Source organism: Watersipora subatra, chromosome 11 (assembly GCF_963576615.1).
Source record: "Watersipora subatra chromosome 11, tzWatSuba1.1, whole genome shotgun sequence".
NCBI lineage: Eukaryota > Metazoa > Bryozoa > Gymnolaemata > Cheilostomatida > Watersiporidae > Watersipora > Watersipora subatra.
The window spans coordinates 28,298,763-28,587,120 of NC_088718.1; the positions used below are offsets into that span (position 1 = coordinate 28,298,763).

A 288,358-nucleotide genomic window follows, 5' to 3' on the forward strand; every position below is an offset into this window, starting at 1 on the left:
CTGGTTCAGGTACAAGGGAAGGTGTTGTATTGCAATACTGCTGTAAGCATTACTGATATTTACCAATAAAAGTTAATTCTTTATTCTATATGTCCAACAATTAAAATGCACAACTAACAAAATTCTAAACAATAATATTAACGACAAAAGGTTAAAATAGCTAATATAAGTTGCATCCTTACTCGAATGGTCGTCCATGTTTGCTTGCTCGGTCCATACAGTTGCCAGTTTCGATAGTCAGATGAGAGTCATGGCAGTCCTCATATGGAGAAGCTCCGTAGTTGAGATAGGAAAGCAGAATAGGACCAGCTGATTGTTGTATAAATCAATGTACTCACATGTACTGATGTGAAGATGAAGAAGAGCCTCTGTCTTTTGTTACACTTCCTTATATCCTCCCCCATACTGCCTTACACTAGCTAATCTACTAGCTTTACCCACTAGCTTTATCCAGCTTTATGCACTCACCGTAATTACCAAGACCACCTGTACTGCCTTGAGCTCAGACCCCAATATAGCCTGAGCCTAACAAATCCCATAATACAACATGCCCTTTCTTTTTTTCTTTTTGTTTTGGGCCACTCCATCACTACCAACAAGCAGACGTAGTAACTTACCTTACTTGTGTTGCTCGTTACCTGACTCCGTTAGGGCAGTCTCCATAGGCTATGCCTCTGGCTTGTCTGACCCTGTGCCACCGTTTAAAGTACTCTTGTCGCTACTGCCAGCTACATTGCCAGTCTGCACTGGCTTTTCCATCACCCTGACCTCCGCCACTATCAATACTTTTACCGTGACCACTGTCACTACCAACACTACTTCTACCAACATCTTCAACACTACTTCGACCAACCCTGACTAGCCCGGAGTCTTTTGGCTGGGTCAGTAATGACTCCTCAACCTCATCTCCGTCTCTTCTGTCTTTACCTCGCTCTTCCCAGTAAGAGGCAGGCTCGGCAGGCTTCCTGTGGGAGGTTTCCACCTGGGCCGTAACCGGCTGCACAGGGGATGGCACCACAGAGCTGGGAGTTGGCATAGGACCAGACCTATCTAGCTCGACCTCACCTGCAACCAGTACAGGTCTGCTACCAGCAATTCTCCTCTGAACCTCGGCTAACTCCTGCACCACTACCCTGAATGCCTTGACATTTTCTAACTCCATAACTGCTGTCTCCCGTTTGGCTTTCAGCTTAGCCAATTTCTGCTTCGACTTCCTCCGCACCTCCCTTTCCTCTCTTTCAATCTTTGCTACTTTTTTCTCATGACCTTCTCTGTCTAACATTGCATTGCTGGATACCTCAGCTAAAAAAGAGCAAACCTTTTCCATTACAGACACTGGTTCAACTACTTTCTCAGCACCTTCCCTTACCTCATGGTGACTGTGTTCTCTATCATACCCCATAGACACTTGCACATCTCTGGTGCATTGGGCTGTCTCCCGTTGACTACCAATTTTTACGTATTCGCTACTCTTCACTCCCTTGGTTTTACAAGTCCACCAATCTTGACCTGTATGACCTTTCTTAATTTCGCTCTCTCTGTCGGACTTATTTGTCAGGTTTTGCAACTCGACATCATCTAAAGCATAACTTGACCCAGCAATAATGGTTCTCGACGAAAACGGCTTAACTGGCTTAATACTTCTACACTCCTTAACAGGCTCAAACTTACTTTTACATAACGCGTTTACAGCAGCAAATAGTTATAGCTGCTTCAACTCAATTATGCCCAAAAAGTTTGTTCTCAATCCTTTCACCACATGAACTTCAGCATCCATATGCCTGTCTCTACTTTCCAAATGAACTATTACACTTCCAACCACTTTTAACTCACTACTATCAGCAGTTCCTAAAACTGTCGACGGTTTCTTTAACCGTAGGTTTAACTTATTGGCGGTTGCCTTGGTTACTATTGACACCTCAGCCCCAGTATCAAACGTAAACTCTACATTTACTTCATTAACTTGTAAATACTGCACAATTCCCTGGCCTAGTCAACTGTCATCATCATATTTAACCCTAGAACTAGAAAATCCAACACTTCTGCCCTTACTATTATCCCGGTACCTTTCATCATACCGGTTCGTCTCGCGCCTCTCCTTATACCTCTCCCCCTCAAGCCTATCCATACTATTGTCCCTGTATCTACTCAACTTGTCTCTTGTCTCGCGGGGGCTTTGTCGACCACTGTACGTCTCCCTACAACTATCTCGGCTACCATATCGCTCATAGCTATTATCACGGCTACCTCCTGACCACCTGCTGCTACCTTGTCTGTCGTAACCTACATCTCTTCCCTTATCCCTACAGTAACGGAGTACATGTCTTTGCCTTCCACAAGAAAAACATTTAATGGAGGGACAACACCTCATCTCATGGCCACTACGTTTGAAATTGTAGCATACTCTATCTTCACTGCTCTCCCTACCGTTTGCTCTATATCTAGAGACATTGTTATACTCCGAACCTCTTGTCCCATATCTACTAGTATCGTGCTCCTCACTACCATAATACATTCTACTACTCCTAGGGCTACCTCTAGAGGAAGATCTACCCACTGAATCGTAGCTTTTATCTCTATCATTACTCCGGTACTGCGCTCGGCTATCAAACTCTGATACCTTTGCTACCTCTTTTTTGATCTCACTTTTCAAATTGCTCCCTCTACTATCTGCTCTCACGAACCTGTCTGAATGATTCGCCATCTCATGAGCCCTCAATGCCTCATTCAACATCACCCAGGTCAAATTGGCATTCTTCATCAAGTCTGTACTTACTTCTCTATCTCTCAACCCTTTAACTGCTACTATAAGGGCAAACCTTACCCTATCATTATTATTAGCCACCTCTGCCTATCTGCTTAAACTCTCTACCCGTTGTAAATATTCTCTATCACTTTTTCCAAGTTCCTGCTTAGCCGTCAGAAACTTATGCCCCTTTGCGAACATACTCGCTTGTCTACCGTAATAATCCTGCAAAAACCTCCACAGTCTCCTCATAAGTAGAATTTGCGCCATATACGTTAAACCCTGCACGCCTCAATACTTCTCTCCCACTGTGCCCAATAGCTCTCAATAGTGGCACTAATCTAGCTCTACCTCTCATAATAGGCACTCTGTTGCCATCTTCATCAGCTACATAACCTCTCCTCTCGACAGCACTCTCAATACACAAATTCATCTCCTCTATAAATTGTTCCCACGAGCGATCACCGTGCTCATCGAACACCAGCTTTGGAAAACCACTATCTATCCCTACACAACACAATACGTTATATTTCTCGCCACAAATTCACTCTACTCCACTCGTAGAAATTTAATGGAATTCTCACCTCCGAACACGTAATAAATATCTACACCTCTCCAACACCGATGCTGCACCGCTACGACACCTCAAAGCCTCACAACACCACCCTACCTCACGCCACCTCACTTGCACGCCCGTGAGACGGTCTAATCAACCGTTAAACTTAACCCGTAACCAGAAAAATTATCGCCAATGATAACGCTCAAGAAAAAAAATCAGAGCTTCGTCAACTGCGCCATGTTGTATCATGTATCAAATGTATCAAATCATTGTACTCACATGTACTGATGTGAAGATGAAGAAGAGCCTCTCTCTTTCGTTACACTTCCTTATATCCTCCCCATACTGCCTTACGCTAGCTAATCTACTAGCTTTACCCACTAGCTTTATCCAGCTTTATGCACTCACTGTAATTACCAAGACCAAATGTACTGCCTTGAGCTCAGACACCAATATAGCCTGAGCCTAACAAATCCCATAATACAACACTGATGATTGTAAATGAGGCTCCATAGGTAGGGAAAGGGTAGAGGCTCCAGAGGCAGAGGAAAAAGAGAGAGAGGGAGGCGGCAGAGGCACGCACTTCTGCAGGCAGAGGAAGCCTCAGCAGGTCCTTGAGAAAGAGAGAGAGGTAGATCAACCGGCAGATAGAGATGTTGAGTCATTGGAGCTGTTCTCTTTTATAATGTCTGGCACGTGGGATGGTTAGCCTGCGGGTGTAGGTTGAGTGTTAAGGTTCAGTGCTTTATGTCAGGCGTGTGAAGATATCTTGTTTGCATAAGTCTTCAGCTGGTGCACGGGATGTCGGCATGTAGGGTGAGCTTGTGACTTACTTTTGCTATATAGGTCATGTTTGATAGGAGTGGCAGATCTGTATGTGACTCGTTTGATTCGTCTCTAATGTTTCTCTGGTGGCTTTTTGGTGATGGTGGTTAGTAGGTTTAATTGCTTCGACTTCCCTTTGGCATGTTCTCCATCTGGTGTTGACGCAATTTCTATGATTAATTCCTTCAATTTTGAAGTTTCTAATTTGCTTTTGACATTTTCTAATTATTGAATCTTTTGATGTCTTTGGGCATTTTGCTGCTTGTAGGTATTATATGCTTATCCTTTGGTCTGCCTGCATTCTCTATTGGTATGTTGTTTTCGCAGTATTTCCATACAACAAGATCATTGTTTGTTGGTCAGGTAACTGGAAGACCATTATTTAGTAGTCAGGTAACTGGAAGGTCATTGAGTAGTAGTCAGGTAACTGGAAAATCATTTCAGAAATCAGGTATATGGAAGATCATTATTTAGTAGTCAGGTAACTGGAAGGTCATTGTTTAGTAGTCATGCAACTGGGAGGTTATTGTTTGATAGTCAGGTAACTGAAAGGGTATTATTTAGTAGTCAGCTAACTGGAAGGTCATTTAGCAGTCACATAACCAGAAGATCATTTTTAGTAGCCAGGTATAACTGGAAGGTCAGTATTTAGTAGACAAGTAAATGGAAAACTGTTTAGTAGTCAGGTAACTGGAACGTTTGTTCAGTAGTCAGGTAAATGGAAGGTTGTTCAGTAGTCAGGTAACTGGAAAGTCATTATTTAGTAGCCAGGTATAACTGGAAGGCTAATCTTGAAGATGTTCCTTATTGGTTTATTGTTAGGATCACTAGCATAGACACTCTATTTTCATTTGATAGCTTTGCTAAGTTATCAAAGTAATTCTTACTGTTGCCACCTTGTGATGTTTACTGCTATCTGATTATTATTTTATATGCCAGCTTCTTTAGTTAGTCTGTACACCCAGACCGCCAATGGAAAATCTCGTATCGCCAAGGCGCAAATCTACAGAAATTTCCTCAGTTTGGCATAATTTTGAAACCTAAATCTATTTTTTTAGTGGTATGATATAATAAATATCAATTGTGATTAACTTTTAACTTCTTAGATAATCATATGCATGCGCCAACATATATCTCATTATATGGTTCTGTAAAGTCATTCATACCAACTCTATCAACAATCATGTTCAAAGGCCTTCAACAGAAATTCGTTGTTGACATTTAAAGTTTGGTAAAAAAACTAGCATGTGGTATGTACTTCATAATAAAGTAAGATGGCACAAGAATACTGCTGCAATATCTAACTTCTAAAGGCTTCTATAATTGCAAACCTATTATATGCAATATTGCGTTCAATCTAGATTCTCAGTTGCATACCTCTTTAAAGTTGTGTAAGTGTTTAGGCATACATTTGTTTACACGATCCACTATACTTTTACAGGCCCTCCAGCGTACTGGCAAGCTCACAACGGTTACCTCCAAAAGCTTTTCTCATTCTGCTCGCAATGCAAATGCTGGATACAGTTTCGGTAAATCATTTTACTGTTTCGTACTATACTTGGAGGCTTTTTATGCGGGCAAGAGTGACTCTTTCTCTTTTATGTGGACAGAGTGACTCTTTCTCTTTTATGCGGACAAGAGTGACTCTTTCACTTTTATGTGGACAGAGTGACTCTTTCTCTTTTATGGGGACAAGTTAATTTTAAATGAAACTATGATTTGCGTCTTACATTCTGCTTGATATAGTTGAAGCACCAAGCACATGTTTGTACTTGTCAAAAAGTTTTTCTCCTGAGGATTCAATATATTGGCAGCCTGTGCTCATGCAAACATTTATATTTCTAATAGCCTATTAAAATTGTTTAATTATATAGTTTCAAACAAAATTTTCACAATAATAAGAGCCGTGTTCGCTTGTAGTCACTGAGAGCGTTAAGAATAGAAGATTACTTCGCACAGGAATTGAACTTGGACTTCTCGGTTTTTTCAGGTAGGCCCACTACTAGCCGTACCACTCCAACACCTTGCGAAATCCAAAAATATTTGTGCACATAATTACTGAATATGCCGTTTCCTTGTGGTGCAGGTGACTGCCAGCTTACCAGTGATAGGCTACCTTACTTATAACAGGTTACAGTTATAAGTAATTAACTAGCTTACCTATTTAATTAAACCTTTTCAAACTGAAAAAGTTGACCTGTTTGGTTTAACCCCTTAATTTTCTAATTAAATATGTTTGTACACATGGTCATATCATTTAGCATATAGTTAGGTACAGATGGTCATATCATCTAGCATATCATTATGTACAGACTACTGAATGCCCGGCGTTGTCCGGGTAATTAAAGTCTTTGCACAGAAAATTTATTTTTATTCAATACATAACAGCAGTTACCATTCGAACTTTCAAACTTCATATCATGAGAAAGTGTTTTGTGCAGTTCAAATAAATTAAGAGAAAAAATAAAACAACTGTTAAGTTTTTCAAACTTTGTCAAACAACTGTAGCTTTCAAACTTCATACCAGGAGGAAAATGTTCTGTGCAGGTCACATAAATTAAGAAACAAAATAAAACAATTATAAAAGTGTTCAAATGTAAATGTGAAATAGTTAGCGAGTAATAGCTAAATTAAGTCTGTTTTGCTACGATTACAACAAAAGATGATTTGGCAATGATACAATTAATACGAACTGAGGAAACAAAATAAAAATCCTGAATGGGTTGAACTAATAATAACAATTCTTGCATAGAAGTGTGTGTGTATAAAAAAGGTTACTGTTCCACCAGAAGCTATCCATCAAAACTTTGAATACGGCGATACTGGTACCTCTTAATACTGGTAAAAATGGGATATCGGACTGTCTTTGTCTGACAGAACTCTGAGAGAATGTAGTGGATATTCCTACTCGACATAATACAATTGTCCGCATGAAAAGTATTGATCTTTACCCACTTAGAAATTGAACCTTTCAAAAAACCAGAAATAAAAAAAGCTGAAAAAGCATTGTGTTTCATAGAGTTTATAGTTTCGATTATTACGTCATTTAGCGTGTAAATTCAAGAAAAGGGTGTATAAAGTATATAGTAAGAGCCTTGAACTGTAAGATCCTTCATGGACTCGTGGATAGATAATAGGATTACAAACTCGGGGTTGCACTTGCCGTGAGTTGAAGTCTACCAGAATGCCAGATTTCAATGTCACGATTTTAATCGCTGTAGCCAGACAGACAGATATCCAAATAGATGACAAACTTTGAGAAATTTATGTACAGATGGTCACATCATATAGCATCTTACTATGTACAGATGGTCACATCATATAGCATCTTACTATGTACAGATGGTCACATCATATAGCATCTTACTATGTACAGATGGTCACATCATATAGCATCTTACTATGTACAGATGGTCACGTCATATAGCATCTCACTATGTACAGATGGTCACATCATATAGCATCTTACTATGTACAGATGGTCACATCATATAGCATCTTACGATGTGCAGATGGTCACATCATATAGCATCTTACTATGTACAGATGGTTGCGTCATATAGCATCTTACTATGTACAGATGGTCATATCATATAGCATCTTACTATGTACAGATGGTCATATCATATAGCACCTTACTATGTACAGATGGTCACATCATATAGCATCTTACTATGTACAGATGGTCACATCATATAGCACCTTACTATGTACAGATGGTCATATCATATAGCATCTTACTATGTACAGATGGTCACATCATATAGCATCTTACTATGTACAGATGGTCACATCATATAGCACCTTACTATGTACAGATGGTCATATCATATAGCATCTTACTATGTACAGATGGTCACATCATATAGCATCTTACTATGTACAGATGGTCACATCATATAGCATCTTAGTTTGTACAGATGGTCACATCATATAGCATCTTACTATGTACAGATGGTCACATCATATAGCATTTTACTATGTACAGATGGTCATATCATATAGCATTTTACTATGTACAGATGGTCATATCATATAGCATCTTACTATGTACAGATGGTCACATCATATAGCATCTTACTATGTACAGATGGTCACATCATATAGCATCTTACTATGTACAGATGGTCACATCATATAGCATCTCATTAGAGGAATCAGGTGGTATAAGCATTAATCTTTTTTTTTAATTGGAGTACAAAGTATTTTGCGCACAAGTCATATGTAGAACTAGTGTACTGGATGAAGGCAAACTATAGCTCTCGGTTTCAGACCTTACCACAGAGCAGATTGAGTATTAAGATCTGGCCAGGAAGTTTACTGCGGTGGAGGCGATTCCTAAAGCTGCCTACCATGACATGGCCTGAGAGATACTAGTATGGTTTTACTCACTCTTAGGAACGTTTTATCTGACTCTTATGTCTTTCGTACCTCAAGAGCCATGTTCAGTTCCAGGTTTGACAGGTGAGCAGTTTACACAGTTAGTCCAGATGGTTGGTTTAAAATGAATTTAAAGTTTATGTTATACGTACAACTGTCTTGAAAATAAAAACTCTTTACTACGGTACGTACCGCGCATATCACATTGCAACGTTACATTTTAATGCAGATCATAACCAATAAATTCACTAAATATGATAAAGTTACTGTAGATAACTATAATTACTAAGGTTAACATACTATTTTGTTACTATTTTTAATGTGCACGGCACTTACTGTAAAATCTCTAATTGAACGCATCCTCTATTTGATTGCCACTCCCAAATGATCGCCTCCATGAGAGAAGGGTTGAAAAGTAGAGCGCCACATTCTAATTGAATGCTACCTCCCTTTGACCCCCACGTCGATTTTATTTTATCTTTATGAGCCAATCATATCAGTTGATCAGTAGAAAAGTCTCCACAAAATCGTATTAAAGCATATCAATTATATCAGTACTTTTATCATATACAGTCAAACATGGATAACTTGCCCTCAGATAGCTCGAACACATGGTTAACTCGAACGGTTTTTTTGGTCCGCTCTCACGTAATGATAAATTGCTTTAGATAACGCGACCTCAACTCTGTTAACTCGAACGGTTTTTTGCCCAATGGCTACCGAAACGGTTGTTATCGCTTTAGAAAATCACTTTATTCCAAGCCATAGAGGTACCTACCGACACCGACTCATCAAATTTCTCTGTGCACGCACGACAAAATCGGTGACAAAATCGGCCAGTGTAAACGGACCATTATGGTGCGTTTACACTGGCCGATTTTGCCACCGATTTTGTCATGCACAGACAAATTTGATGAGTCGGTGTCGGTAGGTGTGAACAGAAAGATCGGTGTCGGCACCGATCTGAAAGTCGGTGTCAGTGAAACCCAGCAGTGCCCGGTTGCACCGACAAATCGGACGCTCATCAGTCAATCAGCAGCTAGGAGCCTCTGATTAAATGAGCCTAGGCTTTAATGACAGTGCTAAGTTTATGAAATGAAAGGGCTAGGTTTAATGAGAGGCTAGGAGACTGTCATTAAACTTTCCCTCGTGCTCTTTCTGATAGTGAACCAGCATGGCTAGCAACGATGTGAACGCGAGAGTACCAAAAAATCAAGTTACTTCTTTAATTTAAATTAATTAAAAGTGAATAGCCAGTTGTACGACTACTACTAGTACTACTACTAGTTCTACTACTAGTACTACTGTAAAGGAATTTGCCAGCCCTTACTTGGCACGATCTAGATTATTTCGTACAGAAATAAATTGCGTGTGATTTCATTCAATGTTTTATTAGCGAAGGAAATTTACTAGCTGAGGAGCGTACGGCCATTTGCTCTGTCTACTAAGTGAGCGTTGCTCCCTTATATACAATAAAATTGCCTGTTCCGGCTAACGGGACCAAGTAGCTAACAATGTTTAAATGGCCAATAATTAGGTCCGCTAGTGCGTTGATATGACAACATAAACGACGACAATTGATAGCATAACGAGTAACAAGGCTATAATAAAAAGAACAACACCTATAATAAAATATTTACAGACATATAAAATATATACAAACATATAATTACAAGAAGTGTAAAGTATTGGCCCGGCGTCCACCACACTACTACCACTAATATACATTCACCATTCAATCTTCTTCATTATTCAATTTATTTATTATAATTACTCGGACAAAAGAACTGTACGTACAGTTCTTTGCTCGGACTTTCATTGCCTCATCATTCATTCATTGCTCGGCATTCAGTAGTTGCTTCTAGCGGTAGTAGTAGGAGCAGTAGTAGTGTAGTACTAGTATATAATTTTCCACATGAAGCGCGTTGATTTTTATGTGTACTCGTCTTCGCGTGGTCGGGTGAAGGTCACAAGGACGAAGCGCTGTGATTGGCTGTTGGTACCGACAAAAAATCGTTTGATTGTTGCAATGTAAAGGTGTCGGCACCCATATGTGAAATGTCTGAAGTACCTGTCTGAGTCGGGGTATTGGCACCTAATCGGAGTCGGTGTTGGCCAGTGTAAACGCACCATTAGAGTTTGCTTTTTCATCCTTTCGTTCATTTTAAACATTTATAGTAATTATTACCACATCGTTTTATATGATGACATTGTTTGTCCCATACAGAAATTCAGTAATAGTATTATTTTCTGAAGAATTCGTATCGCTTTCCATTTGCTTTCTAAATATGATTATGCTTCGATCAATATACTGTCGTTGATAAAGGTAATGAAATCACATCAATTAAATTGTGACCTGCTGTGGCGTGGCCTTAGGACTATATGTAAATTGCATGCTCGCGAGATCACGCAATGCTTAAAATTAATTAGCCTCAGTCGTGCCCCACAACATCACAATAAAAAGAACGGGCTAGGGCATAATATCATCGGGAAAATATAGTATGGCGCTTGGAATCTGAGCTGCGTATCTTAGAAATAGTCTGTACATAGAGAGCTAATGACACTGATTCCTTTGTCATCTTTATTGGTTTTTGGAGTTGTCCTACCTTTGCCGGCCACTAGTGTAATTGTCGTAGTTGATAAATAGGCGGTAAGAGCACACAAAGCCGAATATGAAAATTGTGACATCATAATTTGCCAGCCCAGACCATTGAACATTTTTGTAGTAGAGCTCTGGAGAACTCTTATAAACACCAACCAATGTCTGTCTCACCAGGTCAAACAATGGCTCATTTGAAAGCCAAGATATTGAAGAACCTGAATAAGCTGAAACAGTACTGATATAATTGATGTGCTTTAATAATGAATAGTTCACATCAATACCAATTAATTCTTTTGGTGTCCAATTCTGAAGCTTCTCGTTTTATTTTCATTAAAACTTTGAAAACAACACCATAGAAATAATTAATAACTGCCTCAGGCTAATAGTAGTTCTATGTTTAACGCGGTATTGATAATTCAAAGTACATTAATATAAAAAACTGGTTTACATTTACGATGGTACAAAGGTTACGTTGAGCGAGCAAAACTTTTATGCGTTGCAGTTGCACGAAATGCCATGTGTAAAAGTTTTGCTCTGCCAAAAAATTATTTGAACGCTAATATCGACTAGCTCGGCAGTGCAGAAAAAGAGTTGAGGTCAGATGACATTGTTGAAGGTACTGAACAACCAGAAGATGTTCGCTCCATCAAAAGCAGCAATCAGAACGTGGCTATCCGATCAATTGATGCAAATATTGTTGTTTTAAAAACGCTAACTTTTATTTCTGCATATATACATATTTGTAGCATTTGATCAATTATTATATAAATAATAAATTTGCAGATTTATACCATTGTATTTATTAGCACCTTTGCGGTTAAATCCTCTTCTATTGCACATAAAAAGCCAATTTTGGCTGCAAACTGTAGCCAACATATCAAGGAGTGCAATGATATTTTATCCAACATTGTTAAATATAGTTATGAAATGAAAATATGCTTTCAAGTTTAGAACGAAATAAAAAATTGGAAGCTCTGACTAATTGCAGACAGATTAATTGCAAACAATAGATAACAACTGTTAGAGCTATCTCTCGGCTTCCTACTGCAAATTTTATTTGGAGATCTTTAACAAGTTAGAGGTAAGATAGCAGATTTATTGCATCTAAAAAGGTTTAACATCACTCCACCAGAAAAAAAGAGCAAAATATAAGCGTCATTCGTTTCGCACGAAAAAGGGCTAAATTTATCTTCCCAAAATTCTGACGAGCCATTTGAAAAATACACTGGCAGCCTTTATTTTAACGCCGCCTCCGAGGCGGCGAACTGAACAGATCAGTTGACCGAACTGATCCACTACAACAGAAGGTTTGAAAAAGTAGAGCACCATGGCGTTCGATTATATGTTTTATTGTACATAAAATTTTGACAATTTCTACCAGGAGATGTTTGCATTATATAATTACTAGGGTTTCTAAACCTCTACATACGACTTTTTTCACCATACGGTGCCAACCGTGGAACGGATCAAATCGTATTCTGAGGTTGCATTGTATATATATATGTATATGTCTGTGTGTGTTCTTGACATAAAGTAGTACTAGGAATCTTATCCCTTAAGCAACCTCCTGTTTTCCTCTGAGAAGATTAATCATTAAAAAAGCCATTTATTTACCAATAGGTAATTGGTGAAGCTTCAGCAGTGAGTACCCGGTGGACAAGCTTGTGGATGCCAAGATGTTCCAGGTTTGTATTTTCACACTTTTAGCCTGTTGTCTACCCAGAAGTCTTCTACTAAAGGGGTCGTCTACTAACCAGAAACTACTAAACAGAAGCTTCCAGCGTCAGAAGCGTCCAATATGAGAAGGTGCTGATGTAAAAAAGTGGCTGCGGAACAGCTTCGGTCACCCTCAATTTAGTTATGAAAGATGCAACTGATGTCTGAATTTGATAGACACCCTCACTTTACTTTTTCTCATCGTAATTTAGAATGTAATCGATTACGTCATAGGGTAACAAAGCAGAAAGTAGTGTGAAGGCCATTGGATATTATTAGTTCAGTTCCTAATTAAATGGCTGTTGTTCACAAACTCTGAGATATGGAAGCTTTGGTTTGCTTGTCATCAGGCCATTCCTTACTGAGATGTACCGGTGTTGTTCGCCCATACATGTAGGTTCTTAGCAAGCTCATGGTATACCATACTTGTAGTGTCTGGTTGTAAGTTGAGATGTAATATGTGTTCCCAGCACTGCATCTATTTATGCATGAACTGAACCTGGATTACCGTATTTTCTTACTCTATAGACATAGAGTATAGGCATAGACATTATAGACATCTATTCAACATAGATTTTTATGCAGTCTTTGAAAAGCTCTAAAGAATCCCAACTATGAGATATTTGTTTTTCATCCAAACGCCATAGTAAACTGAATAACTAGCTTGTTGAAGTACGCAAACAAAACCTTTTTTTACAAGAAGATACTTTACAAAAATCCTTTTTTTGAGTAAGCCAGTGATGCAAACTTTTGTAACATTGACATGTTTCAAACCATTCCAGCCCACATGTTAATAACAAAGTAGTAGTTGTTTTTACCGACTTTATCTTGCTTATGCTGATTGCTTTGTCACCACCAATTTTTACTGATTTTTCAATTTCTTCTGTTAGCCTTTTTATGAGAGCATTTTGTCTCTAAGCAGTTGGATTGGATACTAGTTACAGTTGAAAAGTAAACAGCTACTTCAAACATTATATTATTAGAATTTGTGTTCCAAAAATAAAATCTTTAGGTAACTATGAAAAAATACAAATTTCAGATTGTTGGTGAAATGGGTCAATTTCAAGCTAACCTGCGTTTTAATTTTACTGCAAAAGGTGCATGCCGAGTCACCTGGTGTGAAGACGCATTAAGTTAGCTATGACTGCAGACATGCATCATGCCCTCTCTTGTCTGCTGTAAATTGATTTCAAATGTTTTTTTCTACTATCAATAATCGGAAAGAGACTGTGCTCATAACTTGTAACCAATGTACAGTATCTGCCAGCATCCTTGTCATCTATTCTACGTCGTTCCTATCTACAGAAATATTCATCCGTTCTTGTAGATATATGAAGGCACATCTCAGATACAGAGGCTGGTAATACCTGTAGACCACATCAGAAGGGCTGCCGCAGGCCAGCTAAATAATTTGGAGGAACTATGACTAGCTTTACCTGCAGCCATCTACTACACAGATACCAATCTTCAATTTCTAGTCCCAGCAGTCTATAGCTAAAGTTTGCATCAAAGAAGTAAATATTTGACTACATGGACGGGAGCATGTCAGAATTTGATTACATTGACATGGCATGATAGTATTGATTACATTGACGGAGGGTGTTAGTAATTGATTACATTGACCAAGGGTGTCAGTAATTGATTACATTAATGGAGAGTGTCAAGAGTCTCGTTCAAGGGTTCCAATTCTTGTCTTGTTCCAGATTCCTACTTCCTGTCTCGTTTAAGAGTCCCACTTCCTGTCTCATTCAAGAGTCTCACTTCCTGTCTTGTTCAGAAGCCACACTTCCCATCTTGTTCAAGAGTCTCATTTCCTGTCTCGTTCAGAAGCCACACTTCCCATCGTGTTCAAGAGTCTCTCTTCCTGTCTCGTTCAGAAGCCACACTTCCCATCTTGTTCAAGAGTCTCTCTTCCTGTCTTGTTCAGAAGCCACACTTCCCATCTTGTTCAAGAGTCTCACTTCCTGTCTCGTTCAGAAGCCACACTTCCCATCTCGTTCAAGAGTCTCACTTCCTGTCTTGTTCAGAAGCCACACTTCCCATCTTGTTCAAGAGTCTCACTTCCTGTCTCGTTCAGAAGCCACACTTTCCATCTTGTTCAAGAGTCTCACTTCCTGTCTCGTTCAAGAGCCCTACCTGGAAGACGTAGGTGGTAGCGAGTTGGAAAGTGAAGCCGGAGGCTGTGAGTTCACAACATGTGAGATATGATCATTTTCCCAACCTCTAACCATGGTTTCGGACGAATAGACAGACACAAGAATGAGCAGACAGACACAAGGACGAATAGACAGACACAAGAATGAGCAGACAGACACAAGGACGAGTGGACAGACACAAGGATGAGCAGACAGACACAAGGACGAGTGGACAGTTACAAGGATGAACAGACACGGCCCTTATTATTGTGAAGATTATAGGTAGTAAAAATGGTGTTATCTATGTACTTGCACATGTGCATGCAAAGATGCTTTACCAATTTTCTTTACTGATTGAAAACAATGCATTTAAATATTAGATACCCCAACATGCATCAAGAAGAAATCAACAGGGTTGAATGAGTTTTTATCAAAATAAGACTGTTTATGCGCAGGCTAATTTAGGCTGGCAAACGGTCTAGAATTTACTCCATAATCCAAGGCTGAATACACCTGTAATTAGATGCTTTCTGTTCTCAATACATGTATGTTCTTGTAATCAAAACAAGCGTTTATATTCAAGAGCTTTGAACATAAATTTAAATTGCTATTTATATTTGCATTTGTAAATATTTAGTTTGGTTGCCACTGAGCATTTGGCTGTTGTTCAAACAAACTTGACATGTGACATCGCAGGTGCTTGTTAGATGCTCTCAGATGCTTCCTGCATGTAGTGTTCGAGTTGTGATTATAGAACCTGCCCATTTTTCTACTAATTATGATTTTTTATGAATAGAATATTCATTGCCAGGTTGGCCTCAATGACAATTGGTAGCCGGCAGTCTCATCGGCATATACCTCGTGATGTATCATTAAAAACTAAAAACCGAGTTTTTTGTAAATACTTGTATATCTCTGTAAATACATATTGCGTGCAGGCCACAGTAACTAGGCCACAGTAACGAGGCAACAGTAACTGTTATTTAGAGGACTACTCCAAATTGATGAATGCAGGTAGGCTGTATACAATTGCTGTTCACTTACCCCAGTCAACAATAGATGTCCAGTTATTTGTCTCCATTAAATCTCTTTCTGCTTGCTGATTAGACTGGGTGTATACATTATAAGCAATTTGGTTTATAACTTTATTATAAAATGGTATTATTATTATTTATCACTTTAAACTTTGTTATAAGTTTTCGGCATGTAATGAAAACCATCCCTTTTGTTGATGATTTGTTAATGGCAATAAAAGTTATACCTACATGCATGCATTATGTGTTGTACATTCTCATCCACTCTACAATAAGGTTCCGTGCCAATGCCATGTACTATCTGCTAGTATTCGACGGATACTGCTGCCAAAGAGTTGCTACCCCTTGTCAGCTTTTAGCTGAAATTATGGTGTTCACTGTAACAGTTTAATAAAGCAATTGGGATTTTTATTTCGTTGTCAAGAATCACATTTCAAAACAGACTTTAGCATGATCACTTATGGCTTCTATTAAATTAATCATATCTGTGAGCTTTAGCCATCAATTTTGTTGTTTTTGAGTTCACACAGATTTGAAGAATCTTCTCATATTCACCAACGTTATAAAACTACACTTGGTCAGACTTTCTGCATTTGGTCTCGCAAATTCCTGGTTTTTAATACAAAATCTTAATGTATCGAAAGACAAGTGGAGAGAACTCCAAATTATATAACTATTAAATATTATTAGAAAACTCTGAATTTATAAAGTTCTTTATTTGAATTTTTTATTAAAATTTAGTGTAATTAAAATGAGAGAACTAAAGACAGAAAGGACATTTTTTGCTAACACTGATATTGTACCTCATGGAGTTGTGCGCCCATTAACAGATGGTTGCATCTAACTCACGCTTGTATACGAGATGGACAGCTCACTATTCAAGTAGTTTAGAGCGAGTAGGCAACCTTACCAAACCGAGAGGCATCAGTAATGCATAACCTATACTGCTGTAACTCATCCTTGTTCCTATCTAAACTGCCAGGGGGTAAGCCTGAGCATGGTTATGGGAGGAAATTTTTTTGAATAATTCTTGTCAAACTTAAGAACGAGCTTACCTAAAAGCAGAAGTTTGCATCTCCTGCTTTATAGGTTAACTAGCAGGTTTTGTTGGTAACCATGGCAAAACTACATTGTTGCTATAGAACACAAGCTAAAGTATAGGAACTATCAAAACCTAACCTTAAATAACATACCGTAGCTTTTATGCCTTCTACATTACTCACTTAAATTTTAGTGGCTGTAAGTTTTCCTAATTAGCGATCTGTTACCAGGTGTGAGCTCAAATTTAAAAAGCTTGCTATGCGTTTCCATAATAGTGCGGAGTTGTCTTCCTACATGATGCTTCACACATCCTCACAAATGCGTGCGCATCGCTCAGGCTTTTGTCATTTGTAATTCAAAACCTAGCAACTGGTAAATAAAGAGGCGTGACTGACCAATGAAAAGCTATTGTGATTATAATCGTGCACAATGAGCTATCCTAATGGCATGACAATGCCTGTGAATAGTTTAGTTTTAAGACCAGAGAACGCAAGACACAAAGAGAAGGTTGAAACGCCTGCAGTTTAGTTTTGAACAAAATCAATTGCGCCAAACAGTCATACAAGAAAAGAGAGCTTGACCTAAAGTCCTATACATTAAACCACTTGTAAATCTCGCAGCACGTGTGAAAAGTGTCAAGCGCTGCCAAACAGACAGCTGCTTTCGAAAGGTTAGTAGCTTCATTTCGTACGCTTGCTGTAAAGCATTTCTCTCGGTGACATTGTCGATACACGCTACTGGCTGCTGCGTAAAGCCATTAGCAAAAGGCGGCTTGTAGGCATCAGTGATTATGGCTGGGCTTTATGGTATTTGGCTATTTGTACTTTTTTGTAATCTTTTAATTCCGGGTGGTCTTTGGTAGGCAGGTTGAGAGAGCCTGTTTATGCTTGTCAAGTTGACATAGGTGTCTTTAGTTACTAGCTACTTTTGTGTTTTGGGTGGTCTTCAGTAGGCAGGTTGAAAGAATATACCAATGTTTGTCAAGTTGACATAGGTGTCTTTAGTTACTAGCTACTTTTGTGTTTTGGGTGGTCTTCAGTAGGCAGGTTGAAAGAATATACCAATGTTTGTCAAGTTGATATAGGTGACTTTAGTTACTAGCTATTTTTGTGTTTTGGGTGGTCTTCAGTAGGAAGATTGAAAGAACTTACCTATGCTTGCCAAGTTGACATAGCTGTCTTTAGGTACTAGCTATTTCTTCATTGGCATGTACTAAAACTACCCTTATTATTGTCTAGAAAACGAAGAGAAGCAGAAGTTAGCTATGTGCGGTGGTGGAGAAGTGGAAGATTCCAGTGCGGCAACGAAAGAGGGGGAAGAGACCAAATATGGTGAGCTAAGGCTATAGTTCCTAAGTAAGGACGGTGTAGTCAAGCAATAACCTGACAACTTGTCACTATCTGTTTCATTCCATGTTAAAACATCAAAATTCTTATTAAAATATTTTATAGCATCATAAAATAGCACTCCCACAAGAAGCTATTGTAGAAACTCCCGCTACAGTGATGGATAAGCATCCTTCAAAGTTTACAGTAGGGTTTATGAAGGTTTGAACTAGCACCAAGTTTTACTACCTACATATAAACAATGATCTAAATACTTTTAAAAATGAAAATTGATGGACGAGCTTGAGTTCTAAACATACTCCTATAGCCTAGTTACGAGTTCGGAGACTATGTTTGCAGCGTGATTATCGTATGTAAGTGAAGTTGGTTTCATCTGGTTTATGAAGCAGTCTAGTGGCCCACATAAGCATATTTTTAGCTATGTAATTGCAAAACACTGTCAGCCAGCCATGTCAAATCTCCCTGGCTACTACTTCAAAAAAAATAAAACTTTAACGAGGAGGAAGTAATTTTTTGTGATAAACCCAAGCAGGTGTTACTCCTTTCACAATGGCTAATAATACTTCATCTTTTTAATTTTTTACCATCGGTAACTTTAAGACAAAAAATGCCGTATCGCTACCTACGAATACTAAATCTGCAGCAGTATTGTTACCTGCGAATACTAAAGCTGCGCTATAATTATTACCTGCGAGTACTAAAGCTGCACTAGTAGACGTTAGTAACTAATGGCTGTGTGCCATAAGGTATACACTGTTAGTGCACTATTGCATCATGAGTCATGGTATCTCCATCATCAATAGCCTGCATAAGCGGTCACAAGCAACTAACTATCCCATGCCAGCAAACACTGTCAACAATAGCTCTTGCTGGTACTTTAGCTAGAAGAAAACTGGAGTGAAGTCATTAGCTTTCCCATCAGTATTTAAATTAAATTTGTTCCTCACATCATTTGGTTGATAGCTGGAGGCAGTCGTTTGCGAGGTTTGCAACTGGGCAGTACGAGGTTTGCAACTGGATATTTCCCGGTATTGTTGAGTAGTGAAGTGAAACCTGCAAAGATCGATATCTATTCAATACAAAAATGGATTTCATATGCACAAAACCAATACTGAATTACCGTATGTTTATAAAGGACGATAGCAACTATTGAATAGTTGTTAGTGAATGTTGTGAGCTGGCGACTTTCTAAAGAGACCTCGGTACGACTAGCTTTAAATTTAATTTGTAATCGAACTGTTGTCTGTAAAAGGCCGCGACGAGATTTTACTATAGCTATGTTTCCGTTGTGCGGATGATGAGGAGTTGTGCACACTTTGAGTTATCGTGTAATAAATGTTTCAATGAACATTCACATGATGCGCATTAGCGGGTGTTTTTAAAAAGACATGGAATTCTGGATCAGAAGTCATAGTCTAGGACAGAAGTCATTCGAAGAAGTAGCGACTGAAGTATGGAAATATTTAAAATGGAACACCATTTCCTTGCGCACCATTCACAAGTGCTGTTTCCATCTTTCACCAGCATGAAACACTCGAGAAAACTTGCTTGACTCGCGCGTTTGTGGTCTAACGGATGACACAGACATACGGGATTAATTGCGTCATGAAAACATGGTATATGATACCGTTTTTTTGTTTGTTTTGATGCGTGTGCTTGTGTTGCTTCAAGCAGAAACATTGCATTTGTACATCGGAGACAGTTACAAGTGCCAAGTAGCTGTTTCGTCGCTGGCTTTGCTAAGTTATGTAATAGTTTCTACAGAAACAGCCCAACAGACTATTGACCCGTCTGACATCCTTTCCATCAATATTTAAAGTAAACATTCCCTATCAAACTGCTACATCTCCTTGATGGGTGTTGGCAAGGAATAAATACTACGGCTGAGAAGGAATGCAAAGTTACAGATGTGTAGCATTTTACTAACAGAAAGCTAATGGCCTTTAGTTATTCCTAATCAAATCATTTTAAAAACTAGTTTTACAAAAGATTATATTGACAAAAAATAATGACAATATTCAAAGATTTCAACTGTCACAAAGAATATTCAACTGTCACAAGGGATATTTCAACTGTCACAAGGGATATTTCAACTGTCACAAGGGATATTTGGTTTTTGTTGAAGCTAGAGTGTAGTAATTTCTATTTGGCCAAGTCCTACAAATTTCCTATGATGAAAATAAAATAAAAATAGTGTGAAAAGGAGGGAAGCAAAGTTACAACCATATGGGTAGCATTTTATTGGTAGATATTTATTCGTAGCCAAATCACACCATGCACCACATTTCCATAGTTTTAGGCTCTACGTATGCCTTTTTGTGTGAGAAAAAACATGGACATTTCCAACCCAATATAGAAAAGGTTTTAGCGGTGTGTCACTCATTGCAGCGATTCCATCAAGTGCTATTATCTGAATACGTGAAAAATTAAATCTTTAGGACTCTAGATAATAGTTCTTCTAATCTTTGATTGTTTAATATCCTAGTTACAAATGCCAAACAGTGTTATCCCAATATTGCACCATTTTAAAATATCTATGTTAATAAAACTCCACTTGACACAGTGAGCCTGTGAGCGTATGCTAGTCTGCGTAAAGCCATACGCTTCCACATATTTTGCTCAACTTCTTCCAAACCTTACACACTACATACCATTCTTTACGCTGCTAAAATATTTGATTTTAAAACTCTGTCTGGCTTCTGAGAACCAGCGTCTTATACACCCATACGCTATCTGATTGAGTATGGAAGAAACCTCAGGCTTACTTCTTAGGTTACTATTAGTGACTAGCAAATTGCACAAGCATTCTAATTATACAGCACTTGTTAACATTGTTGTTAATAAGTGCTGTTAACAACAATGTTAACAAATGTGTTAACAACTGATGTTAACATAATTTTTAACATCAGTTGTTAACACCAACTGTTAATACAGTGAACCCTTACTTATATGAAGCCAGCATTGAGAAGAGCAGAAATCATTATTTTAACTCTTGAAATTTTCTTGAAAATCAATTCCGACTTTAAAGAGTTACTGTTATTTGGAGAGAGTAACTTTTTACAATAATATCCAAAGTAACATAAAAGTATTGCTGAATCAATGGATGAATTTGTTAGTTTATACTCCTAAACACCTTCTGCATGAGTAAATCATCTTAAAGCTGTATGTTATTATAATCTATAGTTATTATAATCTATAGTTACTATAATCTATAGTTATTATAATGTATAGTTATTATAATATATAGTTATTATAATCTATAGTTATTATAATGTATAGTTATTATAATCTATAGTTATTATAATCTATAGTTATTATAATCTATAGTTATTATAATCTATAGTTATTATAATCTATAGTTACTATAATCTATAGTTATTATAATCTATAGTTATTATAATCTATAGTTATCATGACGGAAGACTTTTTTGGCCAATAAAACATTACAAATTTCAGTTGATCGTCTCAGATCCAAAGAATATTTTGAAACTAGTAATCAAAATCAATGTACAATGTCAGCAATTATTTATTTTGAATTAAAAGTTTAGTATTAATAATTTTTCAAAGTTTTTTATAATTTGCACTTATGGTATATTAATTTTATTATAAGACATTCGTAAGGATTTTAAAGTAGAAATTACAACACCCTATCTTAATTAAAAGCCAAATATCTCTGGCTTTTAATTAATATCCCTATGTAATTAAAAGCCAGATTACAAGCTGTAGCTAGTGTTATCTTCACCACCGGCTACGCTATAGGTACAAATTATCTATATTGACTCTTTAGCTGCTTGGATGACTCCCGCTTTACACCGCATGTTGGATGACATACAAACTACATCTAGTTTACAAAATCAATAGCCACTGATCCAGGGCTATCTATTGTTAATCGTAATAATTGATCAATAGAGATTTATTGATCAGCTACTGGCCAGTCACGAGCTGGGCCAAACGATGACTAGCTTGTAAGTCGTGGGAAACAAACAAATGTGACAACAGTTCAAACCCGCAAGTCAAGTGAGTGTTGTCACTCGCAGAAGTTTGCTGGATGTTTCATGCTTGCGAAAGATGGAAACGACATTTGCGAATGACATGCAATGACATGCTGTGTGAGCTATTCAATTTTTAACATTTAGCATACTTCCATGCTCCACCATTTCGATCTGAGTGAGACAAGAGTGGCAACTATGCCCGCGCACAATTCCAAATCGGCATTATCCGCACAATCTCAATATAGTGTCTATTCAAGTGATTGTAAATAGAAATTTGAATGTACCTCAAATCTAAGTATATTCGTACCTCGTAAAATCCTGTTAGCTACGATTCTTGTAGTTGTTCCATGGTTTGTTTAGTTTTAACAGTTCCTGGGCTAATTATAACTTTCCTTTTTTATACTTCAAATTTATAGTTGTAATTCGCCAAGATATCAAATCTTTCGACCAAATTGTTTCGATCTAAAGTCATTTATGTCAGTAGCTATATTGTTATCAATCTTCCATGGCATCGACCTTGTTGACCTTGTTGCCGATCAAATGTGTGCCAAGGACAACAGTGTTCAGACTTTTGAACAAATTCCTATCTATATGAGGTTCCTTTGTATTTACGTGTATATGCATTCCTAGAGTCCCTAAATAGACAGCTCCTGCTATTAAAAATGGCATAGCTGCTGCAGACGGCAGGCAGTAATTTTTAGCCACAATAATTCGAAAGAAACAAAATTCAAAGCTTACAGCACCTTGAATGTTTTGACAGAGGTCTGAGTGGTTATATTGTAGCAACCTTGTCAAAAAAACATAAACACTAGTACGCCGGAAGACTCGACTACAAGAGTTTGTCAGGTGTGCCAATAAAGCACAGAGTATAAGTATGTGCACAATAATTCTATAAAACTGTAAGGCAAATGATTAGCGTAGGTAGTAAGTGTGCCAGGTTGCCATACCAAATGTTGCGGGCTCGAATCCTGTGCGAGGCAATCTTTTTTCCCAACCTTCAACTGTGGCTTTAGACAGACAGACAGACAGACAGGCTTGCATTATAGAATAGATCTCTATGACACAAATATTCCTGAGCTTTTTTCATAAAGTTAGTATTATTGCTTCACATCAGATGATTGTGTGTCCCTTAGAATACCCTATTCACCTTGCAATATTTCTGTATTAATGAGAGCCATTTTGTTCAGTAGAATGCTGAGTGTGTGTTTTGTCACTTCCTAATAATCACCATAGCAACTTCAAAATAGAGGGTGAAGGTATTAAATCTAAATTGCCAACTTACCGATGAAATAATAAAATGGTGATATAATAGAAGCTAAAGTGGAGGGATTATAACAATACTAGCACGCTTATAATTTTCTTATCGCTGGTAGATTATATTCCATTTCTATTGCTGTCGTTTCTTTCATGGTGTTGAGTGCTTAGTTGCTAAGCGCTTTCAAGTGTGAACAGCCAAACTTATTAGCTTCTTAGCGGTTAGGTAATATGAGCAGAGGATTACAGTTCCCCACCACTATTATTACATCATAATTGATAAGCTACTTATATGGTTATTTAATTTACTTCCTAAAATGTATTTTTTGCTGACTTCGTAAAGTGCTTTCACCAATATTGTGTTGTGAAAATAACACTTTTCTATTGCCGATTGACTGAAGAGTCATGCAGGTTACTATCTGTTGAATTGGGTGCGAGGAACTTGTACCTTCTACTGCTCAGGGCTGGTTAATAGCCATCGGAAAGAAGGGTTAAACATCAGATGTTAGAGCAGAACATCCTTAAGGCTGGTTCACACCGTATTGCCGCATGTCTGAGTTGTCCTCTCGTCATTCATCGTCGAATACGTACACCATAAACTAATAGAATCGACGAAGCAGCGCGGATACGTCGGGAAAGTTTACAGCTATTAAACCTTTCCGATATTTCGCCGAGCATCTAACCAGTCTCTAAAATATGCGTCATTTTGGCGATGGTAATGTCGTATATAGCGCGATTTATTCCTGTTTATGATAGTTGTCGGGATTCTAGTATTTGATTCGAACAAAGAGGTTCCTTTGAGAAAAATTAAAAAGAAAAATGAGATCACTCTGTTGTGGAGTGATCAGTGCTGATGCAAATGTAGATGGATTTGTGATAGTGTGAGCATTGTTATCGTCGACGATCACCGACGATTTCAGAAGTATTGCGGCATCAACGCTGAGATACGGCCATATAGTGTGAACCAGCCATTAAAAGTACGAGCTGTTGTTAGCCGTGGAGCAATGATCAATCGTGAAGACGAAGAAAATGCATTTGCCATCACAACAACTTGGTTATGTGAATCGGTGTTTTCATCTCTTTTATATATTAGAAATAAATTTATATCATAATACAGTCAATCCTGAAAATGATCTGCGCGTTTCACTTACCAACAAGAAATCACATTTTGATCAACTAATGGAAAAGGAGACAGGGAAAAGTCATCAATCGTAAAGTGAGTGGTTTGTTTTATATGCTGCTGTTGGGTGAAAACAGCAGCATATAAAACTTCATATAAAACAGCATCTTCTTAAAATGATCTTCCAATAACATGTTGTTTTCATATATTCCGAGTATGTCTGTTTTTTATTATGTTTTGAGCCTTGTTGTTTTATTTAAAACAAGGGGGTGCAAGATTGCTCTTGTCAGTCGTAGGAGGTTCGTCAATAAAAATGAATAGGGAAGTGCTGTCTTAGAGGGCATCAATTAACAAACAACCAGTGCTTAACTTGGATAATAACTATTATTGCACTAATATATTTTATTGATTACAGACAGAAAATATGATATTTCCAATTTTAATTTTTTAATTTCCTGCAACCTGTTCAAAGATTTGTAATAAAGCATTAATTTTGAATTTGGCTAATAATCAATGAATTGGAATGTTCCTTTCAGTTAGTAATACTAGCTTCATATGGTTCAAGAAATTATATTTTAGAAAAATCAAAAATTAAGAACGCATGTCTCTTTAGTCTTGTCTAAACCAACATGGGCCGACAACTAACTCTATCAAGCTTATAAACTAACATTTACAAATGGGTATGCTTACATATATACATACCTACATGTGTATCTTATTATCAACTTCAATTGCTTACACTGTATTGCTTTGTTTCTGTATGTAGATGTTCTTAAGTCCTTATATTATGTTAGCACTAGTTATTGACTAGTGTCTAGTGTGACTCATGTTACGTTTTTAACTGCAGTCATTATGTTGTCAAGAGTCAAGATATGCACACTAGTCAGTAGTTAGGAGTACAAGCTCTGTACACTAGTCAGTAGTTAGGAGTACAAGCTCTGTACACTAGTCAGTAGTTAGGAGTACAAGCTCTGTACACTAGTCAGTAGTTAGGAGTACAAGCTCTGTACACTAGTCAGTAGTTAGGAGTACAAGCTCTGTACACTAGTCAGTAGTTAGGAGTACAAGCTCTGTACACTAGTCAGTAGTTAGGAGTACAAGCTCTGTACACTAGTCAGTAGTTAGGAGTACAAGCTCTGTACACTAGTCAGTAGTTAGGAGTACAAGCTCTGTACACTAGTCAGTAGTTAGGAGTACAAGCTCTGTACACTAGTCAGCAGTTAGCTGTACAAGGTTTGTGCACTAGTCAAGATTACAAGCTTTGCATACGCATGTGGATGAGAGCGCAGTCTCCCGTTTGTTTTTAGCTTTTATCACCATATCGCAAGATCAGATGATAAGAGTATATTTGTTAAGATTGTCAGTGTCATCCAATATGACCAGTTGTAAATACACTTTTGTGAGTTGCATTATTTATAGCACAGACCCAGTGTCACATGCATGCATGATTCCATAGAGATTGGTCTTGCATACTTTAGTGAGCGTGAAAGGCGAGTGACACAACCATAAAATATTTCACAATTCCATAGAATTAACATCGATTGCTCTATGACATGATATGAAATAGAAGCTTTTTTACCACAAATTAACCAGTTTTCACAGAATGTCTATGGCAATTGTTTTTTCTGACGTATGTCAGAAGATGGTGAATAGGGCCTTTTAGTTGCTAGAGTATATGACTTCCAATTTAAATGTCATCCATTGGGTATAACTGTACAATAGTACGTGTCTCAATGGTGACAGGAAGAGAAGCTATCAGCAAATAATAAGTTGTTTGACCGATGCAATGATTTTACTGGTTACCTTTATTATGCTTACAACTTATTGTTTGTGTTTGGCAAGGCAATCTTAACTCAATAACATTTTATCATGCATTTAGCTAAAGGCTAGGTTCACACTATATATTGGAGTTGTCCTCTTGACGGTTATTCGTCGACTATGGACACCATAAACTGATGAAATCCCCAAGGCAACTTGGATACGTCGGCAAAGATTACTGTTGTCAAACATTCGCGATAGTTTGTTGAGCATCTTCGGCATTGTGCACCACGTCGAGGATGGTGATTGGCTGTTACTTATTGCTTGATCCATATTTTATTTCATGAAAGTCGCTGCGGGACTAGTATTACATTTTTTCCGCAAGCATATTGTATAATAAGAATTCTATGCCACAGACAACTCGCTGATGTAACTGCTGAACTATTCACTGATGTAAAGGTGACTGAATTTTGTGATAACATGAAAATCGTTATAACAGATGATTACTGAAGTATTCTGGGATTAATACCGACATTACTGAAGTATTCTGGGATTAGTGCTGCCATATAATGATATAGCATGAACCATCCTTAACCATTATAGTATTATCGTTGTGGACTATCGCGAAGAGTTAAGAGAACAAACAGCTGTCTCTACTAGTTCTCTATTGTGTGTTCTACAAGTACTTGAAAAGAACTCTTGAGCAAACATATGGCTAGCTTGATGAAGGCTTAACTTATAACAACGCTTGATTCTCACTGAATACGATTTATATGCGGCTCTGATATGTTTTACAATTATAGTCAAAAACAGTTCATACAGATTTAGTGAACAATATATTCAAACTCAGTAGTCCTCTTTTGATCTGTACTGTCGTTCATCATTTGTGTGTCCAGTTATATCGTTTAAAATCTACGAACGATAAATCCGCTTCGTACTGTTGTGAACTCTGAATCACCAGCTATGCAGACATGCGAACTAACCACTACGCTATGTAGTTCTTGCTATACTATGAAACAACTGTGAACATAGTTATGCAGCGCTTGCGAAAATACTATTGGTTACAATTAGCACGCTTAAAGATCATGTTTGTGTGAGAGATTATGACGTGTAACGTCTAGCTGACTGCACAGCTCTTATTCTAGTAAAGATTTAGACTAGTTTAAGTTACTAGCTTAAGTTACTAGCTTAAGTTACTTAAATTCATTGGGTAATTATATTATTACTCGTGCAACGCCGGACATACATCTAGTCTTATATATATATATATATATATATATATATATATATACATATACATATATACAATCATGTTCCCTGATCGTAGATCATATTAAAAACTTTCCATTGACTGTGAAAGCACTTAGAAGAATAGTACAATTCCTTCTGAACTGAATATCATATTAATGCTCTAAGCTTGTTGAAAACAATAAAAACAGACATTAAATACAGGAAATAGTCTTTTTTATACCTTTTCAAAGAAGTGATATTTTAGAGGTAACTAAATAAACATAATGGTTGATGTAAACTGAGTCTTATAGCGTGTACATATTTGTTATTAATAGAAAATAAAGTACTACTACTAGTGTCAAACTCTTATTGCTGATGAGAAGAAATATTTTAGCTTTGTCTATTTCTTAGCCTTTATTCCCAAGAACTACAATCAGTCTGTCAATAGAAACTGTCAATAGAAACTAATGTTCTGTCAGCAGCCATATTTTTTTCAAAGTCAGTTTGAACCGCCCTTAGTATTTCAGTGATAGCTCAAGGATGAGTCCAATTAGCTTGCAACTTTGGAATTATACTAAAAACGTGTTACTTGGAAAGCAATAACAACCAAAGCCAAGATTGCGAAAGTTTGGCAGCTGTTTAGTTGTTAGTACAGTAACATCAGGCTGTTTTATCTGAGCTCTGACACAGGTGATAATGTAATGGCCAGCTCAATGGTATTGAATAACAAGCAAGGAGATAAGAAATGTAATGTTCTATGATTGTAGACATTTGTACCGCTTGGTGGAACATATGTTTGCATATATTTGCAATGGCTAGGCTAAACTGCCTAAACAAGCAATCTCTTAAAGAGAGAATAATTTATGATATCTGCTCAGCTTAGGGCAATCAGAGGCTGTGCTTGTTTTGAAAGGGCATGGTTGCTCAAAAAATGGTTGTAAGATCTAGGCTGGAAATGTCTGAGTCCGTGATAAGTGAACATCAATGGCTGGAGACATGAATAGTTGCTGAGAGCGATTTCAGGTTGGAGGAAATTCCTGTCACCACCAGTGGTCCGACCTGTTGTTTGCAGATCAAAGGTTTCAGACCACTGTCAGACAGACGATGGACAGAATACAGACAAACATTGAGATTCATTTGCAAGGGGTCAACCATGTCAAGTTTTAAAAGATTTTATCAGAAAGTATAAATATTTTTCAATCATTTGAGATTTTGTTTGCTGCTATAGGTGATCTGACTGCAAGGAGGTTCAAGATTAAAATCAACTAAACTTGATCGCAGTTTAAACGCTCAGAAGCAAAGGCATGCAAAAACTTCCCTAAAATGACTTGATAAGCCGTGCATATTGTTTATAAGTGATAAACAACGGCATCACGTACTCATATGTTCACACAGCATTTGGAGGAAAACACTAGAAAAAATTCTAGGCGACCTATCTTTAATCATTTAGAATATTTACATAATATAGTAAAGTGTCTGAGGCTAGATTTGAAATTTTATTCTAACAATCATGACTCGATACAAAATAAAATATATGCCAATAGAGACGTGTAATACTGCAACTTGAACGCAATAGTCAATATCATGAGAAGGGAAAGCAAGAAATGTGACTATCGACATCATTTCTGGAGAAGTTTTTCTTCTGGTCGTTTTAATAGCGAGCAAGTTTTGCTGAATTTAAACATAAAACATCCTGGCAGTCGGATCAACGAAACAACAAACAAAATCCTAAATGATAAAAATAGTTGACATTTCTGATATAATCCTTTGAAATTGGATGTGAGTAACCATTTAAAGATGGCCGCTACCGCCAGCCTCAGCATCTGTTTATAACTATCCATCAATGATCGTTTCACAGTTCCAAAATCACTCTAAATGTTTCTTATATCTTTAACTAACCAATACTTAATGAGAAAGACGTATTATTTTAGCTTTAGACCACGAGTGGTTATAAAATGCTTGTATAGTACAATAATATCATTTAGGCATTTACAAAATTTTATTTTGTACTGACCAAAAAGATCTACTGAACAATTGTATCGCTAACTCTTTTAATATTCTGTCAAAGTGATTATAATTATTAGCAGTGTCTTTAGATGTCAGTCAATACCATAGATATATATATATATATATATATGTATATATATATATATATATATATATATATATATATATATATATATATATATATATATATATATGTAGGTATATATATCTATGGTCAATACACAAAGACACAAATATGTTAATGCTGCAAATAAAAGTTTTTTTTCAAAAATGTGACATAAAAATGTTACAAACTTTTCCAATAATAACATTTTTAAATATTATTTTATTTTGAAGCCAGTTTAGGACCTGCCGCTCTGACGAATGTTCGGCCATGTTGGGCTACTCAAGGTCATACACTGTCCAATGTATTAATTTCCCCAGTTATTAGAGTAGATATTCGGTGATACACATATAACAACAATAGTTCATGTCTGTCATGATGATCAATTGTAAATTGTTGCATGTGGAGATAAACTCTGATTAAAATTAAGCTATCCATCATGTAATGATTTTCATCAAATGTATGAACCTTGATGCTTTAAAAATCTGCAAGTTTTTTTTACAAAGTTTATAACCTACACTTTAAAGAAAACATCAAATATTTATCGAATTACAGGAAATTCACGAGAATACGACCCAACATTCAACGGTCCAATAAAAAAGAGAGGATGTACAGATGTAATTTGCTGCATTCTCTTTGTCATTTGTATTGCTGGAATGGTTGTGGTGGGAGTTTTGGGTAAGTAACAAACAAAATTCATTACATATTTCTAGATTAGTTTATTGCTTAATGCTATGTTACTGCTATTGTGTATTATTGCTATATTGGTTTATTGTTTAATGACATTGTGTATTGCTGTATTGGTGTATTAGGGGGGGCTTCTCCATAGCATGTAATATGTGAAGAGATTTCAACTGGATTTCAACCATGACCAAACCTGCAGGTTTGTCACTAACAGATTGGCTGTTCCATTTGAGGAAATATAGTGATAGTTGCTGTCGCTCTTCAAATTAACGAAGGTTTTTGAACCTACTAGAGAAGATCTCCTTTATATGAAACATTTTTTTACCAAAATTCAATTGACCAAATTACATGTATATTTCCGTAAATAGTCCGTATGATCGTTTTTGCAATAGTTTTACGAATATTGTAGGAATAAAGAAATAAATATAAAGAATAAGAACACCCTAAATAATAAGAATAAGAACATAAGAATAAGAAAGAATATAAAGAATAAGAATAAGAATATATGTACAGAATATATATATAAAATTATATTTTGTTCCTATGCAGTAGGGGCATAATCACTTAGTTATGTACTAAATGTGCCCATAATGTAGCTACTGAGGGTTGGCAAAAGCTTGAAATGATACACGTTGGCTACTCTGCCCTCGTCTACTACAATTACAATAGAGCTAAGGCTCTCTTATCTGCTCATATATCAGTTTTTCCTTGTTGATCTTTAGGTCAAGTACCATTAGCTTATCAAAGAGTGCTTTACTGACTTAGGCCACACCTTAGCCAACCTGAAGTTGGACTATATGAGAAACAAAACCAACGCAATGCATTTTTGTGCCAAACTGAGCTCATCTTAGTGAACCTGAACAAACATAAATATAATCGTTTGAAATCACAATTAGTCTATTTGTAAGAGACTGCATGTTTTACCATTGACTGCATCAACTATAACCAGCTTTGTCAATAATAACTGTATCTGTGGCTATCTGAAGGTTGAGTAATCATAAGTGCTATTACCCAATCGGAACTCACCATTAATGCTATTACCCAATCAGAACTCACCATTAATGCTATTATCCAATAAAAACTCACCAGTAATGTTATTACCCAATTAGAACTCGCCATTTGCAGGTAGGTACCCAATCAGAAATAAGAAACAAACTATAGTATCCAACATGGTTGGATATTAATAGCTTGATATCATAGTTTTACTTCCTTGTTTGCCGGCATAGCATTAATCAATTACATTTACTAGTCTATAGAATACAGGCTAGTCGGTGTGAATATTAGTTAAGAGCCCATGCTAGTTTGTCTTCATCTGGTTTACACAATTAGGTTTCACTCTTGTCTAGTTGAATAAGGCTTTCTCTTTTCCGCAGACATAATCTTCTATTTTTCTAGCATATATTGTATTATCCATTTTATCTCTCACAGGGAGCCTCTTGTGTGAGAAAAAATGAGGCAGTGCCCCGCTGCTCTTTTGTGATTTTTGCTATTAACACAAAGTTGAATATCTCATTTTTCCGATGGGTAATTTTACGACTGAATTTGTAAAAATGAAGGAGATTATAAGAGTGGAACACTTGAAGCTTTGACATCATCATAGACTAAGTTTTATCATCACCATCATAGATAGGTAAGAGGAGGGGGTAAATACAGGCGAAGTGAAGACAGATAAAATAAAAAAAGTCTGATTTTATTCAGCTAAAAATGCAACCTATTGACTACCATACACTTGACTGGTTAGAAACTTCTTATCAATGGCTATTCTGTTCACAATCTCTTACTGACATAATTTTGTAGTTATATAATATATATATTTATATTTATTTAATATTTATATATTAAACAAATCTCAAAGTCTGTTATTCCAGCTATAGCTGATTAGTATCTAGCAATGAAGAATCTGTATCGCAGAAGATTTGACTTCGGAACCTCTCATTCCCCAGGCAATAAACATTTTGAGCTATCTGGGATACAATGGATTTACTGGGCAATATGAGTCATTATCTGGGTTAAAATACACATAGCACTCTGTGTTACAGCGCCATGTCACTAAAGCTTGCTCTCACGGCTCTTATTACTAAGTTCATCAATAGGGATACTAGTTTACTCAAATTAGCCATTGGCAATGTGCCAGGCTAATGGTAAGTGGCAGACGACTACATTACCTGCCACTGTTTATAAACTTTTTTTAATACCGGTGCAACGCCGGGTTCTCGGCTAGTATGAAATAAAAGAACTCTGTTAAAACAGTTATTATAATTTTAAATATTGTATTCTTTAGGGCACTCATGCAGTCCTCGACACAAGTTTTACTACTTGACCCAAGCATAGGACATATAGTTTTAATCTGTCGGTAGCCTGGTTAATAAATTCCTCAAAAAGGATTCACTCATCAAATTGGAAATTAAATATTCACTCTTAATAACATGTAACTAATGCTCCTAAGTTTCTCTGTCAAACTTGGCACAAAACAATAAAAATCTCTATTTCAGATTTGAAATTTGAATGTCTGAACAACCTAGCACAAACCTGTCGATTGTCGATATAACTTCCATACAACTCAAAGGATCACTATATTTTGACACTGGATACATAAGCAATAGTTAAAGATAAATTTCACTGTCATTCTGAGCACAAAACTTCAATTTTCAACTTTTTTAACAAAAATTTAAAGTACTTGAACAACCTGTTTTGATGTTTTTACTTTTTCTTAATAAGATATTTCAATGTCATAGAATTTTACGTTTGCATAGTATTTAGCAATTGCAAGAATTATTTCCTTCTTTAACTCAATTCCTTTTATTTAGCCTACCAAAATGGAGACCCCAAACTTCTCCTCTATCCGTCTGACTCTAATGGAAGTCTCTGTGGCTATGGTGACTATCTGTAAGTAGCAGATGAACTGATGCTTTTGACCCACGAATGAAATAACTTACAAGAAACTTAAAGTTGCCTTCTTCTGTTTTTGTTTGACTCATATGACAGGACAACTTCTGTAAGCTCATCCTTTTTTTAAATCAACTTTTTTTACTGCTAATGAAGTGAATTGATATGAATTGAATTGATTGTGGGAAAGCCAAATGTTATACCTAATGTTTCTATTGTAAGATGAATTTTTAAGATCAACAATTTATGTGGGTTACAGCCACATTTGCAGGTTACAATGTGAATATTAATACTTGCTGGGTACAATGACAGCAACCATTTTTCCTGATTACAATGACCGCACAAATTTTTCGGTTACAATGACAGTAACCATTTTTGCGGATTATCTTATCAATTGCCATATTCACGGTTTACACAAAAAGTAATTTTTAGTTTTTAAGAAAAAAGATCATATCTTTTTAAATCTAGAAAATTGTCAATAACTTTATGTCATATGTTAGAAAACTTGCACATCTTATCAATCATAAATAGATATTAACTGTAACAATACTCATATAAAAATTAAAATAGAGTTCAACAGTCGCCCTAAAATAAGTAGCATCTGCTTAAATTCCTGAACTATTATATCATATTTCAGTATATAATATTTCAGTGTTTTATTTACTAGAGATCGGCCAAATCTGTTCTTCTTTGACTTGGTTGACTGCGCTAAAGTTGGGCCTGCAATTGTAACAAATGGCTGTCCAACCAAACAGATCTGTGTGACTTCCTGTCCTACGGAATACTGGACTTGGTATGTGCAGGTAGGAGAACATATCTTATTCTGTTATTTTAATTTATAGAGCAGTATTGATGAACCTGGTATGTTTAGGTGCCTTTTTATTCTCTACTTGAACTGAATCTTTTCTACAATAAAAGCTGTGTTTGTTTCAAGCCATGGTTAGGTGTTGGGAAAAGGATTAGAACTCTTGACCATCAGATTGGTGACTCAGTGCACTAAACCTCCGTGCCAATCCATCACTTTTCATGTTATAGCATTATTGCGCATAGACTTATTATCTGTTCTTTATTGGCACAACTGTCAGCCTCTCACAGCACACTAAACTGCTCGGGTGCTAGTATTTGCGCAAAGCCAATTGTTCTAATTAAATAACCAGATTCTAGCTGTCTGCTATGAACAGACAACTCCTGTTACTAAACTCATGTAAATATATTTGTGTAAGTGAGCCGTTTGCTAAGCGTGCATGGAGCAAGTTTTTGCATTCAGCGGTTGGCTTCAGCAGTTGGTTGACTTCAGCAATTGATTGACTTCAGCAATTGATTGACTTCAGCAATTGGTTGACTTCAGCAATTGGTTGACTTGAGCGATTGGTTGACTTCAGCAATTGGTTGACTTGAGCGATTGGGTCTTCCGCTACTGGTCAACACTCACTGTGCTTTTATGCTCCAAAAACATCTCTCATAGACATCATTATTCCCTAGAAATCGGGTTCTCATACTGCCAGCAAAAATGGTACCAAGTCACATTTTGTGAATTCAAGCTAATAGTTTTGCCAGAAGCAGCTACCTAGTAAACCGGCAGGTGCTAATTATCATACTGGTTGGCCTTCTCTAGTTGTTTATCGGTGTCAGCTTACAGAGCCAAATATTACAGAACTAAAAAATCTTTTGAGGTTATTCGTAATAAAAAATTAGTTATAAAGCTTTAAAACTTAAGTCAAAATTGCATTCAATTAATTTTTTATTTGAACTAATATGAGTGACTATATTAAACAAATGATGGTAGATATTGCATCATGCAAAATTCGATACAGACAGGCTTTCACTCATGACTATCGAAACCATCAGGGGCAATGCAAATGCCATAGAAAAAGCATCATTCAAAGGAATGATGCCTTCATAGTTCAGACATCTCCAATGTGACACCTCAAACATGAAACTTAAAGGTTGACTTGCAACAAAATTTACATTACAGTTATTTGGTATCAAAAGATTCACCATGTCTTACTCTGTTGTGTTGTAGGTGCAAAATATGTGGGAACGTGATTACAAGCTCTTCAAAGCTAAAAAATGAACAGTTAATTGTAGCCACACGAGACCACCGTAGTTTGGATTCTCTATCCAAAATGGCTCAAATGGGACGTAGTTGTTACAAGATGGTTTCTGTTTACACTTTTATGCAACCTCATTCGTCGAAATATTTTCACAAATATACTTCACGCATTCAATAAAATCATGTCTATTGTTCTTACGCGTTTGTTTAATCATCATTGTAATGCTGTCGCTTTTGGCACTGGTATCTTATAACTTCCGTGAAAATTCGTTTAATTTTTTAACCTTAACTCGAAGGAATACATTTCATTGTCTGATAATCATGACAAGCCTGTTGATCACCTGTGATAATCGAAAAGTGCTGCAGAAATTATTTCCGAAGTATTGGGTCACGTGATCAGATTACAACTTGACGATTTGATCAAGCCGAAACAAAACTGTAAAGTAGCGAGCATCTATATTTGATACGGGGTCTTCGGTAAAACCCGAAGTGTTTGTCATAAACTAGTGCTACGATAAGTTTTATATTGAGCTTTTTATTGGCCTTTCAATTCACATGAGAACATCACATGACAAGACAATAACCAAATGTCATGACTACGTCAGAGAAATAAACAGGTTCCAATCTACGGCGGCTTTTCTTTTTGAGCTTTTAAGAGTTTGTAATCACATTTCCACATATTTGACACCTATAACACAGCAGAGTAAGACATGGTGAATCTATTGATACCAAATAACTGTAATGTTGATTTTGTTGCAAGTCAACCTTTAAACCATAACTGTCACATACAACTTTTATCGTATTTACTAGATAAATCAGACACATTGATTCCGATTTTGTACTCAAAATAGAGATTGGTCCACTAACTTTCAGAGTAATGAAGGCTTTTTTACAACGTTTTAATATCGGTCTCGAAAACAATACGATCGGCACAACAAGCTCCACCCATAAATACGTGGCGTAACCTAGCTTTTTAGGAACAAAAATTAGGGATGTTTAGACCGATTTAGAATAATAGAGAACAATTCTAAGTATTTTATAGGCCTTTCATAAAAGACTGAGATTATTTTACAGGCTGGATTTAGATAATAATGGGTTTTAAGACACCCATCTCTATTATTCTAAATCGGACTAAACATCCCTAACTTCTGTTCCTGAAAAAGCTAGGTTTCGTCACATATTTATGGGTGGAGCTTGTAATGTCGATTGCGTTGTTTTCGAGATGGATATTGAAACGCTTTAAAAAAGCCTTAATGACTTTGAAGGTTAGTGGACCGATCTTTATTTTGAGTACAAAATCGGAATCAGCGTGTCTGATTTACCTAGAGAGTACAATAAAAGTTGTACTAACAGTTATGGTTTAATGTGTCACATGTAGTCCCTCTAAACTTCTAAAGCCAATCCCTAATTGACATAATCTTAAATCTATGGAAGATGAAGTACACTACCTTCGCCTACTGTTGTACACATGTACAACAATCTAGACTAAACGATCTACATAAATGATCAGTGAACTTGGTTAAACAAGTGTGATTCCAGTGGCAAGGGAAATTCAATGATTGGAGACATGCCCAGTTGCATTAGCCGTTTACATTCCTGTCTCCAACAGTGGCTTATCTTGGGAATTGAACCCCTGATCAGTTGTAAGGAGGTCAGACACCTTAGACCACTAAACCACAGCAGCTCGCTAAGCTCTCATTGGAATGTTGGCCAAGTGAATAGCCAGCCTCATAACTATGATAATTTGTATTTATCAATAACCTGAGCTACTGCTCATGTGCGATAATAAAAAACAGTTATCAAATATTTCATACAAAATTACACCTCAGAAAAATAGATTTGGTCCTTTAAAAAGGCTAGCAAATTGCCTAGACTCTTTTACTATCATATCAGCTATAGTTTGCGGTAGCATTGAGCGATGTGTGGAAGCATTTTATACCAGGGCTGTTCCACTTTTAGTATGGCTTGGAGCAGATAGCAGACGGACTTGGAACAAGTGTTGCTACCGCTAGAAGAGAGACAGGTAGACAGAATATGACATGTGAAAAGGGTGAGAGCCTCTACATTGTATTCTTTTCAATCTTGTTGGTAGAACTGGATGTTATAGTTGGCAGTAGTTAGCAAGTGATTGACAGTGGTTGTTAGCTAGTGGTTGTTAGCTAGTGGTTTGTAGTGGTCAGGAAATGATTGGCAGTGATTAACAAGTGATTGGCAGGTGTTGGAAGTTGATTGGCGGAAGTTAGCAAGGAGTCAAGTCCTTACATATGTACAAGTTTGCTATCTTCTAGAGCAACCCAACCCCATCCACAACAAAAGTTCTTAGTTGGAGAAACAGCCTGAACAGCAGTGAAAATGCAATAACTTGCAGCTAAAAATATTTGGTCTCGCTTAAGCTGGTTTGGGCAGGCTTAACCTGGTTTGCCAGTTTAGCACTAGTGAATATAATTCTTACATTTATACTGGATCAACGTTGCCCTTTTGGTAGAGATGAAATAGTGCAAAATAAAACAAAGAAATTATGCAATGATCATACATTGTTCAGTTGACAATTTCAAAGAGTGTGATTGAAAAAGATGGTATTAGAATCTGTTAAAACAATCATTTTTTGATGTTGAATTTTGGTCTGAATTCAAACACAAGATGGCTATTATTGGTGCAATTTTATGGTACATATGGCATAGCACAGAATCACTTTTCGTACATGTATTGCAGTGTTTAAAGTCATTTGCTTCTCTTGAGCTGTTTTGGTATTACTGTCACCAATTTGGTACCTGTCTACAACTTGCTCTGAGTGTCAGTGTTACAACCTGCTGTGTGTGTCAGCACAGTAGCTGGCTCTGAGTGTCAGTGTCATAACCTGCTGTTCATGTCAGCGCAGTAACCGGCTCTGAATTTCAGTCTGACAGATTGCTCAAAGCGTCAATGTAACTGGTTGCTATATGTGTTAGGGCTGCATACACCCCGTAGCTGTAGAATACTTCACTCTGAGTGGCAGTGTGACTGCTTTCTCCGACAGTTTAAGTGGTGTGTCGAAATGTCACCTTGATGTAGCTAACTGTCAGTGTTACAGCTTGTTCCAGGAGTTAACGTGACAGCCTACTCTTAGTGTCAGTTTTATGAATTGCTACCCCCTAGTGAAACAGATTATAAAGAATTAATGGTTTCCGTTGTACGCTATACATTAAAAACTTTCAGGCAGTAACTAAAGTAAAACTACAAACTAACGAAGTACTTTGTACAACTAACTCATAGAAAGTACAAACTGAAGTAAACTTAGTTTAACTCATTGTACCCTGTTTTATGCTCGTATTCATGCATTGTTCTGGCTGGAATAAGGATGCATAATATTCGCTGAATGCTTTAGGTGTGGACCCACTCGGCAATCCATATGCAACTGCTGCAGGGCTGAAACAGCTGATTGACGATGAGCTGTGTGCCAGCTATACTTATCCCCAGGCTCCAGGTAATATATTCTACTGACATCCCCACCGATGCTCGGATTTCTTTCATTCTTTACGCAAATTGTTTCAAGACAAAAACTTATCAGCGCGTTTATTCGAGACAATTGTACTTAATTGTACTTAACACGAAGTCGGATTCTCAAGTTTCTAATGAGATAGATTGTGTCACATTTACTCGGAAAATGAAAGACTGCCAATTGAGCTCGACATTGCTTGAAATGGACCCGCTTATAAATAAGCCATAGCGAGCCTGCTCTCAGAACTCTTTTCCCACAATAGAATTTATTAACATGAAACATAGCGCTTATTATACTAAAGAATAGTCTACAGTTTTGCAAGGTGATAGAGTGGTGCAATTGGTAGATCATTGGTCCACCAGACTGGAGGTCATGAGTTCGAGACCCATTAAAGCAATGTTTTACAAAGCATTTTAATTACATCCTATATGTTTTCTTGTGAATGCTGGTTTCAAGATTACAAGATCATTCTTTTATAATATAGTGAAATGATTATCTGTAAAAGTGCCATCAAACCATATTTGTCAAATAATTATACAACAACTTTGTGTTCGTCTCAAGCTGGTTAACACTTTTTTAGCAAATTTATTATTGGTAAAATAAAATTGAGATTTTGAATTGCAACTGTGTTGAACACCTGACTTCCTGCTGGATAGATATATCCTGCGCTCCAGACCTTTTGATGGGCGACACTACTGACCACCTGTTTGGTGACTATAGTATATAGCCAATCTCTTGCTAGGTGACCACGTCTTGCAGCTAATCTCTTGCTAGGTGACCATGTCTCACAGCTAATCTCTTGCTAGGTGAACATGTCTCACAGCTAATCTCTTGCTAGGTGACTATGTCTCACAGCTAATATCTTGCTAGGTGACCATGTCTCACAGCTAATCTCTTGCTAGGTGACCGTGTCTCACAGCTAATCTCTTGCTAGGTGACCATTTTGTCTAACAGCTTGTCTAACACCAAATCTCTTCCTTGACAAGTTAACAACCTGACCACCTATTGGTTGACCAAGTAAAATACCTGATTTTGCTTGCTGAGTGACTATATTAAACAAATGATCTCCTTCCTGCTGACTATCTCACAAACTCGATTTCCTGCTAAGTGTCATGTTCAGGGTTGTGCTCACTTGATGATGACCTGATGATGACTTGCTGTACACTGAAAACTTTCCTATGTCTGCGCCCAAAGGCTTACATTTTTAATCACATTTAAAATTAACAGCTGATATACATTTTTAACGAAAACCGACGACATATAACATGCATATTTAAAGGACACATTTCTGAGTTCACCTTGAATTCTGTTTAGTACAGTCAAAACACCAACACAATAATTGTACTTCTTAGAAATCTCACAAAAAGTGAATTCTATTGTTCGCCTGTGCATGTAAACTTCTAACGGCAAATAAAAACATTTAAATTAAGTTGTTTGGAAAGTAAGTTTTTAAAGTATACATCCATAATCAGGAGCCAGACAAGTAAAACCATAAATGCTTTTCACTTGAATTGGTTAAAGTTTAATTTTTTGTTGTTGTTTATTATTAATAAAAATCTGTTGTATTAGTATTTAATAGCCCAGCCTCATCTGACATAACATATCATCTGATAAAATGGCATTAACAAACTGTACGCCAAAGTTTAAAGATCTCTATGAGCAAGCTCATGGAGACGTGAACCAATCATCTCATTGATTTCATTGACCTCATTGATCTCTGCAGTGCTGGGAAGATGCTTGCCGTCATTCCTATCTGAGATTGTGGATACAACACAGAACCTGGTTGGACAAGTGGCTGGGGCTAATGAATCAGAAATACGTGATGCTAGCAATAACACAGTTACGTTAGGAAATCTCATCGACGGTTCAGGGTGAGAAAACTACGATATTTGTCTGGATTTACTGAAAGAAGTTTAAATAAAGCTTAACACTGAAAGAAAAAATCTCTAATATTTATCTTTAAAGGTTGACTTGCAACAAAATTCACATTACAGTTATTTGGTATCAAAAGATTCACCATGTCTTACTCTGCTGTGTTGTAGGTACAAAATATGTGGAAATGTGATTACAAGTTCTTAAAAGCTCAAAAACAAACAGTTAATCGCAGCCACAAGAGACCGCCGTAGTTTGGATTCTCTTTCCAAAACGGCTCAAATGTGACGTAGCTGTGTTAGATGGTTTCTGTTTACATTTTCACACAACCTTATTCGTCGAAATATTTTCACAAATATAATTCATGCATTCAATAAAACCATGTCTATTGTTCTTACACATCTATTTTATCGTCATTGTAATGCTGTCACTTTTAGCACTCATATCTTATAACTTACCGTGAAAATTTGTTTAATTTTTTAACCTTAACTCGAAGGAGTACATATCATTGTCTGATAATCATGACAAGCCTGTTGATCACCTGTGATAATCGAAAAGTGCTGCAGAAATTATTTCCGAAGTATTGGGTCACGTGATCAGATTACAACTTGACGATTAGATCAAGCCGAAACAAAACTGTAAAGTAGCGAGCATCTATATTTGATACGGGGTCTTCGGTAAAACCCGAAGTGTTTGTCATAAGCTAGTGCTACGAGAAGTTTTATATTGAGCTTTTTATTGGCCTTTCAATTCACGTGAGAACATCATGTGACAAGACAATAACCAAACTGTAATGACTACGTCAGAGAAATAAACAGATTCCAATCTACGGCGGCTTTTCGTTTTTGAGCTTTTAAGAGCTTGTAATCACATTTCCACATATTTGGCACCTACAACACAACAGAGTAAGACATGGTGAATCTTTTGATACCAAATAACTGTAATGTGAATTTTGTTGCAAGTCAACCTTTAAGAAGTATGTTAAAGCTGTTGATTGCGTACAGTTGTGACCACAGCAGCCATAATCCATCTTGCCTTTTTAATGTTGATTGAAAGGTGAACTTACACACAGTTTTAGTATATTTTATCAGAAAGTATTGGTATTTTTTATCAATTGCGATTGGTTCTGAAGTTAGAGGTGATATGACTGCCAGGATGTTTCAAGATTAAAATCAACAGAACATGATCAAGGTTGAAACAATTATGATGTCTATAGTTGCAGCTAGTAGCGCTGCAACTTGAAAGCGATAGTCGATATCAACTATCGCAACGATAATAACTAGTGATGTCATTCTGCATGTTTTTTAATGGTTTTAACCGCGATCAAGTTTTATCAATTTTAATCTTGAAACATTCTGGCAATCAGATCACCTCAAACATCAAAAACAATCGCAAATGATAAAAAACACCGACACTTTCTAAAAACAATTCACAAAAAGTCTGTGCAAGTTCATCTTTAAATAAAATTTTTAAAATGAATATGAGGTGGGACAACTCCCTTCATTAAAATATTGTACATGCAACTTCTAGAGCTACAATGTGTAGAGAATCTAGAGAATCATGTGTAGGTTTTTAAAAAAATTACTTTTGCGTTGTTTAGAAAAGTGCATCTGGGCTGGCTAGAAAAGTATTTTTGGGTTGGCTGGAGAGGTATTTCTGTGCTGGCTAAGGAAGGTAAGTACAGGTTCCGGGATAACATTCAAAAGATAAAAAATAAGCCAGGGAAATAGAATTGGGGTTACAAAAATGTGTGCAAATATAAAAATACCTAATAGTAAGGCTAAATAAAAGTCTAGATTGTTTATTTTACTAGGTTTGTTACAAAACTGCTGGAAGCGAGAGATTACGGAGAGAAGATTCTAGGAGATCTTGAGAATTCAAAGTGGTTTATACTCGGGTATGTACACTAAATCCAAGTTATAGCCTGCTACTACAAAACTATGCTACTACGAAAAGCAGTTTTGAAGATCAATAATTAAAATTAATTAATTTTACCAGTTATTATTATTATTTTACTTATCACTCATCTAGCTCTACAATGATAAAGCAACTAACACACTGCTCAAAAAAGGTTCAAATCAAATGGTTATTATAATATTGGATTTTGATCAAGTGTTTAGCAAACAGCAAAGAACAATAACTTTGTGGTATGTATAGTTGTCCGCTCTATCCATGATAAGCGGTATGATAGACAGCAATTAGCAATTGCTTGTGGTGTATTTGCCTACTGAAACTTCTAATTGAATGCCACCTCTATTTGAACACCACCTCTATTTGACCACTACTATAGATGAATAGTTGAACAATAGAGCGCCATGGTGTTCAATGTAGGTTTTGCGGTAATTTGTATTTAAATTTAAGGTTGTCTGCTCTTTTTGTGATAATGTTTAAAATAAAAAAGATAACTTTGAAAAATAATCTTGTAGTAAATATTCCAAGTACTGTACTGTATATTGAAAGACAACTTAATAAGTTTTCTGCTCTTTTTTAATATAAGTTAGACTGTGAAGGAAGAAAATTTTTAGGTTCTTGTTTTGCAAAATTATTGTAATACAGATACACATTTGAGGACAGTTTACTAAAATCCACCTTACATGTAAATCTACTAAACAAATTGTTACTCTAATGAATGAGTAATAATTTCCTCGGAATTTACTTGTTATTGCAATGTTTTTTTGATATAAACTGTATTTGTGTTTCTCTAAGCTTATGATCTCTTGTAGAGGTATGATTCTGGCTATGATTGTTGCATTCATATGGATCGTGTTGATGAGATGGATTGCCGGAATTATCGTCTGGTTTACCATAGCCGCTTTCTTTGGACTTTTCGGTTTCTGTAAGTATACTGACAATCCAGCAATTAATCTCTCTATGCACACTACAATGATTGATATTATCAGTTGACACTATATACATGCGTGTAGAGGTTGGTTTGCCAATTGATACCAATACGTTTATTTTTTAGAGGTCTCCTAATCTTATTGGACAATGCATTTCTAGGTCTCCTAATCTCATTGGGTAACCCATTACTAGGTCTCTTAATCTCATTTGACAATCAATTCAATTGCTGAGTTTCTTTATCTGATTGGATGGACACTTCATTGCATATTTATCGTGAAAAACTTTGGCTAAATCTCTTAAAGTTTAGAGTTCATTATCACTGCTTGTAAATACGAGCCTGTGATTACATCCATGAGTTAAATTCTTTTTTAAAACACATAAATACGAGGCTGTGATTGCATCTACGAGTTAAATTCCTCTTTAAAACACACAAAACTGGCGATAGGCAGCGAGCTCGCTGTATGTGTATCATGACTGCATGTTTCTCAATAGTTAGGACAGCTAGTTCAATGCTCGACATATGTGACAAGTGTCAGCTGTCAGGTTTGCCAAGCATGACAAGTCTCATTCTGTAACTAACCTGTTTTAGTTATTCACCGATGACATTTAATTACAAGTGTCAGATTGGTGAAAATTTTAGTGTATGGAACTTGTGACTTCAAACGGCTTCATAAATTTGTTTGCTGTATTGTTTTTTTACTAGCATTACTTGACACCGAAAGGTTTCAAATTTATTATTTTACTTGCACCAGTCCAGTGTTGCTAGTTCAGTTTTAACTTTATCAACAATTTAATTGAGAACTTTAAATTAATTTTGCTTCATAGTGTACTGTGCGACTAAAATAAATATGGTTTTGACAGTGAAGCGCTTTATGACACCTGCTATACCTGTCAAAAATTACAAGTAACGTGATTAGGCACTTGTTTTAGGCTGCTATTACTCGTACGATACATATTACTCCATGAAGAATTTAAACACCACTGGAGAATTCATCTTTACAACCGACCTCACATATTACCTATCACTCAAGGAGACTTGGCTAGCATTTGGATGCACGTCAGCGACCATTCTCACCATTCTTCTCCTCATCATACTCTTCCTGAGGAAACGCATACTGCTTGCTATAGCCCTGATCAAAGAAGGAAGCAGGTTATATTCTTTGTTTTTGTGTTCTCATATGATTGTTAGACATGCTATTTCAAAACAATTAGTGTCAACTGAGTTCTGTCTGGTTTGAAAGGCTGGCAGAACACTTGTAAACAGCAGTAATGATCAAAATGATGTCTTAATATAACAATAATTAACCATTTATTAACAATTTGGTAATATACCGTACTATAAAACCTGTTTAGGCTAAAATATCTACACTCCTGAGCTATGACAGGATATAGCAGGTTACATATGTCATACTGTCCCGTACTGACATCTCTTGACAGGTTACGCATTGCATATTTTCCACCACTGGCAACATATAGTGGGTTACTTGTAGTTAACTTATACTCTCCAATATTGACATTACAAAACAGGTTACACATTTCATATTATCAATGACTGACAACATATGGCAGGTTATGTTTTTCAACTGGTCTAAAGATCTGACACTATGTTTAGAGTATAATAAATTTAAATCATTGGTCTTAAGGCATCAGTAATCTAGAATCTTGTTGTTTCTTTGCAGGGCGATTGGCATGATGATGTTTACTCTTATATGGCCAATATGGCCATTCCTTCTTGAGATCAGCCTTCTTGCCTATTGGGGTACAACATGCGTATATCTTGCCTCCTCTACCAAAAAAGTCTACCAAGCCACCAACTCATCGGTGCTAGATAGTAATGAAACATTTCACTTTCAAGGAACTACCTCTGCACCGGTAAGATGTCTTCTTCTTGGCAGTTGCTTGTGAGCTTCAACAAGTCAATGGGAACTCTGCTAGCAAAGTCCATGGCAGATTGGGCTGTAGTTTTATCAGCACTTTTATGCTTTTAGTTTAAATTTCAATTTCAATTTAGTTTGGATGTGAGTTTAATGTAGTTTTAAATTTAATTTAATTTTGGTTTTAAATTCATGTGTTAGTATCCATTAAACTGAAAAGTTTAAAATTCAATACCAATTTTAATATTAGATTGGAACTTGGAGTCATATTTGATTTTTAGTTTTAATTTGAGTTTAAATTTAATGTGGCGTTGTAGATTTAATTTGTGTTTTAAAATTAATTTTAATTTGGAATTTTGTCTGAACTTTAGTTGTTATTTAAGTCTTAATTTGTATTAAGGTTCTAAATTTAATTTGGACTTCCAGTTTTAATTTGAAGCTAAAATTTTCTCTGAATGCGAGTTATTATTTACTGCCAATAAAGTAATATAACATTTAGATTTCTATTTTAAACGAGTTTGAATTTAAGAATTGATTTAAATCTTTAACTATGCAGAAATCTAATATTAAAATTCAGTTTATTCAAACAAATTAAGTTTTTCTCATAGCTTCTATAAACTGGTAGTTACACAGAAAACGGCAGCAAAAAACGTAAAATTGATCCTGTTGTCACTCCCTAAGAGAGTGAGAAATTATGTTTTCTCCCAGAAACTGACAACCATGTATCCTGTCTCCTCCATTTTCCTACCAGCTCCAGCCAAATTACACGCATTCTTGTGATTACAGAGAGTACACGAAATCAGCAGAGTACCTTGGACAACCACTATAGTTCCATTTCTTGGACAACCACTATGGTTCCATTGTGTGTACCTTGGACAACCACTATGGTTTCATTCCTTGGACAACCACTATGGTTCCATTGTGTGTACCTTGGACAACCACTATGGTTCCATTCCTTGGACAACCACTATGGTTCCATTGTGTGTACCTTGGACAACCACTATGGTTCCATTCCTTAGACAACCACTATGGTTCCATTGTGTGTACCTTGGACAACCACTATGGTTCCATTCCTTGGACAACCACTATGGTTCCATTCCTTAGTAGCTTCCGAAATATGAAAGTGTAGAAAATGTTTAAAATGGAATAGCTTGCCTGGCATTTTCTTGAACATCATTCACAAGTGCCGGTTTCAATTTTTGGCAAGCATGAAACTTTGGTAAAAATTTGTGAATTTGTGTCTTGAGATTTTTGCCATTTCTCTTTGGCAGATGCCGCAAACTTGCAGATTAACCGCATAATGGAAACAGCGAATAGCTGAAAGTAATTGGCATCAGTCTAACTACGACTGAAGTTTTCACACGTTTTCACACAAGTGAATTGAGATTTGAATTATAAAATACTTGACCAATCAATTTACAGTTTAATGCTCAGGAAACTTTTAAAATCAATTGAAAACAAATGAATATGTTTATTGAAATGAACGAGTATTATAATTTCAATTATACGGTGTAATTATGAGATAGCTTAAAATTAAAATGTCTTTTTGTTATTAATTCATAGATTAAGTATTGATTGGACGAACTAAGGCAATAGCACATCATTAGAAAATTAAGAATGTTTTTTACACATGAATATTACTAAATATCAACTAATATGTGTCTTTTTAGTCTGGTTTTGGTTTAACATGAAAAATAAATTTGTATTCATTGACAAAATTTACCAAATTTAACATGATTTTTAAACATATGTATACATGTAACTGCATGAAAGCAAATTGGAGTCGTTGAAGTATTAGTATCATCTTAATATTTAATTGGCTTAATAGGATAGGATAAAATGGGTGCCCAATAAATAGCTTACAAGTATATTTTTTTCAGAATACTTTTGCTGGCAGACTGTCTACAAAATATTGTTCTCGAATATGTGCAGTCTGCGGTTTTCTGAGATACTAAAGAAAGTGGTTTTATGCCATAAATAGAAAATTTCAGAAAAGTATTACTATTACACTAAGAAAAATTACTAAAGAAAAAAATATGAGAATTGAAAAAAAGAAAAAACTAATTAAAAAGTAGTAGTAAGTAATAGAATAAATTACTAGGTGGTCCTGTATTTGGGGTGACCACTGTAATTAGGGTGACCACTGTAATTAGGGTGACCACTGTAATTAGGGTGACCACTGTAATTAGGGTCACAACTGTAATTTGGGTCATCACTGTAATTAGGATCACCACGGTATTACACAGGACATAAACTTTACAAATATTACTATACAATTTTAAATTAAAAGTGATTGCTTGAACAGTGAGATTTATTTTAAAATTTGAAGTGCTTTGAGAAATTTCAACGAGCTATCAAGTTTTGTACAGGTAGTAAGTAGCTTTATAAAAATGCTATTCACAGATGGTGACCTTGCTTGCTCTGTAAAAAAAAAAAAAGAGGTATTCAAGAGAAATATTCAAGCTATTAATCCAACTCACATTTTATTGTTGTTGTAGGTTGACATTCTTGCTATACCATGTGACGCAGCTGGAGTGAATTCTACTTTGGGAGTTGTCTGCTCTTTTGTAGAAAATGACATACTATCCTATACAATATACTTGCAGGTAATGCTAGTAGACTAAAGCTAAAAAATTAAGTATTGCAAAAAACTTCAACATCTTTTTTATGCAGAAAAGCCAAAAGGTGTTCTTTTTTAGTAGTTTAGCATAATAAAACTTGAGTGGTTAAGCATTATGACCTCAATTTTTCTGACCTGCTAGTCAGAGAATCTGTCATTGTTTGATTCAAGGAGCTTCTGATTGGCTAACAGTGTATTCAGAAGACATGTATTATTTACTAACAGGTCTGTCAACAAAGTAATTAAATATCTAGATTTACTAAAGCAACAGTTTGTGCTATTTTAAAACTTAATTCATTTGCTATTTGTTAGTTGCGAGCATCAACAGGAAACCAGTTGTTTTTAAATTTTATCGTATATCTTGCTTTCATATTGATCTCAAATTCAATCAGTTCTGACTCAGTGATAGAGATAAATATCTCTATGTTGAAATCCATAGAGCACTACACGGTTGTAGAAGTCTCATTTCGATATTAATGTGAACCCAACATATTCTAAATTGGTTCCCAATAAATTTTGCATACTCAGTCTAACATGTTAGCATTTCTAGGTTCAATGAGTAAGGGAAAGAAGTAAAAGAAAAGTTGCTGAACCTATAGCCTCAGAAACACTTATTGACTCTTTCAGATCTACATGCTGTTTATGTTCTTCTGGGTGATGAACTGGATCATAGGCTTTGGTCAGATGGTTCTTGCTGGAGCATTCGCATCCTACTATTGGGCATTTGATAAGAAGGAGCACATGCCAGTGTTTCCTATTCTGGGTTCAGTTGGCCGAACTCTTTTGTAAGTAACCCAGGCTTGATCAGCAATGACAAGTTAATTAACTGGCTTTATATATTGCTAGACTTATCTTTTAAAGCACTATGTAATCTATATATATAAATATGTAATATATATATATAAATATGTAATCTATATATATAAATATGTAATATATATATAAATATGTAATCTATATATATAAATATGTAATATATATATATAAATATGTAATCTATATATATAAATATGTAATCTATATATATATATATAAATATGTAATCTATATATATAAATTTAAGTATTTGTCGTTTGTTAACCGCGTGTCCAGTTATAGCAATAAAGCTTTTAATCTGCTATGCAACACAACCTGCTTGGCATACTATGGGATAATTGTAAACGTACTTATTACACCTGCCAATATTTAATGACGATTGGTTAAATGGGCACGCTTCATGCCTTAGTTAGCATGCTTGAACTAATTTACAAGAAATATGAACTAGGAAAAAATACGTGCCCAGATTTCCTCAAAATGCAATAAATATATGTATATATAGCATTAACTTAGTTGAACATGTAGCACACTCAGAAATAAACAAAAGCCTTTATTTAAAAGTTAAAATGCCATATATTCTATAAACTGATTAGAATTTATTTTTTTCTGTAAAAGACCTTTTTTGTTACCCACGCAACGCCGTGCGTTCACCTAGTATTTAAATAAACGTTGAACTCTGTATAGTGGTCTTGCTATAAGTAGTTTTTAGTATAAAATGTTCTAATATTCTATTTGAACACACCCCTTAGGGGTGCCCACACCCATAAAAATACAAATCCTGAATATTAATTCTACATATTCAGGATTTTTATTTTGTTTTCTCAGTTCCTATTAATTGTATCGTTAACGAATCATCTTTTATTGTAATCGTAGCAAAACCAACTTAATTTAGCTATTACTTGCTAATTATTTTCTATTTACAACTAAACCTTCTTATAGGCGTTTTAATTTATTAATTTATTTGACCTGCATGAAACATTTTCCTCATGATATGAAGTTTAAATGTTGTTTGACAAACTTTGAAAACCTTTACAGTTGACAATGCCGGGTAGCACAGCTGGCCATTTAAGGTTTCTTACTGGTAATTAGTTTATTTGACTTTACCTACATACATGTTTAGGTAACATAATTTTAATGCTCGTATTTATTAAGGAGTTATGGTTGGGTTTTGGGTTGTAGAACATTGAGTTTAATATATATGTTTGTTTGTACTTATACAGATTGGACTGTAGTATAAAGGTTTAACTGTAATATAGAGATTTGCCTGTAGTATAAAGGTTTTGCTGTATTATTATAGATGTGTGACTGTACTATCTATAGATAATTGACTAAAGGTAGTAGTATAGTATAAAGGTTTGACTGTAGTATGAAGGCTTGACTGTACCTTTAAGGTTTGACTGTAGTATAAAAGTTGTATGTTACTATAGATGTTTGACTGTACTATAGATGTTTATTTGTACTATAGATGTTTATCTGTACTATAGATGTTTATTTGTACTATAGATGTTTATCTGTACTATAGATGTTTATCTGTTCTATAGGTGCTTATCTGTGCTATGAATGTTTATCTGTACTATAGATGTCTGGCTGTATTATAGATGTTTGACTGTACTATGCAGAAACTAGCTAATGCATAGAAATTATAGTACTAAATCAGTAGTTCTCAACCAGGGTTTGGTGAGTCAGTGTCAGAGGTTCAGTTGAGGCCTCTCAAAAGCAACAGCAGAAGTCTCACGGATTTGTATGATCATGTTTTTTGTAAAAAGATTGATAATTTGTTGTGAGCTCATGGATTATATTGGTTTTGATCTCAGAACACAATGCTGTTAATACACAGTTCATTTTGTGCCCTAGTAAAACATTTACTATGTCCTAAATGGGAAAAGTTTCTTTTTTATTTTTCAATAAAGAAGGGTTCGATGAAAGCTCATCAGAAACTGGCAGGGTTCAGTAGGCTTACAACCAACGAGGAATAAGATTGACATGTGCGATTGATAACAAGACTCTAATTTAGCTGAAATAGAAATGAGTAGATTTTCTTTTTTTGTTCTTTGTGCACTCAGTCGTCACTTGATGTGAGGCCATAGAAGTCAATTGCTAACATCAAGGGGTACTTGTCTAGGTTATCAGTCGTCACTTGATGTGAGGCCATAGAAGTCAATTGCTAACATCAAGGGGTACTTGTCTAGGTTATCAGTCGTCACTCGATGTGAGGCCATAGAAGTCAATTGCTAACATCAAGGGGTACTTGTCTAGGTTGTAAGTTTCATGGTGTCACAGCATCCCTAAACACAGAATCTATTTCATTTAGTTCAACGCATACTAAGAATAGTAAGGAAATTATTTATGATCTTTTATAGGTACCACACAGGTTCAATAGCCTTTGGCGCTCTTATCATAGCAATTATACAGATTATCAGGGTCGGTCTCGAGTATCTTGATGCCAAACTCAAAGGAGCCGAAAATCCTGTGGCTAAGTTTTTGCTGAAGTGCTTAAAATGCTGCTTCTGGTGCTTGGAGAAGTTCATGAAAATGATAAACAAGAATGCTTACATACTGGTAAGTCCTATCTCTATATTATACTACTACTTACCTGTATATTCTTCCTCTACTTGCCTGTATATGTTTTCTCTACTTATCTGTATATTCTTTCTCTACTTATCTGTATATTTTTCCTCTACTTATCTGTCCTTACTTATTCTCTTTATCAGTTGATAAATCTACTCTTTATTAGTGCATCCTGTCTAAACATTCAGGTCCTATTTTACTAGTACCTGCCTCGATTCCTATGCTAGCTACATGTATATATAATTCATTTTACTGATCATATATGATTGATTTTAAGGGAGATGTACATCGGCTTCAATAAAATATACATAATCTTATTTTTCATGATTATGTATAAACACTCTTTGACTAGCTGTACACGCTCTCTTGCACTAGTTGTTCTCTATTTTGAAGGCAATAACTTACTATAAGTGTAAGTAAGAATAACTTACTATAAATGTATATATTACCAACTGTATTCAATAAAGAAACAAACTGTTAAGATAAAAATAAGAAGGGAGTAGGTGTTGTTAGCAAGTTCACCACTTGATCAGTGATACGAACTAGCAACATGCTAGTAGTATTTGTTAGTAATAAACTGATCTTGAAGACACACGCAACTGGAATCTTAAACTGCTAAGATGTTCAGTATAACCACTCCTTGTTAGCCTGTTTTAATTTGTTGTTTTGTTGTATGTAACTTTCTGTTTTGGTAAATTTACTTCTGCAATGTTTTGTAAGCTACAATTTTTAGAGCATGGTGTTGTCAGACTGATACCTCCAGATCTGCTATACGTTTAAACTTTTAAAATTTCTGAATGTAAAGTCATGAAATACAAAATTATCTGCATTTTTTTGTAGATTGCGATCTATGGAAAAAACTTCTGCACTGCTGCTAAAGATGCATTCTTCTTAATTATGAGAAATATTGTAAGGTAAGTCACTGACCTTTTTGTAAGGTAAGTCACTGACCTCTTTATAAAGTAAATCATTGACCTCTTTGTAAGCTAAGTCACTGATATCTTTGTAAGGTAAATCACTGACCTCTTTGTAAGGTAAGTCACTGATATCTTTGTAAGGTAAATTGTTGATCTTTTTAAAAAGTAAGTCATTTTGTACTTTATATATAGCCATGCTTTAGTAAATATTCTGCCTATTTGAACTACTTTGAGTTGTGGCATTGACGCGTTCCTCAAGTGATTCCATTTTTTGCAATGTTTACTGTTTCACCAGCTGTTATTAACTCTTCGGCAGCTCAGGTGCGAAATTCCAGAAATCATCACACATACATATGAGAGAGATGTCATTTCTCAAACATATGTGTGATATCATCTCTTTCATGCATATGAGTGATGTCATTTCTCTTGTATGAGAGAAGTGCTCTATCCCATAGGCATGATGTCATCTCTCTAATATGTGTGATGTCATCTCTTTCATATGCCTGATGTCATCTCTTTAATATGTGTGATGCCATCTCTCAAATGCGTGATGTCATCTCTTGCATGCGTAATTTCATCTTTTGCATGCGTAATGTCATCTCTCACTCGCATGTGTGATGCCATTTATCTTGCAATCGCTATGTCATTTCTGTTTTCTTCTACAGGGTAGCGGTCATAGACAAAGTGACAGACTTCCTCATGTTTATTTCAAAGCTTGTAATCGTTGGTACAATGAGTAAGTAATTACCTCTTCTTCACACCATTCTGTGATTTGAAGACTTGTGTTAAGAGATGGCATGGCACATGTAAGCACCAGTTACTAGCTGTCAAAGTCATGTAGCTTTGCAACTGTTGTATACATTTCTATTGTTAATAATGAACAAGTTGATATTATGGGAAGCAGCTTAACTGCAACGAGATGTCCATGAAAACTATCACTATTGTTGTTGTGGTTCCAGCCTAAACAGAAATGATAAAAAGCAATCTCTGCCTAATTTTGTGTGAATTTATTTTTTATAATTCAAAATAAATACCTTAAAATCAGTTTTGTCAGCATTTAAAAATTGAAAGGCATTTGTAATAGGAATGGCTTCTTAAATGAGTATATGAGATATTCATGATGATAAAATGTGTATCTAAAACAGGTAATATAATAAAGCTCTTCCTTATTCTTAGAGGTTTTCTCTCAACTACTCTACTTATGCCAAGTCAACTATGTATGAAAAACTAATTGTTGTAATAACTACTGTAGATGATGTTCAAAAGTTAAAAAAAATCTTTTTAATTTGCAAAAAAGTATTTTTGATGCACACTGCAATTTTGATGCAGTCTGCTTTGCGTCAAATTTTGTGTGTCTGATTGTTTTTTAGCGGGTTTCTCACCATGAAAAAGTAACTCCAAACATTTAACATGAAGCTGATATTCTTATTTATGATGCTGTCAATGTAGCCGCAATTGTATAGGAATACAATATGTGTTTAATTTATGATTAATGCTGTCCTTTGTCTTTTATTATATTGGCTGCAAATATGAAACTTTGACCCCGTTAGAGGGCACTGCTTGCTTTGTTGTGTTGACATGCCAATGAAATCATGAGCTCAGGGCGTTTTGCATAGTTTTACTTTGTGTTGTAACACTTTCAGTCTCAGTGGTTAAGCGTTTTATCAACCTAATCATCTCAGCTTGTAGTTTTATAAACAGCCAAGATGATCATTATTTTGATGCTTCAAGAGAATTCGCATCATTCATCAAAATGCTCTAAGTCTCTAAGTCTTCAGGTCTGATTGTAAACCACATTATTGCCAAATCTGAAAACAATAGATCGGATTTATATCTTAGTGACTGAGTCAATGTGTAATTTTGATGATTGCGACAATCGATATTCTCAGGCACACCATCACTAAAACCATGGTAACCAGGTAACAACTATAAAACAATAAAATAATTAATTGTTATTGATGTAACTGAGTCATTATTAGCACTTGTTCTAATAATAACTTTGGCTAAAAAATGCTCATTAGCATTTGTGGGCACCGTGGTATTTTTTAACTCTTGTACTATTGTGGCGCTCTATTAGAGGTGGCATTCAATTAGAGGTTTTACGGTATATACACAAGATACCACAAGGTATATATATATTTATATATGTGTATATGTAAATATGTATATATACATACATACATATATATATATATATATATATATGTGTGTGTTTATATGTATTTTATAAAACTTATAAATATATATTTATAAATTTTATATATACAGTCAAACATGGATAACTCGCCCTCGGAAAGCTCGAACACATGGTTAACTCGAATGGTTTCTTTGTTCCGTTCCCACGTAATGATAAATGGCTTTAGATAACTCGACCTCAACTCTGTTAACTCGGACGGTTTTTTGCCAACGGCTACCAAGACAGTTGTTATCACTTTAGAAAATCACTTTATTCTAAGCCATAGATGTAAACCTCGACTTTTCGTAACTTATAGGCGTCGTTATTACCACCATCGGCAAAATATTTTGGTCAACAACTTTTCTAAAGGTTTGGTGAAATTTGATTTTTACCAAAAATCCGCTTAGCGATGGTCCCTCGAAAGCAAAAAAAGTGAGGTAACCTTCGCATAAACTTCAAGAACAATCGGCAAAATTGATCTTGGTTAAAACGCTCAAAAGAAAAAGATGTCGTTTCTTCTGAGCATTTCAACAACGATCAAGTTTTGCCAATTTTAATCTAAAAAAACGTCCTGGCAATAACCTCACTCCAAACAACAAACCAATCTCAAGTGATAAAAAAATCTCTATACTATTTGATAAAAAAGTTTCAAACTTTACATTAGAAGCATGAAATAGTCATTTAATTCTAAACAAGCCATTTATGCTTTTGATTTATATTATAGTTTGTATATATACATGTATCTACTAATAAATAAATAAATACATAGACTTGTGACAGTGCTCTGATATCTTGAACGCTCTGATAACTCAAACACTTTCGCTCGGTCCCGTGAAGTTCGAGTTATCCATGTTTGACTGTATATGCATTTATATATAAATTTATATATATACATATATATCTTTATATATATTACAATGTAATATTATGTGCCTAACTCACTTTAAAAATTTTGCTGCAACTGTGATATATTTTAGGTAAACTAATGCATTTATGAAAGAAGACAAACTAGACATTAATTCATCTTACAAACAAATTCAAAAGTATTTTATTAGAATGGCTGAGCAACTTTCAATTCTTGACTTGAGAGCAACTTAAAATTCTCTCTTCAACTTAGCAAGAAATTTTCATAGGTGAACAATTTCAAAAAAGGTCTATCTGTGAGTAAGACATAAAAATAGAGGACAACTCAGCTATCTATTTCTTAAACAGCATCAAAAATAAAAAGCATTTGATAACCTAATAAAAAATACAAAGAATTGACTTATAAGAAATGAAAGGCATAACATGTTTTATACCTGTTGAGACTGAAAGTGTTAAAGATTCCATATCATTTATATGCTATATTATTTGCAAAATGCCAATTGGGTTAATGTCAGCTTATATTGCTGCGTGTGCTGTGCTTTTTGGTTTCTTCTGCCGCTATAGCAGAGCTGTTAGGTGGCCAATGTGTTGCTAAGGGGGTTTGTCGTTGTGTTGCTAAGGGGGTTTGTCATTGTGTTGCAGCAATTCTTAGCTTCTTTTTTTTTGATGGGACCTTCGGAACTTACTTTTCTGTCTTGCAAACTTACCAACCTGAATTGACATACCACTTCATACCTACCATTGTAAGTACATCGGTTATCTACATTAGTTTGGTAGTAGAGTTCTTAGGAAGTTGATAAAAGCTATGGCGATATCGGCTTACACTAAATTATGAATTCTGAAGATCAGATGGAGATTACTTCTAGACACAACTGATAATTGTTTCAAAAAGAATTTAAATGAAAATATATTGACCCTTGTAACTGTAACTTTTATGACATGAAGGATTAGTAGTTAAAATACAGTTAGTTCTTTGCCATTATATTTCCTGAGAGCTTACACCGTGAGCAGCCTGATCAGACCTGACTTTGAAAACTAGAACGTATATAGTTGCCATTGACATAGAAGCTATAACCTGGAGCAGGTCATTGACTTAAAAGGTTGGCATCTACGTTAATGGTTGAAGTTGTACAAATTGAACGAGAAATGAAAAGGCTAAATTTGAATCAGTAATGCAGACATAACATGTTGATACTTACATAAGCTCCACCGACTCGAAGGCTACTACCAGTAGCGGTGTAAGAGATAGAAAACAACTCCTCACCAAAGGAGCGTATATAAACGTTTCAGACACTCTAGGTAGTATAGATATTAAATTAAAAAAACAAAAAAAGATATTTTATGTAAATTAATCTGCTAAGAAACGTCAAAGTCGATATAACATGTCCTGGAGTAATAGCAAAGTGGAGGGATAAACTTTTAAATATTGTGCTTGCAACTCCACATTTACTTATTAAATTGAAAAACTGCTGCTAAATACTATCTAACAATTAACTAAAATAACCAGTATTGAAACTTACTGCAGTAATATGTTCTTACAATATATATACACTATATATACTACTATATAGTAGTCTAGTATGCATATATACTAGTATATATGCATACTAGACAAAATTAAAATTTGTTAAAGGTTGTAAGCAATTTGTTGTTCATATCATGTAAGTTGAAATGAGTTGAAAATGTGTAACTGTCATGTGAACAACGAGGACAAAAACCATGAAAGATCTTGAAAGCTTTAACTGATGTAAAATAAATATTTAGCATAAACAGAGTTAGAAAATGCTAAGATTTGAAAAATGGAAACATCATTCTTTGGAATAAGATATGTTGTAATACGATATGGATTTGCATTTACAATATTTAATTTGAAGGTGATATTCATGGATAGAGTACAAGGATCTTAGAATGTGGCCTATCCTTACTTTGCTGTAGTGTGACTTCCTTTGCCCTAAGACTATATTAATTTATTTTTTTATGTTTTAACATGATATTAATGTAGTGCTTAATAAGTTTACTTATATGTAATAGCTATACTATTGTCATTAATGTAATAATCCTTATTATTAGTATTATTATTATTATGTTCGTTGTCTCAGCAGCGCTTAATTCCGCACCACTTCTTGCTAGCCCCCTTGCTTCTGTCTTTTTGTGGGTTATGTGCTCTTTCCATCTTCTGCATTTAATGAGTCTATTATAAGTATTTATTATTTACACCTCCCAAAGTTGTTATTCTGTTCACAGTTTTTGGTTATTTAAGTTAAATAAAAGCTTTTAATCAATTTATAATTTGATTAAAATGTTCAAACTAGTTTGCTTTTATCTCATTTTTTTTCAAACTTGACATGATTTGTTTCAAATGTACAGCTCCCAATATTGTATACAAAACATGATTTAATAGCATACAATATCTTTATTTTAAAACTTCTGAACATTTTATAAAGAATAAATATAAAAAATTGCAAAAAATGCGCAGTTTGATTTTGTTAATAAACGGTTCTATATTGAAATTGAAATTTCCTGCCTTTTTGGTAAAAAATTGATATTATTGTAGATTCATAACTACATATCATATTATGATGTCAATGTCAGGTTTTTCCACCTTTTGATCATCATCGATGTCTTCTATCACACTCTGCAATGATCTCTCACCATTGTATATTTCCAGTCGGCCTGTCATTTTACTTCTTCTCTCCCACTATCCCAAACAGGCCAACGTTCATTGAAGATGTTAGCCCCAGTGACCTCAATTTCTACTTCATACCTATTATTGTAAGTAGCTTGAGGTGAGGAACAGAGGCTTTGAATAATGCAGCTGCCTGTTCCATTGCTCATAGAGTTACCAATAATGCAGCTACCTGTTCCATTGCTCATCGAGTTACCAATAATGCAGCTAGCTGTTCCATTGGTCGTAGAGTTACCAGTAGAACTGATTAGGCTATGAATATAATTCTATGTAATCATTATACTTTTAATTTATCTTATAGCATCAACTTTAGAGCCATTTATTCATAAAGTTACTTTTAATTTGGCTATCACTAGTTACGTAATGGTGCATTATAGTTATGTTTATGTATATCTTTATGTATATGTCTACACATTCCTATCTCTAAGTCTATGTATAAAAATTGAGATACCACAAGTACCTGTCAGTCTATCAGTAGTATTTTCATAGCCTGTTTTCTAAAATTCACTGATGAACATATGAGCATTAGCTCTTCTTTCTTAAATAATGTTTAAACTCTATTTATATGTAAATTTTAGCATTTTGTGTCATTATTTATGCAACTTGAAACTTTATTCTTGTTATTAATAAGTAACTGCGATGCTAATAGCTGTTATTTAAAACAGAAATATCAGTGCTTCATAACAATGTAATGTTCAAGGGATCAATTGCTCCAAAGATTTTTTAACGCTGAGAGCTTAGAAAATGTTTCCAATTGTATGTAAGAAAACAAATGAACAACAAAATCCTGAAATTTCCTAAGAACTGGTTACACATGAAGCGCGGTCATATGTAAAAGGAAAGGCTATGAAAATATAACGTTTTGAAAGAAAATCAATTTAAATAACTTTGTGCAAATATCTTTTTCATCAGAGTAACTCTATGTAAATGTTTGTTATATCAGAAGAACTTTATGTAAATGATTGTTACGCAGAATACTTCAATGCAAATGTTTGTTGCATCAGAATGACTCCACACAAATGTTTTTTTCATCAAAATAATAACGTAAATGTTTGTTATACCAGAATAACTTTATGTAAATGATTGTTACATCTGAATGACTCCGTGCAAATGCTTGTTACATGAGAATAAATTCATATTAATGTTTGTCACATCTGAATAACTCTATGCATGTGTTTGTTACATCAAAATATTTTTATGCAAATGATTTTTTCATCAAAATACCTATGTAAATGTTTGTCACATTGGAATAACTCCACCCAAATGTTTGTTACATCAGAATAACTGTATGTAAATGTTTGTTACATCTGAATAACTCTATGTAAATGTTTGTCACATCTGAATAACTCTATGTACATATTTGCTCAGGTAATTGGAGTAGGAAGCTACATCGTTGCATCAGTCTTCTTCTCAGTTTATGGAATGGCTGTTGATACTCTCTTCCTTTGCTTCCGTGAGTTCATAGCCTCAGTTCTAGCTCTGTCATAAGTTTTATCTACTGTATGTTACTTGGGACTGATATGGAAGTATTAATATGAGTATGAAGACTTATCAACTAGCAGTTTGATCCTCGATTTTGTTGTAAAAGTCAACCTTTATGAAATATTTCCGATTCCATATTAGTTTAGCTGCCATAAAGTGGTTAGAAATGCCATTGGTCAATAAAACCCTTAGTCATATTTTGTAGTGGAGGATTTAGAGAGAAATGATGGTTCAGTTGAAAAGCCCTACTACATGAACAAGGAGCTCAAAGACCTCGTCGGCAAGAAGAATGCAAAGCCAAAGGAAATTGAAATGGATAAGAAAGGCTAAAGGTACGCTGTTCAATTAGTTGATGGCTTATGACTACTAACAGGTTCTAACTTATAAATCTTAAGTTTGATTATATGAGCAAATGACACGGGAGTTATGTGCCCAAGCAAATGTAAATAACACTGCAGGTTTATTTGTGCCCTACATGCAACAATAAAACTCTTGTAGTTGTGCATTGAAGTACATGAAAATAATGCTTGTGCGCGCATGTATATTGAAATGACAGTGTAGGAGTTGTGTGCCTGAGCATATAGGAGTTGTGCTACAGGAGTTGTGTGTCCAGGTACATAGAAATTACAGAACAGGAATTTTGTGCTGAAATATATGCAAATACAGTTAAATGGATAATGAATCAGCTATAAAAAGCTAATCGGCCTAGATTTAGATTAATCTTTAAAAATATTTTATCTCTGGTTGTTGTCAAACGAGTATATGCATATGTCTGTAGGCTCAGGCTATTGGATATGTGTATGTCCATATGAACATACAGCTGAATATGTATAGACCATACACGTTTCAACATTACATCACACAAAAAGCAAACAAGTGGAAACAAATCTATATAGTGAACCCTTGCCATACGATTTTAATTCATTTCAGTGTTGATGTCGTAAGACGAAAATGTCATATAAAGTGGTATAGAAACCCATAGTAATTATCTAATGCAAATACTCCCTGGTAAAAGTTATCAAAATTCTATATACGTACGTTGTACTGTTCATATTAAAAATTAGTAACAAAATAATATGTTAACCTCAGTGACTATAGCTACCTACAACTTTAGTGTATGTAGTGGTTATGATCTGCAATAAAATGAAACATTACAATGTGCTATGTGCAGTACGTACCATAAATCGTTCTTATCTTTGAGACAGACATATAACATAAACATTGAATTTAACTTAAACGAATGAAATTTTAGTATATATTTTATTAAACTAAATTTCAACATTGTCATCGGCTAAAATTTTATCATCAATTGGTTTCTGCTTTCGTTTTCACTCTAACTTATAATAGATAACTTATAATAGATAACTTATAATAGATAACTTATAATAGATAACTTATAATAGATAACTTATAATAGATAACTTATAATAGATAACTTATAATAGATAACTTATAATAGATAACTTATAATAGATAACTTATAATAGATAACTTATAATAGATAACTTATAATAGATAACTTATAATAGATAACTTATAATAGATAACTTATAATAGATAACTTATAATAGATAACTTATAATAGATAACTTATAATAGATAACTTATAATAGATAACTTATAATAGATAACTTATAATAGATAACTTATAATAGATAACTTATAATAGATAACTTATAATAGATAACTTATAATAGATAACTTATAATAGATAACTTATAATAGATAACTTATAATAGATAACTTATAATAGATAACTTATAATAGATAACTTATAATAGATAACTTATAATAGATAACTTATAATAGATAACTTATAATAGATAACTTATAATAGATAACTTATAATAGATAACTTATAATAGATAACTTATAATAGATAACTTATAATAGATAACTTATAATAGATAACTTATAATAGATAACTTATAATAGATAACTTATAATAGATAACTTATAATAGATAACTTATAATAGATAACTTATAATAGATAACTTATAATGGATAACTTATAATAGATAACTTATAATAGATAACTTATAATAGATAACTTATAATAGATAACTTATAATGGATAACTTATAATAGATAACTTATAATAGATAACTTATAATAGATAACTTATAATAGATAACTTATAATAGATAACTTATAATAGATAACTTATAATAGATAACTTATAATGGATAATGCTGAACTGAGAGAGAGCGAGCTTTGTATTTTTTTATGTGCTGTAGGAGAGATTTTAGTGAATAGCATATCGGCATCTTCGTTTTTACGACATATTTAGCGCACCGACTCCCATATTTGAATTTCGACGAAAGATTTTTGTTGATATTGTATGGCAAAAAATATGTTGTATGGCGAAAAATCATCGTGTTCCACATTATAAGGCGAGAAAATTGTATAACAGGGCCATCGTAACCCGAGGGCATACTATACTTGATTTTGACATGACCCGTTTATGAAAAAGTTATTAAATTCTTTATACTGGTCATGTCACAGTTTCTTTAATAACATACAGATGTTAATATACGCATATTAATATATATACATATTAATATATACATATTAATATATACATGTTAATATACACATGTTAATATACACATGTTAATATACGCATGTTAATATATACATGTAAATATATGCATGTAAATATACGCATCTTAATATACGCATGTTAATATATACATGTTAATATATACATGTTGATATACACATGCTAATATATGCATGTTAATATGCGCCTGTTAATTTATGGATGGTAACATATACATGTTAATGAATGTCTATTAATATAGGCCTGTTAACCGACGCATGTTAATATATGCATGGTAATGTACACACGTTAATATACACATGTTAATATACGCATGTTAATATACACATGTTAATATACACATGTTAATATACGCATGTTAATATGCACATGTTAATATACGCATGTTAGTTGTTTATTTCATAACTAGTTTACATTACAATGTGTCCTTCACAACTTCCATTTATCTATGAGCTGTGATAAATTACTAGTGAACTACTAGTATCAAGTGTAATGATTAGCTACTTTGTTTTAGATGTTCTTTTAATTTTGAGATGACCTATTTACCAAGGAGGAACATTTTGGAAGTGACCCATTTACCAAAGTGGAACAATTTTTAAATAACCTATTTACCAAGATGAAACATTTCTGCGGTGACCTATTTCTCCAACGATCCTTATTGAGGCTATGATATTCCTCACACAGCCCCCAACTCATATTCCAGACAAACATCTATGTTTTCAGCGTGGTTATTAAGGAAGTACCTCTATGTAATGCAAAAGCAGCGTATCTATTAATGCTAACAAATCTACTTCTGTGATCTCTCTCAGTATTGATATGTCAACACTTTACTGTGATAGCCAATCATTTAAAATTTGAAAGTAAGTAATAACTTACCCTAACTTACAATAATTACCCTTCTTGATAGACTCATGGGTATGCTAAGGCTGCATACAATACTCATGCTCTAGTGTGGTTTTAATATTTTGTGTACTTATGCATCAGAACTATGTTTATTTTTATCAATACAGACATGCTATTTTTAACTGAATTCTGCCTCAAATGACTCATCAGTCAGCTGATGACTTATGTGAAAAGCAAAACCAACTCTGTGAAACCATCTTACAGTTGGTACAACTAACTAAAGCAAGCTTGACTACTTTCTTCTGGATGTTTCTAGTAAAACTAGTTATATTACGCAATCCAATAGAAGAAAACGCTCAAAAAATTACGCGATAATGCAAAATACTTTACAGCCAGCTTGTAAGAGCTACTTTCCACCATCCAGAAGAAACAAATATCACAAGTCTACATCAGTCTGTATTTTCACTGCATAGCAGGTGCGAAGGTAGCGAGAGAATAGCTTTACAATAATTTAAGTCTGTGATGATATCAAAAACGATGTCTGCATAATTTGTCTGCAAAATTCTAGATTAAGAAAATATATTTCTAATTCATGTTAGCTTGTCTGATAATATTGACCTTGAAGAATATATTGTGGTACAATTTAGTTGTGTACTTACATATATCGCCCCAATGTTTAACCTGACAAAAACTCTGTAATGAGCCTGTAGATTATGACAAACCTGCACACTTCTATAGAATAGACCACATAGTAAACTTCCCAAAGAAAATAGGCAACCATCGAAACTCATATACAAAATAGTAACTTGCATAAAACATGCTATAAGGTACATCTATGTTTTAGAAAGTGAAAAAGCAGTCGCGCTGGCTAAAATTGATTACCTAAGTATAAACTAGGCTTGTGGCGCGTTAGAACTACACTGTGTCATCAGTGTGGTACACAGTAATTCCGCAGTGCATTACAATATTCTAATGGGCAGTGGACATTTACTTCTACTGCGTTCTTAGAGAATCGGTGAGAATATCTATTTGTAAAAAGCACAAAATCCAGACCATAAAAATAAACTTGCACAAATTTGTTGTAGATTTTATTAAATAGTATGGGTATTTTCTGTCATTTCCATTCATTTGTGATTGTTTTTGATGTTTGAGGGGGGTCTAACTGTCAGGATGTTTTAAGATTAAAATTGACAATCACTCAGAAGAGAAATACGTGTGAAATGTCGTTGCTAATTGCTATCGTTGCTGTCGATAGTTGATATCGGCTATTGCGTTCAAGTTGCAGAGTAAAGTGTCTCTATTTTGCTTACAACTATAAACGCCATAATCACACTTTTACTTGGTACGATGTTCATCAGCCTTATAGTTGCAATAGACTGATCATTAGCCTTATAGTTTCAATAGACTGATCATAAGCCTTATAGTTTCAATAGACTGATCATCAGCCTTATAGTTGCAATAGACTGATCATTAGCCTTTTAGTTTCAATAGACTGATCATTAGCCTTTTAGTTTCAATAGACTGATCATTAGCCTTATAGTTTCAATAGACTGATTGATCATTAGCCTTTTAGTTTTAATAGACTGTTAATGAGCCTTTTGGTTTCAATAGACTGTTCATCAGCCATTTGATTTTAGTAGGCTGTTCATCAGCCTTTCAGTTTTGATAGAGTGTTCATCAGCCTTTCAGCTTTGATAGACTGTTCATCAGCCTTTTGGTTATGCTAGACCGTTTATAAGTTTGCAAAAAAGTTGTGGATATTTCCATACACAGTTGAGTCATTGACTCTAATTTTATCAATTTTAATCTTGAAACATCCTGGCAGTCAGAGCTATTAAAACATCAAAAACAATCGCAAATGATAGAAAAATACTGATGCTTTCTGGTAAAATATATTAAAATGTTCTGTAAGTTCATCATTGAACCCCAAACCACGACTTCCTCTATTTTCTCTTGTCATGGAGTATAGCTATTACAACATTCTATTTTAGTCTTTACCTAGCTTTTTATCAATTGATGTCAGGATTAAAAACTTGTCCAGTTTGGGTCATTAAATTCTGTAAAGCTTAACAGTTTAATCTTCGTGAAGCTGAACCTGAATCAGTGGTTCTAAAGCCAGGCAGTTAGTCTTAACTGAGGAGTGAAATTGTCTGCACAATTATTCTGCAAAGCTTTAATCAAGCCAATGTCATGAGCACAAGTCCTGATGAATGCAATCTTTTATCACCCGCGCGCACACACACACACACGCGAGCACACACACGCGCGCACACACACGCGCACATGCACAAGTGACAAAACGGACAGTGCATTATATATACAGTATGCGCTCCTACAACGTAAATAATCCGTTCCAGGAACATTTACGTCATAAGGACTTTATGTTATACGAGCAGTAAAATACATGTAAAATGCCTAATCCATTCCAATATCTTTCCAAACTCTCCCCTTTGTGCATAAAAAAGAAAACTTGACTTTTACTTTTCAACTTGTCGGCTGTGCCGTAACTGCAGTATTATTAGTTTGCGTCAAAAAATTTTCTTTTTTTTGTGATCAATCTCACTTCTTTATAGACCGTGATTATAGATTGCGGTAATCTACATGTATATATGAGCATGTCCATAAATAATAATTTGACAATTAGAGCTATTTGATGCCACTACACATGCACATTTGCGCCCATTGTAAAATTCTTTGAAATAATTGATGCAGTACTTTCTTGGCTTTCAGATAATATAAAATTTACTGCTTTCAAAATAGTAGTTCCGGAGCAATGAAGTGCAACATGTGTAAATGATGGGACATTACAACATGTCCCATCATTTACCCAAGTTTCACTTCATTGCTTCGATGTTATATATTTAAGTCTCAAAGAATAACAGCTCTACAATAACTTGGGGAGCGTGCATCTTCAACGTTCATTTACAACAGTTTGCTCATTTTTCTAAACAATAAAGTCTACTCTGCAAAGTAAAACTAATGACAAACATTTTATACGTCTAAAGTAAAGCAGAACAACAAAATATTTTACAAAAAGCGGTACAACTTGTTTGTTGTTTATCTACATTCAGGGATCAAGGTTACTCCAATTAATTTAGTTGTCCTGCACAAAACCTTTTCCTCATGATATGAAGTTTGAAAGTTACAGTTGTTTGTAACAGTTTAAAAACCTTTACAGCTGTTTTTATTTTTCTCTTGATTTATTTTAAATACACAAAACACTTCTTTCATGATATGTACTTTGAAAGTTAGAATGGGAAATGTTGTTATTTGTTAAATACAAATCCATTTTCTGTCCAAACGCTTTTTTAATACTCGGGCAACGCTGGGTGACACAGCTAGTATAATAAGTATAACGCTATACGCACTTCAGTCTATCTTTCGCAATTGCGGTGAAATGAATCAACGTTCCAATCGTACTTGAGAACTTGCCAACTTGGTACTTTACATTAAATGGAATTTTTTACGTAGTAGGAAACAAAAACTTCACATAAATTTTTTACGTTATCCGAAATTTACGTTATAGGAGTGTCTACTGTATATAGATTGTATGATGCTACCTAATATGACAACTGGAAAATTAGAAGCATCACTTCAGTACACATTCATCTAGCTTACAGAAAGGCTGTACGGGATTCCAGTAAAAAAATAATGATGCAATATTTTACAGTTATTAATAACCATCTGGTATGTGCAAACTTCATGACACGTTTCAAGGTCTGGCTGCGTACTCATTCAATGCTGTTTCATACTATGTCATTGTATGTTGGCCTGAATCCGCCGATACTTCGGTGATCATCTGTGATGACCATATTCCCGCTATCCTAAATCCATTCGGGCTTACATTGGCCAATAGTTTGTGACATAGTGTTGCCATTATTTGAAGTAGTCATTGAATTGACATCACTGGTGACATAGAGTTCTCATTTTACAATACGGGTGGCAAAACAATGAAATACTAGTCCAACAGTGACTGTCACAAAATAAAATATAGATGAAGCAATTTGTCATCGCCAAAGTGGTGCACATTGGACAGGCTGTCATGGGTGCTTGCCAAAATATTGAGAAAGTTTGACATCTGCAAGCTTTTCAAATGTATCCGTGTTGCTTCAATGATATCATCAGTTTACTGCGAAGATAGTCGACAAATGATCGCTGAGAAGATAACTCCAACATACGGCAATATAGTGGAAACCAGCTTTTAAAGAGGTTAAAAAGGACATGAAGTACTGGGCAGCTCACCAGAGCAATGGTCATGTGACAGTCATGTGATACTTAGATTCACACGAGTAGTTCAGCTGCTAGCGAATCACTGAACAAAAATGAAATAAATAATTATTCAGTGATATAAAAATCAGTGATATAAATATTCAGTGAATATTTATATCACTGAATATAAATGTAGGAATGAGTCTACCAGCAAATATGTAATGTTTGCCTTAGTTTCAGATAAAACGCTGAATTATATCAAATACGCAAATATTATTTGTTAAATGGCATAACCATGTCAACGATTAGTATTAAAAAATAACTATTATGTTAAAGTTATAAACTATAAATTATAATCTTAGTTTTATTACGTTTGTAAGGTTGCCATAAGGTCTAGTTTCTTGCATTAGTAGGTTGAAGAGCCAGCCTATGAATGAGCTTTTTGTTTGAACACATTTTTGTTATGAAACAAGGAGTTAACAAAGTATTGTTGTTATTTCCAATTATTATTTTTAACGTTAACCTTGTAAGTACAATAACAAATTAGAGGCAGCAGTCTTTTAAAGTTTCCATAAATATATAGGCAATTTGATTCAAGTGAGAAGAGGTAAGCTCAATAAATGTTAAGTTTTCACACAATGAGGGTGTAGCAACATAAGGGTGTGCCAGTGCCGAAATGCTATGCTGGTCCGATAAGCAGATCATTTTTCTATAGGGCACTAGCTATAATAGAGCAATAGTTGGGTGACACCTTATGTTAAGGGTTATGTATATGAAGCAACAGGAAAGAGAGACCTACGGACGTGTAAAACTGCGATGTCATTGGTCGCTAAGGCAGTTTCTATGGCACAAAGATGGAGGATTGCATGAGTGTCTCGTGTCAAATGACAAAAATGAATCCCGACAGAATGAGAGCAACACGCCGGTCTCCATGATGGTATTGCAGTGCCATATGGTGCTGTTTTGCTACGCTATTGCTGTATGGAAACTTAGTAATTAAAATTTGACAGTTGTGCTTTTGAAAATATCTTGTAATGAAATTAAACAAATTTAGTACCATAAAATAATGTTTTAGAGACGTGAATCGATTATTTTACTTATTTGCTGTCTTCATTTGACCTTGTAAAGCTGAAAGGTACTATGAAGAAATGTAGCTTACTGGCTAAAAACCAAGACTGACTGACATACAGGAGGTATGATGGTGGAAGAGACTACATGTTTTATAGAGATCTTTACAAGGCTAAAAACTTTACTATAAATAAGCTATTATAAACAATTCTTTCTCTCTTTTTGCTCTTTCTCGCTCTATCTCTCTTTTTATTCTCATTCTTTCATTCTGCCTCCTAACTAGTTCTCTTACGCCACTCTCTTCTATATTTAGGTGTGAGTTGCATAAAAAACTGAACAACTAAACATTGTCTTCTCAAAGACAGACAGGTTATCACCATAACCATATAAAATCATTTTCAACAAATATCAGAGCATAAAGTTTACACTCTATTTAGTAGGTAAGCAAACAGCCTTATTAGGTGAAATGTTCTACTATTGTATATTTGAAACTGTGACTTCTGACAATTAAGAAAATAATGCTCAGACGGAAATTCAAAAATCTGAACAATTTATGCACTATTTCTTTCATACACAAATAACTCTATTTCCATGATAACTCTATTGCCAAGATAAGTCTGCTGCACAGTAGAAACACATAAACAATAAGTAGGTAGAACAACTAGACAGATGAATCGCAGTTGGTTTCTGCTATATTCAAACAATCTTTATCTCTCAGCTCCGCTCATATCCTTGTGTTGCTTTGTCTTCACTAAGTCATAATCTAACATCTTTACAACGAAGAATCAGGAACAGATGGATCTAGAACTCTGATTTGCTTCTGTGAGGCTTCAGGGTGCGTACTTTTGGATATAGTGCATGGTTTGCATGTCAGCCTTTGAAATAACTCTTTTACATCCATCTATGTAAAGAAGCTTGCATCAGGTGAACTTGTATAATTTAGTGTAATTTATTCAGGTTTGTTGTTTGTTCATAGTTTGTGTGTACATCACAGTTCCTACGTTACATAAAAATATCTAAAAATGTGTTCAAATGTTATGTGTGGTAACTTAAAAAGCCTTCAAGAAGTTTATTAATAGAAGATAATTAATGTCATGTAGTTTATACAGATGAGATTAGTAATTTTACACTAGTAGTTCATATTTTAGTTTTTTCATGTAATCTGTTAAATTATCTGTTTTTTGCTTTTTTAAAGACTTCTATTGCAAAAATTGAACATCTCAGTTTTAAGAAGTTTCTCAGTTTTAAAAAGTTTTTAACCATTAATATTTGCTGTTAAAATGGGACGATTTCAACATTGCCATCTTGAAAGTGCTGGTGTATACTGTAAATTAAAAGGGCTTTGTTGAACTATAAGTGGTACATACTTATTCTGGTTTGTCGACGCATGAGTATTTACGATATCTGCACAACTATAGCACGAAGAGCCATCAGCTGAGAGAAAACTGATATTACGGTCAAACAATGGAAGTGTATCTACAACGCATTATTATTGTACCTTTTAACTTTTTAACTTATATTAATTTTTATAACTTTAACTTGTCTTTTAACAATAAATGCAACATTCTTAGAGTTGTCTCCTCGGTACTGGAATGCTTCAATACTCACTAGAAATTACTTTTGCAAAGCTGTGAATAGTATCAAATGCTCAAAAGATTTTGTAATATATTTTTAATACTCTAACTGGCTGTCATAACACTCACTTAACTTATTTTGCTCCAGAAGAAATTTTTTTGGAGTTATCTTTTTGTTTCTAGAATGTAAAGAGATTATACTTTTTATTAACATATATAACAGATATATACTCATTTAATATATTGCAACTCAACATGGAATACATTTGGTTAACTTTTTAACTTTTTTACAGATGACCTAAAAGCACAAGCACCTCACACTAGTTTAGGTCAGACAATGGCTGACTATGGACACTGGACAAACGCTACCAAAAGCTAATTTACCCAAGTAAACTAGGCAACAGCTGGATGTAATATAATAAAGCATTGTGGACACTATCTTACAAGATGATCCAAATTTTTTCTGTGCAAACACTATTTTGATATCTGACGGTAAGAATTAATAAAAATACATGAAAGTTGCCGCAAGCCTTTTGTAATAGTACGTTGAAGTTGAAACAAAATCGTTTTTGCTACATCTTTAGTAGAATAAAAACTATGTCTATCCCAAGTCACACTATTAGCAGTAGGAAATCTTTTTGATTGTCTTGCACAGGAAATGAACACAGGACCCCAGATACACAGCCAAGTACTCTACCACTACACCACTTAACCCCCTTGCCACTATGTGAGATAATTATGCAAATAATGATTACTCATGCCGATCCCAACTGGACTGTAAATTGTGCTAGTGTGTTATAAAGCTGCTAGCATTTTACATACCCTGAAGTACTGGTTGAAAATAAAATAGATGATAGGCGTGGAGAAGAAGTTCGTTACAAACAAGCCTTCTAGTACGTAGGCCATTATCAATGTTGCTTTGACCGGCATCAGTGGCATCAAAAAGTAGAGAGGGTAGACAGGCCAAGTAAGAATAGTAATAAAGGCATCAATCGACAGCATTAACAGAATCTGAAAGTAGTAAATAGCAGAGGTTTGCAACAAGATTTGTTGAGTAATGAATTCAGTGAAGCTGTTACTAGTAACTGAGAGAACTAACTCTGAGATTGCAAACTCTTTACTATAATAAGGGCTGTGTCCGTTCATATGTCTAAAGCCAAGCTAAATGTTAGAAAAAAGATTGCTTCGCACTGGAATCTCACCCAGAGCATCAGATTCAAAAGCAAGCACGCTATCACTACATCACTCAGTCACTTTACCACTTCATGGGTGGATTAGCCACATACTGATTACTCATGACAATCTCTCAAAGTGCATGAGAATGGCAAGTGTGCAGGTACATTTGTAAACTGCTCAAATTAGCAAGCAGTGCAGGGCAGCTGACTAGAAAGAACACGGTACAGTGATCCTTCTCTACTTCGGGGTTCAGCCTTCGTGGCTTTAGAACTTCTCTACTTCGGGGTTCAGCCTTCGTGGCTTCAGTACTTCTCTACTTCGGGGTTCAGCCTTCGTGGCTTCAGAACTTCTCTACTTCGGGGTTCAGCCTTCGTGGCTTCAGTACTTCTCTACTTCGGGGTTCAGCCTTCGTGGCTTCAGAACTTCGCGAAGTGAAAAATAGACATTAAAAATTAAAGAAAATAAAACAAAATGAAAAGAGCTACAAGCCATAAATCTCTCTCAATCTCTGGCCCAGTCAGTTTTTTCTGCTAGCCACATTGTGATAGCAGTTGTCACGGTTAGCTGTTTTTCTGCTGTAGTTATTGAAGGGTAAAATTGCAAAGGGCTTGTGATGCCTTTCATGGTGTCCCCTAAGCACCGGCAACCTCAAAATTTTCTAATGAACTAGAGAAAAAGAGGGAAACGTTTATGATTAATAATAGAGTGAATTTATTAGATATGACTTTATTAGTTTATATTTAATGGATTTTCACTTTTTACAGACGGAGCGCCAGTTGCAACTAATCGTGAAAAGTGAGGTATTGTGTACATTCCATGAGTTTTTCCACCATGAGAGTGCTTCTATAATTATTATGATATCAGCTGTTGTCTCTTCTTCTTGTTCAAAATTTAGCCATCCATATAAGACAAAAGAAATGAGTTGCCAAGTGGGTTAATGTTCTTTTTTCAATAGTCAATCATTCTACATAAACCAGAAACACTCTGGAGAGTGTTAACGGGAAAAGAAACTTTGTCTTATATAAGATCTGTGTGCTTTCAATAATTCAATACTAATTTCAATAATAATACCCAAAAGGTTTTACAAAAGCTATTAGTACACTCTAACTAGTACCAAATGTTAGTTTATACAAGGAGTGTACTGACTATAAAAAAAGGAGTGTAGTGATCATAAAACTAGGAGTGTACAGATACTAAAACAAGGAGTGTACTGATATTAAAACGAGGAATGTACTGATACTAAAGCAAGGAGTGTACTGATACTAAAACAAGGAGTGTACTGATTCTAGAGCAAAGAGTGTACTGATATTAAAACAAGGAATGTGCTGATACTATAACAAGGAGTGTACTGATACTAAATCAAGGAGTGTACTGATTCTAGAACAAGGAGTGTACTGTTACTATAACAAGGAGTGTACTGATACTAAATCAAGGAGTGTACTGATACTAAAACAAGGAGTGTACTGATACTAGAGCAAAGAGTGTACTGATATTAAAACAGGGAATGTACTGATACTATAACAAGGAGTGTACTGATACTAAATCAAGAATTGTACTGATACTAACACAAGGAGTGTACTGATACTAAATCAAGGAATGTACTGATACCATAACAAGGAGTGTACTGATACTATAACAAGGAGTGTACTGATACTAAAACAAGGAGTGTACTGATACTAAAGCAAGTAGTGTACTGATTCTAGAACAAGGGGTGTACTGTTACTATAACAAGGAGTGTACCGATACTAAATCAAGGAGTGTACTGATACTAAAACAAGGAGTTTACCGATACTAAAACAAGGAGTGTACTTATACTAAAGCAAGGAGTGTACTGATATTAAAACAAGGAGTGTACGGATACTAAATCAAGGAGTGTACTGATACTAAAACAAGGAGTGTACTGATACTAAAGCAAGGAGTGTACTGATTCTAGAACAAGGGGTGTACTGTTACTATAACAAGGAGTGTACCGATACTAAAACAAGGAGTGTACTTATACTAAAGCAAGGAGTGTACCGATATTAAAACAAGGAGTGTACGGATACTAAATCAAGGAGTGTACTGATACTAAAACAAGGAGTGTACTGATACTAAAGCAAGGAGCGTACTGATTCTAGAACAAGGGGTGTACTGTTACTATAACAAGGAGTGTACCGATATAAATCAAGGAGTGTACTGATATTAAAACAAGGAGTTTACCGATACTAAAACAAGGAGTGTACTGTTACTAAAACAAGGAATGTACTGTTACTAAAACAAGGAATGTACTGATACTAAATCAAGGAGTGTACTGATATTAAAACAAGGAGTGTACTGATATTAAAACAAGGAGTGTGCTGATACTAAAGCAAGGAGTGTACTGATATTATAACAAAGAGTGTACTGATACTAAAACAAGGAGTGTACTGATACTATAACAAGGAGTGTACTGATACTAAATCAAGGAACGTACTGATACCATAACAAGGAGTGTACTGATACTAAATCAAGTACTGTACTGATACTAAAACAAGGAGTGTACTGTTACTAAAACAAGGAATGTACTGATACTAAAGCAAAGGGTGTACTGATACTAAAACAAGGAGTGTACTGATATTAAATCAAGGAATTTACTGATACTAACACAAGGCGTGTACTGTTACTAAAACAAGGAATGTACTGATATTAAAACAAGGAGTGTACTGTTACTAAAACAAGGAATGTACTGTTACTAAAACAAGGAATGTACTGATACTAAATCAAGGAGTGTACTGATACTAAAACAAAGAGTGTACTGTTACTAAAACAAGAAATGTACTGATACTAAAGCAAGTAGTGTATTGATACTAAAACAAGGAGTGTACTGATACTATAACAAGGAGTGTACTGATATTAAATCAAGGAATTTACTGATACTAACACAAAGCGTGTACTGTTACTAAAACAAGGAATGTACTGATATTAACACAAGGAGTGCACTGATATTAAAACAAGGAGTGTACTGATTCTAAAACAAGGAGTTTACCGATACTAAAACAAGGAGTGTACTGATATTAAAGCAAGGAGTGTACTGATTCTAGAACAAGGAGTGTACTGATACTAAAACAAGGAGTTTACCGATACTAAAACAAGGAGTGTACTTATACTAAAGCAAGAAGTGTACCGATACTATAACAAGGAGTGTACTGATACTATAACAAGGAGTGTACTGTTACTAAAACAAGGAATGTACTGATACTAAATCAAGGAGTGTACTTATACTAAAACAAGGAATGCAGTTATACTAAATCAGAGAATTAACTTCCATTAAAACAAAGTATACCATCATACTAAACTAGAATACCTCAAAACACCTACAATGACACTTCCAGAGATACTGAGAGCAAGTTGATGAGATGCTACCTTATTGTCGGAGCGACCATCCTGATTTGATGACAACTGGACAATGTTGCTATTCTTCCTCTGAAGGACTTTTATAAATATTGAGCCGTAGCACGTAATTATTATAATTGTTGGAAGGAGATATTTAAATGACTTGATTGCAGTGTACACAGTATATTCATCGACATTTCCATTGCTGTTAACTGGAGATACGCAAAAGCTTTCACCATCATCTCTGTATAAAGCGACCTGCACTGCATCGTTGACTGCAAACAGGAAACTACACAACCATATCATACCGACAACAAGAACTTTTTGATTATTATTATATCGACTCCCTTTAAATGGAAAAAATATTATAAAAAGTCTTTCGATGCTGATTGCAGCGCTGCAGAGTGGACTCGCGTATGTTGCAGCAAGGCATAGAAAAGTTAACAGTCGACATGTCGTTAGAGAGGTGGCTCCTAATAGAAGCATATCATTGCGTCCGTATATGTAATATCCAATAGAAAAGAGGCAATCAGCAACAGCCATGTTGATTAGTTGAATCTTTACTTTGGAGCTTGTGTGATGGCCGAGAGATATAGTGAATATCGTTGTGACGTTTAGAATCAACCCGGCTGCTAGAGAAATGATGAAGTAGAGGTTAATGTTAACTATTTTAAACTCGTAGCACACCTTGCCACTTGTTTCGTTTGTTGACGCAAACCCAGAACAGTTTACAGGTTGCAGATCTGTCCAATTAGAAACGGGCATAGCTCCAGTATCCACTAAACACGAAATTCGCTTAATAATGATATATCTTCAGTCGAAGATCTCGTCTGAAAATGAAAAGTCGCTCTAGCAGCTAATTTGCTATTTCACACTTGCCACACGTTACAAATGAACAGAGTGGGAGAAATGTAGTGAGATTGTTTTACCACAGTTATGATATTAGCTGTGTCCCAGGTGAGCAATCATAATTTATTACACAGACATAAAAATCTGACAGATCACAAATATGACAAGCAGGTTTTTTACTTACTGGTTAGTGTGTTGAGCATGAAAGTTATCTTCTCTATTATTTAGAAGAAAACCTTTTAAAAACTAATTCCCACTATACTAGCAGCTGTGTCTGTACATCCATCTGTTCTAAGCATGGCTAAAGGTTAGGATAAAGAAGACTGCTTTATACAAGATGCGAACCCACCACGCTAGCCTTTTGTACAGACAATGAAACGGGGTTGTCAAATAGTTGTGGAGATAGTTGATCTCCGCTTTTTTGGCACGCCTGGAAATCTGGAGTAAAAAAAACTATAGCTTGCTCTTTTGAAATTTTGAAAGCTTTATTTCTTTCAGTAGATTTACAAACTTACCACAAGTCTACATTTACAATTACTGTAGCCTTGAGAGTATGGACTCAGAGACCAATATTTAATTAGAATACAACGACACGAAAAATTTCCTGACTTGAAAGCTTAAAAACTCAACAGAATAGAATTCAAAGAAAGAAAGATTCAAAGCTTGAACTTCCAAACATCAGAATCTCTAAAGTTTTAAAACTCGCAAACTCAAATGTCACGAGAACTTCGAAAATCAAGGACTCAAAAGCTTTAAAAATCAAAAATTAAAAACTTGGCAATTGGAATTTAAAACTCAAAAATTCGAAACCTCAAAATAATTAAAAAGTTTAGCAAGACAAAAACTAAAAATTGTCAAACATTTAACAAATAAGAAACTTGAAAGCTCAGAAGCTAAAACTTTAAACAAACTCAAAGGCTTAGAAATACTCAAATACTCAGAAACTTCAAAGTTATAAAACCTAAAATACAGTGAAACCATCTGAATATAAGCGTCTCCTCTAAACTCCTTCAGCATAGAAAGCTATTGTTATAATTGAGGTGCTTGACCCACCTTCGGAGGGTTTAAGAGAATTTTATGAGTTCCGATTAAAAAATGAAGCCTTAGGAGAAATTGAACACTACAATTCTTTTGCCTTCCAACTATTTCCGACCTACGTATTTCTGACTAAAGATAAATACTATGTTGCAATAAATAACGTGAATGAGGCCTTCCACTGACACGCTGGATGATTTTATAGGTCATTTTTCTAAATTGACTTCAAGGCATACTTTAGTAACACATTATTCTTGACTTCTGGCTTGTGGTTAGAGCTATTAATGTCTTTCTCTCTCACAAGTACCTGCTATCGACTGATAATTCATAGGTGGGGTGAAAGAGTGACATGTTACACTACGGTGGAGACAAGTCTCGCTGAGTGATCAATCAAGTTATTTCTAGCAGCAATCAGCATGCTGGCATATATAGGTTTGTAGGGTGCATATACATACATGTATATATAGGTATGTTCTCAATAGAAGTATTGAGAGGTGTGACACTATATTAGCCTTTGTGTACAGCTCATCATTTTTGTGATTTGCGTACTCTTATGTCAGCCCATTGACTTTCTAAAAGTCTGTGAGGCAACTTAGTTGTTTCAGACGTTATATGGACGTCAACTCTCATTGGTAGTGGGATTTGTGTCCCTTGCCCGAGCTCTGAGCTGCACTGATGAGGCTTCGATAGGTGAAACAGTACTGTATGTAGCATGAGCATATGTATATACAGTAGACACTCCTATAACGTAAATTCCAGATAATGTAAATAATTTATGTAAAGTTTTTGCTTCATGCGACGCAAAAAGTTCCGTAAAATTTAGTGTCAAGTTGGGTGAGTTCTAAAATTCCATTTGAATGACAATCTATTTTGGAGTACTTGAGAGAAAAAAAAAATGTGTATAGCCTTGTATCAAATATATATAAAACTTTCGCGACACTACAGTTCGTCGTGATAGATTGTCAGATGTGTCGACAAACAGAAAATAGGGTAGCTACACGATTTTTTGTAGGTGTTACAGCTTCGGCTTACCAATATGCATGTCACAAGTGAAAGTATCATTAAAAGTTATTTTTTATTCTAACCTTGACCACCCCTAGATGCAGAACAAGATGAATGGGTAGCACCGCTCTTTTTATAATATAAATACTTTTTTGTTTTTCTTTACTGTAAATGTATAAAATATTTGTGATTAGTTTTATTTTGCAGAATAGACTCAGCTGTAAACATTAGCAAATCATTTGCAAATGAATGTTGAAAAAGCTCTCCTTAAACTTATTGTAAAATTACTGCAATAATGGTCTATAAAACCAGTGAAGTTGGTCACAAAAAGGAGAAAAGTTGTTGATGCAAACCAATAATGCTGCAGTTACGGTGCAGCCCACAAATTAAAAAGTTAGGTCTAGTTTTTCCTTTTTGTATTGCCCAAGGGGTGAGTTTAAGAAGAGTAATTTACATGTATTTTACTGCTCGTACAACATAAATTCCCTATAGCGTAAAAGTTCCTGGAACACATTATTTACATTGTAGGAGTGTCTACTGTAATTATCCTAGCTGAATGCCTGATGTTGAAACGGGTAATAAAATCCTTGTCTAATGAATTAGAGTAACTTAGCTGGTAAGCTAGTAACTTAAGCTAGTAACTTAAGCTAGTCTAAATCTTTACTATAGCAAGAGCTGTGTGTGAAGCCAGCTTAATGGTTATTATGTTACGTGTAATGATCATGCGTGCTAGTTAATAACCAATAATACTTTTCCAATATAATGTGAACAATTGTTCACCACTATAGCCAGTCAAATATAACTATGACAACTTAGCATGCCTGTCTACAGACCTGTAGTTTCCGAGTTCAAGATCAATGCGACAAGCATTTTTCATTACTAAAGCTTTATCAATATAAACGGACACACAAATGACAGTTGCACTATAATACACTGATATTTATATATATATAATATATAACATATATATAATATATATATAATATATATCATATTATATATGATTAATTAATTATATGAAACAGAATCGAGTTGTCAGCATGTTTACAGGTAAGCAACATAAAGTTACTAGCCAATGAAATCCAGATGTGATTACATATGAGGTCTGATCCCAAAGTTCCCGGAATGGAGTTGTATACACTTGCATATTTGCACGCCAGAAAACCCATTGCAGCGTTTGTAGGGAAACACTTCCGGAATGTTGTCACAAAATTCCAGGTTGCTATGACAATGAGTTCTCATGGAAGCTGACAATATGTCAAGGTCTGTCAGGTGTTTCTGGCAATTTAAAAAAATTTATCGTCATGTCTAATAAACTGGAACAGCGCATTTGTATTAAATTTTGAGTGAAATTAGAGAAAACAAGTATATTATGACCTTCAAAAATGTTTTTATCATTCCTTAAAATCATTGCAAGCGTGCATCCTGAGCTCCTTTTGGTCATTAGTTAGCAAGTGAGGCACGAACTTTGCTGCGATTCTTTTCATTATTAAATCGTCAGTTGAAACTCTTTGAACACTTCCAAAACCATGTCCAGTCTTTTCAGAAATCTCTCCAATGATTAAACAATGATCTGTCATGACTAGTGGCCTCACACTGTCGATTGACGAGCAAGTTCATGCCAAGGCTGGTCTGCCAGACCTCGCATCATCTTCAGTGCTGTCTCTACCTTAACAAAAACGTTTGTGCCACTCAAAAACTTGTGTTTTCTTTAGAGCAGCATCTACAAAAGCAATATTTAACATTTCAACTGTCTGACTACTTGTTTTCCCTAATTTCACACAAAATATAATGCAAATATGCTGTTACGGTTGATTAGACATGATGATGAATTTTTTTTAAATCGCCAGAAGCACCTGACAGACCTTGACATATCATCGACTCATGTGAGAACGCATTGTCATAAAGACCTGAAGTTTTGTGACAACACTCCAGAGGTGTTTCCTGGCAAACGCTGCATGGGATTTTCATCGTGCAATATGCAAGTGTATACAACTCCATTCCGGGAACTTTTGGATCAGACCTCGTACATAAGTAGATTGTCAAATGAGTCATGTGTGAGGAGGTGATGTGAGACAATACATGCTGATGCAATGGAGAGTCCAGTATTTATAAAGTCTACATATACATGTATAATTGCAGATTTGATCAAAACATTATGTTGTGAGATGCAGAATTTTTGGATGCTTACAATAATTGTACAGCACATAGCTTATGCAGAACAAATCAATTGGGTTTCACAAACTCTTTCATGCTCAAAAATTAGCAAAAGCAAGTGGGCTACTCCAAATAGGTAAGCGACGTTTGGTCCCCAGGCTAAAGTTTGGCTGCCTCTGGTATCGAGCGTTGTTGGTTCAAAAGTATCTGCAATATATCTTTCAAAAGTTATAGTTTTATGGTACTTAATTCTTATGAATTGATATCAAAAGCTTCATTGACCTTGATAGTAAAAGTTTGATTGACCTAGATAGTAAATTATTGATTGTAATTTCAACATATGTAGACAAGTTTTGGAGATTGAGATTTTACTGTATAACAGCACTCGTGTCATTGTAAACTACATGAATTGATTCAGATGTCTATTAAAACTACTTAAACCATGTACTGTTTAGGTTGCTAAAATAAAGATATGTTGAAAGGAGATGGGTTAATGACAAAATCTATACATTTGTGAAAATAGTTAAAGGGTAGGCAACTCCTATTCTCTTCATTCAAGAGTTACTCTTTATATAATTGAAGTTATCTGCACTTGTGTAAACTTTTGCAAGGAACCACTCAAACTCATCGCTATCACAAAGTCTTTTCAATATAGCCTAATTCAATATAGTCTCTTCAATATATGTAGCTGACAATTTACAGTGAAAAGCACTTTTACCGCATCATTTCCTGTTTCCTAAAGTTTTCGGGAGACTTTGGTTTATGGTGTCATAATATTCATCATGAAAACAACTCATATCCCTAGTATTATTATTGGTGTGTTGTCACTATACTTTATCCTTCATTAATAAAGAAGTCTATTACCTGCTGCCGTGTGTCAGTATAAGTAACTTTATATTGCTGTTGTGTAAAAGTCAGCAAATATTAACTGTGAACATTGTGGAGGTTTCATCAAACTTATTACCGTATATACTCATGTATATGTCGATCTCATGTATATGCTGAGAGATATTTGAAAACAAAAATTGCATCAATATATATATATATATTACTATGTACAAGTCAGCCCAAACAATTTTCCCTTAAAATCGTCTACAAGAAACTCGACTTACACATGAGTAAGTCGAGTAACAATAGCTAGTAGCTAGTAGCTATGAAGATGAAGAGATCACCAGTAGTTGGATAGCCTTAAAGGTTGACTTGCAACAAAATTCACATTACATTCATTTGATATGAAAATATTCACCATGTCTTACTCTGTTGTGTCGTAGGTGCAAAATATGAGGGCATGTGATTAAAAGCTCCTAAAAGCTCAAAAACGAACAGTTAATCGCAGCCACACAAGACCGCCGTAGTTTGGATTCTCTTTTCAAAACGGCTCAAATGTGACCTAGCTGTGTTAGATGGTTTCTGTTTACACTTTCATGCAACCTTATTTGCCGAAATATTTCACAAATATACTTCACGCATTCAATCAAACCATGTCTATTGTTCTTACGCGTCTATTTTATTATCATTTTAATGCTGTCACTTTTAGCACTGATATCTTATAACTTACCGTAAGAATTCATTTAATTTTTTAGCCTTAGCTTGAAGGAGTACATATCATTGTCTGATAATCATGACAAGCCTGTTGGTCATTTGTGATAATCGAAAATTGCTGCAAAAATTATTTGCGAAGTATTGGGTCACATGATCGATTATGACTTGACGATTAGGTCTAGCCGAAACAAAACTGTAAAGTAGCGAGCATCTATATTTGATACGGGGTCTTTGGTAAAACCCGAAGTGTTTGTCATAAACTAGTGCTACAATAAGTTTTATATTGAGCTTTTATTGCCCTTTCGATTCACGGGAGAACATCACGTGACAAGACAATAACCAAATTTCATGGCTACGTCAGAGAATTAAAGAGATTCCAATCTACAGCGGCTTTTCGTTTTGAGCTTTTAAGAGCTTGTAATCACATTTCCACATATGCGGCACCTACAACACAACAGAGTAAGACATGGTGAATCTTTTGATACCAAATAACTGTAATGTGAATTTTGTTGCAAGTCAACCTTTAAGTAATAAAATTTATATTATCTAGTTTTGGCTAGAATATTTGCAGTCATACCTCCCCATAGGAGTGCTCCTACATACAAGAAACTTGAGATACGAGCTGACTTTCTAGCAAGTTTCTTTCTTGCGATACAATTAGTTTTTCAGCTATGAGCATATGAGCTGGTTCTTGATGGCTACTGCACTGTATAGTCAAGTATGTGAGAGATCGTTTGGAGAACAGTATCACTTAGTCTTTCTCCTTGAATCAGTTTGAAAAAAGTTATTAAATATTTGGCTAAAAGTTACAGTGATCGCGAGGCAAAAACCTTCTAACTGGAAACAGATACTAAAAAATGTGATGAAAAAATTAAAGTAAGTTTTGTAAAAGATTAGAACTTTGCTTTAAGTGTGGGTTTAGTAAGCTAGATTTATTGAAGTAAAATTTATTTTTTGTATTACCTTTGAGTCACAAAAGTTTAGTGTACCAAACGCATTGCTCTTAATTCGATTCGTAAATAACCTTAATGTACAAAATGAGGCCACAAGTGGCTGAAACATTTTTCTCACAAATTCCCAATTAGTAAATACATGTATAATATTATTTGCTGTTTCTGATGTAACTTCAGTGATCTATGAATAAACTGGCAGCTGTTGTTGATACATGTATGTATAACTTAAACCCAGAGTATCGGAAGAGTAGTTGTTGACATGAATATGTCTTGTGTTAAGGAGTTCTACTACAATTGTTGAAAACAAATTTACTTAGAATTATTCATTGCTGTGTAAGTTCTACCTTTTTTATCCAAAGAGTTAAATGCATCTATTCAACTTTAGACTTTTCTGTTTGTTATTCCAATTTTGACAAGCACCTATTTAGGGAATTCGCAATACCTCTTACAGTTGCTTCACTTTTGTAAGAAAGTCATCAGGACTCATGAGACACCAAGCTATTATTGAAATAATTGTCTCATATCATATTGGTCAAGCAGAAAACTGTTGAAACATTACTAAACACATTGTCATTATGAAGCTTAGTAGGGATGGTGTTTAAATAAATGTAAATTGCTTTCGAAACCACTTCAAGGCCATTTAACTATTATATTCCAGCCGCTTCATTCAGTTTAAAGTTAATTCTATTTTAATTTTCAAGTTACACGCCGAAAGTATTAAAACAGGAATACTGTTGATATTGTGTAAGAAACTTGTAAAAAAATTACTAATGTTTATAATAAAACAGTATAAAAATATGGAACGCTTCACGAATTTGCGTGTCATCCTTGCGCAGGGGCCATGCTAATCTTCTCTGTATCGTTCCAATTTTAGTATATGTACCTCCTAAGAGAGTACACTAAAAGTCAGTATAGCGATGTATATATGATATAAAGCTAAAACATAAAGCGTTGAATGTCAACTATAAATAACTTAATATTTACTTGGTTCTTTTGTGGTACTTTATCATATTCGAAAAAAATAATATTTTTAAATTTAGTTATCATATTACCACATTTCTGAATGTTACAATTTTAGTTATATTTTGAATTGCTACAAACATTTGACCTCGTATCTATTTACGTAATAGTGCGCTTAATGTTAAAGATTTGTGATTAGGGTTACTGTATGCTCAATAGGCCTATTAATTATACTAGACTGGGCAATCTAATGCATCACAGCTCAGCATTGTGTCCTACTTGAATGGTCACATTCTTTGTGAGCCAACGGCCTCGCTTTGTTCACTTTACCTAGTCCAGGCCATAATTCTAAGTAGGAAGCCATGGAGAGTGCAGTTAATACCAGCACTAGAGAGAATTCAAAGGTAAAAATTGCTCCAATTGTTTTCAAGTGTGGTTGTGAGAGGTATCTAGATATATAGAGCAAGGAATCTTGTGGATTGTTTCAAGATATTCATACAGATAATGGTTTTTCTAAAATGTTTTTTAAAGTTCATTGCAGGCACTACAGTGTGAAAATTTGTTTTGTACAAAGAGGTGCCAAGTGTGTAGTAAGCGGTGTGTTGTCTATTTTATGAAGTTTTTTATCATCATGGCAGGTGGACATAACATTTATATACTTTTAATATATAACTGTTAAAACAATATGTGACTTTTCTCCTGTGATAATATGTAGCTTTGCTTGTTTGCAAAGAGCCAGAAAGAAAAATGCTAATTCTGTTCAAGGTGGTTTCTCCCAGCTCAAATTTATTGGCTTAGTTGTAGTTTTGTAATCATAATAAACTTTGTTATTTTGGCATTTCAATGATTGTGATGTTTCTCATGGCAGCAACGCCATTATTCTATGGCTTGCTATATATGTTTGTATGTTTTTTTAGAAAAGAGTCTCTTTTTTCATTTATTTCAATAAACTTGTACTACATTTTCTGTCGTAATTAAATGTGTGCTACTGTAAAGAATATCAACTGCAAAGTACATGGTGTATGATGTAGCTAATTGGAGAACCTATAAGCTAATTTTTACAGAATTAGTTTAAAGCTCAGTTTACACTGTAACCAACGGCAACACAACATGTACTTCCCTATAGGTGGCCCTATTTAATTTTAGGGTTCTCATACCGCACAAAAATATGTCATGCCAATGATCAATTCATAATCTTGATGAGAACTAATAATTTATCATGAAAGCTATTATTATAATCGGTAGCATTGAGTTAGACCTGTGCTGACACTAGTTGGGGATTTATCTACACAATGCACACTGTTATATAGTAAAACATCAAACTACCTTGAGGGATTAAGATGAAGGTAAATCTCAGGTATGATTTAATATACTTATTGTTATTTCTTGAATGTTTATGGAAGTTATACAATTCTGTTCATAAACAACTTTGATGTACAAAATGAGGCAACAAGTGCCTGAAACATTTTTCTTACAAATTCTCAAGTAGTAAATGTAATATTATTTGCTGTTTCTGATTTAACTTCAGCAATCTATGAAAAAACTGGCAGCTGTTGTTGATATGTAGAACTTAAACCTAGAGTATAGGAAAAGTAATTGTTGACACGAATATGTCTTGTGTTAAAGAGTTCTACTACAATTGTTGAAAACAAATTTACTTAGAATTATTCATTGCTGTGTAAGTTCTACCTTTTTTTATCCAAATAGTTAAATGCATCTATTCAACTTTAGACTTTTCTGTTTGTTATTCCAATTTTGACGAGAACTTATTTAGGGAAGTAACTAAACCTCTTACAGTTGCTTCACTTTTGTAAGGAAGTCATTGAGGACTCATGAGACACCGAGCTATTTTTAAAATAATTTTCTCATATTACGTTGGTCAAGCAGAAAACTGTTGAAACTGTTGAAACATTACTAAACATATTGTCATTATGAAGCTTAGTAGAGATGGTGTTTAAATAAATGTAAATAGCTTTCAAAACCACCTCAAAGCAACTTAACTATTATATTCCAGCTGCTTCATTCAGTTTAAATTTAATTATATTTTAATTTTCAAGTTACACGCTGAAAGTATTAAAACAGGAACACTGTTGATATTGTGTATGAAACTTGTAAATTAATATATTAATTGTTACAATAAAACAGTATAAAAATATGGAACGCTTCACGAATTTGCGTGTCATCCTTGCGCAGGGGCCATGCTAATCTTCTCTGTATCGTTCCAATTTTAGTATATGTACCTCCTAAGAGAGTACACTAAGAGTCAGTATAGCGATGTATATATAGTGTAAAGCTAAAACATAAAGCGTTGAGTGTCAACTATAAATAACTTAATATTTACTTGGTTCTTTTGTGGCACTTAATCATATTCGAAAAAAATAATATTTTTAAATTTAGTTATCATATTACCACATTTCTGAATGTTACAATTTTAGTTATATTTTGAATTGCTACAAATATTTGACCTTGTATCTATTTACGTAATAGTGCGCTTAATGTTAAACACTTGTGATTAGCGTTATACTGTTTGCTTAATAGACCTATTAATTATACTAGACTGGGCAATCTGATGCATCACAGCTCAGCATTGTGTCCTACTTGAATAGTCACATTCTTTGTGAGCCAACGGCCTCGCTTTGTTCACTTTACCTAGTCCAGGCCATAATTCTAAGTAGGAAGCCATGAAGAGGGGAGCAAAGACCAGCACCGGAGAAGACTCAAAAGTAATTTTGCTCCAATTGTTTCCAAGTGTGGTTGTGAGAGATATCTAAATATATAGAGCAAGGAATCTTGTGGATTGTTTTGAGTATACAAACAATACAAACAATGTTTTTTCTAAAATGTTTTTTTTAATGCTCACTACAGGCACTACAATGTGAAAAGTTGTTTCGCACAAAGAGGTGACAAATGCATAGTAGACGGAGTGTTGCCCATTTTATGAAGTTTTTTTCATCACCGTAGCAAGGGGACATAGACTAGTAAAGAAGTATGGTGATGGCTGTGCTATGTTTAAGAGTGTAGCTAAACCCAACCAGAAATATTTGTGTTTTATGATGGTCTCATAAGAATGTAGTCATTTACTGATTACTTTGCAGGGCAAATGGAGTAAAGATTTTTGCTGTGAATTTGGGTGTTCTATTGCTCCTGCACAGGACAGTAAACTCAGTTTCCACACCTGTCCATCAGAAGAAAAACACCTAGACAGACATAATAAGGGGATATACGCTGTGAAATGCAAAGACTGGATGCCTTCTAAATAATCTGTGCTCTGCAATGATCAATTTACAACAGACTCCTATTGTAGACCTTCTGGTATAAAAATGGCTGACATTCTAAAGCAAACTGCTGTACCAAGTAGGCCTATATTTGATTCTCTGCCAAAATACTTACAACCGGCTCAATCTTAGCATAGACAACTGCTATGCCAACCAGCACCATCTACATAATCTTCCCCGGACCGAGATGAGCCAGCCATGGAACCTTCACTTTGTTCTGAAGAGCCAACAGGTGCCAAGAAATCTAATGAAGTCACTCTCGACCCTCTACATAAGCGTCCATGAGGTAGACCAAAGATCACACCAGAGATACATATACAAAATCTTTGAAAGAAAGTCAACACGCTTAACTACAAACTTCAAAGGCTTCAAAACACCACACGTAATCAAAAGAATTTGTTTGCATTTCTGAACAAAGAAAATAAGATCCAAAGCAAAAAACCCAAAGCGCTAAGTGTGACTCAATAGATGGTTGTCTGCAAGAACTAGTAGGAAATGAAGCCAAAAACAAAATATTAAAAAAAAGACGGTTTACTGCCTAAAAATCGAAGAGTTTGCTATCATCATGTACTACTATTTTCCAAAAGCATACGCCTATCTCAGAAGGTTGTTCAACCTTTTTAATGCACGAACTCTAAGACAATAGCTGAGTCTGTAGAATGTGATCATGGCTTTCTAACAGACATCATTGAAATCGTCAGTAAAAAGGCATGTGCAATCAATTTATACAGTCCAGTGATAGATGGTATGGCGATCGGAAAACAGCTCAGTCTGGAGAAGTCAACCAACTCTGTGTAGCGCCATGTTGCCATTGAGAACAAAACTAAGTTAGTCAGCGAGTCACTGGTATTTCTTCTCATTCCAGTGATGGGTGGTGTACGACATCCAATCATCTACTTTTATGTAGACAATATTGACAGCGATTTACAGTCACAACTGATACTGCAGTGCCTACGTCTTACCGCCGAACATGGAATCAGGATTATAAACATAACTTGTGATGGCTCACAAGCAAATATCACCACCCTGAAGAGACTAGTTACCCAAATTGTCTGTTTACACCTCATTCTGTCATCACAAAGATCTGTCTAGGCTCAAAACAGATCATACGGCAGTATGTCAACTTACAGGGAATTACAGCAGACATACACAAGCTAGTGGTCACTAAGACTCTTTCATTGATCTTACAAAGCAATTTGCATCGGGAATTTTTATGCTCAATCCACAGCACAGCGTTAGTTAAAACTATATCCTCCAGATGTGTAAGAATTGGAATTCACCAGGAAGCTACAAAGGTTGCTGTTAACAAGGATAATCTCAGATCAAGGCTCAGCTGACTGGTCGCCTTTAGTCATGTATAGAATAAATACATTCACAATATGTATAGAAAAGTGTACCATATGTTACTTGTTTTCTATGATTTTTCTGATGCTGTTTGCATAACACCTAAGACCTGACATTTATATTCATTGCAGACTGCAATCAGTGTACCATTTACCAGTGTGTATGCATTTGAAATCAGTTTGTACACCTAGCTACCTGCCATGTTAGCCTATAGCATAGGGCAACATTGATAATTTTGAAATACTTTTGGAATGGGTCGATATACATGTTTACTCACACTACATATAAAATAGACAACTTTATGTTTAAAAATTTGCAGGGTAGAAAATGCATACTGTATGTGCTTTATATCTAAAAATTGAAACAAATATCTTGTGTACTTTAGCAATTATGTCAAACTACACATAGAAAACAAAATGCCTTTTTATTCTTTCAATGTAAACAATGATGACTCACTTGCCTGACCAGCTAAAAATGAACAAAGCAAAGACGTTGCGCCCGCTATTCAACCTAAATTGAATTTTAACTATTAAAAAGTTATACAAATACAAAGTACTGATAAAAGCACACAACACATTTTATGAAACAAACCAAAACAGGACAATAACACATTTAACTACTCGTCAAACACACATAAACCTAAAAATACCATTGTTTTAATCAAAAACTGGTCAGTATTGTTTGGATTATCAACAGTCATTGCTATGGAATCTACTACCGGTTTGTAAATTTTAAATGCCAATTCTTTCAAAAATGAACTGAAGCGCTACCTCAGACAACCAGATTAGACTAAACTAATTAGACAGACTCCTGCTGACTCTACTTTCAGGTTCCGGGCTTTGATTAGCCTTGCTATTGCGCACAGGGACCTCATCATCACCTTCCCTGGAGTAACATTTTTTTCTATTTCTCTTGTTCTTGTATACTGTAAGAAACACTCTTCACATTATTTTTTGTAGTTATATTATAGATGAAAATAAACAAACAAACAAAAACAAAGAATGTAGCTATTTATGTAGGACATCATGGTTTTGCATTGCCCAGTGTAGTATAGTTAACAGGTCTATGGTTATATGGATGTTTATGCACAGGCATTCCAAAGTAACCTTCATTGAACAGTTTTGGGACATTTGATAGTGATGTTCACTAGTAACGCTATGATAACGTTAGCAAAGTTAATTCCTACAATATTAATATAATACTTTACGATAACATTTTTACACCACATTCTGCAAGATGTTCCCGCGATATTGTTGTAACATAATACAATAGTGATCACCAGATAGCGTTTGTAGAACACTATGAAAACATTTGTTTGGAAAGTTATTTTACACATAACGCTAAAGAACATCCTAGTAATGTCATTGCTAGTTGGGTAGACATATCCTGTTTATATACAATATACATAATCATGTCTAGTAATATGTACACAAGTAGAACTTCCTATGGCTGAATTTTACTGTACTTAAAATCCTTAGTTAAACTTGTCTCTATTTATTTGGGAAGATGTTACAATTGATTGAACTGGCTGCCCTCATAATAACCGGATGCTCACTCAAGATGCACGAGTTTGATAAAAAACAGTCCTGTATTAAAAGCTCTTACATACATGAACTGGTGTGACAAAAAGGTGTTACAAATAATTTGATGTTTTTAAATAGCTTTAGTCTCAAAACAGGTGCATTCAAGTTGAACTGCTGTGTGTGAACTGCAACTTCTACCAAAAAAATGATACATATTGCATAAATGCGGAATCGTCTGCCCTCTCATACTTTAAAAGATGCTCATTAATGTTCAATCAGCTCACACATTGGCTATGATAAGTGATTAAGTCACTCCAACACATAGTATAAGATCTTGCCAGTTTGTAGTAATGTTGGCAACTTGCCAGTTTGTAGTAATGTTGTAAACTTGTTACCACTTTTTGACATGCATTAGATAATTTTGTGAAATGTGAAATCCACAATATAACAGAAATTATATTCGGTAATGAGCGTGTGCCAGAATGTAGGCTTGTCTCATTTCATGCGAAGTAACAGACGGTGAACAGGCCCTCAGTATGTTAAATACTAGTGCTAGGGTCAAATACTAGGGTCATTAGGCAGGAAAACAATCTAGATTGTTGTTTAATAAATGTAAGAACAGATGAAGATGGATGCGGCAAAAAAATTAGTTTTTCTTAATAAGGTCTTATCTGTAAGAAAACATTTGTAGCATCTAGCCCACCTTTTCACGTGATGTCATATCTATGCAGTTGTATTTCGAATGAAATACTTAGTTTTCAAAATGCTGACAAAATTATCTAATGCATGTGAAGAAGTGGTAACAAGTTTACAACTTTAGTAAAAACTGGTAAGATCTTAAACTATGTGTTTTGAGTGACTTAATCACTTGTCAAAGCCATTGAGTGAGCTGGTTGAATATTCGTAAGTGAATATTAACAATTCTTCCAATTTTTGAGATGGCAAACAGCACCTAAATTACATAATATGTATGATTATTTTGTTAGGGGTATTTGTAGACCAACAACTCATTTGGTTCAGTGTAAACATATTTCTGACACACCATTTCACGTAAGTAAGAGCTTTCTATGTAGGGCTGTTTTCCACCAAACCCAAGCATCTTGAGTGAGCATCTGCTTATTATGAGGGCAGCCAATTCAATTAATTTTAAGATTTATCCCATTTTAATCTAATTAGGTACCTAATTTTCATGAATTAATATAAAAAGTTTGATTGACCTAAATCAGTTATGGGCAACAAAATCTATGCATTTGTAAAAATAGTTAAAGAGTAGACAACTTCAATTTTCTTTATTAAAGAGTTACTCTTTATATAATTAAAGTTATCTGCACTTGTGCAGACTTGTGCAAGGAACCACTCAAATTCATCGCTATCACAAAGTCTATTCATTACAACTATGTAGCTGACTATTTATAGTGAAAAGCACTTTTACCGCATCATTTCAGGAGATCTTGGTTTAGGGTGTCATAATATTCATGATGAAAACAACTCATATCACTAACATTATTATTAGTGTGTTGTCACTCTACTTTATCCTTCATTAATAAATAAGTCTATTACCGGCTGCTGTGTGTCAATATGAGTAACTTTATATTGCTGTTGTGTAAAAGTCAGCAAATATTAACTGTGAACATTGTGGAGTTTTTATCAAACTTCATTACCGTATATATGTATATATTAGTGCTGCACGATATCTTTGCATGTACATTCGATTATTTGGTCTCAAAATATATCGAATATCAAAAAATATCGAACATTGGAGTTGTCTTCTCTCGATATGTAGTGTTAAACTTTAATATGAATGATAAGAGAGGATAATGGTTAATATCGGTTGAAAAACCGGAGTTGTCCCCTCTTTACAATAAGAAGAATGGACAGCTCCATTTTTGCAAAAAAAAGCCAGCTGATATTTCGATAAAATATCGGCTTCGATATTCATATCGACTTGAAATCTGACCAAATATAAAATCATCCACTGAAATATATCGTCATATCGAATTATATCGTGTTATCGTGCAGCACTAGTATATATGTATATGTGCATGTTTATGTCGATCTCATGTATATGTTGAGAGGTATTTGCAGACAAAAAATGCATCATTATACATGTATATATTTCTATGTATAAGTCAACCCAAACAATTTTTCCTTAAAATCGTCCACGAAAAACTCGACTTACACATGAGTATATACAGTAACAATAGCGTATAGCTAGTAGCTATGGAGATGAAGAAATCACCAGTAGTTGGATAGCCTACTATTACCACTTATTATTATTGAATCTTGGATTATACTTGAATAGCCTATTAAATAATAGAAGTTATATTATCCAGTTTTGGCTAGAATATTTACAGTCATAGGAGTCCCCCATAGGAGTCCCCCAACATACGAGAAACTCGGGATACCAGCTGACCTTTTAGCAAGTTTCTTTCTTGCGATACAATTAATCATTGAGATATGAGCATATGAACTGGTTCTTGATGGCCACTGCACTATATGGTAAAGTACCAAAGATGCCGCCTTTAAAAACAGCATCGCATGAACCAGGAAAAAGATTGGCTAAAAATTACAGTGAATGCCAGACAAAAACCGTTTATTTGGCTGCAATACTAAAAAAATATGACGGTAAAATTAAAGTAGGTTTTGTAAAAGATAAAAACTTTGCTTCATGTGTGTGTTTGATAAGCTCGAGTTATAGATGTTAAGTTTAAAGTTTCTTTTATGTAGGCTCACAAAAGTTTAGTGTATCGAACAAGTTGCTCTCAGGTTTCTCTCAGACAGCTGTTATCCACGTCTGCTTCAAAGGTACAAACTTCATACAGTCGTGTACATAGTGATGTTACATTTTAATACAGATTATAACAGCTAAATCTGTATTGTTAGTACTATTAATCTAATTGGTCTCATTACAACAATTACAAACACATTTTTCTATAGTAATATCCTGTCTGGGTTGGTTTTTACAGTATGAGAACGAATTAATATGTACTTAATGATTTTATATAAGAAATTGACTTACTGGCTCAGTCCAAGAACACATTAAGCCATATATCAAGAATTGACTGTATATGAAAATGATACTTAATTTGTCAGCTATCTAATATTCATACTAAGACAAGTGATTACTGGGTGCTACTCAAAGGCTTATCCATCGTATTTATGATATACGGAGTATATCATAAATACGATGTACACAAGTAAAACTTCTTGACTGACTTTCACTGTACATAACAACTTTTTAAAAAACATAAACATAAAAACATTGTTCCTATTTTGTGAAGTAAATGTTAAAATTGATTTGGTTGGCTGCTCTTATGATAAACAGATGTTCGCTCAAGATGCACAATTTTGGTGAAAAACAGTCCTACATAGAAAGCTCCTACTTACGCCAGCTGGTGTGTCAAAAAGATGTTTACGTTGAACCAAATAATTTGATGTTCTACAAATAGTTTAACAGTCTCAAAACAAGTACACTTACATTAAGCTGCTGTGCGAGTAGCTACAACTTCTTACAAAAGAATGATCCTATATGTAAATTAGGAGTTGCTTGCCCTCTCATACTTTGAAAGAGTTGTTAACCATACCAATAACAGATTGCTCACGCATTGACTATGATGAGCAGATTAAATCACTCCAAACACATAAATTAAGATCTAGCTAATTTATATGACCATTGGAAGCTCAAAAGAATCACTCATATTGTGTAAAGTGGGCTGTTTGCTAGAGATAATTTGTACTGATCAGAACTGATTAAAAAAAACTAAAGTTTTTTGCTGCATCCATCTTCCTGTGATCTAACAAATATACAACAACATTCTAGATTGTTTTCTTGTCTTATGACCTTTGCCTCAGTACTGAGAACGCTGAGGGCCTGTCCACCATTTGTTACTTTGCATGAAATTAGACAAACTTTAGCTTTGTGCTGGCACATGCTCATCACCAAGCTCATTTTATGATATATCGTAGACTCGACATTCTGGTTTGTAATTGATTTTGAAACTCTGTGAAAGACTTTTGACTTTACTATTTTCAAGCATTCCTGAGTACAGTTTTATTTCATCAGAAGGGAAGACAATTACTCAGGTTCATTTTGACGAGAATGTGTTTTTACGACAAAAGGCAGAGAGACCCTTTTTATTTGATTAGTTGTGGTAGCGTTTAGACAAATCCATAACGCCTATATCCAAATTCCAAAAAATATTTGATGTAAGGAAGAAAATCTTAGTGCTGAGTTATTTCTGAGCTATTACGCCAGATAGGATAAAAACAAACCAAAATTATGTACTCTTCAAAATAACCTCAAAGTAATCTGCATATTTCTGAGCTGTAATTCAAAGTCGATTGTTTTAAATTATACATGTTTACAAGTGCCTTCCGCATTTCATGCTCAGCAATCAACTTGATATCAAAATGTAGGTTCGACACACGGTATCTAAGGTAAGGTGTGAAGATTATCACCTTGACATAGGGTAATTAACAATTGTGTGTAGCTAGTGGAGGTGAAGAGATCAGAAGTAGCTGGATAGCTTTAAATAATAGAATTAATATTATCCAGTTTTGGCTAAAATATTTGTTCGGAAATGATACTTGTAGATACCAAGAGATTGAAGTCCAAGATTGAAGATACCAAGTCCTTGCAAATAACAGTTGATTGTTCCATCTAGACCAGGGATCTGCAAACTTTTCCACTCGAAGATCCATTTGTACCCGTTTTCACAAGAAAGAACCCAGTGAGAGCCACATTCGTATTTGGCGCACTCCCGCCACCAAATTTATTTTCTGATATATCATAGGTTCTGCATGATTACTTGTTGATACTAAGAGAGTGAGTATATGAAAAAGCTTCAAGAATGTGAATGAGAATAATTCTGAATGGAAAGAGCCTACAGCACCCGGTATTCCCAGGCGGTCACCCATCCAAGTACTAACCGGGCTCAACGTTGCTTAGCTTCAGTGATCGGACGAGAACTGGCGTTTTCAACGTGATATGGCCGTAGACACTTGTGAGACACTCAACACACTTTATTAAGCAAGTGTTGTTATGAAGCTAACCAACCGTGACGAGATTGTCCAATGGGCATTCGCTTTGATATTTCTGTGTTTTTCATTAGCATCTGTTGAAGGCAAAGAGTGTATGGTATATAGTACGTTGAAAATGCCAGTTCTCGCTCGATCACTAAACTAGGTAAACGATCAGGTAAACTATAGTATTGGAGAAGAAAAAAATACAAATCCTTTTGATTAATTGCTTAGAAAGCTTTTCTAAATCAAACAATTCTGAATGTAGGTAAACATTATTTAGCCTTTTATATGTTAGTGTTTGTAATTCGTTATGGTGTGGGTACACTCACAGTAGGACACTAAACTAATGTGTCAGCCGTAGTCAGTTGCAAGAAAGGTTATCTAAGGTTAGTGTTTTTGTGCAGAACAAGTTTCTGTAACTGTGAGAGGATTAGATTAAATCAATTAGGCCTATATGTGTCAGTTTGTAATAAATAAATTAGGCCTATATGTGTCAGTTTGTAATAAATAAATTAGGCCTATATGTGTCAGTTTGTAATAAATAAATTAGGCCTATATGTGTCAGTTTGTAATAAATAAATTAGGCCTATATGTGTCAGTTTGTAATAAATAAATTAGGCCTATATGTGTCAGTTTGTAATAAATCAATTAAACCATTCATTATCATATTGCCAAAGGGAAATGTTTTGTTATAATAATTATGTTGGATTTAATAATCATATAAGTTATAATTATATAATTTTTGCGACAATATTAATACTAATCCTACGACCAAACACAAGCGGAGCGAATGTTTGAGAGTTTTATGATAAATGCATGTGCACACAACTCACGAAAATTGTTCATCAACAAGGTCTCAAACCCTTGTACCGAAATCTCATAAACAAATTTAACCATTTTTCAATAGAGTCGTTTAAGTATAATAACAATACAAAACACATAAAAACCTATTTAAATATGTTACCAAGTCTTTGTAAATTAGATGGGTAAATATCTTAAAACTTACCCATCTGATCGGATTATACACAAATAGAAAGATTAATTTGGCCGAAAATTGTTATTAAAACTTGCCAAGCCTTATTTTTATCAAAATTAAGACCGGCAAATGAAACACCGAGTGACAGAGAATAGAACCATTAAGTCATGCGCATTTCACGAAGAAATAATGTGCACATTTCACCAGTCTATAGCATTGGCGAATTGCCGAAGGTTTCAGAAACTAACATAGAAGTACTGAAATCATTTCCTTTTTGCCGATTTCAAAGTAACTGACATTTTGGACACTTTTGAGTACTTTGGTATTCTAACTGATGTCTAAAGCAGTGAAAGTAATGGAAATGATGATGATTTATTTTTCTAACGATTCTTATGAGATTATTAAAATATTTAATTATAAGTTTGGATGACTATTGAAGTGTTATAGTCACACTAACAACATCGATGATGGGCAATATGTTACGGTTATTAATTTTTCTAAATAATTTTGTTAACTAGATTTTCTAAAAATCTATATAAATATCACAACTTCTTGATCTTGTTAGCTATGACGTTTTGAAATGTAAACAAAATTGTGCATTGGTTTTCTATTTTTACTGTATTAATATATTAATAATATTGGTTATTCTAATAATATCAGTGCATTTACTTCTAATATTGCATTTCTCCTATTGCAGGAAGAGATATAAACATATAATCTTTTCTTTTCATTATTGCTGTTTGTTGTATATAATAACACCCACACCCAGTACGTTACAGCTACCATTGCAGTTATCCTATTGCACTGCAGTGCCATTTGACTGCTAATATTGCATTTCTCAACCATCAGTACCCTTTCTTTTTACCAATATCACTTTGGTCGTGGGCTGTATGGCAGGGGAATTTCTAGTATAAAAATATATTGCTTTTTGTGTGTTTCCTTTGAATAAAATACTGCAATGGTTCCATGGTTCTATGTGTAATGGTTAGCCTCTGAACCCTGAGTTCAATTTCTCCTAAGACAAATTTTGACCACAGACAGAGTAGCACTTCTGCCTTACAAAACTTAGACTGTTGCTATAAAGCAAAATTGAAACAGCAACTCAATCTATGGAGAGGGGCACTACTTTAGTTTCTCATTGAAACTTGTTTTGACAGTAACACGCTGTTGCAATAATGAGCCCAAGTATCAAAGTTCACAAGTAGTATTGAGATAGTAAGGCCTATTACTGTCTGTAGGTAATTATTTTATAATCAGCAAGAATATGCCAGTGATTTGTTTTCAAGTGTCTGAAAGCTCTGTTTTTTTCAGAAAATCAAATATGACAATTATCCTGTCAATACTCACAAGCCCTAGCAAAAATAACAATATGCTTGTATACTTAGTAACCCTAATAGTTATTGCTTTTCTACTAGGTTCAATAAGTTTGAGTCTGCGAGGCGTGTAGTGACAGTTATATATATATTATAGTTATACAGATTATATATATTAGCCCTCGGGTAAAGCTAGGCTCTGGCTTAGACATTTCCGACGAGTGTTACAACTCTATTTTGACGGTTCACTATAAAAGGTCCTTTTTTCCTTGCTCCTTCCGATTTATTTTTTAAAAAGATGGCAGGCTTCAATTGTCACATTTGTATTGTTGTAGGGGTGTACTGCTGCGGCAATAGCGTCTGTTCTCGTTGCTACGAGGCTCTAGTTGCGGAGGCCATGTCGCATTGACGACACGACATTTACCGGCCTGAATGTCGGGCTGCTATTCCGATAGTGGTTGCGGAGGAGCATGGCCCCTCTTTGTTGGCTGTTCTATACTTAGTGCAACTCTCTGCTTTTCTAGAAGCAAAATATCCTATGTACATCCATTTTTAATTGTTTTGTGTTTCTATCAGTACTTCTTATATTAATTGATTAATTATATTAATTGGTTATCATCTGACTTTTATATCATTCCAGTCACTCAATTATGTCTTGTAGCTTGTGGCCTCTCATGTTTATGCCAGGAGACGTACCAATTTTCGCGATACCCACCCTTATCACGGTACAACCCTACATGCTCTGAGGGTATTCTGGAGTACCCTACAGGGTGCCATTGACTACTTGTTGGTGACTGACACCCTGCAGCCTCTGTTGGCCAGTCGAGCTGAATTGTTACCGATCATAGTCCGGCACAATGGGACTGGCCATTGTAAGTATTTCGTGTGTTATCCATTTTTCTTTATCTATTCTTTCATCATTTGTTGTGTTCTGTATTTGATTGGCATTCCAGTCGCTGTCATTCTCCTATTTCAGACCGACTACTTTCTGGTGTCAGTGGCCGTAGGTTACAGGCAGCCAATACGGATGATGGTATCGAAGACATCTATCAGCAACTTGTTGACAGTTTAGTCACAATTCGGGTGGGCAGCCACTGCCCAGCCAACTCGTTCATACTATTAGTTGTACAATACAATCGCCCCTATTGACTATCTTAATTGCTTTTTCCTGTAAAGGCAACTTTTGACTATGTTAAAAAATATATGTATTATGTTTATAATTATCATCCTACAATGTCTATTCTGTTGTGCATGGAGTAGCTACTTTAATAACTACACATTCCTCCTTGACATACCTGAGTGGTGACTATCCTCACTTTTTGTCATGTGTTTGTTTTGGCCTGAGTGAAACATAGAAGAGTTTAGACAATCGTGTAAACATCGTTTTATATAAAGCTTCACTTCTAATTGCGGAAGTAAAATTACTGCAATAGGTTAACTTCTATTGTTTAAGTGTACAGCCTGCCTGTTCGCGCTGGAGCTTCACATGATGGAACAAAGTTGATGAGAATTTATGTTGGTCCTGATCGCAAAAAGTAGGCTTGCAGCCTCAGTATAAGCAATACAATTTTATGATACATCACTACTTTGTCCTTTTCAACAGAGTTTCACTTTTTTTAGATTAATTACCAAGATTCACATCATATGGATTTTGAGCTAGACATATATGATTAGTCATTGTTGTACACAAATTGTATAGTAGTAGTAACTTTGGAAATCACTTCAATCATGAGTTTTATAATAAGACTGTTGCAATGATCCAGATGAAGGCCCAGGGTTAGTTATGGATCTGAGTTTGCTGTTAATGTAGATGATCACACATTAACTTTCAAAATTCAATTTTTATGGGCAGTGAAAAAAGGAAGGGAGTTTAATAATACATCATGCATGCACCACCAACCAAGAAATTTTTCTTCCAAAGGCTGGTTGTGCATCAGCGCGTTTTCAATTATCATTAATTTTAACTTAGAACTTGTGGGTTTTTGTGGGTTGGTTAGGTTTATCATCTTTGTGTAGTGTTATATTTTCAGCACATTTGTGTGAACTTTTCTAGGTAAGTCTATTGTTATGAAAATATGTAAGTATTACTTCTGTTATTGTTACTTAATATGTATATCTCTGATTTGATTTTTATTTCAGCTGCACTTTACTGATAACTGCTATTCAGAAGTGAGAGGGTAAAGATCTTGAAGAAAGAGGCAGTTCCTACAGTGTTTATTGTTGCACCTGCAAAATTGCAGCCAAAGAGAAGAGCACACTTTGATTAGACAAATTCATCAGGTAATTATAATAACATTGTTCCTACTTAGTTTAATTTGCTGTAGCATGATGAAGCTGTTGAATGACAAGATGAGAACGTTAGGCCTTTTGCAATATTGAAATATCCAAGTGGTAATTTTACCCTCTTTACTAGTTGAATTTATAGGTATAAGTTTTAAGTGGCCTTATTTATATGTTGTCATTACAGAACAAGTGTCTGTAGCTGTTGTCATTACAGAACAAGTGCCTGTAGCTGTTGTCATTACAGAACAAGTGCCTGCAGCTGTTGTCATTACAGAACAAGTGCCTGTAGCTGTTGTCATTACAGAACAAGTGCCTGCAGCTGTTTTCATTATAGAACAAGTGCCTGCAGCTGTTGTCATTACAGAACAAGTGCCTGTAGCTGTTGTCATTACAGAACAAGTGTCTGTAGCTGTTGTCATTACAGAACAAGTGCCTGTAGCTGTTGTCATTACAGAACAAGTGCCTGTAGCTGTTGTCATTACAGAACAAGTGCCTGCAGCTGTTGTCATTACAGAACAAGTGCTTGCAGCTGTTGTCATTACAGAACAAGTGCCTGTAGCTGTTGTCATTACAGAACAAGTGCCTGTAGCTGTTGTCATTACAGAACAAGTGCCTGCAGCTGTTGTCATTACAGAACAAGTGCTTGCAGCTGTTGTCATTACAGAACAAATGCCTGTAGCTGTTGTCATTACAGAACAAGTGCCTGCAGCTGTTGTCATTACAGAACAAGTGCCTGTAGCTGTTGTCATTACAGAACAAGTGCCTGCAGCTGTTTTCATTATAGAACAAGTGCCTGCAGCTGTTGTCATTACAGAACAAGTGCCTGTAGCTGTTGTCATTACAGAACAAGTGTCTGTAGCTGTTGTCATTACAGAACAAGTGCCTGTAGCTGTTGTCATTACAGAACAAGTGCTTGCAGCTGTTGTCATTACAGAACAAGTGCCTGTAGCTGTTGTCATTACAGAACAAGTGCCTGTAGCTGTTGTCATTACAGAACAAGTGCCTGCAGCTGTTGTCATTACAGAACAAGTGCTTGCAGCTGTTGTCATTACAGAACAAGTGCCTGTAGCTGTTGTCATTACAGAACAAGTGCCTGTAGCTGTTGTCATTACAGAACAAGTGCCTGTAGCTGTTGTCATTACAGAACAAGTGCCTGCAGCTGTTTTCATTATAGAACAAGTGCCTGTAGCTGTTGTCATTACAGAACAAGTGCTTGCAGCTGGTGATGAAAGTAGGAGTACATCTGTAACCCTGCATATCGACTATAGTTACATATCTATGAGTAAGTATTTTCTAGTAGTTAATTATTTATTATATTCACTAAATTTTGATGGCATTGTATCGACGATGTACATAGTTGGGATTAACATGTCATAGCCTCACGTAATGCTATGAGTGCGATAACATCAATAAGATATTTGTGGTCTATGTTATAAGTTGCTTTGTAGACGTCTCTTCTAGTACAACAGTGACAGCCACCTACAAGAGTCAATTACTTTCAGCAGTTCTCATGACACAACTACTAGCCATAGTTCTCATGACACAACTACTAGCCATAGTTCTCATGACAGCCTTAAAAGTGACTATGATTCAGTAAGTTTGTTAATCATATTATTAAATAGCTTGAGATTTAAATGATATTTTAAGGGATTTGAAATTTACAAACTCCAACAATGCTAGAATTCATCGTTTTTAATATAGAGAAGAGATGAGAGGAGTAGTATATAACATTGCATTGGCAATAATTAGTTAGAGAAAATGTTTGATTTCAACTTGTATCTGATTCAAGCAATCTAATTTTATTTAATAATTTACACCCAATGTTTTTCAGTGTACTATTTGTAGTTTTAAATTTGAGTGATATACAGTGGTATGTTGTATGTTGGTATGTTGTATTATTGCATTCGCCTTGCAAACCTTCAAATTATTTTTTTTCTGTGACATGCAGCTTCAGAGAGCATAAAAAAGACAACAGCAGCAGAATGACCAGCTACAAAGTAAAATAATGAAAACCTTTAATGCTGACCAGGTTCTAGAAAGGTAGTGTAAAGTATAGACATAGGTTGTTAAACTGTATTCGATTGCCTAGGCCCTTTGCATTATTCTTTTCTACTTTAATTACATGGCCAAACGATAGAGTGATTGTTGCTACTTGTAAAGTTGCACCAGGTATTACGACTGCTTTTTGTGATACCCTATAGCGGCTCTGAAAGAAGTGATAGGGCTAGTTAATTGCTGTTTAGATAGACACAATGTAATATATTTTGTGGCAAAAAATACAATCAATGCTTTATAGCTTACTGGTTTGATAATAAATCTTTATTACTTAAGAAATAAAAAACTTACTATTGATTGCAAAGTTGTGAAAACATTTTTCTGTTTGTACACTTTCTCACGTTTGAAAGTGAATTTATTTTTTAGTAAGTCAACAAAGGGCATTCCCTGGCCAGATAAAACTGTACAGAAGGCTATGCACTTAAAGTTTAAGTGTGGATCAGACTACGGGGCTCTACTGGACCAAGGTCTCCCTTTCCCCAGTGAAAGGACACTCAGTAGAAGACTAGTTACAATACAGTTTACTCCAGGCATACTGTCAGATGTTTTCAGCATGATGAAGATAAATATTAGCTTATTGTTTGTTTTATGTAACACATTCTGGAGTCTCAGAGATAATTTGGCAAAATATCGATTGCTATCATACCATATCATAACATATCATATCATGTTTAGCAGGAGCTCAGGATGATATTATTTTGATGAGTGAATAGCTTGATGGTACATAACCAAGCAAATGTTTGACAGGTAGATGCAATAGATGATGGAAACAGAACTTCTTGTCTCACGCTAGTTGAGATGAGCATTAAAACTGTTCTAGAGTATGAGAGGGCATCAGGGTCAATTGTTGGTTATGTCAATTTGCCTGATCATCCTCATATCCCAGCTACTAAGGCATTAGTTTTTATGCTCTCTGATTTACGTGAAAGATGGAAGTTATAATTCACTGAAGCTGCTTTTTTGTAATAAAACCAGTTTTATTTTGTATTGTTCCAGTTTTATAATAATTGCTTTTACAGCTATTTGTTCAAAATGTTTATAATTTATTGTATCTTTAGAATGTACTGTAATAGGAGCTAGAGAGAGCGTTGACAGTTTGGATGTTCATTTATTGCTTGTTAACTATATAATGATCTTGTTTACTAAAAGACATAATTCATCACACTTGACCTTGTGGTCACTGCTGTCAGACTGCTGGTGACATACTGGAGACATCAGTTGCTGACAATAATAACTATTGCTAGAATACAACAGTTTACTTCTTGCTTTCCTCTCTGCTTCAAACTTCATCTTTAGCAGTTTCTTCAGGGCACGAATGCTCCTCTATTTATAAGATGTTTTTATAGAGCTAACAGAGCAATCTTCACTGGTGTAAAAGTGAGGATAGAACCTGAGTCCTTGCAAATAACAGTTGATTGTCCCTCTAGACCATACATGACATGGTTGTCAATAGATTTCTGATTACAGCTTTGGAAGTTTTATGTAAGAAGAAAACAAAGTTTTGCAAAACAACTTTCATACTGTATTGTGACGAAATAAATTTATCATATTAAAATCTAAATATATTGTTTCATTAATTAATGGATGTAATGCATTTTTTATCTTTTGCCAGATAAGCTGATAAAATCGATTTGCTATGTTACAGATGATAGTATGAAGAAGCAGGTCTTCAACAATATTATATCAGTTACAAAGAGAGCACATGAAATTGGCCTACATGTAATCTCAGTCACTTTGGACATGGGTAGTGCTAATAGAGCAATGTGGAGGACATTCGGAGTAGTTATCACACAAACCAAAACAGCCGCTTCATGCGCCCATCCTGTAGTGAGTCAAAAGAAACTTTACTTTTAGCTGATGTTCCACACATTGTCAAGAAATTGAAGTCAGCTCTGGTTAAAAATGACATTATTTTTTACTGGTCAAGTTATTAGTTCCTAAACCCATCAATAAACTAGCCGAACTACATGAGAAAAGTGTTCTAAAGCTTCTTCCAAAGCTTTTAAGGAACTTTTGGTCACTTCTCACTTCGATAAGATGAAGGTCTCTAGCGCTAACCATGCCATTTCCAACAGCGTGGCTTGTGGGTTAACCTCACTGGCTGAGCAAGATATTATGCCTTCAGAGCTCATTCCTACAGCTAAGGCTACCTCTGCATTTGTGGCTATGTTTAACCAATGGTTTGAATTGATGGCAAGTAGAAATGCTGGAATGCTCAAAGTTCAACATCCTCAAGTATCTGGAGACCATTTCCATTTTTTAAAGAAGTCCAGAACAAAGTGAAGTTGATCACTATAGGAAATAGAAGACGGAAGCCTGTCTAAGCAGGTATACTGCTTTGACTTTTTGCGGAAGAAGTTGACACATGAGAGCTTTGAAACAGGAGCAGCCTGTAAGCACAACACGCTAGAACTTATCCTTGGGAAATTCCTACGACTTGAGCTTCACGTTTATTGTAAAAGAAGACTAAGTTAGCTGTAGGAAAATCTTACACACACACATGGATACGAAATCTATGGCTATGCTTGATCTGGTATGAAAAGCTCTGTAATTTCGGCATTTCAATATTGTACATTTGCTTTGTTCATGTCTATGTTTAAATATTGTAAATTCGCTATATTTACCTTAGTAATTAAAATGTTACATTTTTGTGTTCTGTATCTTTATGCATATTTTGTGTCTTTTTTTAGATGTGCGTCTTCATCTGTATCTGAAAACTGAGTTTTTGGTCTCACTACTAAATATGCAAAATATTTGTAAATTGGATATTGTACATTGCATATTTTTTGGAACATATTTTTTGTAACATGTACATTTTGTGTACTTGTATACTATATCATAAATTTGATAGATGTACCACCATCACTAAAAGTCTCACAGTCAATTAAGTAGAAGATGTTTTGTCCGATCACTGAAGCTAAGCAATGTCGAGCCTGATTAGTACTTGTATGGGTGACTGCCTGGGAATACCGGGTGCTGTAGACTTTTTCCGTCAGGATTATTCTAATTCACATTCCTGAAGCTTTTTTATATACTCACTCTCTTAATATCAACAAGTAATCATGCAGAACCTATGATATATCAGAAAATAAATTTGGTGACCGGTGTGTGCCAGATACGAGTGTGGCTCTCACTGGGTTCTTTCTTGTGAAAACGGGTACAAATGGATCTTCGAGTGGAAAAGGTTGCAGATCCCTGGTCTAAATGGAAAAGTCAACTGTTATCTGCAAAAACTCGGATTCGAGCCTCACTTTTACACCAGAGAAGATTGCTCTATTAGCTCTACAAAAACATCTTATAAATAGAGGAGCATTCGAATAAACAGACTGCTAAAGATGAAGTTTGAAGCAAAGAGGAAAGCAAGAAGTAAACTGTTGTATTCTAGCAATAGTTATTATTGTCAGCAACTGATATGTCTCCATTATGTCACTTGCAGTCTGACAGCAGTGACCACAACGTCAAGTGTGATGAATTATGTCTTTTAGTAAACAAGATCATTATATAGTTAACAAGCAATAAACGAACATCTACATTGTAAACTCTCTCTCTAGCTCCTATTAATTACCATACATTCTAAAGATGCAATAAATTATAAACATTTTGAACAAATAGCTGTAAAAACAAACATTATAAAGCTGGAACAATACAAAATAAAACTGGTTTTATTACAAAAGCAGCTTCAGCAAATTATAATCTGTAACGTCTCCCTTGGTTATTGAGTAGAAGGTAACAACTGATGCTTCAAGTGTAGTTTATTTATTACACTATAAACACCGTGAAACTACAATGTGTTATAAAATGATTAAAATATGGAAATCAGACATAAGTTGTGTAAAATAGTTTGATATAAAATGCAATAATATATGATCAAGTATGTTGAAAACAGGCTTATACATAAAATAATACATGTGTGTATGAACGTGGCAGAAATTGATTAATTCAAGTTTGCCTGAAAGAACGATATTGATGTAAAATAGTGATTGAGTAAAAACATACCTCTATCCTTTCTTTCCAAGAGAGAGTTAATTTATAACTGCATTGTATATATCAGTGAATGAAACAGTAGTAACGTTGTACAGGTCTGAAGTATAAATGAAGGTTTTCTGTTACTCCAAAGCAATTTATATCACTTGGAATGAGTGAATCAGATGTTTGTCAAAAATTAAAAAAGGCATCAATATTGTAATAATAATGAAACAAAGGCTGCAGGGATTTCATTTTGTTCCGTTGTTGAGTGAGGCAATTTGTTACTATGATGTATGTGTTGTATGAAAATGAGATGAATAGACAGTGTAGTTTGTGCACAATGCTATGAATAAGTTGGCAGCAATGTGACAACAAACAAGTTTACGAAACTGGTTATTTTTAGCAAATATAATCATGCTGCTCTATCAGCCTAATGATACACTCCCACTTAAAATTTTAGGATAAAGTTTTACAATTCATTTAGAAGATTTAACTAGAACTATAATTTTGCTTAATGGTCTAACGAGCTGGTGTGCCATAGCTTTAGGGTAATTGCGGGAGCCAATCATGAGTTGCAGGGATCTCACTATACCATCATGAGACCTGTTTAGTCCGATGATAAGTGCCATGGACCAATCATTGCAAAAACCTCTCTCTTCTATTACATGAAAAATGTCACCCACTGACACCTCTTGGGTTTTGTTAGGCCATTTCTGTCTTACTTGTAGGGTATGTAGATACTCAATGCGCCATCTGTACCAAAATTGGTTAGCTATTTCCTGAACTACCCGCCAGCGCTTGCGTGAGTAGACATCAACATCAGTAGAGCTAGCTGGAGGAGGCAATGTCAGCTGGGATTTCATTGTTATGAGTAGGTTAGGTGTTAATGAAAGTTGATCATAGAAACACTTCCTAGAGGTCTCCTATTTATAACAGCCATCACTTCATAGAACAGGGTTCTTAGTTGTGAGCTGCTTAATCTACCACCATGTTTCTGGCCCAGTCTTCTGAGAATGGTTCTGGCAGATCGTATGAGTCGTTCCCACACACCTCCCACATGACTTGAATGTGGTGGGTTAAAAATGAATTTTATGTGGGGGTGTGAAGAGCTCAATGAACCTTCTAGATTCTTTACTAAGTCGTTGAAGGCTCCAATGAAGTTTGTGCCTTGATCACAGCGTATAGTGGACACTGATCCATGAATGGAGATGAGATTGCAGAGAGCATTAATGAATGAATCAGAAGTCATGTTTTCCAGAAGTTCGATATGAACAGCTCTGGAAAATAGACAGGTGATCATGAGTTCATAAGCTTTTCTTTCCTTGCGGCCATCCTTGACAACAAATGGACCGAATCGATCAATACCCCAGTGGGTAAAAGGTGCGGCTTCTTCAACCCATTCAAATGGAAGAGTTTCCATCTGAGGAATTGTAGGTTTACCACGTATTTTTTTACACTTTACACAGTTTTGGATGGTTTTGAATACCTCAGATTTTGCATTTACTATCCATAGACCATGGGATCTGATGCAAGCTAGAGTGGGTTCTCGACCATGATGAGCCGAGAGTGTATACTGGTGACAAATCAGTGATGTAGTGGCATGAGCAAATTTAGGTATGATGATTGGTTGTTTTTCATTACAAGACAGTTCTGTGCATTGCTGAAGCCTCCCACCAATGCGCAGAAGCCTCTCTAATCTAAAAAGGAATCTAGCTTGATCAACCTGCTAGACTTTTTGAGAGAGTGATTGGCCTTGAGCAGGGCAATTTCTTCAAAGAAGTATTCAGATTGAATTTGTTTTAGGATGACCTGCTCTGCATCATGAAAACTGTGTGGCTGCTTCATATGTCTCTGAATTGTGACGATTGCTCTGATGACTCTTTTCCAATCAGAGAACACTTGTAGACGTTGGTCAAAAAAGAAAAGGTTTCGCTGTGCTGTAAATGTGGTTAATGATTGTTTTACTTCCTCATCATCAGGATTGATGTACACCTGAGGCTGTGGAGACAAAATCATGGGTTCAGTCCAGAGAAATTGAGGTTCGGTGAACCAATCAGATGAACTAAGTTCCTTAACACTGGCACCTCTGGAACTAAGATCTGCTGGGTTTTTGATGGTTGGAACATGTTTCCAGTTTTCAATATTTGACAGTCTTATGTAAAAGTGAGATGTGATGTTTGGAATATCTAATTCCTTGAGATATTTGTTGACAGCCCTAACAGCACCAGATGCCACTTGAAGTTCTAATCTAGGAACTGTCACCTGTTTCATTGGTGCAACCTTGGCCTTGCCTGAGAGAAGTGCTGCATGCACTTTCCTGGTTGAACTGACCAGTCGTAGGTATTGTGCAGTAACCATGTCCAGCAGTGCTGGCATCGGTGAATGTGTGCAACTGGGCAGATTCAGTGGAGCCAAAGTCATGAGGGGTGATGCAACGAGGTATGGTGATTTGATTGACGTTGGTTAAATCAGATTTCCAAGCAGGCCATTGTTGAGAAGTGATTGCTTGAGTGGAGTGTCCCATTCAGAATTATTGCGACAGGACTCCTGAAGAATGATTCTTTCTGGAAGTGTGAAGGAAGCTATCAGCCCCAAAGGGTCAAACACAGAGGCCACTGTAGACAAGACACCTCTTCATGTGTCTAGCTTGGTTGAAGAATCATGATGGAATGTGAACTGATCTTGCTCGGTGTCCCATATCACACAAAGAGATCGTTCTTGCGGTAGTGGATCGGAGGTGAGATCTAGGCTAGCTAGTGTGCTAGCACACTCACTCCTTGGTAGTTTTGACATAACTGCTCTACTGTTAGAAGCTATTTTGTGTAGTCTCAGCTTTCCAGTTTTACAGAGTAACCTGGTTTGTTTGATGAGAGAGATGGCTTCTGCCTCACTGGGTACACTTGTGAGACCATCATGGACATACATGCAGAAGTTTCGATGAATGAAGTGATGAGATGATGAATGATTGGGTGCTAATGCATTGTATTGATCAGCTAGGAACCTGAGACCATATGTGGCACATGCCGGTGAAGACCTAGAACCGAACAGATGACCAGTCATCCTGTAAGTTACTAGCCTCCAACCTTCATCCTATCATATGAATCGGAGGTAGTCCTGGTGCTCTGGTGTCACCTTAAATTGGTAGAACATTTGTTCAATGTCTCTCATGAAGGCTACAGGGTGCTTGCAAAATTGTAGAAGTATACCCTGGAGGCCATTTATATGTTCAGGACCTTGAAGTAGAAAATTGTTGAGCCTAACTCTTCCTACCTTGGCGCACAGTCAAAGACAACACAGATACGATCAGGTTTTCGAGGATGAAATACACCAAAATGAGGAATGTACCAGAAGTCACTGGACTCATGAGGTGCTCCAACTGCTTCACCCTTTGAAATAATGTCAGTCATGAATTGGTGATATTGTGTCTTATAGTTGGAATCCTTCTTGAATTTCTTTTCAGGAAGATGAAATCGATGAAGTGCTGCAGACTTTGTGTCAATATGTGGTGGTTTAGTCTAGAATGGTAGAGGCTTAGTAACTCTTTTATTTTTCATGGTAGTTTTTGTTTTCATGATGTCTAAGAACTGTCTGTCTTGATAGACTTGGTGTGTCATCGTGTAAGTCAGAAAAGTCTGCATTGTACATATTGATGAGCTTGGAAAGCTCTTTATTTGATTTTGTTAAACACTGATAAGTCACAAGCTCTCTGCCTTTTGACATTGGTTGATTTACTAATGTGGCATATGTTGCACCTTTTGCGTTCAGTTTGCCCATGACCTTCTAACCAAAAGTAGTTTTGATTGCAAATAGTTCATCTTTGTTATTTGTAGTCAGAATTTGTTGAGGCCGATATGCCTCCATGAAAATGTTGCCAATGAGTAATCCTACAGGTATGTCATGATAGTTGTCAGATAACTCATCTGCTACACACAGTAAATGGGGCCACATTTGCAGCTTGTTTTTGGTTAGAATTTGCTTGCTGTCGATAGGTAGTGTATGGTGTGAGTAGCAAGAGGGTAGTGAGTGTTGTTCTGTGCCTCTGTAGGCTCGAACATTCAAACCAGTTACAAGATTACTTTCAAGCTCTAATTTGTTAGAGGTTGTAGTTGTAAGGTCAATTTTAGTTTTTATTGTATCAGCATTCAGTTTTGCTATTGTTTCATGAGTTATATATGTCGTATCAGACATGGAATCAATCATCGCATAAACCAAACATTCTATTTTAGGGCTTTGCTGAGTAGAAACTCAAACATATATTACCCATAACACGTTTTCGACAGCAAGGTTGCGCTGGTTTGTATTGCCTGTGTAAGTTTGTTTACTACCATCTAGTCATTGATCACCGGGCTTGTTTTGAGGGTTTTGTGATTCAGGTTTGTTGCCTTGAGGTTTTGTATCTGGCTTTTCAGATTTTGTTTGGGATGGGTTGTTGGGAGAATTTGTGTTTGACTGATTTTTGCTTGATTGAGAATTAGGTGCTGTCCTCATCTTATGGAGGGCAGTTGGATGTTTTTCCTGGCATCGGTTGCAGGTGGCAAGATTTTTACAGTCTGTGGATCTATGATCACGGATTAAGCAATCGTAGCAAAATTGTTTGCCTCTGATGAATTTGCTGTATGATTAAACTGTATTGTAACTAGTCTTCTACTGAGTGTCCTTTTACCAGGGAAAGAAAGACCTTGGTCCAGTAGAGCCCTGCAGCCTGATCCTCACCTAAACTTTAAGTGCATTGCCTTCTGTATAATTTTATCTGACCAGGGCATGCCCTTTGTTGACTTCCTAAAAATAAATTCACTTTCAAACAAGAGAAAGTGTACAAACAGAAAAATGTTTTCACAACTTTGCAATCGATAGTAAGTTTTTTATTTCCTAAGTAATAAAGATTAATTACCAAACCAGTAAGCTATAAAGCATTGATTGTAATTTTTGCCACAAAATATATTACATTGCATTTATTCAAACAGCAATTAGCTAGCCCGGTCATTTCTTTCAGAGCCACTATAGGGAATCACAAAAAGCAGTCGTAATGCCTGGTGCAACCTTACAACTAGCAAACATCACTCTATTGTTTGGCCATGTAATTAAAGTAGATAAGAATAATGCAAAGGGTCTAGGCAATCGAATACAGTTTAACAACCCATGTCTATACTTTACACTACCTTTCTAGAGCCTCTGACTGGGCAGCATTAAAGATTCTCATTATTTTACTTTGTAGCTGGCCATTCTGCTGCTGTTGTCTTTTGTATGCTCTCTGAAGCTGCATGTCACAGAAAAAAAAAATAATTTGAAAGTTTTAAGTCAAATGCAATAAACAAAGTTTTGTTTATACAATATACCACTGTATATCACTCAAATTTAAAACTCTACAAATATTACACTGAAAAACATTGGGTGTAAGTTATTTAGTAAAATTAGAATGCTTGAATCAGATACAAGTTGAAATCAAACATTTTTTGGAACTCATTATTGCCAATGCAATGTTATATACTACTCCTCTTATTTCTTCTCTATATTAAAGACGATAAATTCTAGCATTTTTGGAGTTAGTAAATTTCAAATCCCTTAAAACATCATTTAAATCTCAAGCTATTTAATAATATGATTAACAAACTTACTGAATCATAGTCAATAAGAGAATGAGAGTAATAAAACAGGCAGAGGACAGTGACTGGAATGACAATCAGATACAAAACACACAAAAATGATGAAGGAATAGATAAAGAAAAATGGATAACACACGAAATACTTACAATAGCCAGTCCCATTGTGCCGGACTATGATCGGTAACAATTCAGTTCACGAGCCAACAGAGGCTGCACGGTGTCATTCACCAACAAGTAATCAATGGCACCCTGTAGGGTACTCCAACATACCCTCAGAGCATGTAGGGTTGTACCATGATAGGGGTGGGTATCGCGAAATTTGGTACGTCTCCTGGCATAATCATAAGAGGCCAAAGCTACAAGACATAATTCAGCGACTAGAATGATATGAAACAGATATGATAAGTTGATAACCAATTAATATAATTAATCAATTAATATAAGAAGTACTGATAGAAACACATAACAATTAAAAATAGATATAAATAGGATATTTTACTTCTAGAAAAGCAGATATGCACTAAGTATAGAACAGCCAACAAAGAGGGGCCATTTTCCTCCGCAATCACTAGCAGCCCGACATTCAGGCCGGTAAATGTCGTGTCGTCAATGCGACATGGCCTCCGCAACTAAAGCCTCGTGGCAATGAGAACAGACGCTATTGCCGCAACAGTACACACCCCTACAACAATCCAATTGTGACAATAGAAGTCTGCCATCTTTTTAAAAACTAAATAACAAGGAGCAAGGAAAAAAGGACCTTTTATAGTGATCCGTCAAAATAGAGTTGCAACACTCGTCGGAAATGTCAAAGCCAGGGCCTAGCTTTACCCGAGGGCTAATATATATAATCCAGAGGAGCTTGCAAAAAACAGCCTGCAGAGGAGCAACTCATCAAGAAGGAAACACCCAGCAGGTACAATTTACCCAAAAAGGTGGAAAACCAGGAAACCATAAAGCCCTGAGAGAAGAGTTTATTCAGCCCCTGCCAACAGAAGGAGCTGTCACAACACCCCTCGCAGACTCAAACTTATTGAACCTAGAAAGGCAATAACTAATAGGGCTACTAAGTATACAAGCGTACTGTTATTTTGCTAGGGCTTGTGAGTATTGACAGGATAATTGTCATATTTGATTTTCTGAAAAAAATAGAGCTTTCAGACACTTGAAAACAAATCACTGGCATATTCTTGTTGATTATTAGATAATTACCTACAGACAGTAATAGGCCTTGCTATCTCAATACTACTTGTGAACTTTGATACTTGGGCTCATTATTGCAACAGCGTGTTACTGTCAAAACAAATTTCAATGAGAAACTATAGTAGTGCCCATCTCCATTGATTGAGTTGTTGTTTCAATTTTGCTCTATAGCAACAGTCTGATTTTTGTAGGGCAGAAGTGCCCCTTTGTCAGCGGTAAAAATCGGTCTTGGGAGAAATTGAACTAAAGGTCCAGGCGCTAACCATTACACATAGAACCATAGAACCATTGAAGTATTTCATTCAAAGGAAACACACATAAAGAAATACATTTCTATACTAATATTATAATCGCTGCAAAAATTATATAATTATAACTTATATGATTATTAAATCCAACATAATTATTATAACAAAACATTTCCCTTTGGCAATATGATAATGAATGATTTAATTTATTTATTACAAACTGACACATATAGGCCTAATTAATTTAATCTAATCCTCTCACAGTTACAGAAACTTGTTCTGCACAAAAACACTAACCCTAGATAACCTTTTTTGTGGCTGCTTACGGTTGACACATTAATTTGTAGTCTTACTGTGATTGTACCAACACCATAATGAATTACAAACACCAACAAATAAAAGGCTAAATAATCTTTACTTACACTCAGAATTGTTTGATTTAGAAAAGCTTTCAGAGCAATTATCCTCAGTCTGGTCGAGGATGTTTGTAATGTTGTTTGTAATGATGTTTGTCGAGGAGTCCAAATGTAACCGTATTTGTGTTTTGTCCTCCTCCATTATTATTGCTTAGCTTCAGTGATCGAACGAGAACTGGTATTTTCAACGTACTATACGCCCTCGATGCTTCAACAGATGATAATGAAAAACACAGAAATATCAAAGTGAATGCCCATTGGACAATCTCGTCACGGTTGGTGAACATTATAACAACACTGCTTTAATAGAGTGTGTTGAGTGTCTCACGAGTGTCTACGGCCATATCACGTTGAGAACACCAGTTCTCGTCCGATTACTGAAGCTAAGCAACGTTGAGCCCGGTTAATACTTGGATGGGTGACCGCCTGGGAATACCGGGTGCTGTAGGCTTTTTCCATCAGGATTATTCTAATTTACCTACTTGAAGCTTTTTTCACGTATTCAATCTTTTGGTATCAACAAGTATCATTCCCAAATCAATATTCCAGCTGAAACTGGATAATATTACTTCTATAATTTAAAGCTATCCAGCTACCTCTGATCTCTTCATCTTCACTAGCTACACACTATTGTTAATTATGCCAAGGTGATGTTCACAGCTTACGAGCATCTGTGAGTGTGTTGAATTTACATTTTGATACCAAGTTGATTGCTGAGCATGAAATGCGGAAGGCACTTGTAAACATGTATAATTTAAAACAATCGACTTTGAATTACATCTCAGAGATAAGCAGGTTACTTTGAGGTTTTTTTGAAGAGTACCTAATTTCGGTTTGTTTTTATCCTGACTGGCGTAATAGCTCAGAAATAAGTCAGCACTAAGATTTCCTTCCTTACATCAAATATTTTCGGAATTTGGATGCAGGCGTTATGGATTAGCCTAAACGCTACCGCAACTAATCAAATAAAAAGGGTCTCCGCCTTTTGTTGTAAAAGCACATTCTCGTTAAAAGGAACCTGAGTAATTGTCTTCCCTTGTGTTGAAATAAAACTGTACTCAGGGATGCTTGAAAATGGAAAAAACCAAATCTTTTCACAGAGTTTCAAAATCAATTACAAACCAGAATGCGGAGCGTAGACAAACCGTAATGTGAAATCTACGATATAACAGAAAATAAATTCAGTGATGAGTGTGTGCCAGCACATAGCTAAGGTTTGTTTCAATTCATGTTAGGTAACAGATGGTGGACAGGCCCTCAACGTTCTCAGTACTGAGGCAAGGGTCATAAGACAAGAGAACAATCTAAAATGTTGTTGTATATTTGTTAGATCACAAGAAGATGGATGCAGCAAGAAACTTTAGTTTTTCTTAATCAATTCTGATCTGTACGAAAACATCTCTAGCAAATAGCCCACCTTACACAATACGAGTGATTCTTTTGTCTCTAGCAAATAGCCCACCTTACACAATACGAGTGATTCTTTTGAGGCTCCAATAGTCATACAAGTTGGCTAGATCTTAATTTATGTGTTGGGCGTGATTTAACCTGCTCATCATAGTCAATGAGTGAGCAATCTGTTATTGGTATGATTAACAACTCTTTCAAAGTATGAGAGGGCAAGCAACTCCTAATTTACATATAGGATCATTCTTTCGTAAGAAGTTGTAGCTACTCGCACAGCAGCTTAATGTAAGTGTACTTGTTTTGAGACTGTTAAACTATTTGTAGAACATCATATTGTGTGGTTCAACGTAAACACCTTTTTGACACACCAGTCTGCGTAAGTAGGAGCTTTCTATGTAGGACTGTTTTTCACCAAACTTATGCATCTTGAGCGAACATCTGTTTATCATAAGAGCAGCCAACCAAATCAATTTTAACATTTACTTCAAAAAAGAACAACAATGTACAGTAAAAGTTGTTACGTACAGTGAACGCCAGTCAAGAAGTTTTACTTGTGTACATATACTCCGTATATCATAAATACGATGAATAAGCCTTTGAGTAGCACCCAGTAATCACTTGTCTTTATATGTATATTAGATAGCTGACAAATTAAGTATCATTTCCATATACAGTCAAATCTTGACATATGGCTTAATGTGTTCTTGGACTGAGCCAGTAAGTCAATTTCTTATATAAAATCATTAAGTACAAATTAATTTGTTCTCATACTGTGAAAACCAACCTAGACAAGATATTACTATAGAAAAATGTGTTTTTGATTGTTTTAATCAGACCAATTAGATTAATAGTACCGAAATTACAGATTCAGCTGTTATAATCTGTAATAAAATGTAACGTCATTATGTACACGACTGTATGAAGTTTGTACCTTTGAAGCAGACGTGGATAACAGCTGTCTGAGAGAAACTTGAAAGCAAAATGTTCGATACACTAAACTTTTGTGACTTTCCGTAAAAAAGATTTTGAATTTAACTTCTATAACTCGAGCTTACTAAACCCACACTTGAAGCAAAGTTTTAATCTTTTACAATACTCACTTTAATTTTACCGTCGTATTTTTCTAGTATCGTTACCGGGTAAGCGGTTTTCGCCTGGCGTTCACTGTAATCTTTAGCCATTCTTCTTCCTGGTTCATGCGACGCTGTTTTTAAAAGTGGCATCTTTGGTACTTTACCATATAATGTATTAGCCATCGAGAACCAGCTCATATGCACATATCTCAAACATTAATTGTATCGCAAGAAAGAAACCTGCTAGAAAGTCAGCTCGTATCGCAAGTTTTTTTATAGGTAGGAGCTATGACTGTAAATATTCTAGCCAAAACTGAATAAAATAAATTATATTAATTAAAGCTATCCAGCTACGTAAGATTTTTTCATAGCTACTAGCTATACACTATTGTTACTGTATATACTCAGGTGTAAGTCGAGTTTCTAAAAGGTAAAATTTTTATGGTCGATTTATCCATAAATAACGTTTATGGACGTGATGCAGCAAAATCAAATACAGTGCACCCTCAAAATACGATTAACCTGTAATACGATTCTTTCTTCTAACGAAGTGGAGCATAATGATTTTCCGACCTCGTTATATGAATCATCTTTCGCCATACGAATTCAACAAAACTTTCTCATGAGTTCAAAACTGGATCTTGGTATACTTATTAGGTAAACGGATAAGGTGTAAGTTGAGTATCTGGTAAAATTAAGGTAAGGTAAACTTCTTGGTGTCGACTTATACATGAGTAATACTTATAATGATGCAATCTTTTGTTTGCGAATGCCTATCAACATATACATGAGATCAACATATACATGAGTATATACGATAATAAGTTTGATAAAAACTCCACAATGTTCACAGTTAATATTTGCTGACTTTTACACAACAGCAATATAAAGTTACTCATATTGACACACGGCAGCGGGTAATACACTTCTTTATTAATGAAGGATAAAGTAGAGTGACAACACACCAATAATAATGTTAGTGATATGAGTTGTTTTCATCATGAATATTATGACATCCTAAACCAAGGTCTCCCAAAAGCTTAGGAAACAGGAAATGATGCAGTAAAAGCGCTTTTCACTGTAAATATTCAGCTACATAGTTGTAATGATTAGACTCTGTGTTAGCGATGAATTTGAGTGAATTTGAAAACTTTCCTACCGTACGTGAGCGCCTTATTTATTATTAGTATTACTAATAAATAATACATATACACAAGTGAAAAATGAAACTAATTATTTTTAATCATTATCACGCTTTTTTCACATAGATATTGTTGTCAACAATTCCTAGTAATCATCCAGCATGCCCTGTGCTAGTGTAAACATATCAGAATTCATATCATCTTTCACCCTGAAATTTTATTAACTTTCTTAGTCTCACCCTCCAAGCCTCATTTGGAACGAATGATAGCACTTCTGGCACATTTCCACCAATGATTTAATTCTCTCTGCCAATTGGTTCCACGCCTTTAATTTTAGTCTTGAGTTTTGAAAGCACTGGCTAGCTTTATCGTATATAGCCGGATATTCTCGAATTATTGAGAGTAGTTCAGATATATTAATTACTGCCCCGCTTTCCTTTCCATTTTCTACGCTTTGCTTCTCCATTTCCACTGCTGCGTATTCCGCCACGCTGATTTTGTGTAACCAATAACAGCCCATCGTTTGCATTGTGGGATAGGTTGAAAAGGTCGAGCGGTGTATTGTGGGATACATCATCGCACGCACCAGTCGCGAGGATCCATTCTGTTGAATCCTTGCGATCAGCGTACGCACGTCACGCGATCGTCGTACGTTGATGTTTCCACATTACAGCTGGCCTACGCACGACGTCGTGCGCCTTGTTGCGCGCCTTGCGCTGTCATATGGAAACCAGGCTTAAGTAAGAGCTTTTAATACATGGCTGTTTTTTATCAAACTCGTGAATCTTGAGTGAGCATCCCTTTAATATGAGGGCAGCCAATTCAATTAATTTTATTATTTATTTCAAAAAAATAGAGACAAGTGTAACTAAGGTTTTTATGTACAGTAAAATCTAGCCATAAGAAGTCTTACTCGTGTACATATTACTAGACACAACTCTATATATTGTATATCAACAGGATATGCCTACCTGGCTAGCAACGATATTACTAAGATGTTCCCTAACGTTATGCGTAAAATAACTTTCCAAGCGAATGTTTTCATAATGTTCTACAAACGCTATTTGGTGGAAATTGAGTTTACTGTCCTGTGCTGGAGTATTAGAACATCCAAATGCAGAGCAAAAATTTCTACTCCTTTTGCCCTGCAAAACAATCAGTAAATGATTACATTCTTATGAGACCATCATAAAGTAAAAATATTTCTGGTTGAGTTTACCTACACTCCCTAAATTTAGCACAGCCATCACCATACTCATTTACTAGCTTATTTCCACTTGCCATGGTGATATAAAACTTCATAAAATGGGCAACACTTCATTTACTACGCACTTGGCACCTCCTTGTGTGAAACAACTTTTCACACTGTAGTGCCTGCAATGAACCTTAAAAAACATTTTGGAAAAACCATTATCTGTATGCATATCTCAAAACAATCCACAAGATTCCTTGTTCTATATATCTAGATACCTCTCACAACCACGCTTGAAAACAATTAGAGCAAAATTACTTTTGAGTCTTCTCCGGTGCTGGTATTTGCTCCCCTCTCTATGGCTTCCAACTTAGAATTATGGCCTGGACTAGGTAAAGTGAACAAAGCAATGACGTTGCCTCACAAAGAATGTGACTATTTAAGTAGGACACAATGCTGAGCTGTGATGCATTAGATTGCCCAGTCTAGTATAATTAATAGGTCTATTGAGCATACAGTAACCGCTAATCACAAATGTTTAACATTAAGCGCACTTTTACGTAAATGGATAAAATGTCAAATGTTTGTAGCAATTTAAAATATAACTAAAAGTATAACATTCAGAAATGTGGTAATATGATAACTAAGTTTAAAATTATTATTTCTTTCGAATATGCTAAAGTGTCAAAAAAGAACCAAGTAAATATTAAGTTATTTATAATTGACACTCAACGCTTTATGTTTTAGCTTTGCGCTATATGTACATCGCTATACTTACAATCAGTGTACTCTCTTAGGAGGTACATATACTAAAATTGGAACGATACAGAGAAGATTAGCATGGCCCCTGCGCAAGGATGACACGCAAATTCGTGAAGCGTTCCATATTTTTAAAATGTTTTCTTATGACAATTAGTATTTTAGTTTGCAAGTTTCATACGCAATATTAACAGTATACCTACTTTAATACTTTCGGCGTGTAACTTGAAAATTGAAATAGAAATAACTTTAAACTGAATGAAACAACTTGAATATAATAGTTAAATTGCCTTGAGGTAGTTTTGAAAGCAATTTACACCATCTCTATTAAGCTTCATAATGACAATGTATTTAGTAATGTTTCAACATCTTTCTGCTTGACCAATATGATATGAGCCAATTATTTTAATAATAGTTTGGTGTCCAGGGGCAGATCTAGGAATAAAAGCGTGTGGTGCAAAATTTGTGTAATATATCTAGGGTGAGAGGGGGTGCGTGGGCCACCCCCTTGCCAGGCACCGCGCCAGCAGAACCATTTGAAATTTAGGCATCTTAGAATGAAGGAGAGGTGTGTTTGAGTCCAAAAAAGTGTAATCATTTGTTTGCAGCAAACAACAAGTTTAGAGGTAAAAACTGACATTAGATATGATTAATTGAATTGGTGTTTTATAATGTTTATTATACTATGTATATCAAGATTACATGTAAAAAAGAAGTTAACAAACAATTGTGCAATAAAATAAAATCAACACAAAATCAATCACAAAACCTCAAAAGCCATTTGGTTTGGCTTTGAAATAAACCAACATTTCTGCAAACAACCATAAAAAATGTTTTGTAGTGTTAGCTACACAACAATGCTCTTATAAAACAGACATAGTAGGGCATACTTTTTGGAATTGTTGTTTTGTTGTTAAAAGAAATGATCCCAAGTTTGTTTTTGGCGTTTCTTCTGAGACATTTTGCTTTTAAAATTGCTTGTAGCACTTTTTTCGAAAAAGTTGTGGCTCAATTGGGGATGTTTATTGGGACCACCCTCGTTTGTTTATAAGCTAAACAACTTCCGGTCAAGGTTATTAAAACTTGATTGTTATAACGAGCCCTGCTAGGCCGTTATTGTTCATTTCCTCCCAAAGCAAGTTCTCAGTGAAAAGAAAAGTAATTCACTCAATTCTTGATGGATTTTAAATCTTTTTTTGTTGTTGCCATATTTAGGGTGGTGCGTTTGCACCATATGCACCCCAGTAGATCCACCCCTGGTGTTTCATGAGTCCTCAATGACTTCCTTACAAAAGTGAAGCGACTGTAAGAGGTTTAGTTACTTCCCTAAATAAGTGCTCATCTAAATTGGAATAACAAACAGAAATGTCTAAAGTTGAATAGATGCATTTAATTCTTTGTATGAAAAAGGTAGAACTTACACAGCAATGAATAATTCTAAGTAAATTTGTTTTCAACAGTTGTAGCAGAACTCTTAAACACAAGACATATTCATGTCAACAATTACTCTTCCTATACTCTAGGTTTAAGTTCTACATATCAACAACAGCTGCTAGTTTTTTCATAGATCACTGAAGTTACCTCAGAAACAGCAAATAATATTATATTTACTACTTGAGAATTTGTAAGAAAAATGTTTCAGCCACTTGTGGCCTCATTTTGTACAATAAGATTATTTACAAATAGAATTGAGAGCATTGCGTTCGGTACACTAAAATTTTGTTGCCCATTGTAAAAAGAATTAATTTAACTTCTATAAATCGAGCTTACTAAACCCACACTTAAAGCAAAGTTCTAATCTTTTACAAAACTTATTTTAATTTTTTTGTCACATTATTTTATTATCTGGTTTTAGTTGGAAGGTTTTTGATTCGCGATCATTGTAACTTTCAGCTAAATATTTAATAGCTTTTTTCAAACTGATTCAAGGAGAAAGACTGAGTGATACCGTTCTGAAAAGCGGTCTTTCACATACTTGACCATACAGTGTAGTAGCCATCAAGAACCAGCTCGTATCTCAAAGATTGCTCGAATCGCAAAAAATAAACTTGCTAAAAAGTCAGCTCGTATCTCGAGTTTCTCGCATGTTGAGGGACTCCTATGGGGAGGTATAACTGTAAATATTCTAGCTGAAGCTGGATAATATGAACTCTATTACTTAAGGCTAGCCAGCTACTTCTGATCTCTTCATCTTCATAGCTACTAGCTATACACTATTGTTACTGTATATACCCATGTGTAAGTCGAGTTTCTAGTAAAGGATTCTAAGAGAAAATTGTTTGGGTTGACTTATACATAGTAATATATATAATGATGCAACTTTTTTGTTTTCAATAAACCTATAAACTCATACATGAGATCGACATATACTTGCACATATACATATATATGGTAATGAAGTTTGATAAAAACTCCACAATATTCATAGTTAATATTTGCTGACTTTTACACAACAGCAATATAAAATTACTCATATTGACACACATCAGCAGGTAATAGACTTCTTTATTAATGAAGAATAAAGTATAGTGACAACACACCAATAATAATACTAGGGATATGAGTTGTTTTCATGATGAATATTATGACACCATAAACCAAGGTCTCCCGAAAACCTTAGGACACAGGAAATGATGCGGTAAAAGTGTGTTTCACTGTAAATAGTCAGCTACATATATTGAAAAGACTATATTGAAATAGACTATATGGAAAAGACTTTGTGATAGCGATGAGTTTGAGTGGTTCCTTGCACAAGTTTGCACAAGTGCAGATAACTTCAATTATATAAAGAGTAATTCTTGAACGAAGAGAATAGGAGTTGCCTACCCTTTAACTATTTTCACAAATGCATAGATTTTGTCATTAACACATCTCCTTCCAACATATCTTTATTTTAGCAACCTAAACAGTACATGGTTTAAGTAGTTTTGATAGACATCTGAATCAATTCATGTAGTTTACAATGACACGAGTGCTGTTATACAGTAAAATCTCAATCTCCAAAACTTGTCTACATATGTTGAAATTACAATCAATAATTAACTATCTAGGTCAATCAAACTTTTACTATCAAGGTCAATGAAGCTTTTGATTTCAATTCATGAGAATTAAGTACCATAAAACTATAACTTTTGAAAGATATATTGCAGATGCTTTTGAACCAACAGCGCTCGATACCAGAGGCAGCCAAACTTTAGTTTGGGGACCAAACGCCACTTACCTATTTGGAGTAGCCCACTTGCTTTTGCTAATTTTTGAGCATGAAAGAGTTTGTGAAACCCAATTGATTTGTTCTGCATAAGCTATGTGCTGTACAATTATTGTAAGCATCCAAAAATTCTGCATCTCACAACATAACGTTTTGATCAAATCTGCAATTATACATGTATATATAGACTTTATAAATACTGGACTCTCCATTGCATCAGCATGTATTGTCTCACATCACCTCCTCATGCATGACTCGTTTGACAATGTACTTATATATGTAATTACCTTCGAGACTGAGGTATGTATAACAAATTTTGAATTTAATGTAAATAAATTTAGCTTACTAAACACACACTTAAAGCTTTAAGTTTTAGTCTGTATTTTTAATTATCCTACTGGACTAAAACTTTTCATCACTAACATTTTAGCTCGCAGGTTAAAGGTCGACTTGCAACAAAATTCACATTACAGTTATTTGATATCAAAAGATTCACCATGTTTTACACTGTGGTGTTGCAGGTGCCAAATAATATTTGGCACATTCTCACATATTATGTGAGAATGTGATTACAAGCTCTTAAAAGCTCAAAAATGAACAGTTACCGCAGCCACACAAAACCGCCGTAGTTTGGATTCTCTTTCCAAAATGGCTCAAATGTGACGCAATTGGAAAAAATGGTTTCTATTTACACTTTCATGCAACCTCATTCATTGAAATATTTTCACAAATATACTTCACACATTCAATAAAACCATGTCTATTGTTCTTACGCATCTGTTTTATTGTCATTGTAAATGCTGTCACTTTTAGCAGTGATATCTTTTAACCTGCCGTAAAAATTCATTTAATTTTTTAGCCTTGCCTCGAAGGAGTACATATCATTGTCGGATAATCATGACGAGCCTGTTGGTCACCTGTGATAATCGAAAAGTGCTGCAAAAATTATTTGCAAAGTATTGGGTCACATGATCAGATTACGCCTTGCCAATTAGACCAGGCCGAAACAAAACTGTAAAGTAGCGAGCATTTATATTTGATATGGGGTCTTCGATAAAACCCGAAGTGTTTGTCATAAACTGGTGCTACGATAAGCTTTATATTGAGCTTTTTATTGGCCTTCCAATTCACGTGAGAACATCCGTGACAAGACAATAAATAAATTTCATGCCTACATCAGAGAAATAAAGAGATTCCAGTCTACAACGGCTTTTCGTTTTTGAGCTTTCAAGAGCTTGTAATCACATTTTCACATATTTTGCACCTACAACACAGCAGAGTAAGACACGGTGAATCATTTGATACCAAATAACAGTAATGTGAATTTTGTTGCAAGTCAACCTCTAAGAGAGGTTTTGACCACCAACTTTCTGTTTGAAGGCATCACAACTCCAACCTCCCTATTGGTTTTGAAGAGAAAATTTTACCATTTTTTTCTACAAAAAATGCTGAACTGAGAGAAATCGGTCATCAAATATCTTTTAGGCGATGTGAATATATTTTAGGCAAATAGCATTTTGGCGCCTTTGTTATTTCAACGTTTGTAATAACTACACCGACTGCTAAATTTGAACTCATGCGAAAACTTTGTTGAATTTGTATGGCGAAATAAGATTCAGATAGCGAAGTTGGAAAATCATCATGTTCCACTTCGTATATCATATAACAAAAAATCATATAGCAGAGTAATTGTATCTTGAGGGTGCACTGTATTTGATTTGGGTGCACCACGTCCATAAACATTACTCATGTCTAAATCGACCATCAAAATTTTACCCCTCAGTAACTCGACTTACACCTGAGTATATAATCATGTATAGCAATTGTAACGAATGTAACTATAGTGTATAGCTAGTAGCTATGAAAAAATCGTAGGTAGCTGGATAGCTTTAAATAATAGAATTTATTTTATTCAATTTTGGCTAAAATATTTGTTTGGAAATTATACTTGTTAATATTTAGGGATTGAGTACATAAAAAAGTTTCCAGTATGTGAATGAGAATAATTCCGACTGGAAAAAGTCTACAGCACCCGGTATTCCCAGGCGGTCACCCATCCAAGTACTAACCGGGCTCGACGTTGCTTAGCTTCAGTGATCGGACGAGAACTGGCGTTTTCAATGTGATATGGCCGTAGACACTTGTGAGACACTCAACACACTCTATTAAGACATTGTTGTTATAATGCTAATCAACCATGACGCGATTGTCCAATGGGCATTCGCTTTGATATTTCTGTGTTTTTCATTATCATCTGTTGAAGCATCGAGGGTGTCTACGACGATAGTACGTTGAACATGCCGGTTCTCATTCAATCGCTGAAGCTAAGTAATATTGGAGCTGAGTTTACTATTATGAGAGTTTCGACAATGACGTCGTAGCTAATTAGTCCTGGGGCCCAGGTGGTTCACTCTCTTATTTTCATCCCCAAGGGCTCAACGAAAAAAAGCACATTTTAGGGGTGTTTTTTGGTGGCCAGACACTCTAGAGTGTTTTCATAAAAAAGGGTATGTTTTTTTAGTTTGGTGCTGTGAATAGGGGTCCAACCTGTCTCATTGAGTTCCACCCACTGGAAAGGGTCATTCATGAGCAAAAAAGAGGGCAATTAATCTGTGATGATGAAGTGATAAGGAGTAGTGTTTTATTAATGTGTAAATCAGTACAAAGGGTGCATTTTATAACATCTCAGACTAGCCCTTGGGGATGAATGGAAGAGAGTGAACACCCTGGGCCGTGGCGGTGGAGTTGCCATGCCTCCAATTGATAACATATTACAGAGACACTAACTTTCACCCTTCAAAATTTCAATCCAAAAAGTAGCAAGGGTTACTTAACCACAACAATTCCACTTCTCCATTCTTTACTTTGTTGGTGACTCCCATATGTTAGGAGTTTTCCTTTCCTAGATGTTTAAAAAGATAACTCTACAATTGTGTATCAAATAATTGGTAAAATCCGTTTTTTGAATAAATAAAAAAGTAGCAAAAATTTTGAAAATCACTTTGACTTTATAAGTTGTAGATGTCTTCAACTTCTTGCTTTGGCTACATTGCCAGATTTGAAACAGATTAAGCAACCAAAACATTTTAATAATTGATAAATTAAAATGTCAATTTCACAATATTAACAGTATAATAGAGAAAACTGAGATTTCTTCTACTTATTCGACAATGGGTGTGTTAATGCTGGTGGCAAATTTATCAAATTTATGATATAGTATACAAGTATTACATGTTACAAAAAATATGCAATGTACAATATCCAATTTACACATATTTTGCGTATTTAGTAGTAAAACCAAAGACTCAGTTTCCGTATATACATGTAGATGCACGTCTAAAAAATACAAACAAAATATTCATCAAGTTACTAAACATACAAAATGTAACATTCTAATTATTAAGGCAAATATAGCGAATTTACAATATTTAAACATAGACATGAACAAAGCAAATGTACAATGCTGAAATGATGAAATTAGAGAGCTTTTCATACCAGATCAAGCATAGCCATAGATTTTGTATCCATGTGTATGTGTAAGATTTTCCTACAGCTAACTTAGTCTTTTTTTTACAATAAATGTAAAGCTTAAGTCGTAGGAATTTCTTAAGGAAAGGTTCTAGCGTGTTGTGCTTACAGGCTGCATCCGGCCTCAAAGCTTGCGTGTGTCAACTTGTTCCGCAAAAAGTCAATCATTTAAAATGGGGTTTTTTAGTGCTGGAGCCCACTGTCTGAAAACTTACTCTACACACTGTAACACCGTGAATACTTGTTGTGTTGGGTGCTCAAGGGCCCCTTCGCAACACTTTTTTCTAACGATGTGTAAGGCCACCTCTTTAAGAGCTGCAACAGGTTCCTTCAGTGTTGTTATCTTGCTTCAATCTGCACACGATTCAATGACCTTCAACGCCCAGCCAGACAGATCTTAAAGAGAAAATTTCTCTACTATCTTGAGTTCATTGACTGGCTCACCACTTACAACCATTTCAGTACACTCAGACTCGTTAAGGTGTTCATCCTTATCATCTTATTGGCTACTCATTAAGGTTGAATAGTCAGCCAGATAACTAGAGTTGTCTTCATCATAGGAAGAATTAGTACAAATTTTCAAGGATTGGCTAGTGGCCACAATCTTTAGCAGCCGACGGAATTTTAATAGTGATAGTGTTAGAGTCTGTAATCTCAGTGTGCTAAAGAGATTTTCAAGGCAGTCCTGAGTAAGTCTACTTGTCATAAGATATTGCTTGTAAGTAAATAAGACCTCATCTTTTAACTCCAGAACTGCTTGGGTGAAAAGCAGTATACCTGCTTAGACAGGCTTCCGTCTTCCATTTCCTATAGTCATCAACTTTACTTTGTTCTGGACATCCTTAGGAAAGGAAATGGTTTCCAGATACTTGGGGATGTTGAACTTGATAAGGTCATTCCAGTATGTCTACTTGCCATCAATTCAAACCATTTGTTAAACGTGGCCACAAAGGCAGAGGTAGCCTTAGATGTAGGAATGAGCTCTGAAGGCCTAATATCTTGCTCAGCCAGTGAGGTTAACCCACAAGCCACGCTGTTGGAAATGACATGGTTAGCGCTAGAGACCTTCGTCTTATCGAAGTGAGAAGTGATCAAACGTTCCTTACGAAAATTTGGAGCAAGCTTTAGAACACTTTTCTCATCTAGTTTGGCTGGTTTATTGATGGGTTTAGAACTAACAACTTGACCATCAAAAATAATGTCACTTTTAACCAGGGCTGGACTTCAGGTTCTTGATAATGTGTGGAACATCAGCTAGTAAGTAAAGTGTCTTATGACTCCTTACATGATGGGCGCATGAAGCGGCTGTTTCGGTTTGTGTGATAACTACTCCAAATGTCCTCCACATCGCCCTATTAGCACTACCCATGTTCGAAGTGACTGAGATTACATGTAGGCCAATTTCATGTGCTCTCTCTGTAATTGATATTATAATATTATTGAAGCCCTGTCCCTTCACACTATCATCTGTAACATAGCAAATTGTTTTTATCAGCTTATCTGGCAAAAGATAAAAAATGCATTACATTCATTAATGAACAAAACAATATATTTAAATTTTAATATGATGAATTTATTTTGTCATAGTAGCCTACAGTATGAAGGTTGTTTTGAAAAATTTTGTTTTCTTCTTACAAAAAACTTCCAAAGCTGTAATCAGAAATCTATTGACAGCCATGTCATGTATGGTCTAAATGGAACAATCAACTGTTATTTGCCAGAACTCGGGTTCGAGCCTCACTTTTACACCAGTGAAGAATGCTCTATTAACTCTACAAAAACATCTTATAAATAGAGGAGCATTTGAATAAAAAAACTGCTAAAGATGAAGTTTAAAGCAGAGAGGAAAGCAAGAAGTAAACTGTTGTATTCTAGCAATAGTTATTATTGTCAGCAACTGATATGTCTCCAGTATGTCACCAGCAGTCTGACAGCAGTGACCACAAGGTAAGTGTGATGAACTATGTCTTTTAGTAAACAAGATCATTATATAGCTCAGTGATTTTCAACCACTGTGCCGCGGCACACTAGTGTGCCGTGAGAGATCCTCAGGTGTGCCGTGAGAAATTATCCAAGGTCCCTTTTTAAATACAGGTTCCTCAGGCTCTGAGGCAACTTATGCTGTAGGAGTGTTGTATTTGAATGCCAAGGCTTTGATGTAGTAGGCTAAATATCCAGGCACCATGATCTAGGTGCATCTACTTTAGTGTTTGATGCATAGTCAATGCATTTAATATCGGCCCACAAAACTCAAAGTCCATCGAAAGCAGTCGTTTAGTACAATATGCCTAGTTAGGCACCTCTGATTACTAACTAGTGTGATGAATGTCAAAGTGTTGCTCAAATCAATGATATACAGCCCCTAACTGAACTGAAACAGGATCGGGTTTAAAACTAAGATTTGCTGATCCTCCTTTGGACAGTTTTTGGTTGACTGCTGCCAAGGAGTTCCCCATTCTGACCAACAAAGCTATTCTCACATTGCTCCCATTTTCTACCACATATCTGTGTGAGCTGAGCTTTTCAAGCCGAACTTCTATAAAAACTAAAAGCAGAGTGAGACTGAGAGCTGTTGAAGAAGAGCTTCGTGTCTTTCTTTTATTCCTGCCAGGATATTGGCATTATGTTTATCTAAACAGGCCCAGGTTTCACACTGACTGAGTATCAATAAATTGATGAATTTTATTGTGATTAAATATACTGTTCAAAGTGTCATTTTATAAAATTTTTGGTTAGTGGTGTGCCGCAAAAATTTTCCAATGTAAAAATGTGCCTTGACTCAAAAAAGGTTGAAAAACACTGATATAGCTAACAAGCAATAAATGAACGTCAAAACTGTAAACGCTCTCTTTAGCTCCTATTACAGTACATTCCAAAGATACAATAAGTTATAAACACTTTGAGCAAATAGCTGTAAACGCAAACATTATAAAGCTGGAACAATACAAACTAAAACTGGTTTTATTACAAAAAGCAGCGTCAACAAATTATAATCTGTAACGTCTCCCTTGGTTATTGAGTGGCTTTTATGGCTGTCATGAGAACTATGACTAGTAGTTTGTAATGAGAACTATGGCTAGTAGTTGTGCAATGAGATCTATGGCTAGTAGTTGTGTCATGAGAACTATGGGTAGTAGTTGTGTATTGAGAACTATGGCTAGTAGTTGTGTCATGAGAACTATGGCTAATGGTTGTGTCATGAGAATTGCTGCAAGGAATTGACTCTTGTAAGTGGCTGTCACTGTTAGTTCTGGAAAAGATATCTGCAAGGTAGCTTATAACATAGGCCACAAATATCTTATTGATGATACAGCGCTCCATAGCATTACATTAGGCAACGACAAATTAATCCGAGCCATGCACATAGGCTATACAACGTCATCAAAATTTAGTGAATATAATAAATAATTAATAACTAGAAAATACTTACTCATAAATATGTAACTATAGTCGATATGCAGGGCTACAGATGTACTCCCACTTTCATCATCAGCTGCAGGCACTTGTTCCGTAATGACAACAGCTACAGGCACTTGTTCTGTAATGACAACAGCTACAGGCACTTGTTCTGTAATGACAACAGCTACAAGCACTTGTTCTGTAATGACAATAGCTGCAGGCACTTGTTCTGTAATGACAACAGCTACAGGCACTTGTTCTATAATGACAACAGCTGCAGGCACCTGTTCTGTAATGACAACAGCTACAGGCACTTGTTCTGTAATGACAACAGCTGCAGGCACTTGTTCTGTAATGACAACAGCTACAGACACTTGTTCTGTAATGACAACATATAAATAAGGCCACTTAAAACTTATACCTATAAATTCAACTAGTAAAGAGGGTAAAATTACCACTTGGATATTTCAATATTGCACAAAGGCCTAACGTTTTGATAATTTAACAGCTTCTTTATGTTACAGCAAATTAAACTAAGTAGGAACAATGCTATTATAATTACCAGATGAATTTGCTAAATCAAAGTGCACTCTTCTCTTTGGCTGTGATTTTGCAGGCGCAAAAATAAACACTGTAGGAACTGCATCTTTCTTTAAGATCTTTACACCTCTCACTTCTGAATAGCAGTTATCAGTAAAGTGCAGCTGGAATAAAAATCAAATCAGAGTTATACATATTAAGTGACATTAACAGAAGTAATACTTACATCTCTTCATAACAATATACCTACCTAGAAAAGTTCTCATAATGTGCTGAAAATATATTGCTACACAAGGATAAACCTAACCAACCCACAAGCAAACAAACCAGTTGAAGTGGTACAATCGATGATGACATGAGTTGCTTACGTAGACTAAGATTTTCTTCAAACTTACGAAATGTTAGTCCTGTAGAAGATTCCTTTACACTAAGCGACAGCTTTTCCTTTTACTAGCAGCGTTATTGTTAAGACTCATTAAATAGGTGATCTTTTGTACCTAATACTTTGTACTAAACTTGATCTCTCTATAAAATGTTACGACTTACTGGACTTACTAAGCATAAGCGTGATGAGCTGGTGGGCTGCCACAGTTTGTCTACTTTACCAGAGTTGAAAGAGGAGAGACATTTCATATTCACCAGCCATTGGCTCCGTAGTAAGTCAGTTTTTGGAAACCAATGGAAAGAAAACTCTCAGCCTCGATTAGTGCAAAGAGGTGCTGCACAACTGCTTGGCTCTAACACTAATTTTAAAAGGTCAGCATGATTTAAATTAAGTATAGAGCTTCTAGGGGTACATTAAAGTAAACCTTTGCAGGCCTGTAGTAGTGGATTGTTGTTTGCTTGGTGGGATTGAATGCGAGGAGAGCAGCATTTCATGACTTTAAAAAACTGACACATTTTAAGTAAGTTTATGCTAAAATTAATAATAATTTGAAACTCGCTGATGCCCAACCAGCTTTTGAAAAAAAAATTCTTGGCTGATGGTGCATGCATGATGTATTATTAAACTCCCTTCCTTTTTTCACTGCCCATGAAAATTGAATTTTGGAAGTTAATGTGTGATCATCCGCATTAGCAGCAAAGTCAGATCCATAACCAACCCTGGGCCTCAATCTGGATCATTGCAACAGTCCTATTATAAAACTCATGATTGAAGTGATCTCCAAGGTTACTACTACTATATAATTTGAGTACAACAATGACTAATCATATACGTCTAGCTCAAAATCCATATGCTGTGATTCTTGGTAATTAATCTATAAAAAAGTGAAACTCTGTTAAAAAGGGCAAAGTAGTAATGTATCATAAAATTGTATTGTTTATACTGAGGCTGCAAGCCTACTTTTTTGCGATCAGGACCAACATAAATTCTTATCAACTTCTTTCCATTATGTGAAGCTCCAGCGCGTACAGGCAGGCTATATGCTTAAACAATAGAAGTTAACCTATTGCAGTAATTTTACCTGCAACCTAATAGAATTTAGTTTTCTTTGCTAGTTTAGACTGATATAAAAGTCCTCCAGTCATTATTTTTCTTTTTAGCATGGGTTTTAAGCTTCAAAAAGTGTAAAAAGAACTTTAGCTCAATGCAAGTGTTTGTAAATTTTCTGAATGCGCGCCGCCACAGGAAGTGAGGCTTTATACAAAAGGACGTTTACACAATTGTCTAAACTCTTCTATGTTCCACTAAGGCCAAAACAAACGCATGATGAAGAAGTAGGGATAGTCACCACTCCGGTATGTCAACGGAGAATGTGTAGTTATTAAAGTAGCTACTCCATGCACAACAGAATAGACATTGTAGGATGATAATTATAAACATAATACATATATTTTTTAACATAGTCAAAAGTTGCTTTTACAGGAAGAAGCAATAAGCATAGTCAATAGGGGCGATTGCTGAGATGACGCCTTCTTAGCTCATCAAGATGGCTTGTAGAAAGCGAGCAGGGAGGTGTACGACTAAGTGCACGAACTCGTGGGCTGGGCAGTGGGTGCCCACTCCGCATTGCGACTAAACTGTCAACAAGTTGCTGATACATGTCTTTGATACCATCATCTGTTTTGGCTGCCTGTAACTTCCGACCACTGACTCCGGAAAGTAGTCGATCTAAAATAAGAGAATGAGAGTGACTGGAAGGTAAGGATGAAGGAGATGAAAATGTAAAGAAGAAGGAATAAACATAATATAAACATAATACATATACAATGGCCACTCCCATTGTGCTGGAATATGATGGGTAACAATTCACTTGACTAACCAACAGAGGCTGCAGGGTGTCATTCACCAACAAGTAGTCAATGGCACCCTGTAGGGTACTCCAGAATACCCTCAGAGCATATAGGGTTGTACCGTGATAGGAGTGAGCACCACGAAAATTGGTAGTCTGTGAAGGATTTTCCCTAATACCTACGTATTACTACACCTTCAAGAACTCACGGGCTATAGTTTAAATGCTGTCAGATTAATATTAACCCTAATATTTAAATAGGCCTAGATAGCTACACTAAACTGTGATGAACAGTGTTAGCATAGCCACATAACCCTGAAAGGATGACGTTCGGGTTATTGATATTGCCCACAGCTACACTAAACTGTGATGAACAGTACTAGTGTAACCCCATAACCCCGAAAGGATGACTTTCGTGTTATAATTGCCACTTCAATAACGTAGTCCTATGTAATTGAGACAATCAATTGACATAGGATAATCAACTTGACATAGTGATATGATGACTATGGAAAGTTGTACAAACTCAAACAATATCTGAGATAATCAGATATTGGTAGACCAACGCTGTTCGGTGATAAGCCGTTACAGCCTAGAATAGCATAGCATGCGACTAAAATCTCTTATCCACAATCTAGATTGATAGATATAACAACAAGCTTAATTTCACAGGTTATAATTCCTTTTATTTACTAATTCCGACTAAGACATACCTTGAATATAGAATAAGGCTTAGAATATATTCAGATCAGAGCAGGAAAAAAAAGACTGAGTAAAAATAAGGTAACACAGTGTTTTATACCTTCTAAACATAAATGGTAGACCAATAAACTTAAAGTCTTTATTTACTTGGTCCAATCATTATCTTTTCATGTGTAGGCTATTTACTCTGTAGTTCCGGCGTCAGCGGAAATACCAAGCTGATCACCGTTCTCAGCAAACAACATGATTCATAATTTCGTAATTCAAGTCTACCGGTTGTTTGTCATGAAGAAAGTAAAATTCTCAGCCAAACAAAAATGGCCAACATATCGCAGATATTATATATAAATCCATTACACAGCCCCTTCCGTTAAATGACTTAAATTGAACAAGGCATTTTAAACAATGAAAAATAAAATTGTGTAACAATAGGACTGTAATAAGAAGTAAGGTTATTTATATTGTTAGAAATTTATGCAACAAAAAACTTCTTAGAGGCAATCTTTAGGCGCTCCTCCTTGGCAACAATCTTGGCAGCGAGACGGCGTTGTATTTTCTTTAGCTCCTTAAGTTCGTCTGACAGCGTCTCCAAACCCGGCTCCTTCTGGTTTTTGATGATATCCCGGCTGATTTCCGTCATCCCTGTCATGGGATCAGGATGGCATTTCCGATGCTGTAATAGCTCTTGGTAGGTGCTTTCTAAATGGCCAAAGTCGCACATGTATGAAGTGAAATGGGAAGCAACATGAATTGCGTGGAATCGCCTTCCAGTGCTTTGCTGCTGGCATACACCGCACCGCCGGTTGGTTGGAGCTCCCCTAGCCTCCTTGATTTGCTGCTGTGCTGTGACACTCACGTTCCTTCTGACACGAGGGAGAGGTGTCTTGTTTGTTCTCTTTCACTCGACCTGGACGCTCGGTTGCTCAGGGACCTGCGCCTGTTCTATCACGGGGGTTGATTTCCTGGTATAATACTGCTGCAAGGTTATACGGTTGGGCTGGTGTTGAAGAGATGACGGGGCTGTTACCATCTGCTCATCATCGCTGTAGCAAATTTCTTTATGCCGTGGTATGTTAAGTTATAATTTTCCAAAGAGACTTGAAGTTATAAGTTCACTGCTGTTTATTTGCATGATGCTAAACACCGTGAAATCTGAAATGCATACGTATACCGCGATAATAATGCGCAATGATACAATATGGTATAGTGTGCCATAATATAATGCATGAGTAAAAACACAAGAAATAACTCAGCAAGTACAAAAAATAGCACAATAAACAGCAAATATGTGATAGCAGAATTAAACAACTGTTGTATATAATATTATGTAATTTACCTTTGCTTCTTCTTTGGATAAAATGTAAAATATGTAGTAGGTAATATTATTGACTAAAATTGGTAATAAACAGATAAATTGTAGCCTTCCATTATGGGCTCTAAAAAACCTACTAACTAGGGCTGACAGAACACGCAGGACCGGCCAAAAGGTCAAAGCTGGACACGAACTCTATTGGTCAACAGGTGATGACACTACTCCCGTGTCCAATCACACCTAGACAGCACAACAACTGCCAGCAAGAAAGCCCGCGAACGCAGCAAAAAACAGCTATTCCTAATACCTAAAGACAATTAGCCGCTGCTTCTGTCAAATCAATTATTTTACTGTAGATAATGGCTATTATAAGGCGTACGATAACAAGTGTGCTAACCATAGTTTATTATCAACAAGTACAATTCTTACAATCGCTGTTTGCTTCAGTTTCCAATACAAAAGACATCTTTCTGAAATACTAAACTAGAGATAATCTACATTTAAAAGAGGTTCTATGGGAGACAATCCAAATTCCTCTAGTGTGGGCTAACAATAAAATAAAGTATAATGACATGAGACTAGGTATATATATATATATATATATATATATATATATATATATATGTGTAACCAACTACTTCCCAACACAAGATGGGCCTGTGAGACGATCACAGCCGTGGCAATGGAGACGATCCATCACTTATTTGCATAATCTACGAGATAATGTTTCAGTGAACGTCTCGGTCTTTCTTCTAACACCTCAGGCTGAGCGATCGCTTCTACTACATCTTTCGCGGAAGCTCCTTGCTCAGTGTACTGTCGCTCTTTTGGGTTTGGTATTAGCGGAGGAAAATCGTCTAAACTAAACAAAGGATCAGGTGCCTTTTTGAGTTTTCTAGCTCCTTTCATGTTAGGATGGCGCACAGGCTCCGGGATAAACGGAGCCTGACCCGCTTCTTCCACACACTCCACAAACGGTTTTAGTCGACCTTCATTTTGAATGGATTCCTGACCATTCCGCTTCAGTTTCTAAGTGTGGTTGGGCCTCACCTCAGTGATTCGGAAAGGACCAACAAATTTAGGACACAGTTTCTCGCTCTGCCCTTTCTTCTTTCTTTTTCGCGTCATGCTAACCAAGTCACCGACTTCGTATAGTGGAGGTTCGTCAGAATCATCTGTTCGAATTTCGAGCTGCTGCTGCCGCAGCTTGTCATGGGCCTCTTGAAGTCGCTCCAGCAACTCTAGGGCATATTGTTGGGTGGTAACATTTTCAGTATCTGTTACCCCATAAACGATTTGATCCGGAAGTCGCGTTTCTCTTCCAAACATAAGATAGTTTGCTGTCTCGCCAGTTGCAGAATGGGGCGAGGCACGGAACCCTCTCATAATTTGAGGCAACAGAAGATCCCAGTCCTCTTGTTGTCTTCCCAACAGGAGACTGCGCAATGAGTCCCCGAGCGTCCGATTCATTCTCTCTACCATACTATTCCCTTGAGGGTGGTAGGGAGTGGTTTTACTTTTGGCTATCTTCCAGAGCCGACAAAGCTCTACCATTAGAGCGGATTGAAATTGTGCACCTTGGTCGGAGTGTATTTGTTCTGGCAATCCCAGGTAACAGAAGATACGGCTATCAAGTGCTTCTGCTACTACCGGAGTAGTGGCGTCAGGCAGAGGTAGAGCATCTTGCCATCTTGTGAAATGGTCGGTTAAGACCAGAATCCATTGGTTCCCTCGTTCAGTTTGGGGGAATGGCCCTACTAAATCTACAGCCACTTTTTGCCAGGGTCGGCCGCTGTATAGCCGTTGACGGTTTCCGGACTGTGGAACTGGGCTGTGTTTTGCTAGTTGACAAGTTTCGCAAGTGCGAACGAGCTTGCGAATTTCCTACATCATACCGGGCCAAAACCACTGCATGCGAACGCGACGAGCAGTCCGCATTATACAACTATGGGTCAGACGATGAGTCTCCCATATAACTGTTTTACGCGCTGTTTTAGGACAAATAGTGCAATTATGCATCCGTCCATTTATTTTAATCTGGATCACCAGCCTCTCATTTAGAATCTTCAGTGATGGTAACAAACTGTGTAATTTCCTTAACTCCTTACTACCGCATTCAAGCTTTTGCCGTGAAATCTCTTGACCGCTTTCCACAGCATTGTAAATGTCTGCAACCTCACTTGGCTGCTGTTTTTGTAAACTCACAACTTTGTTATTCATAGACTGCGAGTCCACGACAGAAATGGTGGGAGACGATCCCTCCATTTCCATCAGGTTAGAGGGCGATGAGCCCTCCACCTTGTTGCTACTAAGTTCACTACGTCAAACTAAACCAATTTTACCTCTAGTGGGATAATGGCATGGTACCGGAGATGATCCGGTGCTCCATTCCGTACGATCTGGTGGAAATAGAGATGATCTATTTTCATCCACCAGAGGTTCTGCCACTACTTCCTCTTTTGTAGGTCCACCATCTCGGATTTCTATTCGTTTACATTGTTTACAGTCGAAACAAGTCATTCGACTTAGACCATCCGCGTTTCCGTGGCGGATGCCTTTCCGGTGTTCGATCCGATACTGGAATTCTCCGAGAATTTCTAACCACCGAGCCACCTGACATGAAGGCTCTTTTCTTCTAGCCAACCATATCAATGAGGCATGATCCGTTCTGACAAGGAACTGTCGACCATACAGATAAGGTCGGAAGTGTTTGACACACTTAATAACAGCAAGAAGTTCCTTTCTAGTTACGCAATAATTTCATTCAGGAGGACTGAACGACTTGTTATAATAAGAAATTACTCTTTCTTTACCATTTTGAACTTGGGACAAAACTCCCCCTATACCTTCGGCACTAGCATCTGTGTCCAAAATGAACGAAAGGCTTGGGTCTGGATACCCGAGAACTTCTGAAGTCACCAGACATTCTTTCAAAGTCTCAAATGATTTTTGACACTCGGGTGACCAACAAAAAGAAGCAGACGTAGATGTTATCCGATTCAAAGGGCTAGCAATAGCTGAGAAATTTGGAACATACTGGCGGTAATAGCCAGCTGTTCCGAGGAAAGCCTTCAGCTCACGCACACATTTTGGAACAGGCCACTCTTTCACATCCACTATCTTTTCGGGGTTAGTAGCTACACCATCTGCACTCACCACGTGACCAAGGTATTTCACTTCGGCTTTAAAAAGATCACATTTACGAGGCTTCAATTTCAGACCCGCTGCCCGTAGGCGCTCGAATACAGCTGCTAACCGCTCTATATGCGAATCAATATCCTCACTGAACACAATAATATCGTCGAGATACAAAAGCAAGGTTTTCCAGTGAAGACCCCTCATCACCCGCTCCATCAAGCGACTAAAACAAGCAGGAGCAGAGGTGAGCTCAAAGGGAAGCACCGTCCACTTCCACAGCCAATCTCGAGTTACAAACGAGGATTTGTCCTGTGCATCCTCATCTAAAGGAAGCTGCCAGTACCCGGATATCAAATCAAAGGTGCTGAATATCTTACTCCCGGCCAATGCATCAAGACTTTCATCTATTCGCGGCAACGGATGACAGTCTTGTTCTGTGACGGAATTCAATTGGCGGTAGTCAATACAAAACCGCCAGTTTCCATCTTTACGTTTCACCAGGACGACTGGCGAACTCCAAGCACTATTGGACGGGGTGATGAGCCCCTGCTCCGATAGTTCTTTTACCTGCCGCTCAACTTCCGCTTCCTTTTCAGGTCCGAGGCGTCGGGGTGGTTGCTTAATTGGCCGAGTTCCTGGCTTAACCAGTATCGAGTGTTTGATTAAATGTGTCCGGCCAACATCAGCATCAGATCTGCTGAAAACGTCCTGAAACTCCATCAGCAGCTTCCCAATACTACGTCTTTCTCTGTCAGTAGTGCAAAGTTTTATTGCTTCCTGATATACAGAGCCCACATGTTCAGGCATAGAGCCTACTGAGAGATGGTCTTCAGTTTGACTGTTACGTTCATTTAACACATTTGTTATTTGACGTACTTTTACCTCTCCATCGCTTGGAATCTCTACCGCATGGAACATCCCCACGCAACTACCTGCATTTATCACGATCGGTGCTCGTGTTATATTAATGCAGCGTATTGGGACTTGCAACTTCTCACCTACTTTTGCCAAGCATGTTCCCAGCAACAACCCAGGAGCAGCCTTGGGATTCTCCTCCCATCTGTCAACTACCCCAACTTCGTTTGTCGTTTTCCCACATAGTCTACCCCTCACTATCATTTCAGAATGGGATGGAATGGTAACTTTGTGAACCACTTGAGCTTTGCTCTGCAGTCGATCACCGAACCGATTAGTACACTTCAGCTCTCTGCCTTTCATTTTTAAACTCTGAAGTCTAAAATCCATGACACAAGCATTGTTTTCTAAAAATGGCATTCCTAGTATCGCATCCTCAGTGACGGGGCATACTAAGAATTCAGACACAAAAGCAATATCTCTGAGTCTTCCTGACAACTCGATTGTCCCTGAGATCTCCATCTGACTACCATCTGCGAGTCTTCCTTGAGACTCATATGGCATCAGCTGATCTCTAACTCCTTTAGATATTCTTTCAAACACATGCTGTGATATGATATTAGACGTACAACCAGAGTCTATCAGAAAATGAACAGGTCTGCTCTGTTCATTTTCCCTGGGAGGAAGTAACTGGTGTTGATACGTGTAGGTTCAGTTACCTGTGATGAACGAGGTAACTCCCTATTGGGCCCATCTATCGCCAAAGACAAGAGACTATCATTGCCATTTTGGGGTGATGTCGATTTAGAAGCGTTGGTAGATTCCTGACTTTTTGACCTATCAGTATTGCCACAGTCAGCAGGCCTTACTGCTGTGGACCACCTCCGTTTCCCGCCTTTGAGGTTTCCGTCTTCAAAGCGGGACAGTTTCTTTTTAGGTGAGGGCCTCTGCACTCATAGCATTGCAAAGGAGTTCTCGATCCATTGTTAGATGCCTGGCCGGAGGATCTACCTGTAGCTGTGGATTTTTGCTGTAAAAGCTGTTGCATAACTTTCGTGTTTGTTTCCATTTGCTGTAACATTTTCTCCATCACCTGCTCCATTGGCGATTTCTTTTCGACAGAAACCTGATCCACTTCTACAGAAGCAACGTGATGTTTTGTTTTTCCCGAGTTATTTCCCACTTGGAAATACTCCTGAGCAGCTATCACAGCATCAGCTACTGACTCAATTGGAAGCACTAACAAATGGCGTTGAAGCGCATTATGATTTAATGCTCGGGTGAAGGAGTCAATGGCCAAGGTGTTTCGTACTTCCTGACCTGCAGCTAGGTAAGCAATATCAACTAATCGCTTCACCTCAGTTCCTAGTACGTGTAACGATGAGTTACTCTCGTACCTTAACTGTCCTAGTTTATCTCTAGCCTGTCTTGGACTAATGCCAAAACGAGCTCGTAGACTTTGAAAGACGATTTCAAGTGTCTCCCCACGACTGCAAGCCGCAGCCGCCCCTTCCAAAGCGCATTTTAGATGTAATAAGGCGGCTCGATCTTCCCATTGATTAGCAGCACTAATATCAATGAACTGCTGCAAATACAATTCAACATCTCCGCTACCATCACACTTAGGTAGTTTAAAAGTTGCCTGTCTATTTAAATTCAAATTAGCCAAAGCCTGAGCTAATTGGTCCATATTTGCGCCTCCTGTTGCCATTGGTTCAGGTGACGCTTGACGACGCCGACACGGGGGCATTATAAACTATATAGAATCCCACTGCTGCCACCAGTGTGAAGGATTTTCCCTAATACCTACGTATTACTACACCTTCAAGAACTCACGGGCTATAGTTTAAATGCTGTCAGATTAATATTAACCCTAATATTTAAATAGGCCTAGATAGCTACACTAAACTGTGATGAACAGTGTTAGCATAGCCACATAACCCTGAAAGGATGACTTTCGGGTTATTGATATTGCTCACAGCTACACTAAACTGTGATGAACAGTACTAGTGTAACCCCATAACCCCGAAAGGATGACTTTCGTGTTATAATTGCCACTTCAATAACGTAGTCCTATGTAATTGAGACAATCAATTGACATAGGATAATCAACTTGACATAGTGATATGATGACTATGGAAAGTTGTACAAACTCAAACAATATCTGAGATAATCAGATATTGATAGACCAACGCTGTTCGGTGATAAGCCGTTACAGCCTAGAATAGCATAGCATGCGACTAAAATCTCTTATCCACAATCTAGATTGATAGATATAACAACAAGCTTAATTTCACAGGTTATAATTCCTTTTATTTACTAATTCCGACTAAGACATACCTTGAATATAGAATAAGGCTTAGAATATATTCAGATCAGAGCAGGAAAAAAAGACTGAGTAAAAATAAGGTAACACAGCGTTTTATACCTTCTAAACATAAATGGTAGACCAATAAACTTAAAGTCTTTATTTACTTGGTCCAATCATTATCTTTTCATGTGTAGGCTATTTACTCTGTAGTTCCGGCGTCAGCGGAAATACCAAACTGACCACCGTTCTCAGCAAACAACATGATTCATAATTTCGTAATTCAAGTCTACCGGTTGTTTGTCATGAAGAAAGTAAAATTCTCAGCCAAACAAAAATGGCCAACATATCGCAGATATTATATATAAATCCATTACAAGTCTCCTGGCATAACCATGAGAGGCCACAAGCTACAAGACATAATTGAGCGACTGGAATGATATAAAAAGAGATGATAACCAATTAATACAATTAATCAATTAATATAACAAGTACTGATAGAAACACATAACAATTAAAAATGGATGTACTAGGATATTTTACCTCTAGAAAAGCAGAGAGTTGCGCAAAGTATAGAACAGCCAACAAAGAGGGGCCATGCTCCTCCGCAACCACCATCGGAATAGCAGCCCGAAATTCAGGCCAGTAAATGTCATGTCGTCAATGCGGCATGGCCTCCGCAACTAGAGCCTCATGACAATGAAAGCAGATGCTATGGCTGCAGCGGTACACACAACGCCGAGTCACACCCCTGCAACAGTACAAATGTGACAATTGAAGTCCGCCATCTTTTTAGAAAAGAAATCAGGAGCAATCAGAAAGTAGGCTTAAGGAGAAGCAATTGAATGAAAAAGCAAGGAAAAATGGGCCTTTTACAGTGAATGGTCAAAATGTAGTTGCAACACTCGTCGGAAATGTCTAAGCCAGAGTCTGGCTTTATTTGAGGGCCAGCATGTGTCAGAATTAGAAACATTGAAATTTGTAGTCTGCCGCAAGCAGCGTGACAGATGGCAGCGATCACGCTAAGATTGGCATTGCAGGAATTGTAACGCTAAAATAAAAGCGTGAAAAACAGCTAAGCTAGGAATGCATCAGCGTTGGAAGCACTGACAGGTCAGCGTGTGAGACTGGGAAGGAGTGTATCAGTGTTAGAAGCATGTTACAACAGCCAGCGTAGGAAACATTGAAAACAAAAAAATGAGACAAGTGGCACCCTGCTGCTACAAAAAGTGAAGTAAATGATGTACCAACCCCATTCTCCTATGTATCAAGCAAAGGAGCCATCTAACCATTACAGCTGAGGAGAGACATTAACAAGCTTGGTAGATGTATGACCATATATGATGTCACCACTACATATGAAGGAGAGCAGCACATCACAATAATTGCCAAAGGTTTTTCTACAGAGCAGACAACTTTGCAGAGTGACAAGCACAAGCAAGAACATGTATACATCGAACCATCAACCAGTCATAAACAAATCGAGTAGTTACAACACTTTTATATATAGAACACGCTTATAACATCATTTATTATAGATAATATGACTTTGTGAAATCATAATAGGCCTATAACTACGCATGATTTTTGATGTTTTGAAAAAAATATATATAATATTTTTTATATAATGACTATAGAATGCATAGTCATTATATCTATAGAAATAAATATAATGGCTATGCAAATATGACTATAGAATTATGAATATCTCTTTTGTCTTATGTAAGCTAGATCATTAGAATGTCTCAGGATGAGTATTATAGCAAAATCCATTTTTATAAATCAGCTATCAATAGTTTTCAGGTTATGGCCAACTTTATACAACTTATTGACTTAGTTTAATTCACGGGCGCATCACATCGGCATGGAATCCATGGCAAGTTTAATTCACGCATTGCATCGTCATGGAATCCCATAAGATGTCAACTGTCAAGACGTCGGATATCAAATGTCAGAAAAGAATGCTGGCTGACATCGAAGACACTAGAAATAGGCATCACGAAAGTGTGGTAAGAATCCAATGACACTATGTAATGATTCAGAGAAGTATAATTATAAGGAGAGGCTGGCAGCAGGTCAAGGCAGACAGAAACTGGCAGCGAGCCAGAGAGCGAGAAGCTGGCAGCAAGCCAAGCAGCAAAAGAGGTCACATAGAGAATGGAGCCTGCAGCAAACAGCCTGCAGAGGATCAACTCATCAAGAAGGAAGCACACAGCAGGTACAATTTACCCAGTGAGGTGGAAAGACAGGAAACAATAAAGCCCTGAGAGAAGAGTTTATTCGGCCCCTGCCAACAGAAGGGGCTGTCACTACACCCCTCGCAGACTCAAACTTATTGAACCTAGTGGAAAGGCAATAACTAATAGGGTTACTAAGTATACAAGCGTATTGTTATTTTTGCTAGGGCTTGTGAGTATTCACAGGATAATTGTCATATTTGATTTTCTGAAAAAAATAGAGCTTACAGACACTTGAAAACAAATCACTGGCATATTCTTGTTGATTATAAGATAATTACCTACAGACAGTAATAGGCCTTGCTATCTCAATACTACTTGTTGTGAACTTTGATACTTGTGGGCTCATCATTGCAACAGCGCCGTTACTGTCAAAACAAACTTCAATGAGAAACTAAAGTAGTGCCCATCTCCATAGATTGAGTTGTTGTTTCAGTTTTGCTTTATAGCAACAGTCTAAGTTTTTTAGGGCAGAAGTGCTACTCTGTCTGCGGTCAAATTTTGTCTTGGGAAAAATTGAACTAAAGGTGCAAAGGCTAACCATTATACATAGAACTGTCGAGCCATTGCAGTATTTCATTCAAAGGAAACACACAAAAAGCAATGCATTTTTATATTAATATTATTATTGCTGCAAAAATTATATAATTATAACTTATATGATTATTAAATCAAACATAATTATTATAACAAAACATTTCCCTTTGGCAATATGATAATGAATGATTTTATTTATTTATTACAAACTGACACATATAGGCCTAATTGATTTAATCTAATCCTCTCACAGTTACAGAAACTTGTTCTGCACAAAAACACTAACCTTAGATAACCTTTCTTGCGACTGACTACGGCTGACACATTAGTTTAGTGTCTCACTGTGAGTGTAACCACACCATAACAAATTACAAACACCAACACATAAAAGGCTAAATAATGTTTACCTACATTCAGAATTGTTTGATTTAGAAAAGCTTTCAGAGCAATTATCCTCAGTCTGGTCGAGGATGATTAGGAGTCCAAATGTAAAAGTATTTGTGTTTTGTTCTCCTCCAATATCATTGCTTAGCTTCAGTGATCGAATGAGAACTGTCATTATACACCCGTACTATACATCCTCTGCGCTTCAACAGATGATAATGAAAAGCACAGAAATATCAAAGTAAATGCCCATTGGACAATCTCGTCACGGTTGGTGAACATTATAACAACACTGCCTTAATAGAGTGTGTTGAGTGTCTCACAAGTGTCTACGGCCATATCACGTTGAAAACGCCAGTTCTCGTCCGATCACTGAAGCTAAGCAACGTCGAGCCCGGTTAGTACTTGGATGGGTGACCGCCTGGGAATACCGGGTGCTGTAGACTTTTTCCAGTCAGAATTATTCTCATTCACATACTTGAAGCTTTTTTATGTACTCAGTCCCTTAATATTAACAAGTATAATTTCCAAACAAATATTTTAGCCAAAATTGAATAAAATAAATTCTATTATTTAAAGCTAGCGAGCGACCCATGGTCTCTTCATCTCCATTATCTACACACTATTATTAATTATGTCAAGATGATAATCTTCACACCTTACAAGCACCTGTGAGATTACTGTGAAACGCTAAGATGTAATTAATTTTGTACACTATAATAGAGTACATGTATTTATGTAGCTGTCATCATTACATTTCACCCTTTAGATAACGTTTGTCAAACCTACATTTTGGTACCAAGTTAATCGCTGAGCATGAAATGCGGAAGACACTTGTAAACATGTATAATTTAAAACAATCAATTTTTAATTATAGCTCAGAGATAAGCAGGTTACTTTGAGGTTATTTTGAAGAGTAAATAATTTCAGTTTGTTTTTATCCTGCCTAGCGTAACAGTTCAGAAATACTCAGGCACTAATATTTCCTTCCTTAAATCAAATATTTTTGAAATTTGGATGTTGGTAATTATGGATTTGCCTAAAAGCTACCGCAAATAATTAATTAAAGTGTCTCTGCCTTTTGCCGTAAAAACACATTCTCGTTAAAATAAACCTGAATAACTGTTTTCTCTTGAGATGAAATAAAACTGTACTCTTGAATGCTTGAGAATTGAAATGCCAAATTATCTCACAAAGTTTCAAAACCAACTACCAATCAGAGTGTGAAATCTACAATATAACAGAAATCAAATTCGGTGATGAGCATGTGCCAACATGAAGCTAAGGTTTGTCTTATTTCATCCGAGTTAACAGATGGTGGACAGGCCCTCAGCGTTCTCAGTATTAAGACTAAAGTCATTAGATAGGAGAACAATCTAGAATGTTGTTGTATATTTGTTAGATCACAAGAAGATGGATGCAGCAAGAAACTTTAGTTTTTCTTAATCAACTCTGATGTGTACGAAAACATCTCTAGCAAATAGCCCACCTAACACAATACAAGTGATTCTTTTGAGGCTCCAATAGTCATACAAGTTGGCTAGATTTTAATTCATGTGTTTGGAGTATCTAAATCCGCTCATCATAGTCAATGATTGAGCAATCTGTTTATTAGTATGATTAACAACTCTTTCAAAGTATGAGAGGGCAAACGACTCCTAATTTACATATAGTATCATTCTTGTGTAAGAAGTTGTAGCTACTAGCACAGCAGCTTAATGTAAGTATACTTGTTTTGAGACTGTTGAACTATTTGTAGAACATCAAATTGTTTGGTTCAACGTAAACATCTTCTTGACACACCAGTTCGCGTAAGTAGGAGCTTTCTATATAGAGCTGTTTTTCACCAAACTTATGCATCTTAAGTGAGCATCCGCTTATTATGAGGGCAGCCGACCAAATCAATTTTAACATTTATTCTAAAAAATAAAGATACAATCTATGTAAGGTTTTTATGTACAGTAAAATCCATCTACACCAATAATAATATTAGTGATATGAGTTGTTTTCAGGATGAATATTATGACACCCTAAACCTTAGAGGAGAACCTTTTTCCTAAGGTTTTCCTGAAAACCTTAGAAACAGGAAATGATGCGCTAAAAATGTGTTTCACTGTAAATAGTCAGCTATATAATTATACTGATTAGACTTTGTGTTTGTGATGAATTTGAGTGGTTCCTTGCACAAGTGCAGACAACTTCAGTTATATAAAGAGTAATCTTTAACTAAGATAATTGAAGTTGCCTACCCTTTAATTATTTTTAAAATTGCATATATTTTGCCCGTGTCACATATCCTTCCAACATATCTATATTCTAGCAACCTAAACAGTACATGGATTAAGGAAAGGGCCCATTGATTACCATGGTTACCTAATCTTATTAAGATATACTGTAAATCAATAGTCTAAATTCTACAATACTGAAACAAGTATTGTGAGGTGGTGTAATATTGCTTCAAGACATAGCCTACTTCACAAAACCTCTCTTTACCTTCCATTAATTCCTTGCTATCCCTATTATAAAGCTGCTAACCCCTACATGGTGCTACAACCCAGCTTTTATAGACTTCTTGAGATCTTAATTTGGAAATGTCTGTAAACTTTATTTCTATTGGACTGCAATATCTTATTAGTATATAATTTTAGGCCTTGGTAATTGTATAGCCTTAATCGTAACAATAGCAATGCTTCTACAAGATTATGAAGAAGAATATTGCAATTGATTAACTTATAAACGATTCCAAACTGTATCAACTATAGAATGATACAAGTTAGTGGTGTGCAGTTCCTTCAATAGTATTTTAATAGCTGTACAAACCAACTGTGGCAAGTTTTATTCCTTTCATTAACTATATTTTGTGCAAAAAGTGGCTTTTATTTTTAAAAATAAATCGTTGGCTATGAAGAACTTCCTCAAATAACTATCTTTTTGTTCTACTGCTAGCAAATGGTGTCTCAAAGTTATTTTTTCTGTTTGGGATTGAAGAAATATGGTATGTTATTAGCAATGATATAACGAATTCTTTAAGGATAAAGGTCAGAAGCAAACTTACTCAAGTTTGTAGGAAAAAAAGAAATAAATGTATTTGTTAGAGAAACAAATTAAAAAAATGCAGAAAAGCAAAAAAGGAAGAGTGGCAGGGCCCAGTCCATAAAAGTCGGTCTGTCTGTAGTCTCGTTGACGATCATCGTCTCTTTGTCAGTCATACTAGTCCAAGTCTGAATTTAATTGTCTGTCGTTCTTGTCGTAATGTTTGTCGGTGTGGTTTTTTCCATAAGTCTAGTCGTCAAGGTCGCGTGGTAGGGTAGTCGAAAAGTCAAGCTGAATCGGTCGTCATGCAGGGAAGATATATGCGGTTAAATCATGATAATTGGTGTAGTCACAATATATTTTCATTGAACTGGCCTCTGCAGCTGGTGGTGGAATAGAGGAAGACGGCAAAGAGAGTGAAGTAGAGGTTGTTAGAGTTTGATGACAAGTGGTTAAAGGTTGCTGGTTATCGCCGGGTCTCATATCTTTAAGATTACCCATTAAGAGAATGTAAGTGTATTGTTGCTGATCTATACTTTGCCAGGTGGTTGTTATTTAATGTAACGCATTATAGAAACTTTCTCCTGCTTAAAATTTAGTTATAATTATTATTTTTCTGTGACTTGCCAACTAAAATTGTAAAAGTATTACATAAATTCGTAGAAGGGCTGATAAGAAAATAATTTCTGCGATGGGAGTAAGAAAAGTTGCAGATTAAAAAAAAAATGTTGAAATTACTCATCGTTGTGTTTTTATTAAAGAAGACAAGACAGGTCAAAACACTAAGTTTATTAATATGAATAGAACACACTTTTTTACTGTGAAATAAGTGTTGCTTATTGGCACTGTTAAAGCTGAGCTTTACTCTTGTTAATAAGCTGCCGAGAACAAACTCAATTTAACCCAATTAATTCCCAGCTACAAGTAACATCAGCAAAGTAAATAACACTCATGTTTGGTGCCGTCAGAGTTCCTTGCTGAGTGACGTGCACCCAGTAGGTAGTGCGGTAGTGCGAGAGTGAGGTAGTGAGGTAGTGGTAGTGAGGTAGTGCGAGACGTGCACCCAGTAGGTAGTGCGGTAGTGCGAGAGTGAGGTAGTGAGGTAGTGGTAGTGAGGTAGTGCGAGACGTGCACCCAGTAAGGGTGCACGTCTCGCACTACCTCTCATTTCATGATTCCAGGCACAACCTCAGGGTGCTCATTGTGCTCTGGAATTGGAAAATCGTATTATTATAACCAAACAAAAACTATAAAAAAACTTCACTGAGCCTTATTCTTTGCACTCTTTCTTGTCATCATTATTAACAAAGTTAAAAATTTGTTATCCAAGACATTTCAACTAGTTTATTTAAAAGAATAATTTAGTAGTACTTATGATTACTATAGGTTGCGGGAAGCGTGGAAAAGCAGCGATGAAGGCTAACAAAAAGGAGGAAGAGTGTTTACTCGAACTTAGTACTGGCAGCAGCAATGTGTAATCACAACAAACTCTGTGGTATCTCTAGTTTGAGTAGAACTTATAGTACAGTGTATTTTTGTAACTTATATTATGAATAGAGCTTGTATATTCTAGAAACTTCTATTCAGCTGGTTGCTTCTTAGCAATTTTATAAAATCAGTCAGATAGTGTAAAAACTAGGCTCATTGACTAATAGTATTCTGTAATTTATTTGATTTTGTAAAAAATATAATTAATAATTTCACAAATTCCTAATATTAGTTGAAGGTTGGAGTACAATAAAGGAACATCATGTAAATCTGTTAATAATATCAAAAACATTGACATGGCATAAGATAAAGTAGGAAAGAGAGGACAACCAGTGTTTATGTTGCTGTGCTTCATATTTTTAATTACTTTAGTGATTTTCAACAATTATAATTTAATGTCAATGCTAACTATGTCAAAAGCAAGTAATTTGAAACTAAAACAACATTCCAACAACACGTTTTTAAATTTTAATGTGGAAATGATCAAAGGAAATACTTATACTAATAATTTGATTATATTTCAAGCTTTTTAAAAACATGCATAGTACAAACAAAATAGAATTAGCTTCTCAAAATAAAAAACACATTTTATTTATTGTAGCGACAGTTCCTGAAGGAAAGTGATAACAGCGAGAATTTAAAAATACAAAATGCTAGGACTTTTAAAATGGGGTTGGCTAAACTATCTGGATAAAATCTTCCTCAGGTTGAGAATTAGTAATCATTTAACACCACTATTAATTAAATCAGATCAGAATGCTTGATGTTGATAAAAATATAATTATTGTTTAAACACTGGTTGCCATAGCAACAGCAAAATGCTATTGAGAAGCATTCAACCAGACCTTCCAATAAGCTATTGGTAGATCTATCTGTGGATTTAATAACTTCATTTAGTCTTCTCAAAGTTATGAAATAGTCAACCTGCGCAAGTATTTTCATCGAGAGAGAACAACTTCTGTAATAAACTCTTGTCAATTTTTGCACTGACTTGAATATGACGCATAATGAAGGTGTACCTATTGTAATCCATGTGAGAACAGGCTCCATTATTTTTAGTAAAGTTTATCTACCTTTCATCAAAAATGGAAAAGAAGCGGATTTATGAAAGAAGTAAGAGATTGAAAGAGAAACAAGAATTTGTCTATAAATCAGAAACACACAGCTCTTTTCAAACTGAAAGGAACAAACTCCCACCTGCCCTGCTTGAAGTGTACTGCTGTCTAACATGTTGTGAGCTTTTGCACGCAATTCTACCAAATAACTGTGAAAGGGAAAGTCTTTAGTTTTGGACACAATTTTTTTAGATTTGTCCTACGTTGACATATTTTTTTAAATACACGTATGTCTAACATTGCAATATTTGGAAGAATTAAAGAAAAGGTTACATTATTTTATATTATGATATAGTTAAGATACAATGTAACTCATTACAATAATAAATACTTATCTATACTGTGGAATATTATACATGTGGAAAAAGTCAGAAATGTGCCAAAAAACACCAAAAGAATGCATGGCAATTAGAAAATTGTAGAAACGCTTGCTACAACAGTGCATAACAATTTTTTTTGGTTCTATTTCCTCGCAAAAACTGATGACAATTTAATTTCTGCGGTTTGAATGAACCAAAGCCTCAACAAAGGCTATCCTAGTTTGACTTTACTAGCCTAGTGGTTAACAAGCTATATAACCTAATGGTTAACAAGCTATATAACCTAGTGGTTAACAAGCTATATAACCTAGTGGTTAACAAGCTATATAACCTAATGGTTAACAAGCTTACTTCAAGGGGATATAACCCAGTGATTAACAAGCTAATTTCAAGGATATATAACTGAGTAGTTAACATGCCTGTACCAATTTCAAATTATCTCTGCATTTAATTTTTCGAATTAGTATAAAGCAATATTCAGTTGCCAAATTATAACTGGTCTAGTCATTCTAGATAGGATAGAGAAGATCCATCGCTAGACATGTTTATCTACATGATATCAATCAGAATCAGGTCATTCTCACAAAATAGTTAATGAAGCAGACTAGTGCTGGAGACGGGTAATATAACTCGTTGAACCCATGGATTTATCTTCTCTCGAGTCTCGGGTAAAAAAATCTTTTAGTATTTTGATCTTGTGGGTTCGAGTTTAACAACCGGCCTGTCAACGTCGCGAGCACAAATAGCGGTCAATAGCAAATAGGAAAAAGTAATAAATAAATTGAATAGAATTATAATTGCATTGTAAATTTTAAGATATGTTTGATGTTTAGAAATTTTAGACATGAAATCCGCATCAACAAACCCGATACCCAAAAAACCCGTGGCCAAGATGTACTCGTGCCCAGCACTACCAGCTACCCGATACTCCAAAAACTCGACCGGAAAGAGGCGAGTCTAAACTCGTTAGCCAAGAAGTACTCGTGCCCTGCACTAGAGTAGATTATTGATGTATTTTACAAAGTTTTATATAATAAAGATCAGGTTTACACCTTTATATAAATATGCCAAAAGAGCAAAAGATGATACATATTTATTAACATATATAAAGTAAATCTTGTATGTATGCTTTTCTTTTCATATTGCAATTAGAACAATAGTATAATTTATTTAAAGAGAGATTTGCCAATGAGGGTTTTAATATATGATAGCAGAGCTAGCGTTAGTACAGTTCATCAATCAGGGCATGCTAGTAACTCAAGAATGCATTGCTTCAAAATGGTTCCAAAAGGTTGATACTTTTATGTAGTCATATATTAGAGGGTGATAAGTTCTAGGCTCATACCATTTGATAAGCAACCTGCTGGTCTTCATAATCTGTCAAGGAAGAAAGTGAAAAAGAAATGAGTGACTGTTTTCTTTGTGTTTAGAGTTGACAAAATGCCAAGATTTTAAGTTGCGGTAAAAGATGACCAAAAGAATATTTTGGCGTTATTGATAGATTATTGATGGATTAATGTCAGCAGCGTCTTTTAAATAATAACTATCTCATTCAGGTGAATATTTGGTACAAGCTTTAATACAGTATAAAAGTTACTGCGTATAAAGGAATTATATTATAAGATTACTGTGGATATCAGCAGGTAAGTATGTGCCAAGAAGATATGAACTATGTTTAGAATAAATCTGTCCTTAAATTGACTATGTGGGCTGATGGGGTTCTCCTCACTGGCTGGAGGTTCACTCCTCCACTTGAGGAGGTTAATACTTTAGAGCAGGTAAGTGTGCATATACTTCGTTGCTTTTCGACTGATGCGTTGATATTGTTTAGTAACAAAAAGCATTGAAAATTGTTTGCGAAAAATGTTAATGTTGTAATACATATCTAATTAAAAATCAAGCAAAGCTGTTCGACATCAAGTATACCACGCAGTCTATATGCCCAACCAATCTGTAAATGTATCTGTCGCATCTCATTCTGGATTTATTGCCGTACTGGCCGCTTTGTCACCCTTCTATCTCAAGTTGTCGCCTTTTTAACAAAAAGACTGCCCAAGGGTCTGTCGCCATGGCGACTGTTGCCTAACCGTCCATAAACCGGTGGATTGATGCAGTTGTTGAATTGTCAATCTCCCAAGCTGATAGTGGAGAGTTCAAATCCCATTGAAAGCAACTGTTTTCACAATTTTCAACAGCTTCAGACAGACATGACAAGATGGACAGGTAGATATTATTTGATTTACACTGGTCTATGCCATTTAAAGCAAGTTAGACCATGAGAAAAAACTACTATTATAATAGTGCCGAATATTTGCTGACCAATGATATACTACAGCAATTGTGTTTTCAGATTTTGTTAATTAAAACCTATTTGTCGTTTATACGTTCCGTGCCCAGTACCATAAATAAATAAGGATTCTAAATGTTTAATTTTCAAGCTTTTCACATTTAAATTTAGGTAGGTAAGATCTGATTAGATCAGTTAAAAGTATTTCACTTCCTAATTTAGTAGTCGCTGCTAGGGAGGCATCAACCATCGGCCCGGGCAGAGTTAAAGAGATCAATTTAGAACACCACCGATTCGTGTATACAGGCTTGGTTCGTCTCCGAATGGATAAAATGCTTCTCCCACTTGAGCGCTCTTCGCACCAGAAGAAAGGCTGTAAAAAATGTTTCAGAAGGCATAAATGCCAAGGCTGTCATGAAAAATCTGTGAACAGCTGCAGTACCTTGTATTGACTTGCTTGGCAGTTCAAAAAAGGGTGCCTTTTTCCTATGACTAATGGGTTTTTCCAGGGATCAAGCTCCACCCAGTTGATCGCGGACAGGCACTACCGACCACTAGGCTGTAGTGGAGTATCCCAACAACTTCTGGGTGCAACCGAGTGGCTGAAACTTGGACATATATAAATGTTGACAAATTAGTTCTCAATACTGCAGCAATAAATAAAAAAATAGTGGGTCTGTTCTAGAAAATTCCTCTGACTTTGTTAGGTATTTTCACAATTTAATCTCATTAGTAATGAAATGGATTTTATTACGAAGGAGGAAGTAGGGTTAACCAGTTTAGCATGTCTCATTCCTTAACCCTTGTTATCGTGGCTGCTCGCCTGCTGGCTATTGCCGTGAAATTAATGTGGGTATTCATGTGGAAAAGCCTCTTTGCTTTCTATTTAACTATTCGCTTTATTAAGTGTATGTCAGAGTGAGTATGCTTACATTGACTTGCTTGCTAATCACTGTGTTTCCACGCTAACAATGGGTCTGGAGTGTTTGCTACCGATGAGTATGCACCTTACAGTTTCAGCGATTTGGAGTTGAACTATAACTCTTTCCAAGAATGACCAATGTATCCCTCAAAACCAAACTAAAGTAGACTTACTTTTGGGTCAAGGTCACTTTTCAATTCATGCTTAGCCAACTAGTTGCCCTAAAAGAGATCATTTGGTCATCTTCATACCAGCAGATGACCCATAGCATGTAAATGTTAATGTAAAGGCAAAAAAGTCATGCAGAAACAGTAGTGAGTAGACATTTTTGTAGCGGAGACCCACGTGGTTGCACGCTGAAATGTTTTTACCTCCACTGGGGACAGCTTAGCTGCATATTCTCGATATGGATCCATCAGCAGTGAGCATTTCTATACTATCGAAGTATTCTCAAAGCGAATGTCTTTCCCCAAATTTAACTAAGCTAAATGGTGTCAAATCCGTTCAGATTTTACTACTTTTATAAAAAGAAACTCAAAGCCCAGTCGAAGAAATGTGGAATATCAACTAGACACCACCTCCACAATGACTTGCTCACTAATAGCAGGCTGACTCAGCCTTGCAGTTCTGCATTATGCCCTGCAACTTGCCCATTTTCCAAATAACAACATTGAAATGTTTGTTACCCGCTTATAAAGCTGTGTTTATATTATATGAGGACACCCATTGGGAAATTCTTATTTATTCACTTCAAGTGGTAGAATCATACCTTGTTTTCATAAGTTAACTGCCTGAGCCACTGTATATTGAAATCTATATTGTATTAAAGGTTATCCTGCTACTTGCATATAAGTGCTCACACATGGTAAAATAGATAGATAGATATTAACATTATTTACACTGGTCAAAGCCATTTATAGCGAATTAGACCGTGAGACAAAAACAAAAAATAGCAACGTAAATTATGTGTATTGAAATTATTTTTGCTTAACACTGTTCTATGATGTAAATTGGCAAGACATTGGTGTCTGGTAGGAGGTGTAGTGTTTTTTAGGGAAATAAAAATGTAATAGACAGTCAGGTAAATTGGAGATGAGACCTGAGTATTTTAAACAGCAAATATATTATAATACAGCTGGCTCATCAGCATTAAGAGCATTTAAACACTGATGGTAACTGTCTATATTAGGTAAAATAGCCCCTGAAACGTAATTTTTAAAAGCGTACTAATTTATGGTTATAGGTCTTTGAGACACTGTGATCCAACTTGTAGCAGAGTAAGACAGCATGGACAATATACGATTCTGGTAGAAGATTGATACGCTTTTTGACTTTATACTCATCTTTCTGAGCTGAACTAGGGCATGAGTTGATGGTCTAGTTTTTAAGATAACAAAGTCGACACTGTGTGAGAACCGTAAATGATTGTCGTAACATCTAAGGAAATACCTTAAAAATATTCCAAACCTGTAAGCATTCTAAGATCTGGTTTAATGTCTGTGTGCACACCTGACCAGCCTCAGTACAAAACTGACATGTATCAGTTTACATGTACATTAAAAAGTTACGGTATACATGTACATAAAATGTAAAATGCTAAACATTGTGCCCATAGTGCAAATGCAACATCACAACATATTAATAAAAATGATTCACCACACCTTTAATAAACACAGAATTAGCAGTCAGTATAAATAAAAATATAAAAAACTAAATAAATAAATGTTATGTCTAATATATACAGTTGTTTTTAAGAGCATTTTGCTGTTTTCAAAAGTTTGAAGCAATCTGCTAGCAAAATAATTCATTGCATGAGGAATTACCTTTTTGCGCAATTAATTTTTAGCAGTTTTGTATTACCTATGGTAAAAAGTAAAATAGCCTTCAAGCAACTGCAAGATATTTTTACAGTGAAAAAAAGGACTGCTACAACAAAGGTTTAGAGTTTAGTTATTTCCCCAGCTGCTGTAACTGGAATTTCCTTCACATGTACATGTACTACCTATGGCAAATCTTTATTTTATGTCAATTAAAAGTTTCCAGACCTTTCATGGCTTGTATACTAATTTTTTACATGGCAGGTACAGGTTTTTAACTCATGTGATATAAACAAATTGCATACAATCACTAACAATTATTTTGGATATATTATTGCTAACTTCTTTAACAATGTTCCACCTAATATTCGTTCTCAATCAAAACTTCAATGATGTATACCAGACCATTTAATTGATTTTATTGGCTAGCTGTTGCCAGTTTTTTGTTTAATGATTCTCTTATAGCATAATTCGGTAAACATTTCTGTTCGAAATGAAATTACTGCCAAATATTATATATTATAATATTATATAATATACCTATTATGAATACTAGTACGCTGGAAACCCCATGCGCCGTGAGAGATACATAAAAGCTATGGGTACAATTATTGTTCAATTTGGCAGGGGGTTGAGAGGTGGAGTTGGTAGTGTGCTTCACCACAAAACTGAATACCTGAGATTGATTCCTGAAGAAGACATTTTTCCTAATCCTTTTAGCATGGCTTCAGACAGATGACGGACACAGCTCTTATTATAGTAAAGATTAAAAATAAAGAACTGTTATGTTTTAGCCTATATATTAACACATAACTAGTATTAACTATATGTTAACTCTAGCTATATGTTGTAACTAGTGTTTAAAAGATGAATTGGTATTTCCACAATATGCCATCTGTTACTACTTTGGAAAAGTGATCTATCATATCAAGTCACATTCAAAGAGGAACTCGGATAACCCAGTTTAGGGCACTTAGTTTTTTCAATGCTATAAAAAAGGGAGTGTTTCCAAGTGCTATTGCGGAATCTTTATACAAAATACATGTTTATATAAATTATATAGGTATCAATCTAAAACCATAACAAAAATAATTCATATTGCATACAGAACAGGAGCTATAATAGCAATGAGATGAGATGAACAGTTGACTCCTGATTGCGCAGTTAGGCAATTGATGTAAACAGTATGTTTGCAAACACCGTGCAAGGATAGTCAGCAAAAACTAGATATCTATTGTAATCACTAAACGCTAACTAAAAGCTGAGTCACACTGTATCACCTTTCGCCAGAGTTGTCCCCTCAGCAACTATTTTTCAACTATGTGCACTTTAAACCGATGACATCGCCAAGGCAATGCGACTCTGTAGGGAAACATTGTAGCTATCAAACTTTCACGATATTTTGCCGAGCAGTCACGCCGCTCTGTGCAGTGCGCACCACTTAGAGTCTTAGGGGATAGTGACTAGCTGTCGAGGATTGCTTAATCTTCATTTCCTTTCATGACAGTTGCTGCAGGACTAGTATTACAATGTTTCAGGCGCGCATTGTGTAATGAAAACACCATGTAGCAGACTATTCACCGATGTAAGCATGAATGGGTTGTAATAGTGAGGACAATGTCATCACAAACGATTGACGGCTTATTGTGTGATGAACGCCGACGAACTGCAATATAATGTGTACTGGCCTTTAGAGTGTAACCCCAAACTCTCATGTGTATGATCAAGTAGCAACTCGGCTTTGGACGAAGTTACTTCTACTAATAGCTAGTAAAGCAATATTATATTAGAGTGTGCATTCGATTGTGAGGCAAGTGGATGGAAACACACCATATGTTTACCATATAGAATTTCCACTATAACAATAAGGCTTTAACCACATTAAAATGATAGTCTACCAAAGTTGAAAGGTTTGAACAATATAAGAACAACAGATAGATAGCTAGATAAAGGAGAATGATTGTACAGAAAGATAACCATTTATTATTAGATGCGTGCTCACTGAAGCGAATACAAGTACTGGGAAATACCACATTGAGTCCTGCGCCTAATGCACATAATAAATTTTCCAACTCATTGCCACAAATGATAACAGAAATTTGAAACTGCACAAAAGGAGTGGAAACACACTGAGCACATGCTATCATATTTAAAAAGACCAGTTAAGGTTTAATCAGAAACTGGGTGAGGAATTTTTCCTTGCATTAGTAAACTACAAAATACACAACTCATAAGCTGTGCATTTCTGTTAAACAAAAGAACTCACTGAGGTAAGAGCCATTTAGTACGAACTTTTATCAAAACACTGTAAAGCTGAACTAGTATAGAGTTGAAATGGTAAGCAACATTTCTTTTTTCTCAAATACTTTTGTAGAAAAGATTTTAATTTTAACAAGCCCCTGATTTAGAATACTAAAATGTAATAGTTTTAGAGTGTTGTATTTGGTTGAGTGCTATTTTCTTAACTGCGTTCATAAGCTTGTGGTTGGCATCTTCAGTTAGGATCTGACGTAATCTGATGTTGTCACGTTTGTCATAGGTAAGAGCTCAGGATGAGGATATTGTAAAGTGTACAGAACTGTACCACCTGTGAATACTTGTAAAGTGTACAGAACTGTACCACCTGTGAATACTTGTAAAGTGAGTCTCATATGTAATGAAGTGGGTAAAGTCTGTGAGTTTCATCTCATGTCAACTTTCATTTAAGAATTACTAAAATACCACCACTTTCGATGTAATCTGATTTTCAAGTTAGACTTTTGTAATGAAGGACAGTTTGAAAGGTAAGACTGATGTCATTATTCTGAAGTAATAGAAAGTTTTAAATGAATAACAAACACTCTGAAATGAGTTCTTCGTAAGTCTCTAATCACTCCATAGTAAAACATAATAATTACTTACAGTAAGTCACTCTACGCAATATCCCTTGAAACACCTTTGTATCACTGTTTTAACTGCAATAAATTTTTGAAGGTTTTAATCTTTAAACATACTGGCAGTCAGATCACCTAAAACAACAACAAAATCTCAAACGATAAAAAATATCTAAATTTTTTGATAAAATATTTTAAACTTAGTGTAACTCTTTAATGGCTGCACAAGTTCATAAGTTCATAAGAGATTTACCCATTTATTTGTGCATGAAGAAAGCTAATGTTTTCTCAACACAATGTACATGTTAATTTACAGAGAGATAAAGTTTAAATGATGGGCAGCCAGGAATCCAGGAAGAAAGAGTATACGGAGATTGGCACAAATACAGGTAAAGCTATTGATATTCCAATACGAGTCAACACTCTACATTAGAGGCATTGCTAATCTTAAGGCATACGATAAATTAATGAAGGTTATTTATTACACTTTTAAACGCAAATTGACAAAGTCGAATTTTATTGACTTTGTCAAATTGAAACTATTTTATTTTACAACAAATGAAATAAAGCAAAAGCAAATAAATGTTATACACAATATTTTGTTTTTAACTTTAGTTAGTTTTTAAGTTTACTCATTATAAATAGAGGTAAAAATTAAAGTAACAATTATATTATCTACCCTATATTTATGCTGCAGAATAGGCAAGGAAACACTGAAAGGATGGTCAGACAATAACTTGAATTTGGCATTGTGTAGAGACGTTTAGTAGCTGTGGTGATTTTTTTTAACGATTCTACTTTGACATAAAAGAGGGTAGACTAATAGACCACTATGCAATTGGACCATTGAAACAATGACTCACTAGATCCCCGGACCACCAGACTACTAGACCACTAGACCACTGGACCACTACACTACTAGACAATTACACTACTAGACTACCAGACTACTAGAACTCTAGACCATAGATCACTAGACCAATGGACCACTAGACCATATAGACTACTAGACCATTAGACTACTAGACCATTAGACTACTAGACTACTAGACTACTAGTTCACTAGACCAATGGACCACTAGACCACTAGACTACTAAACCATTAGACTACTAGACTACTAGACCATTAGACTACTAGACTATTAGACTACTAGATCACTAGACCAATGGACCATTAGACTACTAGACTACTAGACCATTAGACTACTAGAACTCTAGACCACTAGATCACTAGATCACTAGACCAATGGACCACTAGACTACTGGACCACCAGACCACTAGACTATTAGACTACTAGACTACTAGACCATTAGACTACTAGACTACTAGACCATTAGACTACTAGACTACTAGACCATTAGACTACTAGACTACTAGACTAATAGACTATGTGAATAGGAGAAAGCTCTTTAATTAGCATTTCTAAAAAAACCTTTTCTAGTTCTGCATAGCAACTGGAGAGTAGTGAGAGTGCTCAGTCACCTGCAGCAGTTTGATAAATACTCCATGGAACTGTTTGGGTATTGGCACATAAGATGTAACTTTGGTATATGTAATAACATATTCCTTGAATGCGAAATACTAACTATACATGTATATCCTTTACTAGATGTCGATGCTTGTCAGCTTTTTAAACAAGCTGTCAAGAATGAGCCTCCAGAGCTCCCCCGACCAAGAAACGATTCTCACCATAAAGAGTTCAAGAAGAGCAATTCCTATAAAACACCTAAGGTGATTGTCTTTTTCCTGTTTTCATGGTTTAACCATACATGAAAAGAGAATGACCAACCGACTAGCAGCTGCTAATAAAAAACAAGGAATGTTGTACAGAGCACTATTAAATATTTTCATTTTCGACATAGCTCTGACTGCCTAATCCTATTTTTAATGATTGAATGTTTGTGATTAGTGTTATGTTACTACAAAAAGTAGAAATACCCTATGTATTTTAGATGAAACGTGTGAATACTAAGCATGTTATATCATGCTTATATTATGCTTAGATTCTAACAAAGTGCACATGAGTTAGAAACCCATTGAATGCACTTTGCATCTGGTGTGCTTAGCTTCTTCAGCCAATCTGTTAGTTTAGCCATGACCAGATTCTTTGGCTTAGACCTTTAGACTGAAACCAGACCGCATTGGCTGTTTGAAGGTCAAACTATTATGACAATTAAATCTCAGTTTTTTATTTTGATGTGTTTTATTTAACAGGAATATGGTGTCCATCATAAATCAAGCAAAGAAAATATAAAGGAATTACAAGGTAATGTATCTGTTTCAAGTTGACTACTTCAAACTGTGGTTATTTATATATATAGAGAGGAATTTTATTGAGATAAACCTCATTCAAAATAAAAAAAACTGTAAAGATGTGCGTCAGCAAAATTCATCATAAAAACAATAAAGTTATAACATATTTGAAATATAAAATATACTTTACCGTTTTTGAAAAAAATAGATGTTAGATGTTATAAAGTAAATTTCTAAATGTAGGTTTATGACAGGAGTGTAGGTGTAGGTCCAGTGTAGGTCAGTGTAGGTGCTGTCGTTTGTGTGTATGTAGTATGAGCCATTGAGTCGTGTTACATGCTTTGGTTTTATATCGTTATATTTTGTACTTACCACAAGATGTTCTTAACGATTGCATCGCCAATTTATTTAATATTTTGTCAAAAGAGATAATATTTCTACCTAAACAATAGTTCCAAGTCTTCTATGTATAAATTTTTTTTTTCTTATGATACTACATGGCAACACTTTTCTTTTTATTTTATTTTCTGTGGCATCATATCTAAAACGTATTTTTATGAAATTGGTTATCAACTGCCCAAAAAGTACGTATAATTATATGCTTACCATATGAAAGCTTTATTGACTGTCTGTAGCACCACACATCTGATATAATCATAATTATAGCTCATTGCTCATAACTTGCATAGCTATAATTACAGAAAGTCGTTTGAACATCTTCAAAACAGGAACTGAATGATAGTAACATGCTTATTCTAATATTGCCTGTAAACTTTTCTTTCTCAGAAAGATACTGTGTTGCTAAATGGAATGGAAATGCTAAGCGAGAACACGTTTATGAAATCTTTGAGGGTGATACATCAAACATGCAGGTAAACAAACCTTGTCTTTATTTCACATATCTGATTAGGATTCTTAAATTCACATCATAATCTACCACAAAGTCTCTAATTAAACACCACTTCTAATTAAACACTGCTATAAGGAAAGGATTGAAAAATAGAGTACCATGGCATTCAAATAGAGGTTTTGTGGTATATATCTGTTTTTTATTCTCTTGATAGTTGTTTCTAGCTGACTAAAACATAGCTGAATAATCTTTATAATAGTGTAAGTCATGTACATCCATTTGCGTGCGAGCAAGGTTAAAATCTTTGCAATAATAGGAGCAGTGTCTGTCTCTCCGTCCAAAGCCACGGTTAGTTAGAATTTAACTGAAATCCAACCTATGGCATTTAGCAAGACATCTAAACCAATCAAACACCTTCTGGTGTTTTATTGGTTTATATTCTGAAACACCTTCTGGTGTTTCAGAATATTGGTGTACATAGTTATTCCTTTTGCCTTATCGGCTCATGTGAGAATTTTTTATGGCACACTAGACTGTCAGGGTAATAAAAAAGTGATAAAGCTTCTGTTTGTCTTTTACTGTTTGCCAGAATGTTTCAACCAGCTAAGAAAAAGCCTTCAGTAAAATTGGTGATATCAGTAACGGCTGTTAAATTACTGCTGCTCTTTGTATAGCAACAGTAACACTGGCAGATATAACAAAAATACTTTTAAAGGTAGACTATGTTTTTACTAGTACCAAGTGGTTAATTTGGTAAGCAAAGGTAAAAAGGCTGAAGCATTACGCTAACCTGTAAAATGTTATTTGCTTTACTTTTTGGTATCCTAATAAATTTCAGAAGTCTATCACTACTATAAATATTTGTATGGTTTAATGAGTAATCCTTTCTTGTTTTTCAGAACCAAAGAGCTTACCTAACAATCACTGATTCAACTTTTACTGGTAAGTTTTGCTTTCTGATTGGCCAATTGAAACCGAAGTGTTTACTCAAACAAACACTGGTTTCGTTTTAAAGCAGTCTCAAGTATCCAACAATTAGGCCATCAATGTTTTGCAGTAAAACACAAATAATTTTCATCACTTTCAAGTATGCATATAAAACCAAATCGTGTGCCATTGACATTTACAAAGCACAAGGAAAAAGCAAACGAGTTTTATGAGTTACTGTCCAGCAGTAACCAAGCACACTTGGTATTATGTGAGTGAAGTGAGTGATGAAAAAGGTACAGGTCATGTCTCCAACTTTATTTACTCCTACTAATGTTGAACAGGTGTGGAGTTATATTTCAAGACATGAATTCAGTTTATTTATTTCATTTTTTAATTATTCATTTTACTGTATGTATTTGTATGACTAGATATGGACATCTATGATGAAGGAGAAATAGACAGGACAGCATACCACGACAATGAAATCAACTTAAATATCCATTCTAGTCAAATGCGTGTAAGTTAAGGCTTTGGATATTACGTTATTACTTACTGTAATATGGTACAACCGCAATAATCTCTTTGTTACTTGTCCTTTTAACATAGCAAAACAAACATAGTCAAATGCAATCAGTTGTTGCTATATAAAAACCTAGGTACACTATTGATTCTAAACCACTCTTTGGAATACCATATTATAATATATTATAACATATTATTATATATTAGACTAGCTGCATTACCCGTCTACAGGAGCAGATTCACGGGCAGCATAAGGTTTATTGAGAGTTGGCTTTCATACCGTAAAACAACTCCAAATATGCAGTTACATCTCCCTCTCTCCATCTCTCCCTCTTTCCTCTCTCTCCCTCTCTCTCCCTCCCTCTTTCTCTCCCTCTCTCTCCCTCTCTCCTCCTCGCTCTCCCTCTCTCTCTCCTTCTCTCCCTCTTTCCCCTCTCTCCGTCTTTCTCCTCTCTCTCCTCTCCCTCTCTCCCCTCTCTCTCTCCCTCCCTCTTCTCCCTCTTTCTCTCCCTCTCTCTCCCCCCCCTCTCCTCCTCGCTCTCCCTCTCTCTCTCCTTCTCTCCCTCTTTCCCCTCTCTCCCTCTCTCCATCTCTCCCCTCTCTCTCCCTCCCTCTTCCCCCTCTCTCTCCCTCTCTCTCTCCTTCTCCCCTTCTCTCCCTCTTTCCTGTCTCTCCCCTCTCTCTCCCCTCTCTCTCCCTCCCTCTTCCCCCTCTCCCTCTCCCCCCCTCTCCTCCTCGCTCTCCCTCTCTCTCCCCTTCTCTCCCCCTCTCTCTCTCCCTCCCTCTTCCCCCTTTCTCTCTCTCCCTCTTTCTCTCCCTCTCTCTCTCCCCCACCTCTCCTCCTCGCTCTCCCTCTCTCTCCCCTTCTCTCCCTCTCTCTCTCTCCTTCTCCCCTTCTCTCCCTCTTTCCTGTCTCTCCCCTCTCTCTCCCCTCTCTCTCCCTCCCTCTTCCCCCTCTCCCTCTCCCCCCCCTCTCCTCCTCGCTCTCCCTCTCTCTCCCCTTCTCTCCCTCTCTCTCTCCCCTTCTCCCCTCTCTCTCCCTTTCTCCCCTCTCCCTTCTCCCTCTTTCTCTCCCTTTCTATCCCTCTCTCTCTACCCCCTCTCCCCCCTCTCCTCCTCGCTCTCCCTCTCTCCCTCTTTCCCCTCTCTCCCTCTCCCTCCCTCTTCCCCCTCTCCCTCCCTCTTCCCCCTCTCCCTCTCTCTCCCTCTCTCTCCCCCCTCTCCCCCTTTCTCTCCCTCTCTCTCTCCCCCCTCTCCTCCTCGCTCTCTCTCTCTCTCTTTCTCTCTCTCCCTCTCTCTCCCTCTCTCTCTCCCTTAGTTCAACGCAACACATGCGGATAGACAACATTTTTGGTTTTTCTGTCGGGCGTATGAAGAAACAGTTTTCGGCGTGTGCCTACTTTTGAGCAGGCGACGTATAGCTGGTCATGGCTGATGCAGGGTGACAGTAAGTCGATAGCAGCTGCTCTCTTTCTTTTCACAATAGCGTATCGCAACCCTCGGAGTACTCGTGAAAGTTCTGTAATATTAAGTTACAGTAGGCCTACTCGTAGCTGGAAAAAAATTAGTAACTCGGCTGCTGAAGGAAATGAACATGACCCACTATCACGAACAGCGGCAAATCCAACGTTATTAAGTAGTGGAGATGTGGCAATTCATAGACAATACAACGTCGTATAAGAAACGCTTACCTTTTTGATGTGGAAATTTAGTAGGTGAAAATGCGTTTTTTCAGTGGCTCCAAGAAACAAACGTTTACGTGACCTTCTCGGTACACGTTGGCAGTAAATATTAACTATATAAATATATAGTAAATATTAACTACTCGTTAATTTATTTTATTTAATGATTAGTACATTTGTATAGCTGTATAGACACCTTTGTATAGGCCGCAGAACTCAGGAAAGATGTTTTTAACACGACAGAAAATTTGCCGTTTAAAAAGCGTGATTTCGGTTAATGCGCTCGAGCGGTGAAAGAAAAACAACAGAATCGCCACACCTTTATATAAGCCGCTTGGCTCAAATCGTCAGAGAAAAGTAGCGGCTAATAGTCCATATTACGAAATTACGATAATTAGTACTCATATTAATTCGGTTGGCTTCGTTCGACCGAATGGAAAAAGAAAGACCGCTCTATAATTTATTTACTGTTACTACACATATTAATTCAGTTCGCTTCGTACGACCAAAATTCGTACGACGATAAAAGAAAAGACCGCTCTATAAGGCGGACAGACAGATACACAGATAGACAACGATTGCTGTTTATATAGTAGATTGCTTACATACCGTTTACCAAATACTAGTGTATTTGTCGTAGTTCAACACATGTCAATGTTAGTCTTGATTATTAAGTTTTACCAGCTTCTTTTACTTATTGAATAGGATGTATCTACTTTACCATCATTTTTATTAAATGCCACCTCCCTGCCACCAACCCTGCCACCTCTTATGGATGATTTGTTCAAAAATAGGTAATCTTTATCTGCTGACAAAATGGACATTGCGCAGTCTGATCAAAACATATTTACTAAATATTCACATTCTCATTCAATGGCAATCTAGTGAAGGTTGATGGGCTCCTGTAGAGTTTTGATTTTTAGTAAATTATAAGACTTTCACGTTGTATCAATTCTAACCAAAAGGAATTTCCTTGAAAAACTAGCAAAATCCTCTTTTTCCATTATGATAGCATCTAAGAAGCAAATAGCAACTTGTTTGGTTTACTAGCTACATTCAACTAATCTCCTGCATTGTGGTTTGCAGGGTGTTATGTAATGTATTATGTAACACCCCCTTGTCACGTGATGAGAACTAATCCTTAAAGCCAGCATTGGTGAAAATACATGCATAGCTTCAAGGTGGAACTTTTGATTGCTCTAATAAACTGCATGCATGATATTACAGGGCCTAGGATTTCATGAGACATATGATTATCCAGATGAGTCAACAGGTGCCACTTCTTTGGCAACAAAAGGATGCTCCTTACTAGGTAGGTTGAAGCAAATGTGACAAAATGAATTTGAAGTGATGAAGAACAGCTGTTATATATGAAGCCAACAAAATTAAGCATGAGTTGTGTGCTTTTGCAGGAACATATCTACACAGCCGAGATGTTGTAAATAAAGTTGAATGGCGAATACCTGAAAGTCCCAAAATCTCTACAGCAAGTAGTTCGAGAAGTAGTGGTTATGATTCACAGTCTCAGGTGGGTTCTGTAGGAGTCGTCAGTCAATGCTATAAACTTTAATATATATTAAAAAAAAAGTTATTTAGCTATAGTCTACCAGCTACAAAGTTAATTTTTTATAAGTTTACGTCAAATCTTTTCGTGAGCTTTTTTAAAACCAAAATAAGTTGCTAATCAAAAACTGTTGATTCTAAAATCACGCCAACCACATTAGACTTGATGTCTCAAGTCACAAGTTTCAACTAATAAGTACACTTTAGCTAGTTCAATATTGCTACTTGTTGCATACTAGTTCCCAGGTAGTCTAGTTTGCAGTAAGAGATCATCAGGTGTGTTGATAAAGCACAGAGAATAGCTACGGGCACACTTATTCAGCAAATACTAAATTTGAGTTAGTTCTAGAATATTCTAAAATGTTCTGGAAGGAAAGAACGGTCATGTTGTTAATACAAGGTGAATGTATATCAACAGAGGTCAAGTGATGCCAACCCCTACGATAATTCATCACTTAATCACAGTCTAACTACCGATGGAAGAGCTACAGAAACACCGTATGACCACGCTCGCAACCTGTTTGATGCCTATACTGTACAGGTGAGCATTCTAAGTGAATTTGCTTTCAAAAATACAGTTTTGTAGTTTAATTCTTTTGCTTTGAGTATATACTTGTGGTCGAGTAGCTAAGGTAAAGGAAACATATGAATGTGAATTATAATATAAAGAAAGAAGTAGAAACATGATAAATATTGAAACTATGCGAGGCAGAAGTTAGGCATTTGTGCATCTCAAGCCATTTAGTGGGTGAACAAAAGGTTGACTGGATGCGCAAATAAAAAATCTTTCGTAATTTTCCTACGTGCAACATTTTGTCAATTTTATACTTCAAACATATTAGCAGTCAGATCGCCTAAAACAAAAACTTAAAATATAATTGTAATCACATCTTTAATGACATACACAAATTTCTACCTAATTTTGAGTCTATAATTACAATAAGAGCTGAGTGTTATGCCTCCAAGCCATAACTAAACATCGAAGGAGTTCTTTGAATTTCTACATGTAGGTAGTAAACAATGGAAATATGTTTGAGACTTTTGAATTGAAATTGTGCCTCTTTGACTACTGAAGGAGAATCATGATACTTCATGCCTTGACTTGAGTACATAAGACTGAGATACTACACTTAGCTGAAGATCTTTATAAATATTTTAATGTTTTTAGGCTGTGTTAACTAAGCAATGCTCTTGTAACAAATGTGTTTAGCGTAAGCTAAAATTTTTCATCGAATTCGCTTTTGGGTCATCGACAACATAATTTAAGTGTCAATCGGGAGGCACTTGAAGCAACATAAAGAAGACAACTCCAAATTTGGAATAGTGTGGGATTAAAAAATTGCTTATTGCATTCCCTATAACACGGTAGATATTTTTTGCAGTATTTTGTCAGGCCCTGTAGAATTTGCAGAGGCCATCCAAAACAACCTAAATTAAAAGCCATTCATGTAAAAGATCAGCTAGCAAAACTTATGCTTGTAACAAATAGTAGGCTAGCTCTCATCTGATGCCCAAACTATAAAGCATAACTAAAGACATTGTAAATAAATTTTAACTTGGCAGTTTAACTAGTTAGAACCATTTATAACTAGTTGAACATAATTCAACTATTTTTTGATTTCTAAACAAATTTTACCATCACAGGTATTATTTAACATATAAATTAACTTATCTTAGTCACTGTAATGACCATGATATATAAAAGTGTTGTAAGGCTTTTATTTGCTAAAATGTTTCTGTTGTTTATTTGCTAAAATTTTTCTATTGTTTATTTACTAAAATGTTTCTGTTATACATTTACTAAAATGTTTCTGTTGTTTATTTATTAAAACGTCTCTGTTGTTTATTTGCTAAAATGTTTCTGTTATTCATTTACTAAAATGTTTCTGTTGTTTATTTATTAAAACGTCTCTGTTGTTTATTTGCTAAAATGTTTCTGTTTATTTACTATAATGTTTCTGTTGTAGATTAAACGAAACAACTTTGAAAACATTCCTTCAATGAAAGCACTACAAAATGCTATTAAAAATGCAGAACAAGTTTGCAAACAGAACTTTGCCATGAGTTGTATTTTTCCACAAGATGACATTGATGAAGATTTGCAGTAAGTTCAACCAAGTATTTGTATTATACCCAGTATTAGTATTTATATTAACATATAAGAACAAGAGTGAAAAAATAGAGACGGGTAGAGAGAGAGTAAGTAGGTGAGAGAGTGAGTGAGTGAGAGAGTGAGTGAGTGAGAAAGTGAGTGAGAGTGGGTGAGAGAGTGGGTGAGAGAAAGAGAGAGAGAGTGAGTGAGTGAGTGAGTGGATGAGAGAGTGAGTAGGTGAGAGAGTGAGACAAAGGAAGAAAGAAAGACGGGGGAGAGCGAGAAAGAGGAAAGAGCCAAGAGTGAGAGACAAAATAGAAAAGGAGAAACAAAGATAGAGAGATAGAAAGACAGAGAGTGACAGAAAGAGTGACAGAGAGAGAGAAGGAGTGAGAAAGATAAAGAGAGAGTGAGTGAAAACAGGGGAGATATATAGGGAAGGAGAGAAGACAGAGAAGAAGAGAGTTAGACAGAGAGGAAAAGACATCAGAGTTGTAGGATATTGATATGAATTCTGACCGATGACTTATGAATATCCAATTTTGTAATGCACGATCACCAGCTTTACTGACAGCATCTTCATTAAGCTGCCTGAAAATACGCTGTACAACTAATTCACTAGTAGTGTAACAGTTTTACCTTTATTGGCAGGTGTTACAAGTATTTATTAGAAGGACATATCAAAATGCAGACTCAACTTCTCCTCTCACATTTCAAACTAAAACTAGAGCGAGAAGGTGAAAAGATGCATTCGAGGTTGGTTAGGAGAACAGGAAGCCAAGAAGAAGCATATCTAGTATGACATATCTAACATTTCTGAAGTTGTCTTTTGACGCTATGTAAAGTCTTGAAGATAAACAAGATTTATCTTATTCAACTTTTGGTGCCAAGATAACTTACGAAATACTTTTTCCTTATTTATTACTGTTTTGTGGTTTTGTCTTTTGTTATGTGTATTAATGCATATCTCTATAGGGATGCTTGAGCAAAAATTTACATGTCAAAGTTATTTATTTTATTTAAAAAATTGATGACTAAGTCTGTTTATCAAACTTTGACCTCTGTTTTCGAGATCATTTTAATACATGTACTTATTTCAGTGAACAAAAGTCGCAACACTCTGCTGTTAATTAACACTGATAATCCTGGCAATGCTAGGTTTATCTATCAAACAAGGCAATATTCACCTACCAAACAATACCAAGTTCCCTTGCCAAGCGATGATAAGTCCACCTGCAAAGCAATGTCAAGTTCATCTACCAAGAAATATCGTGTGAACCTGCTAAGCAATGCCAAGTTTGCCTGCCAAAAAATGCTAAGTTTACCTGCCAAGTGACGATAGGCTAAAAACACATAAAAACTAAAACTGCGTACCTTTATGATTACAGTTACAAGATAAATTGGATGCAAGGTCTATCTTTCCATCAATTCTATCAGATTAATGAGATAACTTATTTAGACTTAGGCGAGCCATTTTTTTTAGATTGTTGTTGACACTAGTGAATCGTTTACATCAATAACAAAATTAATTATCTCGTTGTCACGCTACAAAGCTTTTAGCTTGTTTTTTGTTAAATATTTGAAAGCAACACCATAGAAATAGTTAATAACTATCCCAAGCTAATACTAGTTCTTTTTTACCGTAGTCTTGATATTTCCAAGTACATGTATATAAAAACAATTTAAATTTGCGATGGTATAAAGGTTATGGTGGTTGATCAGAGCAGATTGAGTGTCAGTCTACTAAGCTGAAAGGCCGCTGAAGTATGGTTTCGAACAGATGAACAGATTAATAGATATACACAGCTCGTATTATAGTAAAGACTACTTAAAATTGGTATGTTCAATTCTAGCTAAGGCATACTTTTGTGACTTTTTGTAAAGAGGATCTCTCTATACTTGCAATCAAATTCTGGTGCTCTAAAATCATAATTGTTGTGATGCACTGAAACAAGGATGACTCTTTCGTATGAAGGACACCCTAGTCTTTAGTACAATGCAAGAGATATCTGCCATTTGAGCGAAGCCACGGGTAAACATTAAAAAACGGTTTGCCCCATGCAGGATTTGAACTTCTGTTTTTCTGCATGGTAGCCCAAAACTTTAATTGCTCCAATCAACCACCCGCACTAGTTGCTGAACAACTATTTGCCTAGTTATTATATCTGACAACTTCTAACAGCACGCTAGACTACCAGGGTACGAGTTGTTCGATATATCGGTTAGCTGACAGTCTAAAGTGCTGTGAAAGGTCGTCAGGTGAGCTGATGAAGCACAGAGAATAAATATGTACACAATTATTCTACAATGCTATAAGGTGAAAGACTAGCGCCCGTAGGGGAGTGTAAGGAATGTTGCAGGTTAGATTTCCATATGAAGAGTCTTCTATTGCAACCCCTAGTTATAGCTTGGAAAAGAGAAAGGACATGACTCTTGTTTTTGTAGAGGCTGAAGAATGAAGAATGAAAATGTGCACCATTAACCACCGACAGCATGTTGTAGAACTGGTAGTTAATAGAATTAGCATTAATAATTGAGGGTATTGAATGGAAGACATGTTTGAAACCAGAGAAGAGAGAACTTCAAAGACTGGAAGTTTGTCTGTTTGCAAAAAATTATTTAAGACCAGATAGCCCTATCTCACCACCAGTAACATTTTTTGGGGTCTTAAACCCTAACTGCTACTCACACGTCTTATATTGCAACCCCTAGTTATGGCAACCCCCAGGTCTGTCACTATATAAACCAACTATAAATGGCTTCTACACCTCGCATACCACTGCACAAGTCTTATAGTAGGTCTGCAGAGAACTTGAAAGGTTCTGAAGAGATAAAGGGTGCGGTAACAACACTGATAGACACATTCTGGCTTCATAATGTAATAGTTCTGCTACTAGCAAAATGATCATAGTTCTGCAACTTTATATGCATCTTAACTTTTACTTTACTTTTTGCATATATGGTATGTACATATATGCAAACAGTAAAGTATATATATAGCGCACTATATACATATAAACCGTAAAACCTCTATATGAATCTCAAGGCGCTCTATTTTTTAACCCTTCCCTTGTAGTGGCGTTTTATTAGAGGGGACGTTCAACTAGAAGGTGGCGTTGTATTTTTTCAATAGCAGTCAGAATTTTGCGAAGCAAAATTTAACCCTTTTACTAGCAAAGCGATGCTGATATTTTGATTAGAGCACTCTGGTGTCAGCACATTGACTTTCTTAAAGTCTGTAAGGCAACTTAGTTGTTTCATGGCAGGAAGTCAACTCTCATTGGTAATGGGATTTGTGTCCTTTGCCTAAGCTCTGAGCAGGACTGATGAGGCTTCAATAGCCGAAACAGTACTGTCTGTAGCATGAGTACATACATACATATATACATATATATATATATATATATATATATATATCTTACATGTAATAGATATATTAATATTAGATATATTAATATCAATGGGTGCAATGAGCTTTTAGGCAACATAGTTAAATATAATTATAAAATAAAAACATGTCTTCAAATTTAGAATTCAATAAAAAAATCGAAAACTCCAACAAGTGACAACCCAGGCTATATGAATGAGAGAAGTAATTTTGTTGTTGATGTAAACGATTCGTTAATAATACGATTTCGTGGACACTTTTCTACTCATCCCTTGATATCATGGGTTTGTGAAGATCAACGCTTGTCAAAGTGGTGTTCAAATGGAGGTAGCGTTCAAATAGAGGGTGACACTCTATCTTTCAACCCGTTTCTCATTGTGGCAGTCAAATAGAGGTAGCATTTAAATAGAGGTGACATTCAAATATCAATGGCGTTCAATAGAGGTGGCATTCAAATAGAGGTGGCCTTCAATTAGAGGTTTTACGGTATACGTATTTATGTCTATATATATATAAAAAGCTGTTTCCTCACCCCGGTTAACCCATATGAGTGGTAATATCTGCTCTAACTCGGATCTCCTACCAAAGACCTGGGAGTTTGAGCACTCGCCTCGAGTTCTTAGCTGTTCTCAATAGCGCACTTTTTTGCAACTCACTTGAGTTGATTGTTGTCGGTATTTGGGTAAGCCACATTTTATGCGCCGGTGACTAGTGCGCAGTGCCCCAATGACTACCGGGATTACAGTTGTTCTTGCATGCCAGCATTTTTCAATCTCTTCTCCAAGAGGGAGATACTTCTCTACCTTTTCTTTTTCTTTGCTGGGTGTATTGTGGTCATTGGGTACTGCTATATCTATTATAGTAGCCCAAAGTTTATATTACGGTGAAAAGAAAATCGTTTTGTATAAACAAAACAATTTTTTCTCACTGTAAATTTCAAGATATACGGTATACAAGCGATATACACCTAAACCTAGGCAAAAGCATACTCTCTCTCTCTTTTCTCATCCCTCTCTAAGTACCATGTCCTGTGAGGACATAATTGATCATGGTTCTCTCACATTCCCTATAACCATGACTGTTCTTGAAAGCGATCAAAGGTTTTACATTGCCTTCTGTTGGATGTTTTATTGAGACATCATTTACTAGCTGGTCATATTAATAAGTTCTTATGACCTACTTCTAAAAAGGAAATTGGGGTGATATTCCCTTTGTAGCTGTATAGTAGGCTTTTTGTATGGACATAATCAATATTTTTTTAGCAGATCATAAAACACATAGTGAAAAGATCCTTTTAAATCAAAATAGAGAGTATTTCTATGTAAAAGCTTTTACTCAAGGTTTCTAGAACGGGGCTGCTGACATTCTTTCTAATTTGTAGCAATATACAATCTTACATCAAATCTTCACCTTACTTTGCATATTCTGCTATTCATGTGCTCAATAACTTCTAGTATTAGAATATGTCATTGCAGAATATTAATTAACTTGCTTTCTCTCAAAGTCCTCCCCCATTCGCCTACTCAGCACATCAGTATTTCCATGCTTTTGGTCAGCTTGGTGTTGTTTGCCATTTCTAGCGTATGCTTGAAGTCTTTTTTGAGAATTTTTGTGCACTTTCTTTTACGATCTTGGCTTACACATCAAAAACACTTCTCACATTTGTTACTTCATTTTATAAGCTTTGACAGAGACCAATTAGAAATATTAAAGCATCTTGGTACTTCTTACCTTGTCTTCTAAGTACAACGCAAACATTCTAATTATACAGTTTCTTTTACCAATTGCCAATTCTGCTTGAATTCACCTTGTTTCTAGTTCAATCTTTTAGATTGATATCCACATTTCAGTTGTTTGTATTTTGAGTCTATCTTGTGTAGACGCAGTGTGATAATAACAACAGTTGTTGTTATTTCAACTCAGCTTTGTTTTTAGATTTACGCTTGGGCTATATTAACAATAGCTGTATTACTACTAGTTACTTAGGAAACAACAACAGTGCATGCTGGGTAGACCACCAAAGGAAATACAAAAATAGACAATTCCCCTGAAAACCATAGCTACAATAGGTTACACAGAACATTTCCAACAATAATGCTGGTTTTACTATGTAACAGTTCTGTTTCGAGCGAAATGAATATAGTCCCGCAACTTAATTACATATTCACAAGCACTTATGCGCTAATATGTTATAGCCATGAGCTATGAAAATAACTTATCTAAAGTCAAGGATAGATGGAGCGGACAACATTAAAATATTTGCAGACTGATTGTTTTGCTCACAGTTTCATTGATGCAGAAAAAAATTGAAATTTTGAACAAAGGGGAGTAGATCCATTTTAGTCTATTTCTTTCTTGTATAGATAAAAGTGTGCCAATTTCGTCTGTTTACAAACATCATAGTGGGATAATATTTTATGACTAATCCGCTGTAGATGGAGTTTATTTGTATCCAGAAGATTAAAGAGCTGCTTCCGATTGCTCACATTTCCCGCGAGGATAACCCCTGGCTAAAAGTTGATCTGCGGAAGGTTCATTGCATTTGAGCTGTCAAAACACTTAACTGAGAAGGTAAAATAGCATAGAATTTTAGTAATGGCTCCTCTAAATTCTGAACTTATCTTGACACTATCTGGCTCAGTGGTGTAACCCCTTAAAAACTAATTGCCAGTATCATAATAGGTAAATATTATAGTATTTGTTCCTATTATAATATATATATATATTTCTCAATGTTGATTGCGTGTATGTGTGTAGTTTCAGCTATAAAATCTTGAAATAAAGAATCCGTATCGCAGAAGATTTGATCTCGGACCTTGCGATTCACCACCTTACAGATTCAGCCCCACGAGCTTGATGTATTCCTCAGGCGATATATGTCACTATATGGGAGCAAATACGCTATCTCTCGGTCACGACGTAATCTGATGGCATAACGTCATGAGAAGCGATAGCTCTTGTTAGCAAGCTTACTCAAATTATCCATTGGCAATGTGCCAGGCTAATAGCAAGTGGCATGCAACTTTCATTACCTCTCATTCTTTATAAGTTGTTTTTAATACCCAGGCAATGCCGGGTAGCACAGCTAGTAATACTAAATTATGTAAATTGACAATATTTATAAAAATTGTTTTTCTTCTTTAGATTCTTGGTTGGCTGTAGAAAATTGATTAAAACATGTGACAGTGACAGCATCCATTGTTGAGGAATACATCTTCTCCTCTTCAAACTCTGCTTGTGTATGTGGACAACATGATGGCATTCTGAATCGATTCTATAAAACCATTACTTGCCTTCAGCCAATGAGAGCGCAGTTTGTACAAATGCAAATTAATGTACGTCTATTTCTCAACATGTATGAGTTTGAGAGTCATGGCTTTATGATGATGTAGACTCTGTTTGTTGAGTTCTCACAGCAAGGAACAGTTGACTTGTACTAGTTTCTGTGTTGTAAAGGGGTTTAGGAACATTCAATATTCACTCTCAGCTATATTGTAATTCGACTAAAGTTATTGTTCATCATTTTAGTTACTGTGACAACAGACCTACAAATTGAACTCTCTTTTAACTTAATATTATAGTTTTAATACTGCATCTAATCATTTAGGTGCCATGTTTAGTGTATCTCGTTAATAAAAACTTACTGATATGTGTCAGGGTTTGAAACAGTAGATGACCAATAAGTCAAAAGGAATAACAAATTGTGGGATCACGGAACACCACAACTGCTACAAAACAATGCATTAAGCACTTCGATACATCAACAAGCAAACATGAAAATCTAGGGTAACTGCTATGCTGCTAGAAATATCAAGCATGAAAGTTGTCCAACCATCACAGCTGATGCAATGTGACTATATGGGACACCAGTTAGATCGGGAGTTGTCTGATCATTATAATGAAGAACTTATGAATAAAAAACAGCACAAGATTGTCATTAAATCACAATTATTAGTGACCAACACCACCTAATATGAAAGAGATTAACTGGCTGCAACTATTACTAGTGGCTATTCAGTGAAGCAAACAACTATACAGAGCGTCAAGCACAAGGAGAGATATATCATCAATATTACAGGAGCCAGCTAGATTTATGACTAGTTGCAGCAAAGTAGCAGTCAGCATACACCAGATCAGCAACCAGTCATCAGCGAGACAATTATTTACAACACTTTATTTAGTATATTTAGATATAGCTTATAACATCATTTTGGTCTAGAAAACACTGTATTGTATAGCAGTAGAAAAATATAGCATAATTTTTCATTAACTAAGATATTGTATTTTATGTAGAAATATTGATGAAATGGCTGTGAAAAGAATGGCATAAAATGATAACATGTTTCTTGCTTTATATAAGTTAGCTAACTAGTAGCGTCTTAAAATGAGGATTACTGCAAAATTAATTTCACATATCTACTCCAATTAGTTTTTGAGTTATGGCCAGTTTTGTACAATTTATTGCCGGACTTGGAATATTTTTCACTTGTCGTCATGGGATTACAAGAACTGTAAGGAATTTAGTTCACCGCAGAGAATCTGAAACAGAAATTATGCAAGAAATGATGCAAAAACCATGAGCAAAACACAACCAGCCAATGACCTCTGGCAATGACTCAAGGACAAGTATAGAAAAGGGGCAAAATCGACGAGAAAGCAGCGAAAAGCCGGCAGCGAGCCAGGCAGCAGAAGGGAGCTGGCAGCGAGAAGCCGGCAGCAAGCCAGAGAAGACTAACAGAAGCCCAAGATAGCCAAGGAGCCGGCAGCAAACAGCTTGCCGAGGAAATTCACAGCAGATACGATTCACCCAAAGAGGTGGCAAGCCAGGAAGCCATAAAGCCCTGAGAAGAGAGTTTATCCAGCCCCCTGACAGCCCCAGGGCTGATTCTCTGAAAAAAACACCCACCTGGATAGGCCCAGACTTAGATATTGTACCCCCAATCACCTGGTTGGTCAATTTGAATTAGGATATTGTACCCCTAATCACCTGGTTGATCAATTTGAAATACACCCCCTAAACACTGGGAGTTCCCTAGAGGGTGCCCAGGTTTCACGCCCCGTTAAACATCCAATATGATTCATGCATTAATAAAGAAAAAGATGCTATAAACAAAATTTTCAATTTTATTTAAATACGTGTTTATTTCGGATTTTTCGTTTGTTTAGTATTGCAAAAACGATCGTTTTTTCTTGTGCAAACGGCTTATTTTTTGTTGCTAACAGAGACAAACATATTGTAGTTTACTATTGGTAAAAAATTAAACAAAAAGGCAATTAGCCAACCATAAATCAATTTATATAAACCGTTCGTGTGGCGACATAATAGTTGCTCTGCCCACTAACGTCAGTATCGCAAAACGACAAAATGCCTGCAAAAGGGTTAATAAAACTGATTCAAAACAGCCATCAGATCATCATTTTCATTTACAAAGAAAAACATAGGTAATGAATATCAATGAAATAAATATCATATCATTCATTCTGAATATATTGCTAAAGGGTTGCTAAGATGATGCAGTGTCGACTGTCTCTTTTCCCTTCCTTTCCTGGTAGCAAGCAAGCAGCAGCAATCTGCTTTAAAATGAAGACTGTAATTTCGGTGCAATTTCTTGGTATTACTTTGGCTGAATAAAACCTTAATGAGCACGGGTCCTTTTACTGGCTTGCTTGTGGAAACACCCCCTAAAGTAGCAAATTCACTGACAGTGTCCCATGGTCTGAAAACCCCCCCTAAAACGTGATTTTGGGCCGAACCTAATGGGCCTTTTAGGGAGGAGTATCAGCCCTGGGCTGACAGCAAGAGCTACCGCTGCACGCCTAATAGATACATACTCATTGAACATAGTAAGGCAATAACAAATAGGGCTAAGTATACAAGCACATTGTTATTTTTGGTTGAGCTAGTAAGCCTTGACAGAATAATTGTTATTTTGACCTTTGGAGGAAAATAGAGTTCACAGACACTTAGAGACAAACCACTGGTGTATTATTGTCGATTATAAGATAATTACCTGCCGACAGTTGCCTACAAGAGGTAGTAGGCCTTGCAATCTCAATAATACTTGATACTTGGGCTCATCATTACGGCAGCGCCTTACTGTCAAAACAGATTGCAAGAAGAACTATAGTAGTGCCCATCTCCATTGATTGAGTTGCTATTTCAATTTTGCTTTATAGCAACAGTCTGATTTTTGTGGGGCAGAAGTGCCACTTTTTCGGCAGTCAAAATTTGTCTTGGGAGAAATTGAACTCAAGGTCCAGAGGCTAACCATTACACATAGAACCATAAAACCATTGTAATAATTAAGACACTCAAAGGAAACACACAATAACAATACATTTTATATTAGTATTTAAGTATTAAATAATCATTACAACAATTATTATAACCAAAAAAAACAAAACATTTCAGATATCATCTAGTATAAATTTAAATTATTGAATAAATAACAAAATTTCTCCCTTGACATATGCAAATCAGAGTTTTGCTCATAACTTGCAAGTCTTGCTATAAATATCAGATGTATATTGTTGTGTGTGTTAATAATGTGGTAGTAGTTGGTTAACAGACTATATTGTAGTACAACCAGGCTACACAACACTTACGAACATAATGACTGCAGATGAGACATAACATGAGTCAGACTAGTCACTAACTAGTGCTAACATAATAAGATCATCTACTTACAGAAGTAAAGCATTACAGAGTACCAATTACAACTGATTATATAAACAAACAAAACATATTTACTAAGTGTGGCATATATGACACTCTTCCACCAACACTCTTTGGACCCAGTTAGCTTTTCTTCCATCATTTCGACATTATGGAAGCTTGCCTCCATGATTGGAAAGAGTGTCTGGTGAAAACACATACCAGATCACAACCAAAGACAGTCAGCGAGTATATCGTAACAGACACGCTCTCCGGATACGCTGCCAGCCAGACGTTAGCCAGCCGAATAGAATGAAAAAGGACAGAGCCTAACGGATGAAAACTATTTATAAGGGCGAGGCTTTTATATGAACACTAGATTAGCTAAGTCTGTGTCTTTGTACTTGTGCTTTGTGCTATATATATTTATCTTATATTGAAACACCAATTGAAAAATACACTTCATACTGGATTTGATCTGATGAACAAAACCCCACAAACATTACATGTGGAGGTTTTAGATGGACATTTACCCTACCTGTGAAACTTTTTCATGCAAGTTCCGCATGGTTGATCTACTGATTAAAAGCTTTTTGGAGGGAGAGGGGTTTTGTTTTCCCAGGTTTGTTCTCTACCGCATTTAGATTGTTTGAAATAGGTGTGGTTTCTGAAAACTTTGAGGTCTGCTGATCTTTGAGAACCCAATGTTTTGCTTTTTGGACGCATTTGTTCAATTCCAAATCATCAATGTCTTATAGGTGCTCACAGAGTTTCGCGTCCTTGACACCTACTACCATCCTCGTTGCGTAACCATAATCACATCGGTCTGCCTGAGTCTGTAGATCAACTGTAAACTGATGAATATTCAGCTCTCCTTGTTTCATCATGTTGAACTTTGCTCTCTCGTAAATAACGCTCTTTACCGGCTCAAAATTCTTATCATCCATTTTGATAGTATTTAAAAAAAATCTTTTCTCAGCAACTGTGTCATCAACTTGAAATTGCATGTAAATGAGTATACTGCCTGTTTCCGTCTGGACTAACACATGATAGCATTATTCTGCTTTTCAGACATATTGTCATACTCCTTCACTATTCTATGCACCTCAAATTGCATTTTGAATGTTTATTCTTGTGTGGCTAAATTACCAGCTGAAAAATCAATCCGTTTGACGAATCTATCATCTTTAGAGTTTGCTGCTTGTGATTTAGCTGTACCCGATATTAAATTGATGCTAACAACAGATGTTGGTGATTGACAAAATTTTCTGACAAAATCAAACTATAAACTTTTTTTCAACTTTTTGATCAATAAACTATGATGCTGCTTTGTAGTTGCCATTCGTTATCTGACACCTTGCAATATCCTCTACAATATTTATCAAATAACTTTTACTTCTAGTAAATAGTCGTCTTCAAGAGATCTCCTCAGGTCCTTTTCGGCTTCTACAGGTCGATCTCTCCGTACACCTTTTTACTGCTCCACTCCTGTAACGTCACTTTCAGTCCTTATGTTCCAGGCCCTGCCAGATCATTGGTCAATCACTATCACGATTATATCCCTTGCATGACAGATTTTTTTAGCTGTTTCCTTAAAACACCTGTGCCCTTATAGCTCTTAGAACACTTAGAACACCTGTGTTCACTGCTCTTAGATGGTGGTCTGTACATTTTTCCACAGAGCACTCAGTTCTGTCTGAGCCTGCCTGGGATACAGGTCAAACCGATCCTTGAGCGCATCAAATATGGCTTTGCCTTGGTTGGCTTGGCCACAATTCTTCCCTCCTCCTTCAGCACCTTCCTTAGGTGCAACAGTGTGGTGGGTTTTGTCCAAGGGTTGACACCAGCTACTGCTCCAGCTATAGAATGGCTTATGAAATACTCTACATCTTTGGTACCTGTATATTGAGGCACTGTAAGTTGATGGAACGAGACAGGGGTCCTTATTACCATCATCAGCCTTTTCAATATGTCAACCAAACGGTCTGGGTCTCTTTGTATGCTCCGAGTTTGAACCAAATTTTACTCATTGATTTAGCACAAATGCAACGCATAAAGGTTTTGTTCGCTAAATATAACCTTTATACCATCGCAAATTTAAACCGTTTTTATATACATGTACTTGGAAATATCAAGACTGTGTGCGGTAAAAAAAGAACTAGTTTTAACCTGAGAGAGTTATTAATTATTTCTATGGTGTTGCTTTCAAATATTTTACAAAAAACAAGCTAAAAGCTTTGTAGCGTGACCACAAGATAATTAATTTTGTTATTGATGTAAACGATTCATAATTAATACGATTTTGTGAACACTTTTCTACTCATCTCTTGATATTATGGGTTCTTGAAGATCAACGCTTGTCAAAATGGTGTTCAAATGGAGGTAGCGGTCAAATAGATGATGGCGCTCTAGTTTTCAACCCTTTTTTTGTAGCGGCGGTCAAATCAAGGTGACATTTAAATCGAGGTGACATTCAAATAGAGATGCCGTTCAAATAGAGGTGGCATTCAAATAGAGGTGGCCTTCAATTAGAGGTTTTACGGTATACTTATTTATATATATATATATACATATATCTACCCATTAACCGGACATACATTGCACGAAGCCTACCAATGTAGCTTTACAGGGCTTTTGGCCATACGCAAACGCTTTTTTGACTTGTTACGCTAATTTCACAGATTAAGAAGAAAAAGGCAAAACCCATACGCAAAAGAAACAATTTCAGTTTGCTGCACTAAGACTTCTAGTTTTGACAACAGCCAGTAAAACTCTGGTAATTCAGTAAAAAAGGAAATCAACAGTGTTTATCAAATTTATGATACGGCTAATGCTATATATGATTGTACAGAAAAACGGATTAAGATTAAAACTACTGTAAATGATTTACATACCAAACTTCACTGAAATACAAGTGCCATCTGCTCAATGGCTCCCTAAGAGGGATATAAGCAGCCGGATTCATGTCCTCACTGCTCAACAACTACCAATCCTCAAGCATACAAAAGTTCTGTTCTCAAGGTTAAAGGTAAATTTTATGCCACTGCAAGTTGGAGACAACATCCGGCTCAACCTTAGACTGCTGGTAGTGCACTCTGATACTGCTGGTAGTTGTGTCCCTTACTTGCTCTGGGTACTTTTGCCTTCACCACATTACTACACTACCAAATTATCCACCTTTGAATGATGGAGCTGAGAGTTTTGTGCAAATATATATGCAAAAATATGTGAGAAAACTGTTTTGGAGGATTGTCACCAAAAGACAGTGTAAGTCTATCTCTAGCTACATACAGATCACTTTCACATTCCACAATTGGCTGAAAAACCCATCTGAAGCGCTGCATGGACGTCAGCAATCTATCCTTAGTTCTCCTAATAAAACTGAAAACTGAACATAATCAAGATCTTCCAGACAATAAAACCAATTTTACATAGTTCACAGTAGACTCATTAGTATATGTCTGTAACTATGTATCTGGACCTATGTGGTAACCAGGGAAGGAATCCTTAAGAGTTGGTACAACTATGTTCATTATCGAAACTGACAAAAGTGTTTGGTAACGCCCTACCAATCAATTGCAAATTCATATTGCTACCAAATGTTCAGATAGAGACAAAGTTGACATGTCGCATGATGTATCCTCCATATCGGCCAGTCATGAATCAAAATCAGCTAAAGGAGCTACCCACTTAGCGTTAGGGAAGCTCCTAAAAGATTGCAGCATTGACTGGTATGGGAGTAGTGACACACCTAGTATACATGTACACATGTATAAATGTGCACATGTATGCATGTACACATGTGTACATGTACATATGTATACATGTATACATATGCACATATATACATGTAATGTGTACATGTGTTAATACATGTACACATGTATTAATGCATGTACACATGAATACATATGTACATATGTGCATGTGTAGATGTATACAAGTACACATGTACACATTTAGTGTACATGTTTTGGTTGCTTATATAATCGGTTGTAATTGTTACTCTGTATTGTTTTGTTTCTGTAAGTAGATGTTCTTATGTCCTTGTACTATGTTAGCACTAGTAAGTGTCTAGTGGGACTCATGTTATGTTTCATCTGCAGTCATATTCTCAAGTGCTGTATAGCCTGGTTGTACCACAATATAATATGCTAACCAACTACCACCACATTATTAACAAGCACAACAATATACATCTGATATTTATAGCAACTTTTTGTAATTGAGACTTGCAAGTTATGAGCAAAACTCTGACTTGCAAATCAATGGGTTTTTATTAACGGGAGACACTAAACAAGGTACTCGTCTTAAAAGATTACATGCAGTACCAAATCTATAACAATAATTTGAAACAGAATTAAGTTTGTAGGTCCTTTGTTACAGATATTACAATGATGAACAATAACTTTAGTCGAATTACAATATAGCTGAGAGTGAATGTTGAGAGTTAATAAACCCCTTTACAACACAGAAACTACGTAGTACAAGCCAACTGTTCCTTTCTGTGAGAGCTCAACAAGCAGACCCTAAATCATCGTGAATCCATGAACCTCAAACTCGTAGATGTTGAGAAATTGGCGCCCATTAATTTGCATTTGTACAAACTGCGCTCTCATTGGTTGAAGACAAGTAATGGTTGTATAGAACTGATTCAGAATGCCATCATGTTGTCCGCATACACAAGCAGAGTTTGATGAGGAGAAGATGTTTTCCTCAAAGATGGATGCTGTCACTATCACATCTTTTAATCGATTTGCTACAGCTGACACATAATCTAAAGAAGAAAAACAATTTTTATGAAATTTGTCAATTCACATAATATTATATTATAATAAGTTATAATATTATAATATATATTATAATACTGATAATTAGTTATAGAGTGGCTACACGATCAAGCCAGGTAGTATTCAGATAAGTTGAGATTTTAGTGGAGCTATTACTAGAGTTCAACATCTAATTTACCTCCTCGGTTGAGTATTCTGACCGCCCAGATGCAATGAACCTTCTGCAGATCAACTCTTAGCCAGGGGTTATCTTCATAGGAAGTGTGAGCAACTGAAAGCAACTCATTATCTCCTGGGGGTCGATAAACTCCGTCCACAGCAAAAAAGCCATTAAACATTGTTTTATCATCTCGCTTGTAAGCAGAGGAAATTGACACTTCTTTACCTATAGAAGAAACAAATTACAGTAGGCGCTCCTACAAATGAATACATAATCCGTTCCTGGATTGTTTGCGTAATAGGGAATTTACGTTAAATGAATCGTGAATGCATGTAAATTGGTTAATACACATCAAGGTCTTTTCAAACAAAGAGCTATATTTAAAACTAACCACAAGATTCTCGTTATTGAAATTGAGTTTGAAAATTTTGACCAACTTGACACTTTATGTTACATGGAATTCTTTACGTTGTACGAAGCAAGCACTTAACATAAATTATTTACATTATGTGCAACTTACGCTATAAGATATATAAATTATACAAGCATATACTGTACTACTAAAGGTGGATATACATTCATTTGTTCAGAAGTTCAAATGCTTTGGGGTCATCAATCATGCTGTCGGCATAACATCCACTCAGTAGATAATTGAGAGTTGTCTACTCAACCCATGACTTTAGTTAAATCATTTCCATAGCCTATGGCTATAACATATCACCATGAAAATGCCTGTGAATAGACAATAATTATTTGGAGTTGTGTCTTTATTTATTAGAAGTACTGCTACAGGTCAAAATCAGTTCAATACTTGTGTACACGTTTCATCAACATTAATTTTGGCTTTATTTTAGCGCATATTTGAACTTAAATCTGACCTTTCTAAATCTGCAGATCAGTTTGTTTTGCTACTTATTCAGTTTTTCTGTTCTAACAGTGTAAGAGCTTAAAAGCTTAAATCAAGCTAACTTTGCGCTATCTATTCTAATATAGCTAAATATTTTAATACAAGTTATGCTTTTGTTTAGCTGTTTATTACATAGCCATAGCTCAGGCTTATATAAACTAGGTCTGGAAGGCAACAGTGAAATACATACTATGAGAGTGAATAAACCACATCTTGTGTTATTATTCATACAGAAACATAACAAAAACAAATTGAAAAATGTCCATAAGCCATACATATTGCAATGAAAAACACACAAGTTGCTGAACAGGTTTGGATCAACATCACAAATATGAATGAGTGACTAAAAAATAAGGGATCAAGCTTGGACAACAAAGAATGAGCGACGAAAAACGAGTGACTGAGAATAAGAGACATGCAATAAAAAGAAGCCACTAAGAACAAGCCAGTGAGAGCAAGCGACTGAGAGTGAGTGACCTACAGTGAGCAACTGACGGCGAGCGACTGATGGCGAGCGACTGAGAGTGAGCGACTGAGAGTGAGCGACTGAGAGTGAGTGACTGAGAGTGAGCGACTGACAGTGAGCGACTGAGAGTGAGCGACTGAGAGTGAGCGATTTAGAGTGAGCAACTGACAGTGAGCGAGTGACAGTGAGCGACTGGGAGTGAGCGACTGACAGTGAGCGACTGAGAGTGAGCGACTGACAGTGAGCGACTGAGAGTGAGTGACCTACAGTTAGCGACTGAGAGTGAGCGACTGAGAGGGATCGACTAAGAGTGAGCGACTGAGAGTGAGCGACTGAGAGTGAGTGACCTACAGTTAGCGACTGTGAGTGAGCAACTGAGTGTGAGCGACTAAGAGTGAGCAACTGAAAGTGAGCGACGAAGAGTGAGCAACTGAAAGTGAGCGACTAAGAGTGAGTGACTGAAAGTGAGCGACTAAGAGTGAGTGACTGAAAGTGAGCAACTAAGAGTGAGCAACTGAAAGTGAGCGACTAAGAGTGAGTGACTGAAAGTGAGCGACTAAGAGTGAGCGACTGAAAGTGAGCGACTAAGAGTGAGTGACTGAAAGTGAGCGACTGAGAGTGAGCAACTGAAAGTGAGCGACTAAGAGTGAGTAACTGAAAGTGAGCGACTAAGAGTGAGTGACTGAAAGTGAGCGACTAAAAGTGAGTGACTGAAAGTGAGCGACTAAGAGTGAGTGACTGAAAGTGAGCGACTAAGAGTGAGTGACTGAAAGTGAGCGACTAAGAGTGAGTGACTGAAAGTGAGCGACTAAGAGTGAGCGACTGAAAGTGAGCGACTAAGAATTTCAATGCATCGCTCATAAAATCATATGACAACTCCTTTAGAAGAAATTGTTAATCTTTTTCACTAGCCTGTAAGCTTATTACGACCAAAGTTGAAGAGGTAAAGAGCAGCTCTACTCTAACTTTATTATACAATGGTTGAATGACAACTTCAATCAACTGCTAAATATTTCAGATCTAGTTGTAATAGCTAAAATAATATTGTAGAGAGTAGCTGTTTTGTCCATGCTAACCTGTTTATACAGATAGTATGTTTCCTTTTTTAATTTCTGGTCACGATATCTTTCCTTATATACATCATGTAATCACTATTAAATATGCAAACATTCTGTAACAGATATGTTGTACATGAAAAATTACCTCTAGCAAGGAGATGGTTTACATCAAGAACAAACACTAAAGAGTTGTCTTCTTCCATTGGATTTTCTCCCTGTTCAGGATTAAAGCAACCTAGCAAGCCACAGGATTTCTGAGAGTTGTTGTAGACAAAACCAAAGCAGTTCTCACGAATCACACATTTGCCACCACATTCGATCTTGTTCCTAGCTTCACTGATGTTTGAACTCTTAGGCAAATATTCTGCTGAGACAGTGGATTTGCTGAAGAACTTCTTAACACAAGTTCCACTGCCAATTAACAGCAATAGGGAGAAAACCCCTAAAAACATACATAAACAGTTGATCTACAATACCAGGAATAACCACACTTAATCTAATGACTCTTATTTTAGCAGCACATATAATATATAAAATGACAGGTAAAAACAAAATCTTTAAACATTGCAACAGACCTTTAGAAGTGTTGTGACAAATAAAAGTATTATTTTAAATTATGATTCTGTTTAATTCTTAATCTTTGAAATTATCTCAATCTATCAAATTACTTCATCAGGAGTAAGTCAGCATTATCATATCTACGTAAACCTATTGCTCCAGTCTTACACATAGGTTGGTTTATCAAGATGTACTTACCTAGAATAGACCTCCCTTCTCCCTTCATGGCTGACCAGAATCTGAATTTAATAAACCAAAATCTTTCTGAATGTTTGATAAAAACTAGAAATATAATTGCATATTGATTATCAGCAGCGTGATACAGTGATAAGATAACGGAGTGTCTGAAATAAGGTGATTGAGTCTTTTAAGTCCTTCCGACCAAGCTTCGAGAAGCAAATCAAAGCAAACTTATTTTTGAAACTGCATAGTAGGCTGTCTTTGTTTGGTTATGATCAATATCTTTTAAACACATCTTGAAATCGACGGTGAGAAGAAAGCCATTTTGTATATACCTAAAACCGGACAACAGCGTACTCTCTCTTTTTCCCCGTCTCTCTCTATGTACCATGTCCTGTGGGGACATAGGCGATCATGGTTGTCTCTCACTTTCTATAACCATGACTGTTCTTAGCAAAATTCAAGGGTTTGTCATTGCCTTCTTGTGGGTGTTTTATTGAGACATCATTTCTAGCTAGCTGATCATATTAATAACTTCTTATGACCTACTTCTAAAAAGGAAATTGGGGCGATATTCCCTTTGTAGCTGCATAATAGGCTTTTTTGTATGGACATAATCAATATATTTTAGCAGATCATAGAGCACACCACGGGAAGATCCTTTTAAATAAAACTAGAAAGTATTTCTATTTTTATTTAAAACTAATATTAGTGTTTGCCATTTATTTAAATGGCAAACACTAATATTTTTATATATAGATATATATCAAAGGTCAGATACCGCTAGGTTATATCTTAGAAGGAAAGATAGAGACCGGAGCTCAAAAGTGTGCAACAGACAGGGAAAGAAGAAAAACAGAGTATGAAAACCTCTACTGTCTCCAAAGCCACCATAAACAATGTACTAGTTCAATTTAACTCGATTGCTGCGACAATGTAGTCACATGCTGATGATGAAGAACTAGGCTGGCATCATCAGCATGTGACAAGATGATGATGTCACATACTGATGATGCATGGTGACATAATCAGCTTGTGACATGCTGATGATTGTCGCAGTAATCGAGTTAAATTGAACTAGTACATTGTTTATGGTGACTTTGGAGGCAGTAGAGGCTTTCATACTCTGTTTTTCTTCTTTCCCTGTCTGTTGCACACTTCTGAGCCCCTGCCTATATTTTTCTTTTTAAGATATAACCAAGCGGTATCTAACTTTCGATATATATCTATATATAAAAATCTTAGTGCTAGTCAATTACCATCCACATGTCCAGTTATAGCAGTAAAGTTTTGGAAATGTAAAAACCACTTTGCACTGAAATTGAATTAAAAACCCTCGGTTCTGCAAATAGGTGTGCTATCTACTAAGCCTACACGACCAATTTGGCTTTCTATGAAATATTTTTGTGCATACTTATTACACCTGCTAATCTTTGATTGACGCAACAAAGGAGGACAACCCCAAACTTCAAACCAAGTGTGTTGGGCTGCACCAAGTCAGAAAAGCTTTGCAAATTCACACATATCTTGTGGCAAAACAAGGAAAATCCTTGATATCAAGCATTGTTTGGTTGTAGATCACTCTGAAGCCAAAGAGGAGGCCAAACATAAAAAGGTCAGGTCACCCCAATGTGAAAGAGCACCATTTGACTAGAAACCATCAAAGGTGACCTAGCCATCCTTTCTCATTCAGAGAGCGTCAAAGGGGACTGTAGGACAAGTTACTCCAGCTACAATGGGCAGCAAAAACAGGTGATGTCACAGACATCACCAACACCAGAGAGCTGACTTTTTTATCCCAGACCATGATGCCAAGCTCAGCTCAAGAGTGTGTTTGGCGCAACCTTAGACTGGTCAAGACTACAAAAAGCTAGATGGTATGGAAACTGATCCTGTCATAAAGTTGTAAACACAAAAATTCAACGAACCAATATGACAGGGCTAAATTTCAGTGCAGAGAAAAACCATAATATAACTCTATGCAAAATAAAACAGTAGCTTAAATCTTGAGTTATGAATAAGCCATAAGTCAAACAGTCTGAACTGAGTGAACTCTACTCAGTTCAGAGCAGGTTTAAAGGGTTTAGAAGGTTTAAAGGATTAGAGAGGACTGCCTATTGTAATGCAACCTGGCCTTCACTGGTCCGCATGGCGTCTCACCTCGAGTTAATCAATCTTCCTGGATATCTCCCCTATTGCCACTTTCAATGCAAATGTTCAAAGTTCATTCAAATGTTTTCTGGCTTGTGTGGAGTTAGGATCCGAGAGATCTTAGATCTGCCATCAGTGTAAGGCGTCCACCGTGAGCCTTTCACTGTTGCACTTAGAACCAGTCGCTTTGTTCGAGTATGAAGTCAATTATATATAATACAAATACCTAGGGTACACTTAACAGTGCTTGCATACAATTAATTGCATATAATCAGGCTTTCGCTTGCTCAGTTGGTCCTGAACATCATGCCTCCTTATATACAGATCAGGCCTGCCTTCTTCGATTGAGGCCGATCGATTCTTTCAGCATCGGCCTGGTGGTTGGCCGCCCCTTTCAGTGCCAACCCAGTGACTGGCCGGTCATCTCCACACCATCCAGCAGCCGGCTGGTCGTACTCTCCATCGGGCCGCTTTCTTTGTTCAGACCGGCTCACTCTTGGCTTGACTGAGTCGAGCTGTCTTCCTGCCAGTGGTTGGCTCGGTGACTGGTCAGTTGGATGTGTGTTGTTTGACTGGCAATTCTGCTATGTTCTTTACAATATTTATCTCATAAACATATTTCGCAAAAACTACGATCACTTATTATTGAAAACTGTGCAGAGTTGGTAGTCATAAGTAAAGCACATAGATGGCCATAGATCCCAACAGGACCACTCGCAAACTGGCCGAAATCTAGATTTCTTTTAGGGTTGGTTGAAGAGCAACTGCTGAATATTTCACATCTGGATAAAATGGCTGATAAAGGCTTGTGCAGAGATTGGCTGTCTCATGCTTGTTAACCTGTCTGTACAGACAATAGTTCTCTTTGATGTTTTTTCATTAATTACTGGTCACAATTAGGTAGATGGACAAGGAGCAAACAGCCTTCAACCACCTAAAAAGCGGCATTATCTCCACACCAATCTCTTAAATACTCCTAAACACTAGCAAACATGATTTATAAGCTGTGCTCTTTCAGGTGCAGGAAGGTAGAGAATGAGCCTTTTACAACAAGACTCTGACACTGCCAGAAGGCAGCTCCTGTGTCACTTTGAGAGAGTTGTTGGTCATGATCAAGGCCGTAAAGCACTTCAAGCCCTACTTGTATAGCCAAGAGTTTTTCTTACAGACCATTCATGCGTCTCTGCACTGGCTATGTAGAAGGAGGAAACCCTTGAATCAAGTGGCTTGATGCCTAGAGATACTGGCGGAATTTCAATACACGTTGAAACACAGAGCCTATCAAAAACATGGAAAACTCAGATGGCCTGAGTAGGAAAATCGGCGAGGACTTGGAGATAAGGCAAGTTAATAAATATTCTGCAATGACATATTATAATACTAAAAGTTATCGAGCACATGAATAACAAAGTATGCAAAGTAAAGTGAAGATTGGATGTAAGATTGTATGTTGCTACAAATTATAAAGAATGTCATTATCCCTTTTCTAGAAACCTTGAGTAAAAGCTTTTACATAGAAATACTTTCTATTTTTATTTAAAAGAATCTTCCCGCAGTGTGCTTTAAGATCTGCTAAAAATATATCGATTATGTTCATACAAAAAAGCCTACTATGCAGCTACAAAGGGAATATCGCCCCGATTTCCTTTTTAGAAGTAGGTCATAAAGACTTATTAATATGACAAGCTAGTAAATGATGTCTCAATAAAACACCCAAAAGAAGGCAATGGCAAACTCTTGAATTTTGCTAAGAACAGTCATGGTTATAGAAAGTGTGAGACAACCGTGATCGCCTATGTTCCCACAGGACATTGTACATAGAGAGAGACAAGAAAAAAGAGAGAGTAAGCTGTTGTACGGTTTTAGGTATATACAAAATGGCTTTGTTCTCACCGTCGATTTCAAGATGTGTTTAAAAGATATTGATCATACTCAAACAAAGACAGCCTTCTATGCAGTTTCAAAAATAAGTTTGCTTTGATTTTCTTCTTGAAACTTGGTCGGAAGGACTTAAAAGACTCAATCACCTTATTTCAGACGCTTCATTATCTTATCACTGTATCACGCTGCTGATAATCAATATGCAATTATATTTCTAGTTTTCATCAAACAATCAGAAAGATTTTGGTTTATTAAATTCAGATCCTGATCAGCCATGAAGGGAGAAGGGAGGTCTATTCTAGGTAAGTACATCTTGATAAACCAACCTATGTGTAAGACTGGAGCAATAGGTGTACATAGATATGATAATGCTGACTTACTCCTGGTGAATTAATTTGATAGATTGAGATGATTTCAAAAATTAAGAATTAAACAGAATCATAATTTAAAATAATACTTTTATTTGTCACAACACTTTTAAAGGTCTGTTGCAATGTTTAAAGACTTTGTTTTTACCTGTCATTTTATATATTATATGTGCTGCTAAAATAAGAGTCATTAGATTAAGTGTGGTTTTTCCTAGTATTGTAGATCAACTGTTTATGTATGTTTTTAGGGGTTTTCTCCCTATTGCTGTTAATTGGCAGCGGAAATTGTGTTACGAAGTTCTTCAGCCAATCCACTGTGTCAGCAGAACATTTTCCTAAAAGTTCAAACATCAGTGAAGCCAGGAACAAGATCGAATGTGGTGGCAAATGTGTGATTCGTGAGAACTGCTTCGGTTTTGTCTACAACAACTCTCAGAAATCCTGTGGCTTGCTAGGTTGCTTTAATCCTGAACAGGGAAAAAGCCCAAAAGAGGAAGACAACTCTTTAGTGTTTGTTCTTGATGTAAACCACCTCCTTGCTAGAGGTAAGTTGTTCATGTACAACATTTATGTTACCGAATGTTTGCATATTTGTTAGTAATTTGATGATGTATATAAGGAAACATATCGTGACCAGAAATTAAAAAAGGAAACATGTTATCTGTATAACCAGATTAGTATGGACAAAACAGCTACTCTCTACAATCTTGTTTTAGTTATTACACCTACATGTAGATCTGAAATATTTAGCAGTTGATTGAAGTGGCCCATCCAACCATTGTAACCCTCAAGTTACAGTAGAAAGGCTTTTTACCTCTTCAACTTCAATCATAGTGAGCTTACAGGCTAATGAAGAGGAGTCTCAATTTCTTCTAAAGGGGTTGTCATCTCATGATTATATGAGCTATACGTTGAGATTTTTAGTCGCTAGTTTTCAGTAACTCATTTTTAGTCGCTTATTCTTTTTCACTTGTTCTTGATTGTCAAACCTTGTTCACTCATTTTTAGTCACTCATTCATATTTGTAGTCACTCATTCGTCACTCATTCGTAACCGTAGACATAAGAGAGTTGATCATGCTGAAAGCTTGTTCTTGAAAATAGTTTGCTTCTCATATTGTTGACCTTGGACTCAAGAAGATGATAATCTTTTAAACTGTTAGAACAGCAAAACTGAATAAGTAGCAAAACAAATTGATCTGCAGATTTAGAAAGGTCAGATGTACAGTGCCGGAGAAAATAGTTGGGATGCAACCAACAATACATCGTTTTTCAACTTCATATATAAATTACTTTGAAGTTTTTACAGATAGGCACCTAAAACTATATATATTTAGATTCCTTATATTTTCAGAAATCTAATGAGCATGTAATTGTAAATCTTTGACCAAGTTACACACTATTTGAAGCAGCATAGTTACAATTATCTACAAGTATCTCATTTTCAATGAAAAAAATTGATCATAGAAAAGGCCTAAAATTTAATTCTTTTCCTGTTTTTGAACAACTCTTCATGATATGGTGGCCCTGAAAAGGGCCATTGGCTTTAGGAAAAAACTTTTCAGTATTTGGTGGGACCTTATTTACTGGAAATGACAAGCTGGCACCGTCTCGACATTCCCTCAACCAGTTTCAGCAGCCCTTCTATTGTGATGACTCTATGCCATGCTCGAACAATTCTTTTTTTCAATTTCAGTTTGCTAGAAGTTCTTCCTTCCTTACTTCAAATTTTTTTCAGTCTCATCCATAAATTTTCAATCAGATTCAAGTTTGGTGATTGGGCTGGCCATACAATTCTTGTGATGCCATGGTCTTCAATCCATTTGTTAACCACCTTGGCGCGATGACATGGCGCGTTATCATCTTGAAACACCCATTTTGCGCTTTCATACATTTTTTAAGCATTTGGCAGCAGCTTTTCTTCCAATATCTTCAAGTATTTTGTGCTGTTGACTGTGCCCTCTAGAAACTCTATTCTGCCAACACATTTGGCCGACATGCACGCCCATACCGTAATACTTGCTAGATGTTTGGCGAAGGCATTCTTCAGGAAATTCTTCGCCAGTTCTTCTGGTGACCCACTTTATACCTCGATGGCACTCTATGTAAATGGAACACTCATCGCTGAATATCACTTTATGCCAATCTTCTACAGGCCAACTCTGATAAGACTTGGCCCATTCCAATCGCTTCCTTTTGTGAGCTGTTGTCATTAGTGGTTTCTCGCCAACACGTCTCCTGTGAAGGCCACTTTAGCACATTCTTCTTGCCACAGTCTTTCTACTTGCTTTTACTCCTGAAGAACTCTCCCACTTCACTGCTAACTCAGACAGAGATTCATGACGAGTGGATTGCCCCAATTTGCAAAGCATCCTTTCTTGCCGTTCGTTAGACACACGCTTTCTGCCACTTTGTCCTGTTCTCAGATCCTTCACTGTTGAGTTTTCTCTCCACTTTTTGATTGTGTTGTACACAGTAGACTGTGGGATGTTTAATTTTGCTGTAATTTCTCATATTGTCATGTTCTCCTCCGTGTAAAGATGCACTACGGTAAACATCTTATCTTGAAGTGTAGACAATGTAAATGAGTGACATTCTCTCAACAGCTCACAGCCAATTTGTACAAAACTGGCCAACTTGAGTATTCAAGTTATGAAACAATAACAGACAACATGCCTTGAGCAAATACCAAACATATTATGAAGTTCATTTAAAACTTCCAAGTGAATCTTAGAGATGAACAAATCCTCCAGTCAGTGAGTTTGAGTAAACTTCTTAAAATTTGACTCGCAACAAAAATTGTTTGTTAAATAGAGAGGATTAAAATATTTTTTTGAAACAAAATTAGTTGGGTTCCTTAGAGTGTAGGGATTCCATTGATATATACATATGCATAGTTACTAAATGTTAAACTATCAAAGCTTTGAGAAAACACATTAAGTTAAAATTTGGCGATTCAACCATTGCGTCCTAACTATTTTGTCTGGCACGCGTAAGTTCAAATATGCGCCAAAATAAACTCCCAATTAATCTTGATGAGCCGTGTGCAGAAAGATTGAACTGATTTTGACCTGTAGCAGTACTTTTGATATATAAATATACAACTCCAAGTAACCATTGTCTATTCACAGGCATTTATACGGTGACGTGTTATAGCCATAGGCTATGAAGATTATTTAACTAAAATCATGGATTGGGTAGACAATTCTCAATTATTTACTGAGTGGATGTTTTGCTGACAGCATGATTGATGGTGCCAAAGCATTTGAACTTCTGAACAAATGAATGTATATCATATTTTAGTAGTACAGTAGACGCTTGTATAATGTATATTTTTTGGAGCGTAAATGGCGCATAAGGTAAAAAAATTATTTAAAGTGTTTACTTCGCACAGCGTAAAGAATTCCATATAAAATAAAGTATCATGTTGGTCCAAATTTACCAACTCGTTTTTAATAATGAGAATCTTGTGGTTAGTCTTAAAAATACCTCTTACTCTCTTACCCTCTTGCTGAGAAGACCTTACTGTCTAGGAAAAAGGAAAAGAACAAATGTAAATTGACACTGAAGATGTGCGCTCACCATAACAAATTTTTAAATTGCTGTCATCATTGATCATAAACCGAGCGCGATTAAAAAGAAAAAAGGAAAAAATTGACGATACAAACCATTAATTCTACAGTAACTGTACAGCCATCAAGTAAAAAATTGGGTTTAATTTTTTTCTGGAAAGAAAAGAAGAGTTTAAAAGGATCTTGATACGTATTAGCCAATTATCATACATTTTACTGTTCATTAAGGTAAAATCCCGACATATCAAGTATCCATATCTATTCCTGGAATGTATTATGTATTTAAGTTGTAGGAGCGACTACTGTAACTTGTTTCTTCTACAGGTAAGAATGTGTCTATGTCATCTGTTCACAATCATGATGAGACAATATTTGATGGCTCTTTTGCTGTGGACGGAGTTTATCAACCGCCGGAAGATAATGAGTTGTTTTCAATTGCTCACACCCTTCGTGAGGAGAAACCATGGCTAAGAGTTGATCTGCAGCAAGTTCATTGCATTTGGGCTGTCAGAATACTCAACCGAGGAGGTAAATTAGATGTCGAACTCTAGTAATAGCTCCACTAAATTCTGAACTTATTTGGATATTAGGTGACTTGATTGTGTAACCACTCTGAAAATAATTATCAATATAATATGTAAATATTATAATATTGATAATTATATAACTTGATCTAGATCTGTATATTTTTAGATCTAGTTACATGTATGTAATTATGAATATTATGTTGTTACACTAGATTTACATATCTAGAATCTAGATATGTAAATCTAGTGTAATTATGTTTACATATTATAATATTATTTTAAAATATTATAATATGTAAATATTATATCTTATTATAATACAATATTATATTATGTAAGTTAACAATCTTCATAAAAAACAGTTTTTTATTTTTAGATGTTGGGTCAGCTGTAGCAAATCGATTAAGAGATGTGATAGTAACAGCATCAATCTTTGAGGAAAACATCTTCTCCTCGTCAAACTCTGCTTGTGTATGCGGACAACATTATGGCATTCTGAATCAGTTCTATACAACCATTACTTGTCTTCAGCCAATGAGAGCGCAGTTTGTACAAATTCAAATTAATGGGCGCCAATTTCTCAACATTTATGAGTTTGAGGTTCATGGATTCACGATGATTTAGGCTCTATTTGTTGAGCTCTCACAGAAAGGAACAGTTGGCTTGTACTAGTTTCTGTGTTGTAAAGGGGTTATGAACTCTCAACATTCACTCTCAGCTATATTGTAATTCGACTAAAGTTATTGTTCATCATTGTAATATCTGTAACAACAGACCTACAAACTTACCTCTGTTTCGAATTATTGTTACAGATTTGGTAATGTATCTAATCATTTAAGACAAGTGCCATGTTTAGTGTCTCCCGTTAATAAAAACTCACTGATTTGCGAAACAATTTTGCTCATAACTTGCAAGTCTCAATTACAAAAAGTTGCTATAAAGATCAGATGTATATTGTTGTGCTTGTTAATAATGTGGTGGTAGTTGGTTAGCAGACTATATTGTAGTACAACCAGGCTATACAGCACTTGAGAATATAATGACTGCAGATGAAACATAAAATGAGTCACACTAGTCACTTACTAGTGCTAACATAGTATAAAGACATAAGAACATCTACATACAGAAACAAAGCGTTACAGAGTAACAATTACAACCGATTACATAAGCAAACAAAACATGTATACTAGGTATGTACATGTGTGCTTGTATGCATGTACACATGTACATATGTATACATGTATATGTGAATTTAAAATTGATTGGCATAGCGTTACCTAGGTGTGTCACTCCTCCCACACCAGTCAATGCTGCAATCTTTTAGGAGCTTTCCTAATGCTAAGTGGTTAGCCTTTAACTGGCTCTGACTCATGACTGGCCAGTGTGGAGACTACATCATGCGACATGTCAATCCTGTCTCTATCTGAACTGTTGGTAGCAATATGAATTTGCAATTGATTGGCATAGCGTTACCAAACACTTTTGTCAGTTTTGATCATAAATATAGTTGTACCGACTCTTAAGAATTCCCTCCCTGGTTACCACATAAGTCCAGATACATAGTTGCAGACATATACTAGTGATTCTAGTGTGAACTATGTGGTTTTATTGTCTGGAAAAGTTTGACTATGTTCAGTTTCCTTAGGATGATTAAGAATACATTGCTGGCGTCTATGCAGCACTTCAGATGCAGCGCTTCATATGGGGTTTTCAGTCAATTGTAGAATGTGAAAGTGATCTGTATGTAGCTAGAGGTAGACTTACACTGTCTGTTGGTATCAATCCTCCAAAACAGTTTTCTCACATATTTGCACAAAACTCTCAGCTTCACCATTCAAAGGTGAATAATTTGGTAGTGAAGTAATGTGGGGAAGGCAACAGTAACCAGAGCAAGTAAGGAACACAACTACCAGCACTATCAGAGGGCACTATCAGCAGTCTAAGGTTGAGTCTGGTGTTGTCTCCAACTTGCACAGTGGTATAAAATTTACCTTTAACCTTGAGAACAGAACTTTCGTATGCTTGAGTATTGGTAGTTGTTGAGTAGTAAGGACGTAAATTCGGCTGCTTATATCCCTCTTAGCGAACCATTGAGCAGATGGCACCGGTATTTCAGTGAAGTTTGGTATGTAAATCATTTACAGTAGTTTTAATCTAAATCTGTTTTCCTGAACACTCATATATAGCATTAGCCGTATTATAAATGTGATAAACACTGTTGGCTTCCTTTTTTACTGAATTACCAGAATTTCACTGGCTGTTGTCAAAACTAGAAGTCTTAGTGCAGCAAACTGAAATTGTTTCTTTTGCGTATGGGTTTTGCCTTTTTCTTCTTAATCTGTGAAATTAGCGTAGCAAGTCAAAAAAGCATTTGCGTATGGCCAAAAGCCCTGTGAAGCTACATTAGTAGGCTTTGTGCAATGTATGACTGGTTAATGGGTAGATATATAAATATATATATATTTTATTATTTTATATATACACATAAATATGTATACCGTAAAACCTCTAATTGAAGGCCACCTCTATTTGAATGCCACCTCCATTTGAATGCCATCTATATTTAAATGTCACCTCTATTTAAACGCCACCTCTATTTGACCGCCACCATGAGAGAAGGGTTGGAAAATAGAGTGTCACCCTCTATTTGAATGTTACTCCATTTGAACACCACTTTGACAAGCGCTGATCTTCATGAACCCATAATATCAAAGGATGAGTAGAAAATTGTCCATAAAATCGTATTATTAATGAATCGTTTACATCAATAACAAAATTAATTCTCTCGTTGTCACACTCCAAAGCTTTTAGCTTGTTTTTCGTTAAAAATTTGAAAGCAACACCATAGAAATAGTTAATAACTATCCCAAGCTAATACTAGTTCTTTTTTACCGTAGTCTTGATACGTCCAAGTACATGCACATAAAAATGGTTCAAATTTGCGATGGCACAAAGGTTATGTTTAGCAAGAAAAACTTTTACGCGGTGCATTTGTGTCGGTTCAAACTCGGAGCATAGAAATGATGATGGTAATGAGGACCCCTGGCTCGTTCCATCAACTTACCGCGCCTCAATACACAGGTACCACATATGTAGAGTATTTCATAAGCCATTCTGTTGCCGAAGCAGTAGCTGGTGTCAACCCTTGAATAGAGTCCACCACACTGTTGCACCTGAGGAAGGTACTGGAGGAGGAGGGAACAGCTGTGGCCAGGCCAACCAAATCAAACCCATCTTTGACGTACTCAAGGGTCGGTTTGACCTATTACCCAGACAGGCTCACACAGAACCAAGTACCCTGTGGAGAAATGTACAGACCACCATCCGAGGGCACTGAACACAGGCGCTCAGTTCCTCCACATCAAGTGATCTTTACGAATTATTGGTTTCAACGAATGAACAGAATGAACCAACTGAAATTTAGCAGACAGACGTTTACTGTGTGTGCCACAATAGTTGGGTTTTGAGAAATACTCCCTATAACAACATGGGGGTTACTTGATAAGAATTAAGACCTAGTCCAAATGAGCAATTTCAAAAATCAATTACGTCTCAGGTAAATGTACGTAAGAGTTAATCTTCAGTCGTATAACATGGCCACTAAACAAAGCTTGTTAGAAGACTACCATTATTATCTACCTTTACAATGTACATTGTGTATGACAACATAATGGTATTGCAACCAAAACCAGCAAAAAGGATTTTAGACAAGCAGCATATGCTTAGCATATCACTCCGCTTAAGTTTAATAGCTAACCAATCAAGTGAACATCCTTAAAAAACTTAATAGTTTGTTATAAGGAAACAGCTAAAATATCCATCATACAAGGGATATAACAGTGATAGTGGTTGACCGATGACCTGGCGGGGCCTGTAACGCACGGACTGAAAGTGACATCACAGGAGCAGGGCGATAAATGGGTTTAAGGAGAGATGGACCTGCGAAAGTCGAAAAGAACCTGAGGAGAACTCTTAAAGACAACTATTTACTAGAAGTAAAAGTTGTTTAATAAATATTGTAGACGGTAATGCATGGTGTCAGATAACGAATGACAACTACAAAGCAACATCATAGTTTGTTGATTAAAAAGTTAAAAGAAAGTTCATCAATTGATTTTGTCAGAAAATTTTGTCAATTACCAACATCTGTTGTTAGCATCATCATAATATCGGTACGACTAAATCACATGCAGCAAACTCTAAAGATGATAGATTCGTCAAACACATTGACTTTTCAGCTGGTAATTTAGCCACTGAGGGAAAAACATTCGAACTGCAATTTGAGATGTATATAATAGTGAAGGACTATGACAATATGTCTGGAGAGCAGAAGATTGCTATCATGTGTTAGTCCAGACGGAACAGGCAGTATACTCATTTACATGCAATTTCAATATGATGACACAGTGGCTGAAAAACAATTTCACAACTACCATCAAGATATTTGATTGCTATTTTGAGCCGATAAAGAACATTATTTACGAGAGAGCAAAGTTCAACATGATGAAACAAGGAAAGCTGATTATTCGTCAGTTTATAGTCAATCAACAGACTCAAGCAGACCAGTGCAGCTATGGTTATGCGACAAGGATGGTAGTAGGAGTCAAGGGCACGAAACTCCGTGAGCACCTATTAGACGTTGATGATTTGGAATTGAACAAATATGTCGAGAATGCAACACAATGGCTCCTCAAAGATCAGCAAACATCAAAGTTTTCAGAAACCACACCTGTTTTAGACAATTTAAATACGGTAGGGAACAAACCAGAGAAAACGAAACCCTTCTTTAAAAGCTTTCAATCAGCAGATCAACGATGCGGAACTTGAATGAAAAAGTTTCACAGGCAGGGTGAATGTCCATCTAAAACCTCCACATGTAATGTATGCGAGGATAAAGGTCACTGGGCTGGTTCGTCCCTGTGCAAGAAAAAAGCAAAGCCACTTAGTGATAGTACAACAGAGAATGAAAAGTTTGCTTATGGATTGTTTCTTGGATAGAGCTCAGTTTGACTAATTGAACCCATCGATCGAATGGACAGCTTAATTGAGACTGAAAAGGCATGGTTTTGTGGCTTATGGGTAAACAACATTAAGTTGAAGGCAGATATGAATGTATTAGTGACTGCGCTTTCGGCAAAGTGGGCACACCTTTTGAAAGTGACAATGAGGAAGACAGAGAAGAACCTCAAAGCAGCAGGAAACTAAAGTCAAAGGTGGTAAAGTTATGCCACAAATTGACAGAATGAGTGAAATGTGTTTATTTTGTTGCCAACCTAATCACACCGCTCCTTAGTAAACCAGGCATCTAATCGAGTTCAATCTAACCAGGAACCTAATCGAGTTCTCCTCAATGTAGATACAAAGGAGTGAATGGTGGTCGTAAGAGAGTTTCGTCACTATTGAACAAGAACAGCACCTGCAACTTATCGAACTTCCTGTAGTAAACCTGAAAATCAAGCAAGATGTTCTAGAGAACAAACTTTATGAAAGTTGTGGTGGCCCTAAAAAGAGCTGTGGGAGGAATAACTCCGAATAGTTATCTTATCTGTATGCTGTCAGTCTCAAGAACGTCAAGCTCAGTGAGGGAAAGAGGATCTCAAGGATTTCTGGCAACAATCTGGGAAGCAACTTCTTTTGTTGGTGTGGCTGCTACCCCGAGAGAGTTACATTACATGCGTTACTAAATTATTAGCATCTAGTAGCATATTAGTCTAGTTATTATTCTTACAAGAGCTGAGTTCTCTCTTGTTGGTTTCAGTAGATCGCAGGAAACATTGGGTTCAGCGCACTCTTTTGGTTTTAGCTGAGCACAAATGAGTTGGTTTCAGCTCCCTTCTGTTGTTACAGCAGGTTGTATCGCAGGAAGCGTTAGGTCAAGCGCAAACACGCCAGAAGTAAGAGTTGTCTCCACCCAACTCCTACAAGTTTTCGCCACCATTCAGGATGTTGCGAGTTTTAACCAACGACGATTATTTTTTAGTTTTGCGTTTACTATGTTGATAACCTGTTTGTTATCTTCCTTGGGTTATGTGCAATCACTAGCAGTGCTTGTAATATTGTTCGTTTTCTGTTTACAGTACTGTATTCATGTATGTTGAATGGATCTTACTGTCCTTACATTATAAAGAGCTAAAACAAACAATCTAAATTCTTCAATCAACAACTCGCAACGAACTATCATAAACAAACATACAATGACTATCTTGTTAAATTCTTAAAAAGAAAGTTATGTCACTGATACCAAGGATGCAACATCAATGCTAAACCCGCTGATCGGTCGTTTGCTCGATGAAGCTATGTTTGCGGTGTTAAGGTCTTTCTCGATTTGGTCTAGCGAGTTTGCCAAGCATGGAGACAACTGCTATAACTTTTTCATTGGATTGCCCACGAACCCAAACGGATACGTTTATAGAAGACAACCGGAAATTAGGCTATTAAAAACTCGAGTGGCGTATATTTCTTTTCAGTTAGATTAGTAATTTTCTTACTATATCCAGAATTTAAAAATTTCAGTATTATTGTCGCAAATGGACATAAATTCATTTTTCACATCTTTCTATTGTATTTGGTTAATTTTCTTTGTTTGTGTTGATGCATTATATGAAGATCAAGTTGGAAAATTCGATTGGTAAGCCACCTACTCGTAAACTCTTGAAATGTAGAACACATGTTACGACTTTGGCTATTATGTAGTTCAGTTTCATTCATACCTGCCAGCTCTCACGCATTGGGCGTGAGACTCACGCAATCACCCCAAAGAAAAAATGAAAATGCGTGAGATTTTTGCCCCAATTTCCACAATTTTATATATACTATCATTGATACATCAATAGCCCCAAAACCAAATCTCACGCGTTGCCCCACTCTTGGGTTGGCAGGTCTGGTTTCATTCATTGCCAATTGTAGGGTTGTGATTCAATTAGTGAAAACAATTTTTAATGTTTGCTTATTTTAAGAATTTTGTTCATCGTGAGTTGTTATTTCCATAACTAAAAATTCCAATTTTTAAATCCCATTCGGCTTCAAACACCCGTACTCTTGAAAATAATGCCAAAGTTCTAGCACAAACGTCATTGTTTTATCAACGAATATGAAAATTAATTTGAACGTAATAATTCAATTTTTCAGCAAAAGTGTATATAAACTTATTATGCCTGGGTTTGAAAGACCAATAATGCAGTCGCCGACTAGTGTCTAGTCTAGCTTTGCTTTTCTAGCCAATGATGTATTGGTGTTTTCTGTAATGCTTCATGGTTGGCACCTGCACAATTCATTGTGCATTCAAGGCATTTTAGTCCACTATGCTACACGACTCTGCTTCACAGCAAGATGAATAGGCCCACCTTGCGGGGTCAATCAACTGGTTTGCTATCTTTTATTTTAGGCGGCTAGAGAATATTGGAGAAGTTCAACATGCTGTCTTTGATAGCTCCAAAAAGCTTAAACAAGTTTTATTGGCTTCAAAAGAAAATGTGATTGCTTCAGTTTCAATGACAACAGGAAGTATAGGTAAGGATAACATCCAATGATGACAATTGGTGTGGGATAGCCATCGCATGGCAACCGAACTAAAGCTCATGAAGCGTCTCAACTCGAAGGTTGTAACAATTGGCTGTTCAGACCAGGACTGAATGCAAAAAGTAAAACATTGCTTTAGCTAGGTTGTATCTCAAAGAAATAGTGATTTGCTGCATTCTGATTTGCAATCAAATAAGCCATTTTTTAATTATGTGCTGTGTTGGTTGATAGTAAGTTTTCTAACCAAGCACTCTAACCTTTAACGATTTAGTTGTGCTTTGTTTAACAAGATTAACAAGATAATGACCACAGGAGTTCCATTTCATGCTAGTTCCCTTTTGGTTATTTCATCTGCTTATCGCAATTGAGAAGCTTCAGTTTGGTTGGCGTCTGGTGACCTCCTAAAGGTGAACATCTTATCTCATAATCACTGAAAGTATAGATGACAACCGCAAATAGTAGTACAGTCATACCTCGACGTAAGAGTGTTTAAACATTTGAGGAATTTGAGCTACGAGGAAGATTCTAAGCAAATTAATGCCTTTAGAGACGAGGCAAATTTGAGATATGCGCATACAATATGGTTCTCAATGCGACCGCTAGGTGGCTGAATATGCAAAAGGCTTGTTAATAGAACATAATGGCTTGGGCTTTCTTGTCAGATCAGTTTAACAATGTTTTAAAATGACTGGCTAAAAGTGAATGTGAAAGCGAGTCAAAAAGTGAGCCAAATAGAGCCTCGCCGAAAGAAGATTAAAATTAAAATTAAGGCAAAGTTGGAAATAAGTTTAGTCTAAGATTAACACTTTTCTTTAAGTTTGTGCTGAGTAGGATACATTCATTTTAGTTAAATATAAAGTTTGTTATGTTGTTGTCCCAAAAGTGTAGTGTACCGAATGTGTTGCCGTCAAGTCACTTTCACACTGCGTTAGCCGTCACCATCTGTCTGTAAGATAAAAATTGAGTACAGTACTGTATGTGATAATTTTACTCCAGATCATAGCCACTAGATAAGTATTTGTTACTTTATAAGCATATCTGGTAAATTAACACAATCACAAACACATTTTTCCATCATAATATCCTGGTTTTAGGTGTTTTTTTTTCGGAGGGTTGAGAATAGATTAATTTGCAGTTAATTACTTTATATAGGCAAAATTGATTTGGGATACGATAAAATTGACATACGAGCTCAATCCCAGAAGCATTAAGCTCGTATGTCGAGGTATGACTATAAATATATATAGCTTATACAAGATGATATGCCCATCGCTGCTACTGGCTTAAATATATGTATCTAGGTACCAAGATGATATACGCAACGCTGCTGCCTGGGTAAATATATGTATCTAATGTAGGTACCAAGGTAATAAGCCCAACGCTGCTGCTGGGGTAAATATGCATATCTAGGTACCAAGATGATATACCCAATGTTACCGCTAGGGTAAATATATATATACAGTATATATAAATAAAAATTGGGTACTAGATGAAAAGCTTAGGCAGGTGTGTCTACAGTAATGATAACAAACAAAGCTAGGAAATTTCCGAACACGGTATTAAGAATGTTAAGGCTCAGTCGGGAGGTTTTGATCGTTTTATGTTTATTTGTCAATGTGAACAAAAACGTCACCTGCACAAACAATGCCAGCAGACTCTGATGACAAAATAGTGAATTTTCATAATTTTGTGATTGCGGCTAAAAAAGTCTTGCAAACTAGTCCAGATTGGAAATCAGAAGGAAGTTTCATTAATGTTTGATGTGTCATCAAATAAAACTGCTCTTGGGTTCTGTTGACGATGAAAATGAATTTTTCTGGTGTTGAAGATGAATAAAGTTTAATGACATAGTTTCTGTTCATGCCCACTTATGATATCTGGTGTGTTATTATTTTATTTTCTCAACTTTAGCACTGGTAAAGTTTCTGTATTCGTCGCGTTTTCACCTTCTCAAAATACTTTCCATAATTATTCAGAGTTAGTTATGTTTCATTAGAAGTGGTCAACCTTGGAGTGATTAATTCTGTATGACCTACTAAAATACGTATGAAAATCTAGGAATATTTTTTCTCTCAATGTCTTCATAAAATGGGTGTGTCCTATGCATAAATGCATCTTACAAGCTATCAAACATGCTACCTGCACTTGTACAGTTCTCTGAAAACAATCCAACTACCGATATATTAAGGCTTGTTGGCACTATATCGCCGTTAATCAGTGTTTTCCTTTCGGCGTTAATCGTCGATTCTGTGAACTGTGAACCGATGACATCGACGAAACATCGCGGAAACGTGGTGAAAGTTTGCAGCAATCAAACTTTCCCGATACTTTGCCGAGCATCGATGACTGCCTTTTGAAGGTGAACCATTTCGGCGATGGTAATTTGCGGTCGCGAATAGCGTGATTTATTCATATCCAATTATGATAGTTGCTTAGTTTTTTATTTCAGCACACGAAACAAAGAGGCTTCTTCGCGCAAATTTAAAAAGATCTATGTAGATGAAAATACTACGTCATGGAGTATTTCTTGATGCAAACGCGGATGGGGTTGTGATAGTGTGAACATGGTTATCATCGACGATCACCGAAGTATTGTGGCATCAATGCCGAAATACGACGATATAGTGTGAACCAGCCTTTAGCCTTTTTTCCGTGATTCAACAGTATGAGCCTGAATGTACTCTTGAAAAATGTCTTGAATAAATGGACTAACATACATTCTCACACTAACCATAATTTTATTGCTAGTAAAGCATATTCTCTTTGTTTCTTGAAAATTTTAATCATGGCAATTTCTATCGTGACTTTTAAAGTTTATCTGCTTTTATTTCAATGACGGTGAGCGCAATACAAACATTCTCAAGATCTGAGTTCAGTTCAAAAAATATAAGTGACAGCTATTGGGCGTGGTTATGCTCGCCCATAAAACTGTACAAATGTTGAAGTTCCCCTACAAAGCTTGAATATACCCTTTGTTCCTAGTGTTTTCTTACGGCGTATTTATACCTTTCCACTTACATGTTTATGCATTCTTTAGTTAGTTAAACTACATGACTGCTATATGTATTTGACAGTGGGGCAGCACTACCAGATCTTGTATTTTTAAGCTATAGCAACCATTGTCCTAGTGTGTTTTTATAACATTTTATTGACGTTAGTAATCAACAAAAAAATGTTTTTCATTACACGCCAAAAACAGAAATGAGAAAAAAAGTTAGATGCCGAAAAAAAGTTAAATGCCAAACATTTTTTTCAGCCTGTAATGAAAAACATCAAATTGATGTTTTTCATTACATGCCAAAAACAGAGCTAAAAAAACCAAAATCAGGAATTATTGAGTGAGCTTGAACAAATGTGGTGTAAAAGTTGGTAATCTAATAAGTATTACGGAGGAGTCGAGGTGGTGAATTGAACGTTGTAGTAACAGAAAGTTCATAAACTGAAACATACATAGCAGGTGGTTGATGATCCTGTTTATTGCGTATATTGTTAAGGTATGGTATACGTATTGATCTTTTGCTGTGTCTGAGCCGTTTCACACTCGTCTAATGCTCTATTATTTTAAGTTTGGAGACATGTTATGGAAGATACAGATACTCTGATAGATGTTATCGACTTATCTGGAGGTGTACTTACTGTTTCAACAAACAAAATAAGACACTGGAACCCACTAGGTGGTTTTCTATCATGGGAGATGCCATTTCAACAACCTATTGACAGGTGCTTTTCTTCATTTCTTCATTGAATTTTAAAAATTCAGTTGTGGTTTACCTCAGAAAGAACATGTCAACTATAGCTTGTATAGGATGTATTTTGTCGTAGCGCCGTTTTTCTGTGCCATACGCTGACTTGATGATGTCTTCTCTAGAGATGCCCCGATTCTAAATTCACCAGCCGATTCAGATACCGATCCGATATACCGATTTTTATTGAAAAATAATCCGATTCAGATACCGATTCAGATCTTTTGCGTTGCATAGATAGTTGTTTATTTTATTATGCAAGCATAAACATAATGCAAAGAAAATATGAATATTAATGTATTTATTTGTATTTATGGAAAAAATATATTAATATATATTCGCATACTGACATACCGTCCATGTAGTAACAAAACAGTCCATGTTTCTTGTAATTTGTAAATAAAGGTAATTACTGTTAGTGGTACAGTTCTCTCTGTGATAACGAAGTCTCTCTTCTATTGCTGGATGAACTGCTGCGCCTGTACAAGTTTAGAGCAAAGAAATGCTTTTTTAATTACCATTAGTGATTCAATTGTCTCAGTAAGAAGTCTCTTTCTTCTGTCGCTTTCAATGTAGCCAGTCGTACTGAAGGGGAGACTCTCTTGCCACAGATGATGGAGGACAGGCTAAATACCGCTAAGCCTCTGGAGTTACCGTTTTTTGTACGAAACAAACGATACATTGTATCGTCAGGATCAAGAGAGTGATAGATAACTTTATGCATCGCCTGTTTAAATTACTATCGTAATGCTAGTAAATAGAAATATTAACTGCGTTCTTGTCTCCTATCTTTGTTATTTTGTTTGTGATTGGCTGCAATAAATCCTATCGCTGTAATTGGGAAATACCACACTCTGTGATTACGTCCTGACTAAAGCAAAAACGTTCCTCAGCTGTGTTGATCAGACTATAGACATGAAATAAATTGTGTGGCAGGCCAGAAATTAATTAGGTAAAAGTAAGGAGCTTGCAGCTGATGATTTTTTGTTAGTGTAGCAGGCTAAAATACGGTTTTCTGCTAAATAGTTGATCTGTAAAAAGTATCGGAAGTTTCAGATTTTTTAGAAAAGAACGGCCGATACCGATTCAGATACTTATCATCCATATCGGCACCGATACCGATTCCGATACTAAAATCGGGGCAACTCTAGTTTTCTCAATACTGCCATTATCTACAGCGTTGTGTGAAATAAACTGACCACTTTGTTGAACAGCTAAAATTCTCATTTACAGCGTTGTTACTCATTGTGAATTTATTCAATAGCCATAAATTATATATTAAATTAATTTTCATATATAATAAATCTCAAAATCCGTCATTCGGTGGCTCCAGCTATAGCTATTAAAATCTAAGAATGAAAGATTCGCTTCATGTTGGATTTGATCTCGGAAACTCCCATACATCAGGCTATAGATTAACCCATTGAGCTACGCCAGATGCAATTGATTCATTGGTCAATATGAGTCGATATCTAGGTTAAAATGTGCATAGCACTCTGCGTTTTGACGCAACATCACTAAAGCTTGCTCTCATGACTCATATTAGTAAGTTTAGCGATACTAGCTTACTCAAGTTAGCCATTGACAATGTGTCAGGCTAATGGCAAGTGGCAGGCAACTACATCACCTGCCACTGTTCATAAGCTGTTTTTCAATACCTGTGCAACGCCGGCAGAGTTGGCTCGGTTTAAACCGACTGAGCTAACCCTGCCGGACCAGTTTAAACCATTGGTTTAAACCACTCAGTTTAAACCAATGGTTTAAACTGAATGGTTTAAACCCGGTTTAAACCAGCCGAAAAAAATCTTTTTTTTTGGGAAAAACATAATATTTTTAGCTCCTATTGGTTCCTGTGTTGTAGAAATGCAATTCTATGTAATTATCAGCTGTGGAAGTTTATTTACGACACAGTAATAAAGTGATGGCTGAGCTCAAGTTGAAACTACATGAAATCCTAGCACAACAATGAATTAGTGAATTTCATTTTCAATTGTTTCTATCAAGTGATATGATGATCTCTTTAATGATGAAATTTAAAAACCATGTAAAATATACTAATCCAACCATCTCTCTAATAATGAATGAATACTTTCTCAAGTCTGGCCAGTGAGAAAGGATTGCTTATAATTAGAAATTAAAACAATAAAATCCTTTTGCGCAAAAGCTTTAAGTTTGCAAACTAATATTTCATTTTTTGGGTACAAGTCAAAATAGTTGAATTGTTAAAATTCAGTTTATCAAGTTTTTTGTGTTCTGAAAAGTTAGTTGCGCCTCAAATTTCCAGCATGCCTCGCAAACAGGATCCCGTTTGGCAGTTTATCACTCGAACTGCAAAAGGCAAGGTTTTAAGGCAAAATGTAATAGGTGTGCTGTCATAACGCAAGGTCATGCAGATAGGCTTAAAGCTCACATAACAAAATGTCAAGCTGACAACACCAATTTAGACAGTGATGCTAGTATTCAGGTGATAGAAGTTGAGTCACCTGCCACTGCTAAAAAACACTAGCAATGCAGATCTGCATTATGCTCTGCTTTTCACCATCACACAACTAATCACTTGGATTAAATGTCCTACTTATGCATAGAGCTGCATGTAATATATTCACTTTAGGTGATAAGATTTCTGCTCTGTATTTCATCAATCATGTTTGATTAAAGATTCATTCTGAAATTTCCATATGTTTTCTCTCTTTTTTCTCATAACAACTCCCGCAGTACCATCTTTAACAAATGATTTCATATATGTATGTTCAATACACAATCATGCAGCTATAGTAAGTGATGTTAATTAGACTTAAAATTGCAAAAACCTTGGTCAAATTATAAAAACCATAAAAACCGGTTTAAACCAAAAAACCTGGTTTTTTTTTCATACAAACCATGGTTTTTTCCAACCCTGAATGCCGGGTATTTGGCTAGTACATGTATATGACTTGAAATATGCAAAAACATCTGTGTGGTGCTGTAGTATTTGTACAGTTTGTTATCTTCAACCATTAAAAGATAAAGTGTTTAAAATTTAAATTACGCAGCCATTAAAAGCATTACTTTATATAGTTTGGTTTACAATCAGGACAAAATGAAGATTATGTTAATATATTATTTATGGATATTAAATAAATTCACTATGAGTAGCAATATTGTAAAGGAGAATTTTAGTTTTCCAGCAAAAGGTTTTTATATTGTACACGACTGTAAGTTTGTCACTTATAACGTGTGATGCAATTTTTAGCAGAGTGAGTTATATATGACTTGCATCTAATTTAGTTTCCCAATATTTAAAAGCATACATCATTAAACTGCTAGGGTGTGCTGTTCTTTAAAAAATATACATATTTATTTAGTGGTAGTATCTTACGATTAACTAGCATTGGTGAAGTCTGCCTTTCGCTCTGAGACACGTGCCATTTTCTTGTTTTCAGGGGTCAGTATGCAGTTTCTGGTGACCTTTTGGTAGTAGCAGTCCCAAAAAAGGTCATAGCCTACGATCTTAAGAGTGGTAATGAGGCGTTGGAGGTAGATGTCCCTTGGACAGCGTAAGTTGTTTCTATAATTACATTTGGTTTCGTGTGGTGTGTAAAAATGGCTCAAATCATATATTGTAGACGCTCCTATAATGTTTACCTCCTATAACGTAACTTCCACATAACGTAAAAGATTTATGTAAAGTTTTTGCTTCGTGCTGTGGAAAAATTTCCATATAACATAAAGTGTCAAGTTGGTGGAAGTTTTCAAATTTGATTTGAATAACTATAATCTTGTAGTTATCTTGTTGCACTAGTGAGGCAAAACGTCATACGTATAGCATTGTTTCTATTACATATGCAAGTTCCATGACATTCTAGTTCACTGTTATAGATCGTCAGACATGTTGATAGAACAGGGAAAATAAGTAGCCGCCCATTTGTTCATAAATACTTACAGGCGATCGGTTAGTGCAGGTGTTACAGCGGCGGTCTATCAAATTATCAATCTGAATATCACGAGTTGTAATATCGTCAAAAGATATCTTTTATTCTAACCTTTACCCCCTAGAGACAGATCGATGACAAACAGGTACACCTGATTGTTAGGCGAAATATGAAAGATTTTGTTGTTTTGCTTTATTGTACACATACACAATATTTATTATTAGTTTTACTTTGCAGAATAGATTTTGCTGTTTAAAAAAATAAGCAAATCATTTTAAATGTAATCCTCATCAACTTAGTAAAATTATCGCAATTATGGTCTATAAAACCAGTGAGATTGATCGTAAAAAGAAGAAAAGTTGTGGATGTAATACCAGTAATACGGCAGTTATGGTGAAGCCAACAAGTTAAAACATGTCTTGTTTTTCTTTTCTGTATGGCCAAAAGGTTGAGTTTGGAAATATCTTAGAATCGATTAGGCAATTTACATGTACATGTATTTTACTGTTCGTATAACGCAAATTTCCTACAACATGCATTTAGGATTCTGGACCAGATTATTTACGATAAGTTGTAGGAGCGTCTACTGTATAGGCTTCGTCATTGCTTTCCACTCATTCTCATGTGTCTCACACACATTGTTTCATCTAACAGTTTCCCGTTCACAGCAAGAGATTTACATTTTCATTGCTGTAAACAAATGCCTTTTCAGTTTTCAGGTCAGTAAACAGCCAATCTCGTGTATCAGGAATCTAACCTAGTATACAGTAATACCTTGAGATATGAACTTGGAGCTCAGGTTTTAAAACCCGAGCTCGTGTGTCAATTCACTCGTATCTCAAATCAAATTTTTGTATATAAAATTACTAAATACAAATTAATCTGTTCTCAACATTAAAAATAAACTTAAAAACAAGATATTACAATAGAAAACCATGTTTTTAGTTGTTCCAATTCACCACCTGCGCTCACAAAATAACGAACACCCATTTAGTGGCTATGATCTTCAATAAAATGTGACATTACGGCAACGTTCAATACGCTACACTATTGTGATACTACATTGCCTAACACAACATAAACTTTAATTTAACTAAAATGAACTTAGTTTACTATACACACACTTGAAAATGATTTTAACGGATTATTGCTATAAAGAACTTAGTTGGCTACGAAGTAAACATATGAGCTAATACTAGTTATAGCATCCCAGCCCTCATGCTCTATTGTACTAATCAAAAGGGAGACAGCCCCTCTTTTTGACTTTTGACATAAAGTCGGATGCATGCAGATCTTAAAGATGTGGTTGCATCAAATTTGAGTTGGTTTTAAAAGAAAGTATTTTTCTTTGTCTATCAGTTGATATGTTGTTTGTTGTGTTAGGCGATATCGTTGTCAAGATATTTAAAGATTGAAATCGAACAGAATTGATCACGGTAAAAACGCTCAGGCCAAAAAAACTTGCCCAGACTTGCCCAAAATGATGTAATGCGTGATACAACCTGTCTCTATCTCTCGGATTCACATTGGCTATTGCGATAAAAGTCTAGTCCTACGCGGCTCTATTGGCATATATTTTATCTTGTATTTGCTCATGTTGGCTAGAATAAAATTTTTAATCTAGCTACAGATACATTATTATCGATGTCTCAAATGTCTCAAACAAAGGAAACTAAAAACTTGTCATGTTAGCTTCCTCTAAATGCTGTGTAAACATCTTAGTACCGACTACCAAGTCTACCGGTCTACGGTAATTATGTCAAGCAAACTATGTAGAATAAGGTCTTTGTATCAGCACAGTTCCGTCGCTACCTACACCGAAAAATAGTTTCTTACTAAGTAAAATAAGCAAGCTGTGTCTTTGAAAAGAATATGTGGCGAAACCAACTACACCCCTAAAAGTCATGTACATTGTATAGTCAACTGTCAACGTTATCGAGTCATTATTGGTATCAATTTGTAGAAAAGAATTCACTGGTCACATTCAATTAGTTGATTCACGTACTAAACAAATGGTCGAGCTATGCAAAAGTACCTGTCCATACAGCTCTGATAACACTTCATAAATCCATCTATCAGACAAGATTTCAGCACAGGTGTCAACGGGGCTATGATGTATTCAATATGTTCTGCAAATCATGTTTTGCATTATCTTCAACAATATTATTTTATTATATTTTTTACAAGCAAAAAAATTTTCATCTCTGCTTAAAGCTTTAATTAAAAATATCCATTCAAGTCGTGGCCACTCACATAGTTTCAGCTCATACAATAGGACAAATTCATCTAGTGCAGCAAACTCAAACTAAACATCATGGTTTATGCAGCACACATTCAAGTCTCTCTTTCCCATTTATGGCAGTTTCCACACTGACAAAGCTGTTTCTGATGGTGGGACCACATAAACATTCTGTAATCAATAAAACAAATGCAATAAATATATATCATTCATAGATATGTCATTCTAATGTGTATTTACTGAAAGCTTTCAATTTGGGAGTTGGGTAGATTGCGAGTGTAATTTTAAAAATGAATAAATGTTTAACAAAAGCATAAGTACGCCGAGCCAACGGTTCGAAGCTTTGGTTCTGGAAGTTAAGATGTGCATTGATCAATCGATTTTCTTCACTTTCTACAAGTGAGAAGTGAACATCTAAAGTCTAATCATAAATCTAGTTTACTAGCTAAAATTGCCAAAGAGAACTTTAAGAAAATATAGCTAGGTGAAACGGTAAAAAATTATAAAACGATGATTGGTGATAGCAAAAAGTTATAATTCTATTAATTAGCACATGTATTCATGAGTACTAAAATTATCACCTTTGGTATATTCATCAATCTAAGCCATTGTATTGCTAGATGCTATGGATTAAAAAGAAGCCGTTAAGAACTCACTGTGCATCCGTATCTCGCACGTGTGCACAAGAAATTACATTATAGCCTCAAGCAGGGAAATATAATCTGATTGTAAACACAACAGTATATCTATAAGAGACTCAATGTAAAAGATAAATTTACCTCCATTCTCCTATCTTTCTCTGTAACATAACGCTGCTGACGCCTGTCAGCTCTAACTATAAGCTGTCTGTCCCAACCTTTAACCACCTGATTCTCAGAAAACTCGGAGTCACCTTCGCAGTAACTGGAAGCATTTTTACAATTCTGTTGTTCGTCAATAAAATGTGTCGATCGAGTAATTCATTAAAGTAACGATGTTAATTATTTTAGTAAATATCGATGTCGATGCGATCTAATAATAGAGTAAAATGCCTAAATTTGAGATCGCAGACAATGCGTTTTACAAGTGATAACATTTATTATGACCTATATAAAAATTTCATGCTGATGATTGGCTAATAAAGCGATCTTATATTTATTGTTCGTGGACTCTTTTCAGATGTATCACTCATTACGTCACGAATGAAGCACCCGCTGGAATCTGAGCTTTTTAAAAAATGACCTCATTCAAACGCTTATATCTCTGTACAGGGTTAGTCTACAAAGAGAAAAATGACATCAAATTGTAGCTGATGTTTTAGCCTTTTATTGGTCTTAATTTCATTAAATCGACCTTTTTGACGCACTACATCTTTAATCAACATATGCAACATTTACCATTGTAACTTTTAACTTGGCACAACCACATATTTAAGTAGTTTGTGTTTTCTGTTTCTTTCTCCGAGCAGGCTATTACTTGATTACTGTTGTCTGTAGATTCCGGGAGATTCACCTCGGATCTGTAGCTGATAACACATACGTGAGCGTTGTCTCATCGCAAGACGTTCAGGTGTATCTGTTGAAGGATGAAATCATCAGAGAGAAGCGAGCACTTACTCTGCCTTCTGCTGAGTGCAGGTATAATACATGGCAGTGAGATTAACAGTTGTGCTGTTTGTTTACAATATGAAGCATTTGAGCTCCTACATACAGTCATATGTTTCCATAATACATATTTGGAGTTGTGCACACATTGAATTACCATGTGATAAGTGTTTTATTAGACATATGCATGTAGCGGATTAATGCAGGCACTTTGTTATAAAGATATGGATTTCTATGGTCATCAGCGGCATATTCAAAACTTAATCGAAATAAGAACAACTGAAGTGGGTAAAATGTTAAAAATGGACTAGCTTGCATGGCCATTTTTTGGCGCATCATCTGCGAGTGCCGTTTCCAACTTTCGCAAGTGTGTAACATTTGGTCAAATTTTCTGAGTAAAATAACTCGCTTGACTTGCAGATTTTTGTCCCCTCTATCTTGCGGATGATGCAAACTTGTGAATCAACTGTGTCATGAATCAACTGTGTCATGAATCAACTGTGTCATGCAAACATCACATGGTGTTCAAAAATAATGGACAGCTTTGGTAACTAGTCAGGCATCCAGTGTTTATGCTCATTAGAGTTACTCGCAGTACAGTTCAACATAGTTGTCTTTTGACTGCTTGATTTAGTTCAATAAACTAGACCTGCACACCTCAGGGTATATATTTAATCTGTATTATTGGGTATCAAGCTTTGCAGACCGGATTCTCATTGAGCATGTCAATACAGGTGCCATGTCAATGCCAAACTACCCAGGACACTTATGTATTCGCCTAATCTAACTTTCGCGTTTTCGCGGAGTCATCCTCTCGCAAAAATTTCATGTGCGAAACTAAACTATCATAACGAACGACCGAAAACGCGAAATTAAATAGCTTTGTTCATTGATAGTCCAAGAAACAAATGGCAGCAAGCGATCAAATTGCATTATCGACCTCGCCCACACCATTCTACCTGCGGTTCACAATTACAAACTAGTCCCAAATTGAAATTTTTTTCTTATCGGTGAACCAGGCCAGTATTCCCTGGAGCGGCTGGCCGGCTGAGCCGTCCCAAATTTTTAGGAACTTTCCGCGGCTAAGTACAGTCAACCTCGGATAACTCGCCCACGGATAAAATGTAACATTTCATCTCAAACACAAGGTTAACTTGAACGGATTTGTTTGGTCCGTTCCCACACAATAATAAATTGTTTCAGATAACTCGACCTCAACATTATTTATTAGAAAAGTTATTTGCCCAACAGCTATGGAGACGGTTTTTATTGCTGTAGAATATCACTTTATTCGAAGCCATAGAGACAAACATCAACTTTTAGTAGTTCTTAGGCGTTATTATTATCATTATCAGTGGCAAAATATTCTTGTTAACGACCTTTATAAAGGTTTGCAAAATATCAAGTTTTACCAAACATCCGCTTGGCCATGTCCCATTGAAAACGTGGAAACCTCTGTATGAACTTAAAATAAAATCGGCAAAATTGATCTTTGTTAAAACGATAAAAAAAGATGTCTTTTTTCTGCGCATTTTAACTGCGGTCAAGTTTTGCCTATTTTAATTTAAAAACATCTTGTCAGTAGCATCACCTAAAACAAAACAAATCTCAAAAAATAGAAAAATGTTGATACTTTCCGATAAAATTTTTTAAAACTTCACACGAGAGGCCCGGCTGAGGCTCTACATAAGAAAAACTTGTTGGGGGCTTACATTGACCCCCTCAACACCCCCGGGTGTTCATAACTAGCCGCCTAACATTTGCCGCACCAACTTGCTACCAGTGAATACAGGCATGCGGTGAACTGAACCTGAGGAATCTAATTATGTTTGTTCCACTGCATTTATTTTCACATCACTATATTTTCGCACTCATCAGAGCTACGAAATTAAGATGCAGTGAAATTTTACTCTGTATGCTACTCACGAAACTAAATACTAGCGAAATATAAGTGTCCTAGGGATGACAATTCGCAGGCAAATCTTGTGTAAACATGATATTAATACTCGACTCGCTGCTTTATGATTATTGTATGACACAATTTGGAAAACATTTCTGGTTAAAATGAACTTATTGCCAATAAAGTAATATATATGTATATATACATGTATATATACATTTTCCGACAACCAAACGAGCGGAGCGAAGTTTGATAGTTTTTATAATAAATGCATGTGCACACAACTTACGAAAATTATTCATCAACAACGTCGCAAACCCTTGCATCGAAATCTCATCAACAAATTGAACCATTTTTTTGTAGAGTCGTTAAAGTATAATAACGATACAAAACACATACATGTATAAACCTATTTAAATATGTTACCAAGTCATTGAAAGGTTACCGCAATATCTTAAAACTAACCCATCTGATCGGATTATACATAAATAGACAGATTAATTCGGCCAAAAATCTATATTAGAACTGGCCAAGTCTTACTTTTATCAAAATTAAGACTGGCAAACGAAACGCTGAGCGACAGAGAATAGAACCATTAAGTCGTGCGCATTTCACGAAAAAAATAACGTGCACATTTCACCAGTCTATGGCATTGTCGAATTGCCGAAGGTTTCTGTAATTTACATAGCAGTACAGAACTTGTTTCTTTTTTGCCGATTTCAAAGTAACTGACATTTTGGAAACTTTTGAGTACTTTGGTATTCTAACTGGTGTTCAAAGCAGTGAAAGTAAACAAAATTACAATGATATTTTTTTCTAACGATTCTTATGAGATTATTACAATATTTAATTATAAGTTTGGATGAATATTGAAGTATAATAGTCACACTAACAACATCGATGATGGGTAATATGTTACTGTTATTATTTTTTCAAAATAGTTTTGTTAAATAGATTTTCTAAAAATCTATATGAATATCACAACTTCTTGATATTGTTAGCTATGACGTTTTGAAATGTAAACAAAATTGTGCATTGGTTTTCTATTATTACTGTGTTACTATATTAATAATATTGGTTATTCTAATAATATTAGTGCATTTTACTTTTAATATTGGCCAATATTGCATTTCTCCTATTGCAGGGGAGAGATATAAACATATAATCTTTTACTTTCATTATTGCTGTTTGTCATGACCAAACACTTTTTTAAATAGATTTTCTAAAAATCTATATAAATATCACAACTTCTTGATATTGTTTGCTATGACGTTTGGAATTGTAAACAAAATTGTGCATTGGTTTTCTATTATTACTATATTAATAATATTGGTTATTCTAATAATATCAGTGCATTTTACTTCTAATATTGGCCAATATTGCATTTCTCCTATTGCAGGGGGAAAAATATAAACATAATATTTTCCTTTCATTATTGCTGTTTGTTGTATATAATAACACCCACACCCAGTACATTACAGCTACCATTGCAGTTATCCTATTGCACTGCAGTGCCATTTGACTGCTAATATTGCATTTCTAAACCATCAGTACCCTTTATTTTTTCCAATATCGCTTTGGTCGTGGGCTGTTTGACAGGGGAATTTCTAGGACATATTATTTTTGAAATAGTTTCACAAAATTGCAGGTATCTTACAGAATAAATGACATCTAGCCAAATATAAACTGAGGAAGAACTAAATTTGGATTCTTTAAAGAATCCATCACCCCTGATATGCCATTACAGGTGCCATGTCAGTGCCAAACTATAAGTCTTAGGCACAGTTAATGTAGATATGAAATTAATATTTGACACGTTGTTGCAGGTGCTCCCCGAGTTCTGGTACTTGGCTCATTTGTCTCGATGAGAGCAGTAGGAGGATTCTATTCACCGATGTGTCTATGGAGGCTTCCCTCAGTGCCATCAATTATCCTGCCGAGGTGAGTCGATTCACTAAACTGGATCACACCTTGTTTTTGTTATTTAACTATAAATAACACATGTAACACCTTGACTTAGCTTGTCACTACCAGTTTAACCACAACATGTTCAGGAAAACTTTCATTTTTCCAAAATATAGTTGTTGAAAAATTTGTGCAACTCTTTTTCAACTTTAAACCAAGATTTTTCGCGGCTAAACTATTTCCATGATATGTCAGAAAACACTTGATGACACTCTCTTCTCAAGACATGTATAATTTTATTTACTGAATTGTTCATACCATCCATTACTATTCAACTGACTCATGTCTCATCTGTCAACTGTTATGAAGATTCAATTTTTTTCTGGAACTTTCTATCCAGTTTATAAGGCTGCCTCTATTCATTAACATGCCTGTCAAATGATGAAGATACTGTTTATTACTGTTTATCTGTTTTTCAAAAGTTATACGATAGTCTTTGGGAATCAGATGTTCCTGTTCTATTCACCAGGTAAGATATACAGTGTTTTACTGATGCGGTTCTCTTGTAGGTGTCTTCTGGTCTAAAGGTGCGAGTCGTAGGTGAGAATGGTCTACTGGTGGAGGCAGGAGAGGCTGGTGCCTACTATAACCTTAAACAGCCTTCTGAACCTGTTATAAAGTATCAGGTAACACACAGCATATCAAGTCATTCATCTTTGAGTTATCATTATTGAGCAAGTCATAAACAACTACCGGTTAGCTGTGTTTAGGTTACATTATTGGAATTCTTATTGGTCACTCATCAAGCTACTTTACTCTACTGGAATATGATATCCCTATAATTCTCTTTTCGACTAACTATCAGATGTTCCATTTAGATGTATTTCCTCTCACATCATTGACAATGACACACACAGAGCTCTGGTTGCTATGGCGATGCTTTAGGTTATCAACATTTGCCATAGAGCATCACACGATGACTTGATGACTGCATATGCGTTATACACATGTATACTCACTATTTTCAATTTTTCCTGCTGGTGGTATATTGCGGTGTTGAAGGCTGCTTTCATTGATCTTTTGCTACTTTTAATTAGGGAAAAGGAATTATGAAATGGCGGTCTTATCATTGCTGGTAAATGTTGAAAAATGGAAAATATTGCTTAGTCATAATAGAATTAACCAATGAGGTGTTACAGATGCAGAAACTTTCAAAACGTAACAATATATCGATACAATGCCGATGCCATAACTCAAAAAACTTGATTGACACTTGATCTGCAGGTTTTACTCCTGACCAATCTCATGCGGGTTAACACATATCCATCCCTGCGTAGGTTTTTGTGTATTGGTTGTCGCCTAGGTAGTTGTGCACACAAACACGCCAGTTGTGTTATGCCTGGTTTGAACCAGTAGGCCATGCAAGCCATTCTGCACGCACTCCAGAATCACACACTTCCATCATGCAGAAAGAAAATCGTTACTGGTGTAATCCATCATTTTTTTGACGTCATCAAGTCGTTTGCACATGTTCTCATCCACGAAAAATGTGTCATATTTGTAGAAACCGATCACTTTTCTTTTATTTACTAGTACTTTTTGGTGTTGTTTTGATACAATAATAAAAAAGATTGCAAACAAAAACATCGTTTTCAAAAGATCATTGCAAAAGCTTCGTGTTTTTAACAATAAAATTTGTCTACAAAGATGGCCGACAATGATAAAATGATGTCACGAAAAAACGAAGGATTGGTAACTACACAATTTGTGTTTACTTTCCACAGATTACGCTGCACACTCAATTCACATCAATTCTAACCTCGCATGGCGAGCCCACGACTAAGCACAACTGCGCAAGACAATGCTCTTGTGTTGGGCGCAAAGGATTTAGATGCGTCATCCTGAGATTTCATAGTTGTCACGATTCACATCAATTGCACTTCTCCACAAAGCCTGGTTCACACTATATAGTCAATTATGTGAACCGTAATTCGATGGAATCAAAGAAGCAACCTAGACATGTCGGCAAAGTTTGCAGCTGTCAAATTTTCCTGGTACTTTTCCGAGCATCGACGACCACCTTTCCAATGTGAACCATTTCGGCGATGGTAATTCGTGTTTGCCGATAGCATGATTTATTTATTTCTGTTTATGATAGCCGATGCGGGACTAGTATTTGATTCCAGCACACGAAAACAACGAGGTTTCTTCGCAAAAATTTAAAAGAAAAAGTGAGAACGCCACATCACTGATGCAAACGCGGATGGGTTTGGGATGGTGTAAACATCGTCATCATCGACGATCACCAAAGTATTGTGGCATCAATGCCGAGATAAAGCGATGTAATGTTGAACCAGCCCTAAGCTTGCATAGCAGGGCGCAGTACCTTGCATGACATTGGTCTGAACCAGGCATTACAAACAGACAGGAGAACCGTTTTACATGTTCATTAAATAGAGAAAGTTGCCAGAATAATAGTAGATTGAACTGTGGACATTGATAGTAGATGTCTTTGCTTCTCTATGAATGTGCGCCTCTATGAGCTTTTTACCTTTTTACCATATTAACAAAGGGCGGATGTTATTTGTCATAAGTGTGGCTACAAGAAGCAGTATTTATTGTTTGTTTGGTCGTTTCTCTTTTGGGTAGGCATGGCTTGCATGGGTAAAGAACTGCTAATTGTATTAAGGTTGATCTTCTGTGTCCTTTACTAAAAAAGTTGAGGATTGCTCCTAGTACACATTGAAGCACTCATTGTACAAACTGAAATGAGTCACTAATTGTCAATCCAGTCCCAGCCGATGCAAACCTTGACAGTGAAGACCTTATCAACACAGTACAGAGTGTGAATGTTGAATTATTCAAATGAGAATCGCTGGTATAGTCCAACTTTCCTATTAACCAATAATGTGAATAAAATGTGAACATTTTTAGACAGCTTGCAATATTTTTCATTACAGTTTTCTAGATTTTATGGTCTACCAAAACAGGTCTGATTAAATGCAAACAGTTTAAAGGACATGTACTCTACACGAAGACATGTATTAGACAAACTAATATTTCTTTCAGTCTAACAATATACCTTTGGAAGTCTCTCTGTTGTAAATTATATGGTTACATACACTAGTAACGCTGTGTGTGCAGACTTATGTTCTAACATAAAGGTCACAATGTAAATGTGAGTTCTAGATGTGTTCAACTATTAACCCTAAAACTGAGCCGACAACCCAAGTTTTGGGCCACAATTTGTTGTTTAAGTGCAGTTTAGGTTAGTACCTAGACTTTGCAGTCATCTAACCTGTTCTGAATGCGTGTAGGGGAACACAATTTCTTAATGATATAGCTCGCTGCGTAATTTTAACGGGTTTACCAGGCGTGTAGTGACGACCAGACTTACTGATATATATCTGATATATACATCCAAATGAGTCAAGCCTTAACCAGTTTGAGTTCCTACAATATATTAGCTTGGGTTCTTACAATATGTTAGCCATACCTTGGCAGGGGACTGAGGAATGTTCTTAGAACTCTTGCCACGTGTTTATATGACTTTCAAACCTTTCAGCTAGCAAGACTCCCAGCAACTCTTTAGTTTGCCTTCGAGACGATGTTGGTGGAAATTGTACAACTTCCATTTGTATTTAACCTGTAGAAAACATAAAAATGCTGATCTAACAGTTCTTCTGGTTTTGGTCTGAGTATCTATTTTTTCTCATCTATTAGAGTGAGTTATTTGCATTTTGGATCAGTGGAACCCAGCTTATCGGCTAGTATGAGGTCTTTATATCTATGTGATATGAGCTGCAGGTGCTGATTGTTTTTGACAGGGCGTTGCATCCATTGCTAGCACCACGGATGGGGAAGATATATTGATGGTACTCAGAGGCGATCATGACAAGGTATAAACACAGCTTACGAGGATTGTTAAGGCATCCTGTGTATGTGTTATATCTGGCTTTAGCAGATTCTTTTGATGAATCATAACTCTGAGTTTATGTTTGGTACATAGATTTGTGCAGTATTATACATTATATATACTGTGTGTACAAGCATTATATATTATATGTACTGTGTGTACTAGTATTATATATACCATGTGTACAATCATCATATATCATCTGTGTACAAGCATTATCCCACGACCAAACAAGAGCGAAGCGATTAATTGGGAGATTTATGATAAATGCACATGTGCACACAACTCCCGAAAAATTATCTGTTAACGGCCGTCACCAAACCCTTGTAATGCAATCCTATCAACAAATTTAACTATTTTTCAGTAAAGTCGTTTAGGTATAATAACGATACAAAACGCATATAAACCTATTTAAATATGTTACCAAGCCTTTGAAAGGTTACCGCAAATTCCTAAAACTAACCCATCTGATCGGATTATACATAAATAGGCAGATTAATTCTGCCAAAAATCGCCACAAAACGCTTGAACAGCTTGGTTTATTAATAGTTTTGACCGACTTACGAAACGCCAATAAAGCCGTGCGACAGATAGTAGAACTATTTAGCAGTGCGCAATTCAGCACGAGAAAAACGTGTTCATTTCACCAGTCTATGGCATTGTTTAATTGCCAAGAAGGTTTGTGTACTGTTTGAGGCGTAGACCGATTTACAGGTACGAAAATGTGGTACACAGTTTATCAGCCTACGTTTTTGTCCAATTACCGAAGGTTTTTCAAATTATCTAGAACATCAGCCAGATTTTTTGACATCTTATCTACAAGGTAGGGCGTTACTACAACGCCCTTTTATGACAAGAATATTTCTTTATTTCACTCCAGTTTGCATAAAACTTCCAGACGCGTAAATGCCAACGCTTTCTTTCTGTTACATATCACTGTCAAAACCATTCTACATTCACAACACAACCAACTTTCAGACTGTATATTACACATCAGCTTGCCGTTTAACTTTTAATATTGCATTTCAGAGATATAATAAACATATTTCTTTATTGTTGTTGTTAGTTAAATTATGTACAGTAGGTTAGGTCTACAGTTTGAATTAATATTTATTTTTATTACTGTAAAACATAAGTTTGAGATAGTTAAATATTTATTTTATTAATATTTATTTCTGTTACATATCGTTGTCAAAACCGTTCTGCATTCAACACAACCAACTTTCAAACTGTATAGTACAATATATTTTAATTTTAATATTGCATTTCAGAGATATAATAAACATATTTCATTATTGCTGTTGTTAGTTAAATTACGTACAGTAGTTTAGGTCTACAGCTTGAATTAATATTTATTTTAACCAACAACCAACTTTCAAATTGTATATTACACGGCAGCTTGCCATTTTACTTTTAATATTACCGCAATATTACCAATTGTTGATATTACAATATCAACAATTGGTAAATTGTTGATATTGTAATATCAACAATTTACCAATTACTCATATACCTGGTTTCAACCCAGCTTTACCTCCAAAATAAATTGTTAGTTGCGCCTTTTTAGAGTTGTGCTCCCTCAAATTTATTTTATATCATCTCAAACAAGTCTCATTTACACTATACTCTGTCAATTCCTGCTGAGAACTACTTTTTCAACAACCAACAGTACCCTTTCTTTTTTCCATTATTACTTTGGTCATGGGCTGTATGACAGGGGAATTTCTAGTATATTATATATACTGTGTGTACAAACATTATATATGATATATACTGTGTGTACAAGCATTATATATTACATATGCTGTGTGTAGAAGCATTATGTATGATATATACTGTGTGTACAAGCATTATATATTATATATACTGTCTGTACAAGCATTATATATACCGTGTGTACAAGTATTATATATGCTATGTGTACAAACATTATATATGATATACACCGCGTGTACAAGCATTATATATTATATGTGCTGCGTGTACAAGCATTATATATTATATATATTGTGTGTACAAGCATTATATATTATATATATTGTGTGTACAAGCATTATATATTATATATGCTGTGTGTACAAGCATTATATAAATGTGAGTTGGCGGTTCAGAATTTTACTGATTCATCTTTATGATCCCGAATCTCAAGATGTTGGTCTTCAGACCAGAAGCATTTTCTATTCATCACAGGCATACATCCACATACAAGTGTCCCAACATACAAGAAATTTGAAATATGAGGAGGAAAATTTTGAGCAAATTTTTGCTTTAATATAAGAAACAAATTTGAGATGAGAGCATACGAGATGGTAATCGATGGGGCTGATAGGTGGCCGAGTATGCAAGAGGCCGCTTTCAAGGACAGCATCACTCGATCTTTTCTGTCTGATCACAAAATTATTTAAAAAGGCTGGCTAAAAGTGAAGGTTAAAGAGACATAGAAGCCATGAAACAGGGCTAAAAGTGAAGGTTAAAGAGACATAGAAGCCATGAAACAGGGCTAAAAGTGAAGGTTAAAGAGACATAGAAGCCATGAAACAGGGCTAAAAGTGAAGGTTAAAGAGACATAGAAGCCATGAAACAGGGCTGAAAGTGAAGGTTAAAGAGACATACAAGCCATGAAACAGGGCTAAAAGTGAAGGTTAAAGAGACATGGAAGCCATGAAACAGGGCTAAAAGTGAAAGTTAAAGAGACATAGAAGCCATGAAACAGGGCTAAAAGTGAAAGTTAAAGAGACTTAGAAGCCGTGAAACAGGGCTAAAAGTGAAGGTTAAAGAGACATGGAAGCCATGAAACAGGGCTGAAAGTGAAGGTTAAAGAGACATAGAAGCCATGAAACAAGGCTAAGCCGAAAAAAGAAAACAAGAAGGAAAATGAAAACAAAATTGTAATCAAGTTTTGTGAAAGATTAAACCCTATTTTAAGTGCATGAATACTAAGCTAAATTGATTAAAGTTAAGTTTAAAGTTTATGTTATATTATATTATGTTAGTGTCACAAAAGTGTAGCGTACCGACTGTGTTGCCATCAAGTTTCTAGGATATTCCTGTTAGCCACTATGTCTGTCTCAAAGGTGTGAACTCCATACAGTACTGTACATAATAGAGTTACCTTTATTGCAGATCATAACCACTAGATAAGTATTTGTTACCGTACGAATGTAGGTGATGTGAATTAGTACAATTACAAAGATGTTTTTCCATCTTGATATCGTGTTAGGTGGTTTTTACAGAGGGTTAGAACAGATTAATTTGTATTTAATAAATTTGTTTTGACAAAATTGATTTGAGATACGAGAAGATTGACATGCGAACTAAGTCTCACAACTCATTAAGCCCACATGTATGACTGCAATTAAACTATTTTTCATGCAATGCATGGTCCCCATGCAATCTTTATTGATGGGTAGAACTTGTTGATAGATGGTGGTTTCACAAGCATACTATATTTAGTATCATACCTCAGGGAGTCCAGCCTTACGAAGTTATGCTCATCTACTTCTTAGTATTACCCACTGTCTGAACCCTAGATATAACATGAATTGATGTATCATTTACTATACTGCCTGCTTTTATCAACATTCGATTACTACATTACTCGAGATAATGCGGGAGTTGTTTTCCCGTCTGATCTGCACCCTCAAGAAAACTCAGCTGTGTAGTTTCGCTTTGTTTTCTCTGCTTTTGGTTTAGGTAAGGTTACAAAGTTTTGGTCTCTTTTGCGCTTGATGCCTTTTAAGTAAAGTTGTGAAGCTTTGAGTCGATTCGACTACCCATGCTCGAGATATCGTCGAAATACCGAGGGAACTTAAAACTGGCCGATAAATGAAAAATGGCTGCTGACAGAACATCAGTTTCTAATGGCACTCCGATTAAAAATTCTAGTAATGAAGGAACAGAAATATACAGAGTGAGAAAGCTTCTCCTCTCTTCTTTACACTAAACTATTTGTCCATCTATCCATAACAAATATACACACTCTATCAGACTCAGTGTACTACAATCATTATGTTTCTTCAGTTAAATCTAAAACATATCTTTTGGGAGAGCATGAAATTAAAACTATTCATTCTATTTGATTTTTCTTTCATTATTCACTGCAACTTAAAATGGTATTCAGTTCAAAAGGAATTGTATTATTCTAAGTTACATTGATGGAAAGTTGTTAATATGGTCAGGATCACGGGTCCTGATTGTATCTACAAGACTAGGTATCAAAGTATTAACTATTATTATACGAAATATATTATTTAATATACAAATATTATTATAAATTATATATTTATACAAATGCCTTATTATACAATATTATTTCGGTTTCTTATTGAGTTCTGCAAGCTTGTAGCTTCAAAATTATATTTAGTACAAAAGGAATTGTGCTATTCTAAGTACTTTCACGGTTGATGGAAAGTTATTAGTGCTGTCTAGGATCAGGGCACCTGCTTGTATATACAAGACTAGTCTTCAGAGTGTTAACAATCATTCATATTAGATATTTGGCTAATGGATGTGTAGACTCGGAGCCGTTTATAACAAATTAGTATAGAGTCTACTGTACTCTATTGCAGTCTAAACTGGAGAGCATGGCATACTCTATGGATGGTAAACCTTTGGAGTCATACAAATCTAGTGTTCCAACTTCGATTACAGCCAAACCTGAGCAGGTGGGACTCTAGAATCTGTTAGCCTCATTTATCTCTCTGAGATTGTGTGATAAGCTGACCATCTGCTATACAGTCAAAATTCTGCATAATGAGTTCATTCCTTCCCATGTTTGTTTTCTGTGTTGAAATCGTCGTATTTTGGAGCAAGTATTCTCCTACGACTTCAATGTTTTATTTAACTTGCTTTGCATCCCGTAAGATTAGTTATAAATACCTCATGTAATTACATATATCATTCACTCCAATGCATTATATAAAACAAAATATAAATAAATACATATAGATAATATAAAAAATTAAAGAATATACACGAAACTACATACATAAAGAATGAGCAATAATGATTATGGCTGGCTGAGTCTCTCATGGCAGGATTTGTTATAGACAATGATTCTTCTCCGGTAAGCCTTCTCTTAACTAATAAAACCTGATAAAATATCTCACCATGCTGTAATTCCTACTATTCACCACGAGTACCCTAGCAGTCTAGTGTGCCATGAGAGATCATCAGATGTAATAACTATACGTACAATAGTTCTGGAACGCCAGGAGGTGGTCGATTGCCGTAGTTGTTGGAGTATCAGTCTGCCACGCTGAACATTGCTAGTTCGAATCTCGTACGGTGCAATATTTTTTCTAATCTTCAATCGTGGCTTCAAACAGAGAGGTGGACGGACACAGCTCTTATTACAGTAAAGAAGTTTCCTTTAAAGAATGTGGAGACAATTACAACTTAGTAGTTAGTTTCACCAGTTGTGTCAATTGCTTGATAGTTTTATGCGATAGATGCATAGTTATACGATATATTTATAACGACTCCTGCAGATATGTCTTATTTGAGTTCGCTTAATTTATGTTCTACGTATACTTCGTAGTATCATCTCTATTAACCCTTTGGCTAGGTTAATAGAGATGATGCTATGTATGCTCCGTAGTATCATCTCTATTAACCCTTTGGCTGGGTTAATAGACATGATACTATGTATGCTCCGTAGTATCATCTCTATTAACCCTTTGGCTAGGTTAATAGAGATGATGCTATGTATGCTCCGTAGTATCATCTCTATTAACCCTTTGGCTGGGTTAAAGTCCCGCAAAAACACCCGAAAGTCATGTAATTTATTTTTGAAAATTCAATAAAATCAGTATTTTATGAACATGCATAGCTCAAATTGAAACTTATTTCTATTAACAAAATATTTTGTGCATAAACATTCATTTACATATGTACTACTACAAAATGCTACAACTATGTACAATTGCCCCTGTATGAAATGCTTGGAAGCATTCCTTTCGGAAGAGTCCAACGCTACAGCCTAGCCGTGCGAGCTACCATGACGATCGTTTATCTCTGTATATTAAAAACTCCTAAAATTTTACATCACTTCTATCATCTGAATTATTTTATATTGATCAGACAAAATATCACTCGCGGTCGCAGGATCAAATAAATTTTTTATACCATTTTGAATGTCAAGCCAGTGTTGACTAGTTTTTCCAACTTCCATATTTTTCCAAGGAGGTGCCATTTCTTTAGCTTCTAGCACAAGGCAACGCCTCGCAGATAATCGTTTCATATTGTAATTCATCGACTAATATCTTGTCGATGATATTTAAAACTTACTAGCGTTTATACCCTTTGTTTAAGGTTACTAGGTGACAGCTTTATAAACGTTCACCGAAAGCGGCATAAATGTTGTTTCTCCATGCAACCGATAAACGACATATATGTCGTTTCCCCAGCCAAAAGGTTAATAGTGTGCACCCCTGTCTTTCTTTTTATCTGCGTAAATGCTACGTATTTCCTCGGTTTTTAAGGCACAGAGCATATGCGTGAGAAGTTTGATTTCATCCAAACTTCTCACGGACCTGCTCTGTGCCTTCTGTCAGGTCACCAAAGAGATTTGGTTTCAAAATTATCGTCTGGCTCCTGAGAGGCACCGACCTTAAGATCCTGAGGAACTTAAAAGCGTGTCTAAGAACCTTCGATCCAGCAAATTTATTTTGTTTTTAGTTTCTTTCATTAATACCAGGAGTTTTAGGAAAGTGTTGGCTTTTTGCTTTCCACTATGCTGGGTTATCCATTTCTATATTTGCAAAGTAATTCTCAATTAATTTCTTCTTGTTGATTATAGTAGCAGTTGAAAATAAAATCTGTAATAAAAACACTAGCCAAATCATGCCATTGAATAGCATTGATCCACCAATGTCTAGCCATAAATTGTAAATTGCATCTATAAACCAAGCCACAAAATATAATGATTCGTGTGATAATGTGTTTTTTATCTTAGGTTATTGATGTCACAACATTAAGCTGTAATAGAACTATCTCTTAACCTTAAATGAATAAAAAAATCGTGCATGCTGACCCGGTCCGACTCGATCTTGGCCCTCATTGCTGACCCTGAGTCTGGCCCGACACTGCATTCCTTGGTCTCATTCCAGCTTTAGCTAAGAAAGCCACTGATTCTACTTCCCTGATCAGATCAAAACTTCACAGGCTCATCATATTTAGTCATGTTTAGTTCAGCATGACATTAGTCCTTTACCTAGCCAGGGTCTGGCTCTTCGGGTGGGCGGGGCTATTTGCCCCCTCTCCTTTCCCCCTTCTCTCTTTTCCCCTTCCCCCTTCTTCTTAGGAGAAGGGGAAGGGGAAAAGAGAGAATGGGGATAGGAGAGGGGGTGGTAAATAAAGCCCTGATGGCTCATGATTTGTGTGCAACATTTTATAACTTTTATAGTTGTAATCTATGGTAGTTATCAGATATTATCACATAATCGCTTTGGTTCACTGGATTAACTACCCAAGAAGGTTTTTATTTGAAAATAAATGTGATTTTGTCACCTTCTCCTCATTAACTCCATTGTAAACAACAGTGCAGTCAAGCATTAGGTACAATACAATGACTTAACGTCATGCTATTTAAGTATGACAGGCTTTTTCCCTATTGGCCAATCTAGGCTTATATATCTATGGCTGACACCAACTCTCTATCTTAATAGTGTTTTTGTTTTAGACTAAAGCTTGTCAATTTCGATGAGTTTTTCGTGCATATTTGTTTACCCCTTTGAGTCACAGTATTACAGTCAAGAGGAGAAAATTCCATACATAATTCCATCCTGTCTTATACTGAGAACGGAACAAGGCAATTATCATTTGTTAAAATATTCCTCCATCGATTTAGATAAGATAAAATATCGATAAGATTTAGTGTGAAAATATCAGAATGAAGTGTGATTCACTATATTTCCATTGTGCTGATGAGGCAGATTTGGAGTTGTGCACACGTCGAATTACCATGCAATAAGGGTGTCAATGAACATTCGCATGTTATGCATTAACGATAGCGCTCTGCTATAAATATAAGGAGCTCTGCACCAGTGGTAATGGCAAACGGCTCAAATCAAAATAGAATCGACTAAAATGTGGAAAATGTTTAAAATGGAATAGCTTGTGCAGCATTTCCTTGCTCATCATTCACGGTTGCCGCTTCCATTTTTCGTAAGCATGAAAAAAATTTGGGTGTAACAAAACTCACTTGTCTTGCCAGTTTTGGCTATTTCAGTCTTGTGGATCACGCAAACTTGCGGAATAACCGTTTCACGGAAATATAGTGATTGTGACTGGCCAGACATGAGAATCGAAATATTAAATCTAAACGTGTAGAGAGAAGGGAAATATATTTCATTTCTTTATTCACACATATAATATTTATATGGAGGACAGTATTGAAATGATTTCACTCACTCAATTATGCATAGATATTGCCATTGTTAAAAATCTCATAAAAAAACTGGAAAAAAACTCTTTGATCTTTCCTGACTGTGTGTTGTCTCAGGGCGGTAAACAGAACATGTACCTGTTATGCGGGACGACCTTCTGAGGTTATCAAAAACAATTTCCTGATTCAGCAGATTCACTCTATATATGTGAAACAGGGGGACTAAGAGGTTAGTGTGTGTCTCTATGTCCTCCAAGAGGGCAAACGGGAGTCAGTAGATGTCATCTCTAGTCATCATCCTAATTTTGAGGATGTTATATTTATTATATTATATTTCTGCAATATAAATACTTTCTTCTGTTACAGATAATGCCGTACCTATATCAAAAGGCTGGTGGCTTGCAGTCCTACAGGATGCTTGTCAAGTTTACTGACCATACACTCACTCTCATTCAGCAGAATGGTAATATTATCAACTGATAAGTGTGTCTCATCCTGGCAGCCTAAAGATTAACTGGCAGCACAAACTTTTTTAACAGCAGCAGATAACATTACAGATTGGAATTTCTATAATATGTTTGTGTAATGTCAACCTAATGTAAATTTTAGCAACATTTTCAAGTCATGAGTTTGGACAGAAAGATTCACATTAGTTGCAACATATCGACCGGAAACAACTTGAGGATTTTTTGAATTAATTTATCTAAAAATTGTCTATTTGAAATGCATATTCATGAAAGTAGAGAATACATTAATAGTTTTAAACATATGGCTTGATGTAAACCTCAGCCGGTTTGTGTAATTCTATAATCACCGCTCGAAAGAATGCAGGGCGTATAAATACAGCACAGGATTTTGTGGCGTTAGCGGAATCTGCTTCGTCCTTGCATTGTTGTTTAACGAAAAAATATAACATAGTTTCTAGATGGGGAAAATATATTACATTATATTTTCCCAATCTATTAGCCAACGGAAGCGCTTTGTTTCACATTCATGCCTTGGCTAATTGTCAGCATTAAAGTCGTATATCTCACATATGTGTTGTTGAAAAAAATAATTGTTTTATATCACAGATTGGAGCCTGCATCACGAGTGTTATAGTTTCCGAAACTTTTTTCCCAACATTAAAATTATTGCAGGAAAATAAAATATCATTGTTATATTGGTACAATAGGTGTAATTTTAAAATGCTGTCAGTGGACCTTTAAGTGACCCTTGTCAGTTCACATCATTTATTCCCATCAAATTTAAGTTGTCCACACTTGACTGCAGTGAACACTTCAAGTCGTGAGTCCCAGTTTTTGGTTTTATGTTTTTGTAAAACGCTACAGGTGGTTGGATGTTTTGAACCTCCCATTTTAGTAGTTTAATCGTGCCACCTGTACAAGTATGGACACTTGTAAATCTGTCTTTACCAGCTCATCCTCGAGGATATGTTCTCCATTTTGGTGGCTATTTGTCAGATGCTTTGTTGATTTTTTTAAAAATCGACATGAAACTTTGTTTAGCGACAACCAATCTGGTTACTAGGCCACAAGGTCCAGTCCCGACGAGGTCCAGTCTCGATGAGGTCCAGTCCCCACGAGGACCTGTCTTCATGTGTCACAGCTCTATTCTTTTTTTAGATCCATTGTAGTCCATTATATAGGGTATATAGTCCATCTATAAATATATAAAATCAAGTGTTTGTTTGTCTGTCGTCTGTATGTCCAATTAATAGGTATTGCTTAGAATACTCATGCTTGCAGTTCAGTGTGGTGTGAGAGATCATGATGTGTAATGATTATATATATACGATTATTCCAAAGCTGTGGCAGGGTGGCTGCATGGTTTAGTGATAGTGTGCTTGACTTTACATTCATGCATCTGAATGCAAGGATTCGATTATTGTGAGTTGCAATCTTTTTTTCCAACGCTCTTAGCTGGCTTTGGACAGACACGGATCTTGTTGTAGTAAAGATTAAAACATTAGCTCAAGTTACTAGCTCAAGTTACTCAAATTCATTGGGTAAAGAAACTTAGCCAATGGGAACTACATTAAATACACACATAGAAATAAACAAACATATTTTTCGTTTAAAAATTCAGCGGGTAAATGGTGTATATAATGATTAAAAAAGGTGTTCTGCACAAAAACCTTTTTATTACCCGCTCAACACCAGGCATATACCTGTTGAATATATTGGATAATCCATTATGCAACAATCCAACATTTCACCAATCTTTAATTGAAAAATTAAACTCAACATCTACAGCTAAAGTATTGCATGCAGTCAATCCTTTACAGTTATTTGTATGTTTTACTTGCAGAAGGTTCTAGAAACCAGAATGGCTCTACATCATTTGCTTCCTTAAGCAACTGAAATATTTTAGAATTGTCTCCCACTTCCCATCATTTACACATTTCATGTATTGTTTTTGCAAGTACATTATCTGCCCATTTCTATGTGATGCTATGCAATATTAGGTCGAGTGCTATGGACACGGGAGGAGGCGTTAGCCTCTATATCCTGCTTGGAGTTCATAGATCTTCCCGTCTCAGAAGTTGAAGCCCAGATGGAAGAAGAGTTTGGATCACATGCTAGCAGTTAGTATTAAATGTTATGTTTATTAATGATAGAGCCTGAATACAGTTTAATATAAAATAGTTATACCAGAAGGATGGAATGCAAACTTATTTTGTATTTCTGTTTTATTTCATCAGGCCTATCTATATTTTATAATATTCTGTTCTAAAGTTAAAATTATAATTGTGGTTTGTTTTATCTTTACTGAAGCATTCTTAGTGCGCTCATGTAAATTCATAAATTGATACCCTTTCCCCTTTTACTCACTGTGTCTTTGCACACAATCCACTACATGATACCTTCAAAACTAAAAGAATTGCTACAAATTATTTTACCTTTACGCTTTTGTCACATAATCAGGATTGTTGAGAGACTGTAACTCTGCTGGTTTAGCTTGGCTTCCTTTAAAACTCACTGAGAGGGAGTATTTGCATCTGAATAAGAAAATCAAGGCTGGTTCACACTATATCGCCATATTTCAATTTCAGCAACGATACCACAGTACTTCAGTGATCATCGTTGATAACAATGCTCACACTATCACACACCCATTCATATTTGCATCAGCAACTCCCCGACTTAGTCTTCTCATTTTTCTCTTTAATTTTTTTCGATTGAACCTCTTTATTGCCATCGAGCTTGAATCCAATGCTACTGCTGCAGCAATTATCATAAACAGAGATAAATAGATCACACTATCTACGACAGTGAATCATCATCGCCTTTGGTGCACATCGGAAAGGCTCTCATTGATGCTTGGTGAACTAGCGGAAAAGTTTGACATCTGTAAGCCTTTTTGACGTATCCGCGTTACATTGTTGATACTATCAGTCGGTTTACGGTGCACATAGGCATGGCACATGAATGCCAAAAGGACAACTCAGACACACAGCCATTTAGTGTAAAACAGCCTTGATATTAAAGAGGTTAACATTTATCACAGTTTATCATTCACACACTCAGCACCTTTAGAGTAGTTACAAGTAGTCCCTCAGTTGTAGCAGGGTTAACACGTAGTATGAACTGTCATAACTGCACATAGTCTCTCAGTTGTAGCAGGGTTTACACGTAGTATGAGTCTAGCTGATCTGGCTTATCTAGCCTTGCATAAGCTGCTTCGCAGGAAAGGAGAACATAGTTATAATAATAATAAACTTAGATATTATTACTTCTTATTTGCAGATGGCTTGATTCCAGGTTTGCCTTCTGTCCTAGCCTGCTGACCGTTACTTTCTCCATGTCAATGTAAATGCTTGTTTGACTATGATGCAGTTTGGGTGCCAACATCTTTCTTGAAGAAAACTTCAACCGGATTCTGGCTTTGTGTAACACTTTTAATTGGTCGACTTCTAAGAAGCTGTTTTGAAGAAATTTAAAAACATGTTCTAAGCCAGAAAAAGGAATTCTAATAGAAATCTAGAAATTTTACCATGTACATGTACAAATTATTCCAACATGATCTTTTCACACAAAGAAAAAAGCTGTGTTGGGTTTTCATTGAATTGGCGTTGCCGGATGTTGGCTAATTAAAATATGAATTGTGGCGTCTTATCTTAACTTTTGGACACAAATAGTTAATTGAATCTTTCAAAGTGTATATATTTCAACCAAAAAAGTCAATGTTTATAAGACGCAAAAACCTCTGACGTTTCGAACAACTTCGAATTTTGACCCTATCCGTTCTTAACTTGTTTAGGGATGAACTTGATCAGTCAATTATTTAGTTAGTTTCCATACACAGTTAGTGTACAGACACATGGGTGTGCCGGTGCAAAATCACTACCCTGGCCAACAAACAGATCAGGTTTCTGCAGTAGGGCCCCTATAATAGAGCGATGGTTGTCAGATGCCTTATGTCAAGGTTGTACTTTTAAGCCATTGCTCGCTAAGGACGTTTTCACAGCACAAAGATGGCGTATCGCGTGGGTGTTGCGCTTCCAAACAGTGACACTGAATCACAACAGAACGGGAGAGACTTGACTGTTTCACCATGGTATTGAAGGGCCATATCAGAGCGTATCTCTACACAATCGCTGTATGAACAGTTATTGATTACCAACTCGGTGTTTTATCGGATGATCAAAAACATGCACATCGTCTGCTATCAAGTATTTTTTTGTTACTTTTCATTCTTGGAAATTATTCAAAAACTAATCAAGTATCTACTCGTGACTTTAAAATAAGGATATGAATGTTTGAAACAAACGTAATATTGGTGAGAACTTCAAAAATTTTAAAATGTTTTTGTTTTTACTCATAAGAACTAACGGCACCCAGATTGTACCAGTACCCTTTGTATTTGTTGCATGACATTCATTCCATTCAGTTGCTAACGTTATGTCTATTGTATGGAGTTGCGATATCATGCTGCTCTAATTTGACCCCGGAGCTATGCAGAACAATGTTTTATTTGTAAGAAAACAATTTTTGAGGTGACTCCACATTATGGGGAAATGTTTTACCTGTTAATCAAAAATGAGCATTTACTTGGATAGCGGCCAATAAAACTACTGTCAAGGTTCTACTTGTAATAAATAACAAGAGATGACAATAACACCGGGCGGTGACTCTATCGATGTTGGTGAAGGTCGTAATTCTGCTCATCTATAGAACTAGAAATTCTTCTGCCATACAGCCCACGACCAAAGTGATAATGGAAAAATAAAGGGTACTGCCGGTTGAGAAATGCAATATTAGCAGTCAAATGGCACCGCAGTGCAATAGGATAACTGCAATGGTAGCTGTAATGTACTGGGTGTTACTATGTACAACAAACCGCAATAATGAATGAAAATATTATGTTTATATTTCTCCCCTTCAATGGGAGAAATGCAATATTAGAAGTAAAGTGGCAAGCTGCTGTTAATATACACAGGCTGGGAGGCTTTATATCATTGGTCATAGCAATCAAAATCAAGAAGTTGTGATATTTATCTAGATTTCTGTATTTATATCTAAAAAATTATGCCGAATTTAAAAATCTAAACAGATTTTAGCTGGTATTTAAATTTTAACATATTACACACCATCGGTCACTATATACTTCGATCTTGTAAATTCGAATGATTATTCTTATAACTAAATCTTATAATAATCTCATAAAATCGAATAATTATTCTTACAAATAAATATTGTAATAATCTTATAAGAATCGTTAGAAAAATATCATTGTCATTTCCTTTACTTTCACTGCTTTGGACATCAGTTGTAATACCAAAGTACTCACTATAAGTGTCCAAAATGTCAGAGTCCGGTAGAATCGTCAAAAAAGAAACGATTACTTTTCAGTACTTCTACGTTTATTACAGAAACCTTCGGCAATTGGACAATGCCATAGACTGGTGAAATGTGCACGTTTTTCTCATGAAATGCGCATGGCTTAATAGTTCTACTATCTGTCGCACGGCCTTATCGGCGTTTCGTTGGCCGATCTTTACTTTTATTTAAAAAAAGTTTGTCAAGTTTTTATTGCGATTTTAGGCCTAATTAATCTGTCTATTTAAGTATAATTCGATCAGATGGGTTAGTTTTAGGATATTGTGTCAACTTTTCAAAGACTTGGTAACATATGTAAATGTGTTTATATGTGTTTTGTTATCATTATTATACTTAAACAGCTCTACACAAAAATGGTTAAATTTTTTGATGGGATTTCGGTACAAGGATTTGGTAACGGCCGTTGACGAATAATTTTTCGGGAGTTGTGTGCACATATGCATTTATCATAAAGCTTCCAAACAATCGCTTCGCTCGTGTTTGGAAGCTTTACCTAGAGTAGATGCTCCTTCAATCCATGAGAACATGAGAAGTGAGTGGAATATGATTGCTGTAAGGCACACACTCTAATTGGTAAATATTACCAGGCCACATGTCACTAATGAATTTTAATCGACCTGCCTGAATGACAGAGTTACTTCTATGGCAAATGTTAGAGGTTTCAGGCTGGCCTGCATTAGCCTCTTAAAATCATTATTTTTACTATTTCTTGCGCTAGTCAGGATTTAATTTTCCTACTGCAATTACGAATGAAAATGGCGATCATAAACCAAACGATCATACAATCATGACTCATACGACCTGAACAAAACCAAATAGCAATGGGGTAACACATGTCTTTTATCATAGAACATTCGCAGATGGCTGGTTCACTTCAAAAGTGTTTTAGAAAGTTATTTTTTCACAGGACCAGTTCAGTAACACACCGGTATAGCTTACCGCTGAGTTGTCTTTTTAGCGGTAGTAAAAATGAGTTACAAATAAACACACCCACTTTTTACCAAGCCTCCTGGCTGGATCCACATAGTAGTAATGTTGTGGCAGTGCTAACACCTTTCTGTGAAACCTTGAACAACTCCGCACGTAGTTTCATTATGGCTCGTTAGAAAAATTATTTAAATTAAAAAGCATCGAGAAGATATATATATATATATATATATATATATAAATATGGATGAGCATATATTAAAATCATTATTTAACTGATCAGAACTCATTGACTCTGTTTCTTTGTCAGACGAAATCGTGTCGTTCCTGCTAGTCGTGGCTGCATGCTTTGCCCATTCCCATATGCTGACATATAGGAAAAGATGCAGTAATTTTATTGTAAAATAAGTTTTAGCCAGCATATCTATTTTAATGTTGAATAAAATAGCTCTCCTTTTGGTTCTAGTAACCCTCTGCAGCAGCTCTGTTTTGTCAAGTTCACACGTTGCTTTGCTTATCAGGAGCTCATCTTAATTGGATTACTCTAGCAGTATTTAACAGTGATATTATATGGTAACATCTATGCACAATATATCACTTGTATTTGGTCATTTGAATTTCGGGCAGCCTCTAGGATCTAATAGAGCTAAAGTCTATAAAGTACAATGCAGTATCAATACAATATAATATTGTATAGTTGATTCATTTTTGGGTAGCTCTATGGAATATAGTTAATTTATGGATGATAGGTTAATGAAATTCCCTCAACCTATGTTTCTTTTTCTCTTAAAGATAAACTTGCCATAAGTTTTTAGTACATAAGTTTTATCAGAAATTATCAGTGTTTTTCTATCATTTGCGATGGTTTTTGATGATTTAGGTGATCTGACTGCCAGAATGTTTCAAGATTAAAATAGATAAAATTTGGTCGTTGCTAAAATGTGTGATCTAGCGAAAGTACTATCATGGCATCTGTATTTGCAACGAGACCGACAAATAGAGACGCGTAACGCTTCAAGTTAAACGCAATAGCGGATATCAAGTGTCGCAACGATAACAACTCATGACATCATTTCTCAGCAGGTTATTTTAGCGTTTTAATCGTGATCAAGTTTTACCAATTTTAATTTTGAAACATTCTGGCAGTCAGATCACTTCATACATTAAGCAATCGTCCAATTTGCACGTACGCATCTTTGGAGGCCACTTCTGAATCCAATCGTTAAAAAGAGTATAAACAAGCTGGTCGTACTGCTAACAACTAGTTGCTTTCTCTTTCAGATAACATTATCGGCCAGTTTGTAGGTCGGCTGTTGGCACAATTACAACAGCTAGCCTCTTTCTCTATGCACACTTACCACAAATACGTCAAAGGGTTACGGGTCGTCATGGAGACCGCCGATCACATGGTCATGGATGAGGATTACCTTACGCGTGATGAGTTTGGACTCCATAAAATCATTGTCGTTCTCAGCAGTGTCGGCAAGGTATGATACAATCAAACTTCTTGGATGGTGACCAATAAACTTGTGCTATCGCGGTTATGCTCTTAGTAAATCTGTATATATAATTCCCAAAGTTTGTGCGTCTGTGTTTGTGTATGTTCAGCTATAGCTATTAAAATCTTGGATTAAAAGCTCACTGCTTTCTGTATTTGAACTCACGGTGATTACAACCGCAATCTTCCAATCCATGCACTTAACTGTTACTCATGATATGAAGTCTGAAAGTTGAAATGGTAACTGTTGTTATATGTTGAATAAAAATAAATTTTCTGTGCAAAGACATTTATTACCCGGGCAATGCCGGGCTTTCAGCTAGTCTTTACTATAAAAAGAGCTGTGTTCATCCATCATATTGCCAAAAATATTGCACCTCAAGGGAATCAAACCCAGATATTATATGATTTGATTGGCCTATGTTTTGTAGATTTATGGCCTGGACAGCTACACTGGTCAAGTAGTCTGGTCTCAGTATGTTCCACAACTGAAGCCTTTCAAGTCCAGTAATCGTCTTCTCCTTTACATTCAAAGATCTACGGCTCACTTCCCTCATCCTCCATATGCGACCGTGATTGGACAGGGCAGTGTAAGTTGTGGTTGTTTCATTTAATCACACAATATTAGTTTAATCATACAATATTATTTTATTCTCACAAGATTTGCTTGGGAAAATTCAATTTATGAATATTAAATGGTTGGATTTCTCAGATTTCCGAATCTCTTCTGGACGCTTCTGTAGATTGTCAAGGAGTGAAATAGAGTATTTTTAGTTGATAGCCTCGTTAATAATTCATTATTTCATATTAAAGTTGTTTCATTCCTGTAGCGATTTGATCACTAAACTTCGCGATATATATGATATGAGGAATCGGAGTAATTTGCACTTGCAAAAATCTTATCTACTGTACTGTGCGAAAATTCTCATTACAAAAGTGTTACTCATTGTGAATTTAGTCAATAGCCATGAATTATATATTAAATTAATCATTCAGTCCTAGTTTCAAATATGTAAACCAAAAAGCTGTAAACTAATTCTGAACATTTTAGTTTTTAAAGTTTGAAGATAACAATCCGTACAGATATGATTTAAGTGCATAAATTTTTATATCCTTATTTTAAATCGTATAGTTTGTGCGTGCGCGTATCAAATTACTATCTCTTAACTATTACCTGTTATGGAATTACAAGTTGAAGGTAATACTAAAAATATAATGCTCTACAATCATGTAGCCATATCAGCATTAACATTTAGCAGGATAAGAATATGATTATACTTATTAGTTAACTAAGTAGCATCTTTCAACAACTGTTAAGCCTGCAGTACCCGGACTAAACATTAACCCTGCAGTACCCTGACTAAACATTAACCCCGCAGTACCCGGACTAAACATTAACCCTGCAGTACCCAGACTAAACATTAACTCCGCAGTACCCAGACTAAACATTAACCCTGCGGAACCCAGACTAAACATTAACCCCGCAGTACCCGGACTAAACATTAAACCCTCAGTACCCAGACTAAACATTAACCCTGCGGAACCCAGACTAAACATTAACCCCGCAGTACCCGGACTAAACATTAAACCCTCAGTACCCAGACTAAACATTAACCTCGCAGTACCCAGACCAAACATTAAGCCCGCAGTACCCAGACTAAACATTAACCCTGCAGTACCCTGACTAAACATTAACCCCACAGTACCCAGACTAAACATTAACCCTGCGGAACCCAGACTAAACATTAACCCCGCAGTACCCGGACTAAACATTAAACCCTCAGTACCAAGACTAAACATTAACCTCGCAGTACCCGGACTAAACATTAAGCCCGCAGTACCCAGACTAAACATTAACCATGCAGTACCCAGACTAAACATTAACCCTGTAGTACCCGAACTAAACATTAACCCCGCAGTACCCGGACTAAACATTAACCCCACAGTACCCAGACCAAACATTGAGTAGGATAGTCAATGTTTCGCTTCAATTTATATCAATTTGCACCGATATTTTATAATATAAAAACAAAAGTTATGATCTTACTCTGGAAATAGACTTTGATTAGTTTAGGCATTTTGGAACTACGACTAGCATCTTTTTTTGTACGTGATTGAATGATTTTTCAACTCCGCGGTTGTTTTATGAGCCGTTATCAAATATGGTGGTACATTTTAGCTAGTAATAAAAACTGCTCCTTCAAATGACCTGAAATTCGGTGAGTCTACATAGAAGACTGTGTAACAACAATTAGTAATTAATTATAATTATTTTAATCAATTGTTTTATTTAAACTTGTCCCTACATGGCCATCAAGATTATATCTCCATTCAAAGAGCTTATCATTGTTATGCAATGCTCAGGGGAGGATTACTTGATCAGTGCCAGAGGATATGTTTCTCCTGGTTTTCTGGTTCATCAACTTTTCTGGTTTATTACCTAAGTAAACGAGGTTGCATACATGCTTCACTTTCAAGTTTGTTCATGTCTGCCTGTGATTTTCCATTCCATTTCCGCTTGTCAAAGAAATTGCACAAGATACCTATACTATTTAATTGTGTTAGAAAACAGCTAAAGCATTTCGATTTGCACTGCCCTATTAGAGTTATGATGGGATTCGCTCTATGATATTATACATTTCACTTAAAATTCAACTCAAGCCTTCGTGATGTACAATTTGCTCACTAGAGATTTGTAAGAACATATGTGGCAGTTTTTGTTTGCTATACATGCCTTAGACATGTAGCATTGTACAGTAAAACCTCAATGTATGAAGGTTGTTTATTATGACACTAGCTTCATATGTTTAAGCCGTCTCATGTTGAAGCACATATTCCCATAAGAATACATTGTAATTCGGTTAATTCGTTCCACTGCTCCAAAATCTATGAAAGCTAATTAATAGAATTAGCTTTCATAGATTTTGGAGCAGTGAACGATAATCACTGCCGATAATCCACCTAATCTTAGAACAGTTACTGTCGATAATCCACCTAATCTGATTCATCTAATATGTGTGAGTAGAGGGTTGACTGTATGTGGGAGTAGAGGGTTGACTGTATGTGTGAGCAGAGGGTTGACTGTATGTTGGAGTAGGTTTACTGTATGTTTGAGTAGAGGGTTGACTGTATGTGGGAGTAGAGGGTTGACTGTATGTGGGAGCAGAGGGTTGACTATGTGGGAGCAGAGGGTTGACTGTATGTGGGAGTAGAAGGTTTACTGTATGTGTGAGCAGAGGGTTGACTGTATGTGGGAGTAGAAGGTTTACTGTATGTGGGAGTAGAGGGTTGACTGTATGTGGGAGTAGAGGGTTGACTGTATGTGTGAGCAGAGGGTTGAATGTATGTGGGAGTAGAGGGTTGACTGTACGTGTGAGCAGAGGGTTGACTGTATGTGGGAGTAGGGGGTTGACTGTATGTGTGAGCAGGGGGTTGAATGTATGTGGGAGTAGAAGGTTTACTGTATGTGGGAGTAGAGAGTTTACTGTATGTGTGAGCAGAGGGTTGACTGTATGTGTGAGCAGAGGGTTGACTGTATGTTGGAGTAGGTTTACTGTGTGTGTGAGTAGAGGGTTGAATGTATGTGAGTGGAGGGTTTACTGTATGAGCGAGTGTCACGACGTTCTACGACTGAGCTGTTTGCTTATGAGGTCAAGGCCAGCAGCGTGGAACACAGTTCATTTTCATGTCTTTACAGGTTTGTAAATCAAAACTCGCTTGTTTTGTAGTGTGACGGATGCGGAACCTTGATATATTCCTTTAATCCAGTGACCGGGGAGCTATACACTACCCAGCCTGTCCAGCTGCCTTATGTGATAGACCAGGCTATGTTACTCCAATCAATGCAACCTGATTTCATCAAGCCTATAGTTCTCCTTGACACCGTGAAAGAGGTTAGACTCTCTGTCCGCTACAGTTATTTTAACTACAGTAGGCACCTGTATAGCATCAACAATCCATTCCGAAAATCTTTCACTGATAGGAATTTTGCATTATACAAAGCATAAAAACAAACTCCTTATTTTAAAGGCTGTACAACAACTGTAGCGTTATTGGTTTGTATCAGCTACTTTTCCCATTTTTATTATCGCTTACACTTGGTTTAGGGTTCATGTTTACAGTAATTCTATGTTAAGTTAAGGGCGTATACCTTCAATGTCAATTTAAATTGATTTTTTTCCCTACGACAAATTTGCATGTAAAATGATCGAAAGAGAAAAAGTTATATAATAGACACCCCAGATATCCCAAGTGTGTCAGGGCAGAAAAAGATACTCTCAAGGCTAATTACGAGACTCTCATGGTTCAAACCATAATTAGAGAACTTGAACCGACTTGACACTTTACATTAGATGGAACTTCTCGTCTTTGTTACGATGCAACAACTTCAAGTACATAATTCTTTACATTAGATGAATTTATGTAAAAGTAGGTTATGTTATAGGAGCATCTAGTGTATAGCATTTCATTTGAAGCAGCCATCTTGATACTTGCAGAAACAATAGTCTCATTTGTGTGACTTCTGTCCGCTTCCTCCTTATATGATACCCTCTTCAATACATATCAGTACTTTCTTCTATATGATGTCCAACTCGCTATTTCCAGGTGCATGTGTATCCTTCTGACAGTCTTCTCGAGGGCAGTCAAGAGCTTTACGTCTTCTCTGCTCAGCCAACCACCGGAGATATTGTTGGTTTGAGACTGCATGGTGACAGCGTTCGGGTAAGGTTTTTGGCTTTTAATTTATTAACAAACGTGCATGTGTAAGATTTTAAGCGCATGCATGATGCTTAGTAGCAGATCATTATACGGTGCGAGGCAACAACATTGATGGCAGGATAGGACAATTCCTAGGGTAGGTGGATTTTTGAATCGTTATGTTTATCAAGGCAGATTTGTGTATCTCAGGCTGACTGCCCCACTACAGCTCTTACGTTGCAATGTAACTCTCTCTAGGTTGAGTCCATTGTTATGAGTTTTTATTAGTAATCAGTGGATATTGAAGATAGAAAGAGGTGTCTCAGTTGCCATGGTTCAGTTTCCTGTTTAAAGGGAGTGGCTGCCCGGTTGAAATGTATTTCAGTAACTCAGTTTTAGGGCTGTTAATTGTGAGTTTGTAGGTTAATGCTTCTCAAAAGCAATATGTGAAGGTGAGAAGCTCGTACTCTTGCACGTGATTATAGCATTGAATTCTTGTGAGGGCCTTCAAACGCAGTATCCTTATCCTAAGCAGTTTAAGATAAACTCACATGAGATACACAGATCGATAAACTAAATTGAAGATTAATAAGTGATCGATAAGCTAGACTACCAATTATATTTGTATGTTTGCTATTCTTAGATATCTCCTGTTTGTTAGGTATGTTTATGGCTAACGAGTAACATAACATAGATTGTTTAGGAAGCATAAAAGGGTATCGTGAAAATATTATTATGAAGGGCAAACAACTCCATACTATATCTTTCCTCAAGTTATGACCATAGGGCGCTAGTTTCTCCCCCTTCATTGTAAAACCAGGTAAATTATTTGCCTGTTTGAAATAATAAACTTGATGAGTTTTTTAGGTCCAGCATTCTTTCATCGAAGGAAGGGGGTACTTCTAAGCGGGGTACTACCCCCCCCCCCATTCATTCATCGAAAGAATGGGGGAGGTAGGCCTAAAATGAGATGTTTAAGATTTTAGCTAAACGTTTTAAAGATGAACTTGCGCAAAGTTTTTTATAGATTTTATTAGAAAGTGTCGGTATTTTTCTATCATACGCGATTGTTTTTGATGTTTGAGGTGATCTGACTGCCAGGATGTTTCAAGATTAAACTCGATAAAGCTTCATCGCAGTTCAAACCCCTAGACCAAGCGAAAGTGTGATTATGACGTCTCTAGTTGCAAACAGACCGACAGAATAAAGACGCGTAACGCTTCAACTTGAATGCAAAATCTGATATCAATTATTGCAATGATAACAACTTGTGATGTCATTTTACATGTAATTTTCCTCTGATCATTATAATGTAAAATATAACGGCGAGTTTGTCTATCAGTCAATTTTCTATTGCAGTCGCTCGTAGCTGAGCCAACGTGGACAGTTTCACTGAGCTCACAGATAGTTTCTCTCAAGATGAAGCTGCACCGTGAGCAGGTGCACTCCCTCGGTAAGGTTCAGGCTGACCGTGAGGTCCTCTACAAGTACGTCAATCCGAACCTCGTTGCTCTGATCACCGAGAATGAGCCACTTACAGATCACAGTAAGTCTAGACACAATTGCTGGCCTGTTTCTGATAACGGTCTGTCAAAATAATAAATCTTGCAGAGTTTATTGTCCTGTTTTTATAACTGGAAATTTGGTCGGCCTATAGGTGTGAGACAAACGGCCCAATTGATGCATATTTGAAGGTTGTCTTTTTGTTGGAAAGTCTGATGGTGGAACAGCTATAAAACCTACAGAAGAAAAAAACAATCATTACCTTCAGGTTATGACTATTTTTTAACTCAACACAAAATGGGTTAAAATTAAATTTGGATTTGTCTCCTCCTGTAATTTCTTATTAACTCAAAGCGCATCCAAAAGCTGCCCGTTTTAAGTTTTAAGCTCTATAACAATTATTAAGAGTTATCAGCTGTATAACAACTATTAAGAGTTATCAGCTCTATAACAATTATTAAGAGTTATCAGCTCTATAACAACTATTAAGAGTTATCAGTGCTATAACAATTATTAAGAGTTATCAACTGTATAACAATTATTAAGAGTTATCAGCTCTATAACAATTATTACGAGTTATCAGCTCTATAACAATTATTAAGAGTTATCAGCTGTATAACAACTGTTAAGAGTTATCAGCTGTATAACAACTGTTAAGAGTTATCAGCTGTATAACAACTATTAAGAGTTATCAGCTCTATAGCAATTATTAAGAGTTATCAGCTGTATAACAACTATTAAGAGTTATAACTAGTTACTTTAATATATGTGTGGTTATTACTAGAAAAAAACCCTCAAGTTGGTAGGGCATCTCTAGTACACTGTGTAAACCTTTCCTACTAGCCAAAACACCGTCTCTTGAAAATTTGTTTACAAAGTTTAAATTGTTTGTATTAAATAGTAAGTCAATTACTGTTTTAATTGCAAAAAATAATGTTGTAGCTCTCTAGCATATATGTAAACCCTCAATATTCAGTTCAAAAGATATATTTTATTTTGGTGGTATTTTATAAAAATGGCTTGAACACGAAAAGTGCCTTTTACCATTAATAATTAACCTACAATATAATTGGAATTTGTTATTAGCAATCTACTGAGCATTCATCTACTAGTATGGAGTAAAATGGAGGTAGAAGCTGTGAAAAGGCATGAAGATCTCTGTTAGCACACTTAATCATCGATTGGTGTACCCTTCAAATTCTAATAGGTGGTTGTACAGGTCTATGGCAAGACTATAATAATGTATACTTATTTTTAATTCATATGGAAGTGTCTATGTTTTATGTTTTCTTTACAAATTGAGCATTCTGGGAGCATTGGTGAGATAATCAACACAAACTGATACACTGCTCTTATTTCAATCCATGAATGTGTTCAGTGAAGGCTATTGTCCTTGATGTATCAGGTGGACAATCAGATAGATTGTGATAAAATATGAATTAATATAGATAATTAAACATAAATAAAGATACAATATTAAACATGGCTTTTGTTTTTCAAATGCATTGATTCTTGTGCACAACTTTCTGTGCATTAAAAAAACTCCATAATGCATCTTTATGACTGAAAATGCAGCTTTTACAACAAACATATAAAATGTACTTCAACGAAAGTTTTTTGGCATGAGTTAATTCCATCAGACAGAGCAAAAAATTTCATAAGGAAAGATTTAAAACTTTTATCAAATAAGGGTGAAGGCATGCGGGTGTAGCTTTATGGGACTCTTGGTATGGTGTATGATGGGTGCAGTTGTTAACTCATTAGTAAACACACACAGGTTCCTGAGGACTTACTTACCTTAAGTGTTTCAAATGCACTATATTCTGCCACGGCAGAGTTCATCACAGCGGCTATTCTTGTGTCAGTCACATCTATGGATAATTATGTTTATGCATCTGGGTTAGAGAAGCCTGATTGATTCTGATGTAAAAGGAGATGATTTGTTGTATATCTGCTCTTCATACTACGGATAACACAGAGTTATCAAAATGTTGCTATGATGTACTATTCTGTTGTGCAATTGTTGTTTATGCTATCTGTTGCTCTATATGTTTATCCAGAGGCTTTGAGAAGCTTTAGGTTTCATTGATAACTTGGGGATGTCTCTAGTAGGCCCCATCCTTATTATTGCTAATTTACTAGTCACCCATATCGTTACTAATAGCAGTGATTATCATCCGCTGTTTAGCCTCGCTGTCTGTACGACTGTTGGATGGCGTGACGGGGCGCGTCTTGTTCACTTGCGATCACAAGAAATCTACTGGTCCGGTTCACATGGTGCATTCAGAAAACTGGATTGTGGTGAGTTTCTATCACTTCATAAATGCTCCCTTTATTCATTCACCTTTGCTGTTCATTTAATGTGTTCATTTAGTTGTTGCTTCTTTTTGCTAAGAGGTAAACAAATTTTCAATGACCTGGTCAAACGTTTGCTTACGATAGCCTTTATATATACATTTTTTAACGTTAAATTATTTAATTTAAATACCATAAAACCTCTATGCGAACGCCATGATGCTGTATTTTCCAACCCTTTTATAGTGTCATCGTATTAGAGGTAGAATTCAAATAGAGGTTTTATGGTATTTATCATTGTTTTGTGTGCTCTGGAATTAATTAAACAGAATATAATGCAGTCTTATGTTTATACAGTACATGTTTTGGCATTTGAGCCAAACATCAACATGCATTAACTTTACACGCTGAGGTTTTACTGTATCTGTATTTGAAGTAAGACTTTCAACTGTATTCTTATAAAAACCTATTCTGGTGATCGAGTCCACCAGTGTGCTGGCTTGTCTCCACTTTTAGTGATAGCAGCTGTCTTCATATACAGTGGACCCTCGCCATACGATTTTAATTCGTGCTAGTGTTATCATCGTAAAGCAAAGATGTTGTATAGAAACCCATAGTAAATATCTAACGCTGACACTCCCTGATAAAAGTCATCAAAATTTTATATACGTAGGCTATTGTAGATCTACAATTAGTTGTAACGTTACTATATACTATGTGCAGTACGTACCATAGCGAGTCCTTACTTTCGGGGCAGACATATAAAATAACCATTGAATTTAACTTCAATCAATTTAGCTTACTAAACGCATACTTGAAGTTTTATTATGTATTTTTAACTATTTTACTGAACTTCAACTTTTTCATCGCTAAAATCTTATCACCTGTCGGTTTTTCGATTTCGTTTTCACAATAACTAATAATGAATAACACCAAACTGAGCCTAGATCGAGCATCGTATTTCTTTTATTCGCTGTTTGAAGGATTTCAGCGAATAACATATCGGCATATTTGTTATTCCGTCTTAACAGCAAACCAACTGCCAAATTTGAATTTCAATAGACATATTGTTGATTTCATATGCCAAAGAATATTTCGTATGGAGAAGGCGAAAAATCACTGTGTTTTACATCGCGAGGAGAAGAAAATCATATAACCGAATCATCGTAACCTGAGGGCGCCCTGTATAAGGTTTCAAGCCTGGATTGAATTTTGATGTTTCATCAGTTACCTTGAAATCTCTAATTGAATGCTATATGTACCTTTATTTGAACGCAACCTCCAACAAAGCGCCATTATAGGGAAGGGTTTAAAAATGAGCTCCATGGCGTTCAAATCAAGCTTTTACGATACGTTCTGCTTTAAGTTTAGTTAAGCTAACGAGGTTGGTGATGTCCTAGACTTGTGCATCGAACCAAACAAGTACTCGCAGATGGTTTTGGATAAGCATTCACATACTGTAGATTTGATGAATTACCAAACAATGTGGTATTACGAGTTGTCTGCTCTTTTTATTTTTCAATGGCTTGTGGGAACAATTCATGTTTTTGTAACATTCAATGATCAGTTGTACAGGACATATTTGCTACCTACATTCACTAGAACAAAACAAAAAATATTTCTTAATTTTTAGCTTCACCACCAATAAACTACATTTGTTTGTGATTCGTTTGTCCCATGTTCATCAAGCCACCTAAATTTGCTAAAAATAACAAATAACAGATAGCAAATTATTTTAGTTTGAAGCTCTGTGTAGTTGTACTAGTCAGCACTTGTAATCATCTGTCTATCACCGTAGGTCTAGCAAACTCTGAACCTTCTCTAGTATAGCTGGTAGACTCCATCCTTTTTCTAGTGTATATGTTAGATTTGATCCCTTGTAGTTTAGCTATTAGACTCTCCGTCTTGTAACATAGCTAATAGACTACTACCTTCTTGTAGTATAACTGGTAGACTCCGCCCTTCCTGTAGTGTAGATGGTGATGCGTCTAACTTTCTGTAGTGCGTCTAATCAAACCCCACCTTCCAGTAGTATGAAAGGCAACAGACTCCACATATTTTATAGTGCTTTTCAAGGACATTGCCTTTTTTTTATTAAATAGACTTCATATTGTATTTCGTAATGTAATATACTTCCATCAGCTATAAAACCTCTATTTGAATAAAACCTCTATTTGAACACCAAGGCATTCTATTTTTTAACCCTTCCCCTATGGTTGTGGTTTAATAGAAGTGACGTTCAAATAAAGGGTGACCCTGTGTTTTGCGACTAGCTAGTCGCAGAACTTTTGGGAAGGTAAATTAAACCTTTTTATGGTCGAACCGATGCTAATGCCGCCTATATTCTACACTCTTCTTTGGATGAAGCGACATTTATGTCATCGGCCTCGGCATTTTCACTAAACCATTTTTCAAATATGTCGGAGTATGAGACCGAGTTTAACGAGGAACTACTTTGAATAAAGCATTATCTAGATACAGTTATTAATTATTTTAATGGAGTCACTTTCAAAGTTTTGAAGAAAAAAAAACGGTGAAGCTTTGGAGCTAGAAATGACTTGAATACTACATAACAATGGCTACTATTACATCGTATAGTGTTTCTAGCAGGTGTGCATCTGAGACTTCTCTAACTCCTAGAACTCCTATGAGGCTCAATCTCTTACCTTCAGTTACTGTATATTTCCTCTTGCAGTACACTTACTATAACATGAAGGCACGACGATCGGAGATTGCTGTCTTGGAGCTGTATGAAGGGCTGACCCAGTCAAACGCAACAGCATTCAGTTCGCTGGAGAGCAATATCAGCCCTATCGTTATGAGACAAGCCTACGTATTGGGCACCTCCCTCTCCGCTCTTTCTACTACACTCACTGAACGAGGGATCACTGGCAAAAATATTCTTAGTAAGGCTTTTAATTGTGTGCTACATGTGTGCTTTTCTACATGTTAGTTCTTATTGTGATTTGAGCAGTTTCAAATGGGCCGCGATGCCTTCTTGCATGAAAATCATCTCTATTAGCAAACCCCTTGTTAATAGAGATTCAATTCAAATAATGTATGTGTGCACAATTGAAATATGCATAATCCGCGTCATGGAAACATAGCATCATCATCATAGAAACATAGCATCATCGTCATGGAAACATGGGTCATGGAAACGTAGTATATCTCAAGTCTTTCCAGGATAACTGCTACGAAAGCTCGTTAAATTTCATAAACACACCACCGCAAATATATGAATCAATTCAAAATTATATTAGTCAGTTCAAACCCAGTTGACTTGCATGATCACCAGCAGAAGCCCTCACAACTCCTGTAAAATTATGAATAACATAAATTGTTTATATATGCATACGAAGGCAGCTGCGTAGTAACCGAACTCAATGAGACTCGTAAAGTTATGAGGTTTCAATATTTGTGCGTTTCTCTGAAGTAGCCATCTGACTAGCGCAGCTGACCAGTTCTTCGAAAGTGAGTTTAAAAACCATCTTTGTTTGGTGATAACGAAGTCGGTAACAAAGTTGCGCTTAGGTACAATGAATGAAAATGTTATTATCTAGCGAGTCAATAGTTCGAAGCATCCGTCTGCCCGAAGCCACGCTAAGAGTGTTAGCAAACAGAATAGAGATGGCACCACACAGGAATCAACCTGGATATTCAGATTCCATCCAAGCGTGTTATCATCTGCGCTACTCGACTACCTGGTCATATCTAAGAATAATTGTGCACATAGCTATTACCTTTGATGTACTAGTAATCATAGAATGAACACATGTTTAATTCTGATTAGCACAATGGCAGTCAGGTGTGCCGTGAGAGATCATCAGGTGTTATAAGGGATTCCAAAATTATTCCCAAGTACAGCAAGGTGATCCTTGGTACAGTTGGTCGATCTCTTATGCGCAAGTCATGAGTTCACATACCGCTGGAAGCAATCTTTTTCTTGGCTTCTATGCTTGGCTTCAGACAGACTGACACGGTTCTTATTATAGCTTTACTTAATACTGGAAGGAGGTTGATTGGTGCAAGTGTTAGTGTGCCGATCTATTGAGCTGAATGCCACAAGTTCAAATCCCATATGATGCAATCTCTTTTTCTATATCCAATCTAATAATGGCTTCAAACGGATGGATGAACAGACACTGTTCTTGTTATAGAAAAGACTAGCAGAATACCCGGGTAATAAAAAAGTTTTTAGACAGAAAATTGATTTTTATTTAACGTATACAACATTTACCATTTTAACTTTTAAACTTCATATCATGAGAAAAGTGTTTTGTGCAGTTCAAATAAATTAAGAGAAAAGTAAAACAACTTTAAAAGTGTTCAAACATGAAGTAAATAGCGAGTAATGGCTGGATAGTCTGTTTTGCTACAATGATTACAATGAAAAATTATTTGATACTTTTACAATTATTACGAACTGAAAACAACATAAAACATGAATATGTTGACTTCATGTAGTGTACATAGAAGTGTGTGTATAAAATAGGTTAGTATTGTAACAGGTGCTAACCATTAAAACTTTGAATACGACGATACTGGTACCTCTCGATACTGGGTATCTCGAAAATGAGATATCGTACCGTTTTTGTCTGATAATTTGTTTGACCGAACGGAGAAAGAATGTAGATGCAATTCCTACTTGAGATAATGCAACAGTCCATATGTAAAAGTTCAAATTTCATTTTTTATAGCGATAGCCATAAGGAGGAACCAAAAGTTGAAGCTGGTAATAAAACATTTGAAATTGAAATTTCACATTTAAAAATTACAAATTAAAAAAATAGGTAGCAGAGTTCTGAAATAGCTTTTAAAAAATTTAAAAAGAAATACAAATGTAAAAAGTAATATTTATTAATAATAAAAAGTGCATCCCCGTATAACCTGCAATGGCAATAAGAAAACCATATTTAAAATTGATGGGACCAATAAAACAGACTTGGCTTTGTGGCTAGTTGCGTGTGTTTGTAAACTTGCGATTACTATTGTCATGAGTTCAAATCCAGTGTGATATGGATTTTTCAATGCTATATTTTTATCGCGATAACTGGGATTATGGGAACAGGGATGAAAACAAAAATACCAACAAAAAGACTAGCAAAAGACAAAAACTGAGATTTATGCATGTATATAGATTAATATTATCAACTCTCACCTTTTCAGATACGAAACTTCAAACATCATAATTTGGCACTTATTGTTTTTAGAGTCACGTACTTGCTCAACGTTACCTGGCTAGAAAATTAATTTTAATCATAAGGAGAGGCTTCACTGTATTTTTGTTCACGAAGATACGTGGCTGGACTTGATAAAACCTTGCTAATGACTTGGAGTTATCATGTCAATTATTATTCGTTTGCCTGACTGATAATCTTAAGGGCTCAACTTTAATGCCTTTCTTTCGTGTCAGTTAATCGTAGCTGGTACATTGAAATCTTTCTAATTCCATAACAAGTAATTTGCATGTTTACACCTGCATGCCTGTTTTGTCTAGTAAGACTTTAGTGCTCTCATTTCAATCTTTGTAATCGGTTATATAGGAGTCTCAGATAGCCAGTTTGTAAACAGTCACATTCTCCTTTTGTAACATTAAAATTAATAAACATTTTATACATGTTACTATGGATATTTCTGATAACGGTTATTGATTGGCATCAAATTCAATGTTTTGGTTGCTAAATTTATACATACTAGTACCCTTAAGCTTCGTTCCCATATACGTTGCAAAGTACCGGCGACAGCACCGCAGGCTATCATTGGTGAAATGTGAACCTACACGCCGGGTACTGACGAGTACTACCGGTAGTTGCCGGCGATGAACGCAAGAGTTTAGCGCTTTTGATCAAATTTCGCAAAGAGCCGCAGGCCAAACCTTCTGGAAATGCACTGTGCAGGTGAAGGTCAGCATTATTGAAATGGCACGGTGAGTGAACATTTTTATTGCTGCTATTAGCGATGCAGCTTAATGTGAACAAAAACCGTTGAGCCTAGCGTCGCAAGCGTTTTGCTGCTCAAGATTACCGCCGGGGTCTCCCAATCGACATGGGAACCAGGCTTTACAGTCCAGTGCCATGTGAGAGATCATCATGTGTTATAACGAGCTGCACAATTTTCCAAAATACAGGGAGGCAGTTGATTGACGCTGGTGGTAATGTCAGTCTACAAAGCGGGAAGTTGCGAGATCCAATTCTGTTGAAAACAATCTGTTTTTCTTAAAGCGTGGCTAAATTCGAAGCGGTTTTGAACAGATGGACACGATTCTTATTATAGTAAAGATAAATATTACCAAATGCTTAATCTAACCTAAACTTTCAGATCCTTAATTCAATGAAAGAAATTCTTGAATAACAAATCTCTACCACAACCTAGCACCACCAACAGCATCTCTAGCACCAACAGAGTTCACTATCTGCGTTCACTTTATTCTCATCATGAATGGCTTTATGCTGAATCTATTGTGTAAAATAATCGCGGTTTGGTCTCTTTTCGTCTGTTATTTCGGAGCTGGCAACTGAATTTTTTTAAATATTTGTAACACGGAGGCAGAGTGGATACAACTCCGACATGTTGGTGGCGTGACTACATATCCCAGACAGTGTAGCCAAAGTTTGTACAGAACTATTTAGTTGGCACAACCCGAACACTAGAAAATAGTGTAGTACCAGCCATTTCTCCTCCGCCATTTCTTTTGAATCTACATGTATTTTTCACCTTCTCTATCATAAGTGTATTTTGTGGCTATGAAATAAATTCAAGCAAATATTGTCAGATGTTGTCCAATCAAACAGGAGCTTCAGTTTCTCTTAATCAATGAACATCAAAGCCATTCAGTTAGAAGATTTTGCCCTTTGTTTGCTTTTACTAACTTCTCTCAACCAAAGCTGTCAAAGTTGAAACCTTGTGACCCCCTCCATAGCTGCTCATAGACTTACAACATCACATACTATAGCTGCCTTTATTTAGTTCCATACCGTGGCGCATTCTCATCAACATCTGTAACACATATGTTTGCTGTTTCTGTGTCGCCTCTTCTAACTTTATAAACTGCCATTACTAATGCAGTGTGTTACAGTGGCAAGGACTGTTGGTGGGATAGTCGAGGTTCCCAAATCGTTTCTTGATCCGAGGAGGCCGTTGGAGCCAACCCCAGCTAGCAAAGAAGAAGGCCTACCTCCGTACATGCCAGAACTACCCCTTGCTTATGACGGAACTATTAACTATAATCAGTCAGTCTTCAGAATCCGTGAGATTCACTGCGAGCCTTCCGGTCTGGAGAGCACAAGCCTACTCCTAGCGTATGGACTAGGTAAGCTCGCATTCTGGGTTTACTCCCCATCCCACTCTTAGGATCAGTATACCAACTACCTACTGAAGGCTTTGGCAATACCTGTAATAGTATATGTGTGTGTCAGGCACTAGTTGGCTGGTAAAGCCTGGCTCCTATATACCCCGAAAACACCGGTGGCGTGTTCACAGGGTTATCGGTGAAAAACTGGAACCTGCATGCCAAGTACCCGCACTGGTTGCTAGCGGTCAACGCAAGAGTTCGGAGCCATTCAACTTTTGCAATGAGGCGCAAGCAAAACCTTCCCGAAATGCACTGTACAGGGGAAGGTCGGCAGTTTTAAAACGGCGTGACGAGCAGCCATTTTTATGCGATTACCAGCAGTGTGGCTGTATGTGAACATAAGCCGCGAGCCTAGCTCTGCGAGTGCTTTGCTGCGCGAGTGTCTTGCTGAGCGCGATTGCCGCCGAGGTCGGGCAGCTGATATAAGAATGATCTATGGCATGATATCTAGTCATGATATGTTTCACATGAACTATGATATTTGTTTGCAAAATTCTGAAGATTTTAAGCGATAGTTTACTAGCCATAACCTGTGGCAATCGCTACAGACCTGTGTGCAAAATTACAAGGAATCAATCCATTGAAATGCACTTTTTCCCGTAATATTTAGGTTTTTAAATTAAGGATCATTTGGGGAATGCAAACATTTCGTGTGTCATGTTCGGCATTCAATTTTTATTCAAATCCAAACACGGCAATATCTATCATAGCCATTTAGGTTAACAAAGTGGTTTAGCAATATTTTAGATTAAAACTTAACCATAACAAAACTGGTCACTTTTAAAATTTTAATGTAAATAACCTTCAAGTTACTAACATAAGTATATAGCGAAAAACAATGGTAATGTGTAAATTGTGCTCGGCACTTTCTTAGCCTGTGAACCTATTGTGGTTTGTAAAATTGTAACCGAATAGAATTTATAAAACTTGGTTACATTTCTCTTTTCTAAAGTAATTTAAACTCGCAATGATCTCTTCAGTGGAATTATAAGGATAGCTTCAAAACAACGGTTTAGAGGTTTAGTGGCCAGCATAGTGTTTTCAATTTGGTACAGGTTGCAAATGTCAAGTAGTCTAGATATATCAGGTACATATATGTATTGGACAGGATAGTTGCTAAGTATGACCTTGAAGGTATTTTAATGTGTTTACACAATAGCACTAACTGTAATAAATGTTCGGTCAGAAACTGGTAGCATCTCTGATGGCGTAATTAAAGAAAATAGGGTGTTGCGGTCAACAACGTTATTAATAACAGTAGATAATAAGAGCTCCAAATTTTGTCTTTGTCTAAATTTTGTTTCTCTCTGAGAAATCCTTTCTTCGAAATACAAAACAATTTGAACTATGTTGTTATACCAATGCATTAACTGGCTATGCATTATTTTAATTACCTGCCAAAAACTTCTCATGAAACAACAAATATATTCTCCACTGTCATTAACGCGAATTGAATTTAAAGTTTTAACAATCCATGGGTGACTTGGTCAAGAACGAGTGTATGTGGTGAAGTATTTACTAACTTAAAGCCTGAGGCAGGCTTCTTTTACCTACATGTATTTGGAAGATTAAATACAGACATTACAAAATAAGTCTCTCCATATATATATATAAATACATGTATTTATTTATATACGGTCATACCTGGACATACGAGTCTAATGTGTTCTAGGACTGAGCGTATAGCATCTCAATGCAATATTTCCGGTATAAAATATCTAAATACAGATTAATTCATTTGCATACTATGGACAAACCACCTAAAAACAGGATATTCCAACAGAAAACGTGTTTTTACTTGTTATAATTCAGTACCTATACTCACAAAGTAATAAATACCTACTCAGTGGTTATGACCTGCGATCAAGTGTAATAATACTATGTGTGGAGTTCTTACCTTCGAGACAGATGCACTGGCTAATGGCGGTGTGTGAGAGAGCTGACAGCAATGAGTTCAGTACACTAAATATTTGTGACCCTTCGCAACATGAGATAAACTTTGAATTTAACTTAAATAAATTTAGCGTACTAAACACATACTTGAGGCTAGGTTTACTAAACTTACTTCAATTTTGTCATCGTCGTAATTTTTTATTATTTATTTCCGGCTTGGCGCTTTTAGATTCGCTTTCAGTATAACTTTTAGCCGATTTTAGCTCGCATATTTTACCATTTAATTTCAATCAAGAACCAAATCACATGCTCATATCTTAAAGGTTTATCGTATGTCGTGGCAAAAACTTGCTGTAAATTTTGTTCGTATATCAATTGTCGCGTATGTTGGAATTACTCGTATGTCAAGACATAACTGTACCATGATATATATTACAAAAACTACTTAGCTGTTAGTGGATCACTACAAATTTGTTTCAAGGAGATATGCTCTCATCATTTTAATAATTTCAGAAAGTTATCACCTGACTCAGCTTTCTGAAGTTTGTACTTACTGAAAACAAATTTGTAGTAATTAACAAACAGATAAGTGCCCATTGCTAGCCTTTCCTTACCATGATATTTAGTAAAGAACATGAAATAACCCCGTTTCTACATTTGTCTCTCTATGAATATAGAAATTGGCTGGTTACAGAAGGGTGACCAGCATGAAAAATGGTGATTTGAATGAAATAGGTTGTTTGCAAATAAACCTGCGGAATGATGCAAGCAGTGGCAGTACTCTACCAAGTTTGTCACATCTGTTGTACATAGGCTTTATATTAGGCTAGTGGCCAAACTGTCATAAGAAGCATTCTCAGACATTATGTATTAACGGAAGGGAAGTAGTTGTACAGTCTAACTATTTTCAAGTATGGAGTCACCAGTTTCCTTCCGACTGCTGTTAGCAATTGGTGCACAGCTACCAGTGCATCACAAGCAAGCATTGCCGGCTGGTATGCCTTACTTTGTTTCCTGTCAGAGAGTTGTTACTTTCGCTATCTCTTTTGGAGACTGGAAATTTTGTCTTTGTTCTGTGATTATGAAGGAAAACTTTATGCTGTTTTCAACTAAACTGTCCGATAAGACTGATGTCAGATGGTATTATGTTTCAACAGCTCGTAGTGTGCGGTTTTGGTTGCGCTACTCTTTGTCACCTTTGCCCGCCATGTAACGCAAGTTTTAGCTCAACATTTATAAAGATCTGCCACTCTTAGTGGGGTAGTCGCTTCAACGCTGTAGTCTGTTGCAAATGTCAAGCTGCGTGTTTTGTTATAATTTTCATTGAATTCTGACTGTCATGCTCATGTTTCTTTCACATAGAGAATCCGATAGCATCCATGGATGTTACCTCCCAAGTACAGTCAAACGTCTACACACTAATTTAATCTGTTAATAATGTTGGCTTCGCGTGTCGAACCCCTTGTGTGTTGAAACAAATATTCTTATAAGAATGCATAGTGTGTCGTGCAACGTTCAAAGAAGTTTGCATTTGCACTAAAAACCCACATACAAGCTCCCAAAGAGGTTGTACATAATATATAATAAGTATAATATGAATTGTCATTTATATAATTTTCTCAAATTATTTGTTATTCATTCTTATTCAAAAGTTTGTTACTCCGAGATGCATTTCTTCCCTGATGTATATACATATATATACTAACTATATACTAACTGATGCTGGTCTACAAATGGGTCCTGCTGTCAACTAAACCATTGGATAAAGTTGAATACTTATTGCCACAAATCATCATTTTTGGGAGAAGCAACGCTTACAGAATTCCTATGACTAATTTAGTGACTAGGTACCTTGCACTTCCTGTTTGTATAGTCTTTGATAACTATATAAAGGTATGTGTACATGAGTTTACAGTTTGTTTACGCTGTATGTTGTAAGTCATTCTGGTTGGTAGCAATCATTTGTTCGGGGCCTTAGTTTGAGCGCTGATCCATTCCATTCTCATCACCGTTTCCTTTCACTTTTGCTCTTGTGCAAACAGTTTGACTTGAACTTTTAATTAAATAGATAAGCATTGTCTGGTATGACGATTTTCACTTGGCGGCACGCGCTTTCTTTTCCTCTGAAATAAACTACTTTGCCAAAACTGATAACGGCCGCTTGCATTTCTAAGAAAGTTTGAAAGCGAAAAGAGTTATGAAGAAGTAGGGAAGCACTTGAATAGATTGTTTCTTCTTTCAAGTCATGGCTTGATAAGTTGATGACTTCCTCGGCTGACTTTGGCGAAATTGTCTGATGATTGGGACTCTTTCGTCTTGAGAGGCCATTCAAGTTGTTATTTCATCTTGATGTCATTTCTGTGGCCATTTCATTTGGTGTCATTTCAAGTGGACTATGCAATCTGTTCTCTGAAAGAGTTTCTAGGTTGACAACTTTCATAAAATTCTTTGAGATTAAATGAGGTTGTTGAAATTACCTATCAGAGGTTCTCATGTGATATGAGTATAGATTTTGTTTTTCAAGATCTATACTCAGTTATGCTGTCACGCAACTAGTTTTTCTTCATTTAGCAGTCTTTTTTGCATTCTGCGAAGCATTGTACAGTAATCTTTCACAATTTCACAGCTCGGCTTTCACGGCTTCAGTACTCGGCAGGGTAAAAACATTCATTGAAAAATCTGAAAAATGAACATAAAAAAATTTAAATGCTTCAAATGTATAAATCTTTCTCTAGTAAGTACTCTGACCCAGTCAGATCCCTCCGTGAGCACCATAGTGATAACAGTCATCACGGTGTGATGTAATTCTTGCTACGTTTTGTGAAGTGTAGAAGTGCAAAGTGTTCATCATGTCTCTTAAAATAGTCTAATAAACTTAAAGGTTAACTTGCAACAAAATTCACATTACAGTTATTTGGTATCAAAAGATTCACCATATCTTACTCTGTTGTGTTGTAGGTGCCAAATATGTGGAAATGTGATTACAAGCTCTTAAAAGCTCAAAAACGAAAAGCCGCCGTAGATTGGAATCTCTTTATTTCTCTGACGTAGTCATGAAATTTGGTTATCGTCTTGTCACGTATGTTCTCACGTGAATTGAAAGGCCAATAAAAAGCTCAATATAAAACTTATCGTAGCACTAGTTTATGACAAACACTTCGGGTTTTACCGAAGACCCCATATCAAATATAGATGCTCGCTACTTTACAGTTTTGTTTCAGTTTGGTCTAATCGGCAAGTCGTAATCTGATCATGTGACCCAATACTTCGCAAATAATTTCTGCAGCACTTTTCGATTATCACAAGTGACCAACAGGCTTGTCATGATTATCAGACAATGATATGTACTCCTTCAAGCTAAGGCTCAAAAATTAAACAAATTTTTACGGTAAGTTATAAGATATCAGTGCTAAAAGTCACAGCATTAAAATGACAATAAAATAGACGCGTAAGGACAATAGACATGGTTTTATTGAATGCGTGAAGTATATTTGTGAAATATTTCGACGAATAACATTGCATGAAAGTGTAAACGGAAACCATCTAACACAGCTACGTCACATTTGAGCCGTTTTGGAAAGAGAATCCAAACTACGGCGGTCTCGTGTGGCTGCGATTAACTGTTCGTTTTTGAGCTTTTAAGAGCTTGTAATCACATTCCCACATATTTGGCTCCTACAACACAACAGAGTAAGACATGGTGAATCTTTTCATATCAAATAACTGTAATGTGAATTTTGTTGCAAGTCAACCTTTAAGAGAAAGAGGAAAATGTTTACGATTAATGAAAGTGGCTTTATTAGTTTCTTTTTCACTGATTAGCTCATTATAAACAGACCAGAGTATCAGTGTTAATTGATAAGCTGGTGGATAATACTTTGTATTATCCAAAGTACCTTTTTAAAATAGCCCATTGCCAGTTACTAATGTGTTGAAATATCATATTATGTACGTAAATATTTAGTCACTTATGTTTGTTTTTTAAAGTCATCTAATCATTGTTTCAATGTTACGTGATTAATGATGTAGTTATTAAAGAGTTCGAAAACATTTAAAAGTTGCGAATCTTGAAACTTAGCGTAAATATTAATTAGCCAATGAGTTTGCAGAGTAATCACGTGACAGTGTAAATCTGTAGCAGCTTATAATCTGCCAAAAGTATATAAATGTAAAATTATATTATATCATTTAAGAGATCGCCTCAATTAATATTGTATGAAACCTTACATTATCCTCTTAACCTTTCTAGCACTATTAAAAGATTAATAATAATTCGCTATGATACGTATAACAGAGAATATGCGTCGCAACGGAATCAATTGGTGCGGTTGTTAGTATCAGCCCAATAAGCCAAAAGTCATGAGTTTGAAACCTATATGAACCGATCTTTTTTCTCAGTCTCCAACCATGGCGACAGAGAGACAAGACTGATTATAGTAGTGATTGTCTTTAAACTACTCCCTATCACTGACTAAACTTGAATATTCACAGACACTTCAAAAGTCATATTAAAAATATCTTGTTTAGAGTCAAGTATTCCATCAAACATTAAATAGTAAGTCGAGGTGATTGTAAGCTTGTTTGTCTTCAGACCGTTTACCTGCTGGTAGATTGGTAACAAGCAAGCTGACTATAACAATTTGTTTACAACTCTTAAGAGTCCTCGGAAAGTGTGTAGGATAAGTACAACTCTGAACAGATCTATTGTGTACATGGAGAGACTTAGGCTTATGAATTAGGGCAGTTTGTGTTGTGGCTTTCTTTACAGGAAATGGATTGTTTTGATTGGAAACATTTTGGCTTTCAGATTAAAAAGTGAGGTCATGTAATTTAGTCTTTACATCCAATAATATATAATTATATATATATATATATATATTAGTATAGATATATTCATATTATTATATAATATATTATGTAATATAATATATATCATACTTTTCGAACTATAAGCCGCACCCCCTATATAATCTGCATCTGCTTTATTTTCCAAAAACTGATAATAAAACAATACATAGGCCGCACCATTGTATAGGCCGCAGAACTCAGGACAGTGCTTTTTAACGCGGCAGCAACAGCTGTTTAAAATGGAACAGTGCCCAACTGTTCCATATTAACTGACGCTTTTTAACACAGTGCCTAACGGAACAGTACCGTTAGGCATTGTTTCATTTTTTCTTTCACTGCTAGAGGGGCACTAACCAGAGATTCTGGTTAATGCGCTCTAGCGGTGAAAGAAAAAGCCACAGAATAGCCGCATCCTTATATAAGCCGCATGGCTCAAATCATCAGAAAAAGGTAGCGGCTAATAGTCCAAAAAGTATGGTAGATATTTTGTGTTTAATATATAATTACAAGTAATAAATAGTGCATTTATTTTTATTCTATGCTTTAAGGTACTGATTAATACACTTCTCTAGGTATTGAACAAAACGAAACATTTAACGAAATGCAATATATATTCTGATACAACGTTTTATACAACATATGAAGCAGATCACAAAAAAAACTTCCTTACCGTGTAGAGGTGTAACCACAATGTATCCTGTTCTAGCAAATACAATTTCCTTCAATTAAGATCAATTCCTGGCGCATAAATATTATCCATACAACTGTATTACTGCAAACTATGTAAATATGTCTAATAATACAATAGTTATATTTAGTTATATTATGTACATGTATGTTTAGTGTTTTATTACAATGTTGTAATTATTATTATATCCTTGTACAATATGTAGTCCTCCCGTGCACCGTGAGAGACTGTCATGAGTAATCAGTATCTGCATAATTAACTCCTTTTCTACCAAATTGATTTCTTATTTGGACTTAATTCCATATTCTGTAAAACCTAATACTTGACAAGGACATGGATAAAACATCATAACATTTGAAGCAGTCTATAAAAATATTTTGATACCAAATCAATCATCATAAAATTCTACATCACCTGATGCCATGAAAAATACAGCAAATGTGTTGTAGAATGAGACCGAACCCTTTTTCAGTCATTTTTGAAAACCATGAGCGTGTCAGACAATTTATCGATATTTTCGCAGTTGATAGCTTTATTGAAACATGAATAATAACTTTCTCTAAAACTATTGTTCAATAAAGATCACCTAAAGTTCATATATCTAAAATTAGTAAAAATTCAGAACTGTAATGTGTCTAGCACAATTGGTCATTGCTACCAATAAATTGCGATTAAAAAAATAAAAGTTTTTGCCAAGCGAAACTACACTATGGGTTGTTAACATATTTTCTATTGGCTCAACACATGCAGATAATTGTTTCCTTTCATTTAAGTACAGATATGACAGGCTAATTTAGTAGTAAAAACAGTGTCTCCGATCAATAGCGACAGCATTCTCTACTGCCACAGATCTAGATGAATTCATAAATGTCCTTGACATCGCACATATTACTGTTTAGTTGTTTTTTATATTAATCCCACGAGCAAACGAGCGGAGCGATGTGTGGGAGTTTTTATGATAAATGCATGTGCACACAACTTACGAAAATTATTCATCAACAATGAGACGAACCCTTGGCTAGAAATTTCATCAAGAAATTTAAGCATCAGAATGTAGTCGTTAAAGTATCATAACGATACAGAACACATTTAAACCTATTTAAATATGTTACCAAGTCTTTGTAAATTATCGGTATTATCTTTAAACTTACCCATCTGATCGGATTATACACAAATAGACAGATTTATTTGAACGAAAATTGCCACAAAAAGCTTGAAAAGCTCGGTTTAATAAAAGTTAAGACCGAAAATTGAAACGCCAATAAAGCCGTGCGACCGATTGTAGAACTATTTAGTAGTGCGTAATTCACGAGAAAACCGTGTTTATTTTACCAGTCTATGGTGCTGTTTACTTGTAATCGAATTTATTCGAAGGTTTTTGTAATAAACGTAGACCGTTTGAGGCGTAGACCGATTTACAGGTACGAAATTATGGTACACCGTTTATCAGCCTATGTTTTTTGTGCAATCACCGAAGGTTTCATTATTTAAAACGTTAGCCGAAATTCTTTACAACTTACGTACAAGCTAGGGCCAAACTACAACGCCCCTTCATGACGAGAACATTTTTTATTTTGCTACATTTTTATACGAGTGAATGCTCCTACCCGCTTTCTGTTAAACTGTTAAAGATCGCTTATCAAAACCATTCTACATTCAACGCAACCAACTTTTAAACTGTGTATAGTACACAGTAGCTTGCCATTTTACTTCTAATTTTGCATTTCAGAGTTATAATAAACATATTTCTTTATTGTTGTTGAATTACATACATTACAGTAAATTAGGCCTACAGCTTTATAACACTTTTATAACAGCTTTTATTTTGCTGCAGTTTGCAGAAATCTTCGAGACGCATTAACGCTCATAGGTTTTCTATTATTGCTGTATTACTATATTAACAATATTGGTTATTTTAATAATATCAGTGCATTTTACTTATAATATTGGCCAACATTGCATTTCTCCTATTGCAAGGGAGAGATATAACCGTGTAATATTTTCCTTTCATTGTTGTTGTTTGTCATGACCAAACACTTTTTAAATAAATTTTCTAAAAACCTATATAAATACCACAACTTCTCAATATTGCTACCTATGACGTTTTGAAATGTAAACAAAATTGTGTATTGGTTTTCTATTATTACTATATTAACAAAATTGATTATTCTAAGAGTATCAGTGCATTTTACTTCTAATATTGGCCAATATTGCATTTCTCCTGTTGCAGGGGGAAAATATAAACATATTTTCCATTCATTATTGCTTAATGTTGTATATAATAACACCCACACCCAGTACATTACAGCTACCATTGCAGTTATCCTATTGCACTGCAGAGCCATTTGATTGCTAATATTGCATTTCTCAACCATTAGTACCCTTTATTTTTTTGCCAATATCTCTGGCCATCTCTTTGGTCGTGGGCTGTATGACAGTGGAATTTCTAGTCTTAGATATGTATGTTACACTGGTCAGTAAGTTTTAACAATCATAGCCTCAAACTGAGAGCCATGTCGTAACAATGTTCTCAGAATGCTGCTGCGATATGAAAGCATTGCAGTGGCTGTTTCAAACACTTCTCAAAATGTCGGCCTGTTTGCATTATTACCCGTTTTTAATTAAGCAACAATGCAGACTACGCAAATTCCCAGTAATCGTTGCTCTCTGTTGGTTATACGCGTAATTTTGGGTTTTCTTGAACTTTGGCAATCGTTTTCTCGGTCTGCTTTAAAGCCTCGATATTGGAATGCCTCTAGCTAAAGTTGTGGTTTGGATTAATAACTTTTATATCTGGTGTATTTATTATAACAATGATGAGTAAATATGGGAATAAACAAGATCCTGCAATTAGACTATTCGGTATAAGATGGTACCTGTCGCTAGCTGTCAATATTTCTGTAGTAGTTGTTGACAGCCACTTGCTTGGGCGCCAATGAACCAATTGCATATATGATTGTCATCATGTTTGTTTACTTAGTTGAATTGCCTGATTTTCCTAAATTAAATGTTGACATTTAATCGGCCAGCGGATATGAATGTGATTCATTGCCCTCTATCTACCACTGGCATATGCTTTTAGGTTTATGTTTTTAGAAGACCTTGACACATATTAGCAATAGGAATCTTGCTCGTACCTGTCAGTCATTGTCTATGAGACTTTCTTGTTTACAACCTGTTGTGTTATTGTCAACATGGCCACTGGAGCAGTTGGCATAAGGTATGAGACATAGTGGTTTCACCTGTCGTTCAGCGGCGAGTTCACCTTGTGGATGGGTTGAAATGGTATGGCATGAACTTTCTGTGAAATAGATTATTGTGATCACCTTAGACTACGTACCAATATTCAGTTCTGCTGGTGTAAAAGTGCAGATTAACAGTCACAAGCCCGGGCCCAAAATAATTTGGGGAGTTGTCTTACCATCTGATCCTATGCGTGAGTAAACTCGGCTGTGTAGTTTCGCTTTGTTTTTTCATACTTTCTGTTTACGGAAAACACTGCGAGCCAAATTCTAAAATTTTGCTCGTTTTCTGAGTGATATGTTTCCAGTATTATTGCAAAGTCGCAAATCAATTGAAATGTCAGTTCTTGAAATAGCGCAATAAAATTGAGGGCCCTTCTAACTGACAGAGAAATTAAAACTGACTGCCAACAGAACATCAGTTTTAATGACACATTGATTGAAATTCTTGGTAACGAAGAAACATAAATAGACAAAGCTAGACAGCTTCTCCTCAGCAACAAGAGCTTTACACTGAACTATTTGTCTATCTATCCATAACAAATATACACACTCTATTAGGCTATGTGTACTACAATCATTATGTTTCTTCAGTTAACTTCAGAACATCACTTCTTTGAAAGAGTGTGAAGAAAAAAACATACTCTTTCAAAAATTGTTCTGTTCTTTAGGTTTTACAAGCTTGGGGTTTTAATATACATGTATATGATATTCAATTCAAAAGGAATTGTGCTATTCCAAATGTTTTTACAGTTGATGGAAAGTTGTTAGTACGATTTATGATCAGGGGTCTCGCTTGTATTCATACAAGACTAGGTGTGTTAACTGTGTTAACTTGAAGCGTTAACTGTGTTAACTTAGAGCGTTAACTATGTTAACTTGGAGCGTTAACTATGTTAACTTAGAGCGTTAACTGTGTTAACTTGGAGCGTTAACTGAGGTACAGGAGACTTTGTTGATAAAGTTTTACAGCAGATGGCAACAATCAGGAACAACCAATGAGGTGCTCTTACGCCGATGAATTATGGTTATTTAAAGTTTTCAATTCTGAGACTCCTCAAGTTTTCTGCACCCACATTACTGATTTGGTCTAATCTGGCAAAAGGCAACCATCATTGGCACAAATTTCATTGGTTCGTTGGTTTGGCCAAACAAGTTTCCAAAGCACCAAGCTAGTCAGGTAATTTTGACCAACTAGCTTGGCAAATGAGCTAGCTAGCAGGTACCGAGTGTGAGGCAAAAGCTGTTGGTCCAAGGTAGACTTATTGGTGTGAAACTCCTAGCAGCTCTACAACACCAACTCACCTGTAGTTTGTACATAATGTTATATGTCTGTTGAGAGCAAGAAATACAAGAACTTGTCAAATGAAAGCAAGCGGGTCACCTATAATACTGAAAAGTAGTTTCACCAGTATTCTGATGTGCAATAAATTTAGTAAAATCAGCAAAGCCTTCTATCAGACTTGAACAAATCAGCAAAACAATTTATTAAAAATAATCGTAGGAATCGAAAATATATGGTTTTACAAAAAAAATCCTTTTTTTGAAGAACAACAGTAAATTGAGATCAGTAAATCCTTATCATTATAATCAGTAATGTATTTGTTATTATTATGTGAGTTTCTACCTACTCTCTCACCTTTACTTTAAACACTTATGTTCATGAATAAAATTTTGAACATGATATGTAGTAAAGTTCATCTCGTTTGTCAAAAATTTGTATGAAGAGGTGAATTTAATTTGAGGTTTGGCTCTATTTTGAGCTTCAGTGCTGTTATAGACAGTGAGATTCATTTTACATAGCATGTATTTTACATAGCATATATTTTACATACCCTAGGACACTTATATTTCGCTAGTATTTAGTTTCGTGAGTAGCATACAGAGTAAAATTTCGCTGCAACTTAATTTCGCAGCTCTGATGAGTGCGAAAATATAGTGATGTGAAAATAAATGCAGTGGAACAAACCAGGCCTGTATTCACTGGTTGCAAGTTGGGGCGGCTAACGTTAGGCGACTAGTTATGAACACCTGAGGTGTGGAGGGGGCGGTGTAAGCCCCCAACAGGTTTTTCTTATGTAGGGCCTCAGCCGGGCCTCTCATGTGAAGTTTTAAAAAAAAATTTCGAAAAGTTTCAACATTTTTTTATTTTTTGAGATTTGTTTTGTTTTAGGTGATGTGACTGGTGAGACATTTTTAAATTAAAATAGGCAAAACTTGACCGCAGTTAAACCGCTCAGAAAAAAGACATCTTTTTCTTTTGAGCGTTTTAACAAAGATCAATTTTGCCGATTTTATTTTAAGTTCATACGGAGGTTTCCACGCTTTCGATGGGACATAGCCAAGCGGATGTTTGGTAAAACTTGATATTTTGCAAACCTTTATAAAAGTCGTTAACAAGAATATTTTTCCGCTGATGATGATAATAATGAAGCCTAAGAACTACTAAATGTTGACGTTTGTCTCTATGGCTTGGAATAAAGTGATATTCTACAGCGATAAAACCCGTCTCCATAGCCGTTGGGCAAATAACTTTTCGAATAAATGATGTTGAGGTCGAGTTATCTGAAGCAATGTATCATTGCGTGGGAACAGACCAAACAAATCCGTTCGAGTTAACCTTGTGTTTGAGATGAAATGTTACATTTTATCCGAGGGCAAGTTATCCGAGTTTGACTGTACTTAGCCGCGGAAAGTTCCTAAAAAGTTGGGGCGGCTCAGCCGGCCAGCCGCTCCAGGGAATACGGGCCTAGAACAAACATAATTAGATTTCTCAGGTTCGGTTCACCAGTAAGAAAAAAATTATCAATTTGGGACAGTTTGTAATTGTGAACCGCAGGTAGAATTGTGGCCGAGATCGATAATGCAATTCGATTGCTTGCTGCTATTTGTTTCTTGGACTATCAATGAACAAAACTATTTAATTCCGCGTTTTCGCTCGTTCGTTATGATAGTTTAGTTTCACTCATGAAATTTTTGCGAGAGGATGACTCCGTGAAAACGTGAAAGTTAGATGAGGCGAATACATAAGTGTCCTAGGGTAGCATGTATTTTACATAGCATGTATTTTACATAGCATGTATTTTACATAGCATGTATTTTACATAGCATGTATTTTACATAGCATGTATTTTACATAGCATGTATTTTTTAGCATGTATTTTCACTGGAACTATAAATCCTGAACATTTAATTTTTATTAGTTGTCTGTATACCACAGACATGTTTAAGCGTATTTCAAGTGATATACATGTACAAGGTTTCAAAATAACACATAAAAATGTATGTTGTGATCATATTTGTACAGGTCGTTATCTTCAGCCAGAAAAGAAATAGTTTTCAGATATTAGCCTTCATAATCATTCCAAAACAAGTTTTGCAGCTGTTTGGTTTACATATATCAAAATCAGGGCAAAATGAGGATTACTTTACTATTTAATTTATGCTTATGGACTAAATTCACAATCAGTAACAACGATGTTCATGTGAATTTTAGATATACAGAAGAGGGGTCCAGTTTATCTCGCACACCACCATATATTTTGTGACAAAAATAGTTTATTTTATTTTATCCATTCTGGGTAAAATAACTACCCAACATGTTCCATTTTATACTATTATAAATACTATTTCATTATTATATTGTCACCTTATACTATGTACTGACATGACTAGCAGGTGCTCCTATTCAAGGTATGATAGGCTGGTATAAGGAACCTAGCAAATCTCTGTTAACCAATCAATTACTGTTTGTTTTCCTTAGTGATTGGTTTTCCTCTGCTATATAATTGGCCGGATATGTTTGTGCTGCCGTGTCCCTATCAGCTTCTCACGATCATCACATCAGCTCGTTAGGCAGCTCTTGGCGCATTAATAATAACAGACGAAAAAGTGGCTAATAAAATTCTCAGTCCCGGCTTATGCGTGCGAGTAAAGCCCTAATAACTACATCTTACCTGCAAGAAAACTTTCCAATGCATTTTTAAAGAAGTGTGACACGGGCAGAGTCTATAGATTTTTGTGAAAAGGGCAGACAATTTTATATCTCTAAAGTAATTGTCTCATGAAATGATCTATTATGGATTCCTGCCGTTACAATTATATCATAATTGCGAGTAACCCCCCAGTAACAGTAACAGATCATCACCGTAGATAATATTTGCTAGGGTGCTGTGTATCCTCACTATTAGTCTTGTGGTTGGCCTATGTGTGAATGCTTTCATTCACTATGTTTCCATGACGCACAACTCGCAAATTTGAGCCAATCCCCAAGTTAACTGCCTCATCAAAACGGCATAAATCCACAAGCTAAGCGAGTTTTGCAAAACTTCATTAAATCCAATCCTACTTGCGAATTATAGAAAGAGCACTAGCAAATGATGCGCATTAATATATTGCCCCAGCTATTCAATTTTAAACATTTTCAATACTTCTGTTGTCCTTTCTCGACACGTGCATCACTAACTGCGGCGCTAATTATTAACATAGAGCGCACAATTCCTTACCTTTTTTCAACAAGGCATCAGAGTCAATCCGCATCATGCGAATGTTCATAGAAACACATAATTCGCACGGTAACTCAAAGTGCGCACGACTCCAAACCCACAGGATGCACTTCATGTGTCACATGAAAACATAGTTATTATTAAACACGCTCAGGTAATTTTTTGGTCAGTGCTAGCCATATGAAGTGGTTTCCATGGTAATAGTATCCTTAAATGTCAATTTCTCGAACAAATAGAGTAAAAAATAACAAAATGTAGTAAAAGGTATTCATCCTTTCAGACGACCATATAATATCACTCATCTTTACTTACCGCTCTGCTGTCAAGACATGCCATGTAGGCAGCAAATTCGACAGTAGATCTAGCAAATTAACAATGCTAGATAATCAGTAGACACAATAAAAACAGTAAAACCATTTACTACTCTGCCCAATAGCAGGACTAGAGAAGTTTTCCATCGACCAAAGCGCCATGTATGAAGTCACAAGGTTTTGTATTACGATTCGCCAGTAGCAATAAAACGGTCGAAATAGAGAACCTGTGATCCTTTACTCCCTCATAACGCAGCGCTAAGACAGGAGTAGCAATTCCCCTACAATCACTTGTGATGGTGAAACACAAAGAATAACTATGTGCACTATTATACTTGAGGGTGGTTGATTGTCGCAGGTGTTAGTGTGTCCGGCTAGTGAGATTCATGTCGAGAGTTTGACTCCTGTGTGAAGGGATCTTTTTCCTAGCGTCCAATTGTGGAGAGACACGGCTCTTAGCATAGTAAAGATTCACCGGACTAGCCAAAACCTTCACACTTTAAACATCTCCTTGTTACTGCCTCATTTCCTGTTGCTCTGGGTTTTTAAAGGACTTTGTTTAAGAAGACACATCAGGCTTCACACAAAAAACAAACCTGACCACCAACATAGTTATGGGTGTGTTCTTATTCCACCTAACACTTTGCCAGGGTTGGTATTAGAGCTGCGCTGTGTGATTGCAGGTCATTGCGCTGTACTTTTGCTGTTTATTACAACTTTCTAGTACCAGCAGACATTTACTGATGCTGCAACTGCATTCCTACTGCAAATTTCCCTCCTTGATTTTCTGCGCTTTACTTCTATGGCTCATTACTTGAAACCCAGCAATTCATGCGGAAAAATTGGGTTTTGAAGAAAGGCCAACATTTCTGCATTCTTCAAAACTTTTCAAAACAAAAAAGGTTTTGATGAATGCGCGTTCTTGAAAACTTGAAACTGCATGTGTACTGCAACTATATATTGGTATGAAGTTGCTACTCTAGATCAACTGACACTGTTGGCTTTCCAAAAGTCTGCTGCATTTTTAAAAATTGTCATACACTATGTTTATCAAGGTAATGTAATGAACTAACATATCAGTTCCGAATAGGTAGTCGGGTAGTATCACCTTTCAGATTGATGAATATGATAAGAAATTGACATTTATTGTCTCCTGCTGGTTATTTATATTTATATATTTATTCTATCATTCATTTAAACATTGCAGAACCGACACATGCAATACTTCCACTGAAGGTCTATTTAAATTAAGGGTAGTCTTCTCATGAAAACATTTCTGATGGTTTGGCGTGCTTGTGAACAAACAGTCAATGAAAAGTTGACGAACTTACAATAATTATGCCGCATATCAACTAAAAAACTCACAGCTCTGAGCATATTTCTTGTTACCTCAGGCTTTTGAAGTACGTACATTTTAAAGATGGATTAATACTTTTCACTAAAATATGTTTATGGGTGTGTTCTCTCTGTTCATCGAACTCAGTAGATATGCTTTGTTAAAGAATTTAACAAAGGCTATCAAGTTTATTAATAATTATGACCAACTCTGTGTTGCTATAGCAACAGCTCAACAATCAGCAAAGGTTAAGAATTATTGATGTTTTGTATTTATCAAATGTACTTAAAAATTATGAAAACATATAAAGTCTTCTATTTTTTGCTGTCCAAAAAAAATGTGAACAGTTTAACTTCTCACCGTTTTGCTATGCGCTCGCGAAGGGCAGACCAGGGAGGATAGTCTATAATTGCTTATGACCTAAATTCACCGGTGAAAAAGTTATTACAAAGTTACACATCATTGTTCTTTCTGTTTTGATTGCAGATGTATTTCACACACGAATAGCTCCGTCGAAGATGTACGACGTCCTGAAGGATGACTTTGACTACCTCTTTATCGGAGCTGTAACCATTGGCATGATCGTCGTATCTTTCATCAGTAGGCATTTTGCTTTGAGAAAGAAAGTCCGACGCGCTTGGAAATAGTACTCGCAACGTCACCCAGGATGGCGGGATCGAGTAATAAGATGTCAACTCCTACCAGTTCGTCTTTGGGATAGTAAATGGATTGACTCATAGAGAGAAGTTGTCGTTTGGAAATTGTAAATAAGCTAGAATATGTTGTAAATCGACAGCTAAATTGTCAGCATACTTTTATTATTCTATTAGATTTCTCCTAATCGCTAATCGAAGAATTATCTCCCTTGTTTGAATCGCCGTACTTTTGCATTGTTCCACTAATAAAAATATGATCACTTTTCATTATTACGCTGGTTTTTTTTCTTTTGCTATGTTGTTTTACGTGCTGCTTGAAATGGTCATCAGGTTCTTTGTTTGATCTGACGAAGTGTTGATATCCTGAAGACAACAAACCACCTTATTAGGATATTCGCCATGTACTTGTCTGTTTCGATCTTACACCATTCGTCTAATAACAATTGGTCCGATTTTAATTTATCCAAAGCTAATTCATCTAGTGTCAACTTACGGTAGGTACGATTGGTCAAATGACACGATTGGTCCAAAACCAGCTCCTCAAAATAGATAATTGATATAATCACCATAAGAAATAGTTTGTTCCAAAATGGAGTCTCCTGTGTGTGGAACTGCGCTAGCCGAAAAAAAGCTGCAGATAGCTATCTGTTTACATAGCTCACAAAAAGTGTTCAAAAAGCAAGTTGCAAAGAAAACTTTATATTGCTTATTGTATTAAATTTTATCTCCTTTTTGTAGTTTTAAAGTTTTTTTGTACACAACAATTACCTGGATTTGCATTTAATGCGATAAAATTTTCGCCATTTTAACTCATGCGTTCTGAATGAAGGCGGCTGATTTAAGTTTTCGTATTTATGTCTGTCTTTACATCAATCTTAGACTAACCGTCATTAGAAAAAACGGCATATTCGAAGAATTTGTTTTAGATTAAACGCCTTTGGAAGAATTGATTTGATTAGATTTATTGATTTATTAGACCAATTGGATTTGGACCAATCGTCGCCAGACCAAATTTACCAAATCCGCTGGTTGATATTGTACATAGATGAGACTGCCAGGCCATGCTGGTAGGCCTACCTTGTGACTACGCAGGGGTAGCAGTCGCCTGTTGGAACTGGAGTGAGTTATATTTATGTGGTGGATGCACTGGTGGTTATATTTACCTACGATCATATAATACATGAAACAATGGCTTCCTTATCTAAAACATAGTCCAGTCGCCTATATTAGGTGACTAGCTGTGCTACCCGGCGTTGCCCGAGTGTATAACAAAGTCTTTGGACAGAAAATTGATTTGTATTTAACATATAACCACATTTGTCATTCTAACTTCCAAATTTCATATCATAAGAAAAGTTTTTTGTGTAGTTGAAAAACAAAATAAAAACAACTGTAAAGGTTATCAAACTTTTTCAAACAGCTGTAACTTTCAAACTTCATATCATGAGAAAAAGATTTTTTACGGGACAACTAAATTAAAAATAAATAAAACAACTGTAAAGGTTTTCAAACCACTGTAGACTTGAAATTTTATAACTTTCAGTGATGCATCTCTTTTAATAACGTACCGTGAAACCTCGGTTCTTGAACATATCCATTTCACAAGGCTGTTCGAAAACCGAGTTGTTCGAGATCCAAAACGATTATTCCCATTAGAACAAAATTATGTAAATTTTAATTCGCTCCAAGGTGAAAAAACAACTGCGGTAAGGCATTTTTTCAACATTCTACACCATAAACTGTACTGTATATTGCATACTATAAATAAAAACAGGTATATATAGATCGTGTTTAATTTTAATGAAAGGTTTTCTATTTATGATGATGGAAAAAGAAAACAAAAGTAAACATTTCGTATGCTTGCTCTTAAAACATCAAAAACATTAAAGGTTAAGATACAATACTAAAAATTCCAGAAGTTGATAATGAGACAGCATTTAATGCAACAGATTAGTTACGTCAAAAATCGTAGGAAAAAAATATAAACAGCAATGGCACGTTTGCTTCACATCTTTAAGGGAGAATCCTCTTCCAAAACAATTTAGGGCAACTCGACTGAAGGGGTTATTTCCCTAGCAAATTTCTTCGGTAGAGGAGGCGTCGTTCCAGATGATTCCTCCCTTTTTGTAAAGAACTTATTGAAGCGTAAAATGCTTCTCCGTTTGTTATTGAATGTTTCCATGCTGTTTCCGGAGCTGCTCTAATTCCATTGTGCATGCTCCGGTTTGATCGAGAACTGAATTTATGTTCGAGTTCCGAGACGAAAGGTCTCAAAATCTTTGGTCGAAAACCTAGTTGGTTGATAACCGAAGTTCCACTGTATATAATAAGTACACAAATCACCAAATTTATAGTTTGAAATAAATTATTGTCTTTATCGGAGAGCCGAATAAATTAGCCATAACGAAAAAAGACAAATAAGCATCGCGTTGCATACACTTAGATCCCAAGATATTTCTTAACAGGAGCATCGTAACTCATGGACGCAAGACTAAAATAATTAGCATGCGCATGGTGTTTTTGTTGTATGAAAACATAGCTGATCACTATGGCGTTCTAGCTTAGTGGCAGAGCATCTGGATAAGAAACTTGTCGATGCATTCGTCGTGAGTTCAAATCCATCAGTACGCTGATTTTCAATATCAACATTTTAAGATCTATAGCCGGAATGCAGACAAACATACGACATAAAACACACATACTTTGAGAAATATATATATAGATTGAATCTGTTGAGCCTATATTTGAACATGAATTGCTTTTATTTACATTTCATATGTGAACAGGACGCTACCAATAGAACTCTTTGTAGGTATCTGTCTGGATTGGGTGAAGGTCATGTTTGATTTTTACTTATTAAATAGCAAATCAGGTTGGTAGATCTTGATTATAATATGGCTATTTTTATATTTTGCTGTTAAAACGATTATGTAACAGCAAGGATATGCAATCCACATTTAATTTTACCGATTGCCAACAAACTCCAAGTTTCAAATACTTTGTGGGTCGCATACCCAGTTTCATTAGCATTATCTCAAAAGATTAGATCACGAAACTTGCATTTCTAAATCACCTCCTAAAAACCTCTCATAAAGATAAACTTGTACAAAATTTTAGTAGATTTTATCTGTAAGTATAAGCATTTTTCTACCGCATACGATGGTTTTGATGTTTGACCCGATCTGACCGGCAGAATGTTTCAAAATTAAAATCAACAAAACTTGATAACACTTAAAACACTCAGAAGAAAAATATGTCTCCAAAAAAGATGTCAGTAGTTGTGTTTCCTGTTTGTTCTTCTCGTTATGACATCGGCTATTGCATTCAAGTCGCAGAGTTACGCGTCTTGATCGACATATATTTTATTTTGTATTTGCACTTGATTATTAAAACAAAATTTCCAATATAACTTCAGACACATTTCTATAAATGTTTCAAATAATTTATTAATTGGTTAGAAGCTGTCTAAAATGTCCCTCTAAATGTTCTGTAAACATCTAAATACCTGATGTCGATGAGACCGTATATTTATCACTTTAAGTCCGGGTACGTTTTTTACGAGTACATGTATGTCAACCCCAATCAAGTTTTGTTGATTTTAATAGTGAAACATCCTGGCAGTCAGACAATCTCAAACATGAAAAACAATAGCAAATAATAGAAAAATACCGATACTTTGGGATAAATGCTACTAAAATTTGTGCCAGTTCATCTTAAACACTCTGAAGGTCAGTGTAAACAGTACATCTCTCTATTCATACAGGCCATGTAGGTCATGTGACCAGATCAATAGTCCAACGACAATAGCAAGGTTTTTCATTAACATGGTAAATTTTACTAGACAGCTCAAAAAGTAAGCAATTATCTCACTACCACACGCTGACACAAGCCGTAAATCGGTTGTCAGCTCGTACTGCAAAGCTCTCAGGAAATTTGACAACAAATGTGGCCTCTCACAAAGTTAATTGGCTTTGGGTTAGTTATGAGTCATCATAGGGCAGCAGTTCCTCAGTATTCCACTGATGTTCCTATTTATTCTTGGAATCGGATGAATATCCTGTATGCTAAACTGCTTTATATAATCGTCATGGCTTATACAGAGGCAGTGAATGTGAAATAAACTGTACCCTCTGCTGAAAAACTAAAATTCTCATTTGCAACAATATTACCGTACCGTAGTGAAAACAATGGATACCATGAGTTTTTTTTACGTCATCAATCCGTTTGCACATGCGCTCATTCACAAAAAAGCCGCCATATTTGTAGAAAGCGATCGTCATTCTTTTATTTAATAGTATTTTTTGGTGTTGTTTTGATATTATAATAAAAAAATTGCAAACAAAAGCATCGTTTTCAAAGATTCATTGCAGAAACTTCGTGTTTTTAACAATAAAAGTTGTATACAAAGATGGCCGACAACGATAGAATGACGACATGAAAAAACGAAGGAACCCTTCGTTTTTCAGGAATTTAGTCAATAGCCATAAATTATATATTGAACTGATCCTCATTTTGTCCTGATTTTAAGTATGTAAACCAAACAGCAATAAAATTATGTTTTTTAATTATTATGCAGGCTAAATTCTGAACATTTCATTTTTTAATGATTAATTATAATAATCTGTACAGTTTAATATGCTTATTTCAAGTCATATACAGCTGTTTGGTTCACTTTTTTAAAATCAGGAACAAATAAGGATTAATTTAATATATAATTTATGGCTATAGACTAAATTCCCAATGAGTAACAATGTTTAGAACAGAATTTTAATTTTCCATCAAAGTCATCCAGTTTATTTCGCATACCACAGTAGTACAGTAGTTTATATCAAGAATTTGAGGTTTTGCTAACAGAAGTTTTTGTCGAATGACTGTGTTGCCAGTTGCAGCCGTGGCATAGTGAATGAGAAGGCTTGATCTGCACACAACAGGTTTGGGTTCAAATTCCAAAAACATCGACCAATGGTGACTAGACCGATATTCAACTTTAAATCGCTCTCCGCAACCGGGCATGCCTCTAGTCATTAAGGTTCCCTTGCCACTAGACTCGGACATGTCCAGCCAAGATCCCAGAGTTATTGTTCGTGCAATGTTGCCCTTAAAAACACGCACAGCGTCTGCTTTCAGTAGCTAAGCAGACCTTGTACTCGAAATATTTACTCGTGTCAAGTCTTCGACTGCATACTTCCTATATGCCAAGATTTATTTGTGATCCACAATTGATCTCAGAGGAATTTTCTTTCCTTGCAAAAATCAATAATGAAAATGCTCTGTTGTTTCTCTAGGGTATATCTTGTTGCATAGATATCAACCTTCCTTACCACTTTCCTTTAACATTCTTTTGAAATGGTAGTGTTTCTCATTTCACCGATAGCAAATAGCATTATAGTTGGCATCTTATTTGTAGAGAATGCATCTGCTGCCTTGTTGATTTTTGTAACGTATTTTAAATAATTCTAACTGTAAACTCTTGTGAAAGTTATATTTTTGCTTTCTACAACTGAAACAGATTCCTTGACTAAAGATTGACGTATATTATACAATAATCCAGGAATATCAATTCAAGCGCTAGCTAAGACCAGCCATCTTAGATACTGTAGCTAAAGTAAATGTGTGCTTACAGTTGTTGACATACAAGTACAATGGCAATAGATAGCAGGTAAAAGAGTGTTTGGAATAACAAAGTTGTTTAAAAATCACAAATGGAGGTTGAGATTGCAAGAGTCGACTATAACAGGTTTATTCCGGGTACATCACACCTTCTACACAAACACTTCACGTCGCCGTATCCTTTTCTAGTTTCGCTCCATTAAGCTCTTTACCATTGCTAGTAATTGTGCGTCGCTGTCAACTTTCTCACTTTTTTCCGATGTGGTTGCTTGGAGGTCTTTGGCATCATTTCCAGACATCAGATACGTTTTGGGAGAAGTGGCTGAGGCTTTATTTAGAGGAAAGGATGTTTCGGCTACCCCATTCATGTCAGTTTGCCCGTTCCGTTTGGATGGCAGGAGTGCTGATCCGATAGGGTCCAGATACCTTTTAGATGGCAGAAGTTGTGACCCTATTCTGTCCAGATACCTCTTAGATGGCAGGAGTGCAGATCCGATCGGGTCTAGATACCTCTTAGACGGCAGAAGTTGTGACCCAATTCTGTCCAAATACCTTTTAGATGGCAGGAGTGCTGATCCGATAGGGTCCAGATACCTTTTAGAAGGCAGAAGTTGTGACCCTATTCTGTCCAGATACCTTTTAGAAGGCAGAAGTTGTGACCCTATTCTGTCCAGATACCTCTTAGATGGCAGGAGTGCAGATCCGATAGGGTCTAGATACCTCTTAGACGGCAGAAGTTGTGACCCAATTCTGTCCAGATATCTTTTAGATGTGAGAAGATCGGATTGGACAAGGTTTTGAAACCTTTCATCAAAGTTGTTCTGTGGATCGTAGTTTGGTAGACTTTCAGGAGCAATACTTTCCATGTTTTCATCATTGTAGTAAGCAAAGAGCTCTGCCATCAGCTCGTTGAGGTGTTCATCGTGTTCTTCTCCGCTGCTTGGCCTTCAAGACAAGGTTTAGTCATCAGAAATAGCAATTCGGTTATTTTTTGGGTCGCATAATTTAGAATTCGATAAGAACAACATGACACTGAAATAGGATTGCTCTACATGGGTGCAGCAAACAAGGTTAAATTGTAAAGCGGAAAGCATTTCGGTCACTGACATGTAATTCAAAGTGTTTTCATACTCGCGATTGTTGCACATTTGAAAAGTATCCATAAACTTACAGCTATCCTACTTTCAACTACTGCTTTCAATCCGCCCAAACCAATTCCAAGGACAAATTAAAAAGCGATCGTACCGTGGCAATCCGACGCATCCGGTTTAGTAGCTAACTGTACAAACAGTTAGTGTACTGCAAAATATGCCAAGGTGGTAGAGTAGTGCAGGTTTTAGAGTGTCGCGAGTTCTAATCCCACTGAAAGCAATCGTTTTTCCTAATCTCTAAGCATAACTTCAGACAGATGGACACGGTTCTCATTATAATAAATATTTGAGTGTTCACCGAACAAATATCTCTATACAACATTTGATTGGCTAAAGCAGCCTTTGATGACTTTCAATAATGGGGTGGAACACACATGCTCCACTACTGACAATGATACCTCAAGACATTTGATTGGCTAAAGCAGCCTTTGATGGCTTTCAATAATGGGGTGGAACACACATGCTCCACTACTGACAATGATGCCTCAAGAAAAGGTATTGTCCCAATATGTACCCCTATCACTGCAAGATCTATCGCTATCTTTTTACAGTTGCTTGAGTGTGCCATGAAACCGACACCGTCAAACACATTCCCTTTATACGTAGGTGATCTCACAGTATCTTGATTGGCTACTAAATTCTTTTTTTTACACAGCTGGCAATTGCGAAGAAACTCTGTGTATGGTTTAAAATAAAAGGTCATGGTCATTGTTGTACGAAATATTTTATCAAAGAGTACAAGTGTGGATAGTGTGCTATTGTTGTTGGGGTGAAAAAATAGGGTCAGAATATGGCTTGCTTACTCATCCATTTTTGCGTAGTAGTTATTTAGAATCCAATAAAGGAGCTCACTCTCTTCAGGTGTCAGGACTTCCTTCTCAGCCCCCTAAAATACAGGAAACTGATGAGATGAGCAGTTGAATCACTTGATCTGTTAACACCACTTTGTGCAGGCTGTAACACTTGTAACTTGTAGACCAAATGTTTGCTATAACTATAGAGGGATGATGATATGAGACTAAATACGATTTTTGCAAGTTTTCAAGCGTTTTTTTGAAAAGCAGAAAAATTGTTTCGAAATATGGTCTCAATTTTTCAAATGAAGGACTAAACCTTATTGGCTAATAGAGCATGTTAAACCTTTTGTCATTGTTTCAAAGCCAACTTACCTGACCACAGATTGGCATACTATTATTTGGTATAATTATATGTATTCAAAACCAAATATAACTCGCATTACCTGTACAGAATATAAAATCAAATGATGCTATGTGTAAGCTTTTTACTGCTTCATCAGTACAGAGCTTATAAATATTCTATTATTATGTAAAAAGTTTGTAGGTCAGTTTTGCTTATCTGAAACAGCACATCACAAGTCATACTGGCTATATCTACAATTAATCTGCAGCAAATAGCAATTTTACCTAGAGTTCTTATGCTTCTATGAGTTCTTATGCTTCTATGAGTTCTTATGCTTCTAATATAAAGAGAAGGTGTTTTAAACATTAAATGAAAAATCATCTAGTTGATTTTAATGACTAACTTTCTTTTTTTGACGATTCTTGCATAGCATTATTTAAAATACATTTCTGTTTGAAATGATTTTATTGCCAATAAAATAGTATACACAATGTATATACATATATAACATATTATATAGTATATCTCCCGACTAGCTATAACTCTCTCAGCATTATTGCTTGTTCCGTGTTACCAGTGGCAAAAGTAAATAAACCATGCATCAAAAAATTTGATTTCAAAAGAACATAATATTCATGATACTTCATGTAAATGCTGTGGAATGGCTAGTTGATCAGAATTGTATGTATTCGCTGTTTGGTTATGAAAGCGCTGCATAACATCATAAATTCTTGCATTTAACTTCTAACCAAACTTGTATTTGTGGGCTTTTAATGACAAATTACTATAACCTGTTCCAATCGATTGCTTATGTAAAGGAAATCTTTTATAAAGCTTTTCCTCTGTTCAAAGATCTTACCCAATCTGTCTTGCATACAATTTTTGTAATAATCTTGACGAATCATCATATAGATAAAATTCAATGCTGTTGCAGCTACGCGCGATGCCGTATTACGACTGGCCGATTGCATGATCAGTATTTATAGTTCTTGGAATTTATTTATATGATTATTTTGCATTTTTACTAAAAATGTTAACGAAAGTGAGAAATTAGAGAGAATTAAAATGTCACAGTCAAATTTGACAAAAAAATCAGAACTGCAATAAAGTTTAACAAACTCAATGCAGTCTTTTAATTCTTTTGACTCAAACGGACAGACTGGACAGACTCCCTACGACTAGCTTTATGGCGAGTCACTTGTTGGCTACCTGCCAGAAACCTTGTTTCCTTTGTGTTTGTTATAAATTCACCTAGATAACAGCCTCAAATAACTTCAGCAACAACAAGCACCTTTCATCATCATCAACACCAGCTTTGTTAGCAGTTTGGGTTACTGTAGAAGTTGTTAACTTTTGCCTATAAAGTGCTGGTAGAGCAAGCAATGCAATTAAATTATTGAATAATTATATGATTAGAGAGGTATTCCCAGCGCAATCCATGGATAATAAAGCCTTCATGTTTTTTTAGAAATAATTATCAGGTAAATTAGGGGATACAAGCATCGACTTGCAACACTCAATACTCAATGCACATGATTTTAGCAACCAGAAAGCACTTGTCTGCCTTGTCACTTCTACTTATCAAACATTGGGTTTTTTTCCACATTATTCACTCCATTTCAGCAATAAAAATTGACAAAAAATATTTACTGTTTAGCAACTTTAATAGAGTGCAAAAAATATAATTTTCATCGTTGCTTTTAAAATGTCTTTTTGCCATTTTAGTTGTTTTTATTTTTAAGGTATTTTCTTAAACAAAATAAAGATAGATTTTTGTAACAACATTGGCAAACTGCCATAATTTTTTATAGTAAATATTAACACATTATGCTTAGGTCTATAAAGCTACCTGATAGTTTTCAACAGGTGCTGCCAAGCCTCCTCGCAAGAAACACAACGTCATCAACAAGTAGACAAACTTCATCCTGAGAGAGGAGTTTCTTGAAAGAAGTCGTAACAGGTTGTCTTTTTCAACTGGCAGTCTTAGCAGGTGGTTATCTAAACTGGCAGTCTTACAGGTGTCTTCTCAACTGACAGTCATTACATGTTCTCTTCTCAAGTGACCCTCTCGATGGGCTTGAGAATATTATATACCCAGTGACATTATCATAATCATAACCGTGGTTTGTTTATCGATAGCGGGTAATGTCAACATTTAATAACAAATATTGCATAGCATTGACAACGCAGTCCATAGTATCTTGCTAACGCCGTAATACTAGAAGCCTGAAATGATAAGCATGGTTACTACAGAGCGATATCAATATATCTCTTACGTATCTCATTAGCATGCTTACATACAAGGGAATAGCGGCAGCTCGTGGTTATCTCCTCACGGCTAAGTTGTCAAGCCAACGGCAGGGCAGCGTGTCAACAATGAATCTAATTAGCATTTCATTGTGTTGATTATAAAGTTGTCATGCGTCATCGAAGCATTACTTCTCATGATATCAGGATAATATTTTGGTTTTCAGTTTTTCTGTTACAACTATTGCCAGCAGCGAACAAGCTCAGTTTCCTGTCGACAATTCTACTTTTTACTCCAAGTTAAATAAGAAAGCGACGTATAAAATTGAAAGGCTGTACACATGTCATTATGTTAGACATTACATCATCAGATTACCATGTGATTGATTCTCTGGGCCATCTTTTAATCTCGAATTGCTTTTATTAACACTAGTACCCTGACAGTTTCAAGTGCCATGAGAGATGTTCTGGTGTATACATACCATTATTAGGAAATGTTGAAGGTTGCTGATTGGGGCAGGTGATATAGTGCTGGTCAGCCAAACTGAAAGTTGCAAGTTCAAACCATGTATAATGCAATCTTTTTCCTCAGCTTCTGACCGTGGCTTCACACAAACAGATGGACGGGCAGCCGGACATGGCTCTTACAGTAAAGATTTCATCTGTGAACAGTAAGCTACCAAGAGAACTTATTGTGGTAATATATCTGAAACGGCTGAAAGTCATTTCTATTTCACCAATAGCATATCGGTTTGTAGATTTGGATTAGATTATGAACGTTTTTACTTTTTGCTGTGCCAACTATTATTTGCGAAAGGATATGTAAATCATCTATTTCTTACTGAGTGTTACCAACGGTTAACAACTATTTATTATTATAAGAGGCGTGCCTGCTCATTAGTCTGTCTGAAGGTTAGAAAAAACATTAGCAATGTATTGGATTTGACCCCACACCATTTGGCTTTATTAACCAGCCTGCTATTACTTGCACTGAAACAATCCTTTGCTTGTTTAAGGATTATTGTGCCTATGCAATGTATTACATTGGCACATATAAATACATATTGGCAAAAATTGACTATAATTAATCCAAATCCTCTGAGATCAATTTTCAACTAATCTCTGTTTCTATTGGTTGTCTTATTATTTTACTTCGCAGAAAATTATCCCTACGAAAATTTGAAAATAGCCGTCTGTGAATTTCAAATATTTTCTATTACTTATTAGCAATCCACACTACACTGATAACTGTACGAGTATTGCATTACTATATAAATGTGAATTCTGTTAACATAATCAGTTCTGCAACGTTATGAGTGATATTCACGCTGGCATTAAAATCACTCTAATTGAGTCCACACAGCCAGTTGTGCCGTCAGCTTGGTTGTATAACACTATTTACTATCTAAAATTATAACAGTTAATAAAGTATATTGTAAACATTGAAGGCTAGGATTGTATTATGGAGCTAAGTCTAAGCATAGAAGCTTTTAACTACTAATCACTAAACATTCTACTACTAGCAAAAGGGTATATAGAAGCACATTTGAGATTTATCTTCTCACGATGTGTGAAAGCTGATGCTTATGGCTACACAGTTAGTGGACTTTTTTATTATGTTTACGTTGTTTATGATAATTTATATGTATCTGTCTTTTGTATATCTACACAGAGGATAGTTGAAAGTATTCTTGAATTTCACTCAAAAACTCTGAATTTTCAGGTAAGAAAAAACAGCCAATTCATGTTTATTTATAAGTACTGTATATCGGTCTGAGCCCTCTCTAAAATCTCTTAAAAATGAACTCGCACAATATTTTTGTAGATTTTATCAAAATTGGTTCGGTATTTTTCTATTATTTGCAATTTTTTTTATGTTTGAGGAGGTCTGACTGCCAGGATGTTTCAAGATTAAAATCGATAAAACTTGGTTGCGGTTAAAACACTCAGATCAAGCGAAGCTGCGATTATGACGACTATAGTTGCAAAGAGACGACAGAATAGAGATGCGTAACGCTGCAACTTGAATCCAATAGCTGATATCTACTATTGCAACGATAGCAACGTGTGACATCATTTCGCATGTATTTTTCTTCTGTGCATTTTAAAAGCGATCAAGTTTTGTCGATTTCAATCTTGAAACATCCTTACAGTCAAATCACCTCAAACATCAAACAAAATCTTCAATGGAAAAAACATGTAATCTTTCTGAAAAAATTTAAGAAAATGTACTAAAATTTTGTGCAAGTTTATCTTTGTGACAAGGGTATGTATTAATCTATTTCCGTATTAAAATCAAAAATTATAAAATAGAACTATTTACATTGTTTACAATAATTTAAGCACTACACCACAATAAGTAGCTATAGACATTTTTTTAGACAAAATTATTGTATCCACATGATTGGCTGCAAGTATTTATCTTATCCGACTAACTGCTATATAAATTAATTTAAAAATAACTCAAGGATCATCACTGATTCTTAGAAATGGCTGCCACACTGCTGAGTCCCACATAACAACCTTCCAGGTGCTCGAGTCACAATATAGAAAAATCATTTCTTTCTTCGATTCAGTTTTGCTTGTTATTTATTTTGGTTCCACCGGTAGCCTCTCACCGCCCACTCATGTCCGAGATATTATCAATATACAAAGCAACACTGTATTTTAACAAAGATTGTTGACATATGAAGTTTAAATGTAGGTTTTCATTGATTATTGTTTAATTAAAGAATCATTTGTTGACAGTAATTATCAGAATTTGTTTGTTCCTCTTACTGAAACAATGTAACTTTGTGACATGTATCGGCAGGTGATTGACTTTTGTATGACTCTGTGTAATTAGTTTGAAGCCCTTGTATTTGCTCAAGCTTCGTGAAAATTATTAGAGATCTTCTCAGGTTGGCTTATTCAGATGATCGATGCGCATTAGGTTAAATAGAAACTACTGTGGTTTCACTTTAACCCAATTGATGCTTAACTTTACTTGGAACTATATTCTCATGTGTAGACAACTTCAAAAGCTAAAAATTTGTGTATTAGTTATGAATTATTTCACCAATTTGATAGTATGAGAATTGTGTAATGCCTGGTAATCTATGATTTTAAACAATTTTTTGTGAAAAACTAGTGAACCTTAAAGATAAAAAATGCTTCAATTACAACTGTTTTAAGTACACTTCATTAAACAACATTTGCGAGAAAATTATTTTTATCGAGCAATACTAAATTTTTTTGTGCCTTGAAAATATTTTTTTTTCATAAAATGAATAAAAAGTGTTTTTGTTGTTACAAGTTTTGCAAAGTACCGTTTGTTAACTTTCTATCCCATTAACACCAGTAACACTTGTCTTAACAATATTTATGTTGGAAAATCATTATTGATCTTGCTAGTTTGAATTTAAATAGAATAGAAAAATTACAAACGGTAAAATCACACAATTTAAACAGCAAAAACTAGTTATTGTAGCGTCTCAGCTTTTGGTTGTACTAATATAAAAACATTATAACTCAAATGATCATTTATCAGTAAAGAGTTCGCCCTTTAGTGGTTCGCTATCGCACTCATTTCTTTAATGTATCGGGTAATTTTGCTTGGTTTATGTTTCAATGAAATATGTGGAACTTTCAAAAATATTTTTCTATCAAAAATCAAATTATGGTATCGTTTTTTGTAGGTATTAGGTATGCTTGTAGTATTACATTGGTGGCATCAGACTCATTGGCAGCATTGGCAGCGATGGTAGTATCGGCAGCGGTGATAGCATTGGTAGCAATAGTAGTATTGGCAGCATAGACAGCATAAGCAGCGCCAACATTATCATCATTTGCCAAAAGCCCAGCAGCTCAGTAGTAATCACAAGTACAAGTGTATGATTGTGAATCAGCTTGCTGTAAAATGCTTCCGTTATTAAAATTAAAAATTGAAATTTATTTCGGTCACAACGGTCAAGCGAATACAATTAAAGATGCAAGGAATGCTGCCATGGTAGATGACATAAGACTTCAGACACAGAATGCATAAGATGTACACCAGATGCCAACGTAATGAAACCTTGTACAGTCTTCTCAGAAAACCTTGAAGATAAGTATGTGTGAAGACCGGCAGCATCTAAAGGGTCAGCAGCATTGGCAGCATCAACAGTTATATCAATATAGCCAGAAGCCTGTAAACTTGGTATAATGCAGAAAAAGGCAAATCATACTTAAATTTAAAAAATAAGCATCATCAGTCATTGCACTCTACAATTAAGAGCCAATGTAACAGATATCACCATTGAGTAAATTTTAGCACCAAATATTCTGGCTATTTTTAATACACTTTCTCTTTTTTAGATCGGCAGAGTTATCTAGACTTTTCTCAAAGAGGAAACAACTACAACAGTGTAGTGGCCTCAACACTACACTTTTGTAGTTGTTTCCTCTTTGAGAAAAGTACAGATAACTCTGCCGATCTGAAAAAGGGAACGTGTGTTAGAAATACAACACACATACAAAAGCAATCCACTTTGCAACGTTGTTGTAAAGTGGATTGCTTGAACTCTTACCAGTAATGCTTTTTTACCAGTAAAAGGGATATTTTGCTGGGAAAAAAAGGATAGCCTGCAATAAAAGGGCACATGTTATAGCTTGTCTACTTTGACTTCTAGACAGAATAACAGTATCCCTAACTGCCTTCAGTGTGCTGATGGAGGAAGTGAGTGAGACAACCTGGACCGGTGATTAGTATATAAGGTAATTCCAAGTTAGTCTCACAGTTGTTAGTCAAAGAAGTCAGTTTATAATGTAATTTTAGGACAGATGGCCTTGAGTGAAAGGTGGATGGCACTGCGTGGATCCACAGTAGCATCCACAAGCCTGGGTGGATGGCACTGTTTACCTGTGAATATTTTTTTGACTGTGAATATTTTCGTGGCTAAAATAAAAGAAAAGGTGAATGCTGGATAAGCCAGTTCATTAGAATCTTTATTTGATGAAAACTCTACAACTTGTCGGACATCTGGAGCACATGCTTCAATCTTTTTTTATCTTTTTGTTGTAACTAATCTGCTATAATTTATAATAGTGTACTATACATAGTTCAATATTAATTGTTCACCACCGCTATACATGTATGTTTTAACTTGGCTTTTAGTTATCAAATTTTGTATCACTTAGTGTTCTATTTATGCACCTAATCACCTGCACCTAATCACCTGCACATGCCGGCTGATTGCTAATTCTGAGCTTCTGAAGAGAAATTTCTCTAATAGCGTAAAAAGCTATATAGCATGACAAAGCACTTCTATCAATGTCCTTTACCAAAAAAGCTTTAAGCAAGCTACATGTAGCTGTTTCATTGAACGACATCATCTTGGCTAATTGAGTTCTCACTGCAGCCAGTTACTCCATCAGCCTGGGTGGATGGCACTGTTTACCATCTAGAATTATAGCAGTGGATAAAGTATACTGTAAACTATGACGTCTAATGATTATATTTTAGAGGTAAGTCTAAGCTGAAAAAGGCCTTAATAATTAGTCTACCACAGTTTGCAGAGGTATTTAAGCAGATTTGAGACTTATCTTCCCATGTCGGGTGAAAGCTGATCATTTTGACTACATAGTAAGAGTTTGTTATTACTAAATGTAAACAAATTATGTTGTTTACAATAATATATTTACTTTACTTCTCCCTTTCTTCTGCATATCTCCTCAGTGGATAGTTGAAAGCATTCCTGAATTTCTTACACAAGAATTGTCAATGTTCTTATAGAAAATAACACCCAAAACATGTTCTTAAACATGTTATAAGCATATCGGTGTGAAGCCTTTTGAAGATCCCATATGTACATTAAATGTATAAGCTATCAAAGTTGAGATCGAATCAAAATCTAGTAGATTTTATCAGATTTATTTATTTTATTTATAATTATTAAGTATAAAGTATAAATATTTTTCTCCCTTTATAGATATTGTTTGTTGTGTTAGGAGATCTGACTGCCAGGATGTTTCAGGATTAAAATTGGTAACAATTGATCCCGTTTAAACCACTCAAAAGATAAAGATACGCTTCTTGTCTATAAGTGGTAAAAATATGATCACTCTTTAGCCAACCACCAGATTCAGGTAGTCATATGTTGACACAGTGTTTATAGAAAAACAATGAGACAGTTTTGAACCAAGCTATCATTATATCTTTTGAGCATTGTATCTGAGGCTATAGTATTTGAAGCCTTATTCCAACAAACATGAGCAAATACACAATAAAATACATGTCAATAGAGACATATAACCTTGTAACATGAACACAATTGCTGACATCAATAACTAAAGGAACAAACAGGAAGCACGAACTTTGATGTCAATTCTGAAAAAGTCCTGGCACGTCTTTTTCTTCTGAGCATTTTAATTGCGATCAAATTTTGTCAATTTTAATATTAAAACATCTTGGCAGTCAGATCATGTCAAACTGTAAACAAAATCTCAAATGATAAAAGACCTATACTTTCTGATAAAATTTACTAAAACCTGATGTGATCATGTCTCATTTAAATGGGTTCCAAGCGTTAGGTAGATCTTGCCATGGACTTACCATAGACTAGCAGTACAAACAACTGTGAACATTTCTCATATAGAATGGTGTGTGATATAAACTGGACCCCTTTGTAGGAAAACTAAAATTCTCATTTACAACATTGTTACTTGTTGTGAATTTAGTCCATAGCTATAAATTATATATCAAATTAATTCTTATATACGGACATGTATAATACTTGAAATAAGCATATAAAAATGTATGTGATGTGATCACATCTGTACAGATTGTTATCTTCAACCATTAAAAAAATGAAATGTTCAGAATTTAGTCTGCATAATAATTTAAAAACATAATTTACAACTGTTTGGTTTACATATTTAAAATCACTACAACATGAAGATTGATTTGCTATGTAATTTATGGTTGTTGACTAAATTCACAATGAGTAACAATATTGTGTTTATTTATTTTTTTCTTATTTATTTATTTTATGATTATGACAAGGGTGGAATAGATCACCTAGTCAACAGCTATGTTGTTACATACTGGTGAAGAGTTATAGTGTAAATTTAGGGAAATTTATTCTGTAAAAATGTCAGAAATGAAACAAGATAACAGCATCCAGGAGATTGCGAGTTAATATGCAGCAGTTCTACTTCTGATTGATGCCTAAGCATATATAGATATAATGTTTGGTTACATGGTAACTTATATGGGTATATATGGATATAATGTTTGGTTACATGGTAACTTATATGAGTATATATGGATATAATGTTTGGTTACATGGTAACTTATATGAGAATATATATGGATATAATGTTTGGTTACATGGTAACTTATATGAGTATATATGGATATAATGTTTAGTTACATGGTAACTTATAGGAGTATATATGGATATAATGTTTGGTTACATGGTAACTTATAGGAGTATATATGGATATAATGTTTGGTTACATGGTAACTTATATGAGTATATATGGATATAATGTTTGGTTACATGGTAACTTATATGGGTATATATGGATATAATGTTTGGTTACATGGTAACTTATATGAGTATATATAGATATAATGTTTGGTTACATGGTAACTTATATGAGTATCTATGGATATAATGTTTGGTTACATGGTAACTTATATGAGAATATATATGGATATAATGTTTGGTTACATGGTAACTTATATGGGTATATATGGATATAATGTTTGGTTACATGGTAACTTATATGAGAATATATATGGATATAATGTTTGGTTACATGGTAACTTATATGAGTATATATGGATATAATGTTTAGTTACATGGTAACTTATAGGAGTATATATGGAAATAATGTTTGGTTACATGGTAACTTATATGAGTATATATGGATATAATGTTTGGTTACATGGTAACTTATATGAGAATATATATGGATATAATGTTTGGTTACATGGTAACTTATATGGGTATATATGGATATAATGTTTGGTTACATGGTAACTTATATGAGTATATATAGATATAATGTTTGGTTACATGGTAACTTATATGAGTATATATGGATATAATGTTTGGTTACATGGTAACTTATAGGAGTATATATGGATATAATGTTTGGTTACATGGTAACTTATAGGAGTATATATGGATATAATGTTTGGTTACATGGTAACTTATATGAGTATATATGGATATAATGTTTGGTTACATGGTAACTTATATGGGTATATATGGATATAATGTTTGGTTACATGGTAACTTATATGAGTATATATGGATATAATGTTTGGTTACATGGTAACTTATATGGGTATATATGGATATAATGTTTGGTTACATGGTAACTTATATGAGTATATATAGATATAATGTTTGGTTACATGGTAACTTATATGAGTATATATGGATATAATGTTTGGTTACATGGTAACTTATATGAGTATATATGGATATAATGTTTGGTTACATGGTAACTTATATGGGTATATATGGATATAATGTTTGGTTACATGGTAACTTATATGAGTATATATAGATATAATGTTTGGTTACATGGTAACTTATATGAGTATCTATGGATATAATGTTTGGTTACATGGTAACTTATATGATAATATATATGGATATAATGTTTGGTTACATGGTAACTTATATGGGTATATATGGATATAATGTTTGGTTACATGGTAACTTATATGAGTATATATAGATATAATGTTTGGTTACATGGTAACTTATATGAGTATATATGGATATAATGTTTGGTTACATGGTAACTTATATGAGAATATATATGGATATAATGTTTGGTTACATGGTAACTTATATGAGTATATATGGATATAATGTTTGGTTACATGGTAACTTATATGAGTATATATGGATATAATGTTTGGTTACATGGTAACTTATATGAGTATATATGGATATAATGTTTGGTTACATGGTAACTTATATGGGTATATATG

The 288,358-nt window shown here is 35.8% G+C and overlaps 6 protein-coding genes, 1 long non-coding RNA gene and 7 other non-coding genes across 18 annotated transcripts; 6 read left to right on the forward strand and 8 right to left on the reverse strand.

Moving 5' to 3' along the window:
* The first annotated feature begins 17,558 nt into the window (after positions 1-17,558).
* On the forward strand, positions 17,559-63,254 carry LOC137408716 (choline transporter-like protein 2). 3 transcript variants are annotated; one of them, XR_010980120.1, is made up of 21 exons: positions 17,559-17,708; positions 18,277-18,369; positions 30,404-30,526; positions 33,340-33,418; positions 34,086-34,221; positions 37,431-37,521; positions 38,836-38,934; positions 40,673-40,820; positions 42,635-42,718; positions 43,545-43,657; positions 44,593-44,812; positions 45,342-45,534; positions 48,035-48,142; positions 48,784-48,941; positions 51,333-51,531; positions 52,381-52,454; positions 53,123-53,193; positions 56,140-56,240; positions 58,166-58,269; positions 59,552-59,636; positions 59,871-59,889. XR_010980120.1 is itself a non-coding variant. In XM_068095293.1 (21 exons), exons 2-20 carry the CDS (start codon positions 18,303-18,305, stop codon positions 59,993-59,995), a joined length of 2,274 nt encoding a protein of 757 aa, XP_067951394.1. In that variant the 5' UTR covers positions 17,559-17,708; positions 18,277-18,302; the 3' UTR covers positions 59,996-59,997; positions 62,744-63,254. The 3 variants fall into 3 exon arrangements, 2 of the variants coding, with proteins under 2 accessions (XP_067951394.1, XP_067951393.1); XM_068095293.1 differs by lacking the exon at positions 58,166-58,269 and adding an exon at positions 62,744-63,254 and having other exon boundaries at positions 59,871-59,997; XM_068095292.1 differs by lacking the exon at positions 56,140-56,240 and adding an exon at positions 62,744-63,254 and having other exon boundaries at positions 59,871-59,997.
* A 19,525-nt stretch (positions 63,255-82,779) lies between these two features.
* Positions 82,780-82,886, reverse strand: LOC137409226 (U6 spliceosomal RNA). The gene has a single exon (XR_010980461.1). It is a non-coding gene; the product is annotated as a U6 spliceosomal RNA (small nuclear RNA).
* A 2,210-nt stretch (positions 82,887-85,096) lies between these two features.
* Positions 85,097-85,203, reverse strand: LOC137409227 (U6 spliceosomal RNA). Its single transcript, XR_010980462.1, has one exon. It is a non-coding gene; the product is annotated as a U6 spliceosomal RNA (small nuclear RNA).
* An 8,767-nt stretch (positions 85,204-93,970) lies between these two features.
* Positions 93,971-94,089, reverse strand: LOC137409058 (5S ribosomal RNA). The gene has a single exon (XR_010980305.1). It is a non-coding gene; the product is annotated as a 5S ribosomal RNA (ribosomal RNA).
* A 4,066-nt stretch (positions 94,090-98,155) lies between these two features.
* On the forward strand, positions 98,156-100,281 carry LOC137407941 (titin-like). The gene is made up of 3 exons (XM_068094327.1): positions 98,156-98,177; positions 98,869-99,966; positions 100,133-100,281. Exons 1-3 carry the CDS (start codon positions 98,156-98,158, stop codon positions 100,279-100,281), a joined length of 1,269 nt encoding a protein of 422 aa, XP_067950428.1.
* A 5,307-nt stretch (positions 100,282-105,588) lies between these two features.
* On the reverse strand, positions 105,589-106,125 carry LOC137407942 (uncharacterized). Its single transcript, XM_068094328.1, has one exon. The coding sequence runs from the start codon at positions 106,123-106,125 to the stop codon at positions 105,589-105,591; it is 537 nt and encodes a 178-aa protein (XP_067950429.1).
* Positions 106,126-106,397: 272 nt separating this feature from the next.
* Positions 106,398-107,081, reverse strand: LOC137407943 (uncharacterized). The gene has a single exon (XM_068094329.1). The coding sequence runs from the start codon at positions 107,079-107,081 to the stop codon at positions 106,398-106,400; it is 684 nt and encodes a 227-aa protein (XP_067950430.1).
* A 2,464-nt stretch (positions 107,082-109,545) lies between these two features.
* LOC137408417 (uncharacterized) lies at positions 109,546-142,284 on the reverse strand. Of its 3 annotated transcripts, XR_010980081.1 has the most exons (5): positions 142,158-142,284; positions 140,224-140,324; positions 139,516-139,723; positions 110,456-110,664; positions 109,546-109,962 (listed from the first exon to the last, which is right to left on the reverse strand). It is a non-coding gene; the product is annotated as an uncharacterized lncRNA (long non-coding RNA). The 3 variants fall into 3 exon arrangements; XR_010980082.1 differs by lacking the exon at positions 140,224-140,324 and having other exon boundaries at positions 142,158-142,280; XR_010980083.1 differs by lacking the exons at positions 139,516-139,723; positions 140,224-140,324; positions 142,158-142,284 and adding an exon at positions 112,182-112,246.
* LOC137409207 (5S ribosomal RNA) lies at positions 112,508-112,626 on the forward strand. The gene has a single exon (XR_010980443.1). It is a non-coding gene; the product is annotated as a 5S ribosomal RNA (ribosomal RNA).
* Positions 117,775-117,881, forward strand: LOC137409228 (U6 spliceosomal RNA). The gene has a single exon (XR_010980463.1). It is a non-coding gene; the product is annotated as a U6 spliceosomal RNA (small nuclear RNA).
* LOC137409153 (5S ribosomal RNA) lies at positions 122,977-123,095 on the reverse strand. Its single transcript, XR_010980393.1, has one exon. It is a non-coding gene; the product is annotated as a 5S ribosomal RNA (ribosomal RNA).
* A 173-nt stretch (positions 142,285-142,457) lies between the features above and the next one.
* Positions 142,458-142,576, forward strand: LOC137409057 (5S ribosomal RNA). The gene has a single exon (XR_010980304.1). It is a non-coding gene; the product is annotated as a 5S ribosomal RNA (ribosomal RNA).
* Positions 142,577-199,020: 56,444 nt separating this feature from the next.
* On the forward strand, positions 199,021-269,509 carry LOC137408231 (ER membrane protein complex subunit 1-like). The gene is made up of 20 exons (XM_068094656.1): positions 199,021-199,166; positions 199,923-200,047; positions 203,623-203,776; positions 207,222-207,335; positions 211,425-211,565; positions 215,259-215,373; positions 215,907-216,023; positions 219,165-219,236; positions 223,822-223,917; positions 228,006-228,102; positions 230,107-230,226; positions 235,691-235,896; positions 236,339-236,497; positions 239,636-239,800; positions 240,513-240,629; positions 241,965-242,151; positions 244,297-244,409; positions 247,099-247,309; positions 251,482-251,715; positions 269,067-269,509. The coding sequence occupies exons 1-20, from the start codon at positions 199,066-199,068 to the stop codon at positions 269,225-269,227; spliced, it is 2,805 nt and encodes a 934-aa protein (XP_067950757.1). The 5' UTR covers positions 199,021-199,065; the 3' UTR covers positions 269,228-269,509.
* A 5,247-nt stretch (positions 269,510-274,756) lies between these two features.
* On the reverse strand, positions 274,757-279,184 carry LOC137408580 (uncharacterized). Its single transcript, XM_068095161.1, has 3 exons — positions 278,987-279,184; positions 276,801-276,883; positions 274,757-275,791 (listed from the first exon to the last, which is right to left on the reverse strand). The coding sequence occupies exons 1-3, from the start codon at positions 279,059-279,061 to the stop codon at positions 275,032-275,034; spliced, it is 918 nt and encodes a 305-aa protein (XP_067951262.1). The 5' UTR covers positions 279,062-279,184; the 3' UTR covers positions 274,757-275,031.
* Between the last annotated feature and the right edge of the window lie 9,174 nt (positions 279,185-288,358).

What these genes read in the sequence shown, in the direction of transcription:
- LOC137408716 (XM_068095292.1), top strand. Translation starts at nt 18,303, where the DNA reads ATGTGCGGTGGTGGAGAAGTGGAAGATTCCAGTGCGGCAACGAAAGAG. An exon ending in TACTTATCCCCAGGCTCCAG is followed by an intron (nt 38,935 to 40,672) that starts GTAATATATTCT and finishes TGATCTCTGCAG; the next exon opens with TGCTGGGAAGATGCTTGCCG. An exon ending in AATCTCATCGACGGTTCAGG is followed by an intron (nt 40,821 to 42,634) that starts GTGAGAAAACTA and finishes TTATTTTACTAG; the next exon opens with GTTTGTTACAAAACTGCTGG.
- LOC137407941 (XM_068094327.1), top strand. Translation starts at nt 98,156, where the DNA reads ATGATCCAGATGAAGGCCCAGG. An exon ending in GATCCAGATGAAGGCCCAGG is followed by an intron (nt 98,178 to 98,868) that starts GTTAGTTATGGA and finishes TTGTCATTACAG; the next exon opens with AACAAGTGTCTGTAGCTGTT. An exon ending in CTATAGTTACATATCTATGA is followed by an intron (nt 99,967 to 100,132) that starts GTAAGTATTTTC and finishes GTTGCTTTGTAG; the next exon opens with ACGTCTCTTCTAGTACAACA.
- LOC137407942 (XM_068094328.1), bottom strand. Translation starts at nt 106,125, where the DNA reads ATGGAAACTCTTCCATTTGAATGGGTTGAAGAAGCCGCACCTTTTACC.
- LOC137407943 (XM_068094329.1), bottom strand. Translation starts at nt 107,081, where the DNA reads ATGCCAGCACTGCTGGACATGGTTACTGCACAATACCTACGACTGGTC.
- LOC137408231 (XM_068094656.1), top strand. Translation starts at nt 199,066, where the DNA reads ATGGACATAAATTCATTTTTCACATCTTTCTATTGTATTTGGTTAATT. An exon ending in TGCATGGTGACAGCGTTCGG is followed by an intron (nt 240,630 to 241,964) that starts GTAAGGTTTTTG and finishes TTTCTATTGCAG; the next exon opens with TCGCTCGTAGCTGAGCCAAC. An exon ending in ATTCAGAAAACTGGATTGTG is followed by an intron (nt 244,410 to 247,098) that starts GTGAGTTTCTAT and finishes TTCCTCTTGCAG; the next exon opens with TACACTTACTATAACATGAA.
- LOC137408580 (XM_068095161.1), bottom strand. Translation starts at nt 279,061, where the DNA reads ATGAAGTTTGTCTACTTGTTGATGACGTTGTGTTTCTTGCGAGGAGGC. An exon ending in CACCTGTTGAAAACTATCAG is followed by an intron (nt 276,884 to 278,986) that starts GTAGCTTTATAG and finishes CCTGTATTTTAG; the next exon opens with GGGGCTGAGAAGGAAGTCCT. An exon ending in TACTACGCAAAAATGGATGA is followed by an intron (nt 275,792 to 276,800) that starts GTAAGCAAGCCA and finishes CTTGTCTTGAAG; the next exon opens with GCCAAGCAGCGGAGAAGAAC.